This window comes from Cololabis saira, chromosome 16 (assembly GCF_033807715.1).
Source record: "Cololabis saira isolate AMF1-May2022 chromosome 16, fColSai1.1, whole genome shotgun sequence".
Taxonomy (NCBI): domain Eukaryota; kingdom Metazoa; phylum Chordata; class Actinopteri; order Beloniformes; family Belonidae; genus Cololabis; species Cololabis saira.
In genome coordinates, this window is record NC_084602.1 from 4,468,722 (window position 1) to 4,757,079 (window position 288,358).

At 42.5% G+C, this 288,358-nt stretch overlaps 4 protein-coding genes and 2 long non-coding RNA genes across 18 annotated transcripts; 3 read left to right on the top strand and 3 right to left on the bottom strand.

Annotated features, from left to right (window-relative positions):
- Positions 1 to 434: 434 nt before the first annotated feature.
- LOC133462641 (transcription factor IIIB 90 kDa subunit-like) lies at positions 435 to 152,272 on the bottom strand. Its single transcript, XM_061743980.1, has 19 exons — positions 152,227 to 152,272; positions 140,539 to 140,747; positions 137,830 to 137,907; positions 129,008 to 129,181; positions 120,113 to 120,144; positions 111,269 to 111,341; positions 93,029 to 93,178; positions 88,287 to 88,380; positions 88,071 to 88,203; positions 85,087 to 85,126; positions 84,847 to 84,947; positions 80,794 to 81,115; positions 63,248 to 63,309; positions 61,396 to 61,477; positions 61,230 to 61,285; positions 59,499 to 59,758; positions 11,451 to 11,502; positions 5,325 to 5,484; positions 435 to 1,451 (listed from the first exon to the last, which is right to left on the bottom strand). Exons 2-19 carry the CDS (start codon positions 140,720 to 140,722, stop codon positions 1,414 to 1,416), a joined length of 2,091 nt encoding a protein of 696 aa, XP_061599964.1. The 5' UTR covers positions 140,723 to 140,747; positions 152,227 to 152,272; the 3' UTR covers positions 435 to 1,413.
- Positions 7,501 to 194,477, top strand: LOC133462642 (uncharacterized). Of its 6 annotated transcripts, none has more exons than XR_009784264.1 (6): positions 181,902 to 182,412; positions 183,937 to 184,117; positions 184,189 to 184,260; positions 185,218 to 185,333; positions 192,371 to 192,769; positions 193,512 to 194,477. It is a non-coding gene; the product is annotated as an uncharacterized LOC133462642 (long non-coding RNA). The 6 variants fall into 6 exon arrangements; XR_009784265.1 differs by lacking the exon at positions 193,512 to 194,477 and having other exon boundaries at positions 181,904 to 182,412; positions 192,371 to 192,518; positions 192,644 to 192,981; XR_009784266.1 differs by lacking the exons at positions 181,902 to 182,412; positions 193,512 to 194,477 and adding an exon at positions 7,501 to 7,600 and having other exon boundaries at positions 192,371 to 192,981.
- LOC133462639 (BTB/POZ domain-containing protein 6-B-like) lies at positions 105,592 to 109,959 on the top strand. Its single transcript, XM_061743977.1, has 4 exons — positions 105,592 to 106,373; positions 108,231 to 108,321; positions 108,440 to 108,558; positions 108,897 to 109,959. The coding sequence occupies exons 1-4, from the start codon at positions 105,952 to 105,954 to the stop codon at positions 109,927 to 109,929; spliced, it is 1,665 nt and encodes a 554-aa protein (XP_061599961.1). The 5' UTR covers positions 105,592 to 105,951; the 3' UTR covers positions 109,930 to 109,959.
- On the bottom strand, positions 156,557 to 173,956 carry zfyve21 (zinc finger, FYVE domain containing 21). 2 transcript variants are annotated; one of them, XM_061743978.1, is made up of 8 exons: positions 173,792 to 173,956; positions 171,120 to 171,170; positions 166,744 to 166,912; positions 164,532 to 164,607; positions 163,049 to 163,140; positions 162,790 to 162,843; positions 158,788 to 158,918; positions 156,557 to 157,209 (listed from the first exon to the last, which is right to left on the bottom strand). In XM_061743978.1, exons 1-8 carry the CDS (start codon positions 173,915 to 173,917, stop codon positions 157,174 to 157,176), a joined length of 735 nt encoding a protein of 244 aa, XP_061599962.1. In that variant the 5' UTR covers positions 173,918 to 173,956; the 3' UTR covers positions 156,557 to 157,173. The 2 variants fall into 2 exon arrangements, with proteins under 2 accessions (XP_061599962.1, XP_061599963.1); XM_061743979.1 differs by lacking the exon at positions 162,790 to 162,843 and having other exon boundaries at positions 156,558 to 157,209.
- A 10,713-nt stretch (positions 194,478 to 205,190) lies between the features above and the next one.
- On the top strand, positions 205,191 to 207,100 carry LOC133462643 (uncharacterized). The gene is made up of 4 exons (XR_009784269.1): positions 205,191 to 205,358; positions 205,430 to 205,501; positions 205,658 to 205,773; positions 206,944 to 207,100. It is a non-coding gene; the product is annotated as an uncharacterized LOC133462643 (long non-coding RNA).
- Positions 207,101 to 215,627: 8,527 nt separating this feature from the next.
- On the bottom strand, positions 215,628 to 280,036 carry klc1a (kinesin light chain 1a). Of its 7 annotated transcripts, none has more exons than XM_061744248.1 (16): positions 279,848 to 280,036; positions 268,853 to 269,120; positions 265,635 to 265,865; positions 260,297 to 260,375; positions 253,827 to 254,055; positions 249,447 to 249,534; positions 244,573 to 244,674; positions 241,001 to 241,174; positions 240,768 to 240,867; positions 239,321 to 239,373; positions 238,711 to 238,778; positions 236,625 to 236,733; positions 235,072 to 235,233; positions 223,793 to 223,926; positions 219,035 to 219,101; positions 215,628 to 216,307 (listed from the first exon to the last, which is right to left on the bottom strand). In XM_061744248.1, exons 2-16 carry the CDS (start codon positions 269,117 to 269,119, stop codon positions 216,242 to 216,244), a joined length of 1,929 nt encoding a protein of 642 aa, XP_061600232.1. In that variant the 5' UTR covers position 269,120; positions 279,848 to 280,036; the 3' UTR covers positions 215,628 to 216,241. The 7 variants fall into 7 exon arrangements, with proteins under 7 accessions (XP_061600232.1, XP_061600233.1, XP_061600235.1 ...); XM_061744249.1 differs by having other exon boundaries at positions 215,629 to 216,307; positions 235,099 to 235,233; positions 279,633 to 280,036; XM_061744247.1 differs by having other exon boundaries at positions 215,630 to 216,307; positions 279,633 to 280,036.
- Positions 280,037 to 288,358: the final 8,322 nt, after the last annotated feature.

The window sequence follows — 288,358 nt, forward strand, 5'->3', positions numbered from 1 at the left end:
TATTAATGTCCATGGACCACTGGTTCTTGGGGTAACTGTACCAAATATTAATGTCCATGGACCACTGGTTCTTGGGGTAACTGTACCAAATATTAATGTCCATGGACCACTGGTTCTTGGTAACTGTACCAAATATTAATGTCCATGGACCACTGGTTCTTGGGGTAACTGTACCAAATACTAATGTCCATGGACCACTGGTTCTTGGTAACTGTACGGGTCACTGTCAAGTGCAACTGCCTTTAATTTAAGCCCATAATCAGCTGTTATCCTGTCTTCTCCACTAGTTGCAGCTGTTTTTGCTGATGTTTTACCACTCAGTGAGAGTAAGGGGGCTGGTCCAGTGGGGAAGTGACGTCAATGCATACCCTCTATTGAAGGTGATGTGCAAACACACAATAAAAACTCCCAAGGAGACGCAGGCTTTGGTTCAGTTAGATCAATCTTTACTGGAGCAGCAGAGAGACACATGAACACGCAGACGTGACATCGTGACCTACAGCAACAGCAGGGTGGGCAGGGACGCCAGGGACATCTCCTGCCGACACGCCAGGGACGTCTCCTGCCGACAAGTCGTGACAACGAAAAAAGGCCACGGACAAAATCACAACAAAACATCACCAAAAAAATACACGTCTCCAAGTTCCCTCGTTCATTTGGAAACTATATACACTCCCTTTTCAGACCGGTTTTAAAAAGTCTCTGTGGCCTGCAAGAAATATAATCTCATAAATTAACCAAACAGGAGCAGCTGCATCAAAACTAATAAGAACGTGGATAACGCTAATTAACAGATGATACAAATAAATACTATTACATTTGTTATTCTAACTTGATTGTGATGACGTCATCAGACTGAGTGGCAGCGCGTCTCCATCTGCTCGTCATTAAACTGGTTCCTAAAAAAACCCAACTGAAATCCCAAAAGAAACAAAAGCACACTGCAGAAGGCCGACGCGGCTCCACCTGCCGGGTCGTAGCGGACGCTGCTCAGAAGCGGGAAAACGGGACGTGGCAGGTTTGGTTTGTGTCTGTTGCCGCTGGGCTCCACACAATGATTACAATAAAGCACTGATTTTAGTATTTACTGGTTAAAATCTGGTTTTAGCTCGAACTTCATGTGACCTGCAAATCAAACCAGCGCTAACTGGAACCCTGAAAGAGCGATACCGCCACTTGTAGCCAGTGACCCGCTCCGCACCGCCCACTTCTGCTGCACCCTCTTTCTGGGCATGCAAGCAATGCGTCCGTCTAGTCCGGAGGGCAACAGGAGCAAAGAGCGGAACGCACGCTTTCATCCGCGGCTGCAGCCACAGCTCCCGTCTTCTGTCCACGGTAGTAAACATTGGATGCACTTGGGAGTGGAAATCAGCTGCACAAGTGTGGTATAATGACCCAGCGGTGAGGACGCAGCTAGAATCCATCATCAAAGTCTCCATCGCAGCCGTAATCTGAAAGATAAGAGGTAGACACGGAGAGGTTACATACATAACTGCATTTAAAAACAAATTGACGAGTGTGGTTTTTACGCGTGTTGGACAGAAACGGACCAGAGCTGCCCAACAGGCAAGGAGAACCACCTGGAGCACGCCTGGAGCTACAAGCATTTCTAACAGGATTTCAAAATAGTAATTTTGCTCACATCTTTACCAACATTAAGATTGTTTTTCATTTTTAGAGAGAAGTCCATCCATCCATCCATCCATCCATCCATCCATCCATCCATCCTCCCCTGCTTATCCGTTCCCGGGTCGCGGGGGCAGCAGTCTCAACAGAGATGCCCAGACTTCCTTCACCCCAGACACTTCCTCCAGCTCTTCCTCCGGCTCTTCCTCCGGCTCTTCCTCCGGCTCTTCCTCCGGCTCTTCCTCCGGCTCTTCCTCCGGCTCTTCCTCCGGCTCTTCCTCCAGCTCTTCCTCCAGCTCTTCCTCCAGCTCTTCCTCCAGCTCTTCCTCCAGCTCTTCCTCCAGCTCTTCCTCCAGCTCTTCCTCCAGCTCTTCCTCCATCTCTTCCAAGGGGAGTCCGAGGCGTTCCCAGGCCGGCCGAGAGACATAGTCTCTCCAGCGTGTCCTGGGTCTTACCGAGGTCTCCTCCCGGAGGGACATGCCTGGAACACCTCCCTAGGGCCATGTAAACACCAATAACCCATTTGAATAACCGGAATTTGCTCATATTCCGGTTTTTAAAAACCCAAAAATGACCCCTGGATTACTCCTTTTCTAACCCGAATATTGGGTCATGTAAACGCCAAACCGGATATCCCCATCAAAAGGAACAGGAATTTGTTTTCTGCATGTTCTTTTCTCAAGGAATCTTGGTCTTTTGAGTCCAGGAAGTTCTTATGAACACGGAGAAATGCAAGACCAGGAAGAGACTAATCACTTCATAAATGTAATGAAAGATATGAACATTCTGACATTTGTAGACGGTAGAAAGTACCGGGATAGAAGATTTACAAGAAGGTGAGCGAAAAGTTGCGCGAAGCAGGTTTTGTACGAACGCCAGACCAGATCAAGCTCCGCTGGAAGACGCTGGAAAAGGAGAACTACAGGACCGAGAAACAAAACGACTTCTACTGGGCTGTTGATTATCCACCGTGCTGCTGTTATTGTTGTTGTTTTGGATTTGGATACAGGAAGAAGAAGCAGAAATGACGGGAATTGCATCATGACGTTCTCTGTGCGTCGCTGGTTTGATCCAGATATCCCAAATGATTAATTACCATGTAAACAGGGATAACCCTGTTAACTCACGCATAGAAACACATTATTCCCAATGTTTCAGTTACCGGAATATTGACCTTAACCCCAATTTTGACTGCATGTAAATGTAGTCATTGAGTCATTGTCCTTCCACACCTTCCCCCTACTCCTTTTTCCTTCACCCACTCTAACTTCAGAACCTCCACCTTTCCCACGTGCAGAAGCAAGATCATGGTTCGTTTGGCTTTTCTCCGGTTGCTCCGGTTAAAAAAACTTTGAGTTTGAGTGTGTTGACCTCTTAAGACTGTCAAAACACATGAAAGATATTGTGTTATTACCATTTTAATTTGAACAAAACAAAAAAAACAAAGTCTATCCCTCCTACAACCTCATCTTTTCACCGTTTGAGGAAGTAAAACAATCTATTTTCCTCACAGACATCAGCAGACGTCTGGTCAAACCCCAGAAATGATCACTGCAAGTATAACAAACTGCAGCTGAAATTTTGTCTTTTTTTGTCCTTAAATAAAACAAAAACACTGAAGTATGTCTCATTTGTTTTATACATTGTGCTTATTTTCAAACCAGTGCCCACAACTACACGAGTTGTTAGCTAGCTGAGCTAAGTATTTCCAAAAAGGAAAGAAGGATGCCGCACAATACTGCACCCATTAGCAACACCTGATGGTGGATAAATACTACACCAGATTTGAAGAACCAAAGAGAAAACCAGATCAGGATTTGGAGAAGGGAAAATAAATTATACAAAAAATTCTGTAAATGGCATAATTGTATAAATTACATAATTGTATAAAATTGTATGAGCATAGTGCAGTCGGTCGGTCATGAGACTACAATTAGTTCTCTTAGGCACCTATACCACGTATCAGCTAACATGTTAGCATTGTACTGGCGCCACAATGGGTGGAAATTGTTAAAAATTTACCAATTCTGGTTCCATTATCGATATCGCATATTGATTCTGTTCTCTCATCGATTCTCATCCAGTTATATACGGTAGAAATATGGTACAAATGACTTTGGTTGCATTTACACTTTAATTTCAAGTATGCACCAATATTTAAATCAAAGCTGAAAAACAGGAACCTTTTCAAATGAACATTGCAACATAAATACAAACACAACGATCAACTTTAGCACATTAACATGTTTCAGCGTGTTGGAGGCATTTCCCCCCTTCGGTGTGATCAAAGCTCTGCACGTGTTGCAACCAAGCGCCAACCATCTCACGTCCACATTGATGCTCATGCAGAACTACGCCTTTCGCCAAGCAACTATCCAGCATCGGGTAATAGCGCAACGGCAGCTTTGCAGATATTTCAGTGAGATTCGGCTGAAGGAGCTGAGAGCAAAGCTAACTGTGATTGACATGCAGTGAGCGCGTTCTTGAGGGCTCGCTGAGAAACATGGCTGGTCTTCAAAAACCGATGCGTCACGTGACCGAATGCTTCGTCCATTGTTGTACAGTCCGTGGTTGCACCTGGCCCTAGTATTGTCCTTTTTCATGAAATTTAACCAACCTTTGGAGCGTTTCTGCCCCAACGTCATGTTGGAAACATCCCGAGTCAAAGGCAACGAAGGAGTGGCTTCGTATAAACCTTTCAAGGTCCTGGAGTGGCCTAGCTAGTCTCCAGATCTCAACCCCATAGAAAACCTTTGGAGGGAGTTGAGAGTCCGTGTTTCCCAGCGACAGACCCAAAACATCACTGCTCTAGAGGAGATCTGCATGGAGGAACGGACCAAAATACCAGCAACAGTGTGGGAAAACCTTGTGGAGACTTACAGAAAACCTTTGACCTCTGTCATTACCAACAAAGGGTATATAACAAAGTATTGGGATGAACTTATGTTATTGACCAAATACAGTATTTTCTGGACTATAAGCCGCATCCACTCTATTTAAAAAAAAATAATAAAAGAAAGATATACAAGCCGCATCCGCTCTATTTAAAAAAAGATATGCAAGCCGCAGATGTTTCTGTTGTTAGATTAGATATTTACTACATGTACAGAACCATTTTGAACTGTAAATGATGTACATGTTTGTACCTAAATAGATCCTTTCCTAACAGTGTCTTTTAACACGGCAGCAACTTTGCTTTGACTGATTAAAACGGGACAGAACCAAGAGAAAATAACCGGTATTTATTTATCTATTTATCTGTTTGAAATCTGCTTCTACCTACTTCTATCTGCTAAAGTAGAAGTAGCGTATTCTTATTTGCATTTATTTTGTCTTAGTTTTGATTCTAATTCCAGTTAGAGCGCCCCGAGCGGTGGAAGAAAAATCCACAGAATAGCCTTTGTATAAACTGCATGGTTGAAAACCTATGAAAAAAGTAGCGGCTTATAGTCCAGAAAATACGGTACTTATTTTCCAATATAATACATTCTTTAAAAATCAATGGGATTTTTGGGGATTTTTTTCCCCATTTTGTCTCTCATAGTTGAGATATACCTGTGAAGAAAATGACAGGCCTCTTATCTTTTTAAATGGGAGAACTTGCACACCAAAGTAAACACTACCAATGGATTAAAATCTCATTGGCCAAATATTCTGTACAATTTAGAATTTAAAACTGTGTGTGTGTTGAAACTGACCGTTGCTACCCATCAAGTCCATGGCACTGACGCAGGGATCGTCTTCCTCCTCGTCTTCCTCGTCTGCCGCTGCGTCGTCGTAGTGGACCGGCCCACTCTCCACCACCACCCCACTGGCAGGGGCCTCGGCTGCTACCGGCAGGGGGTTGGGGGCGGCAGCCTGGAGAAACACGAGAAACAGTATGTGAGTTCGGAGTGGATATACATCGCTGATATATTCCTTTATGAAAGGGGTCTTTTCTTCTTTTCTTTCAAATTTTTTCCTTTTTTCTTCTTTTTTTTCCTTTTTTTCTCTATTTTTCTTCCTTTTTCCTTTCTTTTTTAATCTCGACATTTCAACTTTTTTCTCGACATTTCGACTTTTTTCTCAAAATTGTACTTCAACATTAATCTCGACATTTCGACTTTTTTCTCGACATTTTGACATTTTTCTCAAGATTGTACTTCAACATTAATCTCGACATTTCGACTTTTTTCTCAACATTTCGACTTTTTTCTCAACATTTCGACTTTTTTCTCAAGATTGTACTTCAACATTAATCTCCACATTTCGACTTTTTTCTCAACATTTCGACTTTTTTCTCGACATTTTCGACTTTTTTCTCGACATTGTACTTCAACATTAATCTCCACATTTCAACTTTTTTCTCGACATTTCGACTTTTTTCTCAACATTTCGCCTTCATTCTAAGGCAAGACTTCTCTCGAAATTTTGACTTTTTTCTCGACATTTCGACTTTTTTCCCGAGATTGTACTTCAACATTAATCTCGACATTTCAACTTTTTTCTCGACATTTCAACTTTTTCTCGACATTTCGACTTTTTTCTCGACATTTCGACTTTTTTCTCAACATTTCGACTTTTTTCTCGACATCTTCGACTTTTTTCCCGAGATTGTACTTCAACATTAATCTCCACATTTCAACTTTTTTCTCGACATTTCAACTTTTTCTCGACATTTCGACTTTTTTCTCGACATTTCGCCTTCATTCTAAGGCTTATACAAGACTTCTCTCGAAATTTTGACTTTTTTATCGAGATTGTACTTCAACATTAATCTCCACATTTCGACTTTTTTCTCAACATTTCGACTTTTTTCTCGACATTTTCGACTTTTTTATCGAGATTGTACTTCAACATTAATCTTGACATTTCGACTTTTATCGCGACATTTCGACTTCTTTCTCGACATTTCGCCTTTCGCCATTTGCCTTCATTCTAAGGCTGATACAAGACTTTTCATGTTTTGCGGCTCCAGACATATTTGTTTTTTGTGTTTTTGGTCCAATATGGCTCTAAAACATTTTGGGTTGTCGACCCCTGCTTTATGAGATACATGATGAAAAAAAACAACCACAAAAAAAAACAAAAAAACAATAAGCATTGTGTAGAAATGTGCATGCGGGGGACGGTTAGTGTGGGAGATTTGTCACAGCAGTAAATAAAGCACCGGTGTGACCTCTTTCAACGGATTACAATTCTTTACAATCTCCTTTTGGAGCTAATTTTACAACCTGCAGAGTGTACAATGTATTTCTATCCCACAAAGGGTCATCAATTAATCCCAGTTCTCTTCCTGGATCAGAAAAGGCCTGTGAAATCAGTGGTGGGCGAGGGTTTGAAAAAAAGCATCATTAGGGTGCCTCATTTGATTATTTTCTCTTTTTGCATTTCCTGCTTAACATCGTCCCGGTTACGCCGTCAACGGTTCACATGAATATGAAGGAACCTGCAGGTGATTCTGTTACATGCCCAAGGGGGGGCATCTGATCACAAATCAAACCCCCCAAAGCTTAAGTCAGCAGCAGGAGATGTAAACAAGGCGTGCATTACTAAAAGAAAAACATTTATGGAAATGAGTGAACAACTTAACTGTTGCTGTAAGATTTCCTGATTCATTAACTCAAAGACGTACAAGATACATACGAAATGTTAAACTATGTAAAATACTGCGTTCACAGTTGGTTTGGTTTTCTGGACCGGACCTTTTCTCTCACGAAATCCGACTCCGACATCCGACAAAGGCGACTTCACAGCGGGTTACAGCCACTGAGTGGAAGAAAGACTTTCAGATTGAGCAACTGGAAAACATCTAAAATGGGAAAGAGCTGTTGTGCGATCGACTGTACTCATAGATTTAGCAAGAAATCGGAGTTATCGTTTTACAGACTGCCGAAAAGTAAGCTTAAGAGAGACAAATGGATCGCTGCAATTCACAGAAACAACTGGATTCCAGGCACCGAAACGTGGATTTGTGGTTCCCATTTTGTATCAGGTAATGTTGGATTTTTGGGTAGCTAACGTTAAACGGTCAAATCATAAAGTTCGGTGTCCTCATCACTTTAATTTCTACAACAAATCCTGCCTTGAAGTCAGACCAAGCATCAAGACTTCTGTAAGCCTTCAAGCTTTGCTTCGTGTATTTCCCCGGTGTAGAAATTAAGTACATATAAATATCAGGAAACTGGATTCTTGGCCAAATATTAATGTCCATGGACCACTGGTTCTTGGTAACTGTACCAAATATTAATGTCCATGGACCACTGGTTCTTGGTAACTGTACCAAATATTAATGTCCATGGACCACTGGTTCTTGGGGTAACTGTACCAAATATTAATGTCCATGGACCACTGGTTCTTGGTAACTGTACCAAATATTAATGTCCATGGACCACTGGTTCTTGGTAACTGTACCAAATATTAATGTCCATGGACCACTGGTTCTTGGGGTAACTGTACCAAATATTAATGTCCATGGACCACTGGTTCTTGGTAACTGTACCAAATATTAATGTCCATGGACCACTGGTTCTTGGTAACTGTACCAAATATTAATGTCCATGGACCACTGGTTCTTGGTAACTGTACCAAATATTAATGTCCATGGACCACTGGTTCTTGGGGTAACTGTACGGGTCACTGTCAAGTCCAACTGCCTTTAATTTAAGCCCATAATCAGCTGTTATCTCATCTTCTCCACTAGTTGCAGACATTTTTGCTGATGTTTTGCCACTCAGTGCAAGTAAGGAGTCGTGGTCCAGTGGAGAAGTGACGTCAATTCAGGCCCTCTATTCGGTGCAAGCGTTTCTGCTAAAAAAAGCTCTCTCAGCAGAGTCGGGTTAAACGTTAAGCTCAACCAATCCTTCTCTGGCTTGTTGTGGTAAATGAGGAAGTGTGTGCATGTCCACAGGAGGCGGGAGAAACGGAGCACCAGTTAGCGTATGCTGTCGGTCTTCCAACAGATTTACTATCAAAGAATAGTGTTAGCCTAGAAGGAATGCTTCTTGCAAAGCTGGACAGACTCAGAGACCTTGTTCTGTGACCTTGTCAAACCTTTAAGATGTTTAAGCCTCTTGGAAAATTCCCACATATCTGACTTTTGCTGTCGTCTGCTTCCTGCAGCCCGAGTCTTGAGCTGAACGTGACTCGGGAGGATAAGAGGAGGGAGGAGTGCTGAGCCAGTTTCCACTGGCAGAAATCAAATTCTCTGTCAAGCAAACTGATCATTTCCTCCCATGGTTTGGTTGAAAACTGTACAATCCAATAGAAGGGTCGCCGGAGGGCAGGGAGAGAATCAGATTTTGTTAAGCGAGGAACAATGCAAACACACATCTCCCTTCAGTGCGGCTGCTGTCAGTGAAGTGGCAACATTACATAAGGAGCTGTGAGCGAGGACAAGCCCACGCCGAAGGCAAGGCCCATTTGTTCCCGGTTCCCAGGGGGATGTGTGAGGGGGTTGCTAAGTAACAAGCCTTGTTGACCCGGCCCCCGGTGGCAATGTTTTCTCCCTGGCCGACGGAGCCTGAACTCCCCGAGCTCGGCCATTCAGAGCTGCCAAGAGCAGATGATTGAGAGGAGACAAAGGCTGGGGGAGGACGAGGGGAGGACGAGGGGAGGTACGACGTGAAGGGATGTGAAGGAATGTGGAGCGAGGAGAGGAAAAATCTGAACCGCAATTCCAAAAGGTTGGGATGCTGTGTGAAATGTAAATACAAACGAAACGCAATGATCTGCACATCTCATGAACCCATATTCACTCTACACCAGGGGTCTGCAACCCACGGCTCTAGAGCCGCATGTGGCTCTTTAGCACCGCCCTAGTGGCTCCTGGAGCTTCTTCAAAAATGTTTGACCTTTCTTTTCCTTTTTTTCTTTTTTTATCTCTTTTTTTCCTTTTTTTATTCCTTTCCTTTTTAATCTCGACATTTCAACTTTGTTCTCAACATTTTGACTTTTTTCTCGACATTTGGACTTTTTTCTCGACATTTCGACTTTTTTCTCAATGTTGTACTTCAACATTAATCCTGACATTTCGACTTTTTTCTCGAAATTTGACTTTTTTCTCAACATTCGAGCCGGAGCATCCCGAGCATCCAGAGCAGCCGGAGCTTCCCGATGAGCCGGAGCATCCAGAGCAGCCGGAGCATCCCAAACAGCCGGAGCAGCCAGAGCTTCCCGAGCAGCCGGAGCAGCCGGATCTTCCCGAGCAGCCCGAACGGTCCGAGCACCTGGAGCATCCCGAGCGGCTGGAGCGACCGGCATCCGTCAGTCACAGGCTCATTAAGGCTCTAGCTTTCTAGACAGTTCCATGTCTGTCTGCTAGAGCTCCGTTCACACTTTCTGCAACATTAAATCAAATGAATCCTCCTCAGGGATTCATCTGTACTTTCGTAATTTATGAGTTTAAGAGTGACAGTCCTGAGACCTGCAATTATTTATTAACTTCATTAACTGAAGAACCTGTTATGACCTTAACTGATGAGTTTTCCAACAACAATCATTGTAAATAAAAGGCTTCCCCTGCAGCAGTGCCAGCCAGTAAAAACCACCAAGGCTTTAGACACTTCAACCCGTGTATACCTCCAAAGACTTCCCGCTCTTCCACAGCGCTGCAAAACATTTAAAACCCTCCGGTACCCCACTCAAGTTAGGCCCTGTCCCAATACTACCACTACCCCTACTTTTCATCCCTACTCCTAAATTCTGCGCGTTCCCGTGAGGGTAGTGGTGTCCCAATTCCTCTTTCCACCTAGGGGGAGTGAAGAAAACGAGAGTAGTGGATATGAATCTGTCCCTACGGGCCGAGGGTTTTCAGAAGCTCACTAGCTGACCTAGGGCCAGAAAAATTTCCCAGAATGCTTTTCGTCGTCATTTGCGGACTGAATAAAAAAAAAAACATGGCGGACATTTCTTATTTTTAGTGAATAAAATCAATATTTTGAGTTAGTTTCTGCATAAAAATGCGTTTTGATTACATTTCTAGCGAGAAATATATATTTTACTTTCATAATATTCACTCAGTGAATGTACATAATCACTAGTTTTCCCGTTGTTGCGAAGATCACGCCAGAATAAAGACTGATTTATGGTTCCGCGTTACACCAACGCAGAGCCTACGGCGTAGGTTACGCGGTAAAGCGCGCCGTACGCTTTACCCTACGCCGTACCCTACGCCGTAGGCTCTGCGTCGATTTAATGCGGAACCATAAATCAGCTCCGGAGCCGGCAGGCAGAAATCCCGAAATATTCTGAGCAAATTTCTTAACAGGCGTAGCTACAACTGTTAGATTTAATCTATTAAACCAACATTGATCTTCCTAAATGATTTATTTCAGCCAGAGGTAATTCTCCACAGAGCTGCAGGTTTCTCCCCGGGACGACGGCGCAGGTTGACCCGGCCGTGAGCTGCTGCTGCTCCGAGCCGGCAGCTCTTATCATCACCGAAAACATCAAATCAAATTTCTTAACAGGCGTTATTTGGATAAACTGAGCCCAGGTTGGGGATCTTTATGGTTACTTTTACGCCTGAAAAAATATTAAAACTTAATAAAGTGGCATATTAACAGCGCTACACCTGAAATTAAAACATCTTTTGGCTCTCAGGTTCCTGATTTTAGGGCTGGTGCTGAAAGTAGGAGTAGTGGGTGTATTGGGACAGGCCCCTGGGAAGATTACAAGTGCCCTAAAATCTGTGGCTTCTTTTTTAGGGGTAGTGGTAGTGAGGGAGGGCTAGTGGTAGAAAGTACGGGGTGTATTGGGATTGGGCCTTAATCTACACCGTTATTGACACCCAGGAAAGACACGCTGGGAGCGAGGGGGGGGGGGACGAATGAACGGCAGCTCACCTGCTCCACGGCCAGCTTCTTCTTGGGCTGTCCGGTGACGAACGGCTGCAACCTGAAACACAGACGGCAGGAGGAACGTTACAGGTACTTCAACCCTTTTGCTTTTTCTTTCTGACCTTGATTCCCTTTAAATGTAGAAAATGGGGATCAGCGCTTCCACAGATGTGGGATGTGAAACGTCTCCAGGAAGATTAAACCTGCAGATGTTATGAACTTCTCCCAGACCGAGACTGAGATATCCATTTCCAGACCTTTTTCCAGATCGGGGGACAATAACATTTTTCCCTGTGAGGTTTGTGCAGATTAAGTTTCGTGCACCGGCTCATATGCAGCTCCTGCTTCTCCTGCTCTCTGTTTCTGAGCCTGTTGCCTGAAAGCATGCATACATTATCACACTCGCCGCTTGGAGAGACACTAAATCTTCAGGAAATCATTTGCTTGTGTTGACAAGTTCACCTCGCAGTAATAAATGTGGTGCAACTAATGAAATCTGGAGTAGGTTTATAAAAACTCACACATGCTGGATTTATACTGGATTTGTTACAGCATTAGTGGTATGAGGGCAGGAATTATATTTTGGATCAGACTCTCGTTGGTCTTTCACGAGGGCAGCGAAATAAAAATAGACTAGTCGGGTTTGTTTTATGGACTGAAACAGAAACGAAGAACAAAAGGAAACGACGTGTAAAAGGCAAAAGTTCAAAAGTGAAGAAATCACAGAAGGCTGTCCAATGAAAATGTAATTCCAGACGGGACTTCAGTCCCTGATCCTCAGCCATCTAATCATCGCAGTTTCCATTTCCAGGCAGCGTTTTGGAACAAAGAGAGGACCGTCGCCCAAGCATCTCCACGCATGACGTCTTAGATGTCTGAGACGGGGCTGGGACAAAGGTCCTGGAGCCAGGAAAGGTCTCCATATTCCTGGATATTTGGTTCAGGAAGCATCATGTCTCTGTTCCCGCTGGAGAGACTGGACTCCATTTGCACATTTCTCCTCCTACAAGGCCTACACACAGTACTGGAGTTGAGGGGGGATGAGGGGGGGATGGCATGCCTCCTGAAATAAAAACGGTCCAAATCACCCCCCCTGTAAAACTGCCATCCCCCCTTCCCATCCCTTATGTCATTTCATCAATGAATGTGGTTTTACTGCTATTTCAACATTTAGAAGCATCACCAGAAAAATAACTTATTTGACAATTTTCACCTGTTTCAAGTCAATTTTCACTTGAAATAAGTATGAAAATCTGCCAGTGGAACAAGATTTATCTTCTCATTACAAGCAAAAAAATCTTGTTCCACTGGCAGATTTTTCTACTTATTTCAAGTGAAAATCTACTTGAAACAGGTGAAAATTGTTGTTTCTTCCAGTGATGAGTCTTGTTTTAAGTGTAATAAGATTTTTTTACTAAAATGAGACATTTTAACTAGAAATAAGACAAATATTCTTGTTAAGATTGTGAGTTTTTGCAGTGATCCATGTTACTTATCCTGTGAAGGACAGAGTCATATTGATAAGTTCAGAAAAGTGTTTTTTATTGTTGTGTTTAGATGTATTTGATGTAAGTCCAGTGGATATTTAAAGCTTACAGAAGGCTGCATTTAACTGCTGCTATGTCATTCCTGCAGTATTTCTGCAGGTGTTTTGGTCACTGTTATTATTTGTAATATATTATATTATTTGTAATCAGCACAAATTATCTGTCCCCATATGATCAAATCCACCATCCCCCCTGATTTCTTTTTTACAACTCGAGTATTGGGTACAGGATGCTGGCCACCTCCAGCCTGAGGAGCCGCTGCATGAAGACCGTCCCTCATCAGCAGCTGACGATGACCACGTGGGAACAGATTCATGTGTTCAAAGATGCTGCTTAAATCCTAACCCTGGATTCACACTGAAAACGCCACAGGCGTCCGGCTGCCATTCAGTTTTTATGAAAGCGCTGCGAGAGGCGTCAGAGGCCACGGAGGCATTGGAGGTGTCGTGAGCGTCAATTTGAATTTGAAAAATCTCAACTTTATGCAAATGAGCAGCGTTGACGCCGAGGCAGCGTCCAATCACAGACCAGGATTCCTGAAGCAAGAAGCCTCAATGCAGATTGTACTTTCATGTAAACACAAACGTACACTCATTCACATGCACACATGAGCAGAGCTGTGTACTAACAAACTTATTTTATCAGGAATTTTATATATTTCATCCAGTAAACTTTTGGTGCCTGCTCATGTGAAACAGTAACTGATGGTTGAGGAGCTGGATGGCCCGAACGATTTTATTTGCTACATTGATCCAACACAAAATAATTAAAAACCGTGCTTATTAATCACAAAACACAGTTTAAACATCATGACCAAATCCGCTGGGACCCGGTGTGTCAGTGTTCACCACAGACAGACTGCAGCTTCACCGGGACCAACGATGATGGTTTATGTTAAAACAAACTCACTCTTATCTATGCGGAAATAACGCCGCAATATAAAGAAGGATCCATGGTGAAATAGGAAATTGAAGATGTGCACGCTATATATATATATATATATATATATATATATATATATATATATATATATATATATATATATATATATATATATATATATATATATATATATATATATATATATATATATATGTAGGCTATATGCACTTGTTTCCCTCCAGCTCTGCAGTGTGCAGCTTTAGCCCCGCTACTGCAGGCGTGGGCAGGCTTTTGGAAAGCAGCGATAATTATAACCACAGAAAAGCTAAAGCTAGTAAGCTACTTTGAGTCTCTAGAGGGTGAAATATTGGTCATTGCCTCAGCCTGCAATAAAACAGACAATTCATGATACTTTCTCATGTCCTCGGCAGATACTGATTCTGGAGATCGGTTATCGGCCCTCAAAGTCCTGGTCGGTGCATCTCTATAAAATGTGACTAAGTACAACCACACAGTGTTGGAGGTCTTGAGACATGTTTGCAGGAAAATGGGACAGTAAAAGCCGTCCAGACTGGCTCTCAGTAGGAAACATCTGGGCTTCGTGCTGCAACATTTACTGTTCTCCTTTATACGTGCACTCTCCACGTTTGCTTGATAGATCTGTCCGTTGACAAAAGCGTAACTGAGCCGAGACGAGCCCTCCAGCTGGCAGAGCCTACACCAGGGATATTCAACTGGCGGCCCGCGGGCCACGTGCGGCCCGCCAGGAGTTTTTATGTGGCCCCTGGTCATATTTCATACTTAGTTATTAATGTTTTTAATATATATATTAAATCGTATTATATATTGTTGCATTTAACGTCACTTCCGGTCGGCGGCCGGCGAAACTAACATGGTTTACATATCGCATTTTGTTAATTAATAAAAGTTTAAGATGCTTGGTAGCCTTTTCAGTTGGTTAATGATTCATTGGACAGAGTTTGTACATGTTAATCTCTGCTATAATTTAATGTAATTGTTTTGTTTTGCTGATATAATGCACAGATGTGTCATAAATAAAGGAGCTTATGGTTCATATTTTGGTTGCTCATTTATAACATCAAACTGGCTACTATGGACTAAAATGCTTGTGCTCAATGATTAATATAATATTCAAATAAGGAAATCTTGGTGGAAAGTGGTGCTTTGTCATTATGGCGTGTTTTATTAAAAGTAGGTCAATATCAACTTCATTAAGTTTGCACAATGCATGGTTTCAAAATGAACTTGCATTTAAAATAATATTTCTTTATCTGAATATTATATTTAACATTCACAATGACTAAATCTGGAGATAATGAATACATCATTCATATGTAAACTAGACAGATATATTATCCTGCTCATTCCTGTGCACAAATGTATTACTGTATATATACATAAATCTTCGTCTTTGAGTGCAAAACACATTTTGAAAACCCCCAAATTTTCCGCCTGCGCGCTTTGTGCGCGAACGCAGTGCGGCCCCCTGGGTAATCTAGTTGACGAGCCCTGGCCTACACCGTGGCGGGGTCTACACCACCTGATTTCAGCTACCTGGACAGAACTGAGACCTTTTATTTCTCACCACAGATGGAGTCTTGTTATTGTCACATTGTGGAACTCTGCAGTAATTGAGCTGCCTGGAAGGATGATATAAGGGCAGGATTTCATCAGATTACCGCGGTCTCTGAGTCTGCTGTCCTGAGGCGGCCCGGCTCGTATGACGGGCGGCTGCCAGGAACAGAGCATAAACGGTGTGAAGGAGAAACGAGATCAGGCCCAGTGACAAGCAGGGCTGTCTTGTCTCTGAGTGCAATCTCTTCCTCGACAGTGGCGGAGATAATCAGCGGTGAACGCAGCACCGGGCACGTTTCCTGGGCAGCCCTCCGCACCGTTCCAGTAGCTGGGATTAGCATTGTTGCGGCTCCTGCCACCCAGCCTGGCGCTGAGCCCTCCCCCAGGGCTTACAGTAAGTGCTCCAGCTCGCTGATAAGAGAGAGCGCCACTGAGCTTTTAATTAATCTGCTTTAACCGGAGGAAAGGGAAGGGGGAGGGGAGAATCTTCACGCCAACACTTTCAGACCTCATTATAAAATCTCAGCCCGGCCGACAGATGGCTCCCCGCTGAGAGAACTATTACAGGCCTCGTACATGTGCCTGATGAGACACGGCCCCCGGGGCTTGGACCTGGACGCCTGGGCGACGGAGAACACCGAGACGGGAGCAGGTTAGGCAACAGGTGGGGGAGGGGGGGGCAGGTGAAAGAGAAGGTGAAGATGGAGGAGACGAGGCTAAAAAAACGGGGGAGCAATGAACAAAACATGTCGGTCCAGTGCAATCATAGACATATTTATAAGTAGACTCCCCATCGAGCGCTGAGCCGTACGTCAACGTCACCGCCATATTGGATGTTCAAGACTGCGCTGTAAACTAATACAAGTAAATGGACTTATTTTCATAAAGCGCCTTTCTACAAAGAAATGTACGTTTTACGTCTCATTTATTCATTCACACACGCACTAATATACTTGGAAACAGTTAGGCACCAAATATAATATATTTAATTTTCTCAGATGGCAAAAATAAGAACTTTATTGATCCCACATAGGAGTCATTCATGTTATATCAGCTATAGAGAACAAGGTCGTGCCGAAAAACAATATATATCCCCCTCACAAAAATAAGAAAAATAGAGAAACATTTTTTCTCATCAACAAAACATATTTTACATAAACATATTTTAAATTTTCAGGCAATAAAATAACTGAAAAAAATCTTTAAAAAGGTTCAAATATGTTATTTTGTTACTTGGAAAATGTAAAATATGTTTATGTAAAATATGCTTCTTTAATGAGAAAATATGTTTCTCTATTTTTCTTATTTTTCTGAGGAGGGATATATATTGTTTTTCGGCACTACCTTGTTCTCTATAGCTGATATAACATGAACTACTCCTGTGCGCCATCTGAGAAAATTAAATATATTATATTTGGTGGTAACTGTTTCCCAAGTATATTAGTGCGTGTGTAAATGAATAAATGAGACGTAAAACGTAAATTTCTTTGTAGAAAGGCGCTTTATGAAAATAAGTCCATTTACTTGTATTAGTTTACAGCGCAGTCTTGAACATCCAATATGGCGGCGACGTTGACGTATCACAGCAGCGGGCAAGAACACTCGATGCAGCGTTTACGTTTATATGTCTATGAGTGCAACGGTCTGGAATGAACGGCGGTGGGCGTGGTTTAAGAGGACAAGGATAAGACCTGGTGTCACTCGGGACAGGGAGACAAGAGGGGGACACGGAAGAGGCAGGGTGACGAAGATGAAAACATCAGATAATCAACCTAAACTGAGCATGATGTGTATCTGCAGCAGTTTGCTTGGGGCCTTCTGTCAGACAGATACCTGCAGTTTAGTCCCATCTCCACTGGGGGAGCTGGGAGAACTGGGAGAGCCAACGGAGCACTTCCATCGCTCACAGCGATGCTGAAAACATGACCCCTGTTCCCCCTGGCCTACCGGTAACCTTGATCTAACCCATGCCAGACAGTTATTGTGTTGCATAAACTTTGAAAAGTACATTTTTTTTTATTAACAACTGAGTTTTTAAAAGATTAATAAGTCCTGTATTGGGCCTTAAATGTCCCCCTAAAGATCGGTTGGTTTGGTACATGTGAACACAGCAATCGCGCTCGGATGTGGAACAAAACAAGCGAGCCGAGATCGTCTAGGAACAGTGCTCTCGGCTCGCTTCTATTCCAGACCTGGAGCGGTTCGTTTGCAGTGAGAACAGAATCTCACAGCAACCCACACAACTCACTCATAAACATTGTTGTTTTTCCCGAGGTACGGAAGAGGAAACTCCTTCCACGTTTAATTCTGACCAATGAGAGAACAGTTGGTTCTCATGGCATTTGTTAACAGCTTGAACCGCTACAGACGGTTGCCTTGTTAACACAAACCCCACAAACGAAAAACAAAACAACTGTATCGATTTAGCCCCTGAATCAGAACAAAACAAACGGGCCACAGGTCTGAAAGCACCTTAGACTGCATTCACACTGAAAGCGTCACGGGCGTCATAGGCAGCCGGCTGCGATTCATTTTCTATGAAAACGCGCATCGAGAGGCAGCGAGAGCAGCAGAGGCAGGGGAGGCGTCGGGAGCAGCGGGAGTGGCCGGAGCAGCGCGTCAATTTGAAGTTGAAAAATCTGAACTTTATGCAAATGAGCAGCGGTGACGCCGAGGCAGCGTCCAATCACAGACCGGGATTCCTGAAGCGAGAAGCCCCAATGCAGATTGTACTTTCATGTTCACACAAACGTACACTCATTCACATGCACACATGAGCAGAGCTGTGCACTAACAAACTTATTTTATCAGGAATTAATATATTTCATCCAGCAAACTGACATTTTTGCTGATTTGACTGCTGTTTCTACCTGAACTGCTCATGTGAAACAGTAACTGATGGTTGAGGAGCTGGATGGTCCGAACGATTTTATTTGCTACATCGATCCAACGCAAAATAATTAAAAACCGTGCTTATTAATCACAAAACACAGTTTAAATAATATGACCGCTCCGACCCGATGTGTCAGTGATCAGCGCAGACAGACTGCAGCGAAGCCTGAATTACGGTCCCGCATTAAATCGACGGCATAGGGTTCGCGGTCACTGCGTACCCTACGCTGTCGATTCTGCGTTGGTGTGACGCAGAACCTTAAATCAGCCTAGGCGGATTTATGGTTCACCGGAGGCAAGGGCTCTGGCGGTTGATGTTGATCCGCGGACCAAACTTGTGAAGGAGCAAACTCCCTCTTATCTACACGTCCCAAAGTGTGATCTATGGTGAAATAGGAAACTGAAGATATGCAGCTATATGTGTAGGCTATATACACTGTTCCCTCCAGTTCTGCAGCGCAGCTTGAAAGCCCCGCCCACTGCAGCCGTCGACAGTACAGGAAGCTTTCAGTGTGAACGCACCAAGCAGCGAGATGCTGGCGTCGGGAGATTTTTGACGCTTTCAGTGTGAACGCAGGGTTAGACTGCATTCAAGCCTAATCTCAGATTTGTGCTCCGTTGGTTGCTGGAACGATGCAACTCTCTGCTCACCTCCATCCTTCCACCCCCGCCATGTCTGAGTCCTCACACAAGCTTCCTATTGGCCAACTCATCAGCAACATTATAGCTCCAGATCACCGGGGACGTAGCACGCAGACATCAGACGGATCATAGTGGGAATTATGGTCTACTGAAAGAGAGAAAAACTAACAAAAAAGTGCACACTCGTCTTCTAAAATCCTCCAGATCAATAAGTGCACATAAGCAGAGTAAAACTGAGCCGCCTTCCTCTTGCAGATTCTTACAAATGTTTTCTTTTCTAACTCATTCAGAGTCTTGGGAATACTTCCAAAGGGAACCAGTAGCTGTGATTGTGTGTGAGAGAAAACACACATTTGCTGCCTCGCCAGCACATTCACTTCCCACAGTTACACTTCATGCATCTTCAGTTTGATTCCACTCATCAGTTCGTACGTGTAAGTGTTGCTTCCACTCTGCAGTTTAGTGGATGGGAACTCCCAAACTTTCCCAAACATCTGATTGTTTTTGCTCATTAGCGCGAAGGGAAGATCGTTCCACAAGCTTTTCATCGCCCTGGTGATTGCAACTGTTATTTCCTTTTAAATCCACTTCCATTTCCACCTTTGCACAAATGAAGCACAAAAACAAAAAAAAAGGCAAGAGAATCATTTTAGTATTCAAACAATAATCCAATCAGCGAGATAACGAGGAGGAAGGATGAGACCGAGAGGGGAGATAATCTGCGTACGGGAGGCTGAATCGAATTAGTTCTGCAATGAGCTTGGATGTAAATAAATGATGATAACAATCTGAGCTTCCAACTCCATTTTCCAGCTGAGGACGAGATGCTCGGAGACACACACAAACCCAGAGACACACACACAAACACACACAAACCCAGAAACACACACACAAACCCACACACGCATACACAAACCCAGAAACGCATACACAAACCCAGAAACACGCACGCCGCCTTCTGCAGCTCTTTAGGACAATTAAATCAGAGCGTCCTCACACACCACGGTAGCATTTCCCAGAAACACAGACACCTCCACCCCACCGTGTGTGTGTGTGTGTGTGTGTGTGTGTGTGTGTGTGTGTGTGTGTGTGTGTGTGTGTGTGTGTGTGTGTGTGTGTGTGTGTGTGTGTGTGTGTGAGAGAGAGAGAGAGAGCTGTGATCAATGGCCACAGTTACATAATGTTTTTAACTAGGGATGCCGCGATACCGATACTGGTATTGGTATCGGGGCCGATACTGCTCTCATATACTCGTACTCGCAAAAAATCTCAGATACCACGCACCGATACTTCATTGTTTTTGTAGTTACTGGTTAGCGCCGCCAGGGGGAGATGTTGAGCCGCCCCGCAGACAGTCTGCAGCCTGGCTGAGCTGCTGCTCTGTGGCTGTAGCTGCTGTTCCATGTTTCAGTAAATTCTATCTTCCTTAATTATACAAACTGGACGGTTGAGTATTACCCTTACTCACAGGGAACTTTATTAAACACTCCACGTAACTCACAGTACAACATGAACAATCCCATTGTTACATTCTGATGCGGCGTTAGCCCCGTTAGCTGGTTAGCCGCGCCGACAGCTCGCAGTCTGTCTTTCTTCTGTCGTCATCCCTTATTTTGAAATATGTCCACGCTGCTGACGTCCCGCTGCATTAATTGTTGTTATCTTGCCTGAAACGGCACTGCCAGTCTCACCCACGGGCACCACTCTCCTCCCACCACCACGCTAAGCTTAGCCGCCTAGCAGCTAACCGGACTGTGGGAATGGGATTGTTTATGTTCTTCTTCTTCTTCTCTATTTTATTGGCGAATCGCAATCAACTTTAAGGTGTTTATGTTGTTTATGTTGTATGTGTGGCTGTGTATGTTTGTGTATCTGTATATGACTAAGTGGCTATGTGTGTGTGTGTGTGTGTGTGTGTGTGTGTGTGTGTGTGTGTGTGTGTGTGTGTGTGTGTGTGTGTGTGTGTGTGTAATAAACCAAACAAAGCTCTACCTGAAGTGTATCTATAGTGGGGGAGGGGGGGGAGCAACCCCGCCACCCGTGAGAACAGAGGCCGACACGGAAGAGCCCGGAACCCAGGCCACCGGCAACCCCACAGAGGGGAGAAGCAGGAGGGAGGCATCCCTATTTTTAACATGATGTTTGATTTTTTAATTTGGAATTAATTATTCCGAATTAAATAATTTAGAATTAAACTATTTTCCTTCCAGTTTACATGAAAATAGTAATTCTGAATTGAGGTTTACATGGAAAACACGTTTGATCGGCTTATCAAATTCCTCTAAGGTCTGGGGGTTGGGAAGGTTCTGATTGGATAGGGGGGCGGACCGGAAGTTAAACTACCGGAAGAAAAAAAAAAACTTAGCTGCTACAACTTTAATCACAATTTTGATGTTTCCTGCTTCCATCTGTTCTTTTAATTATTTCCAGGTCCTCCAAGCTATTTATTAAATAAATGGTCTCTGCTCTTGACCAGCGTTTACTGCTGCTGCATCTTGAAACTTGAAAAGAGGAATGAGTGTATACATGATCGCGGAATTATTCTATTCAGATTTAAAATAATAATAGAATAATAGAATAAACCAGCCACTTAAGTTTAAGAATTAAGTTTAATTCTGAATTAGGTGTTTACATCGTCATTTTTACTCATTTTAAATCGGATTTAATTTTCATTCTGAATTGAAGAGGAATTAAACTTCCCATGTAAACGCAGCCAATGTGGGCTGATGTGCAGCTTGGCAAGAGGAAAATGCAAATTGAGCATCCAGCTCCAGCACCCCGTCCTGGAGCTGTGGCGGTCACAAATACGACTCCAACGCTGCTCCTGGACAACAGGGCGCTCAGTCCTCACGGGATCAGCATAACCTGGGAACTTGTGCACATTTCACGCTAATTATGTAGATGTCCAACCCTCTGAACTGAAAGAGTGGATAAACATTATGATAAAGACAGCTTCATATGAACTTTTGCTCAACAGGTTGAACAATACACACATTGTTCTGGGCCTGATGAGCCTACAGTATGAATACCTCCCTCCGATTGTACCATATCCAGCACTGTAATCCATTGTATGGATCTGCTCTCCAGCAACGTAACCATCAATATGCTCCTTTTATAAACAGTAACGTTCACACTGTATCTTTATTTTATTAGGGCCCGAGCACTGACAGTGCAAAGGCCCTATTGTATCTGTAGGAATTGTTATTCTTCTTCTTTCTTCTGACGAAAGGAGGGCCTTTTTTCCCCCTAAACGTGCCCCAAAAGTCACCAAATTTTGCACACAAGCCAGGCCTGGCGAAAAATTATATATTTGATGATTTGCTTGGTAATGGTTTGCATTAATGGGCGTGGCCTAATGGCTCAACAGCGCCCCCTAGAAAACTTTGTGCCTCAAGCCCCACAATACGGTTTGACGTAATGCACAAAAATCGGTACACACCTGTATCATGTCGCAACTTAAAGAAAAGTCTCCTGGAGCCATGGCCGAAACCCAACAGGAAGTCGGTCATTTTCAATTAATCGTGTAATTTTGGTGCAATTTATGCCATTCCTTCAGCAGTTAATTCAGCCCGAACCGTAACGTGCACTCAGGTGTGTTATACATCAAAATGTGCGTCTCCATCCTGCGACGATGCACATTACTTTTCTCTTTCAAAAGTGTTACCGTGGCGACACTAGATGAGAAAAAGCGTGCCCACCCTTCATCTGATTGGTCCATATTTGATAGTTCCCCAAAAATCACCACATTTTGGCACCCAGGCCTGGCGATAAATTTGATATTTCATGGTTTGCATTAATGGGCGTGGCAGGATGGCTCAACAGCACCCCCTAGAAAACTTTTCTCTGCCATAACTTTTGAATGGTTTGACATAGAGAGTCGTGGGTGGTGTCATTTCTGATATGCTTATGGGGGGCGGTGGCCGTGAGTGCGAGGGCCCGTTCATCGCTGCTTGCAGCTTTAATTTTATTTTGGTTTTGCTATGACACTGATACTACATGTAATGTATATAATAAGAAATGTCTCACAATGTAAAGTTTTGTACTGTTAAACACCAAAGACTAAGAAATAAAAACTTGAATTACAAAAAAAAAAAAAAAAAAAAATTATGTAGATGTCCGTGATAATAATCATGCGATTGTCCATAATTTGTAAAATAAAAACTCCACCGCAAAAATCTTTTCCCCCTGCGGCTGCCCTTCCTCCCTTTCCTGGATGAATCATGGTGTCTGCAGTGGATATGATGATTTATGATGGCAAGGGAGGGAATTCAAGAAATTCATCAGCATTTGGCCACACATGGAGACGCATGAAAAGAAACCGGCCCCGGGGCATCAGAAGAGCCGATGAGACGGATGGCATGTAGAGCAGCATCTGCTCAGGAACACTCCTCCATCTTTCATCGGCCTCAAGAAACCTCGCCCGGCAGCCCAAATCCTTCACTACGGAAAAGGCTGTTTGCTCTTCCTACAGCAGCTGAAGGACCCGTTAGGTGATAATGATGTTATAAACCTGTTGTCACTCAAGTCTACTCTAAATCTATAACCTGACCCTTTCAAGTCATCACTTCTCTAAAACTGACTACGTTTCCATGCATCAATAACCCTTTTCTAAATGGAATATTAACAATAACCCGGTTTTGCACGGCCATGTAAACACCAATAACCCCTTTGAATAACCGGAATTTGCTCATATTCCGGTTTTTAAAACCCCAATATGAGCCCTGGGTTACTCCTTTTAAAACCCGAATATCCGGTCATGTAAACACCAAACGGAATATCCCCATCAAACGGAACAGGAATTTGTTTTCTGCACATGCTCTGTTCACAAGGAATCCTGGTCTTTTGAGTCCAGGAAGTTCTTCTAAACACGGAGAAACACAAGACCAGGAGGAGACTAATCACTTCATAAATGTAATGAAGGATATGAACATTTCTGCATTTGTAGACGGTAGAAAGTACCGGGATAGAAGATTTACAAGAAGTTGCGCGAAGCAGCATTTGTTTTGAATTTGGATACAGGAAGAAGAAGCAGAAATGACGGGAATTGCGTCACGACGTTCTCCGTGCGTCGCTGGTTTGATCCAGATATCCTGAATGATTAACTACCATGTAAACGGAATATTCCCAATGTTTCAGTAACCGGAATATTAGCAATAACCCCAATTTTGACTGCATGTAAACGTAGTCACTAATCCTGGGACTGGAATGACCTCACTATTGCACTTTGATGTTGCTTTATGGATTATACTTTGTTATGTTTTTGATTGATTGCCATGTTTTTATTGATTGTTTTTATTGTCCTTTTGTCCTTGAGTGTCCTGAAAGGCGCCTATAAATAAAATGCATTATTATTATTATTATTATTACTACTACACACATGCAGCCATGCAGGGCTGGATGGGACCACGTGAACTCCCGTCAGCACGTGCACAGAAGCCCAGACCTGGGCGTCACAACCTGCCCTCTGCTGGACTGGGCCGGCCCACAGAAGAGGAAGCTGTTGCACGAGGCCCGGCCGGACTCCAGCAGCACGGGCCGATGTGCACACAACAGTGGACGCTAGCGCATCAAGGCAGGAGAGCATGAGAGGTTTCCAGAATAAAAACAGAGTTTCTTGTGTCCTTGAAACACAAGAAACACGAGGCGTATTAGGAAAAACCAGGCTCTTATATAAAGTTATTGGCAGGATTTACAGATGATTAATAAAGCTCCACATCAACTGGCCTGCTGGTTACTTTATCATCACTCTGGTACGGCGGGGTGAGTTGCAGGAAGCCGGCATGAATATTCTTTGTGAGCTTTGCTCGCTGCAGGATTTTATTGCTCATCATGTGACGCGGTTGTTTCCTGTAGCCAAGGACGTTTCTGAAACCGTCAGAGGCAAAGAACACAAGAGTGGGAATATTCTGACTGAGATTCATCCCAGTAGACGACACTGTCCGTCCACATCGGAACGCTGTTGCTTAAAAGGAAAGTACATCAAGGTTTATTTGTTAAGTGAAGTAAGTCAACTTTATGTAGAGAGGGAATGAGCATGACGTCACAGATGAAACTTCACAGCGGGTTACGCCCACTGAGTGTCAGAAAGACTGAGTGTCAGCGTAAACTTTCAGTTTGAGCAACTGGAAAAAATCTAAAATGGGAAAGAGCTGTTGTGCGATCGACTGTACTCATAGATTTAGCAAGAAATCAGAGTTATCGTTTTACAGACTGATGAAAAATAAGATTAATAGAGACAAATGGATCGCTGAAATTCACAGAAACAACTGGATTCCAGGCACCAAAACGTGGATTTGTGGTTCCCATTTTGTATCAGGCAGAGGTGAGTAGAGTAGCCAAAAATTGTACTCAAGTAAAAGTACTGTTATGAAGTAAAAAGTAGTCATCCAAATAATTATTTGAGTAAAAGTAAAAAAGTACTTGGTGAAAAAACGACTCAAGTACTGAGTAACTGTTGAGTAACGTCTGACTTATTTTTTTAACACAACCATTCAAACAGACAAAAGTGCAAAATAATCATCTTCAGGCAAATTAAATCAATAAAATAATTAAATTAATTAAAATTAATAAAAAAAATGAGATTGACGCGTACGTGGATAAAAGGGATACAGCTCAACGTAGCCTAATGTAGCGGAGTAAGAGGAACAGTTTCTTCTTCACAAATCTACTCAAGTAAAAGTAAAAAGTATAGTGATTCAAAACTACTCCTAAAAGTATAAAATTTCCCAAAACTTACTCGAGTAAATGTAACTCGTTACTACCCACCTCTGGTACCAGGTAATGTTGGATTTTTGGCTAGCTAACGTTAAACGGTCAAATCATAAAGTTCGGTGTCCTCATCACTTTAATTTCTAACAAATCCTGCCTTGAAGTCGGACCAAACCAAACAATATTAATGTCCATGGACCACTGGTTCTTGGGGTAACTGTACCAAATATTAATGTCCATGGACCACTGGTTCTTGGTAACTGTACCAAATATTAATGTCCATGGACCACTGGTTCTTGGTAACTGTACCAAATATTAATGTCCATGGACCACTGGTTCTTGGGGTAACTGTACCAAATATTAATGTCCATGGACCACTGGTTCTTGGTAACTGTACCAAATATTAATGTCCATGGACCACTGGTTCTTGGTAACTGTACCAAATATTAATGTCCATGGACCACTGGTTCTTGGTAACTGTACCAAATATTAATGTCCATGGACTACTGGTTCTTGGTAACTGTACCAAATATTAATGTCCATGGACCACTGGTTCTTGGGGAAACTGTACCAAATATTAATGTCCATGGACCACTGGTTCTTGGTAACTGTACCAAATATTAATGTCCATGGACCACTGGTTCTTGGTAACTGTACCAAATATTAATGTCCATGGACCACTGGTTCTTGGTAACTGTACCAAATATTAATGTCCATGGACTACTGGTTCTTGGTAACTGTACCAAATATTAATGTCCATGGACCACTGGTTCTTGGTAACTGTACCAAATATTAATGTCCATGGACCACTGGTTCTTGGTAACTGTAACAAATATTAATGTCCATGGAACACTGGTTCTTGGTAACTGTACCAAATATTAATGTCCATGGACCACTGGTTCTTGGTAACTGTACCAAATATTAATGTCCATGGACCACTGGTTCTTGGTAACTGTACCAAATATTAATGTCCATGGACCACTGGTTCTTGGGGTAACTGTACCAAATATTAATGTCCATGGACCACTGGTTCTTGGTAACTGTAACAAATATTAATGTCCATGGACCACTGGTTCTTGGTAACTGTACCAAATATTAATGTCCATGGACCACTGGTTCTTGGTAACTGTACCAAATATTAATGTCCATGGACCACTGGTTCTTGGGGTAACTGTACGGGTCACTGTCAAGTCCAACTGCCTTTAATTTAAGCTGACAATCAGCTGTTATCCCGTCTTCTCCACTAGTTGCAGCCGTTTCTGCCACTCGGTGCGAGTAAGGGGGCTGGTCCAGTGACGTCAATGCAGAACCTCTATACAGCACCTGAAGCACAAAGAGCTTCACAAAAACCTGTGCATTTGAATGAATGTTTCCAGCCCAGACCGAGGTCCGATGACCAATGCTGGGCCGAGCAAATAACCTAAAGAGCCTTCACCAAGTCCACTGAAGTCTTTCACAGCTTTAAACACCAAGATCTGGTCAACACAAGCCGCCGTTTGAAAGGACCCAGATTCGTCCAATTTACCCAGCGTGCTAATCTGGTGGGAACTCGTCAAACCAAGTAAAAACTTGATTTTCTTTCTCTTTTAAATCCCTTTTATAGACTTTAATTTTAGCTCCAGACCTTAACAATGCCACTTTCATCCTTCCAGGGAGGGACCCTCATTTGAGAGGGATTAAGCAATAGAGAGGGGGACGGAAAAAGCGGTATTTAATAACCCACCAGCCCATCCGTGGCTGTTTGATGAGGGCTGTGACAATCTTCAGATGGATGGGATTTCTGGGTCAGTTAGCGCCTGGCTGCGCGCATGCGGCGCTGCGCCGCTCAGCTCTTCCTCTGCAGATATTTTGGGGAGCGTGACTGGTCTTGTGAACAGAGATTAGGCGTTCAGAGAGACGGGTGGCTGTTAATGGCTGTGGGCTACACACACACACACACACACACACACACACACACACACACACACACACACACACACACACACACACACACACACACACACACACACACTCACCACACACACACACACACACTCTCTCTAACGAGAGCTGTGTGACCAGAAAGAGTTCAGCTTTTGGGTAGCTGAGCGAGGAGAAAGACCACAAGGGAAAATAAGTGTTCATGCGGCCCGTGATTCTGATTGTATTTCATTGCTGATGAGAACTTACTTATTTTTAGTCATTTCAGTCCCAGATGACCAGAATTAAGTTATTTTCGTCGTGAATTTGACTCCCGTCTGGTGGAGGAAGCCATCATCAGTCTTTTTACAGGTGTTCCAGACGCTTACGGGGGAATTTTGTTGCGTTTCACCTGAACTGAAACAATGGGGACGTAAGTGCACGACTGTTTCAAACCTCTGAGACCCAACATCGTTGCTGCGTGGAGCCGCCAAGGCCTGAGACAGAGCTCCACCCAACTACGTCAAAATGGCCAACACACACACACACACACACACACACACACACACACACACACACACACACACGGCACCTCTCACAGCTGACTCTGTAGTGACAGGATGTTTAATAATCACTTAATTTAGTGCTATTAAACATATGTAACCTCAGACTATCTGTCCAGTACCCACCTCACTAAAGCAATGATAACCTTATGGTAATCTTAATCTTAATCTTACACATGAGACAATAGCAGCCCCTGCTTTTGTTGGGGTTTCTCTGGGACAGTCCCATGCGTAGCACCACACCACCCAGGCTGCCCCCCCTCAACTGCTGCCACCCCTCTTTAAAATGGGATGATTCCTGGTCTTTGCTTTTAGGGCCAGCCAACTGGCGGTCCTGACGGATTATCACCGTGTAAATCAAGTAACGCGTACATAAATCAATCCACTTGACCTGTGTTGGAGGGTGTTGGGATGGACATGTGGCTTCACTCTGACGTCTGAGCGGGAGCGGCTCCTCCTGGGTTCCTGAGGAGGTGAAGGGGATCTATGGCAGGAGTTAGTGGATGGAATTCCCTAAACGCTGATTTCCAGTGGCTGGGTGAGGGGCTGGGCTAGGGGCTGGGTGAGCGGCTGGGCTAGCGGCTGGGCTAGCGGCTGGGCGAGGGGATGGGTGAGGGGCTGGGCTAGTGGCTGGGCGAGGGGCTGGGCTCGGGGCTGGGCTCGGGGCTGGGCTCGGGGCTGGGCTCGGGGCTGGGCTCGGGGCTGGGCTCGGGGCTGGGCTCGGGGCTGGGCGAGGGGATGGGCGAGGGGCTGGGCGAGGGGCTGGGCGAGGGGCTGGGCGAGGGGCTGGGCGAGGGGCTGGGCGAGGGGCTGGGCTAGCGGCTGGGCGAGGGGATGGGTGAGGGGCGAGGGGCTGGGCTAGCGGCTGGGCGAGGGGCTGGGCTAGCGGCTGGGCGAGGGGCTGGGCTAGCGGCTGGGCGAGGGGCTGGGCTAGCGGCTGGGCGAGGGGCTGGGCTAGCGGCTGGGCGAGGGGCTGGGCTAGCGGCTGGGCGAGGGGCTGGGCTAGCGGCTGGGCGAGCGGCTGGGCAAGGGGCTGGGCGAGGGGCTGGGCTAGCGGCTGGGCGAGGGGCTGGGCTAGCGGCTGGGCGAGGGGCTGGGCTAGCGGCTAGGCGAGGGGCTGGGCTAGCGGCTGGGAGAGGGGCTGGGCTAGCGGCTGGGCGAGGGGCTGGGCGAGGGGCTGGGCTAGCGGCTGGGTGAGGGGCTGGGCTAGCGGCTGGGCGAGCGGCTGGCTAGTGGCTGGGCGAGCGGCTGGGCTAGCGGCTGGGTGAGCGGCTGGGCTAGCCATTGGGCTAGCGGCTGGGCGTTACAAACACTTGCGTCTCATCAGAGCCTGCTGGTGTGACCACAGCAGGATCACAGCGTTACACAGCATTAATCATCCCAACGGGGGAATCATTCCGCATCAATCTACGCAGACGCAGCCGGGAGTCTGAGGGATCAAAGACTTCAAGCTGACGGGTCCAGGGCCAGACTCTGTGGCGACGGTCACACCAGGTCCTCTACAACAAACTCACAAGACACATGCCGACACCTAAAATACCATTTCCTCCAACAGTTAATTCACATGCCACAAATGTATTCAGTTATTCACAATGAACCCCCCCCCCCCCCCACTGCTCTCATAGCAGACCTGACCTTAAGTTTCTCCGTGTTGATTATGTGACACAGACAGAAAAAACTAATTTCATTAAACACCTTGACAAATGTTTCCAATCTAACCTTTAATAATTGGGGTCTTTGAGCTCCAATCTAGCATAGTTTGGAGGGGGGGGGTAGTTCATTGGACATACCTGAAGTTAATTGAATGACAGAAATATTAGAGGCATGGTTTGAGGGGCCCCTGCCTGTGGGTCAGGGCTCCTGCATGCTTCTCCCAGCTGGTCTTTGGAACGAGGTAAACACCGACTTTGAACCTAGACTCACAATGTCTAAGGTAGAAGGTCATCACTCGTCAACTCTACCAATCAAACGGCTTCTCCATAGCAGCGCAGCAACCACGGTAACCACGGTAACAATGAGCCCTAATGTTCAGCGGACTCAACACCTCCATCTTTTCAGTCAAATTGTGTTTTGGGAGCTAGATTCATACACGATGTACTTTGCTGCTGCTATTTTATCAAATATGCTATTCAAACTTAGCATGTTCATAAAACAAGCTATTTATGCATTCAAATACGCTACTTCAACAAAAAGCCCCCACCAACTCTGACAGGTTCAAATGAGCCACATGCAAAGGTTGATTTTATCCAAGCGTCTCAGTCCTTCAACGTTCTGTCCCCCGACTGCTGCTAGGACGTTTAAGATTAGTTATATTGGTAGATAAACCTTTTAGAGAAGCGGTAAAGTTCTTTGACGTCTGCATCCTGCTCAGAAGGGGGATTTAATGGCATTTCAGAGGAGAAAACTTTTAAGAGCTCATCAAAAGGAAGTGTGCATTCAAAGTTGTAATCCTTCCCTGTGGAACGAGCTTCCCACCATCAGCAGGAAATCACATCATCTCAGCATTCAAGGCCACATTCTGAATTCCACTTCACCAGACACTAGTTTCCCAGCATTTTACTGCCCCGCAGTCTTTCCCTCACCAAACTTAGCGCAAAAAGTTAGGAGGTGTGTTTGCTGGGTTATTTCTTTGTTGTAACCGTGCTTCTTGCCACCGTTGGAAAGGCTGTTTATTTTGCTTTTAAATGGTGATACATTAAAATCTGTGGGAGGAGCAGCAGCACAGAGGAAGTGGCTCTGACCCACGAAAGAGTAGACAGAGCTGTCAATGCAAAACTACGGTGGCCGAGACCGGCCATTGCTGAAAATTAAAGAAACGCTGCAAATAAAAAGAAACACCGCTGCAAATAAAATAAACGCTTTCCAAATAAGATAAACGCTTTGCAAATAAAAACAAATGCCGCTGCAAATAAAAGAAACGCTGCAAATATAAAGAAACGCCGCTGCAAATAAAAAAAACAACGCAAATAAAAAAGCCACAACGGAAATGAATTACCGAGGACTATTTTTGCTGATGCACCGGCGTTTTTTACGTGAGAGGAGAAGAAGAAGACGAAGAGGACGTAAGTGAAAAGGAAGAAATAAGAAGAGCGAGGAATAAGAAGAACGACGAACGAGAAAATAAGTGAAAAGGTTAGTGTTCAACGTCGCTACGTGTCATTTTTAATGTGCAACACCGGTGCATCGGCAAAAATAGTTCCCAGTTAGTCACTTCCGTTGTGGCTTTTTTATTTGCCTTGTTTTTTTATTTTATTTGCAGCAGAGTTTCTTTATATTTGCAGCGTTTCTTTTATTTGCAGCTGCATTTCTTTTTGTTTGCAGCATTTATTTTATTTGCTAAGTGTTTATTTTATTTGCAGCAGCGTTTGTTTCTGTTTGCAGCGTTACTTTTATTTTCAGCAATGTCGGGTCTCGGCTTTTGTTGCAATAAAGAAATAATCTACCAAGTTTCCTTACTGTGTTACTGTTACTGTGCTTTACACACACGCACTTCAAAAACAAGCATGTCCTGTTGACCATCATGGGTCACCTGATCCAGGCTCCCACCAGGGAGCTCCGTCTCCAGACGAGTCAGACTGTCCTGATGTGCTCCAGCCTGCATGTTCCATGTTTTTCCAGATAAAAATGGCTTTTCAATCATCCAAAACAAAAAAGCAGAACAATATTCATACATCATTCATTCCGGGGGAGTCACAGTGCCGTTTGTCGGGGGCTGGAGGACCTCACTTGAGGAGGTCAGAGCTCAAGCAGCCATCCCAGAGTGACTGTCAGCCTGCTGCGGCAGACTTCTTGGCAGCCGTTGGTTACCGGGGCGACCATTCCCAGCAGCAGGGAGTGGCTCCTGACGCCCAGTAAGGGCCCAAGCAAGTGGCAGTGGCTCCACATTAATCACTCCCAACGGATACAATAAGACCATATGCAGTGGTCTCGTAAAACACCTCTGAAATCCCACATCACGCCAACCTCCTCCCAGCCCCCTACGGACCCGGTCCTCGGAGGAATGTGGGATGGACAGAGCACAGACATGTTTACAAGCCTCCTACAATCTCCTACAACCTCCTACAGCCTCCTACAACCTCCTACAACCTCCTACAACCCCCTACAGCCTCCTACAACCTCCTACAACCTCCTACAGCCCTCTACAACCCCCTACAACCTCCTACAACCTCCTACAGCCCTCTACAACCCCCTACAACCTCCTACAACCTCCTACAGCCCTCTACAACCCCCTACAACCTCCTACAACCTCCTACAGCCCTCTACAACCCCCTACAACCTCCTAAAACCTCCTACAACCTCCTACAACCCCCTACAACCTCCTACAACCCCCTACAACCTCCTACAGCCCTCTACAACCCCCTACAACCTCCTACAGCCCCCTACAACCTCCTACAGCCCCCTACAACCTCCGACAACCTCCTACAGCCCTCTACAACCCCCTACAACCTCCTACAGCCCCCTACAACCTCCTACAACCCCCTACAGCCTCCTACAACCTCCTACAAACCCCTACAACCCCCTACAACCTCCTACAGCCCTCTACAACCCCCTAAAACCTCATACAGCCCCCTACAACCTCCTACAGCCCCCTACAACCTCCGACAGCCCTCTACAACCCCCTACAACCCCCTACAACCTCCTACAGCCCCCTACAACCTCCGAAAACTTCCTACAGCCCTCTACAACCCCCTACAACCCCCTACAACCTCCTACAACCCCCTACAACCTCCTACAGCCCCCTACAACCACCTACAACCTCCTACAGCCCCCTACAACCTCCGACAACCTCCTACAGCCCTCTACAACCGCCTACAACCTCCTACAACCTCCTACAACCTCCTACAGCCCCCTACAACCCCCTACAACCTCCTACAACCCCCTACAACCTCCTACAGCCTCCTACAACCTCCTACAGCCCCCTACAACCTCCTACAGCCCCCTACAACCTCCTACAGCCCCCTACAACCTCCGACAACCTCCTACAACCCCCTACAACCCCCTACAACCTCCTACAACCCCCTACAACCTCCTACAACCCCCTACAACCTCCTACAGCCTCCTACAACCTCCTACAACCCCCTACAACCTCCTACAACCCCCTACAACCTCCTACAACCTCCTACAACCCCCTACAACCTCCTACAACCTCCTACAACCTCCTACAACCCCCTACAACCCCCTACAACCTCCTACAACCTCCGACAACCTCCTACAGCCCCCTACAACCTCCTACAGCCCCCTACAACCTCCTACAGCCCTCTACAACCCCCTACAACCTCCTACAACCCCCTACAACCTCCTACAACCTCCGACAACCTCCGACAACCTCCTACAGCCTCCCACAACCTCATACAGCGTCCTACAACCTCCTACAACCTCCTACAACCCTCTACAACCCCCTACAACCTCCCACAGCGTCCTACAACCTCCTACAACCTCCCACAGCGTCCTACAACCTCCCACAGCGTCCTACAACCTCCTACAGCGTCCTACAACCTCCTACAGCCCCCTACAGCCTCCTACAACCTCCTACAACCTCCTACAGCCCCCTACAACCTCCTACAACCCCCTAAAGCCTCCTACAACCTCCTACAGCCCCCTACAACCTCCTACAGACTCCTACAACCTCCTACAGCCCCCTACAACCTCCTACAGCCCCCTACAACCTCCTACAGCCCCCTACAACCTCCTACAGCCCCCTACAACCTCCTACAGCCCCCTACAACCTCCTACAACCTCCTACAGCCCCCTACAACCCTCTACAACCCCCTACAACCTCCTACAGCCCCCTACAGCCCCCTACAATCTCCTACAGCCCCCTACAGCCAGCATCTTCCATCAGAGACACAGGCAGGTAATGTCTGGCTGGACTGGGGGACTCACACATTTACTCAACACAAACTACGGAAGTCCAGGGGGGCATAAAAAGACTATTCATCATTGGAAACTAGAAATAGTGACTTTATTTTTATTTTTTTAAGAAATAAACAAAATAAAACAAGGTTTTATGTGCTCAGGTACAACAACTTGATCCTGCAGTGTGCCGACTTCAGTAAAGAGCGTTTTACTCTCCATGAAAAGCTCATCTCTTCAAACACAAGTGAGCATCCTCGTCTGCTGAATCACTTCTCCTCCTCTGCCGTTTCCTTTAATCTGCTCGTAGAGTCGGACCAGCTGCCCCTCCTGCCTCCTCAGCATCTCTCACTCGCCCAGATAACTCATCAGAAATATTCTGCTGTCTCATCCTTACTCTTGCATAGGAACGACTGCAGCTGAGACGCTTTATTACAGCTCTGCGCAAGGGACCAGAATTAAGAGGGAGAACTATTTTCATCCTGCGTTTCCTCCCGGCCTCCACCTCTGCTGTGTCCCCACTGCCATGGCCGACACTCCTACCAAGCTCTCACTCCTTAGATAAGCCTTATGGCGCTTTTACACTAGTACCTACTCAGCGCGACTGGACTCGCCCCCGTTTTGCACTTTTACACTATGGGTGGAGGCGGGCCGAGTAGATCCTTTTTCTGTATCTATTCTGCCGAGGTTCTAAGCGTGCTGAGTCGGCCCTGTATCTTACTTCATCACACTACAGACCACCGATCGGGGGGTCGGGGGGCCGTCAGACGTTTGAATCAGGAAGCGGGAATCAGAGCAAGAGCGGCTCGCGGCGATTTTATTCAACAGGCAATGGCAGCGCAAACTAAAACGGATCTAGACGGGCGATAAGGAACGACCAGATCTACCAGGCGCTCTGTCACTTCTCAGCCGCTCGCAGCTCCAGCTGACTTTTCATCAGCGCCGACACAAACAAAAAAAAAGGGCCGCCGCTTGAAGCTTCTCTCACTCTCATTTTTTAACTTGATAACACAAGCCACAGATCCAGCAGCACATCTATCATCTCCTCCAGGTTCTACATCTTTAGTGTTGTTGTCTTCTTCGTTTAGATCACACAACCAAATACATCACAGCAGCTTCACTCCAATCCCGCCTACTTCTGATCTGGGTGTCTAAAAACAAATGAAGGCAAGGTGAGTGGAGGCGAGACAAGGTGTGACGAGTCGAGTCGCGCTGAGTAGGTACTAGTATAAAAGCACCATTAGTGGGGGCAGGGGAGGGTTCACTCTTTCTTCTGAGTGCTTCACGTCTTATGGGCTCTTTTGTCCCTTTCCTACGGTGGCCGAGACCCGCCATTGCTAAATAAAAGTAACGCTGCAAACAGAAACAAACGCCGCTGCAAATAAAAGAAACGCTGCAAATATAAAAAAAAACAAAACGACGCAAATAAAAAAGCCACAGCAAAAGTGAATTACCGGGGACTATTTTTGCTGATGCACCGGTGTTTTTATGTGAGAGGAGAAGAAGACGAAGAGGACGTAAGTGAAAAGGAAGAAATAAGAAGAGCGAGGAATAAGAAGAACAACGAACGAGAAAATAAGTGAAAAGGTTAGTGTTCAACATCGCTACGTGTAATTTTTAATGTGCAACACCGATGCATCGGCAAAAATATTCCCCGGTAATTCACTTCCGTTGTGGCTTTTTTATTTGCCTTGTTTTTTTATTTTATTTGCAGCAGGGTTTATTTATATTTTCAGCGCTTCTTTTATTTGCAGCAGCGTTTCTTTTATTTGCAGCAGCGTTTATTTTATTTGCTAACCGTTTATTTTATTTGCAGCAGCGTTTATTTTATTTGCTAACCGTTTCTTTTATTTGCAGCGGCGTTTGTTTCTGTTTGCAGCGTTACTTTTATTTTCAGCAATGGCGGATCTCGGCCACCGTACCATTACCGTAACCAAAACATCGTTCATCAAGAAGTGCCAAAGCATCCCGTTTCAGCCAAAGAGAGGAATAATGAGCAGTTGTTCACTGTAAACGTCAGAAACTTCCCTACGGCCGTAGTGACTGCTTTAATGTTGCCACCAAAAGAAGCGACAATGGCCCTGTTCCTGTGGGCCTGAGTGACAGCGGGGTCATTGCAGAGAAAAGGTTAGCACCACCCAGAAAGACCAGACACGTTGTTGGGGGACAGAGCAGCACCGGCTTCGACAGAGGAACTCACCAAAAGCCTGCACGCATGTGCTCGGTGACCAGTTTGAACTCATACCCATGCACCTAAAAATACACCAGGGAGTTGTCTCGGTACCGTGGGTGGCATCATTTTGGGATCTAGGTTATTTTTTGACCAAGATTTGTCCCTGAAGACATAAAACAAGCAGCAACAGCTCTTGTAAAAATGTCAAAATACGGAATCCTCGGATTCGTGCAGAAACATCAGTTCATGCATTTGTTGCCTCGGCATTGGACCGCTGCAACTCCCTGATGATTTAGATAAGATCACATGGTAACGTCACAACTGACAAGCATGGGTGTCACGGACGAGAATTAGGGCTGGGGATCCATTCAAATGTCAAGAATCGATTCGATTCCGATTCTTAAGATTCAGAATCGATTATCAGGATTTGATTCCATCCGTTTCGATTCCGATATTGATTTGGGTTAGTGTTATCAAAACTGTGAAGTACCAATCTGCTCCCAGAATGCTGATAGAACTGCTTTCAGAAACATCGTGGGTCAGAATTACCAAACAGATCCAAGGCAGCAAAAGTATGAAATCGGTTTTATTTTTTTAACACATTCCGTTTAAATTTTTTCCATTTTCTGTGTTTTATAGGTTTTAAATTGTTGAGAATTTGGTTTTTAGCATTTTGTGCAAATTTAACCCCAATAAGGTATATAAAGCAATGATAACTGAAAACTTTAATGTTTTCATACTTTTAAACATATTTAAAGGCAAAAACATGACACTAGTTATTCTCGTGTCCAACAAAACATTCATTTTTTGGGCATAAAACACAAAAATATCAAAAGTTATTTGTATGAAATAAACAATTAAGAAATAAATAACTCAAATATGCCTTTCAATATCCATTTAAAGTGCAAAAAAGAAAGAAATTGAAACAGCGCATATGTGAATTAAATGAGGCGACTACTGGGATTAAAGTTCACCAGGTGAAAATGTAATAATGAACCAGGGGTCGTATTCGGTTTTTAAAAACCGGAATATGAGCAAATTCTGGTTATTCAAAGGGGTTATTGGTGTTTACATGGTCGTGTACAACCGGGTTATTGCTAATATTCTGGTTAGAAACGGGTTATTGATGCATGGAAACGTAGTCACTGATCACATTAAGACTGCGACGGCTTCTTCGTCCAATTACTTGTTACAAGTTCCAACCTGCAGTGTCAGTTCATTTAAAATCAGAAAGGTCGTATGGTGAAAACATATGCACGCCAGCCCCCTTCCTTCCTTCCAATCCGTCCCACTTTGTGCCCTTTCTCCAGATTTCTCCGTCTTCCCCCCTCCGCCGCGACTCTCTCTGTTGGGCTATCAGTCTCTGCCGAGCTTAGTGGCTCGTTTCTAATCAGCTTACTGCCAATGAGACTAAGCCTGAGCTGAAAAGGCGATTGAGGGAGGCCGTTTAGCCACTGGCTGACAACTAGCAAGAGTTGGGGGGGGATGGTGCCAGTCAAAACTTTGCAGGAACGGGGAATAAAACAGAGGAGTGAAGCGAGTATTTCATCTCTGGGTTTCTGGGAGTGAAGACCGAGTTGAGGGTGGTGATAAAGAGGGACAAAAGAGGACGAGCTTCAGTGTTTAAGGCGTGCGGGCCTGGGCCGCCGCGGGGAAACTCTTCAACTGCTAATCTGTGCACGGCTCCACCAGGCCACAGAACTACAGCACCAACCCTCTTCCTGTCAGCATTTCTGATTGCTGCTTTTTTTTTTTTAAATCAGCGAGTAAGCCGTGGATAAGGAGAAATAAATAAATAAATAAATAAGTGGGAGCCTTTCCAAATGGCCTAATTTTAGAGTCGCCCTTGAAATCCCAGCCATCCCTGCGTGTCCCGTTAGTTACAGAGCGAGGCTCGCCGGAGAGCAGGGTCCTGCGTGACGGAGGCTGCCGTCGCCGCCGAGAGCAGGTCACATGATCACAATCAGAGATCTCAGCGCTTCATCAGGGCCGTGCATGTTATGCCTCTAAAAACCCAAACCTTTAAACATTATGAAAAACAGGTTTTTTCTTGCTTTAACATCTATAAAGTGGTCCCTGAGCCTGCCAACTCAGAGAAGGAGGAAAGACACCACTCCGGAGCACCGGGGCCTCTCACCGGACCGGACCGGTGAGCAGCTCCGGCGGCTCCAGTGTTACCTAACGGAGTGTTAGGGAACACTGGAGCTCTATTAGTACCGTAGTACATTTTCTTCTGTTTATGGTTTTAGATCTTCCAAGCACCTGAATCTGTTCAACGACACCTTCAGAAGACGCACGGTCCTTCCTTGAGCCAGCAATAGTGCATACATGTTATTTATATACAACTTATGTTCTTTTATTTTTTTAACAATAAAGTTGTCATTTGTGAAAATTCAGTGTTGTGATTTCTTTACAGTTAACATGATTCATTTGTCTTTTAACATAAGAAATGAAATGATGAGGAATCGGAGTAAATAACTGTGGTGTACCTGTTTAGAATTTACTTAAATCTTCCTGTGTGAATTATGGCCCTTTTGCACTAGTCCCGCTTCACTTCGGTTCTACCCGCCACGGCCCCGTCTTGCGCTTTTGCATTAGGGGCTGAGGCGGGTAGAGCCGCTCCAAGCCGATACTATTTCTGTAACCATTCTGGCCAGGTTCTATCAGGGCTTAGCCGGCACTATATCTGATGTCACCACCCTCCACTCCACTGATTGGTCGGGGGCCGCGACCATCATCAAACTACAGGCCCCTGATTGGTCGGGGGCGGGGCCGTCATCACCCTCCGTCCCACTGATTGGTTGGGGGCGTCAGACGTTTGAATCAGGAAGCGGGAGTCAGCGCGAGCGCGACTTGCGGCTCGCGGCGATTTTATTATGTAGACGGGCTGTTTTTTTCTCAGCCGCTCGCGACTCCAGCTGATTTTCTCATCAGCGCCGACATGAACAAAGCGGTTGCGCAATCGAGTACGTCACAGCAGCTTCACCCCAACCTGCCCGCTTCTCCCCTGGCTGTGGAAAAACACACAGGGACAAAACGGGTAGAGGCGTGACGAGCCGAGTCGGGCCGAGTAAGGACTAGTGCAAAAGAGCCATTAGTGTGAAGACGAGGTGACCCGTTCCCTCTTCAGGGAACTAAAGGCTGGTTTATGGTTCTGCGTTACACCAACGCAGAGCCTACGGCGTAGGGTACGTGCCGATTTAACGCAGAACCGTAATTCAGGCTTTATGGAATTGATTTTGTCGCTGACGTTCGCATCGCATGGGACACGCTTTAATAGTGTACGCAGCCGGCTCTTCTCCCCAGAGAGGCTTTGTTCCCTCCCCTGCTACACGTCATTCAAGCAGCCAATCAGCACAGAGCCTCATTATCATAGCCCCGCCCCTCAGGATCACTCACAGAACAAGGAGGTTAGAAGCGGTAAAACTAGAGACATGGCCCACAGGCTGAATTTCTGTTTTATGTAGAAAAAACAAGCTTTAGATTGTTTTTAAGACATTCAAGGCCTGTTTAAAATATACATTAAATGCCATAATAGGTCTCCAATAATACTGCTAGCAAGTAGTAAAAAGGCAAGGAAATGGCTGAGCCGGGAGTGTCCAACAATTTCAGAATGGATAGAAATAGTTAAAGAAATCCACAATATGGAACAACTAACATGAATCAGATAAGGGAAACAAGTACTGGAGGAAATGGAGACATTACTAGGATTTGGGATGACGTGTTATAAGGATGTTTGTTTACTGTCTGAGGATAAATGTAAGAACATGATGTATGTAAATGCTACATGAACAAGGGATTACCGTAGAAACACTGTTATGGACATGGAAGGAGCCCAAACCAAAGCTGCTACTCCAACCCACCATACTCTTGAGATGGATGAAGACATGTTTTCCTTTGCTCTAGATGACCCTGTCTGCTGTGTTTGTTTATAGTAGGGGTGTAACAATGTATCGTGCCACAGGATTTCGCGATACAAAAACGTCACGATACGTGTTGTGGAGGTGACAAACTGTAGCGCGATATTGGTTTATTAATATGAATATATTGTGTTTACTAGTAACATCCTATTGGTGCAGCGGGATCACGTGACGACCTCGACCTGCGGACCAAAATCTGACTACGCTCAGAAGAAACTAGAACCGTTTTGGTCCCGATCACGGGACTCTTGGGGTGTTTTGAAATCTGAACTTTTACTTCTAAGGTGAGCATGAATCAATGTTTTTTATGATGTAAAGATTGTGTCGTCCCCAAAGGTGTGAGGATGAAACGATAACGGGTTCACCTTACGGCCTCAGGCTGGAGCAGGTGAAGCTCTGAGCTCTGGCACAAGATCAATAACAGTCATAGTTTATTTATTTACTTTTATTTACTTATTTAATTTTAGTTGTTAAATTTCTGGAAAAGAAAAAAGTCAAATCATACATGAGAGAAACTATTCAGTTTGTGTCTAAATATTTGTACTTGTATGAAACTGAACATGCATAATGCAAACCTGACATTTACTTTTAGTTCAGTTTGTGGAAAATGTTTGGCCTGGCTTTCTCTTTAAAACTTAAACAGTTCTAAAGCATTACAAACTGTAACAATAGGGCAAATGCACAGTATTGTTTTGTATTTTGTGTCTTTCAAATAAAAGACCATTTTTTCCAGTCATATGTTCCTCATTCAAGGTTGTTAAAAAAATACTGCTATAATATCGTATCGTTACCGTGACCTCAATATGGTGTATCGTACCGTATCGTGAGATTAGTGTATCGTTACACCCCTAGTTTATACGTACTGTATTTGTTATTTTTACTGGTACGACGTATATATCATGTAAAAAAAAGAAAAGTATTCTGTAATGTCAAAATATCAAAAAGTAAAGTTAAAAACAAAAAAAACAAAAAAAAACCCCAAACCTTTCCGGATCCATCTCCCTGGAGAATCTTGCTCAGCAGAAGTTAGCTCTCATCCAGCCCAGACAGATTTACTACCGCATGTCAAGCTCCGCTACTGTGCTCCTTCAATCTAGACACTGATTGACAGATGAGCGTCTCCGTGGCAACGCCTTCCTGCAGGTCTCATCATTCAGTGGTGACGTGATGCCCTGCAGCTGGTCCTGCAGCTGGTCCTGCAGCTGGTCCTGCAGCTGGTCCTGCAGCTGGCCACCACAGGGGAGGGCTGGCCTGTCCAGCTGGTTCTGGAGCTGGTCCTGGAGCTGGTCCTGGAGCTGGTCCTGCAGCTGGTCCTGCAGCTGGTCCTGGAGCTGGTCCTGGAGCTGGTCCTGCAGCTGGTCCTGCAGCTGGCCACCACAGGGGAGGGCTGGGCCCGTCCAGCTGGTCCTGGAGCTGGTCCTGGAGCTGGTCCTGGAGCTGGTCCTGGAGCTGGTCCTGGAGCTGGTCCTGGAGCTGGTCCTGCGGCTGGTCCTGGAGCTGGTCCTGGGGCTGGTCCTGGAGCTGGTCCTGGAGCTGGTCCTGGAGCTGGTCCTGGAGCTGGTCCTGGAGCTGGTCCTGGAGCTGGTCCTGCAGCTGGTCCTGGAGCTGGTCCTGGAGCTGGTCCTGCCTCCTCACCACCCCAGGAACAACACACATGTGGACCTGCACAAGTCCAGCTCACTTCCTGCTCCGCACTGACCCAGATCTGCTAACCCTGACAGTGATAGCACCAAAACATTTGAAAGACAGCCATTTATCTGTACTTATTCTGTTAAAAAATACCAAGCTAAAGCCTGAGTTATGGTTCTGCGTCAAAACGACACAGAGCACACGCCGTCACCGTGACGCCGTCGTGAACCCTTCGGACTTCTCCATCACTCCATTTCTCCACGGTGCAGTACCCCTAATTCGCGATCTTTTCCTGAATGGTTTATCCGACTTTTTCCGGTCACAGTGAATCAAAGAGATAAGGACAACTATTGTGCAAAAAACCAAAACAAAAAAAATCACACATACACGAAGAAAAGAGTGCTGAAAGTTCACGACTGCTTCAAACCGAAAACCGGAAATGCGTTGCTTCCAAGTGAACCAATCACAGCCCTCTCGGTCTGCGTTGGGTCTGCGTCGCCTCGACGTGTAGTTACAATTTTTTGGAGGTGCGCGTCAGTGTTTTTATAAACCAGAATATGAGCAAATTCTTGTTATTCAAAGGGGTTATTGGTGTTTACATGGATGTGCAAATTCGGGTTATTGCCAATATTCGGGTTTTAAAAGGGTTATTGATGCATGGAAACGCAGTCATTCAAACATTTGTATGTCCCTGTGACGGTGGTGGGGGGGTGATCGGGGTGAGCGGGGCGTCAGCCCCCACAAACCTCCCGTCCATCTGGCTGCTAACCGCTACCAGCATCCATCTCCATTGGTCAGTGTGCAGGGGAGGGGGGGGGGGGGGGGGCAGCAGGATCAGAGGCATGAAGGGAGGGGCTGCAAACCACAGACCAATTACCCCTCCAGCCCTGAAGCTGCTGGTTCCCCGACCAGGAAAACATCCTGCTCTACTGAGCTCGGCCAGGAAACTCTGCCCCAAACAGCAGCACCAGCAGCTCTTCCCCCCCCCCCAAACAGCAGCACCAGGAGCTCCCCCCCCCTCCCCCCGACGTCACTTTTTCCTGTTTCTTTCTGACTTTCTCAAAACACCTGCTCCAACAGACTGAAATACCGGCCTGGGAAGTAAAAGCTTCCCCACCCCCACCCCCACCCGCTCTCCCCCTCCGGCCAGGCCTCGGGGAAACGGCGGCGGTGGCAACATCTGGCCAGAAAACTGCTGAGTCGGGTGGATTTTCTCCGGCGGCAGCAATCGTCTGGGGGCCCCGACTTCCATTTCTGTAAAACCCACACAGACCCAGACGCTTGTCCTCGCTGCCCTTCCGTCCAGGACACAAACACACACTCAGGGAGGAGTTTCACTTTCTTCTATTTCTCCCTTCAAAGAAAGAAACAAAGAAAAACCCTCTGGAATCATGAGTTTTTCTACAAAGATAAGGAGAAGACAGACTTTGAAATCAGGAGAGATGAAGAAGCAAGGAAGTGTAAAGAGTAACTGAGGAGGGGAAAAAAAAACACTGGGGGGCAATTATCTGGGCTATTTCTGGAAGACTGCTTTTCCATCCTTGAGTAGGGATGGAGGGAACAGGGAGGGAGGGAGGGATGGAGGGAACAGGGTGGAGGGAGGGATGGAGGGAACAGGGAGGGTCTGTTTGGCAGCTGGCTGGAGGAGGTGGGGAGGGAGGGAGGGAGGGAGGGATGCAGGCGTGGGAGCAGGCCTGTGTGTGCACGCTACATTTGAACCTAAACACACTGCAAAAACTCAAAATCTTAAGAATATTTGTCTTATTTCTAGTTTAAATCACTCATTTTTAGTGAAACAAATCTCACTACACTTTAAACAAGTGTCATTACCAGAAAAATAACTTATTTGACCATTTTCACCTGTTTTCACCTTTTTCAAGTAGATTTTCACTTGAAATAAGTAGAAAAATCTGCCAGTGGAACAAGATTTTTCTGCTTGTAATAAGAAGATAAATCTTGTTCCACTGGCAGATTTTTCTACTTATTTCAAGTGAAAATTTACTTGAAACAGGTGAAAATTGTCAAATAACAATTTATTTTTCTGGTAAAGACTCTTGTTTTAAGTGTAATGAGATTTTTTTGACATTTTAACTAGAAATAAGACAAATATTCCTGTTTTTTTTATTTAGAGTTTTTGCAGTGCACTGCTGAGTACAGTGAGTCTAGTAAGGGCCGGGTGTCGTCTGAGGGTCAGAGAGTCAGGGGGCGGGGCCAGCACGGAGGGGGCGGGGCCAGCATCCAGGGGGCGGGGCCAGTTTCCGAGGGGTGAGGATGAAACAGGGCGACTTCAGAACAGATTGCAGATTACAGGGCAGAGAGAGGGAGATAAATAGAGGGCTACCGCGGTACGGAAATAGTCTTTGGAGATCACTTGCTCTACTTTGAAACACTGATTTGTGAAGAACAAGGTGAAATGGAGGGAGACCCAGGATGAACGGAGAAGCCTGACCTAGAGATGCACCCATCAGGATGTTGGGGGCCGATCACCCATCTCCAAAATCAGTATCTGCAGATCCCGATGTTGCCGATCACAGCGATTCACCCTCTAGAGACTCTTAGGGCCCGATTTACTAAAGGTTTGCGTGTGTTCAAACGTGTGCAAACTTGACAGCACCCGCAAACCAAAGTGCCAGCTGATCTACTAACAGCGTGCAAAGACGACTGCGTCTCTGAAATGCGCAAAATTGCACACGCAATTCAGTTAGTACTTTTGCCCTCATGAATAATCAATATGGGGCGTACCCGGCAGAAATCCTAAATACTGGGAGGGGAAGATGCAAATTGGTCCATTTACCACACGCAATGAGATTTACCAAGCCTGAAAGTTATTGCGGGGATTGTGATTGCGTCTGTATTTAATACGTTAGAAAGGAAGGTGCTAATCTGCTGCTGCTGTTATTGTGGCAAGGAGGCGACATCCAAAATCAAAGAATACGCATAGAGAGAGTCTTTATTCTGCTGCATGCTATTTTAAAAATGGTTGCACAAGTTTTATTAAAGGCCACTTTTTCTTTAATTCTCCGCCTTATATCTTGCACCTTCTCTTATTGTGCCCCCCTCCACTCGCCCACAAGCAGGCCAAGCCTTTGTGCCAAAACTTTGTATTTTATTGATTATTTATCTTATTGAACGTGAAATCATCCTTCGTAAATTACATTTAATTAAAACCCGTGCTTATTAATCACAAAACACAGGTTAAACATCATGACCAAATCCGCTCCGACCCGCTGTGTCAGGATCAGCGCAGAGACTGCAGCTTCGCCTGAATTATGCTTCTGCGTTAAATCGACGGCGTAGCCGACGGCGTAGCCGACGGCGTAGGGTCGCGGTGGGGTGGAATTAGGAATTAAATCTTAAAATAAAATGAATTATGAATTATTAAGCTTTGTGAAAGCTTTAGCCGCGTGTGAGGAAACTCTTGTGAGTGAAGCAAAACTCTTCACACTAGAATCCAAATGTCACTCGTGAAGCGACTGACACGACTGTCGTCCTGCATGAGGGTTTGGATGTATAAAGTCTGGTAAAACTCTGGTGATCATTTATCAGTGAAATATTTACGACTAGGCAGCGCGTACCGCGGATCCAAGCTGCTAACGACGCGTTTAAACCCGACATCTTCTACAACAGAAAGTGGCTGATGAGCAAAGCTTATGAATTCATTACCTTACGATGTAGTTCTTTATTTTTCTTGCTGTCGTTCATAGGTCTCTGTTACGTTCAGTTGAGTTAGCAGTGTTGCTCCTTTTCTTTCTCTGCTTTAGCAGCAGCCAACTTTGGAAACTCAATATACTCCTTTGTGTGGAAAAACGTTCAAATCTCTTATCAGTTTCGTTGGGTTGAAATCTTTTTGTTACGTTCCTCCTCGGGGTATCTGCTTTGGACACACCTTGCAAACTGCACATTTTTTGTCCTATTCAACATTGTAAAACTCCCATAACAGCGAGGCCATTTTCAGTGTTGATGTTTTGTAGACACTGAAAGGGTTTGTTGTTGTAAACGTCATCTGATCGGCCCACTTTGCACTATTATTTTCCGATCTCCGATCAAAGCCGATTGGGCTATTATCGGCCGATACCGATCGGTTGCCGATCGATCGGTGCATCTCTACCCCAACCCCAACTGCAGGGAGGCCCGGGATGAACGGAGACTATCTGGGGTTCATGCCCTGAGACTCTTGGTCAGACCAGTCTGTTCGTGGGTCGGGTGTAGAAACCAGACGGAGAGCCTGATTTGTTTCACTGATTCTCCACTCCTGACAAATAAACAGAAATAAACTGGGCACCAGTTTCTCTATTTTCCATCATGAGACTTTCTGCTGCTTGCTTTCACATCCTGCGATCAAACCCGTCTGACTGCAGGGAGGCAAGTCTACACCGTGTTTTATAAAGTGCAGGCGCTTCAGCAGAGATCAAGAGGAAAGATGAAAGAGACAAAATGCCAAGTGAGAGAAAGACAGAAAAAAACAGGAGCACAAGAAAGACAAAGAAGCAGTTAGTGAGCTGTAGGAGATGCCAGGATCTGAGAGCAGTCCTGACTGGTACAACAGGCCCGGGGGCGGGGGGATGCTGCAGGCTCCGGGCCAACGGGGTGGAGGGAGGACAGGTGGAGAGGATGGAAAGGTGAAGGAGAAACAAAGTTTGAAAAGAGAAGCAAAAAGGAAAGGAAAGTGGGAGGAAATGGAGTGGAAAGCACCACAGAGCAATAAACGCTGAAAGGATACGCGGAAGACGGGCGGGGAATGGAGGAAAAGGTAGCGCTGCAATAAGAGTGACGGAAGAGGGAGAGAGGTTGGAGCTGAAAGCCTTTTAACCTGCAGAGTAGCAGAAGAAGATGTGGCAAGGTGGAGAAAATGGGACTGTTTTTGAGTGCAGTTTGAGAGAAACTGAATAAAAAAAGCAAAGATGGGGCCGAGCAGAGGATCCCGAAGCCCCCAAACATCCACAACATCCACAGTTTCTACCGCCGCAGAGGTCCAGCAGAAGACCTTACCCAAGGTTCACACATACTTGAGCATTTCAGGATGATTTCACTTGAAACTTTCTCCAGACTGAAGACTTTTTAGACCTCTAACTTAGTTGTGCCTTCTAGGTCACCCGTCTTTGACACTGCTGTCAGCAGTGTCAAAGACGGGTGACCTAGTCGTGGGTGGTGTCAGCAGTCTGCTGACACCACCCACGACTCTTTATGTCAAACCAATCAAAGGTTATCGCAGAAAATAGGGAATATCAAATATCGACCAGTCAGATGAAAGGGGGGCGCGCTTTTTGGCATCTAGCGTCACAACGGTAACGCTTTTGACTGAGAAAATCGTCGAAGGGTGGAGACGCACATTGTGATGTATAACACACCTGGGGGGGGCGCTGTTGAGCCATTTTGCCACGCCCATTAATGCAAACCATTAAATATCACATTTATCACCAGGCCTGGCTTGGTGCAAAAATTGGTGACTTTTGGGGCACGTTTAGGGGGAAAAAAGGCCCTCATTTTGTCGAAAAATAAAAACGAGAAAAATACCTACAGATACAATAGGGCCTTCGCACTGTCAGTGCTCGGGCCCTAATTAAGGGACGACGACAGAAGCAAGGCAGACTGAAGCTGCGTGCTGCTAAGGTGTCAAGAGGAGGGAAGGAGAATACGTTGTTTAATACCAGCAACTTGATTAAACATCTCAAGACACATCATAAAGCTGAGTATACGGAGTTTTCTAATGTTACTGCAAGAACACAACAGCAACATTAGCTCAGGTTCTGCAAAAGCAACAGACAATGACAAGAGACAAGTTAAAATACCGGAGGCTCTAACCCAAAGCGCAGAGAGAGCTGTAGCGGGTGCGGCGAGGAGACTGGGGCAGGAACCAGGAGAGGGAGGGGGGCAGGAGCAGCACAGTGCGTCAGTGTAGCCCCTCGGCCAGGCCTCCACACAAGGCACAATGCCTGCTCTGTGGAGCAGCCTTCTCCTGCACTTTCCTGGGTCTCCCTGACACCAGGCATTCCCTTTTTCAATCACCAACACAAGGACCTTTTCAGGGGCTGAAGTAACGGTCGTCTCCTTGACTTCCCTGCTGAAAGAGACCATTTTCACTTGGAAGGCTGCTGCCCAAGATCAATTTTGTCTTTATTTTTTTCATTCCAGAGCTATGACCAATATGCTGAGAGAATGAGAGATTATCATTGCATTTCTGCCCCCCACCCCAACCCCCATGGGCTTTTTCTTGTTCCTAATGGCTTGGCAGAGTAGCCGAAGGCTGAACAACCGCAGGGGTTGCAAACATTGTTGTGCATTCAACGTGACAAAGTGCAGAGTTCGGCGAGTCCCGGATAAATGGAAGCAGCCACTCCATTCAGGAAAAAGCTGAAAGGAGGAGCGCGATGAGCGAGTCAAGCCAACTATTTCCATCAATGATTCATTGAAAAGGAGGAATGCGTCCTAAAAAATTCAGACAGGTCGAACACTTCAGGAAAGTGTTCATTCTTAAAAGTACAAGACGCCGGCTTTGCCGGCAAAGTCCCTCTTTGACAAGATCACAGCCCCAACATGAAAGTGGAGATGATCTTTCATTCATGGTGCAGGTTCTGCTTCCTGAGGCAGATGCGTTGTTTCGGCGGCAAAAAGCCTTTTAGTCATGAGTGCTCCCCCCCTCCCTGCTAAGATGCAACGCACCGGCACCGCACGCAACACCACGGGGAGTGATGGCCCGTTCACGGCCCTGCAGACTCCTGGAACCACAGGAAAGTGGTTCTGCAGGAACTGAAGCTGTTACAGCTGGGAGCAATCAAGGAACCGCTCAGTACCTGGTGCAGCGCCTTCACGGTTATGCGTGGATTAGCCAGAGGTTAATGGGGCGTGGAGCCGGATGGTTGGATGGTTGGATGGTTGGTATCTGGGGGACCGGCTGGGCTGTGGACAGGAGCGGGCAATCGGACCCAAAAGGGGGCCAAAGATCTGGGGCCGGATTCACCAATATGTTCTTATGAACGATCTTAAGAAATGTCTTAAGATCTAACATTAAAAAGTTCATAAGAAAGTTCTTAAGTGCAATTCCTCAATATTTTCTTAAGAACCGTCTTAAGAACTGTCATTTCTTGTTCCCTTTCCTCCTGCCGACGGGTGCAGGACCACGGTTCGCCCCGCATTCAGACAATCCCCCACTGCAGCGGCGCCGTGGCTACAGAGATGCTGCGACCGGATCACATGGTGATGCCAGGCTTTGCGGGTTGTTACTTCAGTGCGGTGAGCATCACTTCTGCATCTGGGGACGGTTGTGATGCACCATAAGAAGACACATCGGTCATCTTGCTGCCAAAATAGCTGTCAGTCTGTGGCAGGGTGAAGGAGCAGCAGCCACTCAGGTGATGGGTCATAGGTGTGTCCCATCAACCTCTCCACCCTGCCTGCCTTCATAAGGCGTGGCTGCACAGGAGCTCTGGGCTGCTGTTGGAGAAGGTTCTTGTGCACGTGTGGCGGTGTATCTAAATAAATAGTTTCTGCATGAAAACCCCGTGTCCTCTCTGTCCTGTCGGCCGTAGCACTAGCCCTGCTACACAGTCCATTTTGGGACAAAAGTTTGAAGATTTGTTGTTTCAGATTCTTTGTATTTTATCCTCCATCTCTCGTTTTACCGTTATTGTTTATCTTTCCCATCTTCAATTCTCTCCACCGTTTCAGTAGTTTTGTGTTTCTGCAAAATTTGATTTCATTTGTTCCATTTCTTTTCCAGCAACTTTCTCTTAAGCAGTTGCACAAGCAGATGTTTACATTTCTTTTGTTTTTCATTTTATTCTTCATCTCCATATTGTCATCGTCAATCTTTTGTTTGGAGATAAGTCCCCAGTAGCAGATATCTGGATGTACAGAAACATATGAATGTAAGGCCACGTTTACACAGAGCCAGGTATTTACAAAAACGGATATTTCCCCCTCTACGTTTTCAAAAATATCCTCATTTACACGAACCCGCATGAAAACGCTGTTAAGGTGCTATGAGCAGCCAAACCTACAGGGGGCAGTGTAACGAGAAGCGTAAAGTCATGCTAGCCAATCAGAATCCTGGAAAAAATCATCAACAAATGACACGTGTGAAGCCTGAATAATATGGTTCTGCGTTAAATCGACGGCGTAGCCTACGTACGTGCGCGTCGCCGCGTATCCTACGCCGTAGGCTCTGCGTTGGTGTAACACGGAACCATAAATCAGCCTGGACTGCCAGTAACTTCCAAGATGAACGAGAGTCTTTTGTTTGGAGTGACAGAGAAGTGGAGTTACTTTTAAGTGTGACTTTAGAATATAAAACAGGTAAAATACAAGAAAATATTGACGGAGGCCAAACAAATTGTAAACACAGGTGTCACTCATGACGCTGGTGACGTTTCTGTCTCATAATGTGACGTTCTGAGCCTAAATGTCCGTTTCTCTCTGTTTACAAGCAAACGTGAAAACAGAGTTTTTGAAAATCTCCACTTTGGCCGGAGTTTTCAGAAATGATGGTTTTTGGAGACTTTGAGCTCCGTTTTCGTGTAAACAAACGGCCAAAACGCATTAAAACGCCTCCGTTTTTGCTCCGTGTAAACGGGGCCTAAATATGTAGCAGCACAGCGGTTAAACAATAAAATAATAATAAAACCCTCTCTGGATTTCTGCTTCCATCTTTGTTGTTGTTTCTGCCTCCTGTTTTCTCAAGTCTGGGAGTGTTTTCTGGGGTTTATCTGCGTCTGCATCCAACGTTGAACTGAACGCAACATGTTTGCAAATAAAGAACTTGAACGTGAACTTGTTAATTCTGCAGATCACGAACTGGAATTTGAACTGTTCAGATTATGTGAGTTTCAGCTTCACTGTTTAGGTCCAATTATTACAGAATAATCCTTGTTGTTGATGTTTGAACCCAAATTATTAGTTTTGTTTTGTATAAAACCTCCTGAGTCGAGGTTCATAAAAGGGTAGGCATAATAAGCTTTGGCTTCAGCCTATACCTTTTCGGTGGCACTTAAAATATTGGACCTTTTTTTATGTTGTATTATGTTGTATCCAAATGGACCGAAATAAAAAAACTCAAAATCAATCTCATTTCACCAGCGGGCGGCGCGCACATTTAAAATACTCGACATACGATGACTTCACACTACATTACCCACAATGCAGTGCACACACTAGCATAGCAACGGGCACCATCTCCATGGCAACGGCGGCCCGAGCCCAGTGCATCTTTACATGACCAGTGAAGAGAGAGACGTTGCAGACGCAGCGTCAGCGAGACGTCAGATGATGATCCTTATCATTATCTGAGGGAATTTTACACATCGTCTCCCAAAGAGTCTGACGGTAAAAATCTAACCTTTCTGTGCAAATTATGTCCACCTGCGCTGAGAAAACAAGTCTGAACGTCTGCCTCGTCAACTTCACATTGTAAACGTCATGTGGAGTTAAAGCATCCATCCAGTGGGAGAAAATATCTCATTGTCCTTGACAATTAAACAAAGTGATCAGGAAAGACCAAGACCCAACAACCCAAACGACCCCAGTCCCACTGCTGCTCCTTCAGGGGGAGGATTTACTTGCACAGGTAGAAACACTGATAATGGACGACATTGTTGGAGATTTACAGCCTCTGAGTAAAGTTGAAAAGCCTCTAGGACAGGGGTCTGCAACCTTTATTATCAAAAGAGCCATTTTGCCACACTACTACAAAATAAAAAAGTCGGGAGCCGCAAAAATAACATTTTAAAATTTTTCATCTTTTATTTATTTTAGCTGTTACTACCACTAAATATAACAGAAGTGCATTTGTAGGCAGACTTTCAAATAAATTAAACTGTGAACTGTAGGCCTATTTAAGTCTATATTTGTGTAAAAGTTAAATAAAAATGACCCCACTAGGTGGGGCCGGGTCCGGGGATCGGGCCTCCCCTGACCGGGGGGTGCACGGCGGGCACGGCGGCGGGGTGGCACCATTCCCAGGTGTCTATGTCTTATGTTGTCAGTATGAATGGGAGGATGTTGGACTGTTTCCCCCTCCGTCTGGGGGCTCCGGCGGCGCCGGGGGCGCCCATGGAGGTACGGTGGGGCCCTGGCCCGGCTCGGAGGGCCGGCCCCCCGTCTACTGGATGGCCGGTGGGGGGACGCGGGTGTCTTATCAGGGCCGGCTTTGCTGGTCCTGCTTCCTGGCTTCGGCCTCCGCTCCCCCTCTTTCCCCCCCTACACGATTCATACGCACATAGGCGAAGGGCGGGGGGTCCGGGTCGTGGGGGGCATTGTCCCGCGTGGCCCGGCACTCCCCGCCTCACGGTTTTAACAGCAAAATAGACACTGCACATTCAACACTTAATAAATACATTTGACAAGGACACGTAGTTCGGGAGGGGGGGGGGGGGGTCGGTGTCAAATCGATACTTGGCCCTCCCCCCTCCCTGTTTTTATGGCATTATTCACATACACTCAACACCAGGGGCGGGAGGGGGTCCCACATCACCCGCGCTCCCTCACCGGCCTGGGATAGGTGGGTCGGGGTTCCCAGGCCTGTCGGGGCTCGCCGTGCAGCCTGGGGCGCCTTCTGGCGGTGCTGGACTCCTCCGGGGAGGGGGAAACGGTGCGTGATTGTGTGTCTGTGTCGGTGAGAATGCGGTATGGAAGGGTCCTGCCATGGAGGATTCGGGCCTCCATTGGCAGGACATCAAAACTTAATAATTTATCATTGTTATATTATACAAAGATGGTTATTATTATTATTACTATTATTATTAGTATTATTATTATGTATAGTATATCATATTATTATTAGTATAGATATCTGATAGGTGAATGGATGAATGAATGGGATGCCTGGGTCTGGGGCCCTCCGTTGTCGGGCCTGCACGGGTGTCGCCTTGTTGGGGGGTTCCCTCGTCTCCGGTCCCCCCCGCTGCCTCTGCGGCGGGGCGCCCCTCTGGTGCTGGAGGGCCACTTTCGTGGGGGACGGGTGCGCCTGCCCGCGTCGGCGGCCGGGGCGGCTCTGTCTCTCCGGGCGGGCTGGCCCCCTGCCGGGTGGGGGTCATTGGCCTGAGGGGTGGGGGCCTCCTGGCCGCGTGTCCGGCCCGGACCGGGTGGGCGGGGATTGCCTGGGTCGCGGTCCGCCGCCGCGGGATCCCTGGCTGCTTCTTCCCGCGCCGTGGGGGCCCCGCACGCGGGCCCCCTCGGCCGCCGCCGGGGGGGGGGGGGGGGCCTCGCAGGCGGTGGGTTGCCTCCCTCCTACTTCTCCCCTCTGTGGGGTTGCCGGTGGCCTGGGTTCCGGGCTCTTCCGTGTCGGCCTCTGGTCTCGCGGGTGCTCCCCCCCCTCCCCCACTATAGATACACTTCAGGTGGAACTTTGTTTGGTTTATTACACACACACACACACACACACACACACACACACACACACATACACATACACATACACATACACATACACATACACATACACACACACACACATAGTCACTTAGTCACATGCATATACACACACACACACGCATGATCATATACATACACACACACACACATAGACATACACACTGGCTTGTTCACCTGCATGCTGGCTCTCTAGTTTTTGGATTTAGGTAGCGGTAGCAATAGCTTAGCTCAGACTGCGACGATCAGATCTCAAGATTTAGGTCGATTGCTGTTATTGTTTTGGTTGTTTGTGGTTTTTTGTTGCAGATTTCCAGTGCTTGACGTGTGTCTCCGTGTGTTCCTGCTTCCTGGATTGGCAGTGGATGTCGTCACCCCCCCCCCCAAAAAAAAAAAAACACTGGGTTTGTATGTGTATATTTATGTATGTGTACGCATATGTGTGCGTATATATATGCATATATATTAAATATAGTAATAATGCACATATATATACTTTTGGTTTCTACCGTCATGGTATCAATCATTAATATGTGTGCAGACAAGGTTAAAAAAAAAAAAACACTGGGTTTGTATGTGTATATTTATGTATGTGTACGCATATGTGTGCGTATATATATGTATATATATTAAATATAGTAATAATGCACATATATATACTTTTGGTTTCTACCGTCATGGTATCAATCATTAATATGTGTGCAGACAAGGTAAAAAAAAAAAAAAAGAAGAAAAATGACCCCACTTTAATATAAATAAATAAAAAATGTTGCTGCAGCTTTTAAAATAAATATAAAATAATAGATGAGTAAAAGAATAGATGCTCTGGTATTTTTACGAACAAACTAATCCACCTCTTGAAAGATAGTTTGCTCTCTTCAGCTTTTCGTAGCAGTTCCGGTTACGAAATGCTGGAAGTGTTTTGGAAATGTCTTTCAACGTTACATTTTTTGTTGTTGGATATCTTCTCGCCAGATATCGAGCACGAAGGTGAGCCGACGACACGGGCGATGAAGGCAAATTAATACGTTGAAGACGTTACGTGAATGACGTTCAAATTATAAAATTAAAAATAGTTATTTTTAAAATGTAATAGCATCAACTCAAACTCCAAGATAACTGCCCAACAAAATAAACTAATAATATGAATAAAAATGAATTCAGAAATATCATTTATTTATGATCATGTTTCTTTTCAAGGCCAAAGGGAGCGGCTACGATGAGGACGAAGAGCCGCAGGTTGCAGAGCCCTACACTAGGACAATACATGATTGTAGACCAGGGATTTTTTCTTTTTTTCCTTTTATTCTTTTTTTTTTCTTTTTTCTCATTTTTTTCTCTTTTTTCACTTTTTTTCCCTTTTTTCTCTCTTTTTTTCTTCCTTTTTCCTTCCCTTTTTAATCTCGATGTTTCAACTTTTTTCTCAAAATGTTGACTTTTTTCTCGACATTTTGACTTTTTTCTCGACATTTTGACTTTTTTCTCGACATTTTGACTTTTTTCTCAACATTTCCACTTTTTTCTCAAAATTTTGACTTTCTTCTCGACATTTCCACTTTTTTCTCGAGATTTTGACTTTTGTCTCAAGATTGTACTTCAACATTAATCTTGACATTTTGACTTTTTTCTCGAAATTTCAACTTTTTTCTCAACATTTTGACTTTTTTCTCAACATTTCGACTTTTTTCTCAACATTTTGACTTTTTTCACCACATTTCGACTTTTTTCTTGACATTCTGACTTTTTTTTTAAGATTGTACTTAAAGCGACACTACGTAACTTTTCCACCTTAATATCATATTTCCAGAGTCATTGTGATGGTACATCAACTTCCAACAGGTTTAATGACACCTCTGTCATGGTCTGAGGGGTCTGTATCGCCTCCACTGGCACTATGTAACTTTGAGGAGCATGGTAGGAACCCTGCCACACTAAAAAACTACAAATCGTTACGACTTTGACTGCTTTACGGCATACGTCACTTCCCCCTCCTTCCCGATTCGCAGTCGAGACGAAAATGGGCGGGGCGTGGAGCTCAGAGCTCCGCAGAATCTGTTGCTGCGTTGCTGCTGCAGCAGCTCCACACAACAGACGTGGGGAAAAGATCCTAATGGTTTAACTTTTCAACGGTTTCCTGTTCGGAGGCAGAACCACGGAGACCAAGTATCTGACATAACAGAGTAAAAGACTGAAAGAGTCGTCGGCTCGCTTTGGATCGCGGCTGTAACGACCAAACACACAGTAAAGCCTGAATTATGGTTCTGCGTTAAATCGACGCAGACCTACGGCGTAGGGTACGTGGCGACGCGCAACGTACGGTGCGTGTCGCCGCGTACCCTACGCCGTCGGCTCTGCGTCGATTTAACGCAGAACCATAAACAGCCTTAAACCACAAACACTCACACAGACCGGGGTCAGATCAAAACACGGGTTTTATTCCCCACTTCGCCAGCTAAACGCAGTTGCTGGCCAGCTCTCTGCGGTGCAATTAACCCCAATCTTCAGATAAAACTAGTTTGTTGAGGAAAAAATATTAACTCTTATTTGTAGCTGCAGAGGAAAAAAATAATCTCACGAGGAAAAAAAAATATTGCTCACGCCTCGCTCAGAGCCTCTTCAACATAATATGGCAGTCAAAAAAAAGAAAAGGGAAGTAAGAGGGATACAAAACATGTACTGTATGTTGTACTATTATACAAATTTATTGAAACACATGGGTCTTCAGTAATGATTTCATATGGATCCAGACCGTTAATAATCATTATTTTCTCCATATACCGCTCCCTGGCTTCCTTGTTTAAGGTATTCCAGTTCCTTTCCAGCAGTTTAACATCTTTTTTTGCGTTCCTTCTGTTCACTTGGTGAAACAGAAAAGCGTCCCGTGTTCTCTCATCAAAACAAATGCAGTGACGGGACAGGAGTTTTCCGGCAGTACGCGCTGGTGCTCATGGGAAACGTAGTGTTCTTTCTGGTAAAACACTACCGATTTTGTCCACAAGATGCCGCCAAACTCAGAAAAGCTGAAAGTTACGTTGTGCTGCTTTAAACATTAATCTTGACATTTCGACTTTTTTCTCGAAATCTCGACTTTTTTCTCGACATTTCGACTTTTTTGTGCATAATGAAAAAAAACATCTTCCCTCAGTTTTAACTAATATAGATACATGCAGCATGTGTTGCCTTCATTCTAAGGCTGATACAAGACTTTTTTTTTTGCGGCTCCAGACATATTTGTTTCTTGTGTTTTTGGTCCAATATGGCTCTTTCAACATCTTGGGTCGCCGACCCCTGTTGTATACAGTGAACAGTTTTAGGATAGGGGGGCGTTTCATTCGTACTTCTCACCTAAAAATATTGAAATGAACTGAATTTGAACTAGTTCAAAATGAAAATGGTTTAATTTTCATTTTTAAACTATGTGAACTAATTTGAACTAGTTCATGAGAAGTAGGAACTTGCACAACACTGTCTGCATCCCCATCGCTTCGTGGAGAGTCAAGCGATTAAGCAGTTTTCTAAGTACACCTGGTTTTTCTTGTAGAGTAACTGCATCCACACCTTTACCCAGTCTCACCTGGGACCGCAGTCCTTTGTGGGTTTGAGCCCAAACCCGGCCCATTATTGCAGCGCTGCAGACATGAAAGCCCTGCTCGCTGGGACCAGATGAACGACCACGCGACAAGGAAGAGGCTGACTTACGGGATTTCACATCCCCTAAATCACTAGAGTCGCCTCTGAAAGTCCTATAAGCTTGGAGCTGGTACCGAGAACCAACATCCACTGAAAAAGGTTTAAAAAACAGAGCCGCGGCAAAGCAATTTCATCCAACACCAAACAAAGTGAAAAGCCCTCAGCTCCTGGCCGTGCGCTAGAAAACCCATTACACCGGTCTGAAAGGCTCAGCACAGATCTGTCCTGTGAATGTCAGCGGAGGAGACGGGAAAACAACGGCTCGGGACCGAGCCCGGCAGCAGAGCTGCTTTTCTGATAAAAATGAAAATAACTCACAGGAATGGAGAAGCAGGCTGAGCATCTGTGCCTGTCGCAGGTGATTATTCCAGGTGACTGTCGTGTGAAATAAGGAGGACCTCCTCTTCGTTTCATTACCGAGTCGAGCCGCGTGCACACACGTGCACACATGTGCACACGGAGGGAAAAGAAAACGTCTTGCTTTGACCTTATGATGGAGGATGAGCAGCTGCTGCGGCTGCAGACGTGATTAAACACCTGCCACACGGTTTATCTGCCTTTTATTAAGCATTTGTTATTGGTGTTGAAAGCAAGTGATGTTTTCTGGGCCTTAAACACGGCGTTGGTTCTTTATCTGGAGTATATTGGTACTGACATGACAGATAATGCACATTTATTTGATTTATGCAATGGTGAAAAAATTGGCAAAATAAATGAAAAACTGAATGAAAAGAACCATGTTCGGTATTATTCGGTATTGGGCCAAGTGTTTATTTTTATTTTTGGTTTCGGTTACAAATTTTCACTTCGGTGTATCACTAGTGGGAACTCTACCAAATTATGTACAGTAATCCCTGGTTTTTCGCGGGGGTTACGTTCCAAAAAGAACCCGTGATCAGTGAAATCCGCAAAGGACATTTTTGTATTTAGAAATTTCGTGGCACAATATATCGTTACACCCCTACTGTACACCGAATAAATCTGAGCTAACAGCCTGTCCTTACTGCACGCGAGCGTCCGCCTATCGCGTCGCACTGCGTGGCATCGGACGCTCTCTGTCCACACTGAAACCGTTATGGGCCCCCACGTTATTTTGATTGACAGCTGAAACTCGCTTTTTAAAGGAGCATGAGGCAGGATTGAGGCAGGATTTATGAAAAAAATTCGTATACGTTTTAAGTTTTCTAGTAATAATGTCAGATGAAGCGTTCCAAACCAAAAAGAATGAGTCCTCTAGTGTATCTCTCCTTTGCCTTGAACAGGCTGTGTGCTGCAAAATGTGCTGCAATTTTGGGGCCGTAATTTCCCGCGCTGTCCTGCGGATGTGACGTCACATGACGCTGCATGCACGTTCTCCCCGTTCTCCCGTGCCGGCTTCACTGTTGGCTGCAGTACCCCCAACGGCCGTCGTGGTGAAGGGTGGCGCTAGAGAGTCTCATTTCTTAAAAGGAGCCTCATGCTCCTTTAAAAGGCTGATTTATGGTTCCGCATTACACCAACGCAGACCCTACGGCGTAGTGTACGCAGTGACGCGCACCGAACGGTGCGTGTCTCCGCGTAACCCACGCCGTAGGCTACGCCGTCGATTTTACGCTGAACCATAAATCAGCCTTTATTCACCGCACTACCCGCCCGTGCGCTCTTGAAAGAAACTCCTAAAATAACTCCTAAAAGAGTAAAGAGACAAGTAAAAGATGGGTGAGTACTGGTAATCTTCCTACGTTTGTACTTTCTAAACAGAAAACAAGCTTAATATTGTGATATTTAAATGTTCTTCTATTTTCTTCCTGTCCCTCACGTTGAAAGCCGGTTGAAAGCGCTGTAGGAAACAGTCATGATGAGGAACGGTTGATCCCGTTAGTCGAAATGAGAAGTTATCTCTATGATTCCTCCTCATTTCACTACAAAAACCTCAATAAAGTGGCAGAAAGAAATATTATCCTATTATTACTATATATTATCTTTATATATATATATATATATATATATATATATATATATATATATATATATATATATATATATATATATATATATATATATACATACATATATATACATACATATATATACATACATATATATATATATCATTATCTTATCAGAACCTTCCAGCTCCTTGGCGATCTCCCTCCAGCAGCTGCCACTTTATTGAGGTTCTTGTATTGAAATGACTGTTTCCTACAGCGCTTTCAACCGGCTTTCAACGCAAGCAACAGGAAGAAAATAGAAGCAGGGCGTCTGACAAATGTTCAGCTCAAAACGGCGCAGCGTCGCTCGCGGCCAGTTAGGACAGTCCAATAGAAAATAAAGCAATGGAATTGTTTTTGTCGCTGACGCTCGCTCGCGTCGCATACAGTTAGGACACGGTGTAAGCGATTCACCATCAGCAATATTGTCCAAAATTCAACCTGATTCCATATATTGATTCCATATCAATATGGAATGAACCCGAGCAGCAAAACCAGAGTCTCAACGAACTTCCTTCAGCCACAACACAAGCAGCAAAGCCCAGGAAGCGATCCAAAGGGCCCTGAACGCAGCATGGAGGGCAAGAGAGCTGGGCCGGAGCTGCCCCCCCGCTGCACCCACCCCCACCCTCCTACCTCTTCCCCAGGGTGCTGAGCGGCTGCACCCCCCCCCCCTCCTACCTCTTCCCCAGGGTGCTGAGCGGCTGCACCCCCCCCCCCCCCTCCTACCTCTTCCCCAGGGTGCTGAGCGGCGTGCTGAGGCTGAGGGGAGCCGGCTTGCGGCTCCGCCCGGCCAGCCTGACGGCGGGGGCCTCCTTCTTTGGGGTCTCGGCAGCGGGGGCCGGGCCGGCCCCGGGCTTCACGTTCAGGTCCTTCAGCACGTCGTAGTTGATCTTGGTGGAGATCTTCTTCTGCTCCAGCATCTTCTCGATGGCCTCGTCGGCCGTGCTGGCGCGGATGGGCGCCCGCTTCTTCCCCGGCGGCTTCCGCTGTTTCAGACGGGAAAACAAAGTACATTTTACCATCATCATGCTGATGTCATAAAAGTGCACCTGTACTACATTTATCATATTTAAATGGTTTCAGAAAGGTGTACAGGTCAAAACAAAAAAGATCAAATGAAAAAAAAAAAACTTTGTAAAAGCATAAAAAGCCATAGTCTGACTTTGTGCAGCGCTTTGAGATGGAGGTGTAAATGAAATGTGCCATGCATGTTGTGGGCTTATTTTTTTTTTTAATGGCCTTTTAATACTTTTTTGCGCAACTTGAATGATGCTTATCTTTCTACACTCAAATCTGAGTTTTATAACGCACCTCCGTGCAGCACAGCTCCAACCAAACCTAGTAGCTAAAATGGGAACGCTGCAGGGGAAGAAGATGAAGGTGAAGCTCAGGGGGGGGCAGGTGGTTCATGGATATAAAAGAATAAGAACTTCTTTTGTTACACAGCATTTCTTTTTTACTCTTATTTTCCATAAGCCCAAAATAAAGCATTTTACATCTCTCAGTGCTTTGCCTCCACCTGGTCCCAGACTGGACTGTTGGATCTATAATCAAATACCCGGGGGTGCAGGTGTGTTCTGGTTAGGGCTGGGGATCCATTCAAATGTCAAGAATCGATTCGATTCCCATTCTTAACATTCAGAATTGATCAAGATATCAGGATTTGATTCGATCAGATATGGATTTCAATATGGATTTGGGTTAATGTTATTAAAACTATTTTTTCAGCTGTTGCATGAATTATATGACTGTAGTTCTGCAACATATTAATAATACTAGTATTATATTGATATTCAACAGCAAGTATTGCAGCTAATGATGCTGTAAGGACCAATCAGCTCCCAGAATGCTGATAGAACTGCTTTCAGAAACATCGTGTGGCAGAATTACCAAACAGATCCAGGGAGGAAACAGAGACGGATGAAATTGGTTTTATTTTTTCCCACATTCCAATTTTATTTAGTCCATTTTCTGTTTTTCGGTTTTTCATTTTGGAGAATTTGGTTTTTAGCATTTTATGCAAATTTAACCCCAATAAAGTATATAAAGCAATGATAACTGAAAACTTTAATGTTTTATATACTTTTAAACATATTTAAAGGCAAAAACATGGCAGTAGTTATTCTCGTGTCCAACAAAACATTCCTTTTTTGGGCATAAACAAAAAAATACCAAGTTATTTGTATGAAATAAATAACTAAGGAATAAATAACTCAAATATGCCTTTCAATATCCATTTAAAGTGCAAAAAAAGAAAGAAATTGCAACAGCGCATGTGTGAATTAAATGACGTGACTACTGGGATTAAAGTTCACCGGGCGAAAATCTAATAATGAAAAAAACATTTTTTTTAAATAAATCGATTTTTAGGAATTAATTAAAAAGGGATTAATTCAGAATCGGAAAATCTATTTTTTCAACACAGGCCTAGTTGTGGTCAGGTTTTTCAGGCCTCACCTTCCTTTCTTTGTAGATCCCGAGCGCCTTCTCCTTTGCTATCTTTGCTTCTTTTTCTGCAAATAAGAGACAGTTTGAAAGCACAGTAAGTTCTCTGAGGTTGTAATAGTCCGTGCAGCTGCAGGATCAAGCATCTCTGGCTGAGAAAGCTCAGATATCCCAGTACCTGTCTGTTCCTTGAGGTAGTCAGAGTTTTCCGCCATCCACATCGCCGTCTTGATTTTGATTTCATTCTCACTTAGCAGATACTGCGGCAGAAGAGGCAGAAGAAGCAAGGTTGGAGTTCAAGGAAACCAAGCAATTAGCACACCAAAGCACAGCCAGATCTCCGTGTGGGCTGAAACAAATCCCGCTGCTCTCTGGTCAAATTAACTCTGCCTTAATTATACAACTACAAATCAGTAAAAAACAACCATGGGAAACTCGTATTTAGAAATAATTCTTAAGGTTATTTGACTTCTTTTGGGGGTTTGGCCTTCTCACTTGCACTAAATTGCCCCTGCACCAACCAGTTGTATGTTGAAATGAACTGTAATGCCGAAATTAAAGTATATCAACAGATTAAACAAAGTTTAATGAAAAAAAAAAGATAAAACATTCAAGTAAACGTAAGAATCCTCTCTTATTCCAACCAACATACCGATGTAGGATTGTGCATTTCCTTGTCTTATATGTCAATAAAATGGATTTTCCCAGCAGACTCAATGAATAAAATCAGGTCCGGCTGTGGTTGTGGTTTAAGTCAAACATAACAGATCTATAAAATACAATATTGAGGTCAACATGATGTCAAAGACGTGCGAGTAAAGCTTAGATATGTAGCGCGAGTAATCCGTTTGTCATCATGGGACTCCTGCTACGGCTCTGGCCGTGATAGAGCTGGGAATCATCACTGACCTCCCGATACGATACACTAGGTCCCAAGTCCATACCATTTACGATACGATTCGATATTCTAGTTACAATACCAATTTTGCTTTGGCAATGGAAGGGATTCTCAAAAAAAAGTGTTCTCATTGTAGGGCCTCCCTGGGTTAGTAGAGGGAGCAATGCCCAGGACTGACTTAGGTAGGAGCACCGGTGATAAAATGGGGAAAAATGGGGATTAAAAAAAAAAATAATAATAATTTAAATCAATACTTGGATTTATGTATCGATAATTGTTCCTACACATGTATATCGATAAAATATCAATATTTTTAACCCACCCCTACATGATAGGATAAAAGGTGGTGACTTCAACATATTCAAATGAAATTTTATGTCAAAATCCAGGCCAAATGGCCCCATTCATTAGGATGGGGTTTTTTACCATGGTGAAAAAAAACCTATCCGTTAACGTAGCCTGAACCAGAACATGCACATGCACATCGTTAGATGCGTCTCCATCGTGCATCGATGGGCATTACTTTTCTCAGTCAAAAGTGTTACCGTGGCAACGCTAGATGCCAAAAAGAAAATTCAAAAAAAGGGGAAAATTCGGACGCTTATTGCTCAGCCGAACTTTATCGTAGAGACATCGTTCAAATTTACAAATACTCAGCCCGATTGGCACTAACCTGGTACAATATATTATAATACATTATATTTATATTACATTATTATAAACATATTATATTATTATATATATATATATTACAATATATTGTAATATATTGGTACAACCTCATTATGCCAATTATTACAGTTTTTGCGATATTTACTCGGACGCCACCGCGTGCTGCTGGAAACTTCTGGAAACTGCAGATTACGTAAAAGATGTCAGAATGGGCCGCTCGGAGGTGCAGTGGGTTAATCAGCGGCTCATATTCTGAGGCTACAGTCCTCCTGCAGGGGTCGCAGGTTTGAACTCCGGCCTGTGCACCTTTGCTGCATGTCATCCCCATTCTCTCTCTCTACCCCCTTCCTGTCTGCAACTTGAATAAAGGGCCACTAGAGCCACAAAAAAAATCCCCCCGCAAAAAGATGTGAGAATGAAGTGCTTGTTGTCCACCCGGGTGTGTTTAGTGTGTACATACCAGCTCGATCTCGCTGTCATCTATCCCGCTCAGGTCCAGCTCCCCGCTGTCGGCGGCGCCATCTGTCACAGAGACGACAACCAGAATGGACACGTTTATAGAACCTGCTTTAGTGCACGTTTACAGAACCTGCTTTACTGCACGTTTATAGAACCTGCTTTAGTTCACGTTTACAGAACCTGCTTTAGTTCACGTTTATAGAACCTGCTTTAGTTCACGTTTATAGAACCTGCTTTAGTTCACGTTTATAGAACCTGCTTTAGTGCACGTTTATAGAACCTGCTTTAGTTCACGTTTACAGAACCTGCTTTAGTTCACGTTTATAGAACCTGCTTTAGTTCACGTTTATAGAACCTGCTTTAGTTCACGTTTACAGAACCTGCTTTAGTTCACGTTTATAGAACCTGCTTTAGTGCACGTTTATAGAACCTGCTTTAGTTCACGTTTACAGAACCTGCTTTAGTGCACGTTTACAGAGCCTGCTATAGTGCACGTTTACAGAACCTGCTTTAGTGCACGTTTACAGAACCTGCTTTAGTGCACGTTTACAGAACCTGCTTTAGTGCACGTTTACAGAACCTGCTTTAGTGCACGTTTACAGAACCTGCTTTAGTTCACGTTTACAGAACCTGCTTTAGTTCACGTTTACAGAACCTGCTTTAGTTCACGTTTACAGAACCTGCTTTAGTGCACGTTTACAGAACCTGCTTTAGTGCACGTTTACAGAACCTGCTTTAGTGCACGTTTACAGAACCTGCTTTAGTGCACGTTTACAGAACCTGCTTTAGTGCACGTTTACAGAACCTGCTTTAGTGCACGTTTACAAAAAACACTTTAGTGCACGTTTACAGAACCTGCTTTAGTTCACGTTTACAGAACCTGCTTTAGTTCACGTTTACAGAACCTGCTTTAGTTCACGTTTATAGAACCTGCTTTACTGCACGTTTACAGAACCTGCTTTAGTTCACGTTTACAGAACCTGCTTTACTGCACATTTCCAGCTCCGTCCCGGGAGGGCCGGGCAGGAAGCGCCGGCTTGTCCCACATCACAACCCCCCAAACGCAGCACACCTCCAACATCCGCCCTGCTGCTCCCCAGAGAAACAACTGTAACATCCCACCTCCATCGGGGGCTAAAATCTGCAAATAAAACCCCCCCGACTCCAGATAAGAGCGTAATAGGCTCAACGGGAGTCTAAGCCAATCTAACCCCAACATGCTTTCAATTACAGGACACTTTCTAGATTGCAGCACACTTGATGCTGAAGCAGCGGTTTGCATTTCTTATTCTTAAAGCCTGAGACACCTAGTGTACTCCTGCCTCCACCTGCCTCCACCTGCCCCCCCCCCCCCCCCGTTGTAACCGATTAAACTGGGAAAAGTGCTGATAAAAGGAAATGGCATTTCAATTCTCTGGGTGTGCTCACACTGGGAAGAGAAACGTTCAAAGACGACGTGATTGACTTTGATAAAGGAAGTTAAAGGGGGGGAAAACTCCCCACCTTGATAAGCGGTGTGGCGACTGCTCCCCGGCAGCCTGCAGACATCAACAAGTCAATCAAAGCAACAAAGGGAGAGAAGTGCTTTAAACAGACGTCAGGTTTGTGGGAGTTATTCAACGTTTGTCGGCTTTCTTCCTTTAACATTCTCACGAGCCCCCCCCCCCCGAAGATCTACCTCCCACTCTATGTGTTTGTAAGTGAGCCATTACGCAGGTATTTGCAGTAGGTACTATACGTTCATATATCATACTTCCATCTTCAAATGGTATGGACTGGTGAATAGAACCAGAATGATTATTTATCGTGACAAAGTGTGTAACAATCAGTCTAGTTGCCGAGTAAGAATATAAATTGCGTGGTGACAGCCGTGTGTAATGCTGCACAGTGGATGTGCTGGCACTGCTTGAAGATCAGGTAAATGTTAGGATCAGGATGGAGGGAGTATTCAGGGACCATGAGGATTTCCTGGCCCATGATGATGTCTGGCTAATAAGCCGGTTGTGATTCCCTAGAGCAGAGTCTTGGATCTACGTGAGACAGACCGACCCGCCGGAATCGCACCATCCCATATTCAGGTGCTGACCACTCTTGGTTTTCTGTTCATCCTATGGGTAGGACGATTCGCGGAGGTAGGACAACTCGGCAGAACCCTGGCATCGGAAAGTGACTCGGCTGCTCAGCATGGCCAGAGCAGCGGGCTCATGCCCGTCGCATGAGCCCGCTGAAGCCCGACACGCTGAGTCCTGACAACTGATTAATGTAATAACTTAAAGTATAATCAAACTAAGTTTTGCTCCCACTCTATTTTTAAATACGCACACTTGTATGCTTGTGTGTGTGTTGTGCGGCGCGCTTGTGTGAGTTGTTGTAAAGCCTGAATTATGGTTCCGCGTTACACCAACGCAGACCCTACGCCGTAGGCTACGCCGTAGGGTCTGCGTTGGTGGAACGCGGAACCATAATTCAGCCTTAAGGCGGCACTCTGTGTGTGTAAACGGCGCCTTTTCGGTTGGTGCGCCGTGTGTGTGTTTTAAATACAGAAATGACACACAAAACTGAGGGTGGGCCTTTCCACACGGCGCGCCGTATGGTCGTCAAAATACGGCAGTATTTTAAAATGACCAAAATATATGTCTTCACTTTCTGGTCTTCCCTGCCATGAATTTTGAGTGTAAAACACCGTTGATCGGCAGGCTCATTCATATGCAAATACAGTCATCAAGTACTTTGCATTGCCCATACATGGTAAAAAATGGGCGTGTAGAGGGCGGGGTATGAGGCGAATTCACCTGCGCAACCTTCCAGCTGATCTGTGATTTATAAAGAGAACATTGCGTGCAAGTGTGCGTGCACGCAATGTTCTCACGCCATTTTCGGCTTTTAGTATGAATCCTACGCACTCTTTTATAAATGAGGCCCCTGGTCATTATCAATAAAATACTGAGGGTAACTGTTTTATTTAGAGGTTTTTCTGATAACGCTATTTAATATGTTCCATGTGGCTTTACGATTGTTTTTTTTATAAATACCCAATAATTGATATCAATATTATTTCTCAATATATTAACTTATTTTTATATTTCTTATATTGGTTTTCTGATTGAGTGTTTCTCCCTAAAAAAATATTTTTCTTTTATATGCAATTTGTAATCCTTTTGAGAGCCACTGCTAATTTTTTTGCCTATTTTTCCTCTTATCTTCCTTAACTGGACAGTTTTCATCATATAATGTTTTACATATTCTTAAAAATTCTTCATATGCTGCATTAATGTTATTTTTTTTATACATTAATCCTCAATAATATGTCAAGCGTCTTTGAGATCTTTGAAAAGCGCTATATAAATAAAATTATTAAATTATTATTATCTTACAAAAAAGAACCATTAGAGTCATAAACAAAGTAGATTATCGAGAACCAACAAATAGATTATTCTTAAATTCAAATGTGCTAAAATTCAGAGATTTAGTGGACCTTAAAACAGCGCAATTTATGTTTAAAATCAACAATAAAACTCTTCCTGACAGCATTCAGAAGCTCTTCCAAAGCAGAACATGCAGGACAGCGGCTCTCGAGGACCTGGAATGAAGACCACTGTCTTAGATGTTTCCCTGCTCCAGTAAACCCTGATACAGATGACTGTGTCACCAACAGAACTGTGCAGACCTGGATGAAAGATTGGTGATGAGCACTAGTTAGAATCAGGAGTGAGGACCACTGCTCTACACCTTTTGGTCCTTGGTTTTTAGTTAAAATTGTATATATACCAAAAATTAGATATATTTTTTTGTATAACACTGACGATTTACACCTGTACTTTGGGTTATTTGTGTTGTGGAAATTATAAGGACCATTACTAAACTAAACTATAAACCCGTCTTGCAGCAGACTGCAGCTCCGTGAAGGAGGAATCCCTCCAGAGGGAAGAGACAGGTCAGTCCTATCTGTCCCGCCCAGCCCTCCCAGAACTTCCCCGGTTAAGTGTGAGGCCCAGATAAGCCGGAGACGAGCTGCACGAGGCGGAGAGACAGCGAGACAAAGAGCTGATACCATCAGCCCTGGCCCAGAGAACCGGGGGGTGGGGGGGCCCGGCAATTACCTCCTGATTATTCATCTGCTGCGCTGATAAATCCACGCTTGCTAATTTGCTCCAACCCACTCAACTGTTTCTGAGCTCGGGGAGGAATGTGCCGACCTCAGGTCTATCATTCTGCTCTGGTTCAGTTCATGGGGAAGGTAGAGTTGAAATAAGAGACGGAGGGAGTTATCCGTCCTGCGGATGATAACCCGGAGAGCAGACGGCCCGGGAGAAAGGCAACGGGGTCATATTTCAGCGTACGACACCGCCCCGAGTTTCATTAAGTCTGTGTTGGAAACCGTGAAACCAATGTGCTCTGAAAATAAAATAATAAAATGCGTTTCATTTAAAAGGCGAACAAAATGGCCTTTGACCGAACACATTGTCTTTGCTCCTGAGTTTGGGTCATTTAAGGTGGAGTATCGGCCGACACCGAGTCCCGATACGATGCTCTGGTGATCCACAAATAAGGGGGGGGGGGACACACCACACAATCCCCAAACTGCAGTAGAAGCTGCTGCAGCAGATTCACTGTCCAACAATTGTGAAGCTCCGAGAACCTGCTTTGGTTTGGGGGAGGGGCCCGCGGCAGCACGGGCTGCTCGCTGAGAAGAGCCAGAAACATACGAGGCCCTGGATTCACACTGAAAGTGCTACAGGCGTCATGGCGGTTGCCATTCATTATCTATGGAAGCGCTACGAGAGGCGTCAGAGGCCACACAGAGGAGGCGTCTCTGGAGGCGTCCAGAGCATCATTTTGAAGTTGAAAAATCTCAACTTTATGCAAATGAGCAGCGGAGACGCCGAGGCAGCGTCCAATCACAGACCGGGAGTGCAGATTGTACTTTCATGTACACACAAACGTACACTCATAGCTGTGCACTAACAAACTTATTTTATCAGGAATTAATATATTTAATCCAGCAAACTGACATTTTTGCTGATTTCACTGCCTGAACTGCTCATGTGAAACAGTAACTGATGGTTGAGGAGCTGGATGTTCTTTATTTTATTTGCTACATTGATCCAACGCAAAATAATTAAAAACCATGCTTATTAATCAGTTGTATGACCAAATCCGCTCCGACCCGGTGTGTCAGTGTTCACCACAGACAGACTGCAGCTTCACCGGGACCAACGATGATGGTTGATGTTGATCCAGGACCAACCTGGTTAAGGATCAAACTCACTCTTATCTACGCGGAAATAACGCCGAAATATAACGAAGGCTTCCCAAAGTGTGATCCATGGTGAAATAGGAAACTGAAGATGTGCAGCTATATATAGATATATTTAGACTATATCCACTTTGTTCCTCCAGCTCTGCAGCGCAGCTTGAAAGCCCCGCCCACTGCAGGTGTAGCAGCGATAAAGGGGTCCTGAGCCTCCAGAGGCGATTTTTGGCGCTTTCAGTGTGAATCCAGCATAAGTGTCACAAAAGAGGGCTCTGAACTCACTGGATATGGTGATGAAGTCGCTGCGTCTTCAGCTCATGAGCTGCAACTGTTACTGGAGGGTAAAGGTCACGCCCACTCCCCGCCTGACATGAACTGCAATCATTAACAGTGAAACCTATCCACAGGCCATAAATAAACCTTGCATAGAATAAAACAATGTCCTTTAGTGAAATAAAATCATCATTTTCACCTGATCCGACCATTCTGAAATCAGCGAGGTGTTAACTATGGCCCTGTTCTCCGTTGATCTTCATAGAGAGGTGACCACATGACCCTGAATGTCCCGCTCAACACCCCCTACCGCTACAGAAATGCACCCCCAGTTGTGCTGGAGACTATGTGGACACATGGATGTGGCCCATAATAGATAATAAAATATTGGGATAAAATATGGCGGAGTTTAAGAAAAATAATAGGACACGAAATTCCCAAATCTTGTAAGATACTTTATGTGGGAAATTGGACACAAGATATAATACAACAAGAGGATGAATATCTTGTTAAAAGTTCTGCTATCGGCAAGTAAAAAAGGAATAACAAGGTTATGGTATAAAGCAGAACCAGCGACCGTGGCTGAGACCTGCGGAAGAAATATTTGTAATGGAAAAAAGGACATATAAACTACGACTACAAGAGACAATTTTAGGAAAAATGGGAAAAATGGACAGATTATAGAGCACAGCAAGAGGACATTACCATCACCACTGGACAATAAGGACATTGATATGAGAATTATTGCTTTATGAAGTTTGTAAAACCTGACACTGTAATTGTTGATGCAATTTTCATTAAAAAAAAATAAAAGAAATGCATAAACGCCCGGAAACCTGGAGAACAGGACCCCCCCCTCCCTCCAAAGAGGTTTCCAAAAAGCAGCATACAGGAGCGAACGCTACCAGATGAGGTACAGACGTCCTTGTGAAGGTGACAGCAGGAAATATTAAAGAGAGAGGGAGGGGAGCAGCGTGAGAGAGTCAAACATAGACGCAGGATCAAAGGGGAGCCGTCCTGCAGCTCGGCCTCCTTTAGATCCACAACTTACACAGAAAGAAAAAAACTCTGTGCTGATTACTTCTCAATACCTGGACTTCCCCATAAAGCTCTTTTGATTGACAGCTGCTGCTGCAGTCAGCTGGATGCTGTACATTAAACTGTGAAGATGGGAGTCCCACTGCTGGAGCAGTAGGACGGAAAACTACATAGGGCTTCTTTCCCCCCTCTCTTTTAATGTTAACTTGCACCAGAAAATGCGTATGTGCTGTTTGAGTAGTGAATTACTGGGCTGGTGTGGTACAGTAACCAACGAGGTCCAGTTAAACGCACCGACCTCATATCTGAAAGAGGGACCGGTACCTGCATTAGTCTAGTGGCACTTTTACACTAGAACCTACTCAGCCCGACTCGACTCGACTCCACTTGGTTTGGTTCTTCTCCACTAGAGGTCTAACGTGCTGAGTAGATACTTTTCTGTAACTATTCTGCCGAGGTTCTAAGCTGCTGAGTCGGCTGTATCTGACATCATCACACTACAGGCCACCGATTGGTCGGGGGGTTGGAGTCAGACGTCTGAGTCAGGAGGAGGAAATCAGAGAAAGAGACTCTGATTCTTGTTCATTTTATTCAACCAGCAACGGCAGCAAAAGTCTGTTTGGTGATCCAACTCTGAGGGTCAGATGATGAACCTGATAAAAAAGCGTTGCCGCTTGAAGCTTCTCTCCCTCTCATTTTTTAACTTGATATCGAACACAAGTCACAGATCCAGCAGCACATCTATCATCTCCTCCAGGTTCTACATCTTTAGTGTTGTTTTCTTCTTCCTTTAGATACACAATCAAATACGTCACAGCAGCTTCTCCAACCTCCTACTTCTGATCTGGGTGCTGGATTGTTATGGAAAAGAATCCAGGCCCAGTTGAGTAGAGCCGAGTAGGTACTAGTGGAAAAGCGCCACTACTCAGTTGATGTCACCAAGACAAGGATGCCAGGTGTTCCTACCCGAACTCTACTGAGCAACTGATCAGATGAAGAGGAGGGGGTCCAACACACATGAAGGAATGAGTGGAAAGGTTTTGAACAGAGTGGAAGTAGCTGCGAGAGAAACCGAGATACAGAAACTAATAAAGAGCAGGGTTACAACTAAAAGGGTACTATAAGCAACGAGGAATTCGTAGATATATATTTTGTAACTCATAACCTGTATTCCTTTGTCAACCGATCAAAAACAGAGCCACACAGGCTAAATTAAAAGCCGTCAGTGGGCTGGCTGAGCCACAGCTCCTGCCCTCTCCATCTCCTTCACCCCTTCATCTGAACGATGGAGGGGGGGTCGGCAATCATCCACACTTCAACACGGCTGCCATCGGCAGGACTCGGTGCAGATCTCATCAGCATGAACCCGCAGTGGTGTGGGGTCGCAGCCTGCAGGAAGACACCTGACAGTCATGTGTCAGATTTCCTGCCTTCATGTAGCCTATGTGTAGTACATGATGGGAATTTGGTCCGGCTGCAAGTGTAATAAGTTATCATATTGACCCATGTTGGAGTGACCGTCTGAAACGTAGACTTAGGGTGTTGGGAGCAGTTTTCAGCGTTTTATCCTCTTCACCTGTGGTACAAACTCCCAGAATGCATCAGGGCTGCTGAAACTCTCAGTTGCTTTAAATCCAGGTTGAAAACCTTTTTATTTACTGCTGCATTTCAGTAAGCCCCCACAATGCACTACAACCTGTATTTCTTGTATCTCATTAATTTTATTCTTTTTTTACTTATGTCTGTACTTAATTTCTTAATGCATTTCATTTCATCTTGTCATCTGAAGTTCCCAGAATTGTCTCTTTTATGAAACGTGCTGTACAAATAAACATCCCTTTGGTAAGGAAAAACGTCTAAGCTTATTCTACCGATTCAAATATTGTTCATATTACATACAAATTACTTCTCGATCTCGGTGGTTGGGATGAACAAGCAAATCCAATTTTAAGCTTGATATGTTTCATTTGCAGCACATTACATCCACATTTAGCCTTTCCCAACCCAGTGAACCTCTCCTCCCGTCACACGGATGCTACGACCATCTCTGGACCGATCGCTGGCCATGCGGCTCAAATACAAGTGGGGGGGTGGGGGGGTCCCAGGATAAAAGTATCTGTCGGTGCTGGAAGCAGCGAGGTTGAGAGCGAGCTCGGCTCTGGAGGAACCAACAGCCAGCTCAGCCAATAACAAGAGAGAGACTGGCAGTGACATGGCCAACATGGCCGAGCAAACCCATTACAACATGACCCCCCAGACCCCCGTCCCTCCTCCACTCAGGGACATTGGGACTAGAGGATGATGTGTCTTGAGGCAAAATTCATTTCACTTATTTTACAGCACCCCTCAGAATTTTTTACAGTCAGGTGAAATACTACTACTAAGGGCCAATCCCAATGTTCACTCTACTTTCTACCACTAGCCCTCACCCATTACCACTAGGCCCTTGTAATCTTCCCTAGGGATTGGGACACCACTTGCTACGTCACTGCGTGGTTTACGTTCGGGTACGTAAGCGACTGCGTAGTTACGTTTGCACAAACGTCACACCATATCAGGAAGCCGAGAGCTAAAAGCTGTTTTAATTTCAGCTGTAGCACTGTTAATATGCCACTTTATTAAGTTTTAATATTTTTTTCAGGCGTAAAAGTAACCGTTAAGATCCCCAACCTGGGCTCAGTTTATCCAAATATCTGTTAAGAAATTTGCTCCGATGTTTTCGGGGATGAGAAGAGCCGCCAGCGATTTATGGTTCCGCATTAAATCGTAGGTTACGCGGCGACGCGCACCATACAGCGCGCGTCGCCGCGTAACCTGCGTCCAAGGCTCTGCGTTGGTGTAACGCGGAACCATAAATCAGCTGATCTGAAGATACAACGCAGCAACGACCAAGCGAGTGATTATGTACATTCACTTTGTGAATATTATGAAAGTAAAATATATATTTCTCCCTAGAAATGTAATCAAAACACATTTTTTGCAGAAACTAACTCAAAATACTGATTTTATTCACTAAAAATTAGAAATCCGGCGGCAGAAACCCCCACAGCTTTGCTGCTTCTGGCTCAAAGGCAGCGTGGATCTATTTCAACCTGCAGCGTCCACCGTAAACCCCCGGGTCACGCTGACCTCCAACTCCCACCTCTGACACTAATCTGCAACAGCTTTCAACATGTCTGACTGTTACATGAACGCTCACCGTCACTGGCCACGGTTACATGATGTTTTTTAATTAGGAATTAATTATTATTACGAAATAAATTATTTCGATAAACTATTTTCCTTCGGATTTACATGGAAATAGTAATTCTGAATTGAGGTTTACATGGAAAACACGTTTGATGGTCTTTCTCCAATTCCTCTCCAGGTCTGGGGGTTGGGAAGGTTCTGATTGGATAGGGGGGGGGACCAGAAGTTACGTCTACCAGAAGAAAAACAAACTTAACCGCTACAACTTTGAAAAGCTCACAATTTGGATGTTTCCTGTTTCCATCTGTTCTTTTAATTATTTCCAGGTCCTCCAAGCTATTTATTAAATAAATGGTCTCTGATCTTGACCAGCGTTTACTGCGTGCTGCCATCTTGAAATTGTGTTTGGAAAACAAGCCCAGCGTGGAATATAAGCGTCATGGAGACAGACGGGCGAGGGAACGAGCAGAAAGAAAGACCGGAACTAATTCAAAGCGGAATGAGTGTATACATGATCGTGGAATTATTCTATTTGGATTTAAAATTGGAATAAACCAGCCACTTAAGTTTAATTCGGAATGGCCATTTTCATTCGGAATTACGTGTTTACATGGTAATTTTTACTGCTCTAGTCTGTTCCTGCAGCTGCAGCTACGACTACTGGCCCTAAACACACTGGAGTATACACTAACTAGAGGTTTACTAACACTAACTAGAAGTTTACTAACATTAACTAGAGGTTTACTAAGCAGAAATGTTTTAAGTTTAGTTTTAAAGGTGGAGGTGGTGTCAGCCTCCTTAACCCAGATTGGAAGTTGGTTCCATAGTAGTGGTGCCTGATAGCAGAACGCCCGCCCTCCAAATCTACATTTAGATACTCTAGGAACTACGAGTAAACCTGCACCCTGAGAACGGAGAGCTCTGCCAGGAACATAAGGCACTATCAGGTCTTGTAAATATCGCGGAGCTAAGCCGTTTTGGACTTTATACCCAAGTAATAACATTTTTGATTGGATTCTGAGTTTTATGGGGACCAATGGAGCGATGCTAACACTGGAGAGACGTGGTCTCTCCTGCTGATTCCTGTCAGCACTCGCGCTGCTGCATTTTGGATCAGCTGGAGCCTATCAGCAAATTACTTGGACATCCTGCTAATAACACATTACAGTAATCTAGTCTAGTTTGTCAACATCACTTCTGAACTAAAGAGGAATTAAACTTCCCATGTAAACGCACTGAATGACAGTAGTTCCTTATTCCCCACTAACGGTGATATGGGTGGAGTAAGTGTGCAGCAGCTGTGAGAGCTGTTGAGATGAGACGATCAGCAGCAGACGGTGGTGTGACGGTGGAGTGACGGTGAGCACGAGTCTCTGCTGAGTGAGAGGATGACGGAGCAGGACTAGGACTGTGAGAACAGAAGCCAGCGGCTCCCTGTCTGCTAAACGGTAGCTGTCAGCTCCCGTCAGAATGCCTGCTCCAGATGAGAGGGCTTCCCTCCGCCTCCCTGGCCTGATGAAGCACATCATCTCCCGTCCCAGCGGCTGCTGTGACGGGGAGACTGACAGCCGGCACTGCTGCCACGGCGACGGCTGCTCAACGTGCCCCCGCGGGCCTGCCAGCCTCTGACAGGACCTGACCCAGGGCAGAACCCAGGGCAGAACCCAGGGCAGAACCCAGGGCAGAACTCAGGCCAGCTGACAGTCTTGCCGGGGCCCCGGACAAAATAATCTAAGATGGGCCCCCCTGCGTCCAGATCTCTCCTTCTCCCTCTGCTCTTCAGGTTTTATACAAGCTAATGGACGTTAACATTAGAGCCAGCTAGGTTAAGTTACAAGGTTGGTAAACGTTGGCTGCGCTGTTTCTTACCTTGCTCTACGCTGACTTTATTAATTCCAGCTTCACCGTCACCACCTTTTTAAAATATTTGTGTAGAGAATCTCTGAGGCCTCTATTTTCTTCTTCTATTCTATCTATTTCTTCTTCTCTTTTCTCACCGGACTTGTGCTGACCGGACATTTTGAGCGCACTGAACTTCAAATTAAATGATAACATCAAATTTTGATCAGCGGCCAAACCATTTTTGTGTTGGGGGTTCTTGACCACTATTTCAAGAACAATTAGGAAGAAAACAAATAAAAAGCTTTTATGTAACTCAAATACTACATATTTCTTTCCACAAATAGGCATATTTTGAAACATTTTCAAAAATGATTCCATAATTTAATGAGAAAAAAAAAAAAAAAAAATTATTGAGGGGCCAGTTCTGGCCCCCCTCTACCCTGGACCCGGGACAACAGGCCCGTTTGTCCCCCGCTATCGGCGGGCGTGGCAGAACTGCCCCACATCCACGGTGTGTCTTCATCTCCTGTCCCTGTAGAGCCTGCTGCTGCGCTCATCACCCGCCTGCCCGTCTGCCACCCCGGCGGGTCGCCCCCCTCCCCAGAGGGGTGCTGGCCTTGCAGCCATACTGTATATCTGCCAGGGCCCCGGCCCCCGGGCCTGCACAGCTGCCCCGGCAACAGCCAGGACGCCAGCGCGCTCAAGCGATCACACACAATACGTGTTTTCCTGTTAGTTTTAACAGTAGATGAATGATTTATGGAGCAGGTGCTGAGAGCGGACAGAACCAGACATGGCAGCTAGAATCTCTGTGACTGATAACGAGGATCCAGCACCTTCACCACTCCCCCAGAGGACGGCACGACCTTCTCACGGCAGCAGCTTCACTGACCCGTCGCTGTTTGAGGCGGTTTTTGTCATTAAGCCAGGCAGAGGCCCGTTTCCATGAGCGCCGCCGCGTCCAAAACCACACACAAGCCGTGTTATAGGGAAAGTTCGTTTTTTTACAACCTGGACCTTATTTCTGGCATTTTCTATGGTCGTATACTCACCCAGGCAAGTTTGGTGTCATTTGGAGTCCTTTGGAAGATATTAGGGGTTTTTTTGCGAGCCGCTTCTCCATATAACGGTAGTGAACGGGGCACAGCGGGACACAGACGATGCAGCGCCTAAATAACACATGATTGCCGCGAAACTCGTTAATTTCTTTTATGAATCACTAGATCTGCTTCCAGGACCTGTTGTCTACATCCGGGGCTGTGTGTGTAACAAATAAATTAGTTTGTAAACAAGACCTCTGAACTCATGACGTCATCTCTGTGCGCGCGTCCCAGACACAGCTCCGTGTACAGCTGGAGTTCACTACTGTTAGTTTACTGTTAGTTATTTGAAACATGTCTGAATATTTGTCAAACTCTGAGGTTGTGGACGACGACTTTGAATATGATGGACGTCCTTACCGTTTTGAGCCGGAGTATACGGCTGAAGAGCTCACTGAACGGAGGACAGAGTGCGCACACAGAGATAAAGAAATGATAAAAGAAATGAACGAGTTTCGCAGCAATCATGTGTTATTTAGACGCTGCATCGTCTGTGTCCCTCTGTGCCCCGTTCACTACCATTATATGGAGAAGCAGCTCGCAAAAAACCCCTAATATCTTCCGAAGGACTCCAAATGACACCAAACACCTCTGGGTGAGTATACAACCATAAAAAATGCCAGAAATAAGGTCCAGGTCAGAGCATGTGAGCGGAGTGGAGCGGCGAGAATTTCCGCTCCTCGCTCACAAAGGTTGTTACCGCTCCGCTCCGCCCTCAAAGTCGCAAAATGCCGCTCCAGCCATAACCGCTCCGCGCTCCAGTAACACTGCAACCCGCTCCGCTCCGCGCAGCGCTCCACGCTCCGCTCCAAAAATGTTTGCATGCATATAAAATGCACATGTTTACCTGAAGCCTTAGATCTAACCAGAGGTGGATGAGAGAGAGAGAGAGAGACTCAGCAAAGTTACGTTCCTTGCAGCCAGTCACGGAGCCGAGAGGAACAATTACGCAGAGCCGACATAGTTTTAAAGTCCAAAAAATAGATATTTACTGACAAGAAAAAATAAGAAAATAATTTCACCTAATGGAATTATCTGGTTTAATAGACTTTTGTTTATTAACCTTTCCCGAAACAATGTTTCATTCACTGTGTGTTCCTGTGTGTGTGTGTGAGACGTGTGGGTGCAGCGGAGGAGAGAGAGGGAGATGCAGGTGTGCGTGTGTGGAAGACCGGTACACGTGTTCAGTTACTTTTCAGTGTGTCCTCCGTTAGTTTCAGTCGTCGGCCCTCACGCGTTTTGTTTGCTCTTATTACATGTTTGTAATAAATGTGCGAGGTTGCACGGACAGCATTTTTCCTCCGTCCTTTTTTCCCTTCACTTTCCCCGGACTTAACGCCGGTTACGAGCCAGAGACCGAATTAAAATACCAGCTCTCCCAACTACGGTTCAGAGATAGGACTGGAAAAGAAGAAAGGTAACAGGTAGTTTGTGGAGAGGTGGGATATGTTTGGACACGCATCGGGGCCGTGATATGGGGTAACGGAGCGAAACTGGAGCGGGATGACGCCCCGCTCCAGCCAATCATCCTAGAAAAAAAAATCCCGCTCTGCGCTCCTTTCAAAATTCGCCGCTCCGCTCCGCCGCTCGCTCACGCTCCGCTCCGCTCACATGCTCTGGTCCAGGTTGTAAAAAAACGAACTTTCCCTTTAAGCCCGAGTTCTGTTATGGCGCTTTTCCACTAGAACGTACTCAACCCAACCCGTTTTGGAATCTTCCCACCAGGGGTCTAACGTGCCGAGTAGATACTTTTCTGTATCTATTCTGCCGAGGTTCTAAGCTGCTGAGTCGGCTGTATCTGACATCATCACACTACTTGGCCCAATCGCACAATCGAGTACGTCACAGCAGCTTCTCTCCAATCCCGCCTACTTCTGATCTGGGTATGGAAAAGAAACGAGGGCAAGGCGAGTGGAGCCGAGTAGGTACTAGTGGAAAAGCACCATTATAAGGTGCACTTGCATCCTGTTTCTAACGATGATCCAACAATTTTGTAGGTGCCATAGACTAAATATTTATCTTTATGTTGGCATCAGCTGTCAGTAGTGAACTTTCAGCGCTCTTTTCTTCGTGTTTGTGTGATTTTTTTTGTTTTTTTTGGTTGTTTTGGTTTTTTGCACAATAGTTGTCCTTACCTCTTTGATTCACTATGACCGGAAAAGCCGGAAGCTAAACAAAGTGGAGTGATGGAGAAGTCCGAAGGATTCACGACAGCGTCCCAGCAACGCCGTAGGCTTAACTCTCCCAGCTTCATACTGGACTAGTCTCATCCTACTGGGGGGGTCTGGTTTTATGGTTGTTGTTCACGACAACAATTTCAGCATAAACCGAGAGATTTGATGGAAGAAAGAGCGCGTTGAAGAGGATGACGACGAAGGCTGCTGCTCGCACCAGTGACATCCCGCTTTCAAGAGGTTCCTCTTTATTTGAAATCTCATTCACAAAGTTAAAGGAGGAGAGAGGAGGAGGTGGTGGGCGTTTCCCTGCAAATGTGAGTGACGGCTCTGCGGAGGGCGAGACCCAGACAGATGTGGCTCATTTAGAGGAGCCTAATGGAGTCAGCAGAGCTGCTGTCAGAGCTGCTGTCAGAGCGCAGATCCCTCAGAGCCGCGGGTGCTGGGAGAGGACGGAGCAGCTCACGCCTTAAAGGGGACCTATTCTGAAAAACAGGTTTTCTCTTGCTTTAACATATATAAAGTGGTCTCCCCTCAGCCTGCCAACTCAGAGAGGGAGGAAAGCAACCAAATTCTGCAGTGTCTGTACAGCCGCCCGGATGATCCGTCCAGTGTGATGTGGATCTACGAGCCAATAAGATTTGTGCATTTTCGTTATGTCACCAAAATGCAAACCACTCCTCGGTCTCCTCCGCTGCTGAAACCACGCCCACTACTAACTCCGCCGGAACAAGAACTCCGCCATTGTTCAGAAGCGGTGGTTGTTTCAACAACGAGGGACAGTCAAAATGAGGTTTTGCATCGACACTTACCCTCATAAAAGGATCAGTACCAACAGCACGGACCCGGCAACTGCACACGAGTCAGCGGTAAGTGACGTTATTTTATATGTTATTTATATTTTTCTACAAGTATGATCTTTGCATGGGCTAAGTATTTAGCTTAGCTCTGGTGTTACCCGTTAGGTAACACTGGAGCTCTATTAGTAATACATTTTTCTTCTGTTTATGGTTTCAGATCTTCCAAGCACCTGAAGCTTCAACAACACATTCAGAAGACGCACGGTCCTTCCATGAGCCAGCAATAGTGCATACATGTTATTTATATATTTTAACAATAAAGTTGCCATTTGTGAACCTTCAGTGTTGTGATTTCTTTACAGTTAACATGATTCATTTGTCTTGTAACATAAGAAATTAAATGATGAGGAATCTGAGTAAATAACTGTTGTGTAACTGTTTAGAATTCAATTAAATCTTCCTGTGTGAATTAGTGTGAAGACGAGGTGACCCGTTCCCTCTTCAGGTAACTAAAGGCTGATTTATCGTTCCACGTTACACCAACGCAGAGCCTACGGCGTAGGATACGCGTCGATTTAACGCAGAACCGTAAATCAGGCTTAAGATCCGTTTACGTGTAACTGCATGCGAGCGTCCGACTATCACGTGGAGCTGCGTGACATCGGACGCTCTCTGTCCACACTGAAACTGTTAAACTCTCTCTGTCCACACTGAAACCGTTAAACTCTCTGTGTCCACACTGAAACTGTTAAACTCTCTCTGTCCACACTGAAACTGTTAAACTCTCTCTGTCCACACTGAAACTGTTAAACATAACATAACATAAAACTCGCTCAGGGGACACAAAAGACGTTAAACGATAAAAAGTTATCAAAATCGTGAGTATTCGTGAAATGGCGTGGCCGTGGCGCCACGTCAAACTTCAACGTTAAACAGGAAATGATACTAGTAGCTGATTGGTCAATGTGTGATTCTGCCATAACTTTTGAATGGTTTGATATAGAGTCGTGGGTGGTGTCATTGGACTCGGTATTGAGTCCTTGACCATAATTGGTGAAAATTGCACACGCGAGGTCCCGTTCATCGCTCATCATTCATTTTATTTTTATTTTCATAACATTTTATTCAACAGCAACGACAGCAAAAGTCTGTTTCATGATCCAACTCTGAGGGTCAGATGTTCATAAACCTGGTGCTGAGGAGAGAATTAAAAAGGGATCTAGACGGAGATAAGGAACGACCAGATCTACCAGGAGCTCTGTCTCTTCATAGCTGCTCACGGCTCCAGCTGACTTTTCAGCAGCACAGAGACAAACTAACAAAAAAAAGCATCGTTGCTTGAAGCTTCTCTCTCTCTCATTTTTTAACTTGATATCAAACACAAGCCACAGATCCAGCAGCACATCTATCATCTCCTCCAGGTTCTACATCTTTAGTGTTGTTGTCTTCTTCTTTTAGATACACAATCAAATACGTCACAGCAGCTTCACTCCAACCTCCTACTTCTGATCTGGGTATTGAAAAGAAACGAGGGCAAGGCGAGTGGAGTCGGGCTGAGTAGGTACTAGTGGAAAAGCTCCATTAGAACCTCGGCAGAATAGTTACAGAAAAAGTATCTACTTGGCACGTTAGACCCCTAGTGGAAAAGAACCAAACCGAGTGGAGCCGAGTCGGGCTGAGTAGGTACTGGTGGAAAAGTGCCTTCAGAAGCACCTAATTCCTGCAGATTTAAATAAACGGCGCTGACAAACCCACCAAACCCAAGCAGGAGGAGAGTACCAGCAAGAACACAAAACAAGTGAATAAAACCAGAATCAAAACACTCCCACGGAGCTGAAACCCACTCAGAACATGAACATATTGACAAAAGCACCTACCGTTCTCCTTCTCCTCCCCGACGCAGGTACTGATGGACTCCGGCAGGCCCAGGGTGGCTGAGGAGGGCATGGTCCCCAGGATGGAGGACAGGGACGGGCCTTTCCGCGTGGGGACACCCCCCTCCTCCTCGTCCTCCCCCGGCCTCTTCTGCTCCAGCTTGATCAGCGCCTCCAGCGTGATCTCCCCCAGCTCCTTCCCGAAGTGTTTGGCCACGGCCTGCAGCTCCTCGTCCAGGTCTGGATCCTCGTCAGCCGCCAGCTTGGAGGAGGGGGACCGTAGGGAGACGTCCTGGAGATCTGGGGGGGGGCACAGACTCTCAGAGTTCAGAGTTCACCTTCAGCTCTCAGAGTTCACCTTCAGCTCAAAGACACTGCACTGGTCCCCGAAGAAAACGGCAGGTTCGGATCAGCATGAAGTTAAAAACTAACGGGCCAAAGCTCTGGGAACACAGCGCTGCTTCACGCCGGGATTTTCTGATTCTAAATCGATCTTCATATTAATTCCTAAAAATGGTTTGGATGTCTAAAGATCGATTTTTTTTTCATCATGACATTACAACTTTTGGTATTTTTTTGTTTGTATGCCCAAAAAAAGGAATGTTTTGTTGGACACGAGAATAACTAGTGTCATGTTTGCCTTTAAATATGTTTAAAGGTATGAAAACATTAAAGTTTTCAGTTATAATTGCATAAATTGTCTATATTTCTTTGCTTTATATACAGTCTTGGGGTTACGTTTGCATAAAATACTAAAAACCAAATTCTCAAAAATGGGAAAAAATTAAAGTCCGTTTCCTCCCTGGATCTGTTTGGTAATTCTGACCCACAATGTTTCCTAAAGCAGTTCTATCAGCATTCTAGGAGCTGATTGGTCCTTACAGCATCATTAGCTGCAATACTTGCTGTTGAATCTCAATATAATACTAGTATTAATATGTTGCATAACTGCAGTCATATCATTCATGCAACAGCTGAAACATTTTTTTTAATAACACCAACCAAATGGTTATCGGATTGAATCGAATCAAATCTTGATAATCGATTCTGAATCTTAAGAATTGGAATCGAATCTATTCTTGACATTTGAATGGATCCCCAGGCCTGGCTTGAGCTTGAGCAGCCCAGGTTGGAGGTTTCCTGCATGTGTTTGCAGCACTAAGCTGTCGGTGGGTCATCATACTGTACAGCTGTCTGTAGCAGCAGCCAGCTGTGCTGGCTCAGCAGAATCAGCCCAGATGTGCAGGGAGACGCTGCAGCGCTGATGCTCTTTCTGCTGTCCCGGTGACCGTTGGTGCTGCTTCTCTCTCCAGACTGCACCCTCCTGCTTTATCTCTCTCTACCTTCCTTATCTCTGGCTCACCCCCACCCCCGTGTGTCCTGGTGTCCCCCGGCGGTCACAGTGTGGTCGGGCTGTCGCTGATTTCAGATACCGTCGGGTTTCCCAGCAATTAGTTTGGAGTCAGACTCGGTGGATGTCGCCACTCGGGCTGAAGTCTGAGGAGACATTTTAATTATCGGTGGTTAGAGGACACGTTTTAATTATATACCAGCACGGCTGCAACAATGACCCCAATTACTTTGTCTGAAAGTTGATATTTATCATCATTTCTGAACGAAACATGTGGAAAATAAAGTCCTCCATCTTTCTATTTTAAGGTTTTCTACATCGGGTAAGATAAGATAAGATGATAAGAAGTCCTGACCAAATGCTCCTTGTTATTAGTTACTGAACTAAAGTGTGTTAGTAATGTTTGTTTAAAAAGAAATCACAGCTAACGTGTAGGGAGCCTCTGTGCTTCGTTACCACTGTGATACAAGTTAAAGATGACTTTTCACATCTTCTTATGATTAACCTTTTGTAATCAGAGCTGTACCGATATATCCACTAGGGCTGGGGATCCATTCAAATGTCAAGAATCCATTTGATTCCGATTCTTAAGATTCAGAATCGATAATCACAATTTGATTCAATTCGATCCGATTCCAATATTGATTTGGGTTAGTGTTATTAAAACGGTTTTTTGAGCTCCTGCATGAATGATATGACTGTAGTTATGCAACATATTAATACTAGTATTATATGTAGATTCAACAGCAAGTATTGCAGCTAATGATGCTGTAAGGACCAATCAGCTCCCAGAATGCTGATAGAACTGCAAAGAGAAACATCGTGGGGCAGAATTATCAAACACATCCAGATCCATTAAATACTTATGATATTTGAAAACCGCACAAAGTGATGGATAAGCCCTGAATGCAGGCATTGTGACGTAGAATTGTAAAATTGGTTTGATTCACCGTACGAATTGTTACAGATTACTTTTCTAATACTGTATTTGACCCGGTCTTTATAGGTTTTGACCGTATAGAAATGTAATTCTTGCCATTGTAAGAATGAGATGAACCTGCTGGATCTACTGCCCTTTAACAACTGCTTTTTATTATTTTACCTCTTTTCTTATCATTTTATTTCATTTTATATGTTATTTACTGTCTAATTGTGTCTTGCTGTTTTTAATGTTGATGTAAAGCACTTTGAATTACCTTCTGTTGAACTGTGCTATACAAATAATCTTGGCTTCCTGTGAAATCCAGGACAGGATCTAAAACCTGCTCACATCTAAATCCCTTAAGGCCGATGCACAAGCCTATAATAAAAGTGTGAAATGTTCAGTACTTTCATGCTGAATGTACATTTTCTGATTCCTCAGGAATTAAGTTTCTCCAAACCCACAGCGGAGCCAAATACCAATGGTGACAGACGGACAGACAGACGGAGATGGATCAAGATGCCACATCTCTGCTATTCTCAGCCACAAACTAGAACAACATCAACCTGGTGGTGGTCGCTTTTTGAAATGCCCACGTTGTTTAAGCTGGAGGTTTTTATCCTCCCAGAAGTCTCATCCTGGATCAGGGATACTGTTCTTTTTCCCCGTTAAAGCAGCACAATGTAACTTTCAGCTTTTGTTGAGTTTGGCGGCTCCTTTGGACAAAAGCGGTAGTGTTTTACCAGAAAGAACTACATTTCCCATGAGCACCAGCGCGTACTGCCAGAAAACTCCTGTCCCCGTCGCTGCATTTGTTTTGATAGTGAATGAAATAAGACGGGATGGACTTTCAAAACTACTTTCCTGTTTTCAGCGGTCGTTTGCAGGATGGATAGTGAAGAGGTAATTTATCTATTTTTGGCTAAACAATATAATATGACGACATTGAAAATCACTAAGTTCAATTTGGTTTTATTAGTGAAGTCACCCCCGCCCCCCTGTCCTGTTTCAGCCAGATAATGCGCCCAAAACTACAAACGCTCTGGTTTTGTTCTACTGCACCTTTTTCCTGTCACATTTTTTAGAGGGACTTCGTCATAAATTAGTAGTCCAACATACTTACTGACAAAATAAAAAAATACTTTATAACCTGTGAATAACTGAATGCCCATTCCTTATATTTTGCAGATCAGCCCTGCACAATTTTACAGTTCTCAAGAAAAATACTAGAAATGTTCTATACATTTTCTTTGCATTGCATTCTTTCCTCTAGTGCTGTAATTCTATTCAATTGTATTGTACATCCCTCCTCGTCTTTCAGCTCACGCCAGCGAGTGAACGCTGGGCCAATGTTTATTCTTGTCCGGGCATTTAGCTTGTTACTCTCCCGCTTTCTTTTTTCGTCTCCTCCGATAAAACTTTTATTTTCTTGGGTTTTTTCGCTGCTTCGGCCATGATACCAGCTTCTGCTGAGCTCTGCGCTCCACGCCCCGCCCAGCTTTGGTCTGGACTACGAATGGGGAAGGAGGGGGAAGTGACGTATGCCGTAAAGCAGTCAAGCCGTAAAAATGTGTAGTTTTTTAGTGTGGCAGGGTTCCTACCATGCTCCTCAAAGTTACATAGTGCCAGTGAAGGCGATACAGACCCCTCAGACCATGACAGAGGTTCATTAAACCTGTTGGAAGTTGATGTTCCATCACAATGATGATGATGAAATATTAGATTAAGCTGGAAAAGTTACATAGTGCTGCGTTAACATCAGTTTCCAGGATGGACTCTGAATGTACTCACCTTCCTTTGCATAAGCGGCATAAACGCCCCTGAGTTTGGGTCGAACGGTCTCCAGCTCCGAGTCTATTTCATCCTGGTACTCTTGTATTTCATCTGGAAGAGACGGAAACACAGGAGAAGAAAAATGAGTGTAAAATCAAGCAGATGTGATGAATATTTAGTGTGAAAGTTCTTCTCTCCATCCCTCCACACAGATCCCACACATCAGCGTAGGAGAAAACTGCAATCATACCTTCAATGTCTCCCATCTCTTTCCTCAGCTCTATTTCCAGCTAGACGGAGGAAAGAAGGAGACACAGAATGAGCGAACAAATGTGTTTTCCCGAGCTGACAGCAGCTACTGTGAGAGAGGATTATAGAGTAAAGCGTCTCAGAATAAAAGAACATTGTAACACATGCCGGGTGGTTTCTCTCAGAAGTCTCTTTACTCCCCCGAACTGTCAAACACGCAGGAATATGATTTGATAGTGTTGGTCAGAGACGTGGATTCAGAACATGAAAACTGTAAAATACTAGTCAGATCTGCAGATGGGGGACAATTATTATTTTAACCCTTGTGCTGTCTTTGGGTCAAGGGAGGGTGAAGGGAGAAAAGAAGGAATGAAGGAATGAAGGAAGGAAGGAAGGAAGGAAGGAAAGAAGGAAGTAAGGAAGTAAGGAAGTAAGGAAGAAAGGAGAAAAGGAGGAAGGAAGTAGGAAAGGGAGGAAAAATGGAAGGAAGGAAAGAAGGAAGTAAGGAAGAAAGGAGAAAAGAAGGAAAGAAGGAAGGAAGTAGGAAAGGGAGTAAGGAAGGGAGGAAAGATGGAAGGAAGGAAAGAAGGGAGAAAGGAAGGAAAGAAGGGAGAAAAAGAAAGAAGGGAGGGAAGAAGGAAGGAATGGAGAAAATAAGGAAAGAAGGAAGGAAAAGCAAAGAAGGTAATAATGGAGCGAATGACGAAAGGGAGGTAGGAAGAAAAAGGAGGAAAGAAGGGTAAAAAAGGAGGAAAAGAGGAAAGGAAGAAAGAAGGAGAGAGCAGGAGGAAAGAAGGAGAGAAGAATTGGGTCATTTTGACCCAAAGACAGTACAAGGGTTAAACTTTATTTTACAATTTTCAGCCAGTAATAGAAAAACAACAAAAACAGGTAGAAAACAATAAAAGAAAACAAGGGGGGGACACTACTGTCTTATATAATAATGACATTTATTCCATCTTGCTAAGTACATCTCTGTTTTAAGTCGTAGGCTGTAGTAGGTAATCAGTTCCATTGATCGTATTTCTTCTACAATGTCCAACCCTTGGCTCAGTCCAGGTGACTCCATCTTCAGACAATTTATTATCTGCGTGATATTTTACCAGGACTTTTACGGTTTGATGATGGGCTGGATAGGGCTGCGTCCATGAGGCCGCGCTGCCCAAGTCTTTGCTGGCTTGCTGACTGGAATGTCTGAGGGTCAGGGTTCAAACCCTTAGCCCGAGCCGTTTCCGTCATCTCACTGAGCATCTTTAATGCTCCATCTATGACAAATAAACGCTCCTGTTGAACGATATGGGACTGTCCAGAAACCTCCCGTTTCTCCCTGAGACAGGGCAGCGGCCTCGGACCACTAGTCCCTCACTTGTCCCTCACTTGTCCCGCTGGGTGCACCTTTTTCATAATTCCAACTGCAGTTGATTAAAGTCGGGGGTTCCAGCCCGCTGTACTGTGCTTTCTATCATCTATCTATCTACTGTGCATTTGTCTATCGTCGTCCCAGTTTTTTTTATTAAGTTTTTCTTTATTGACATTCAGCATTAGACATTCACATCCGATACATCATGCCTGCATACATCTTACATCTGTTGTCTGTACTAAATTTCAGAATAATTTTTTTGTTTTATGTCCAAACAATGAAAAGAAAGACGGAAAAACCACCAACACATCTGTGCAGCGGCCGATGGCGGCGGATGCCGTCTGAAACTCAGGGCCGGTTCTAGAAAATGATGACTACGGTGCATCTCAGATCAGAGGGGATGATATTCAACACTAAATTTTGCATTTTCCCATAATTTCAGGCGGAATGTTACTAGCAAAACAAGAATATTTAAAGTGTATTTCAAATGCTTTATTGCAGCAATATTGCTGCAGAACAAAGAAAATTATACAATTAGTCTGGGCTACCTCACCCATCAGACAATCTAGCAACAGATGTTTCTTACCCTGAAAATAAAACATAGAAATTCAAACTAATTTTATCTATACAGCTCAAAACCATCACTAAACATGACAGTCATTTCAAGTGGAATGATACCAGTCAAACAATAATATTTAAAGTGTCTTTCAAGTGCATTTTTGCAGCAATATCACTGCAGAACAAAGAAAATGCTACATTTAGTCTGGGCTACCTCACCCATCAGACAATCTAGCAACAGAAAATAAAACATAGAAAAATAAATAAAAATAAATATAACCATAAATATAAACTTGCTGGCGTGGTTGTGCTTGAACCACTTCCGAATATCCATCGTTACTTTGTGTTAACGGAGCAGCAGAGAGCAGCGAGCTGGTGCAGGAAACTGCTGGAACCAGATGACTGACGTACACTGGCTGATTTATGGTCCCGCGTTGCACCAACGCAGAATTACGGCGTAGGACACGCGGGGACGCGAACGTACGGTGCGCGTCGCCGCGTACCCTACGCCGTAGGCAACGCCGTCGATTTAACGCGGAACCATAAATCAGGCTTAACGTGCGCACATTTGTCAGTTTTCTTTTCGTCTTTTCAACTGAGCATGCAAACACATAAACTGAGGGTGCAATGCTGATGCACCCCCGTAGAACTGGGCCTGCTGAAACTGTACGATAAATCCAAAAGAGAAGCGATTCAGCTGGACTCATTCTGTAACCGGACAGCCCCAATGAGACGAAGAAGAAGAAGAAGCACATCTTTAAATATTTACTGAAAAGGGGCAGAAGGAAAAGTGGCTAATTCTCACAACTTGAAAAGATGGAAGTCAGAAATTGGTTGAATTTTTAGCAAGACATGTACAACAAGGACGGTTACAGTTTGAGAGGTTAATGAACTCCGGATAGCTGAGGAGACTGAGGAGAGGGGGCTGCCTGAACTCACAGAGACGCCCCAGGTGAGGTCTCACTGCCCCGTCAGGGAGAACCGTTGATTCAATAAGCAATTAGGTGCATAGAAACTGGTGAAACTGGTGTAACACCGTGAACCCCTGCGTGCTCCCCAACCCATACCTGCTGGCTCTTCTTCTTCCTCAGGCCGGCCGTGAAGCACGGCGGGTCACACTCCTGCTCCTGCTCCAGGTCGGTGGTCATGAACTCCTGGATGGTGAGCTGGCTGGTGGGCGTGTCCTCAAACTCCATCAACCTGGAAACCAGAGCAGGCTCTGAGAATCAAGCTGAGAGCGAGTCAACGTCAGGAGACGGGAAACCCCCGGCCGGTACACCCACCTTTTCTTTAGCGTGGTGTCGCACACTTTCACAACACTGACGATTTCTTTGACTGTGCGGCGAAAGTCGTGGGAGCGAGCGGCAACGAGGAGAGCTGGAACAGAAAACACCAAAAAAACTACATGCAATGAACAAAATACATTTTCCTCTTTGCAGTTTTTGTTCAAGTAACACCACTGGATCATTCACTGTGTATATATATATATATATATATATATATATATATATATATATATATATATATATATATATATTCAAAGTCACTGGAAAGGCAATCCCATGTTCTCCCAGGCTTCTCCTAATTAATGATGACTCTCAGTTAAATTTACATTACAAAGAAGAAGTTATGTCCCTGGCAGGATTAATAGCCGCTAAAATAATGCTTGCTCTTTGATGGAAACCACCACACGATCTACCAACATGTCACTGGTTTAATCTGTTTATGGACATTCTATATAAGGGTCAATGATATGACGCCTATATTTTCTGAAAAACTGATTTTTTTTTCAATTCAAAAAAGTTTTAAATGGATAAAAAAAAAAAAACATATATATGAAGTACCTGTCCCACATATGGACTTACGTGAATTTTACAAAAAATACTAGTTCTGCCAACAAGATTTTAGAAGATAAATCTTGTCCCACTGGCAGATTTTCCTACTTATTTCAAGTGAAAATTTACTTGAAACAGGTGAAAATTGTCAAATAAGTTATTTTTCTGGTGATGACTCTAAATGTTGAAATAGCAGTAAAACCACATTCATTGATGAAATGACATAAGGGATGGAAAGGAGGGATGGCAGTTTTACAGGGGGATGATTTGGACCGTTTTTATTTCAGGGGGGGATGCTGTCCCCCCTCATCCCCCCTCAACTCCAGTACTGCCTACTTCTGATCTGGGTATTGAAAATAAACGAGTGCAAGGCGAGGTGAGTCAGGCTGAGTAGGTACTAGTGCAAAAGCGCCATAAGAAATGAAGACAGGAGCAGGAACACACTTTTACAAACAACAATGCTAATATTATGCAACAAACTGCTCCAGAAGCCTTAAAGGGGGACGGTTATATAACAGCTGTCAGGCCTGACTTGCTGTGAAAACACAGATGCACGCTCCGGCTTCCACGTGCACACTTGTGACGGCCCGGAGCAGCAGGGGTGCAGCATTTAGCTCGGCTGGGAACTTTCCCCCACCTGGAACCAGGTAACGCTGGGACAGGTGCAGGAGTCGGCTCGGCCCTCTGTCACCCTCACGACCCTTAAACCCCAGCAGGAGCAGGCTGGGACGTTCCCTCAAAGAACCTTTTCTTTTTTTTTGTTCATCAACATTCATTTTGCATCATGTTTAGGAACAAACTTGCTCCCCCCGACTGTGCCCCGCTCAATGATTCATGGCCTATTCATTATTTACACGATGCAGCAGAGGAACAGAAAAGGCTGCAAATTAAAAGTGAGCTTAAACAAGCCGAGCGGCGAGGGAGGGAGGGGGTTCTCTGGTCGGAATATGTCAACGCTGGGAGCAATCAGCCTGACAGAGGGGACGGGGGAGTGAGGAGCAACTGTACCTGTTGGTGAATAAGTCATGCTGGCAGCACAGTTATGAGCACGTTGTGTTGTGCACGTGGCTCCCTCCAGAAAGCAGCCTGTTCTGTAATAATATAATGCCTGGTGAACCGAGCGTTCAGGGGGAAACAGAGGTTTGCACCAGTTAAATCCCCCGGGAAATGAGGAGGTGACAGATTTCAATACCTACAACTGAATACAGGACTGTGAATATGTCCCAGCAGGACTTGTTTATAGGGCTGGGGATCCATTCATATGTCAGGAATCGATTAGATTCTGTTTCTTAAGATTCAGAATCGATTATCACCATTTGATTCGATCCGATATTGATGTGGGTTAGTGTTATTGAAAATGTTTTTTGAGCTGTTGCATGAATTACAGGACTGTCTCAGAAAATTTGAATATTGTGATAAAGTCCTTTATTTTCTGTTATGCAAAAATGTCATACATTCTGGATTCATTACAATCAACTGAAATATTTTAAGCCTTTTATTATTTTAATATTGCTGATCACGGCTTACAGCTCAAGAAAACTCAAATATCCTATCTCAAAAAATTAGAATATTCTGGGAATCTTAATCTTAAACTGTAAGCCATAATCAGCAATATTAAAATAATAAAAGGCTTGCAATATTTCAGTATATTTGTAATGAATCCAGAATGTATGACATTTTAGTTTTTTTTAATTGCATTACAAAAAATAAAGAACTTTATGACAATATTCTAATTTTCTGAGACAGTCCTGTATATGACTAGTGTAAAATAACTAGTGAAATAATAATTTCACAATAATTATTGTGAAATAACTTAAGAAATAAATATCCATTTAAAGTGATAAAAAATAAAGAAATTGCAACAGCTCAGGCAGTAAACAAATCATTTTAACTTGTCTAATTTATTCTGTCACCAGACACACAGCTGCCATGAAGCACCAGGGATTTTTCAGGAGTGTCATGACAAACTGTGTCCGATAACAGAAGAAACCAAACAAGCTATAATAAATATAGATAATATGAACTTCATTGAACTAATATAACTGAAATATCCAGCATTTTCTCTAAAGAAAAGTTCATTTAGTTCAGGAGTTTTCAAAACCAGGGCTTTGTTAACACCATACTCTTCAACGCCGTGTTCATGGTTTGATAGTTCCACACCACGCGCATGTGGGAATTAAATGACGTGACTTCTGGGATTAAAGTTCACCAGGCGAAAATGTAATGATGAAAAATAATTGATCTTAAGACATACGAATCGATTTTTAGGAATTAATATGAGAATCGATTTAGAATCGGAAAAATCGATTTTTTTCAACACAGGCCTACTGGTTTATTTGCACTGCGGTAACTTTTATTGAGAGTTGTTGCAACACAGTCAGAAGACAGGATTTCAGCCGGTTAGGATTTTACCATCTGATCAGTTTCAGTAACCTGGGGATGTTCAGACCGGAGGGGGGGAGGAATCAGCGAACATTCATCGGCTCTGGGGAACCGGCCCAGGACCAGTAACCCAGACCGGCACTGGCACTTCAGCTGAAGCACACAGGGGTGTCGCTGTAGAGGGAACGCGTATGACGTTACAGATGCAACTTCACAGCGGGTTACGCCCACTGAGTGTCAGAAAGACTGAGTGACAAATGGATCACTGCAATTCACAGAAACAACTGGATTCCAGGCACCGTAACGTGGATTTGTGGTTCCCATTTTGTATCAGGTAATGTTGGATTTTTGGGTAGCTAACGTTAAACGGTCCAATCATAAAGTTTGGTGTCCTCATCACTTTAATTTCTACAACAAATCCTGCCTTGAAGTCGGACCAAGCGTCAAGACTTTTGTAAGCCTTCAAGTTTTGCTTCGTGTATTTCCCCGGCGTAGAAATTAAGTACATATAAATATCAGGAAACTGGATTCGTGGCCAAATATTAATGTCCATGGACCACTGGTTCTTGGTAACTGTACCAAATATTAATGTGCATGGACCACTGGTTCTTGGTAACTGTACCAAATATTAATGTCCATGGACCACTGGTTCTTGGTAACTGTACCAAATATTAATGTCCATGGACCACTGGTTCTTGGTAACTGTACCAAATATTAATATCCATGGACCACTGGTTCTTGGTAACTGTACCAAATATTAATGTTCATGGACCACTGGTTCTTGGTAACTGTACCAAATATTAATGTCCATGGACCACTGGTTCTTGGTAACTGTACCAAATATTAATGTCCATGGACCACTGGTTCTTGGTAACTGTACCAAATATTAATATCCATGGACCACTGGTTCTTGGTAACTGTACCAAATATTAATGTCCATGGACCACTGGTTCTTGGGGTAACTGTACCAAATATTAATGTCCATGGACCACTGGTTCTTGGTAACTGTACCAAATATTAATGTCCATGGACCACTGGTTCTTGGTAACTGTACCAAATATTAATATCCATGGACCACTGGTTCTTGGTAACTGTACCAAATATTAATGTTCATGGACCACTGGTTCTTGGTAACTGTACCAAATATTGATGTCCATGGACCACTGGTTCTTGGTAACTGTACCAAATATTAATGTTCATGGACCACTGGTTCTTGGGGTAACTGTACGGGTCACTGTCAAGTCCAACTGCCTTTAATTTAAGCCCATAATCAGCTGTTATCCCGTCTTCTCCACTAGTTGCAGCTGTTTTAGATGATGTTTTGCCACTCAGTGTGAGTAAGGGGGCTGGTCAAGTGGGGAAATGACGTCAATGTAAACCCTCTATTGAACATTGATTAGTTTTGCAGACATGAACATCTCAAGAAGCGTTTTGGGCAGAAACACAGCGACCGTCCTGCAGATGCATCTATACAACACACATTCGTGCAGACAGACGTGCGTCCACCCTCCAGCCTCGCGGGGAGGACAACGTTTCCTTGTGCTCTTGACTCTGATAACACCACCAGTGAATCGGTACTGCAGATGAATTGCTCTGGCGAGGTCGTGTCCCCATGATCTCGGGTTCAGAAGCAGCCTGGGGATCTGAGGTTAAAGTATCCTGATACGGGCGGCCATGGCGTCACACGCCAGCAGAACAAAGGGTTTTACTCATCAGGTTTCTTTGGGTCGTGCTGCTGCAAGCCTCCAGGCTGCAGCAGTCGCTGCTCACCTGAAAGAAATAACAAAACAAGGAGATGTCATGGTTACCTGCTCCGCAGAGTCCTGACGGCCTTCTCCCTGTGTGCATCCAGTCCCTCTTCATCCTCTGCACCAGCCGCAGCGCCGTCATGGACACCTCGTGGTTCTTCTCACCAAATTCTAACAGTTGGGCGAAGCGGGGGATGTAGAGGCACGGGTCTGGAGGAGGAAGAGGAGGACAGAGTCTCAGGGAACCAGGAACCAGCTTCACTCACAACTACCAGCTTTCTCATCTAAATCAGATTATTTACCGTATTTTCTGGACTATAAGCCGCTACTTTTTTCATAGGTTTTCAACCATGTGGCTTATACAAAGGCGCTCTAACCGGAATTAGAATCAAAACTAAGACAAAATAAATGCAAAGAAGAATAAGCTACTTCTTCTTTAGTAGATAGAAGTAGGTAGAAGCAGATTTCAAACAGATAAATGGATAAATAAATACCAGTTATTAGGGCCCGAGCACTTACAGTGCGAAGGCCCTATTGTATCTGTAGGAATTCTTTATTCTTCTTTCTTTATTTCTTCTGACGAAAGGAGGGCCTTTTTGCCCCCTAAACGTGCCCAAAAAATCACCAAATTTTCACACAAGGCAGGCCTGGCAAAAATTTTTATATTTAATGGTTTACATTAATGGCCGTGGCAAAATGGCTCAACAGCGCCCCCTAGAAAACTTTGTACCTCAAGCCCCACAATACGGTTTGACGTACATGCACGAAAATCGCTACACACCTGTATCATGTCGCAACTTAAACAAAAGTCTCTTGGCGCCATGGCCGAAACCGAACAGGAAGTCGGACATTTTGAATTAATCGTGTCATTTTGGCGAAATTTATGCCATTCCTTCAGCAGTTAATACGGCCCGAACCGTAACGTGGACCCAGGTGTGTTATACATCAAAATGTCTCCATCCTGCGACAACACGCATTACTTTTCTCTTTCAAAAGCGTTACCGTGGCGACGCTAGACGCCAAAAAGCGCGGCCACCCTTCATCTGGTTGGTTCAGACAGAAAAAACGTTGTGCCTCAAGCCCCATAATACGGTTTGACGTACATGAACGAAAATCGGTACACACCTGTATCATGTCGCAACTAAAAGAAAAGTCTCTTGGCCCCATGGCCGAAACCGAACAGGAAGTCGGCCATTTTGAACATTCTGAATTAATCGCGTAATTTTGGAGCAATATGAGCCATTCCTTCGGCAATTAGTACGGCCCGAACCGTATCGTGAACCCAGATGTGTTTGTTATACATCAAAATGTGCGTCTCCATCCTGTGACTACGCGCATTACTTTTCTCTTTCAAAAGTGTTACCGTGGCGACGCTAGACGCCAAAAAGCGCGCCCCCCTTCATCTGATTTGTCCATATTTGATAGTTCTCCAAAAGTCACCAAATTTTGCACGCAAGCCAGGCCTGGCGATAAATTTGATATTTCATGGTTTGCATTAATGGGCGTGGCCTAACGGCTCAACAGCACCCCCTAGAATACTTTTCTCTGCCATAACTTTTGAATGGTTTGACATAAAGAGTCGTGGGTGGTGTCATCGGACTCGGTATTGAGTCCTTGCCCATAATTGGTGAAAATTAGCCCCGCCCCTTCTTCTGATTAGTTGTCCCTATTTTCTGTTATAACTTTTGAATGGTTTGACATAGGAAGTCGTGGGTGGTGTCATGTCTGATATGCTTATGGGGGACGGTGGCCGTGAGTGCGAGGGCCCGTTCATCGCTGCTTGCAGCTTTAATTTTCTCTTGGTTCTGTCCCGTTTTAATCAGCAAAGTTGCTACCATGTTAAAAGAAAGGATGTATTTAGGTACAAACATGTACATCATTTACAGTTCAAAATCGTTCTGTACATGTAGTAAATATCTAATCTAACAACATACATATCTGTGGCTTGCATGTCTTTCTTTTTTTTAAATAGAGAGGATGCAGCTTGTATGCAGGTGCGGGTTGTATATCTTTTTTTTAATTATTTTTTTAAAAATAGAGCGGATGCGGCTTATAGTCCAGAAAATGTGGTATTCGGGGAAAGGGGGGGTCAAGGAAAGACCCGGGCGCATGCGAGCATCAAAGTGTGGTGGTGCTGCCCTGACCAGCTCCAACACAAATCTGAGTGGAAAACATCTGTTTTGATGGCTCCTTTTCACAATTAAGGCAAGGCAAGTTTATTTGTAGCACAATTCAACACAAGGTAATTCAGAGTGCTTTACATCAACATTAGGTCAAAAACTAACAGACTGAAAAACAGCTGTTTTCCTAAAGCCATAACCGCCCTGAACAAAATGTGAATGGCTTCATGTGCAATTACTGTTTTTACCGTGCAATACTTTTCCCCGGACTATGTGTGCAATATTCCACCACATGTGTAGTTATATGTTATTTATTATCTGTAGATAGGATCTCAGGTCTTGATTTCACTATTCAATTGCACCTTAACCTTTTATATTTTTATATTATTTATATTTCTTATATTCTTATATTTCTTATTGTTTGCACTGTCTTGCACTGGAGAGGTGCTGCTGCTTTTAATCTCACTGTACCCATGTATAATGACAATAAAGTATTCTATTCTATTAAAAGGAGCGACACAATTAAACAGTAAATAACAAATAAAATGAAATAAAATAAGAAAAGAGGTAAAATAATAAAAAGCTCAAGTTGTTAAAAGTAAGGGCAGTAGATCCAGCAGGTACATCTCATTCTTACAATGGCAAGAATTACCTTTCTATACAGTCAAAACGTACAAAGACCAGGTCAAATACAGTATTACAAAAGTAATCTGTGCCGATTCTAGGGATGAATTAAACCAATTTGACAATTCCACGTCACAATGCCTGCATGCAGGGCTTATCCATAACTTTGCGTGGTTTTCAAAAATCATAAGTATTTCATTTAAGAGTACGCTTGAATAACAAATAAAATGCTAAGAAAAGAGGTAACATAATAAAAAGTACAAGTTGTTAAAAAGTAAGAGCAGTAAAGTCCAGCAGGTAAGTATTTAATTTAGGAGTACGCTTGAGTAAACAGTAATGTTTTTATCCTGATTTAAAGGATCTACAGTTGGAGCAGACCTCAGGTCTACAGGAAGTTTGTTCCACCGGTGAGGAGCAGAATAACTGAACGCTGATGAACCTTGCTGGGTTCTGGTTCTGGAACCACAACAAACCAGATCCAGATGAAGCTCAGGGGTCTGGGAGCTTCATAGGAACTAACAGATCCAGATGAAGCTCAGGGGTCTGGGAGCTTCATAGGAACTAACAGATCAACCATGCATTTTGGTCCAAGACCATTCAGGTCTTTGTAGACCAGCAGGAAGATTTTTTCTGATTAACCCTTGTGCTGTCTTTGGGTCAAAATCACCTAATTCCCTCCCTCCCTCCCTCCCTCCCTTCCTCCCTTCCTTCCTTCCTTCCTTATTTTCTGTCTTCCTTCCTTCCTTCCTTCTTTCCTTATTTTCTGTCTTCCTTCCTTCTTTCCTTCATTCATTCCTTCCTTCATTCCTTCCTTCCTTCTTTTCTCCCTTCCTTCCTTCCTTCATTTTTTCCTTCCTTCTTTCCTTCCTTCCTCCCTTCCTCCCTTTTCCTCATTCCTCCCTTCCTTCCTTCTTTTCTCCCTTCCTTCCTTTCTCCCTTCCTTACTTCCTTCCTTCTTCCCTTACTTCCTTCCTCCTTCCCTTACTTCCTTCCTTCCTTCTTTCCTCCCTTCTTTTCTCCCTTCTTTCCTCCCTTCTTCCCTTCCTTCCTCCTTGACCCAAAGACAGCACAAGGGTTAAAAGAGTGTTGCATCAGACTTTCATGTCAATGTGCATGAGCACCGTGAATGAGCGCTGATGCTGATGGATGTTTACCAGGAAGTGGTTGCAGGTGGATGACGGCGGTCGATGACGGCGCAGGTGCAGGTGTAGCTGCACGCGCGGCGCTGCGGGAGCTAACTCATCTAGGACGACGGGCTTAAGGGACGCCGGTCCGATCTGAGAATAACAACGGATGATTGGATTCTGTTTGCTTACTAACCTAAAAACCCACATGTGTTGAACACACAGGAAATAAAAGCGGAGATGGAAGCAGGTCAGCTCCGCCTGAGAGGGAACAGTCTGGGCCCGGCCCACTGAGGACGGAACGGGAAGGAACCGCTCCGTCCCAGTGGGCCAATTTAAGAGAAGTTGTAAAGACAAGAAAGCCATCCCACTAAGATCAGTGAAACATGCTGCCTGATTGGCTGTTTGTTCAGCCGCCAGGGGCCAATCCCAGCAGATTAGATACAGTAATCCCTGGTTTTTGGCGGGGGTTATGTTCCAAAAAGAACCCGTGATAAGTGAAATCCACGAAGTAGCAACCTTTTTTTTTTTTTTTTTTTACAATTATTATACAAGGCTTCAAATAGCAGAGATCAGCCCCACCACGACCCGAGTAACTGGATTTGAACGGGAGAAAATGAAAAAGAATTATAAAAAAAAAATACAATAAGTACAGCTGGACAAACTATGACTACGTTTACATGCAGTCAAAATCCGGGTTATTGCTAATATTCTGGTTACAGAAACATTGGGAATATTCCGTTTACGTAGTGATTAATCATTCAGGATATCTGGATCAAACCAGCGACGCACGGAGAACATCATGACGCAATTACCGTCATTTCTGCTTCTTCTTCCTGTATCCAAATTCAAAACAAATGCTGCTTCGCACAACTTTTCTCTCTCCTTCTTGTAAATCTTCTATCCCGGTACTTTCTACCGTCTACAAATGCAGAAATGTTCATATCCTTCATTACATTTATGAAGTGATTAGTCTCCTCCTGGTCTTGTGTTTCTCCGTGTTTATAAGAACTTCCTGGACTCAAAAGACCAGGATTCCTTGTGAACAGAACATGTGCAGAAAACAGATTCCTGTTCCGTTTGATGGGGATATTCCGTTTGGTGTTTACATGACTGAATATTCGGGTTTTAAAAGGAGTAACCCAGGGGTCATATTGGGGTTTTTAAAAACAAATTTGGGTTATTCAAAGGGGTTATTGATGTTTACATGGCCGTTCAAATTCGGGTTATTGCTAATATTCGGGTTTTAAAAGGGTTATTGATGCATGGAAACGCAGTCTGTGTCTCATCTACGTCCACTGAAAATATTGGTGCACAAATACAGAAAATTCTTGTTCCTCCAGAAACTGCTACTGGTTTCTGGCTTCGCGCAACTTTTCTCTCACCTTCTTGTAAATCTTCTATCCCGGTACTTTGTACCGTCTACAAATGCAGAAATGTTCATATCCTTCATTACATTTATGAAGTGATTAGTCTCCTCCTGGTCTTGTTTCTCCGTGTTTAGAAGAACTTCCTGGACTCAAAAGACCAGGATTGAGATATCCCGAATGATTAATCACCATGTATACCGGAAAATTATCGGAAAATTAGCAATAACCCGAATTTTGACTGCATGTAAACATAGTCAGAGCCGACCGAGAGAGAACCAGAACCGGGAATGCGTTGCTACTAAGCGAACCAATCACAGCCCTCTCGGTCTGTGTTGGGTCTGCCTCACCTCCACGCGTAGTTACATTTTTTGGGAGGAGCACGTCAGGCTACGGCGTAAGCTACGGAGAGACTCCCGCGTAGCCGTGTACCCTACGGCGTAGGCTCTGCGTTGATTAACACAGAACCAGAATTCAGCCTTTAGCCAGATGGGAATTCAAATTACCAACTTCCTACTGGAAAAGAAAATGCACCAACAAGGATGTGCCCAGCCCTAAAACATTACACAAATACTCTGTTAGTGCAACATAACTCATATCAGTGTTACGTAAACCATAAGTGGTAATAGGTATCGTTAATGTTTCTACTGAATTATTGAAGATCTGATTCCCTGCAGGCCTGGGGCGCTGGGAGCTGCTGATGTGAAGAACTGCTCTGACAGACTGACGGACGTCTTCAGACCAGGTAGGAGTTTGGGTTGAAGTTTAACCGTTGTGCTGTCTTCTGGTCGAGTAAGGAGGAAGAGAAGAAGGGAGGAAAGAAGGAAGGAAGGAAGGAAGGAAGAAAAGAAGGAAGGGAGGAAGGAAGGAAGGATAGAGCAGGAGGAAAGAAGGAAGGGAAAAAAGAAGGAAGGGAAGAAGGAAGGGAAGAAGGAAGGAAGGAAAAAAGAAGGAAGGAAGGAAGGAAGGAAGGAAGGAAGGAAGGAAGGAAGGAAGGAAGGGAAGAGGAAGGGGAAGAAGGAAGGATAGAGCAGGAGGAAAGAAGGAAGGGAAAAAAGAAGGAAGGAAGGATAGAGCAGGAGGAAGGAAGGAAGGAAGGAAGGAAGGAAGGAAGGAAGGAAGGAAGGAAGGAAGGAAGGAAGGAAGGAAGGAAGGAAAGGGAGAAAAGAGTAAGGGAAGAAGGAAGGATAGAGCAGGAGGAAAGAAGGAAGGGAAAAAAGAAGGAAGGAAGGAAGGATAGAGCAGGAGGAAGGAAGGAAGGAAGGAAGGAAGGAAGGAAGGAAGGAAGGAAGGAAGGAAGGAAGGAAGGAAGGAAGGAAGGGAGAAGGAAGGATAGAGCAGGAGGAAAGAAGGAAGGAAGGAAGGAAGGAAGGAGAGAGCAGGAGGAAAGAAGGAAGGATAGAGCAGGAGGAAAGGAAGGAAGGAAGGAAGGAAGGATAGAGCAGGAGGAAAGAAGGAAGGATAGAGCAGGAGGAAAGAAGGAAGGAAGGAAGGAAGGAAGGAAGGAAGGAAGAAGGAGAGAGCAGGAGGAAAGAAGGAAGGAAGGAAGGAAGGAAGGACGGGAGGAAGGAAGGAAGGAAAGAGGAAGGGAGAAGGAAGGATAGAGCAGGAGGAAAGAAGGAAGGATAGAGCAGGAGGAAAGAAGGATAGAGCAGGAGGAAAGAAGGAAGGAAGGAAGGAAGGAAGAAGGATAGAGCAGGAGGAAGGAAGGAAGGAAGGAAGGAAGGAAGGAAGGAAGGAAGGAAGGAAAGAGGAAGGGAGAAGGAAGGATAGAGCAGGAGGAAAGAAGGAAGGATAGAGCAGGAGGAAAGAAGGAAGGAAGGAAGGAAGGAAGAAGGATAGAGCAGGAGGAAGGAAGGAAGGAAGGAAGGAAGGAAGAAGGAAGGAAGGAAGGAAGGAAGGAAGAAAAGAGGAAGGGAGAAAGAAGGAAGGAAGGAAGGAAGGAAGGAAGGGAAGAGGAAGGGGAAGAAGGAAGGATAGAGCAGGAGGAAAGAAGGAAGGGAAAAAAGAAGGAAGGAAGGATAGAGCAGGAGGAAAGAAGGAAGGAAGGAAGGAAGGAAGGAAGGAAGGAAGGAAGGAAGGAAGGAAGGAAGGAAGAAGGAGAGAGCAGGAGGAAAGAAGGAAGGATAGAGCAGGAGGAAAGAAGGAAGGAAGGAAGGAAGGAAGGAAGGAAGGAAGGAAGGAAGGAAGGAAGGAAGAAGGAGAGATCAGGAGGAAAGAAGGAAGGAAGGAAGGAAGGAAAGAGGAAGGGAGAAGGAAGGAGAGAGCAGGAGGAAAGAAGGAAGGATAGAGCAGGAGGAAAGGAAGGAAGGAAGGAAGGAAGGAAGGAAGGATAGAGCAGGAGGAAAGAAGGAAGGATAGAGCAGGAGGAAAGAAGGAAGGAAGGAAGGAAGGAAGGAAGGAAGGATAGAGCAGGAGGAAAGAAGGAAGGAAGGAAGGAAGGAAGGAAGGAAGGAAGAAGGAGAGAGCAGGAGGAAAGAAGGAAGGAAGGAAGGAAGGAAGGAAGGAAGGAAGGAAGGAAGGAAGGAAGGAAGGAAGGAAGGAAGGAGGAAGGATAGAGCAGGAGGAAAGAAGGAAGGATAGAGCAGGAGGAAAGAAGGAAGGAAGGAAGGAAGGAAGGAAGGAAGAAGGATAGAGCAGGAGGAAAGAAGGAATGATAGAGCAGGAGGAAAGAAGGAAGGAAGGAAGGAAGGAAGGAAGGAAGAAGGAAGGAAGGAAGGAAGGAAGGAAGGAAGGAAGGAAGAAAAGAGGAAGGGAGAAAGAAGGAAGGAAGGAAGGAAGGAAGGAAGGAAGGAAGGAAGGAAGGGAAGAGGAAGGGGAAGAAGGAAGGATAGAGCAGGAGGAAAGAAGGAAGGGAAAAAAGAAGGAAGGAAGGAAGGAAGGATAGAGCAGGAGGAAAGAAGGAAGGAAGGAAGGAAGGAAGGAAGGAAGGAAGGAAGGAAGGAAGAAGGAGAGAGCAGGAGGAAAGAAGGAAGGATAGAGCAGGAGGAAAGAAGGAAGGAAGGAAGGAAGGAAGGAAGGAAGGAAGGAAGAAGGAAGGAAGGAAGGAAGGGAGAAGGAAGGATAGAGCAGGAGGAAAGAAGGAAGGATAGAGCAGGAGGAAAGAAGGAAGGATAGAGCAGGAGGAAAGAAGGAAGGAAGGAAGGAAGGAAGGAAGGAAGGAAGGAAGGAAGGAAGGAAGGAAGGAAGGAAGGAAGGAAGGAAGGAAGAAGGATAGAGCAGGAGGAAAGAAGGAAGGAAGGAAGGAAGGAAGGAAGGAAGGAAGGAAGGAAGGAAGAAGGAGAGAGCAGGAGGAAAGAAGGAAGGAAGGAAGGAAGGAAGGAAGGAAGGAAGAAAAGAGGAAGGGAGAAGGAAGGAAGGAAGAAAAGAGGAAGGGAGAAAGAAGGAAGGAAGGAAGGAAGAAAAGAGGAAGGGAGAAAGAAGGAAGGAAGGAAGGAAGGAAGGAAGGAAGGAAGGAAGGAAGGAAGGAAGGAAGGAAGGAAGGAAGGAAGGAAGGAGAGAGCAGGAGGAAAGAAGGAACAGGAGAATGAGGTCATTTTGACCCAAAGACAGCACCAGGGTTAAAAGCGTGCTCTCAGAAGGAGACATGTTTCACTTCCTTAGTACCGAACTACTTCCTCCTCAGCCGTCCAGCCAGACGCTGATGGAGACAGCTGGTAATAAGATTGAAGTCCCCCCGCCCCACCCCCCCCCCGCACAAAATAATGATACATCTGCAGAGCTGGCCATCAGCGCTCTGAGCTTTATTAGAGTATTTCATTTCATAACCAGACTGAAGAGAAAGAAAGAGGCCTGCCTTCTCTCATTGCCAATCACCAATCATTGGTGCAATTGAAATGTGTCGTTTTAAAATGGACGTGAACATCTTAGTGAGACTGCAATCAGCGTACAGCGAGCTTCCCTAGGCAGATTAACACGCCCAGATAAAACAGCTGATTCCCACTAATCCCTGCACATGTAAACACAGCAGGACTGGAACTGGCCCTAGCTCTGCCTGGCCCACGGGCTCCACGTAGGGGGGGACCATACGGTAACTCACCAGTCAATACTGTGGCCCTATGTGGCCCACAATAACGATAACATCACGATACACCATATCTACAATATACGATATATTGTAAGAGACTTCATCAACGATATATGTGACTGAAAAAGAAAAAATACCCATAAAAAGGAAAACGTCTGTTGTTATGCATTTATTCAATGCCAAAACTTCATACAATGTACAAAGAAAGTGCATTTGTATATTTCCTCACTGCCTCCTAGTCTTGTAAATGTAAACACTGTACAGCTGGACTAATTAAAGTGCATTAACAATAGTGTAGTGACAAAATATAAATATCGATATTTGCCATCAATTTATCGATTATTTATTGCGACAGAGAGCGCAACAATATATTGCAATATCGATTTTTTTCCCCACCACAGGTCCCGGCCCAGACGCTGACTCGGAAGTACCGAACCGAGTCCACACAAGAAAAACACTCAAGCATGTGGGCAACGCCGTCGTATAGGGGGGAAAGGTGGTGACAATTATAAGGGCCCACAGCCCACAAGGGCCTACACATGGCCCCCCCAGTAACCTATGAAAAAATGATTATGCATACATAATACACAATATATACTCATACTAATGAATCCAAATTCAAACAGAGCCACCAGTCACACAATATTCTCTAATTTAAATCACTTCGATAATCCCCTTTGCCCCTTCCTTCTTAAAAATGGTTTGGTCCACCCAGCTCTGTGCCAGTGAGCAGCGCGCTGCGCGAACGTGAGAGCACAGCTGGACTAGATGTACAGTAGCTAGATGGTGGAAAGCTATCATGCCCCCCAAAAAGCACAAATCCGGGCAGGCCCGGTTCTACGACGGTGCATATGCATTCCACCTTCATTTTATGTGTTTGCATGCTCAGTTGAAAAGAAAACTGACAAATGCACGCGCGTTAAGCCTGATTTATGGTTCTGCGTTAAATCGACGGCGTAGGGTACGCGGCGACGCGCACCGTACGTACGGGTCACCGCGTACCCTACGCCGTATGCTCTGCGTGGTGCAACGCGGAACCATAAATCAGCCAGTGTCCGTCACTTGAAATGACTGTCATGTTTAGTGATGGTTTTGAGCTGTATAGATTCAAGCCTAATCAGTAATTATTTTATGAGCATCAAACGAACGTCCGTTACGTTATCATGATGTGTTCAATGTGGTCTTGTAAAGATGTGTTGGAAAAGCCCAACGCTAATATTGGTGCACAAATACAGATAATTCTTGTTCCTCCCAGAAACTGCTACTGGTTTCTGGTACATGAAACGTTTAGTCGACACCAACATGTTCCATAGTTTTGATAATAGGGCGCAATATTACAATTATTGTGTATTATTATTATTGTAATGATGATGATGATAATAATAATACATTGTATTTATAATGCACTTTTTTTTTATCTCAAAGTGCCACAGAAAATGAGACTAAAAGAAATAACCAATATACACAGTTAAAATCATAAAAATAAATCTTGCCCCAGGGAATTTAAGAAAGATTAAAAGCCTATTTAAAAAGAAAAGTCTTTAAGTGCTTTTTAAAAGAGGCCACTGTCTGAGGACACAGTGGTTGGAGGGACAAACTTTAAAAGCACACAGAAAGAACCAGTTAGATGTATTCTTCTAATCTATAGATATTTATCTCTCTACATGTGTATTTCTGTCTTCATCTATACGTGGAGGGAGAGACACGGCAGTGAGAACTGAAAGCAATCCGACAGAAATAAATAAAAGGGACAAAAAGAAACACAAAACTACAATAAATACAAAAGAGGTGACGTTAACACATGACCACAGTTGAAGCACTAAGTCCCTCAAAATGGCATTCAAGAGACTAAAGAACAAAGAAAAGAGAAAAGAAAGCATTAAATCCTACAGTCCTGCTCATGTGGGAGGACTCCCTCAGCAGGGGGCTGTTTTTATTTCTGTTTTGTGTTTCAGAGGCTTTATTTGAGTGTTTGAAGTCACTACCAACTAAAAAAACTAACAATACACAACCCTTTTTATTTGTTTGGGTCTACCTGTGTCTGGACATTTTGTTTTCAGTTGTTTTTTAATTATTATTGACAGATATATACAGAAAAGGTACAAAACTTCAGGATAAAATGCAGTTACAAATTAAGGACGAGTAAATTATATATCAAAATAAAATAGAAGGCTTGAGGTTTAAGGAGGAAAAATAAAAAAAAATAAAAAAAATCAGGAAATATGTTTTTCACATAAGCTTCTCGTTTTAACCGCTTTGGGGTTTAAGCTCTGTTTAAGACTGTCTGAATATGATATTAATATAGCTTTGAGAACAATTATATTTGGACGTTGGCTAGCTAATTTAGTACAGTGAATATGATATTTAGCAATAATTAAGAGAAGGTTGATTAAATATACTTTGTCTGGGCTTGTCACATCATTTTTTGATACAACAAATAGTACATGTTGAATGCTTAACTTAAAGGAGTGACTCCGTGGAACAGTTTGGAGCAGGAAATGAAACAAAGTAATGACATAAATCTGCTTAAAAAGAAATTCAAAAAAAAAAAGTATATTATATAGGTATATGGAAGAGGAAATGGGTCAACGAGGAGTGTGAGAATCAAATAAAATAGGGAAAAATGGTATATTATACTTGCTTAAGATAGGTTTAGATATTTATGTAGTATATATTATATTTTGAGAGGGATAGTTATAATGATGTAATATATGTTATATATTTATTGGGTATGTAGCACATATATATTTATAGGGATATTTATGTAGTTTATATAATGTATATTTATATAGATTTATATAATATGTGTATTTTCTAGATATTGATATAATATGTATGTATTATTTATATTTTCTATATACTTATATGGATAATTATGTAATAATAGACATGTTTACGTAGTGTTTATATAGATTATATTTATATGGATATTGTGTAGATATAATAATAGCAATAATGTAAATCCATAGAGTTATAAAGGGGTAGGAACTAGGAAAAAGTGTAAACTTCTTCCTACTCCTTTTTTTCGAACATACGTTTATATGAAGATGTAAATGTTTATCTTTTTATTTTTTATTTTTACTTTCATTGTTATATACATGTTCGAAATAAAAATTAATTCATTCATTCAAAGGAAGAATCAACTTTAGCATTTATTTTATTTAGCCCATTTAGCCCCCCCTCAGCAGGGGTTTTCACTTGTGCCCCCCGGGGCAAATCCCAGTCCCCTCCAGCCCTGGTGGCGATGACTGGGGCGAGAGGAGGGGTCAGCCCCGTGACGTCACCTAGGGAACACCCCCCTGCCGACGTCACCGCCCTGCCTCAACCTGATTGGTCTGCGGGAAGTCGTGGGCGTGTCCTCAGATCAGGACGAGAGAGGAAAAAAAAAAAAATCAGTAAAAGTAGAGCAGAGCTGAAACGTCGCCGGAGCGGCTGCTCAACCTCGGACCCGCGTCGACAACGAGCCCCGGTCCGAGGAGGAGGACGGGACTAGCGGACTAACTAACGGGACACGGGCTCTAGCCGGATTAAGCAACCGAAAAGGGAAAAGGCTCCGGCCGAGGTGGGGGATCGGGGATGAGCTGACCGCCGGTGTTGCGCCGACTGCGCCTGCGCAGAACCATCATTTCTAACGGGGAGCGAGGATCGGCAGAACACCGGGGCCGCGGGAACGCGCTCCGCCGGAGCCGGGAGCGCGCTCCTCCGGGGGGCCGGGGGGCCGATGCCCACGGCAGACTGCAGGCTGCTGCACCACCATGGCCGGGTCCGGAGGTGCCTGACCTACCTGCTGCTGCTGCCGGAGACGCTGAAGAGGTCCAGGAAGGTGCAGGGCCAGGGCCGGCTGCAGGGCTCCGGGCTGCCGGGCTGTTACGAGCTGCTGTCCCTGTCCCTGACCACCAGGACCGGGCTGCACAAGCAGCAGCAGCCCGAGCAGAGCACCATGGCTGCGGAGCTGTACACCACCAGGACCGGCCCCGGGACCGGGCTGGAGCTGCTCGGGGACGGGGAGAAGAGCAAGGAGGCGCCGGTGCAGGAGTCCAGCCCGGGCAGCGCGGCCAGCACGCCGGCCGGGCTGCAGAACGTTAACAACAACAACGAGGACCCCCCCAGCTGGCAGTGCAGGCACCCCACCCTCAGGGAGAGGTAGGACCGGGACCTGGGGGACCAGGGGGACCTGGGCGATGGTCACATTTACCATTCAAATGTCAAGAATCCATTCCTACGGAAGAGTATTAGGGCCAGGCAGGAGAAAAATAAAAAATATTTTAGAGGAGGAAGATTTTTTTTTCATTATGCACTTTGAGAAAAAAGTCGAAATGTCGAGAAAAAAGTCAAAATTTTGAGATTAATGTCGAAATGTCGGAAAAAAAAGTCAAAATGTTGAGAAAAAAGTCAAAATGTCGAGAATAATATTGAAATACAATTTCAAGAAAAAAGTCGAAATGTCGAGAAAAAAGTCGAAATGTTGAGATTAATGTCAAAGTACAATTTCGAGAGAAAAGTCGAAATGTTGACATTAATGTCGAAGTACAATTTCGAGAAAAAAGTCGAAATGTATTTCAACTTTATTCACGAAATTTCGACTTTATTTACGAAATTTTGACTTTATTTACGAAATTTCGATTTTATTCACGAGATCGACTATTCACGAAATTTCGACTTTATACACGAAATTTCAACTTTATTCTTGAAATTGTATTTCAACATTAATCTTGACATTTCAACTTTTTTCTCGAAGTGCACAATAAAAAAAAACTTCCCATCTCAAATATTTTTTCTCCTGCATGGGCCTAATACTCTTCCGTACATTCCGATTCTTAAGATTCAGAATCGATTATCAAGATTTGATTCAATCCAATTCCCATATTGATTTGGGTTAGTGTTATTAAAACTGTTTTTTCAGCTGTTGCATGAATTATGACTGTGTAGTTATGCAACATATTAATACTACTGTTATATTGAGATTCAACAGCAAGTATTAAGATCAAATAAGATAATCCTTTAATTTCCCCCTGAGTGGGGAAACTTACTTTGTTGGCAGCAGTACACTTAGCACACACATGCAGGGGAGGGGTAAAGGAGACTAAAAAGTAAAAAATATATATAATTACAAAAATATGAGCAGTATATACAGTAGATTGAAAGAAAAGAAACAGTGCAAAAAAGCATATAGAGTGTGTGTGAGGTAGACAGGCAGATATTGCACATATTGTTAGCCTCATAGCATAATTGCCTAATTCTAAGGCATTCAAATACAACTTAGGCAATTATGCTATGAGGCTAACGATATGATATTGCACATCTTGTTATGTTATTGCACAAGTTATTATCCGTTGGCTACTGAGAGCAGGCCTGGTTGTACAGTCTGATGGCTGTGGGGAGGAAGGACCTGCGATTGGCAGCTAATGATGCTGCTGGCCTGAAAAATGCTTGAATTTTAGTTTAAGTGCTTGAAATTATAACTCTCAGGGTTCCTATGGGTGCTTGAAATCCTTGAAAGTTAATATACAGCCATTTTTTCCCACATTCCGTTTAAATTTTTTCCATTTTTTTGCCTATTTCAGTTTTTAATTTTTGAGTATTTGGTTTTTAGCATTTTATGCAAATGTAACCCCAAGACAGTATATAAAGTAATGAAATATAGACCATTTATGCAAGTTATTCTGGTGTCCAACAAAACATTCCTTTTTTGGGCATAAACAAAAAATTACCAAAAGTTGTAATGTAATGATGGGGAAAAAAAAAAAATCGATCTACAAATTGATTTTTAGGAATTAATATGAGAATCGATTTAGAATCAGAAAATAGTTTTTTTTCAACACAGGCCTAAGATTTACAATGTCTGTTTACAGCAAGTAGGGGGGGGGTTGGGGATAGATATTATGCAAACGGAGTTCCTTCTCTCTCCGACTGTAACGGTGTGTGTGTGTTTGTGTGTAGGGGGGGGGATAAACGTTACACAACAGCAGAGGCTTATTTGTGGACCTGCTGTTCTTCCAGGAACGCCCTGATGTTTAACAACGAGCTGATGGCTGACGTCCACTTCGTCGTGGGGCCCCGGGGGGCCTCGCAGACCGTCCCGGCACACAAGGTAAGAGCTCTGCTGCGTTAGAGCTCGGTGTAGGCAGGGCTGTTGCCCCGAGCTGCCCCGAGCTGGCCCGGTCTGACTTCTCCTCCTCCTCCCCCTCTCCTCCCCCCTCCCTCCCCAGTACGTGCTGGCCGTGGGAAGCTCCGTCTTCTGTGCCATGTTCTACGGCGATCTGGCCGAGGAGACGTCCCAAATACATATCCCAGATGTGGAACCTGCTGCTTTTCTAATTCTGCTGAAGTAAGCCACCCCCACACACACACAGATATATATATACACACACACACACACACACACACACACACACGGGCAGGCAACCGGCGGCAGGGATGACAAGTGCAGTCAGCGTCACTTCAAAGCGTATTATTACTCATCCAAACCGCGGCGAGGCAGACGCAGGATGATACGGTGCCAGGGCGCAGGGCTCTGTAATTGTTGGCTTTTTTGCTCATCTGGAAACATTTTCTCCTTAAATTCTGCTTCCACATTTAAAGACATGTATTTATAAACAGAAAAGGCCTTTGGTGTTTTGAGTAGCTGTCATGCAACCCTTCTGAAACAGCGCCGTTTCTCTGCAGGTACATGTACAGCGACGAGATCGAGCTGGAGGCCGACACGGTGCTGGCCACCCTGTACGCCGCCAAGAAGTACATCGTCCCGGCGCTGGCGCGCGCCTGCGTCACCTTCCTGGAGACGAGCCTGGAGGCCAAGAACGCCTGCGTGCTGCTGTCCCAGAGCCGGCTGTTCGAGGAGGCCGAGCTGACGCAGCGCTGCTGGGAGGTGATCGACGCGCAGGCCGAGCTGGCGCTGGGCTCCGACGGCTTCCAAGAGATCGACCTGCCCACGCTGGAGATCATCCTGCGGCGGGAGACGCTCAACACGCGCGAGGCCGTGGTGTTCCAGGCCGTGCTGAGCTGGGCCTCGGCCGAGTGCCGGCGCCGGGGCCTGGGCCCCACCACCCGCAACAAGAGGGAGGCCCTGGGCAAGGCGCTGTTCCTGGTGCGCGTGCCCGCCATGACCCTGGACGAGTTCGCCAACGGCGCGGCGCAGTCCGACATCCTGACGCTGGAGGAGACGCGCAACCTGTTCCTGTGGTACACGGCGGCCAACAAGCCGGCGCTGGACTTCCCCCACGCCGGCAGGGCGGGCCTGGCGCCGCAGCGCTGCCACCGCTTCCAGTCCTCGGCCTACCGCAGCAACCAGTGGCGCTACCGCGGCCGCTGCGACAGCATCCAGTTCGCCGTGGACAAGCGGATCTTCATCGCCGGGCTGGGGCTGTACGGCTCCAGCGGCGGCAAGGCCGAGTACAGCGTCCGGATCGAGCTGAAGCGGCAGGGCGCGCTGCTGGCGCAGAACCGCACGCGCTTCCTGTCGGACGGCTCCAGCAGCACCTTCCAGGTGTGGTTCGAGCACCCGGTGCAGGTGGAGCAGGACAACTTCTACACGGTGAGCGCCGTGCTGGACGGGGGCGAGCTCAGCTACTTCGGCCAGGAGGGCATGACGGAGGTGCAGTGCGGGAAGGTCACCTTCCAGTTCCAGTGCTCGTCGGACAGCACCAACGGGACGGGGGTGCAGGGGGGGCAGATCCCCGAGCTGGTGTTCTACGCCTGACCCCCCCCCCCCCACCCGCCCTCACACTAATGTAGCATTAAAGACACGGCAGTGAGGTCACACTAGACGGCCTGCTAGGACTTTGAGAGACGCTCTAAAGCAAAAGGAGCCGTTTTATCTGATTTAATTTATTGTTATCTTTTCTTTATTTAAGTCCTGGTTTAGCGTTATTTGCTTTGGTATTGGTATGGGCTGCTGCGAGTGTTTGCGGGCTGTCCCCCGAGGAGAGACGTGACGTCGTGTTCAGACTAGGTACAGCTCTTGTCAACATAGTTTTGCACTCCGGAGTCTCTGAATGGTTGTCTTTTGTAAAATACAGTCCAGCTGCTGAACGGCTTGATGCCGTCACAGACCAGATGTGTTTGATGCTTATACACCTGACAATAAAACATAAAGGTTATTATGTGAACCAGCCGCAGATGTCATCCCTCTGGCGTGTGCAGCGCTGCAGCGCCCCCCGGCTGCAGCAGGGGGAACTACCACAGTTAAAGCCTGTTTAGAGACAGGCCGCTCACGCAGGGGCTGATGGGAGATGTGTTTGTGTTGATTCTACTTCTCATAGAGATTATTCAGACTAATAAAATAAGCATTTTAAATGTGTAAATTTAGTAGAAGCATTAAAAAGGTCTGATGAGAGGTGATTTAAGACGTGAACTAACAAAAACTGCCCCGGGAAACGGGGCCCCGTGTCCTCGGCTCCACATTTACCGGTGTGTAGGGATGGGAATCAAGAACCGGTTCTTGTTGAGAACCGGCTCCCAGTGTTTCAATTCCTTGGAATCGTTTGCCTTTTTCACAAACGATTCCCTTATCGATTCCGCCAATGACGTGACGCATGCGCATTCACGCCCAGCAGGAAAACATGGCGACAAAGTGGCATAAATGCTCGAAAGTTTGGTTACATTTTACCAAAAAGGATGACAACAGGGAGACTTGCAATACTTGCAATGTGGACATTTCAACAAAGGGAGGAAACACTAGCAACATGCAAAAGCATTTGCATAAACAGCATGCAATAACTTTGAATGAATGTCACATGTTTGATCTGTGCCGAGTGAATCTTCTCAACCTGCAGCAGCGCAACGTTAGCCAGTCCTCTGCTGTTAATACTGCAGGTAACTCCAAATGAGAATCGATAAAGAATCGAATCGTTAAACAAAATGGAATCGGAAAAATCTTATCAATTCCCATCCCTACCGGTGTGGCTGTAAATGATCTGAGCGATGCCCCTGTGGCATCTGAAGCCGTGGCTCTGTCCCCCCTCCAACATTAATCTAGTGGTTAAAACTACACATCAGGTCTGAGCTCATGCAGTGAGAGGAAGCAGGAGAGGTCGTACCGATAGCTGGAGCGTTGATGCACAGCTCCTTGGCCAGCGCCAGGAAGGTCTTCCCCAGGACGTACACGTTCACCTGCAGGAAACACAGAGAGGAGGTGGAACGTAAGAAGAACCTCCCGCTCGGAGCTGTACGTAAAGCATTCTGGGAAATTTTCTCAGACCCTCGGTCAGTGAGTCAGTATCTGAAATCTCTCGCTTTTAAGGGCTAGATTCATACCCACTAGCCCTCGATATGTCCACTAGCCCTAGATGAAAAGAGGAATTGGGACACCACTACACTCACGGGAACGCGCAACATTTAGGGGTAGTGCTGAAAAGTAGGACTGGGGGGGGATTGGGACTGGGCCTAACTTTCTGGAAAGTTTGAGAAAAGTCTCTGACCTGATCCAAACTTGTCAAGTCAAGAATCTGCAGCGAAGGCATCACGCTCGTGTTTCAATCACCTCCCAGTAAATCAGAGCCGTTGGACCCACCAGGAGAAAATAAGCACGTTTAAAAGAGTATTTCAAAAACTTGGTGTGAATCTATATTTTGTGAAAAGTAGAAATATAACCTAAATAAACTGGGATCCTGATCCTGGAGGAACCATTTGTTTGTAGAACTTGTGAAGCAACAGGTTCTCTTTTCCTTCTCTTAAAGTAAGTGAAGTTCCCGTCCTGGACGGTTGGACGACTCGGACGAGTGTCCAGGACGCGGCCACAAGCAAAGCGTTCAGGTAGATGAGAGGAGTCGAGTCCAGGTCTCCATTCCTTGAAGCACTGATTGCACTCTAGACTACACAACTAACCTTTGGAGTAGCTTAACAAGGCAGAAACCTGAGCGGAAACGATATCAGACACCAAAAACACCACCATTCCTCCCCTGCTCTGCTGTACCGGGGTAGTACAAACTTGATTCTATTCTTAAAATGAAGCATCACTGACCAGCGACGCACAGAGAACGTCATGACGCAATTCCCGTCATTTCTGCTTCTTCTTCCTGTATCCAAATCCAAAACAACAATAACAGCAGCACGGTGGATAATAAACAGCCCAGTAGAAGTGGTTTTGTTTTGCACTTTGGTTGCTGGTACTGACCCACCACACTATTCCTCGTCGCCTTATTTTCTCTCACCTTCTTGTAAATCTTCTATCCCGGTACTTTCTACCGTCTACAAATGCAGAAATGTTCATATCCTTCATTACATTTATGAAGTGATTAGTCTCCTCCTGGTCTTGGTTTCTCCGTGTTTATAAGAACTTCCTGGACTCAAAAGACCAGGATTCCTTGTGAACAGAGCATGAGCAGAAAACAAATTCATGTTCCGTTTGATGGGGATATTCCGTTTGGTGTTTACATGACCCAATATTCAGGTTTTAAAAGGAGTAACCCAGGGGTCATGTTCGGGTTTTTAAAAACCCGAATATGAGCAAATTCCGGTTATTCAAAAGGGGTTAATGGTGTTTACATGGCCGTGCAAATTCGGGTTATTGCTAATATTCCAGTTAGAAAAGGATTATTGATGCTGGCCTTAGACTTAATTGATACATTTCCATTTGAAGCGTTCTGGAGAAGTCCCCCGTGCAGCAGGAACCAGATTTGTTGCAGGAAGGGCGGCGTGGGTGGATGAAGACAAGCAGGGCAGCAGGGTTATCACTCTGGAACCTCCCATCACAGATGTTTCATTGTGCTTCAGCCCACAACACCTCCAGCAGGCTCTGCAGTAAATCCTCACACCCCCGCCCCCTGCTACATATGAAAGGAAGTAGTGATGGATGCAGCTCAACCACTCATCCATCACCAGCCCAGATCCAGCAGCATCACAACCCAGACTCAGAGATCACAGATCTGAAGCAGGAGGGAGGAAAAGCTGGAGGACGAGGTCGTGAACCCGGGCCAGAACGGTGGGTCTGTGCTCAGAACCCCCGGGCTCTCGGCCCCCTCTGGACCCGGCGGGGGCAGAAGCTCCTCTGCTATTCTGGGACCTGGACTCCAGGGAGGACTTCAAACAAACGCAGCAGCTCAGGAGGAAGTGGGAGAAGGTTTTACAGGGTTTTATGGGGCAGCGCTCACATCTCTGGAGCCGTCGCCCTCACATCCCTGGAGCCGTTGCCCTCACATCTCTGGAGCTGTTGCCCTCACATCTCTGTTGCCCTCACATCTCTGTCGCCCTCACATCTCTGGAGCCGTCGCCCTCACATCTCTGGAGCCGTCGCCCTCACATCTCTGGAGATGTCGCCCTCACATCTCTGGAGCTGTCGTCCTCACATCTCTGGAGCCGTCGCCCTCACATCTCTGGAGCTGTTGCCCTCATCTCTGGAGCTGTTGCCCTCACATCTCTAGAGCTGTTGCCCTCACATCTCTAGAGCCGTCGCCCTCATCTCTGGAGCCGTCGCCCTCATCTCTGGAGCTGTTGCCCTCACATCTCTGGAGCCGTCGCCCTCACATCTCTGGAGCTGTCGCCCTCATCTCTGGAGATGTCGCCCTCATCTCTGGAGCCGTTGCCCTCACATCTCTGGAGCCGTTGCCCTCACATCTCTGGAGCTGTCGCCCTCATCTCTGGAGATGTCGCCCTCACATCTCTGGAGATGTCGCCCTCACATCTCTGGAGCTGTCGCCCTCATCTCTGGAGCCGTCGCCCTCACATCTCTGGAGCCGTTGCCCTCACATCTCTGGAGCTGTCGCCCTCATCTCTGGAGCCGTCGCCCTCATCTCTGGAGATGTCGCCCTCACATCTCTGGAGCTGTCGCCCTCACATCTCTGGACCTGTCGCCCTCATCTCTGGAGCCGTCGCCCTCACATCTCTGGAGATGTCGCCCTCACATCTCTGGAGATGTCGCCCTCACATCTCTGGAGCTGTTGCCCTCACATCTCTGGAGCTGTCGCCCTCATCTCTGGAGCCGTCGCCCTCACATCTCTGGAGATGTCGCCCTCACATCTCTGGAGATGTCGCCCTCACATCTCTGGAGATGTCGCCCTCACATCTCTGGAGATGTCGCCCTCACATCTCTGGAGATGTCGCCCTCACATCTCTGGAGATGTCGCCCTCACATCTCTGGAGATGTCGCCCTCAAATCTCTGGAGATGTTGCCCTCAAATCTCTGGAGATGTTGCCCTCACATCTCTGGAGATGTCGCCCTCAAATCTCTGGAGATGTTGCCCTCACATCTCTGGACCTGTTGCCCTCACATCTCTGGAGCCGTCGCCCTCACATCTCTGGAGCCGTCGCCCTCACATCTCTGGAGATGTCGTCCTCACATCTCTGGAGCTGTCGCCCTCACATCTCTGGAGCCGTCGCCCTCACATCTCTGGAGCCGTCGCCCTCACATCTCTGGAGCTGTTGCCCTCACATCTCTGGAGCCGTCGCCCTCACATCTCTGGAGCCGTTGCCCTCACATCTCTAGAGCCGTCGCCCTCACATCTCTGGAGCCGTCGCCCTCACATCTCTGGAGCTGTTGCCCTCACATCTCTAGAGCTGTTGCCCTCACATCTCTAGAGCCGTCGCCCTCATCTCTGGAGCCGTCGCCCTCATCTCTGGAGCTGTTGCCCTCACATCTCTGGAGCCGTCGCCCTCACATCTCTGGAGCTGTCGCCCTCATCTCTGGAGATGTCGCCCTCATCTCTGGAGCCGTTGCCCTCACATCTCTGGAGCCGTTGCCCTCACATCTCTGGAGATGTCGCCCTCATCTCTGGAGCTGTCGCCCTCACATCTCTGGAGCTGTCGCCCTCATCTCTGGAGATGTCGCCCTCACATCTCTGGAGATGTCGCCCTCACATCTCTGGAGCTGTCGCCCTCACATCTCTGGAGCTGTCGCCCTCATCTCTGGAGATGTCGCCCTCACATCTCTGGAGATGTCGCCCTCACATCTCTGGAGCTGTCGCCCTCACATCTCTGGACCTGTCGCCCTCATCTCTGGAGCCGTCGCCCTCACATCTCTGGAGATGTCGCCCTCACATCTCTGGAGATGTCGCCCTCACATCTCTGGAGATGTCGCCCTCTCATCTCTGGAGCTGTCGCCCTCACATCTCTAGAGCCGTCGCCCTCACATCTCTGGAGCCGTTGCCCTCACATCTCTGGAGCTGTCGTCCTCACATCTCAGGAGCCGTCGCCCTCATCTCTGGAGCCGTCGCCCTCACATCTCTGGAGCTGTTGCCCTCACATCTCTGGAGCCGTCGCCCTCACATCTCTAGAGCCGTCGCCCTCACATCTCTGGAGCCGTCGCCCTCACATCTCTGGAGCTGTTGCCCTCACATCTCTAGAGCTGTTGCCCTCACATCTCTAGAGCCGTCGCCCTCATCTCTGGAGCTGTTGCCCTCACATCTCTGGAGCCGTCGCCCTCACATCTCTGGAGCTGTCGCCCTCATCTCTGGAGATGTCGCCCTCATCTCTGGAGCCGTTGCCCTCACATCTCTGGAGCCGTTGCCCTCACATCTCTGGAGATGTCGCCCTCATCTCTGGAGCTGTCGCCCTCACATCTCTGGAGCTGTCGCCCTCATCTCTGGAGCCGTCGCCCTCACATCTCTGGAGATGTCGCCCTCACATCTCTGGAGATGTCGCCCTCACATCTCTGGAGATGTCGCCCTCACATCTCTGGAGATGTCGCCCTCACATCTCTGGAGATGTCGCCCTCAAATCTCTGGAGATGTTGCCCTCACATCTCTGGAGATGTCGCCCTCAAATCTCTGGAGATGTTGCCCTCACATCTCTGGACCTGTTGCCCTCACATCTCTGGAGCCGTCGCCCTCACATCTCTGGAGCCGTCGCCCTCACATCTCTGGAGATGTCGCCCTCACATCTCTGGAGCCGTCGCCCTCACATCTCTGGAGCCGTTGCCCTCACATCTCCGGAGCCGCAGACGGCCGCAGCCTCAAGCATGAGCACCACAGTTCAAAGATCACTTACAACTCTGCAGCTCAAATAAATTCAATCTGCGTGCATTTCTCACGATGCTGATGATCCTTTTAGCAGAAATACTGGAATCCACGTTTGGAGAACGGTCTCCGACTAGCAGCACGCGGCAGGCAGACGCACAGGGACCGGCTGAGGGGTTATATTAAGCATTTAGGTCAGACTTTTGTGGTTTAATGTGTCAGTCTTATTTAGAAACGGGCACGAGAAAGTGCCAGAACCTTGGAACTTCATGGTTTTCTGCACTACTTGCTTTTCATCCGAGTCGTAATAGTAGACCAACACACTGTGCTTCCAGGGTCCGTCCAGGTTCCCCAAGCGCTCCTCAATGTGGGTCTACAGCTGGTTCTGAACCCCGGATATTCTTGCACGAATGGCGCTTTTCCACTAGTACCTATTCAGCCCGACTTGACTAGCCTTTGTGCTTCTCCACTAGGGATCAAGGCGAGTAGAGCCGTGCCGAGTAGATACTTTTCTGTAACTATTCTGCCGAGGTTCTAAGCTGCTGAGTCGGCTGTATCTGACATCATCACACTACAGGCCACCGATTGGTCGGGGGGTTGGAGTCAGACGTCTGAGTCAGGAGGAGGAAATCAGAGAAAGAGACTCTGACGGATTCTGGTTCATTTTATTCAACCAGCAATGGCAGCAAAAGTCTGTTTCATGATCCAACTCTGAGGGTCAGATGTTCATAAACCTGGTGCTGAGGAGAGAATTAAAAAGGGATCTAGACGGAGATAAGGAACGACCAGATCTACCAGGAGCTCTGTCTCTTCATAGCTGCTCACGGCTCCAGCTGACTTTTCAGCAGCGCAGAGACAAACTAACAAAATTAAAAAGCGTTGCCGCTTGAAGTTTCTCTCTCTCTCATTTTTTAACTTGATATCAAACACAAGCCACAGACCCAGCAGCACATCTATCATCTCCTCCAGGTTCTACATCTTTAGTGTTGTTGTCTTCTTCCTTTAGATCACACAATCAAATACGTCACAGCAGCTTCACTCCAACCTCCTACTTCTGATCTGGGTGCTGAATTGTTGAAATGAGTAAAGCTGAGTAGGTGCTAGTGGAAAAGCTCCATAAGGGCCTGGCTGTGAGTTTCTGGGGAATCTTGGACCAGACGTACGTTACCATGGCCCGTCCATATCATGCTTCATGATGGTGGGGGAAGTAGCACCGATATTTGCCTCCTTGAGGAGGCTGACATCTTCTCTGTTCAGCTGATATGCTGGATTTTTCTCAGGAATCTTCGGCTGCAGGACTCCAGGGCTCTCCAGGGCCTGGTCCAGGTGGTCCAGGTGGTCCAGGAGGTCCAGGAGGTCCAGGTGGTCCAGGTGGTCCAGGTGGTCCAGGACCACATAAACATGTTACGAGTCGCTGGGTATTTGGGAAGTGTTTTGCACATACAGTAATCCCTGGCTATAACGCGGCTCACCTTTCACGTCTCGCTGCTTCACGGATTTTCATTGTGCATCGTGTTCTGCATTCTGATTGGCTAAACAGTCTCCCCGCTTCTTCACTTCCTGTATCAATAACGTTAGTTGCTTAGCAACAATGCTGAGAACGGCCAATGAGCTTCAGCAGCAGCTCAAGAACGGGACCTTTGATGAATCGTTCATTACAGTCTCAGATATAATCCATGGTGTCGGTTTAGAAGAATCTTGTTGCCCAGAAGAAAAAAGAGCGACAACAACGACCCATAACTATGTTCTTCTCTGGAAAAAACACTCCTGCACCGCGGCTTTAGGAGAAAAAGACGCTACAGAGTCAGGATGCAGCAGCATCAGAAGAGCAGGGAAATACGAGTCACTATTTGTCCTACTGTACTTATTGTATTTTTTTTATCATAATCATTTCTCATTTTCTCCCGTTCAAATCCAATTACTCGGGTCTCGGTGGGGCTGATCTCCGCTATTTGAAGCCTTGTATAATAATTGTGTAAAAAAAAAAAAAGGTTGCTACTTCCTGGATTTCACCTATCACAGGTTCTTTTTGGAAAGTAACCGCGAAAAACCAGGTTTTACTGTACAGCGGTGCATCTCACAGTCAGCGTCTCCTCCGGGGAACGGTGTCCTCCCGGACAGGGGAACTGGTCCAAAGACTGGCAGACGGCCGGCATCTTTCAGACGTTATTTGTCATACCGAGAAGCCTGCACACCTGAGTGTTCGCTGCCACTCATCGGCTGCATAACGCAGCTCCAGAGGGGATGTGAACAGCTTGCTGCCGGTCCCGTAGGGACCAAAGCCAGTGTCACCACGGCCAGGGACAGAGCCAACCTGGAATTCATGGAGGATCTGAGGAGGAAATTCTGCCTTGTTCCCTCTTTTCCACAGTAAGACCATTAGTCCGTCTCTGACAGGGGATGGTAGTACTTCTTCACAGGGCATGTGCATGTGCTGATGGAGGCTGGCCCCTCGGCCTCAAAGACGCCAGCTGGAGTCCCATCAGGACCGGGTGTTGTGCATAGCTGAGATGGCATCCCAACGCTTCACGGGCTGCTGACGGATTCCTTAGGACCTCTTTCTAAACTGAGTCAGGAGGCGGAAATCAGCAAAAGAGCGACTGACAGCTTCTGGTTCATTTTATTCAACCAGCAACGGCAGCAAAAGTCTGTTTCATGATCCAACTCTGAGGGTCAGATAAACCTGGTGCTGAGGAGAGAATTAAAAATATCTAGACGGAGATAAGGAACGACCAGATCTACCAGGAGCTCTGTCTCTTCATAGCTGCTCACGGCTCCAGCTGACTTTTCAGCAGCGCTAAAAAAAAAAAAAAGCGTTGCCAATTGAAGTTTCTCTCACTCTCATTTTTTAACTTGATATCAAACACCAGCCACAGACCCAGCAGCACATCTATCATCTCCTCCAGGTTCTACATCTTTAGTGTTGTTGTCTTCTTCCTTTAGATACACAATCAAATACGTCACAGCAGCTTCTCCAACCTCCTACTTCTGATCCAGGAGCTGAATTGTTATGGAAAAGAAACCAGACCCAGTAGAGCAGAGTAGGTGCTGGTGGAAAAGCTCCATAAGTGTTCTCTGCAAAGTGTGAGGGTCTCCCCCTCCGTCTGTCTACCTGCACCGCTAACACCCAAACAAATACACAATAAAACCGCAGTGTGTGTTCAGATCCAGATGTACTGAAGTCACTAGGGAGGTTCACCCAGCCTTTAACTCCAGGGTTCACTTATGTTTCCCTCCAGCGTTTCATGGAAGTGTTCAATAAAGAAACAATCAATTAGAACTGCTTCCATGTTATTTTTAGGCCGACGTACGCCGGTCACGTTAGAGGCCGTCAGTTCCAGCATCGTCAGGCCGTTCTCCTCGTTTATCACACACGTACATCACCCTGATAGAAACCAGCTGACATCTAAGGTCGGTATTGATCACAGCTCGTCAATAGTGTCTCTCCCAGTGATGGAGCTGACCAGTCAGAGAGGACGGAAAGGCCTCAGCAAGAGGAAGGGTGGAATAGAACTTCCCCAGCAGCCGCTGCAACACTCAGCAGTAATAACACATCCACCCCACCCTCCCAAAATCCACTTCAAATCCACTCCTCCAAATACCAGGGTGTGCACAGATGGGGAGGGGCAGCGAGCCGCTCCGCGACAGCTGGGTGCATAAAAATAAAAGCCCCTGACCAGCTGTGACTGGGAGAAATGTCCTGCCACACCCCCCCCACACCCCCGACTCCCCCCACAGCTCACGGACCGGCTTTCATTAAACATGCAGACAAATGGAGGTTTCTAAAATTACACACAGGCCCAGCGCAGGTTTAATCGGCCTGGTGGCTGCTGGCCGTTTCCAGGACTACAGGAGCTGAGCTGAGAGGGAAGGGCTGGTGGAAGTGGTTTCTGCAGCTGGGTGGGCCGTGAGGACTCGGGGGGACCGAGCTGCAGCTTCAAACCGCAGAGTGAGTGAGTGAGAGCAGAGCAGCTTCATTAGTGTGAAACGTACCTGCAGGATGTCGCTGAGGTCCAGCAGCATGTCTGAATCAACCGGTCAAGGAAACAAGGTTAAAACACAAACACTTATGCTCATATAGTTCATTTTCAATCAGTAAATAAAGCTCAGATGGAGAAAAAGAAACACGTGAGTTGTTCAGAGGTATTTCACTTTGACCACATGTGGAAACGTGACTCGTTATTCGGCGCCGTCACTTTTACTAAGTGTGAGCTAACAAAGACTGATAAAGTGTGTGGTCCTCAACGACAGGGACCTGCAGACCTGTAGACCTGCAGACCTGCAGACCTGCAGACCTGCAGACCTGCTCCTGGGTCAGGAAGACGGTGATGTGAGCATTTCCCGTCTTAAGCTTGAGTTATGGTTCTGCGTCAAAACAACGCCGTGCCTACGGCATGTGCTACACGTCGACGCAGACCACACACCGTCACTGACACCGTCACTGACCTGCTACCTCCCAAAAATTGTAACTACTCGTCGAGGCGACGCAGACCACACGCAGACCGAGAAGGCTGTGATTGGTTCTCTTGGTAGCAACACATTTCCGGTTTGAAGCAGTCGTGAACTTTCAGCGCTCTTTTCTTCGTGTATGTGTGATTTTTTTTTTTTTTGTTGGTTTTTTGCACAATAGTTGTCCTTATCTCTTTGATTCACTGTGACTGGAAAAGTTGGATAAACCATTCAGGAAAAGATCGCGAATTAGCGGTCACGGGGGGTACTGCACCGCGGAGAAATGGAGTGACGGAGAAGTCTGAAGGTTCACGACGGCGTCACGGTGACGGCGTGTGCTCTGCGTTGGTGTGACGCAGAACCGTAAATCAGCCTGTAGAGCCCAGATATACTTGCTGTTGGTGTTTGCGTTCACGTCCGTTCACAGGCACCACCAACTGCAACGTCGCTCGTGTAGTACGTGAGGAGAGCATGTCGTACCAGCGGTGACCGTTAGGGGGCAGTAAGCAGAGCAACAGTTGGAAAAGTGATTAAATATTTAGTAGTAGCCGTAGCAGATTAGAACAACAAACAAGTTTACATGACAATATTGGATGATGTAGGAGATTATATCATTGTTTTGGTTGCGATCTCGGCAAAGGAAACGGTATCAGACCGGGACCAGCTGGTGGTCTGATACCAGATACCAGATCACAATATTCAAATTTTCTGAGACAGTCCTGTATAAGAAAAAGAAAAAACTAAATATATATACGCTTCTGCTTTTCTGTTTAATGATGTCAGTTTGGCTCCTCCATAGCGAGTTTATGGCTCCAGATAAAACATTTATTCCTGACACCAAGAGTGAAAGCCAGTCCCAATGAAAGCGCTGACCTCTGCTAGCTCACGTGTTTACTACGCTACTCTGAAACCGTGAAACTCATCTGTCGGGGTCTGATTTAACATCTACTACGCTGTTCCTGATATCAAAGGAAGCAGGCTGTTTAAATAAAATAATATTAGGGTGTAAAGTTTAGCCTGGACACATAAACCCCCTTTTTTTATCCAGAGAAAGCGTCAACATGCTCATTAGAAAGCAGGCGTTGCCACCACCACGAGCCACATATCTAAACCACACTGGACCAGAGGAGCCTCAGAATAAACGCTCAGCTCAGCCAGATCAGCCGCTGGATGTCCCATCCTCCCAGCGCTCGCTGGTCGCCGTGGCGACGGTGCACCTGTCCCCGGGCCGTCAGGGTGGATTAGCGGGACTCCGCTGAAAAAGGAACCCACAATGGAATTAGCAGCAGCGCCGATGAAATGGAAAAGATAATCCCGGCGCACGCCGTCTGGAGATTACAGACGACTCTCTTAATCAGGGAAACAAAACACAGCAGGTCCTCAGACACATCTGGGTCCAGCGAGATTAAAAACACACACACTCCTCCCCAGCACACCTGGGACGGGGGCTTAGACCAGCAGCTGTTTGTTTGGCCCACACAGATCCTCAGACCCAGCGTTCTGCAGGATCCTCTGCACCGACGGTGCTTCTGAAGGACAAGTCATTTTTGGAGCTTTTCCACTAGTACAGGGGTCGGCAACCCAACATGTTGAAAGAGCCGTATTGGACCAAAAACACAAAAAACAAAGATGTCTGGAGCCGCAATGAAAAGTCTTGTATTAGAATGAAGGCAAATGGCGAAAGGCAAAATGTCGAGAAAAAAGTCAAAATGTCGAGATTCATGCTGAAGTACAATCTTGAGAAAAAAGTCGAAATGTCGAGAAAAAAGTCGAAATGTTGAGAAAAAAGTGAAAATGTCGAGATTAAAAAGGAAAGGAAAAAAGAAAAAAAGAGAAAAAAAGGAAAAAAAAGAAGAGAAAAAAAAAGAAAAAAGAGAAAGAAAGAGAAAAAAAGAAGAAAAAAAGGAAAAAAAAGGTCAAACATTTTTGAAAAAGCTCCAGGAGTCACTAGGCGGCGCTAAAGAGCTGCATGCTGCTCTATGGCCGCGGGTTGCCGACCCCCGGACTAGTACCTACTCAGCCCGACTCCACTCGGTTTGGTTCTTTCCCACCAGGGGTCTAACGTGCTGAGTAGATACTTTTCTGTATCTATTCTGCCGAGGTTCTAAGCTGCTGAGTCGGCTGTATCTGACATCATCACACTACAGGCCACCGATTGGTCGGGGGGTTGGAGTCAGACGTCTGAGTCAGGAGGAGGAAATCAGAGAAAGAGACTCTGACGGATTCTTGTTCATTTTATTCAACCAGCAACGGCAGCAAAAGTCTGTTTCATGATCCAACTCTGAGGGTCAGATGTTCATAAACCTGGTGCTGAGGAGAGAATTAAAAAGATCTAGACGGAGATAAGGAACGACCAGATCTACCAGGAGCTCTGTCTCTTCATAGCTGCTCACGGCTCCAGCTGACTTTTCAGCAGCACAGAGACAAACTAACAATATTAAAAAGCATTGCTGCTTGAAGTTTCTCTCTCTCTCATTTTTTAACTTGATATCAAACACAAGTCACAGATCCAGCAACACATCTATCATCTCCTCCAAGTTCTACATCTTTAGTGTTGTTGTCTTCTTCATTTAGATACACAATCAAATACGTCACAGCAGCTTCACTCCAACCTCCTACTTCTGATCCAGGGGCTGATTGTTATGGAAAAGAAACCAGGCCGAGTAGAGCTGAGTAGGTACTGGTGGAAAAGCTCCATAAAACCCCGGTTCTGGTGTCAGTCGGGACACATGTAGGATTGGGACATCTCTAACCGGCCACAGATCCCCACGGGGACGTGGTTTGTGCTTCTACTCCTGAATAATGTTTCATCTTTCCCCCCATGTTGCTGCCTGCCCCCGAGAGGATGCTGATGAGAGTCTCCTTCTTCTCAGAGATGACTGGGGACGTGCCACATCTGGAACGACTGCTACAGGCAACACTACGGTTCCGGCCGAGCCGCCTCAGCTCTTCCTTGTGTTGTATTAACCACTGATATTGGCAGCACTTTAATGAGGCCGGTTCCAAACCAAACCCCGGGGTTCCAAACCAAACCCCTTGAAAGAAGCCAGCTGCAGGTGTGAGTCTCTCAGCACTGCCAGACGCTGACCGTAGCACCGAACCGTGTCTGAGATGTGTAGTCCGTGGGCCAGAGCCCAACATTTCACCTGTCAGCACCACTCAAGGTGACCAAACTTGCTTATCATTTTTGAAAAGATCCATGTCTGTAGATGATATTCTGGTATGATAACCTTCCTGAGTGGCAGCTGGATCAGAGTTATCAGCTCATGAAGTTATATATCCTGGTTTAGACTCATGTACAGGAAATCTGTCAATGTTTCACAATATTGTCTTTGGTATCATTTTAAAGGGGACCTTTTAAGCATTCATTCAAGCTAAGATGTGATACATTTCCTGAATCCTTATTGTTCTGTGAATATTCCAGTTTTTGTATTTTGTGTCTCTGTTGTTCCTAGTTGACACAGGGATAAAAGATAGTATATCTTTTAGGTGAAAATTGTGTAAAAATGTGTGTTGTTTATAGTTTAAAGAGCTGCAGTGAACTCTATGTTGGTCAGAAAGATTCACATCTTAGCTTGAATGAATGCTTAAAATTATACCAAAGACAATATAGTGAAACATTGACAGATTTCCTGTACATGAGTCTAAACCAGGATATGCAGCAGCATCTAAAATGTAATTTTCTGAACTTCATGAGCTGATAACTCTGATCCAGCTGCCATTCAGGAAGGTTATCATACCAAAATATCATCTACAGACATGGATATTTTCAAAAATGATAAGTAAGTTTGGTCACCTAGAGTGGTGCTGATATCTGGCCTGGAACATGGACTAGACGGAAGGTTGGGATGAAAGACGTTTACGTTAATGCATGGTCTATCTGCAGAGTAAAGACGGAGAGCACGATGCAGAGCTGAGCTCCCGTGAGCTCATTAAATTCAGCTCCGAGTTAGATGCTCGTTTCAGTTTCCCTCTGCTCTCCCTGCTGATCCTCTCCTGCAACAACATGAGAGAATCAGCCAGCTGTGGGAGAAACGGAGAGGCAGGAGTGAGCCGAGCTATTTTTACCCCAAACAAGCATATAGACACGGGCCCGTGCACGCCCGTGCAAACACGCGCAAGCCCGCTTAACAATGCGGTGGGAGCATTACACCCCGCTCGCCTCGGTTTCATTAGGTGAGCGTATCCAGGCCACGCTGGGCCGCTGTTACGTAAGAGAATCATCCTCGCAGGCCCAGTGAGTCACAGGGAAAGCTGGCAACGGCAGCAGAGCAGAGAGCAGAGGATCTCTCCCTTCTTGTTGCCGGTATAGATATTAGAAATAATAAGTGCACTAATAAAACACATAAGAAACTACTTCTACAGTAAAAGGAAAATAACCCCAAGAGGGACATTTGTTTGGAACTCCCATTTTTCTGACATTCAATGGAAAACAGCGTGGCTCCTACCCTATAAATTTGCAATCTCAAACAAATTAAAAGAAGTCCAATATAAAATTTTACATCATATTTACCCCACCAACCAACTTATATCCAAATTTGTAGACATTGATAGCAGATGTGTATATTGTAAACATGACGAAGAGACCATCATACGGGCGCAGTGGGTTAAGCAGCGGCTCATATACTGAGGCTACAGTCCTCCTGCAGCGGTCGCAGGTTCGAATCCCGGCCTGCGCACCTTTGCTGCATGTCATCCCCGATCTCTCTCTCTTCCCCTTTCATATCTGCAGCTTGAATAAAGGGCCACTAGAGCCCAAAAAAAATCTTTAAAAAAAACAAAAAAAAAACAATTGCAGCACATTTTGCAGCACACAGCCTGTTCAAGGCAACGGAGAGATACACTAGGGCAGGGGTCGGCAAGTAAGTTTGGCCTCGGGCCAAATTTTTTCGGAGCAACTGAATGGTGGGCCAGAACATTACATCAATCAGACGAAACATGTTTTTTTTTTCTACTAAACAAAACTTTTTCCCCCTTATCTATAGGCTACTAGTATTATTTTACTATTGTATCTTGTACAAAAAAGTAATTTAAGAAAGTCATTAGTTTAAATAAAGTAATTTGAATTTGCTACAGACTGTTATTAGTGTGTTATTACTGCTTTAGCGCTACTCTGTGGCTCCGTTATGAAACCGCTTATAAGTAACTTGGTGATAATAATATTATTTTCTGCCAAACTACTAACAAATACAGTCCTTCTTTAAAATACACATAACAACATTAAACACATGAAAAACCCATGACGCACCTATGAACAGCAGCACAGGGGAGTCAGTACGTGCACACGGAGCAGCAGCTCTCTGTCTGCTGAAGCGAGTGAGAGGATATGCAAATTAGGCGGATTTTCACACATAATGGACGTTTTACCATTTAAAAGACCAACAGCAAAACTCAAGGTAAGTTATCAGTTGTATTTTTCACAGTTTAAACCACAACAAATACGTCTTACCATTTCAACAGCTCCAGGAGTTTTGCCGGGAGTCCTACGTTACTCCTGAATATTTGTGTGCACCTTTAATTAAGGCCCCCCTATGCTACAGGTGACAGGGAACTATACAGAATTGTGTGCGTCCGGAATCATGAAGATTCTACTTTTATTTTATTTTATCGTTTCTAAATAAAGGCTTTGAATTCTCTGTGAAATTGTCGTTTTTGTGATAGTAAATAATAATAAAAAAATAAAATAAAAAAATAAAATATTTATCAGATTTTCAATGTCATCTGGCGGGTCAGATATTATTGGAGACGGGCCAATTTTGGCCAGCGGGCCGCCAGTTGCCGTCCACTGCACTAGAGGGCTCATTCTTTTTGGTTTGGAACGCTTCATCTGACATTATTACTAGAAAACTTAAAACGTATAGGAATTTTTTTCATAAATCCTGCCTCATGCTCCTTTAACATAACATAAGTTTCTGGGAAAAAAAATTGAAGAATTTTTTGACATACAAACTAATAATGTAATTAAATTAGAAGCTAAAGATATCTTACTATATTACAAAAACCAAAATTACAAAATTCAACAACTGGTCAACTTAATGATTCTAAGTTTCACATTCATAAGGCAAAATTCTCCAAATCCTGTCCATCCTTAGTTCCCTTTAAAGTTGATTTCAAAATGTATTTTGAGACGATACAATTGGTTAATAACAAAAAATGTAATACCACTGTCAACCTCATAAAAGAAATGTTTACGGATATCTGAATGTATTGCCTTCCTTTTATTATTTAGTATAATTGTTAATGTCAAGAACTACTTGCACTTTATTGTAGTTTTTTTTGTGAAGAGAACAATTTTATATTTTTTGGACTATAATGATGCCTATGTATGTTTGTTTTTTATATTATTGAATGATGCCTGCCATTTATTTTAATGTTATTGTATTTTCTGGAATTGAAATAAGGTTTCATAAAAACATTTTTTTTTAAAAGCGCAGAGAGGAGAGGGGACGCCCTGTTGGGGAGGAAAGAGCTGATATGCAGTTTAAGATTAAGATTCCCAGAATATTCAAATTTTTTGAGATAGGATATTTGAGTTTTCTTAAGCTGTAAACCCTGATCAGCTATATTAAAATAATAAAAGGCTTGCAATATTTTAGTTGATTTGTAATGAATCCAGAATGTATGACATTTTTGCATTACAGAAAATAAAAGGACTTTATCACAATATTCTAATTTTCTGAGACAGTCCTGTACACTGATGCAAATAAATAGCCTATATAGGCCCATAATCTTATTTAAAAGCAAGGTGCAAAATAAAACAAACATCCCCACAAGCAGTTGGTCCCTGAGTTGCTTCTTGGCTATAACGGTGGTTTCTGGGACAAAACCAGTTGAAAACCTCTGCTCTAACGCATTACTTTTTAAATTCAGTAACGCAGTTACCGTTACCAAACAGTGCGTTACTCCGTTATTTCTGGCTACAGTGAAGCTTTTTTTCCCCACAAGCGGAAACCGGAGGAAACATAGTGGGCGTGCGTTCAAAAACATGACGGTCATGGCGAGCCGAGAGAGCAAGGAGTGTTTCACTACGTGGAGATATTGTCATTATTTGGGTTTTGTGGAGCAGCACAATGACAAAAACATTTCAGTGGAGTTTAACCGCATGCTACCTATTTCTACAGTGGAGTCACCCGCAGCTAATTAGCATGATAGCATGCCCAGGCAGCACGCGGCAAATGGGACGGAAAACTTTTTCGAACTACTTGGATAAGGAATATACAAAAATGGAAAATGAGCTAAAGAAGACATTGGAAGGGCTGGACTACATGTCGACCACCGACATGTGGTCCAGCACTTTTATTCTGAATAATAGTCTATATTCAGCTTGTTAACAGTTTTGTGTTATTTATGTCAGAGGTCATTTAGAAAGGAAAAAAAGGCTTTTGTTAGGCTATGATGTTTTAGAAAATCATGCGTTTGTTCAGTTTATGGCTGAATAAATTGCCATTTAAAAATAGCTTTGCGTTTGTGTCAGATTTGTTTGTACAGACCATAATGCTTTTTTAAGCAGATGTCAGTGATGTGAATGCAAATGAATTGAACTGTCAAGTTGATCAACAGTTTGTATTATTCTGTGCTGAAATGAAGGCTGGAGTACGGTGGCCGAGACCCGCCATTGCTGAAAATAAAAGTAACGCTGCAAACAGAAACAAACGCCGCTGCAAATAAAATAAACGCTGCAAATATAAAGAAACCCCGTTGCAAATAAAATAAACGCCGCTGCAAATAAAAAAAAACGATGCAAATAAAAAAACCACAACGGAAGTGAATTACCGGGGACTATTTTTGCTGATGCACCGGTGTTTTTATGTGAGAGGAGAAGAAGAAGACGAAGAGGACGTAAGTGAAAAGGAAGAAATAAGAAGAGCGAGGATTAAGAAGAACAACGAACGAGAAAATAAGTGAAAAGGTTAGTGTTCAGCAAAAATAGCCCCCGGTAATTCACTTCCGTCGTTTTTTTATTTTATTTTGCAACAGGGTTTATTTTATTTTCAGCTGGGTTTCTTTATATTTTCAGCGTTTCTTTTATTTGCAGCAGCGTTTTTTTGTTTGCAGCGTTTATTTTGTTTGCTAAGCGTTTCTTTTATTTGCAGCAGCGTTTGTTTCTGTTTGCAGCGTTACTTTTATTTTCAGCCACCGTACTAGAGGGGCAATAATGGGAGCATTTAAAATAGTTTTTTTTAAAACGTTACTTTTCATAGTAACTCATTACTTTTTGGTCTAAGTAACTGAGTTACTTTTTAATGAAGTAACTAGTAACTAGTTACTATTTTTCAGTAACTAGCACAACACTGCCTGTGACCAACCTGGGACACTGCTGCGGCAGGTAGGCTCTGCAGGCTGACGGCCAAACGGCGAGAACAGGTGGAAAGCAGACACAAGGACTTGAGACCAGAACATTTCAAACTCCTGCCGAAGAGGGGTGAACAGAAAGGATACGAGGCGTTCCCTCCGTGCGACACACCAGGTAGATGCAGGCAGCCATGACGTGGGAGGCCTTGCGGCCGCGGGTCAGCTGCTTGTTCAGCGCCATCTTGTAGAAGTTGTAGGCCGTGTCCAAGCAGTGCTGGTTCATCTGCAGCTGGTGGCCCAGAGTGTTGATGTGGTGCTTCGCTGGAAACAAACGCACATGCACCTCAGATAAAGAAACAGGAAGCAGCAGCAGCACAGGACAAGCGTTTGGACAAAGCATCCGCCAACGTCACTGGAAAACATTAACGTGGACTAACGAGGACGACATCGTGACAGGACAACTATGTGTGACCCAACAGAATGAAAATAGCTAAAATCATACCTATGTTCAGAGATGGTGACTGTGGCAGTGCGAGTGCCACGGGGGCCCGACCGAAGGATGGAGAGACACGGAGCTTCGTGCAGACCCTTTTATTTGGCAATTAAACACCACACACAGTGCACAAGTATGACAGCAGCTCCTCCGACCCCCTCGCTGCTGTCCGGCTCCGCCTTATAAGGCAGGCAGGGTGGAAAGAACCAGCCACTCAGGCGGATGGGACACAGGTGCGTGTCCCATCAACTTCTCCACCCTGCCACAGTGACAAATCCCACTTCACAAACTACAGACCTGTCTCTCTTCTACCACAATTCTCAAAAATCCTAGAAAAAGTCTAACAGATTATGTAACTTCATAGACAAACACAAATTAAAGCTGCAAGCAGTGATGAACGGTCCTCCACCCTTGTGCACGTTCAGGCTGCAGTGGAAGCTTGTATGACTTCATGTAGATTGTTCAGAACTGGACATTTAGCGGATGACACCACCCACGACTCTCTATATCAAACCATTCAAAAGTTATGGCAGAAAGTAGGAACTATAAGATATCGACCAATCAGATGAAGGGGGGCGCACTTTTTGCCGTCTATTGTCGCTAACGCTTTTGATCCAAGTTCACTGGTTTCACAGCAAATGTGAGGACGACAACAGAAACACAGGCCTCAGCAGTCTTTCCACCTTTAAAACCATAGAAGCAAAGACGTGAACTGATACAAAAACAGCTGGATCCGGTCAGGACTGGTCCCATGACACCGTTGTTACACACCTTCACAGTACAAAGGCTCCACACACTAAAGTGTGCAAACATACATGAGCCCACGCAAGCTTACATAACTATCCTGTTGGAAAAGATGTGAGGGAAAACACTCACACAGCCCCGGCTGACTCACGCTTTATCATAAACTTGTAGTTTCTGTATGATGCACATGCTAAGTTTATGATCTCCGATACATTCAAGTGCCGAGCATCCAGACACAACCAGATGTGTTGGAGACCCTGTGAGTGGGACGTCTGGGAATGTGCAAGGCTGAGCTCATCATGTCTCATCTTGCTGTTCAAGATGTTTGAAACCAGCTCGCGTCAGACGCACAATCATCTGATCTGACCGCACCACATCAGATCTGTGGTTCCCACTTATATTCTGTTGTCGCCGTTGTTTAATGAGGCAGATCATTTTCTGTCTGAGGAGACATCCGTGAATGAAGCTTTCTGTTCCACGACCGTTTCACCTTCTGTTGTTTGCAATAAAAAAAAAAAAAAGAATATAAAAAGTTTGCTTTGCTCAGTGCAGATGATTTTAATCCTGCATCCCACCAAGTGTACGAAGCACAACACAGCAGAGCTGGTAGTAACGAGTTACATTTACTCCGTTACATTTACTTGAGTAAGTTTTGGGAAATTTTGTACTTTTAGGAGTAGTTTTGAATCACTGTACTTTTTACTTTTACTTGAGTAGATTTGTGAAGAAGAAACTGTTCCTCTTACTCCGCTACATTAGGCTACGTTGAGCTGTTACTTTTCTTTTATCCCTTTTATCCGCATACGCGTCAATCTCATGACATCACTGGGTGATTCTTTGGGAAAAATGTTTGTTTTTGCATGTTTTGTCACATTTACACAGACTCAAACACACACAGAGTTTCTATGAGTTCATGTTTGTTCTAGTTCTGCTGGTTAAAAAAGAAAAGTACAAAGGCTTGAAATTTTGTATTACTTGAATTTATTTTTTTATTCTGTTATTTTATTTATTGTATTATTTATTAAAGTACTTGAATTTACTTAAAGCTTATTTTACTTTAAGCTATTTTTATTTTTAATTAATTTTATTGATTAAATTTGCCTGAAGATGATTATTTTGTACTTTTGTCTGTTTGAATGGTTGTGTTAAAAAAAAAAAAAAAAATCAGACGTTACTCAACATTTACTCAGTACTTGAGTAGTTTTTTCACCAAGTACTTTTTTACTTTTACTCAAGTAATTATTTGGATGACTACTTTTTACTTCTACTTGAGTCATATTATTCTGAAGTAACAGTACTTTTACTTGAGTACAGTTTTTGGCTCCTCTACCAGCTCTGCAACACAGTCAGCCTGCAGCTTTAATAAGGAAGTTTCTTCAAAGGTTAGAGCTATTTTACCGGCCGTTCTCAAGCCTTCAGCTCAGATCTCACGGCAGTGGCCGGATCCGGACACAAAGCCGCGAGATTAATGAACAACATTTCCTGACATTTACATCAACACAAGCAGAGCAGCTGAAGTAGTGTGACATTTACACACACAGCCGACCCGAGTGTGCGTACACCTGGATGTGTTGTAGGTTCCCACACACCTGTAAACACACTCCCGTCAGGCTGAATGCACACACGACCTTCACATTCCCCTCTCAGGTATTTGTCATTTCTGTGTTTTAACAACCCAGACAAGGAATTGGATTATAGAAAGAAAAATCGGCAGATTAGCTCTTAGAATGACCTTTATGGGACCAAGAAATAGTTCAGGAAAATGAGGGTGAGCGTGCCGTCACACGCAGTACTGGAGTTGTAAAAAAAAGAAAATCATGGGGGGTGGTGGATTTGATCATATGGGGACAGATAATTAGTGCTGATTACAAATAATATAATATATTACAAATAATAGCAGTGACCAAAACAGCTGCAGAAATACTGCAGGAATGACATAGCAGCAGTTAAATGCAGCCTTCTGTAAGCTTTAAATATCCACTGGGCTTACATCAAATACATCAAAACACAACAATTAAAAACACTTTTCTGAACTTATCAATATGACTCTGTCCTTCACAGGATAAGTAACATGGATCACTGCAAAAACTCACAATCTTAACAAGAATATTTGTCTTATTTCTAGTTAAAATGTCTCATTTTAGTAAAAAAATCTCATTACACTTAATTGTTTTAAGTGTAATGACTCATCACTTGAAAAAACAACAATTTTCACCTGTTTCAAGTAGATTTTCACTTAAAATTAGTAGAAAAATCTGCCAGTGGAACAAGATTTTTTTGCTTGTAATAAGAAGATAAATCTTGTCCCACTGGCGGATTTTTCTACTTATTTCAAGTGAAAATTTACTTGAAACAGGTGAAAATGGTCAAATAAGTTATTGTTCTGGTGTTATTTTTCTGGTGATGACTCTAAATGTTGAAATAGCAGTAAAACCACATTCATTGATGAAATGACATAAGAGATGGAAAGGAGGGATGGCAGTTTTACAGGGGGATGATTTGGACCGTTTTTATTTCAGGGGGGGATGCCGTCCCTCTCATCCCCCCTCAACTCAACAGTACTGGTCACACGACTCCTGACCCACGCAGCTTGGGCAGGATCTGCAGCTGCACCGACTCGGTAGCGGCCGGTTTTCCTGAGGAGGGAGTTGAACCCGGGCTCTCACACAGACCCAGAAGACGCTGGAGAGCTTATATTTACTGCTGCATTGACAGTTTAAAGATCACATATCATTAGAAGGAAAGCATCTATAAATAAATGACCTTTACTTTTCAGGTATGTAAAAGCTCAGGTGAGCTTTGGGGTTTATTTCACGCTTAAATCCAACGCAGCTTGTTCCCCTAAATCTATTCTCCAAGTTGAGACAATGGAGTATTTTACTTGTAATAATATAAAAAACGTTCACGGAGCCACAGATGAGCGTGTTTTGGACTGAAATCTTGCTGAAAGCCACATTTAAATCCCAGTAATGAATGAGGCCTTCACAGCAGGCTGATGGGCGTCGACACAAGGGGCTGCGCTGCTACCCGGGATCCCAGACACACTGTCAGTCGGGGAGGGGGGGGGTGTTTAGAAGGCCGCTGCAAATAAGAGTGTCTCTCTGAGCTGACTCACGCCAGCAGCCGTAAATCTGCCCACACACACCCACGCAAAGAATGACTGGGCTGCTCCCACAGACACACTAAACAACAAGCACCAGCCAGCGGAAACACAGGGCCCAACAACCCGCTTGCTGCTGGAAGGATGGTTCAATGGCCACGGTTACATGATGGTTTTTAATTCGGAATTGATTATTCCAAATTAAACTATTTTCCTTCGAGTTTACATGGAAATAGTAATTCTGAATTGAGGTTTACATGGAAAACATGTTTGATGGTCTTTCTCCAATTCCTCTCCAGGTCTGGGGGTTGGGAAGGTTCTGATTGGATAGGGGGGGACCGGAAGTTACGTCACCAGAATGGCTAAGAAGGTCATAGGTGCTAACCCTCTACCCACACTGGTGGACCTTCACGGCTCTTACTGCCTCGGGAGAGCCAACACCATCATGAAGGATCATCCCACCCGGGCCACGACCTGTTTGAGCCACTGCCGTCAGGAAGACGCTACAGGGCCATCAAATCCAGGACTAACAGACTGAAAAACTGTTTTTTCCCAACCGCTGTCAGAGCCATAAATGCCTCAAACATTCTGTAAGTCTGTATATTGTTTTTATATTGTTGTTTTTATATATTTATTGTTAATATTGCACTATTTTTTTGTTGTACTGAAGGCCTGCACCCTACCTTTGTTGCACTTGTTACAATGACAATAAAGAGAATCTTGAATCCTTTCCTCTTCCCTTCCTCTCTTCTCCATTACCATTTTGATTTATTATAAGTATCTCATAGCTATCATTTTTGTGCATCGTTCCTGTAGTTTCTTGTGCTGGCCCCCTTTTTTCTCTTTTGTGCATGTTTGCAGGCCGGAGCTTCGGGAGCTGCGTGCTCCAGGGGGGCACCGACATGATCCACTGGGCGGTGCCTCTCACCCTTCTTCTCCTCTTCCTTTCCTCTCTTCTCCTTTTCCATTTTTATTTATTATGTATCTCATCTATCATTTCTGTCCATCGTCCCTGTAGTTTCTTGTGCTGGCCCCCCTTTTTTCTTTTTTGTGCATGTTTGCAGGCCGGAGCTTCGGGAGCTGCGTGCTGGCCTGCGGTCCCCCCCCCCCCTCTGGTCATCCCGCTGCTGCTTCCACCTGCCTGCACCTCCGCCCCCCCCCTTTGGTCATCCTGCTGCTGCTTCCACCTGCCTGCTGTGCGCTGCTGACGTCCTGGACCCCCCAGTCTGGCCCTCGGTAGGAGGGTCCCCCCTTATGATCCAGGTCCTGGTCCAGGTTTCTTCCTCCTAAAGGGGAGTTTTTCTTGCCACTGTTTGGCTTAAGGTTTTCCTCCCACTAGGGGAGTTTTTACCTGCCATTGTTTATGTAATAATTGCTCGGGGGTTTATGTTCATGTTCTGGGTCTCTGGAAAGCGTCTGGAGACATCTGTTGTATTAGACGTTATACAAATAAAATGGAATTGAATTGACCTTCTTGCTGTGAGACGGCTGCACTACCAGCTGCGCCACCGTGCCCCCGACACAGTAACGTTTAACGTTGATAAAGAACATATTCATTCTATCTTGCCCAGAAACAGATCACACACACGGTTTTCATCCCTGAACTTGTGCTGCAAGACTCCCGAGTGTCTCCACAGCTGTTTTACTAGCGCGCAACCACAGTAAAAGCATCTTAACAAGGGCAGAGTAGGATGATATTAAAATAAAAACATTCCCTTTGCAGAGATACCCACCCCTAAAAAAACAAATGCAGTTTAATTACCGCCTCTGCAAAATAGAGGAGGGGAAAGAACAGCGTCTTCAGTTCTTAACCAAAGGCCGCTTCACTTGTGGGATTAATGAGGCAGTGAACTGAAAACACCTCCTCTGTACGTCCTCGTAACTCCTATCTGAACACCCACACACCCCGTCCTGTTGAGCGGGGACCTGAGGACACGCCAAACATCAGGTGCAGGAGGAACACGGGTCAAAGTGAACCCCCCCCCCCTTTAACACAAAACCAGATCCCCGTCTGGCTTTGACGACAGCTGGTGGGAATGAGACGTCAACACTTCTGCTCTCAGAAAGGTCAGGTGATACGTCAGAAGCAGCGAGACAAGAAAAGAGGTGAACAAACCAAATCATTAGATAAAGCAGTGACTCCTCAGTTACTGTGTTGTGGTTGAGAGACGGCCTCGGTCACGACCGGCAGGGCCAGCTGATCCGCCCGCGCTTATTAGCAGATTTAACCCACAAAAACATGCCCGTCTCTCCATCCCAGGGACGTTTAACCTGTTACCAGTCCTGTAAAATTCACCTAAAACTCCTATCCAAGGCATACCCAAAGTAAATTGAAAGCTGTTCTTGAACCGTTTGAAGTACCATATTTTCCGCACTATCAGGCGCACCTAAAAGCCTTTAACTTTCTCAAAAACCGGCAGTGCGCCTTATAACGCAGTGCGTCTTATATATGATCATTACGGTAATTTCTGTTACTGTAGTCAGGGGGATTGTGGGTAATGTAGTTGGTGTCGCCGAAGTAACGGCGCTAAAAACGTCAGGAATCATCACAGATGTTCAAGACAACAGCAGCGACGCTGACTCACATAATGGAGACTTTGACGAGACGGAGCAAAGCTGGTTTTTATTTTGTTAATAAAGTTTGACATACGGTACTTTTTCTTCTTGTTTTTTTTTTTTGCATTTGCTGTAGGATTTTGTAGCATTTCCTGTAGCGCAGCTCCATCAGGTAGATACGTAACTCAACTTCAGCCACTATAGTACGGTATTTTACCATATATTTAGTGCGCCTTATAATCCGGTGCGCCTTTATATATGAATGGTGTTTTAAAAGAGGCCATTTATTGAAGGTGCGCCTTATAATACTAATAATTATAGTGCGAAAAATACGGTACATGGATGGTTTTGGTCTCTTTTGAAAAGGTAACACTATGAAGTTTCCCCCCCAACTGTCAGAATCGCGATAAGTGCTACTAGCATTGGGTAATCTAAGTTTGAACACACTGAAATAGAAGGTTTTTTACTTCCGCCGGAAATTTGTTTTGTAATCAGCTGTCTGCAGATGAGTGTGGCTGTGACTTATTTCCATAAAGGGGACCTATTATGAAAAACAGTTTTTTTCTTGCTTTAACATATATAAAGTGGTCTCCCCTCAGCCTGCCAACTCAGAGAAGGAGGAAAGAAACCAAATTCTGCAGTGTCTGTACAGCCGCCCGGATGAGCCGTCCAGTATGATGTGGATCTACGAGCCAATAAGATTCTGCTCCCTTTCGTTACGTAACAACGGAGTGATTTACATAGTTTGGCCTCCGATGCGTGAAATCACGCCCACTACTAACTCTGGCCGGAACAACAACAACAACTAACTCCGCCGGCCGGAGCTTCCGCCATTTTTTCGTAGCGGTGTATCGCGTCATTCAGGCAGCCAATCAGCACAGAGCCTCATTATCATAGCCCCGCCCACTCAGAATCCTGCATAGATAATGAGGTTAGAGAATGGGAAGATAAAGACATGGATAAGAGGCTGAATTTCTAATTTATTTAACAAAAACAATCAAAAGCTTGTTTTTAAGACATTCAAGGCCTGTTTAAAATACGTATTAGATGCCATCTCATAAATATGAGACAAAAATACTCTGATAAATACCTTATCTATCATAATGGATCTGAGGCAGAAAACAAAACAGCTGCGGCTTAAGAGGAAGATCTACAACCGACGTGAACAAACGGGATAAAAAAGTCTAAAAGTAAATCTCCCTTGAAAATGAGAAGACTTCAATTACTCAACTAAAGTTAAAAACAGCGTTTAACAACACATCTGCTTTTACAACACCAGGAAACAAACACAAATGACATGAAATGTGGAGTGTCCTATCTTCTTAGCTGAACTGGTTTTCTTGTGAAGGCCTCCCAACAACACAGGGCCTGTTTTTTGGGGGGGGGTTTTTAAACAAAACTTTATTGAAAATATACAAACTCTCAAAGAGGATAATGGACAAATATTAATTTAAATGCAATATGAAAAGAAAGGAAAATAAAAATAAAAAAATGGGGATTCAAAACAAGGCGCTCTAAGAATTAAAAAGGTGCATATGAATAACAAAATAAATTAAGTATTTAAATTCACGTAATGCATGGAAATTAAAATAACAAATAATGAGCAATGTCTAGACTTATTTTACTTGTATTTTTGTTTTCTACTCTTTAGAAACGTGAAAAAAAATCTTAAAATCATTAATAAAACCCCAGAAGGAGGGTTTACAATTTCTCCATTTGGCACAATGAATATGGTACTTACCCAGTAACAAAATGATATTAATAATATCAGAAACAGAAAATTCCAAATCATCCATGAAGAAAATAATATGGCTTAATTCAAAAGGGGGAACATTATTAATTTTAAGAGATATCCAATTGTGTATGTCTGTCCAGAAACAATGACACAAAGGACATTGATCAAACAAATGATCCAGTGTTTCTTCATCCTTTTTGCAGAAGGAACATTGATCTACCTCAAATTTAAATCTTTTTTTTTTTAAGAAATCCTGCCCCAGGACAGACCTCATTCATACACGGGTCCTGGTTGCAGCAGAGGCCTCTGCAGGACGAGAGCGCCCCCTGCTGACCACTCACCTCTCTGCAGCGTCTGAGCGCGGGACCCCGACCCTCCTCCGATGTGGGCGTCCCCGAACGATGGACATCTTTGACCACCTGACCAACACAGCACAGAGAGGATCCCGTTAAAAAGGAGTCCAAGACATTTCTATTCAGCAGATCATTATTCTACCAAGCAGGAGAATCTGAGGGAAACATTTACTCTCAAAGTTTTACCTGATCTTCTCAAACTAAATCTTGGGAGAGCAATGAAAGCTCACTGCTAACAAGCAGAATGTGCAGAGACAGAGCTTCATGTTTCACTGATGAACCAGTGAGGAAATCATCCTGCAGCCATTATTGTTTCAGGTGGCACTGACCAGTGGACCCAGTGGACCACGCTCAGAAACACAACACAGAGTGCGTCTGTGCAAACGTCATGCGGTTGGAGGTCAGAGATTAATCATCTTTTCACGATTCAGTTACACACACACACGCACACACACACACAGACACACAAATATAAAAGATCTATTGATCGAATTCAAAACACACTGCAAAAACTCAAAATCTTAAAAATATTTGTCTTATTTCTAGTTAAAATGTCTCATTTTTAGTCAAAAAAATCACCACCCCCCCTGAAATAAAAACGGTCCAAATCATCCCCCCTGTAAAACTGCCATCCCCCCTTTCCATCCATTATGTCATTTCATCAATGAATGTGATTTTACTGCTATTTCAACATTGAGGGTCATCACCAGAAAAATAACATTTGACAATTTTCACCTGTTTCAAGTAAATTTTCACTTGAAACAAGTAGAAAAAAATCTGCCAATGGGACAAGATTTATCTTCTTATTACAAGCAAAAAAATCTTGTTCCACTGGCAGATTTTTCTACTTATTTTAAGTGAAAATCTACTTGAAACAGGTGAAAATTGTCAAATAAGTTATTTTTCTGACTATTTTTGACTAAAAATTAGACATTTTAACTAGAAATATGACAAATATTCTTGTTAAGATTTCAAGTTTTTGCAGTGCATCCACCTGGAAATCAGGAATTCAACGTTTTATGATGTTTTAGAAAGATCAAGTAAAATTACAGAACCTTCCTCTTTTATTATTAGTGTTGCATGAAGAAAAACTGAATAAATAGAGTGGAGTGAAGAAATCTACAAATGCACTTTTCATAAAAACTGTCATTTTGTTGTTGATAACATTCATAATGTAAGAAACTTTTTGGTGGATCAGGGAAACCTCCAGATCATCAAATGAGTAACTGTCATCCTGAAACTGAATCTCAGAGGATTTTAAGTCATTCATTTAAATGTCTTAATCCACAATTTGCAACGAAGTACCCTTCTGTAAAGTTGTCTTTTTAAAATAAAACTAAGATGTGACTGAAAGGTTGGTTGGTACAAACTGATGTGATTCAGCAATATATGAATAAACTTTTTATTGAATGTTTAGGCAACTTTCAGAGTCTGATATGGAGTCGAATTAACATTCACAAACCCTTACGAACATAATAAAACCACAACTCTTCACGGAACGCAACACAAAGCAAAGAACAATACCCATAATGCAATGCGGTCAACACAACTACACACTTTTTTTTTTTAAATTAGTTTTACTTGTTTTTCCAAGTTCCTTGTTAGGATGAGCGGTTTTTAATGGATATTTATCCTCATTATCATATTCAAATGGATCTTCTTGAGGGAGGAGACAGGGCGGAGTGTTGTACTCCTGCATATACGTTCAATTCCACGTTGACTGTGATGTTCAAAGAAACCTGCGTGGATTTGGGCGTACGCACAGCTTTGAACATCTGAATTTCTTTTTGCGTACGCAAAAATTCCACGCACGGATTCACCTTGAAATCCACGCACTCTTTGTACATGAGGCCCCTGGAGAGGACAACTTTGGATTGATCATAATCACCTGTGAAGCTTTAAGAAAGGTTAACTCAACATGAAGCTTCGATTCATTAGAAAACAGAAATACCGGCACAAGCGTGTGTGTGTGTGTGACTGTGTTTCCATGCATCAATAACCCTTTTAAAACCCGAATATTGGCAATAACCCGAATTTGCACGGCCATGTAAACACCAATAACCCCTTTGAATAACCCGAATTTACTCATATTGGGGTTTTTAAAAACCCCAATATGAGCCCTGGGTTACTCCTTTTAAAACCTGAATATTTGGTCATGTAAACACCAAACTGAATATCCCCATCAAACGGAACATGAATTTGTTTTCTGCACATGTTCTGTTCACAAGGAATCCTGGTCTTTTGAGTCCAGGAAGTTCTTATAAACACGGAGAAACACAAGACCAGGAGGAGACTAATCACTTCATAAATGTAATGAAGGATATGAACATTTCTGCATTTGTAGACGGTAGAAAGTACCGGGATAGAAGATTTACAAGAAGGAGAGAGAAAAGTTGCGTGAAGCAGCATTTGTTTTGAATTTGGATACAGGAAGAAGAAGCTGAAATGACGGTAATTGCGTCATGACGTTCTCCGTGCGTCACTGGTTTGATCCAGATATCCTGAATGATTAATCACCATGTAAACGGAATATTCTGAATGTTTCAGTAACCGGAATATTAGCAATAACCCCAATTTTGACTGCATGTAAACGTAGTCGGTGTGTGTGTGTGTGTGTGTGTGTGTGTGTGTGTGTGTGTGTGTGTGTGTGTGTGTGTGTGTGTGTGTGTGTGTGTGTAGACAGCTGGTCAGTCTCACCTTCTGAGGACACGAACTGTCCCACAGCCAGCGATCCTCCACCCCCCGACTCCACGAACTCCACCTCCGACACGATGATGTTGGCCTCCAGCACCGAGCCACAGCCCATGCAGACGGCATCTCCGCGGGCCTGGTCCACATCGATGTCCGAGCTGCCGCAGTTCTTACACACCTTGGAGCTCATGGTGCCGCTCTGCAACCTTCAACACCTGTCCGGGGGAGAGATGGGAACATCGGCCTTAAAACGGACTCATCCTCCATCACCAACGCTCAGCAGCTCCACTTATTCTGACAAATACAGCAATCAGCAGTTTGGACTTCAGACTGACAGTTTCAAACTGTCAGTCTGAAGGTAAGAAGTCGGAACCTTGTCTGGAAAAGAAGATTCATCTTTGTTTGGTCAAGAACAGGGGTCACCAATCCTGGTCCTCGAGGGCCGGTGTCCTGCATGTTTTAGATGTTTCTCTGCTTTAACACATCTGATTCTAATTAATCACCGTCATCAGCTTGTCATCCAGGGCTGCACAATTCTCTTAACGACACAGTCACTTGTATCACGGTGCAATGAAGCAGGGAAACATGTAAAACATGCAGGACACCGGCCCTCGGGGACCAGGATTAGTGACCCCTGGTCAAGAAGATAGTAAATGTTGTCACTTTACTAAACCCAAGGAGGATTTACAGTATCTTTCAGTTGCACTTCATTCCCAATAGGGAATTTTTCTTTCAAAATAAAGATAAAATATTTGAAACTATTTATTCCATTGTCTTTTGTAGTTTTACCAAAAAAAAAAATCGAAAATCGAGTTTTCAGAGAGAAAAAAAAAAAAAAAAAATCGGCATTTGTTTTTTGTCCAAAATGGCCCAGCCCTAATAGACGTGGAAAAGAAAACCCAATGTGTCGTCGAAAAAGAAAAAGACTGGGAGAAATGCGGAAAAATCAACAAGTTGTAAACTCAAATTAGAGTCTTCTGTATCTGAAATGATTGTATTCCTGAGTCTATAAGATAACAATAATATAATAATAAGATAACCTGGTTTGAATTGTAAAATGGGTTTGGCTAAATACAATCTTTGACTAAAACTACACTGAAATGGTCCGGGACAATTCTGACCAAAATAAGACTAAAATGCTCAGACGTTTAGTCGACTGAAACTTGACACGACTAAAAGGAGAATGAACGTGACTAAAACTAATAAAAACTGAAATGATAGCTTGACCCAAAGAGTAGACTAAAACTATTGAAAATATTTTTATCCTAAAACTATTGAAACAGGCTGCCAATAACAATACTACTTGGGAGGCCAATCAGATCAGTCCATCCTCGTAGAGATTCTGCGTGCAGCTTTACACGTAGACGTGACATGTACTGGATGTAAACCGTGTCCAAGGCTGCAGTTGAGGATTAACAGCTATTGAATCAGCATTTCCATCTTTTTCCTTCAAAGTTGAACAGATGGTACTCAGATCATTCCTTTCAAAGGCTAGATGTTTTGCCTACAGCAAAAGTTGACTCATGTCTGTCACTCTGAATACGTGGCCCTGTTCATTGCTCTGCTGGTCGTGGCTCTAAGCAACTGTGTGCCAAGGCAGTTTGAGAGCAACCACTGGGGCCTCCCCTTGGATGGGGAGCCCTTGTGGATCGTTTTCAGACCCTACATCAAATGTTCCTCTGGATCCTATGGTGTACTTGTTGGTAGCTGTAGCAAAGGAAACGTATAACATAGAACAGAGATACATACTGCGGATTTTGTTACCGATTGCCAAGAAAATGATTACTGTGAATTGGAAGGACAGTAAATCACCGACAGTAACACAGTGGAAGCAGAGACTAAAGCAGGTTTACATCATGGAACAGATGACCGCAAGGCTACAAATGAAAATGGACACTTTTGACCAAAGATGGGGAGATGTTGTGTTGTATTTGGATACTGATGGAAATGAGTTGTGGTAAAAGAAGGGGAATTGTCTTAATAATTAAATTTGCTGTCTGTATTAATGTCGACCTAATATGCACTTATTGATTGTATGTGTGTAGGGGGAAAGGTTCTGTTATTTGTGAGAAAGGAAAAAATAAAAAGTTTAAAAAAAAAGAGTTTGTCTTTCATTAGAGCCGTTTGTTTCCCTCGACTCAGAGTCCATAGGAGGACGGTTGAGCTTTCCATGCTCATCATATCTACTTAAAGCAGCACTATGTAACTTTTCCACCTTAATCTAATATTTCATCATCATCATTGTGATGGAACATCAACTTCCAACAGGTTTAATGAACCTCTGTCATGGTCTGAGGCGTCTGTATCTCCTTCACTGGCACTATGTAACTTTGAGGAGCATGGTAGGAACCCTGCCACACTACTGGTAAAGCACTACCGCTTTTGTCCAAAGGAGCCGCCAAACTCAACAAAAGCTGAAAGTTACATTGTGCTGCTTTAACCTCGCCATCAGCATCTCTGCACATGTGACCAGACTTCTTCAGTACACATGGTGGGCTAGTCAGGCTATTTGACTAATTCTGACTCCATAAAATCAGAATTTAAGCATTTCTAAGTAGGGCTAGGGATCGATTCAAATATCAAGAATCGATTTGATTCCGATTCTTAAGATTCAGAATCGATTATTATTGACTGTCTAGTTATGCAACATATTAATTCTAGTATTATATTGAGATTCAACAGCAAGTATTGCAGCTAATGATGCTGTAAGGACCAATCAGCTCCCAGAATGCTGATAGAACTGCTTTAGGAAACATTGTGTGAGTCAGAATTATCAAACAGATCCAGGGCAGCAAACAGAGGACGAAAGAAAAATGGCTTCTATTTTTTCCCCATTTATGAGAATTTGGTTTTTAACATTTATGCAAATGTAACCCCAAGACAGTATAATAAAGCAAAGAAATGTAGACAAAGTATGCAATTATAACTGAAAACTTTAATGTTTTCATACCTTTAAACATATTTAAAGGCAAAAACATGGCACCAGTTATTCTCGTGTCCAACAAAATATTACTTTTTTTGGTTATAAACAAAAAAGTACCAAAAGTTGTAATGTAATGATGAAAAAAAAAAAAAAAAAATTTAAATCGATCTTTAGATATATTAATCGATTTTTAGGAGTTAATACGAGAATCGATTTAAAATCGGAGAATCGATTTTTTCAACACAGGCCTATTTCTAAGCATCACTTTTATAAAAGTAACAAGGGACATTTCTGTCGGAGCAGAGATACGTCTGTCTTTGATTAAGACTAATTATTTTCTACACATTTTAGGTTTCCTATTCATCTTAAATAATCTGTAAAAGGCTCAATCGTTTAAAAAAAAAAAAAGTACCTTTTACATTAGGGATGCCCCGATACTGGTATCAGGGCCAATACTGCTCTCATATACTCGTATTCGCAAAAATTCTCAGATACCACGCACCGATACCACTTCATTGTTGTTGTAGTTACTGATTAGTGACTCTAGGGGGAGATGTTGAGCTGCAGTCAGTGGTGATGAGAAGAGAGTGATACCCAGTACTCAAGTTGTAAAAAAAATCAGGGAGGATGGTGGATTTTATCATATGGGGACAGATAATTTGTGCTGATTTCAAATAATATAATATATTACAAATAATAGCAGTGACCAAAACAGCTGCAGAAATACTGCAGGAATGACATAGCAGCAGTTAAATGCAGCCTTCTGTAAGCTTTAAATATCCACTGGGCTTACATCAAATACATCAAAACACAACAATAAAAAACACTTTTCTGAACTTATCAATATGACTCTGTCCTTCACAGGATAAGTAACATGGATCACTGCAAAAACTCAAAATCTTAACAAGAATATTTGTCTTATTTCTAGTTAAAATGTCTCATTTTAGTAAAACAATCTCATTACACCTAAAACAAGACTCATCACTGGAAAAAACAACAATTTTCACCTGTTTCAAGTAGATTTTCACTTGAAATAAGTAGAAAAATCTGCCAGTGGAACAAGATTTTTTTGCTTGTAATAAGAAGATAAATCTTGTTCCACTGGCAGATTTTTCTACTTATTTCAAGTGAAAATTTACTTGAAACAGGTGAAAATGGTCAAATAAGTTATTTTTCTGGTGTTATTTTTCTGGTGATGACTCTAAATGTTGAAATAGCAGTAAAACCACATTCATTGATGAAATGACATAAGGGATGGAAAGGAGGGATGGCAGTTTTACAGGGGGGATGATTTGGACCGTTTTTATTTCAGGGGGGGATGAATGTCTTAAAAACAAGCCTTTGATTGTTTTTGTTAAATAAATTAGAAATTCAGCCTCTATTCCAATGTCTTTATCTTCCCATTCTCTAACCTCATTATCTATGCAGGATTCTGAGTGGGCGGGGCTATGATAATGAGGCTCTGTGCTGATTGGCTGCCTGAATGACGCGATACACCGCTACGAAAAAAATGGAGGAAGCTCCGGCCGGTGGAGTTAGTTGTTGTTGTTGTTCCGGCCAGAGTTAGTTGTGGCCGTGGTTTCACGCATCGCTCCTGTCGTTACGTAACGACGGGAGCAAAATCTTATTGGCATCTTATCCACATCACACTGGACGGATCATCCGGGCGGCTGTACAGACACTGCAGAATTTTGTTGCTTTCCTCCTTCTCTGAGTTGGCAGGCTGAGGGGAGACCACTTTATATATGTTAAAGCTAGAAAAAACACCTGTTTTTCATAATAGGTCCCCTTTAATTTGGAAAGTCAGTACCTTCAATCTACCTACTCTGCCCGACTTGACTCGCCTCGGTTCTTTTCCACCAGGGGTCTAACGTGCCGAGTAGATACTTTTCTGTAACTATTCTTGCCGAGGTTCTAAGCTGCTGAGTCGGCTGTATCTGACATCATCACACTACAGACCACCGATTGGTCGGGGGGTTGGAGTCAGACGTCTGAGTCAGGAGGAGGAAATCAGAGAAAGAGACTCTGACAGATTCTTGTTCATTTTATTCAACCAGCAACGGCTGAAAAAGTCTGTTTCATGATCCAACTCTGAGGGTCAGATGTTCATAAACCTGGTGCTGAGGAGAGAATTAAAAAGGGATCTAGACGGAGATAAGGAACGACCAGATCTACCAGGAGCTCTGTCTCTTCATAGCTGCTCACGGCTCCAGCTGACTTTTCAGCAGCGCAGAGACAAACTAACAAAAAAAAAAAGCGTGGCCGCTTGAAGCTTCTCTCTCTCTCATGTTTTAACTTGATATCAAACACAAGCCACAGACCCAGCAGCACATCTATCATCTCCTCCAGGTTCTACATCTTTAGTGTTGTTGTCTTCTTCGTTTAGATACACAATCAAATACGTCACAGCAGCTTCTCCAACCTCCTACTTCTGCTCCACGTGCTGAATTGTTATGGAAAAGAAACCAGGCCCAGTTGAGTTGAGCCGAGTAGGTACTGGTGTAAAAGTGCCATAAGCTACTTAGCAGTAAATCTAAAGCTATAACTTTGTGTCTGGTACTCTGTAATTTATTTATTTCAAAACAGAGACAGTGCACAATAAGACATTAATCTTGTACAAGAGAATATGCATTGTGCCAGGTTGTAGCAACTTTCTATTTTCCACCTGTAGTCACTGGGCAGGTTGATGGAATACTACATAAAAATTTGTATGGTAAAAGAAAAAATAAGTAGTTTGAAAAGTTTAGATAAACTCAAGCACCTAAGCACCTAAGCATCTAACTCCCAGATTGAGTCTCATGCTGAATTAACTGGAGTTACAGGGGGGGTGAATTTATATAAAAGCAGTAAACTTATTTCTAATATGTGACAGAGCCTTTTGATTGACAGTCAGCTCAGCCAATGGCTACCTGTTATTACTTATTCATTAGTCGTAGTACAAAGCTAAGTCATCTGCCCTTTATACTAACCCAGTGCTGGTGAAACGCAGCAGGAATTTCTGATTTCACCACCAAAACAACGTCTTAAGGAGGTATTCTGCTGTATACATCTACGGGCAGCTCTGCAGCTAGTGGCTAGCCTCAGCTACCTGACATAAGGTGGGTGTGTTCCCGTCAGAGGAGTACAGGACTGTCTCAGAACATTTGAATATTGTGATTTTCTGTAATGCAATTAAAAAAAACTAAAATGTCATACATTCTGGATTCATTACAAATCAACTGAAATATTGCAAGCCTTTTATTATTTTAATATTGCTGATCATGGCTTACAGTTTAAGATTAAGATTCTCAGAATATTCTATTTTTTTTAGATAGGATATTTGAGTTTTCTTAGTGTAACAGAGTCAATTTTCCATTTGTGTATATGTATTTATTTTATAGTTTATAATCACCAAAATCTGTTAATATAGTATACCTGACATGTCAAACCTCCAGAAGCATGTGGAACCTTTGTGTTTTAGTTTGTTTTTCCCCCTACGGACATTTCTGTGAGTCCCCCACCTGTATAAATGATTTCTCCCGCCTTCACCTCTTCCCTTTTGTTACTGATGTCAATGGGAGAGGTGAGTGATGTGAAGTCCGATAGACCACAGTTTGGGTTTCCCTTGTATTATGTTAATATTCTTTATTATCTGTGTAGGGGCTCAACTGGATGCATGTTTTGACTGGAGGTTTTGTTGTTTTATTTCCTTGTCAGGAAATAAACGGAGATCTCCAAAAGATCTCCTCCAAAAGAGTCCTGCTGGTCCGAGTCCCGTCTGTTAAAAAACACAACGCACACCACTGTAAAGATCGCACCAGTTACATTAAGACGTCGCCGCGCACCGTAGGCTCTGCGTTGGTGTAACGCGGAATCATAAATCAGCCTTGACTTCCAGTTACTTCCAAGATGAACGAGAGTCTTTCGTTTGGAGTGACAGAGAAGTGGAGTTACTTTTAAGTGTGACTTTAGAATATAAAACAGGTAAAATACAAGAAAATATTGACGGTGGCCAAACTAATTGTAAACACAGGTCGCACACATGACACTGGTGACGTTTCTGGCGCTTTTGCACTAGTCCCGCCTCCGCCCGGCTCGGTGCGGCCCCGTTTTGCGCTTTTGCACTAGGGGCTGAGACGGGTAGAGCCGCTCCAAGCCCATACTATTTCTGTAACCATTCTGGCCAGGTTCTTTGCGGGCTGAGCCGGGACTATTTCTGACGTCACCACCCTCCTCGCCACCGATTGGTCGGGGCGGGGACGTCACCACCCTCCACGCCTCTGATTGGTCGGGGGGCCGTCAGACGTTTGAATCAGGAAGCGGGAGTCAGCGCGAGAGCGACCCGCGGCTCGCTGCGATTTTATTATATAGCGCAAAACGTCTGTTTGGTGATCCAACTCTGAGGTGCAGATGTTCATAAACCTGGTGGCTGACGAGAGAATTAAAAAAGGGATGTAGACGGACTGTTTTACTCTCAGCCGCTCGCGGCTCCAGCTGATTTCTGATCAGCGCCGACATGAACAAAGTGGTTGCGCAATCGAGTACGTCACAGCAGCTTCACCACAACCCCCCCACTTCTCACCTGGCTGTGGAAAAACAAACGGGTAGAGGCGTGACGAGCCGAGCTCAGTAAGTCCTAGTGCAAAAGTGCGAACGGCCAAAACACCACCGTTTTCGCTCCGCATACACGGGGCCTCAGTTCAACTTGGTTTTATTAGTGAAGTCTCCCCCACCCCCCTGTTCTGTTTCAGACAGATAATGCGCCCAAAACTACAAACATTTTTTAGAGGGACTTCGTCATAAATTAGTAGTCCAACATACTTACTGACAAAATAAAAAAACACCTTATAACCTGTGAATAACTGAATGCCCATTCCTTATATTTTGCAGATCAGCCCTGCACTATTTTACAATTCTCAGGAAAAATACTAGAACCCAAGACGAATCCCCTGCATGTGAAAACATTCTAATGTTGATTCTTATTGAACAAAGAACTCTACATTTACATTTACATCATAACAATTCTGTCTGTCTTGTCGGACATCCCTCCTCGTCTTTCAGCTCACGCCAGCGAGTGAACGCCGGGCCAATGTTTATTCTTGTCCGGGCATTTAGCTTGTTACTCTCCCGCTTTCTTTTTTCGTCTCCTCCGATAAAACTTTTATTTTCTTGGGTTTTTTCGCTGCTTCGGCCATGATACCAGCTTCTGCTGAGCTCTGATCTCCACGCCCCACCCAGCTCTCGTCTGGACTACGAATGGGGAAGGAGGGGGAAGTGACGTATGCCGTAAAGCAGTCAAAGCCGTAAAAATGTGTAGTTTTTAGTGTGGCAGGGTTCCTACCATGCTCCTCAAAGTTACATAGTGCCAGTGAAGGAGATACAGACCCCTCAGACCATGACAGAGGTTCATTAAACCTGTTGGAAGTTGATGTACCATCACAATGATGAGGATGAAATATTAGATCAAGGTGGAAAAGTTACGTAGTGCTGCTTTAACTCTCTTGGTTCTTAACTTGAACCCAGGGGTGTGAGAAGGGGGGGCCCCACCAGACCAGAAACCCCCCCAGACATGGGTGCAGAGCCCGGGGGGTCGGGGGGGACATGTCCCCCCCAATTTCTGAAAAACATGAATTGTCCCCCCATATAAAAATACCCTAAATTATTCAAAATTGAACCAATGTATTTTCAGACTTAAAGGTTGAATATGTAGAATATTTATTAAAAATATATTTCTAAAAAGATAATACATCCACGGTGCGTTTTGAGGGTTACAGAATGAAAGTATTGCTACTCCATACATTTTTTTTTTAGTCTGAATTAATATTTTTAATGATCAGTGGTCAATACTCACATGACTGTATAATGGATGGATATGAATTCATGATGATGTTGAGTCTACTTTTTGATGTTGATGAAATTTGTGAAGACGGGTTGCAAATAGATGAGCTCTGATTCTTCCATCCCCGTTTTAAACAAAGGTGGTTGTTCTGTTTGGTGTTTTTGTTTGTTGTTGGTTGGTTGATTTGGTTTGTCTGATTGGTTTGAAATACATTATTTGAATTGAATTGAATGATTTTCATGATTTTTTGTGTCTACTGGTCAGATTGATGATAAACAGGGCAACATGGGTACATTTTGTTGCTAATTTTCATGATTTTGATGTCTCTTCTCTAAATGAATGATTATATAAATGAATGAATATGAATTTATTGTCAAGTTGTTTTATCCATGACTTGTCTAGATACAGATAAGAAGATTTATACAGACAAGAAGAGTTAGCCTATTAAGATACAGGATCTCTTCTTCCGGGGAGTCCTGGAAAATGACCGATGAAAACGAACATGGACATTTATGTAAATAAATTTGATGTTGGGTCAACTTGTGCTGTGTTTATTGTGCTCTTAGCAATGGGTCCTTTTTTTTTTTTTAGAACTGTTTACCACCATAACTGTGTTAAAGGAGCATGAGGCTCCTTTTAAGAAATGAGACTCACTAGCGCCACCCTTCACCACGATGGCCGTCGGGGGTACTGCAGCCAACAGTGAAGCCGGTGTGGGTACCAGATTGTATCGGGCTGCAATATTTTCCCCGGAAGTGTGCATTTTTTCCCCGCGATGGTATTTTAGTCAGAAGCAGCAGATCATAGTGGAGGTAAAAGGGAGAAGAAACATATACAAGGAATTATCAGAATTATCAGTGATCTTACTGACAGGCTAAAAAAATATTAGAGTTAAAATATTTATTAGGGACTATTTTCATTAGACAATTGGAGATTCATCAGTGAGCTGAGAACAATAATAGCCTACTATATACAGTATAGGGTAAACAATCGTTTGCTTGCTGCATAGCAGTAAGCAGTTAAATATTTTGATCTTAATAGACATTTTAAATTATCGATTTGCTTTATTACATTTATTAATCATCAGTTTTCACAAGACGGAACGTCATCACGTACGGTCAAAAGCCAATCACAAGACGAAACGTCATCACGTACGGGGAGCCGGGAAAAAAAAGCAGCTGGGAAAAAAAAGCACCGACACCGGCACGGGAGAACGGGGAGAACGCACATGCAGCGTCATGTGACGTCACATCCACAGCCCAGCGCGGGAAATTCGGGCCCGGAATTGCAGCACATTTTGCAGCACACAGCCTGTTCAAGGCAACGGAGAGATACACTAGAGGGCTCATTCTTTTGGGTTTGGAACGCTTCATCTGACATTATTACTAGAAAACTTAAAATGTATACGAATTTTTTTCATAAATCCTGCCTCAATGCTGCCTCATGCTCCTTTAAAACATGATCAGTTAGTTTGAACAACTTGTTTAGGGCTCCATATTTCATCCATATATCAATTGGCCGTGCATAAAGTAGTCCCATAGGATAAAAGGAAGATGGTGAGAAGAATTTGAGATGAGTAGACACTACATGCCCAAAACCCTTAAAATTAGGATTTACGAATATAACAGCAGTGACACACACTGTTGGCTGTTTAAGACAAATAAACAAGAAAGGTAAGCACAATAAATGCAGTATTATTTGGAGAGCCTTTACCAATTTATGGCATGGTATGTAGGGCTGTTCGATTAATCGATTTTAAATCGTAATCGCGATTATGTAATTAGAACGATGTTAAAACGTGAAACTCGTAAAATCGATTTTTCACTTTAGTGTAGGAGGGGGCGCTGTAACATGCCACCGGGCATCCCTCAAGCCAGATGCCGTAGACCGGCTCGTGTTCCTTGCAAAAAACTTGCAAATGTGAACGGCAAATGTAATGACTGACATTACACACCTCTACCTCCTTCATGGGTTGCATTGTTATTTAGCATGCAAAGACCCAGTTTAGTTTAATTAGAAAATGTCTTGTTTTATTTAATTGGAAATATAACTTACTGTATGTTTGCAAGTGCTGATTTGCTGATTTTTTTTTTTCAGAAAAAACTTTATATTTTATTATATTTTTTAAAACTTTTTTTCAACTTATTTTACAGAGTTTTGCACTTTATTCATTCATTTTTGGTTTAATAAGAGCAAAGTTTGCACTTAAAGCCCAATGGGGCAAATGTTCAATAAAAAACAGCATATTTGAAATCATTTCTTTGCCTTTTGTCAATTCACAAAATAATCGTAATCGAAAATCGGATTTTGAGAGAGAAAAAAAAAAAAATCGAGATTTTATTTTTGGGAAAAATCGAACAGCCCTAATGGTATAAATTGCATATTGGCAAAACATTTAAAATTAAAATTACGTTGGTGTCTCCCCCCAATCCTGAAATCGGATCTGCACCCCTGCCCCCAGACCAGAACCCCCCCAGACCAGGACCCCCCCAGCACGACTCCGTCCCTGTGACAGCTTCCATCCCCCCCCACCCCGTTACGCAGCAGTTCAGCTGCGTGCGTGGCTCGGTGGGAGCTGGTCCTGCAGCGTGGCAGGACTCAGCTCGTCCCGGGACGGACACGCAGCCGGGACGGGGGTCGTGCCCGTGTCCCCCCGTGTCCCCCCTCCTCATCCACCTCCTCCTCCTCCTCCTCCACCCCCGACCGACCAGCGACGTGGCGCCGCCCGGGCAGCAGCCCCGGGGAACCGACCCGTCCACCGAGCTTTAAAGCCTGATTCATGGTTCCGCGTTACACCGACGCAGACGCTGTAACGGTATGGTGCGCGTCGCCGCGTACCCTACGCCGTCGATTTAACGCGGACCATAAATCAGGCTTAACACTTTAAGCAGAAGCTCGCGGGTGTCTGCTCTCAGACCCACGGCCCGGACCTCGTGCACGGCCGGATCCCTACCTGCAGACAGGTGGAGCCCACTGGTCCTCCACAGACTCGAGCGTGGTGTCACTGCAGCCGGTCCCACGTTCTCACGGAGCATGCGCACAGCTGGGCGGAGAGTGGAACCGGCACAACACCGACACGTGCTGCGCGAAGCCTGATTTATGGTTCCGCGTTAAATCGACGCCGTAGCCTACGTGAGAAGAACCTTACGTCCTTACGTCGTAGGCTCTGAGCGCGTACTTTATGTCGTAAGCTCTGCGTCGGTGTGACGCGGAACCATAAATCAGCCTTGACGCTAAGGGAGACCCGGGCGAGACCACCGCGGGAGAGTTCGGGGGGGGGACGGGCGCTCACAGTGCTGCCAAGTCCACTAATGTTGCCACCAACGCGAGGGTTTTACACTAAACACATAATTTATGTGCTTAAAAATAACAAATAATAAAACAGGAAATCGCCACTTTACAAAAGTGACCATAGAAGAGTTGACGTCATTGCTAGAATCACCCATGAAACCGTGGAGGTGCGAGTGAACTTCCGGTTCGTCTTTTCAACCAACTACTGGATATTATATTAATAATAATAATAATAATAATAATAATACCCTCCTTCCGGGGTTTTATTAACGATTTTAAGATTTTTTTTCTCATGTCTCAAAAGAGTAGAAAACAAAAATGCAAGTAAAATAAGTCTAGACATTGCTCGTTATTTGTAATTCTAATGTAATAATTCCTCTCCCTTTCTATGCTCCATTATGTGAATTTAAATGCTTAATTTATTTTGTTATTCATATGCACCTTTTAATTCTTAGAGCGCCTTGCTTTTAGTTTTTTGTATTCTGTACAATAATTTTTTTTCCCTTTCTTTTCATCATATTGTATTTAAATTAAATGGATATACCATTATCCTTATTGAGAATTTGTATATTTTCAATAAAGTTTTGTTTATAAAATATATATATATATATATATATATATATATATATACATATATATATATATATATATATATATATATATATATATATACACACACACACACACACACACTGTAAATACAAATAATAAAATTACTCAGGGTTTTTGTAATGATACAAAAATGATTAAAAATTAAGAATTATTATTTAGAAACCATTGAAGACGAAATTGTGTGTTTTTAATTTGAATATATAATAAAAGTGAAATTAAAACAGGAATTTCTGTGTATTATTTCATATGTTAAGGTTTTTAAGGGTTAGAGGACTCTTTCAGCCAGAGATACTCTATGAATCTCCATCAGACCCAGAACAGTTTTTATTGCAGACGTAACACTGAACTGGTTAAAAAATGAAATTATAACCTTATAGATTACTGTAATTCATTTAATCCTTTTTCATATTATCAAACAATGGAAAGAATAGATAATTTTCCTCTGTTTCACTCACTTTGCAGCATCGTTTGATGGGACAAATTATACATTTCTGAAAGCATTTCACAACACCTAAGACACTTGCAGAGAACTGTGCTATAAACAGATGAATGAAAGACATGAAGGTCCCTGATGACGCAGCTAATCCCTGCTTACAAATGAGGTTAGAGGTCACTTTTAAGTTACTGCATGGATGTTTATCAATAGAAAGACCTTCCTGTCACTTTCCAGCAGTTTTTTACTTTTTCATCTGATTTTAATTCATATCCAATTAGACACAGTAGCAATCTTCATTTACCCTTCTGTCGAACATCTGGTCATCAATTTAACATTACATTTAGATCCAAAACTCTCGAATGACTTGAATGTGTCACTGAAGTCAACATTATCTTTTACCTCCTTCAGAAAGTTCTTAAAAAAACATCTTATTCTGTCTTCAATGTCTTTATCTTTAATGTAATGTGTGTCTATGTTGTCTTTTACGTTTATAATAGAAGTTTTTTTTTTCATTATGCACTTCGAGAAAAAAGTCGAAATGTTGAGAAAAAAGTAAAAACTTCGTGAATAAAGTTGAAATGTTGAGAAAAAAGGCGAAATTTCGACTTTATTCACAAAATTTCGACTTTATTCTTGAAATTGTATTTCAACATTAATCTTGACATTTCGACTTTTTTCTCAACATTTCAACTTTTTTCTCGAAGTGCATAATGAAAAAAAAATCTGACCCTCTCAAATATTTTTTGTCCTTCATGGCCCTAATACTCTTCCATATCTATTATTGTAGCTACTCCTGTCCTGTTGTTTGTAGCTATATGGTTTACATAGTTTAATAAAATAAAATAAAAAGCTGGGCTCCAGAGAGCAAAACTATTCAACTGTGAAGATGCTTTATTAAACTTGTGTTAGAAAAAAATCTGTCACAAATAACACAAACAAGTCGCAGAAATGTATAAACACTCAAATTTATTCTGAAAAGAAAAATGTAAAACCGGGTGCAGCGTAGCCTTTTCAGCCAAATAAAAAGGGGGGGGCTTAAAGTGCAGGTACAAACACTGGCTGAGCAGAGACGAGACAGTAACACGCAAAAATGATAGAAAATATGACGATTACAGCACTGAACCGGGGCTCATATGTAGTACATACCGTTTTGGGAAAAAATGTAAATGCTTTTTTAAGAAATGAAAAGGAAAAATGCATTTCTTTAAGCCGCACAGAACATCACAAGTACATTTTTTATTAAAATCAAAAAAAAATCCTCCCCATGACAGCTGTTTATTGGCATTTTCACTGGAAAACTGGAAGTGCAACCACACAAGTATTCTTGTTCTGTTGTTAGTGCTTTACAAAAGAAAAAAAAAAGAAGAGACAATTCACTCTTTCAAGAGAGCAGCACAAAAAACATGAACTTTGTGTCACAGAATGAAGAAGACGCTGAAAACTGTTGCCCCTTCAGGAAGATTTCACTCACACGTGCAAATCAAATGTGACAATTTTTGTGGAAGATTAAAAAAAAAAGCTCTTGGATGGAAAAGAAAAAAAATGTGATAAAAACACAAAAAAAAAAAAATACGACCCGCGTTCTTCTCACTTCCCATCAGATCTGTAGTAGCTGGGTTAGTGAAGCCTTCTCCACCCGACACAAGCTTAGTAGGCATCATTTTAGTGAATAATATTGATAAACACACTTCCAAACTGAGGGAAAAAGCTGGAAAACGAGCACAAGTCTACGATGGGCTGCTGTAACGATGCAAGTGTGCTTGAGGAACTGATAACCGTGCTGGTTACAGATGCAATTGTTTAAATGCTGCCATGGCTCAGGATGGAGCTGCTCTCAGGACGGCTGGAAACATGTCTGAGCTCGCCAAGAATTTACACCCAAAGAGGTGAAAAATAATCTCCAATCTTCATTTTAGGTTATTTTCTAAAACACAGCGAGTCCCGAGATTCTTTTCTGACCACCAGCATGAAAATATTTGTGAAATAAAGTCATATAATGTTAATTGAGCTGTGTGGTAAATGCATAAATAATAAGTTTCATGCTCTAAACATAAAAATCGAGTTGTCGACTTCTCTTTCTGAGATGAATCATTCCTCGACCGACTCGTACTTAACTTCAGAACAACTCAACTTGAGATCAAATGAAAGAGAATAGTGATTATTAGGGTCGTTGGAGGAGGCAAACACCAGGCCATGACAACCAGATGGGAACGTGAGCAGACGAGCGGGGAGAATAAAGCTTTTCTTGCACTCAGGAATTAACTTTTTATCTTAACTGGACCCTCAGAAACCTCACCACCAACTGACATAAAGCCAGCTGTGCTTAAGGGTTGCAACTATACAACATGATATATAAAAAAGGAAATATAAATGTTATTGAGCACAAGGAATACATACACAAGAATTACAAAAACCTCTGTCATCCTTCAGTTTGAAAGAGCATACAAGTGTTAAAGTTTGAATATTAAACAAAATAGCGAATACAAAAGTCTGATACATGAAAGGATTAAAGCATTTCTTTGTGTTTATTCTTCACTGGTATTAGTGAATACTTTGAAGGTCCGTGGAGACAGACGGCTGAAGATTTCAACGTGGGAAACCGTTTAGCAGAGAAGAGACTTGGTTTGTAAAGATGAAAACAGGAACGCAGCATAACCGAAACTTCCATCACCTTTACTCGAAAAATAAAATGTCATGACAGCTGGTCCATCAAAAAGAGAATTAGAAAAAAAAAAATCCACCTTCTTACATCAATTTTAGATCAAATGAACAGAAATCTGGATCATTTCAGGAGCTGAAGGCGGAGAATCCTACATTTCCCACAACGTCGTTCTGCAGGAAACCAACGCCTGGTGAAGCAGATCGGCTCCAGCGCAACGCCCTCTTTCTTTTATTCATATTACATTTCTGTCACCAAAAATGCTAATTAAATCTCAGATTAATGTCATTTCTGTTTGTTTTAAAAGCTATCTGTCCTGCAGAGTTCAGGGGGGAAGATCTGGGTTGCGTCTCTACTTGGTTCGTCGCCTCCAAACTGAAATAAAATCTTTGTTGACACAAAAACAGAAGTAAAGAGCAGCATATAAAAAGTATCTTATTTTTCTTGGATTATGTGTTAAATGTTATGAAAGGTGCAATCTGGAGTTAACTTCAAACTTTTAGTTTTTTTTATATGACAAAACTTAGGGCTTGAAGTTAAAGTATCCCGTGTCAACAAACTTTTTTTTTTATTGTTGTGTTACATTCTTATGTGGAACCATTTGCTCTTTAAATCAAAGAAGGTAAAAAATAAGCCATGTAAAATAAGAAAAGACCAACCTACTTGTGGTGAACACTATGTACAAAGTAATGGTTATTGAGGTAATAAAGTGTTTTCATATAAACGCTTCTATGACAAGAACTGGTCTCAAGAATCAACGAGGACTCAGACGGAAAAGCAGAATCTTTACGGCTGTTAATAAAATCCAAACGATACCGAGGCCCGCTGGCGCGGGTCAGAACACTTGGGTGTGTGTGCGGGGTGCTGGTCCGGGGCCCGGGGCCCGGGGTCCGGCCCGCCGGTCACTGGTCCCGGGCTTCATACAGCAGTTTGGCTGCCTGTCGGGACAGAAACCACAGATTTTAGTCATCCCATAAACGGGATCCCGTAACAATCAAATGGCCCTTTTCCACTAGTACGGGGGTCGGCAACCCGCGGCTCCAGAGCCGCGTGTGGCTCCAGTGTTCCCTAACGGAGCCACTCACTCGTTAGGTAACACCGGAGCTCTATTAGTAATACATTTTTCTTCTGTTCATGGTTTCAGATCTTCCAAGCACCTGCAGCTGTTCAACGACTCCTTCAGAAGACGCACGGTCCTTCCTTGAGCCAGCAATACTGCATACATGTTATTTATATACACCTTATGTTCTTTTATTTTTTTAACAATAAAGTTGTCATTTGTGAAAATTCAGTGTTGTTATTTCTTTACAGTTAACATGATTCATTTGTCTTGAGGAATCGGAGTAAGTAACTGTGGTGTACCTGTTTAGATTTAAATTAAATCTTCCTGTGTGAATTAGTGTGAAGACGAGGTGACCCGTTCCCTCTTCAGGGAACTACAGGCTGATTTATGGTTCCACGTTACACCAACGCAGAGCCTACGGCGTAGCGTACGCGTCGATTTAACGCAGAACCGTAATTCAGGCTTAAGATCCGTTTACGTGTAACTGCATGCGAGCGTCCGACTATCACGTGGAGCTGCGTGACATCGGACGCTCTCTGTCCACACTAAAACTGTTAAACTCACGGCCAGTTAGGACAGTCCAATACAAAAAAAATAAATGCAATGGAATTTATTTTGTCGCAGAAGCTGTTACATGGGACACGCTTTGTGTACGCAGTCGGCTCTTCTCCCCGGAGAGGTTTTGTTCCCTCCCCTGCTACACGTCATTCAAGCAGCCAATCAGCACAGAGCCTCATTATCATAGCCCCGCCCCTCAGAATCCCTCATAGAGGAGGTTAGAAACGGTAAAGATAAAGACATGGCCCACAGACTGAATTTCTGATTTATGTAGAAAAAAATCAGAATTTTTTTTCTTTAGATTGTTTTTAAGACATTCAAGGCCTGTTTAAAATATACATTAAATGCCATAATAGGTCCCCTTTAAACCAGGCTCTTCTGTCTGGTCTCAAAACTGTTCAATGTTTAAGAGTCTGCACGGATGAAGAACTGTGAAGCACAGATGAAGCTAGGGTTGCCAACTCCCTGCAAAATAAATAAGGGACTCCTCATCTGCAGGACCGGCGGACCCGGTTGCCTTCATCCTTCCTGGGGTGGTGAATTTTTTTTGCCCCTTTTTTTGTGAGTGAAACGATTTTGTAATTGTTTGACTCCAACCTGAATTAAATTATAAATGGAAAAATGAATATAAAACAATAGAAAGAAAGCAGAACATCCATTCTGTAATAGTGCAATAACAAAAGTGCAAACAGAAAGTCTGTAGAAAACTTTTATAACTTTTATGACTATTTTTTGATTCTGTAAGTTGACTCAGTAAAACGGGACAAAGTGCGTCCCTTTTCAGCTCAATACGGGACACCTACTTTAGTTTATAAATACGGGACGATTCAGTTTTTCAAGGGACGGTTGGCGACCCTAGATGAAGCCCGGCGCCGTAGCGAGCCGGCTACTGTACCTTGTGCATTGCAGCCAGCCACAGCGAGGCCACCTTCTTGTCGTCTGCAGCCTCCATGCGCAGCTGCTGCACGTCCTGAGAGCCCATGGGCTTGTAGTGGAGCAGCATGCCGCTGGCTCGCGACGTCCCTCCTACACACACGTCAGATATATCAATATCACATCAGAGAAGCTCACGCTTCAGGAGATACCACACATCTAAACCCAGAACAAGTGGACGCTACGAAGAGCGGATGTTTTCATGAGGTCACAAACACAGATGGAGCACAAAGAGGGACAATGAAACCATGCAATAAAGTAATATACAGGACTGTCTCAGAAAATTAGAATATTGTGATAAAGCTCTTTATTTTCTGTAATGCAATTAAAAAAAGTTCATACATTCTGGATTCATTACAAATCAACTGAAATATTGCAAGCCTTTTATTATTTTAATATTGCTGATTATGGTTTACAGTTTAAGATTAAGATTCCCAGAATATTCAGATTTTTTGAGATAGGATATTTGAGTTTTCTTAAACTGTAAGCCATGATCAGCAATATTAAAATAATAAAAGGCTTGCAATATTTCAGTTGATTTGTAATGAATCCAGAATGTATGACATTTTTATTTTGTAATTCCAATATTCCAACAATATTTTAATTTTCTGAGACAGTCCTGTATATATATAAAGAAAATTACAAATAATTAAAGGACATAAAATCAGAAGCAGTTGTGGGAACACGTGGAGTCATGCAGCGAGGTTTCCAAAGGAAATGGACATCCTGTTTGGTGCTTCAGTGAAGAAATCCTTGTGGCAACATCACGGCACCTGACGTTACTCAGACCTCAGCTACTAACCTATCAATACAACTAGGGACACCCCGATACCGATATCGGGCTGATAAAGCTCACATATACTCGGAAAGATTCACTGATACCACTTCATTGTTGTTGTAGTTACTGGTTAGTGACTCTAGGGGGAGATGTTGAGCTGCAGTCGGCGTGGTGATGAGAAGAGAGTGATACATGAGTGAGACTGGCTTCTGGACGCACTCGAACCACGATATGGTGTTTCATTGATATGTTATATGTTTGATATTTTCTTAAATGTGAAGACAGTGCCAGTGTGACTTTATTTACACAGAAAGATAATTATTTGTTTAAAATACTTATTCTACTCATTTTATTCATTTTTATTGAATTTATCTGTTGCAGATAAAATCTGTCTTCCAATTCATTGCATTTTTAGCCTAGTTATTTTTGTGGTAGAAGTATCGTATCGGTACTCTGTATCGGCAAGTACACAAATTAAAATACTTGTACTCTGTGTGAAAAAAAGGGTATTGGTGCATCCCTAGCTACAACATAGCTCACGTTAAGGTCGGGGCCTGGGGGGAACGCAGCCCAAGCCCGGCCGAGCTGCTGCCGAGGGAGAGCCAGACTACGGCCCAGTCCCAATCCCCCCCTAGTCCTACTTTTCATCACTACCCCTAAATTTTGCGCGTTCCCGTGAGGGTAGTGGTGTCCCAATTCCTCTTTGCATGTAGGGCTAGTGGACATAACGAGGGCTAGTGTGTATGAATCTAGCCCTTCACAGCGAGGGATTTCAGATTCTGACTCGCCGACCGATGGCCAGAAAAAGTTCCCAGAATGCTTTACGTCATCATTTGCAGACTGAATCAAACAAAAAAACATGGCGGACATTTCTAATTTTTAGTGAATAAAATCAATATTTTGAGTTAGTTTCTGCATAAAAATGCATTTTTATTACATTTCTAGCGAGAAATATATATTTTACTTTCATAATATTCACTCAGTGAATGTACATAATCACTCGCTTGCTCGTTGTTGCGAAGTCTTTTCAGATCTTGCCAGAATAAAGGCTGATTTATGGTTCCGCGTTACACCAGCGTTGGTGTAACGCGGAACCATAAATCAGCTCCCGAGCCGGCGGCTCTTCTTCTCGTCCCGAAAACATCGGAGCAAATTTCTTAACAGGCGTTATTTGGATAAACTGAGCCCAGGTTGGGGATCTTAAAGGTATTCTCCCTGATGTGGAAGAGCTAGCAAGAATTTTGAAAGAGGCACCTCTAAGCCCCGCCCATTCGGTCCGAATGAAACGGATTGGTCCAGGACCAGAGGCTTGGCAGGAAGGGAAAGAGGAGGCTTAGAGGAGGCGCCACTTTCAAATCTTGCTAGCTCTCAGAAGTTGCATAGAATAACTTTAACGGTTACTTTTACGCCTGAAAAAATATTAAAACTTAATAAAGTGGCATATTAACAGCGCTACAGCGGAAATTAAAACAGCTTTTATCTCTGGGCTTCCTGATATGGTGTGACGTATGTGCAAACGTAACTACGCAGTCGCTTACGTACCCGAACGTAAACCACACAGTGACGTAGCAGGTGGTGTCCCAATCCCTAGGGAACATTACAAGGACCCTACTCATCTTTAGAGCTAGTGGTAGTGAGTGAGGGTTAGTGGTAGAAAGTAGGGGGTGTATTGGGATTGGCCCTACATGCGGAACGTCTCAGGTGAGCAGCTAGACGACAGTAACGGGCCGTAACAAGTTTACGTGAAATCATCTCTGCCTGCACTCAAAATGAACAGTGCTGAGCTTTGCGTTTTGAAGATAAAGTCATGTTTTGCTCAGTGTATCAAATCAGACGTCAAACGTCAGAAAACATGACGGTAAATTACTTCCTGAAGAGAGTTTAGTGACATTTTTGTTCACAAAAATACCTGGATTATTCATCAGTTATTAAAACTGGGGCCAAACGATTTGTGGATGTTAATTAAATAACCAGAATAAGTTTCAGTCTCAGTCAAGAACAAATACATTTGTAAGAACAAATACAAAGAGCAGATGTTTATCCGTTTTAGGAGTAAAACTGTGGGACTCATTAGATAACGACCTTAAACTAGCAAACTCAATAAAAGCATACAAGATATTATTCAAAGCAAAGGTAATGGACACATATATAGGAGCACAATAAGCAAACAAAGAAGAATGTAGACATGCATGAGATAAAATGACAACCTAAATTGGTTTGGTCGGTTTGCTTAGCATCTTTTCACTTTCTGTTTTCAGAGCCATCATTATTATTATTATTATTATTATTATTATTATTACCATTATTACAGTTATTTAAGCCATTATTGTTATAATTATTATTATCATCATCATCATCATCATCATCATCATCATCGTCAATATTGTTATTATTACTACTATTATTATTATTATTATTATTATTATTATTATTATTTTGTGTAGCCTTATGATACTACTTTTGTTCTTTTTGTATATTCTATTCTACGGTGGCCGAGACCCGCCATTGCTGAAAATTAAAGAAACGCTGCAAGTAAAAAGAAATGCCGCTGCAAATAAAATAAATGCTTTGCAAATAAAAAAGCCACAACGGAAGTGAATTACCGGGGACTGTTTTTGCTGATGCAGGAATAAGAAGAACAACGAACAAGAAAATAAGTGAAAGGGTTAGTGTTCAATGTCGCTACGTGTAATTTTGAATGTGCAACACCGGTGCATCGGCAAAAATAGTCCCCGGTAATTCACTTCCGTTGTGGCTTTTTTATTTGCTTCGTTTTTTTATTTTATTTGCAGCAGAGTTTCTTTTTGTTTGCAGCAATATTTTATTTGCTAAGCGTTTATTTTATTTGCAGCTGCGTTTGTTTCTGTTTGCAGCGTTACTTTTATTTTCAGCAATGGCGGCCACCGTAACATTCTGTTAAAAGGTGGGCTAGATCAGCTTTATGCTTCAAGCCCAAACCTTTTCAGTCAAAATAATCACAATGTTGACCAGGGAAAAACCTGTGTTATTTTGTTTGTTGATTTTTATGTTTGTGATTGACCAAAATAAATATTAACTAACTAAAGTTGTGAAAAAGCAGGAGGTAGCAGGGGTCCATGCAAACACAGAAACAGCAGGTGATGATCAGGTGGAGGTGATGGGGACAGGTGGAGGTGTGGGGGACAGGTGTGGGGGGGCGTGGCCAACCTTCAGAGATGAAGGGACTGTCCAGCAGACTGGTGTAAGTGTGAATGTCATTCTCTGCACCCGAGGAAGAAGCGGCGCCCGCCACAGTCAACGCAGCAGAGGACAAAGTAAGTGTGTTAGTGCAGAAAAACAGAGTCACTGTTAGTCAGGAAATTGTCCAGGAGTTTGGAGAGAACGTTAACGTGCAGGGCGAGATGATGAATTATAATTAGAGCACAATGAACCCTGTGCTTCTTCAGCTACGCTTAAACAGTCTTACCTCCTGGACTCGTGCCGTCGGTCAAAATCTGCATGCTGGAGATCCGAGACAGCTCCACCTCGAAGTGACTCTCCCCGTCCAGGAACAGGTACCTGGTGTTCAGGACAGAAAACACACGTCTCAACCACATCCAAGCAAGTCACAGTTTATCATCAGAAATATCTGTTCATTAAATACACAGAAATACACATTTCATTACGTCCATAACCACTGGAGACCCCGACTGTCATCATTCATTTCCACTGGACTTTGGCTCGTGTAAAACAGATTTCCTGCCTTTGCTGCATTAACAGAACTCTCTGGTAAACTTGCACCAACAATCACGGTGCACGGGAACAGAAATCGTCTGGGAGGGGTTTTCAAGGAACCATTAAAGACACCGGCTCAGGCTGTAGGTCACCGACCAATCCCACAAGTTGATCAGATCATACATCGGTCATGAAATCACTACACTGGCTTCCAAGTGAGTCAAAGGATAGAGTTTAAAATCTTCCTGCTGGTCTACAAAGACCTGAATGGTCTTGGACCAAAATACATGGTTGATCTGTTAGTTCCTATGAAGCTCCCAGACCCCTGAGCTTCATCTGGATCTGGTTTGTTGTGGTTCCAGAACCAGAACCAGCAAGGTTCAGCAGTGTTCAGTTATTCTGCTCCTCACCGGTGGAACAAACTTCCTGTAGACCTGAGGTCTGCTGCAACTGTAGATCCTTAAAATCAGGATAAAAACATTACTGTTTACTGAAGCGTACTCTGAAATTAAATACTTACCTGCTGTATTGTACTGCCCTTATTTTTATTTTTTTACAGCTTGTGCTTTTTATTATTTTACTTCTTTTCTTATCATTTTATTTATTACTTTACCTCTTTTTCTCCTAATTTTATTTACTGTACAATTATGTCTTGCCGCTTTTAATGTTGATGTAAAGCACCTTGAATCACCTTGTGTTGAATTGTGCTATATAAATAAACTTGCCTTGCCTTAGTTTTTTGAGTGAAGGCAGTGAATTTGGTCGAATGGTGTAAGTTCAGGGTTTTTAAATGCACAGCCATGAACCTACTGGATTATATCATTTAGTCTTAGTAATGTCAATTAACATCTAACATCTTATGTATATTTATAATTGCTCTTTAACTAAACAAAAATATGTTTTATCCGATTACTCGATTAATCGATGGAATTTTCAGTAGAATACTCGATTACTAAAATATTCGATAGCTGCAGCCCTACATGTGTGAATTACACGGTACTGAGCTGCAGATGAAGCCTTTAAAAGAAAAACCCACCCATTTTTACTGTGTTCTGGAAAACACAACCAATAAGAAACCAAGCATGAAGCAAAACCCAGGCTTTTTTCTCAAACTGAGACCAACTGAGGCCAACGTGTCAGAGTTCTGCCGGATAAAACTCCCCCCAGCCTGGAGGAGACGGGCATCTCTCTCTGTTGCTGATTGAATGCCTTCTGCATCCCAACTGTGAGTTCACCTGTGGTTGTTGGAGAGACGGCACGTCGTGGTCTCAGTCTTCTCTGACGTCCCCAAAGTGACAACGAAGGTGCCGCCTGAAAACATGGCAAAAACAGGGAAACCTCCTGTGAGGACGTGCGTGGGAGAGTGGGGGTGCTGGTGTCTCATACTGATGGGACCAGGCTTTGGAGATAAAGTATGTTCACAAAGATAATGTGATGAATAACAACACACATTAACAAGCCACCACTAGAATTATGATTAAAGAGGGAAAAAATGAAGTAAAGTTTTTTATTAAATGCTTAGTTTGGGATAAAATCCTTCCCTGGATCTCTTTGTGGTCGTTTCCCTGATCACATCAGGCTGAAACAGCTCTTAAATCAATGAGTCAAATGACGAAAGCCGCTGAGCTGCATGATATGAACCACAGGACCACTGCAAAAACTCAAAATCTTAACAAGAATATTTGTCTTATTTCTAGTTAAAAAACAAAAAAATCTCATTACACTTTAAACAAGACTCATCACTGGAAAAAACAACAATTTTCACCTGTTTCAAGTAGATTTTCACTTGAAATAAGTAGAAAAATCTGCCAGTGGAACAAGATTTTTTTGCTTGTAATGAGAAGATAAATCTTGTTCCACTGGCAGATTTTTCTACTTATTTCAAGTGAAAATCTACTTGAAACAGGTGAAATTTGTCGATTAACAAGTTATTTTTCTGGTAATGACTCTTGTTTTAAGTGTAATGAGATTTGACTAAAAATGAGACATTTTAACTAGAAATAAGACAAATATTCCTGGTAAGATTTTGAGTTTTTGCAGTGACCCCGCTACTTTCCCTGGATGAAGAACGGGCCTCCTCGTCTGGCCCTCCCCCCACGTCAGTCTGTTTCCATCAGAGCCCACCCGCGACCCGCTGCTTGACCTCTGACCCCGTGTCAGGACAGGCAGGACGCTTGATCCAGGTAATAAACCCAGGGTGTCCAGCAATTTAAAAAGAGCTACAGAATAGGCCTGTGTTGAGAAAAATAGATTTTCCGATTCTAAATCGATTCTCATATTAAGTCCTAAATATGGATTCCTATGTCTAAACATCGATTTTTTTTTCATCGTTCCATTTTCGCCCGTCATCGTCACGTCATTTAATTCACACATGCGCGTGGTGTGAAACTATCAAACAATGAACATGGTGTTGAAGGGCAGCGGCAGCGTTAACAAAGCGCTGGTTTTGAAAACTCCTAAACTAAATTAACTTTTCTTTAGAGAAAATGCTGAAAGAGGGGTCACTAAAAGCTGGGGAGACTGCGCTTCTCTGCCCCTCCCGCCCCCGCTGCCGTCACCAGTGTTCAATGATTTTGATATTTCAGCTTCATTTCTAAATGTTATACTAGTTCAATGAAGTTCATATTATTTATATTTACTATAGCTTGTTTGGTTTCTTCTGTTATCGGACACAGTTTGTCATGACACTCCTGAAAAATCCCTGGTGCTTCATGGCAGCTGTGTGTCTGGTGACAGAATAAATTAGACAAGTTAAAATGATTTGTTTACAGCATGAGCTGTTGCAATTTCCTTCTTTTTTTTGCACTTTAAATGGATATTGAAAGGCCTATTTGAGTTATTTATTTCTCAGTTATTTCACAATAATTATTGTGAAATTATTATTTCACTAGTTATTTTACAGTTATATCATTTAGGCAAGAGCTCAAAAAACATTTTCAGTCAGGAAGGAAGGAAGGAAGGAAGGAAGGAAGGAAGGAAGGAAATGAGCCAGAAAGAAAGAAAGAAATGAGCCAGAAAGAAAGAAAGAAATGAGCCTGAAAGAAAGAAAGAAAGAAAGAAAGATAGAAAGAAAGAAAGAAAAAAAGAAAGAAAGAAAGAAAGAAGTGAGCCAGAGAGAAAAAGAGAGAAAGAGAGAAAGAAAGAAAGAAAGAAAGAAAGAAAGAAAGAAAGAAAGAAAGAGAGAAAGAAAGAAAGAAAGAAAGAAAGAAAGATTACAAAGGTGGAGTTGAATTGGTATTTTTTTTTATCGTCATTTTTATCGTTATCGGGATAAATGCCAGAAATTATCGTGATACATTTTTTAGTCCATACCGCCCATCCCTACTCACAACTACTTCCGACTGCAGCTTTAGTTTTCACCAAGTCGTCTCTCTTGAAGAAAGCCGGAAGGACGTTGAGATACATTTGAAGTGTAAAGCGGTAAAAGAAAAATAACTTCCATCTCACCTCCCAGAAGCACCTTGAGCTGCTTCTCGTAAAACTCCATCTCCTTCTGCGAGGCCAGGCTGCACTCAGCACACTGTCTCACCGGGTCTACGAAGCACATGCGGGGCAGCGCCACCTTCTTACTGCAGCACTTATCACAGAAGCAGCGGCCGCACCGCCGGCAGTGGTGCTGCAGGAGAGACACATGCATGAATGAATGAATGAATGAATGAATGAATGAATGAATGAATGAATGAATGAATGAATGAATGAATGAATGAATGAATGAATGAATGAATGAATGAATGAATGAATGAATGAATGAATGAATCTTTATTTCGGCTTGTACACACTTTTTTACAAAACAAGATGAAAAGGTAAAATAAACATTTCTTTTGCCGAAAAGGTGCAGCTGAAGCCGTAGCTTATAGTGCCTTCTCTTTTTATCTTAAGATCAGCTTAAATATGAGACATTAGCATTACTCTGTGGAAACAAACAATACATAAAGAAGAAAAAAAATAAGTAAGACAAAATATAAAATTTACGTTTCACATTCTAGAATGTTTTTGATAAAATACTTTATAATTAAAGTGTTTTATATTTATTTACAATATTTTCTTTAAACATTTCCTAAACTTGAAGATAGAACTGCACATTTTTAGGTCGTTGTCACAACTATTCCATATTTCTCTAGCCTTAATTGATGTCCATCTGTTTTTAATATTTGTTCTTGCTGTCGTCTTCTCAAACATGAGTTTCCCCCTCAGATCATAGCGGGTTTCTTTTATTTGGAACAAATCCTGAATGTAGTTTGGTAGCAGTTTCTGCTGGGCTTTAAAGGCAAATAGAACAGTTTTCTGTTATATCATGGAATTTTAGAGTATTATATTTAATAAAGAGATTATTTGTTGGTTTATAATAGTCAGATCTATTAATTATCCTTAAAGCTCTTTTCTGTAATAGGAAAATAGGGTTTGTATTCGTTTTGTAGGTGTTACCCCATACCTCCACACAATAAGTCATGTATGGAACTATGAGTGAGTAATATATCATAAACTTTGCTCTTTGACAGAAAAAATGATTTGTTTTACTTAATATTGCTAATATTGCTAAGGTTTTAGACATTTTTGATTTTACTATTTATATGTGATTTCCAGCTAAGTTTATCATCAATTATTACCCCCAGGAACTTATTTTCATATGCACATGCACACACACACACGCGGGCTGGTTGAGATGGCAGCATCATCACAAAGGCTGCAAAAACTCTGATATGCAAGTTGTTTTGTTCAGTTCAAGTGAAAGGACACAATACATAGTGCCACTCCTGCACTCTGTTTTAATACATATTCACCACTGCTACCTGGAGGGCACGTTAAAAGCACGTGAATGAAAGTAGCAGCCACTTTGTATTAGGAAAATGCATCATCTGAGGGTTTATTCAAGTACGATTGACCTCTAAAGCCCCTAAAGCCGGGTTCCTTTGACCTTTGTGGGTCTGCTGTTCCAGAGTTTAAGCGTGTGTGTGGAGGAGGGCGCGTGCGGGACGTATGGATGACATGCAGACGAGTCACAAGACACCCAGAAAGAGGCTCTGCTTGATCAGAGCTCAGAAGCAACAGTTTCAGGGGCGTGGCCATCATGTTTTCTTTTGGCGCTTTTCCACTAGTAGCTACTCAGCTCGACTCGCCTCGGTTTGGTTCTTTTCCACCAGGGGTCTAACATGCAGAGTAGACACTTTTTCTGTATCTATTCTGTCGAGGTTCTAAGCTGCTGAGTCGGCTGTATCTGACATCATCACACTACAGACCACCGATTGGTCGTGGGGTTGGAGTCAGACGTCTGAGTCAGGAGGAGGAAATCAGAGAAAGAGACTCTGACGGATTCTGGTTCATTTTATTCAACCAGCAATGGCAGCAGAAGTCTGTTTCATGATCCAACTCTGAGGTGCAGATGTTCATAAACCTGGTGCTGAGGAGAGAATTAAAAAGGGATCTAGACGGAGATAAAGAACGACCAGATCTACCAGGAGATCTGTCACTTCATAGCTGCTCACGGCTCCAGCTGACTTTTCAGCAGCGCCGAGACAAACTAACAAAAAAAAAAAAAAAAAAGCGTTGCCGCTTTAACTTGATATCAAACACAAGCCACAGACCCAGCAGCACATCTATCATCTCCTCCAGGTTCTACATCTTTAGTGTTGTTGTCTTCTTCATTTAGATACACAATCAAATACGTCACAGCAGCTTCTCCAACCTCCTACTTCTGCTCCAGATGCTGAATTATTATGGAAAAGAAACCAGGCTGAGTTGAGATGAGTAGAGCTGAGTAGGTACTAGTGGAAAAGCTCCATTTGTTGTTCTGCACTGTGCTGGTTCCCTGAGCGTGCACGTGCTCCGGGTAAACCAGGGGGGGCTTAACATAATGACTTGTTGACCGACGCGTCTACAAGCGGAAATCATGATCAAATGACAGCTCCTGGAGCGATGCAAGTTCAGGTCGGGGGAAGGATCTGGAATGGTGCCAGCATACGACTGAGCATGGGGGTTTCCTTTTGGTTTTATAGATGGTCAGTAAACATTAGATGATGCCGTCACCAGAAGACGCATCTTTGATGTAGAATTTCTTACTGCCCAAAAAAAGAAAATCAGAGCTGCATCAAATCAAAAGTTGCAATTTCTCTATTATGCAGTCTATTAAAAAAATAGATTGTCATCGTCACCGACATCATATGTCTTTGGCGGAAGGATAAGATTTGTCAATGTTGATTTTACAGTCCTGTGTTAGCTAATAAGCTATACTTTTAATGTACAGAAGTATAGCAATAAAATATTTTGCAGGATTTGTAAGAATCCTAGACCTGTAATTACCAGACACTACGAAACATTTCCAATTATCTTTAACACTAATAATTATCAAATTACTACTACTACTCAAATAAGTACAATGTCCCAGAGTGTCTCTGAGCAGGACATTGAACCTCACGTTGCCCCTCACAGTGCCAGTCTCAAGCCGGGATAAATGGCTCTGTTAGGAAATACACTCAATGGCCACGGTTACATGATGTTTTTTAATTGGGAATTAATTATTCAGAATTAAATAATTCAGAATTAAACTATTTTCCTTCGAGTTTACATGGAAATAATAATTCCGAATTGAGGTTTACATGGAAAACACGTTTGATCGGCTTTATCCAATTCCTCTACAGGTCTGGGGGTTGGGAAGGTTCTGATTGGATAGGGGGCGGACCGGAAGTTAAACTACCGGAAGAAAAACTAACTTAGCCGCTACAACTTTGGAAAGCTCACAATTTTTCAATTTCCTGCCATCTGTTCTTTTAATTATTTCCAGGTCCTCCAAGCTATTTATTAAATAAATGGTCTCTGCCCTTGACCACCGTTTACTGCATGCGGAATATAAGCGTCATGGAGACAGACGGGCGAGGGAACGAGCAGCGCAGAAAGACCGGAATTAATTTAAAGTGGAATGAGTGTATACATGATCGTGGAATTATTCTATTTGGATTTAAAATCGGAATAAACCAGGCACTTACTTCGGAATTAAGTTTAATTCGGAATGGCCATTTTCATTCGTAATTAAGTGTTTATATGGTAATTTTTACAATTTTTTTTTATGGATTTAATTGTTTATTTCGAACACATAAGGAAAAAAAAATATAACATTTTAAAACAAATTCAAAACATACAGAAAAAAAAGCAACAACAACAAAAACGTAATACAAACAGGGAAAAAAAAAAACAGTGTCCGAAAAGGAGTAGGTAGAAGTAAAACTTATTTAACCCTGCCCCTTTGTTACCTCTATTATAAATTAAACATAAATATTAATAATAAATAAAATAATTTTAATTTCATTTTAATTCTGAATTAAAGAGGAATTAAACTTCTCATATAAAACGCACTGATTGAACCTCACACACAGTCTCAAGCCTGGATAAATGGGCATGTTGGGAAATACACTCAATGTTTGTTAATTTCTTTTAAAAAAAAGACAATGCACATTTTTCCCCATTTACTTTTTACTTACTTTGTCACATCAAAACCATATTTGCAGCTTTTGTCTGAGGAAAGGACCCCCCCACACACCACTCATCTTGAGTTTTTTGCAGTCAAATGGAAATGGGATTTAAATACACAAAAATGGTAGAACTAAAACCTCAAATCAACTTTTTCCTATTCACTGGAAAATGTTTGGCAAACAGAACAATGTTTCGGTGCCAAGGACGAACAGAAGCCAGAAAATAAAAACACAAAATAAAACAATGTTACAGATAACAGACATGAATCTTAATTTAGCTTTTTAAGCGGATAAAGCCCACTTTTATCATTAAGCTTTTTATTTTTGGTCTCAAGTTATCGTACAAGGGACATAGCTGACCTTTCTTCTGATGAAGTCGAACTTAGTGTCACACTGCATACATCTTGGACACTGCAAGAGGAAAAAGAGAGAAAAACAGGATGTTACACAACTTGCTGAGCTGAGCAAATTCTGTCCAACAGCAGCTCCGCTTTTATTCTCCTGAGTTATAAAACACACATATCAACAGCTGCTCACATCCCCATGGGCCTGCATATCTATTTTAAATAAATTAAGGTACTTAAAAGGTTTTTTTATTACATTAATACGCTTTTAAAACCGTTTATACTTTATATTACTGGTAATTCCAAAAACACTTTTACATATTGATCTGAACACAGATGCCTGCACAAGTTAAATCAATAATTAACTCTGTCTTTGGAGTTTGAACTTTTTGCAAACATTGTTTGTCCATGTAGTGTGTAGTTTTATGAAAACAGATGGAGGAGAAAGTGTTGATTTTGGACCTGACTGTTGTAGTCTTAAGGCTGATTTATGGTCCCGCGTTTCACCGACGTAGAGCCTACGGCGTAAGTTTCGATGCGACGCGCAGCTACGCCGTAGCCTCTGCGTCGATTTAACGCAGAACCATAAATCAGGCTTGAGGAGCGAGTTTAGCAGCTCCTGCCACTAGCTAGCAAAATACTGTCAGCTAGCAAACTAAACAATAAACGTAAACGTCCCGTTTACAAACTCCCGGGTACAGAAGCGCGTTTATGTACTGAGGCAGCGACTCCAGAAAGTGTCTGGTGAGCATGTTGAGCTGGCAGACTGGCCTCAACGCCCAGTCCAGCCATTACACCCACAACTCTGTCAACACGGGGAAGGTAGGAGGCGGACACCGAATGTTCGCCAAAATAAAAGCGCTACATCCGAGAGAGCGAGATAAACTTGGATTTGTTTCCCCCCTTCAACCCCAAAGGGATATTTATTTCACAAATTAGAGACTACATTTTAAATAAGCCAATTGATTTCGTAGCTTAAGAATAAATGAACAAAGACATTCATTTTTTTCTTTTCACAAGAGTTATACTTGGATGCAATATTTTACTGTTTTACAATTATATTTGGTTGTATTATTAATATTATTATTATTATTATTATTATTATTATCAGTACAGTTATCAACCAAAGGTTTTGTTTACAGGTATATATGAAGGTCAAAGAGTTTACATGAGGTAAAATGTATATATTGGTTCTATAACTATTGTTGTCGACAGATAACTTGTGCTAATGGTTTACCAAAGAATTTTTTTAATTTATTTTATTTCATTATTTTATTTATTTATTTATTTTTTTTTTTTTTCTGGGGCAGGGGGTATTTAGTATTTTAAGGTGACTTCTCAGAATGTTCGAGGGACGAAAGTGAAAATCCCTTTTTTGCTATCCCCTCACAAATGCATTTTCTTTTTGATTTCTTTTTGATTTATTTATTCATTTATTTGGTATTAGTTTTGGATTGACTGTATATCGGATTTTGGTTGATGATTTGTTTTATTTATTCATTGATTGATTGATTTTTTATTTTCTCCTCCACCTCTTTTTTTTCTTTTCTTTCTCCTTTTTTATGAAAAAAAAATACCCAATTGATACTGTAATGATGTGCAACTTGTATAACTGACTTTATTTCTCTAATAAAAAGTTTAATAACAAAATAATAATTTAGCAAAGAAAGAAGCAATATTTGCAATAAATTAAATAAACCCAATTACACAAAGGGCACCTTCATATTCACATACACGGTAAGTTGTGCAAGACTGGATGGACAGTGACTAATTCTACATACATACAGTTCATTCATACAGTTTCTGAAGATAATAATTACAACTGTGCTGTACAGCTTCCATTATACATGCTGTCATAAACAATTAAATCTTAAATTAACATGTTTAAAAAATTGCTAATTTTAAACATAGATATAGAGCAGATTGAGTTAATATAGGGATAGTATTGTGTAAATAAGTATATTTATATAAATATTAAATGGGCATGTGTGTACAAATATATAGAAATACTCAACTATGTGTATGTATGTATAGGTAAGTGTGTGAGTATAATTATAGTATAGTTAGTTATTATAAATACGTGTTAATAAATGATTAGTGAATGGGGGTAAGATTAAATAAGTTTACACTTCTTCCTTCCCCTTTTTGCACATGTAATTAAGATATTAAGTGTTAAAGGATTAATTGTTTTGTTGTTTTTTTTGCTGTTTTGTGTTCTTATCTTCTCTTTAATTGTTGTCTTTTACATGTACAAAATCAAATCAAACGCATATCCCAAATATGAGTAACCAATTCAGGTTTCAAGTACAGGACTGTCTCAAAAAAATAGAATATTGTGATAAAGTTCTTTATTTTCTGTAATGCAATTAAAAAAACAAAAATGTCATTTGTAATTGTCATTTGCTGTAAGCCATGAGCAGCAATATTTCAGTTGATTTGTAATGAATCCAGAATGTATGACATTTTTGTTTTTGTAATTGGATTACAGAAAATCACAATATTCTAATTTTCTGAGACAGTCCTGTATATTTTATTCTCCTTTTACTATCAAGCTTGAAAATTGCTGGATTTTATTCTGAAAATATTAACCGGAAGCCCGTCCGATTATACTCCAGTTAGCTCCTTGTGTGCATGCAAACGATTGTGATTCCGATAGCTTTTTGCTGCAAATCCACCCGCCTATCTCACCTCTTTATCCGGGACCCACTGTGGCTCTACTAGAGAGAAAGGGCTGTTAAAGGCACCGTTTTCTGGCACCATTCGAAGACCGCTAGGACTTCGGACGAGCTTCTTTCCGTCCGGTAGCGAAGACATTTCTGTCGGAGGTTCCTTCTCTTCTGCGCCGTCGCCTGGCTGTCACCGACCCTGCCACGCCCCCAGGGTGATCGACAGGACATTCAACCACTCACAGCACAGATCCGAGATCATGTGACCCTGCGTCTGTCACCGACTCCGCCACGCCCCCAGGGTGATCGACATGTGACCCTGTAGCTCTGTTGGGTGTTTAGTTGTTGCATCCATAGATAAAAGATAGGATAAAACAGGCAGCTGATTTTAGACTCCTAAATTAATGATCTCATTCTACATCAACATGAGTTCAATTACATTTTATTTATATAGCATCTATTACAACAGAAGTTGTTGCTAAGATCTTTCCAGAGACCCAGAAATGACGCCCAAGCAATTATTACATAAATAGTGGCAAGAAAAACTCCCCTTTACGACACTGTTAGGAGTCAAATAAAATGAAAGTACCACTACCAGTGCCATGTTGTTAAAATAAAAAGAATAATAACAAATTAAGATCATTTTTAATGTGTTTATTAATGTCCAGAGTTGTTATCAAGTGCAAGATGACCAAAAATCTGAAAAAAAAGGTTTAATTATTTTTACATGCTTAGGAAATTAGTGGTATCCAGTAGATTAACCCACAATATGAATTAATACCCAAAGTCAATTGTTTTTCATTGTCTAAATTAATAATTCCACTCTATCGAATAGGTCTTTTGTTCAATTCAATTCAATTTTATTTATATAGGAAGATGTCAGCCGGTATCCAACAGACATCTATACGGACAGGTGGAAGCAAACATGATCGTACTAAATGGTGTTTAAACGTATGTTAGGTCAAAATGTTGTTTTTTTTTGTGAAAAAAAAGAAAAAAGTTATGTTAAAAAAATGTGGGAGAAACACGGAGCACCCGGAGAAAACCCACACAACGCAGAGGTCACTAGCAGTCACAGGTATATCCAAACTTTAACTGCTACTGTTTGTGAAAACTAAACCTCGGCGTTGCCCTTTGACCTGTTACAGTATGCTGTTCTTATTCCTAATTTTGTATTTGTCACTTGTGTTTATTTTGGCGTGACCCATTTTTTTGGAGTTGTTATCAAGTGCAAGATGACCAAAAATCTGAAAAAAAAAAGGTTGAATTATTTTTACATGCTTAGGAAATTAGTGGTATCCAGTAGATTAACCCACAATATAAATTAATACCCAAAGTCAATTGTTTATCATTGTCTAAATTAATAATTCCACTCTATCGAATAGGTCTTTTGTTCAATTCAATTCAATTTTATTTATATAGCAAGATGTCAGCCGGTATCCAACAGACATCTATACGGACAGGTGGAAGCAAACATGATCGTACTAAATGGTGTTTAAACGTATGTTAGGTCAAAATGTTGTTTTTTTGTGAAAAAAAAAAAAAAAGTTAAGTTAAAAAAATGTGGGAGAAACACGGAGCAACCGGAGAAAACCCACACAACGCAGAGGGCACATTCACTAGCAGTCACACTGAGGTATATCCAAATACTGCTACTGTTTGTGAAAACTAAACCTCGGCGTTGCCCTTTGACCTGTTATAGTACGCTGTTCTTATTCCTGATTTTGTATTTGTCACTTGTGTTTATTTTGGCGTGACCCATTTTTTTGGATTGCCTCCACAGAGAAGTGTTTTACAATTTGGGGGGTTCCCATCAAAGACAAAGGCCCCTCTGACTGTGAGACCTCAGGTTGAACAGCCAAGTCCTCCTGTGGTTGAGGGGTTTTCAATCTCACTAATCTCTTCCGTTACCTCCTTGAAGGTTGTTGCATCCATAGATAAAAGATAGGATAAAACAGGCAACTGATTTTAGACTCCTAAATTAATGATCTCATTCTACATCAACATGAGTTCAATTACATTTTATTTATATAGCATCTATTACAACAGAAGTTGTTGCTAGGATCTTTCCAGAGACCCAGAAATGACGCCCAAGCAATTATTACATAAATAGTGGCAAGAAAAACTCCCCTTTACGACACTGTTAGGAGTCAAATAAAATGAAAGTACCACTACCAGTGCCATGTTGTTAAAATAAAAAGAATAAGAACAAATTAAGATTATTTTTAATGTGTTTATTAATGTCCAGAGTTGTTATCAAGTGCAAGATGACCAAAAATCTGAAAAAAAAGGTTTAATTATTTTTACATGCTTAGGAAATTAGTGGCATCCAGTAGATTAACCCACAATATAAATTAATACCCAAAGTCAATTGTTTTTAATTGTCTAAATTAATAATTCCACTCTATCGAATAGGTCTTTTGTTCAATTCAATTCAATTTTATTTATATAGCAAGATGTCAGCCGGTATCCAACAGACATCTATACGGACAGGTGGAAGCAAACATGATCGTACTAAATCGTGTTTAAACGTATGTTAGGTCAAAATGTTGTTTTTTTTGTGAAAAAAAAGAAAAAAGTTATGTTAAAAAAATGTGGGAGAAACACGGAGCACCCGGAGAAAACCCACACAACGCAGAGGTCACTAGCAGTCACATATCCAAACTTTAACTGCTACTGTTTGTGAAAACTAAACCTCGGCGTTGCCCTTTGACCTGTTACAGTATACTGTTCTTATTCCTAATTTTGTATTTGTCACTTGTGTTTATTTTGGCGTGACCCATTTTTTTGGATTGCCTCCACAGAGAAGTGTTTTACAATTTGGGGGGTTCCCATCAAAGACAAAGGCCCCTCTGACTGTGAGACCTCAGGTTGAACAGCCATGTCCTCCTGTGGTTGAGGGGTTTTCAATCTCACTAATCTCTTCCGTTACCTCCTTGAAGGTTTCTGTGGGGGTGCTTCATCCATCCATCCATCCATCCATTGTCCACCGCATTATCCGAGTCCGGGTCGCGGGGGCAGCAGTCGGAGCAGGGATCCCCAGACTTCCCTCTCCCCGGACACTTCCTCCAGCTCTTCCGGGGGGACTCCAAGGCGTTCCCAGGCAAGCCGAGTGACGTAGTCACTCCAGCGTGTCCTGGGTCTTCCTCGGGGCCTCCTCCCGGTGGGACATGCCCGGAACACCTCACGAGGGAGGCGTCCAGGGGGCATCCTATACAGGTGCCCGAGCCACCTCAGCTGGCTCCTCTTGATGTGGAGGAGTAGCGGCTCTACTCCGAGCTCCTCCCGGGTGACAGAGCTCCTCACCCTATCTCTAAGGGAGCGCCCCGCCACCCTGCGGAGGAAACTCATTTCGGCCGCTTGTATCCGGGATCCCGTTCTTTCGGTCATGACCCAGAGTTCATGACCATAGGTGTGGGTGGGAACGTAGATCGACCGGTAAACCGAGAGCTTTGCCTTTCGGCTCAGCTCCCTCTTCACCACGACGGACCGATACAATGACCGCATTACTGCGGCCGCCGCACCAATCCGCCTGTCGATCTCGCGCTCCGTTCTCCCCTCACTCGTGAACAAGACCCCAAGATACTTGAACTCCTCCACCTGAGGCAGGAACTCTCCCCCGACCTGGAGGGTGCAAGCCACCTTTTTTCGGTCGAGAACCATGGCCTCAGACTTAGAGGTGCTGATTCTCATCCCAGCTGCTTCACACTCGGCTGCAAACCGCCCCAGTGCATGCTGAAGGTCCTGGCTCGAGGGAGCCAACAAGACCACATCATCTGCAAAAAGCAGAGATGAAATCAAGTGGCTCCCGAACCGTACCCCCTCCGGCACTTGGCTGCGCCTAGAAATTCTGTCCATAAAAATAATGAACAGAACCGGTGACAAAGGGCAGCCCTGCCGGAGTCCAACACGCACCGGGAACAGGTCTGACTTACTGCCGGCATTGCGAACCAAGCTCCTGCTCCGGTCATACAGGGACCGTACAGCCCTCAGCAGAGGGCCTCCGACCCCATACTCTCGGAGCACCCCCCACAGGATGCCACGTGGGACACGGTCGAAAGCCTTCTCCAAGTCCACAAAACACATGTGGACTGGTTGGGCAAGCTCCCATGCGCCCTCGAGCACCCTGCGGAGGGTGTAGAGCTGGTCCAGCGTGCATCCACTCGACCTGACAGCACTGATGGAGGCAGGAAGACTTTCGTTGTTTTAAATCGTGGAACCCTACGTTCAGGGCCGGCCCAAGCCTCCATGGGGCCCTAGGGGGCCCTCTATTACTGCCAATAAAACTGATTATTGATCCTGTGGTTGAGGGGTTTTCAATCTCACTAATCTCTTCCGTTCTCTTCCGTTCTGTGGGGGTGCTTCATCATTTGTTGAAATACCTCCTCTGGTTTGGAGACCATGTCTGCATCAATGGGGGCCACCAGATCAGAGACCCCATCTGGTTCTGAAGCCTCCGTTTCTGCAACTAGGTCAGGTCATCAGGTCATCAGTTGTTGTGCTTCTTAAATATTTTTTAACCCCGATTTTTTCCCATTATATCACACGGTGATACCTACCAAGAGGGCATGTGTGTCTCCAACACAGGGAGAACATGCAAACTCCACACAGAAAGATCCTTTCACCGACCCCACCCAGGGGTGGGCGCTGAAGTCATGGGGAAACTAACACGCACTTCAGCACCCACAGCGTCCCCGGCGGGAATCGAACCCAGGACCTTCTTGCTGTGAGACGGCTGCACTACCAGCTGCACCACCGTGCCCACCAGTTCTTGTGCTTCTTCTGTGCCACAGAACTCCTGCACATAAGTCCTCATCTTAGATACCTGTATGGTGAGCTTGTTCACCTGCAAATTAAGACACTCTACCAACTCATTCTTTTGTCTTATTTTCATCACGATGCCCAACACACGATGCTTTGCTTGTTGTACCTCCATTGTCAAGGTTTTTATGTCATCAAAGGATGACATGTTGTTTTCTGCATATCCGGACTTCACCTCTCCGCCCATCCTGATGGACTGTTGCAAATCTGCAATCAAGTCTTTGCATTGCCAGAACTCCTGTTCATAGGTGAATCTGAGGTCGGTTTCATCTCTCAAAGTAACTGTCAAATTTTCAATATCTTCCTTGTATTTTTCGCAGTATTTCTCTACTTTACGTGTCTGATCTCTTTCCTTAACCAGAAGAAGACTATATTTTTGCAGCCTGTTTCTCAAAATCTGCAACTGATTTCTGAAGTAGGGAATAATATCAGTTTCTGATGGGTTGAATTTGTCTTGAAATTCCTCCACATTTCTATAACTGGGTGACAGAGCTTGTAGTAACTCATCCCTTTCTCGCCTCCAGGGATTGATGGCTTCTTCTAAATGAAACACGACCATCATGTCTACGCAAGGACTTTTAGGTGGAGATGTGTCGCATAGCTGCTCCTCTTGTGGTTGAGGGGCCTCTTCAATAATCTCACACTGTATGTTGTTTGAAGGGATTTCTCCTTTCTTCCTGCATATGTTCTCCATTTGTTCCTGAAAGACCAGCTCATCGCCCCAGTCTGGTTCTGAACTCTCTGTTTTTTCAACCGGATTGTCCAGATCCTCTTGAATCCAATTAACATCATTGACATCGAGTTGGGTGTCGGAGAAGTCCTCTGGTTTGGAGACCTTTTCAGAAGGAAAATGATCAGATTGAACGGAGGAGTCGATGGATGAAACATTCATCAGTTCTTGTACTTTTTCTGTGCCACAGAACCTCTGTACATGAACACTCAGCTGAGATAACTCTAGGGTGAGCTGTTTCACCGTAAAATCAAGACTTTCTATCAACTCGTTCTTTTTTCTTAGTTTGGAGGTGAGTCCAAACACACTATACTTTGCTTGATTTAACTCGTCTGTCAAGTTTTCCATGTGGTTTTCTGCATATCTGGACTTCACCTCTCCGCCCGTCTTGATGGACTGTTCCAAATCTGCAATCACGTCTTTGCAGTCCCTGAGCTCCTGTTCATAGGTGCATCTGAGGTCGGTTTCATCACTTAAATCCTTTTTCAAGTGTTCAAGATCATCCCAAAATGTTTCGCAGTATTTCAGTCCTTCACATCTATAATTTCTTTCCTGCATTAGAAGAATCATCTTTTTTTCCAGCCTGTTTCTCATGACATGAAACTGGTTATTCAGGTAACGCACCTCCAGATTATTTATCGGGGGGGGAAAGTTGTCCTGGGATTCTTCCTTATTTGCATAACTCCAGGAGTTGATCCCTTCAACTTCATTTTTTAAATCGAACTCGTCCATCATGTCTCCCCAAAGACGTTTAGGTGGAGATGCATCGCATAGCTGCTCCTCTTGTGGTTGAGGGGCCTCTTCAATAATCTCACACTGTTTGTTGTTTGAAGGGATTTCTCCTTTCTTCCTGCATATGTTCTCCATTTGTTCCTGAAAGACCAGCTCATCGACCCAGTCTGGTTCTGAACTCTCTGTTTTTTCAACCGGATTGTCCGGATCCTCGTTAATGTTGGTCCAAATAACATTCTGTGACTCCAAAACGAGGACATCGATTTGGGGGTCGGAGAAGTCCTCTGGTTTGGAGACCTTTTCAGAAGGAAAATGATCAGATTGAACGGAGGAGTCGATGGATGAAACAGTCACCAGTTCTTGTGCTTTTTCTGTGCCCCAGAACTCCGGCACATAACTCCAGGGATTGATGGCTTCAACTCCATTTTCTAAATCTAACTCGTCCATCATGTCTCCCCAAGAAAGTTTAGGTGGAGATGCGTCGCATAGCTGCTCCTCTTGTGGTTGAGGGGCCTCTTCAATAATCTCACACTGTTTGTTGTTTGAAAGGATTTCTCCTTTCTTCCTGCATATGTTCTCCATTTGTTCCTGAAAGACCAGCTCATCGCCCCAGTCTGGTTCTGAACTCTCGGTTTTTTCAACCAGATTGTCCGAATCCTCGTGAATGTTGGTCCAAATAATATTCTGTGACTCCAAAACGAGGACATCGATTTGGGGGTCGGAGAAGTCCTCTGGATTGGAGACCTTTTCAGAAGGAAAATGATCAGATTGAACGGAGGAGTCGATGGATGAAACAGTCACCAGTTCTTGTGCTTTTTCTGTGCCCCAGAACTCCGGCACATAACTCCAGGGATTGATGGCTTCAACTCCATTTTCTAAATCGAACTCGTCCATCATGTCTCCCCAAGAAAGTTTAGGTGGAGATGCGTCGCATAGCTGCTCCTCTTGTGGTTGAGGGGCCTCTTCAATAATCTCACACTGTTTGTTGTTTGAAAGGATTTCTCCTTTCTTCCTGCATATGTTCTCCATTTGTTCCTGAAAGACCAGCTCATCGCCCCAGTCTGGTTCTGAACTCTCTGTTTTTTCCACCGGATTGTCCGGATCCTCTTGAATCGTGTCCAGAATAACATTCAGTGACTCCAGAACTTCAGTGAGGGCATCGAGTTGGGGGTCTGAGAAGTCCTCTGGTTTGGAGACCTTTTCAGAAGGAAAATCCTCAGTTTGAACGGAGGAGTCGATGGTTAAAACAGTCATCACTTCTTGTGCTTTTTCTTTGGCAGAGAGCTCCTGTACATAAGCATTCCGCTCAGATAACTGTTTGTTGAGCTCTTTCACCTTAAAATCAGAACATTCTATCAACTTGTCCTTTTCTTTCAGTTTGGAGTTAAGTTCAAGAATATTGCTGTCCTTCTCTACTAACTCCATTCTCAAGGTTTTCAACTCATCAGTGATCGATTTGTTTTCCTCTGCGTAACGGGACACTTCCTCTTTGTGTGCATTGGAAGTCTCCTGCAACTCTGCAATAACGCGTTTGCAGTCATTGAGCTCGTGTTCATATGTACACCTGAGTTTGGTTTCCTCTCTCAGAGTATCATTCAGTTTTTCAATATCTGCGTGGTTTGTTTGGCAGTATTTACTTGCTTCTATTCTTTGATTCCTTTCATTATATAGAAGATTATTATATTTGTGTATTTTGCCCATCAAAAACTGCACATCACTATTAGTTTCTGATGAATTATTTGTATTGGCTGTTAGAGACATTTTTATGTTGGATATATCACTTGAGTATTAATAGTAAAAGTAATAGTAATAGTAATTGTGTTGCCCTGTAACTGTGTTGCCCTGTGTTCTTGTATTATTATATTATTATATATACTTGTATAGGAGCTTTGTTAGCATAAAAACGATCTGTTAGCTCGCCATTAGCATTGGAGTCGAAGTGTTCTGAAGGAGGCAGGTCAGTGAGTTAAATAACCTCTACTCTGACGTCAATGCCCTGTGTTGTCGTCATGTTGTGTGACCTCATCATATTCCATGAGGTCACGTGACTCTACATATAGAGGGAATGCGCATGCGCGTCAGGTGCGACTTCACAGCGGGTTAAAAACTTAAACCCACTGAGTGTCAGAAAGACTGAGTGGCAGTGTAAACTTTCAGTTTGAGCAACTGGAAAACATCTAAAATGGGAAAGAGCTGTTGTGGGATCGACTATACTCATAGATTTAGCAAGAAATCTGAGTTATCGTTTTACAGAATGACAAAAAATAGGCTTAAGAGAGACAAATGGATCGCTGCAATTCACAGAAACAACTGGATTCCAGACACCGAAACGTGGATTTGCAGTTCCCATTTTGTATCAGGTAATGTTGGATTTTTGGGTAGCTAACGTTAAACGGTCAAATCATAAAGTTCGGTGTCCTCATCACTTTAATTTCTAACAAATCCTGCCTTGAAGTCGAACCAAGCGTCAAGACTTTTGTAAGCCTTCAAGATAGTACGGAGGTGCTAATGCTTTTATCTCGACGTAGAGCCTACGGGTGGATTTATGGTTCTGCGTTACACCGACGTAGAGCCTTCGGCGTCGGTTTAACGCAGAACCATAACTCAGGCTTTCCACCTGTTTTTAAATCCCTGCATTGTCTTCCGTCAGGATCGACTTTAAGGTTATTTTACTAGTTTTCAAGTGTTTTAATTTCTTTTCTTCTTATTTGTCTGCACTACTTTTCCCCTGTGGTCCTCCGGTGTTAGTTTAGGGTTGCCTCCTTTCAGAAATGGAAATAAGGAACGCCTGATTTCAGCAGCGCAGGGACATCCCCAAAACTTCTAAGATGCATAGAAATGTATTTATTTTATATTAAAAAAACAAAATGCTTTTATTTAAAGTTTAAAGTGCTTTAGCATTGAACTTGCATGACTGTACAGACAGCCAACCATACTAATGAAATGCTATGTATGTCACATCAGCCCAGATATGGTAAATATAAATATAGCTACAGGTGAAGGTCAGAAAATTAGAATATGGTGTAAAAGTTCATTTATTTCCATAATTAAACTTAAAAGGTGACACTAATATATTACACAGTCTCATTACATGCAAAGCAAGATATATTAAGCCTTTATCTGTTATCATTTTGATGACTGAATTGTTTATTGATTTCATAAAATATTCAATTTTTTTTAGATTTTTTATTTGGGGTTTTCATAAACTGTGAGCCATAATCATCAAAATTAAAATAAATAAAGGCTTGGAATATCTCACTTTGCAATGTAGTGGGAAATAATATATTTGTTTCACCTTTGGTTGAATTTACTACGAATGAAGTCTTGTATATATAATATATATATATACATTCAAGTTTTCCGACCTTCACCTGTATATTATGACATCAATAAATAAGAGCATAATATGTGTCTGTATTGGTTCAATACGGAACGCAACCTTTAATTCCCAATTACATAACATTTCCGTATTTCAAGGCACGGGTGGCGACCTTACTCAAGACCCATCTCTTTAATCAGGCTTTTAACTGACTCATTTAACTCTTTATAATTTTCTATGCTCACCCCTATTTTTATTGGATCTTACTACTCTGTTTTATATTTTTTCGTTGATCCTGTTTTATTATCTCATTGTTTTATCTCAATGTTATATTTAAATGTTTTAGTCGTTATTTATGGTCAACAGCAATTAAAATGTGCTTACTAAATTAAAAAAGAAGCAAACTATTAACCATTACTGTGGTTACACTAAATATTGCCTACAAATAAATAACAGACTTCAAGTCACAGCTAAAAAAAGCTAAATCATACAAGTAAAAAAGTACAAAGAAATTCCAGATAGCATTTATTTGTAAATTACAGAGATAATATATTTTTTATTTTAGGAATGTATGATGCCACCAAAAAGGCCTTTAGTCATTTGGGGACAGAGACTGGCTGGATGGAGAAGACAGTTGCCATGGGAGCAGAGGGGGCAGCAGTGAACCTTGGGCATAAGGGGGGTGTAATAGCTCTCCTCCAAGCAGAGGGTAACTTTATTGTGCCCTTTCACTGCTTGCCACGTAGGTAAGTTATGTAGACAATTAAGTTATTATGTACAATAAACAATGTACTGATTAATGTATTTGTTTCTTAAGACTGGAGCTGGCAATGCTGTCAGTGCAGAGAAAACCCCCATGGTGGATCAAGTCTACAGTCTGCTGAACATGGTATGGAAGACGTATCGTTTTAGCAGTAAATCCATGAGAGAGCTGAGGGCGTTGGGAGTGGAGCTGGGTGTCAGAGTCAACGTCCCAAGTGGTGTCAGTGGGACACGCTGGCTCCCACATGTGTCCCCTGCCCTGCAAACTCTATTGAAAAGTACTGAGACTTCACATGGTCCTGTGTTTGAATACTTTTTAAAATGGTGCGAGGAATCTTTTTTATCTTTGAATATTATTTTTAAGGCGAAGGATATGTGTATCGATTTCAGACGCGTGCAGCCCTCTCCTGTAAGGAAAGTGATCGAGGGTGAAGAAGTTGAAATAGTTGAGTCTTACAAATATTTATGCACTATTATTGACAACAAACTGTCATTTGGGAAAAATTCAGACTTGCTATATAAGAAAAGCCAGCAGCGCCTTTTCTGTCCCCGAAAACTTTCTAAATACCAGGTGGATTCTTCCCTGATGTCTATGTTTTATCGTTCTTTCATCGAATCTGTCATCACTTTTTCTTTCATTTGTTGGTTTCAATCTTTAAAAGTCAAAGACAGAAACTTGCTCAATAAGGTTGTCAGTCTAAGCAGTAAAATCATCGGGTCCGCTCAACAAACATTACAAGATCTTTATAACAAACAGCTGATCAAGAAGGCAAACTCCGTATTGTCTGATTGCTCACATCCCTTACATCAACAGTTTCAGTTTCTACCATCAGGTACACTGCTTAGACTCCCTTTTGCAAAGACAAACCGATATAAACACTCCTTTGTTCCCTCCGCTATTGTTCTTTTAAATGCAGGAAGGAAAAGGTAGTGGGTGAAGCTTAGGTCTATACTACTATTGTAATTTATTATGTATATTTTATGTATATTTACCCATTGTGTGCTTCTCTTGTCGCGAAACTAATCGCCCCCTTGGGGACAAATAAAGTCATTGATTGATTGATTGATTGATTGAAACCTGCAGGTGGAGGAAGGGACCCCCAACTGCAGAACCTAGGACAGTTCACAGCAGTGTATTTTCATATGGATCATTTGAGTGCATCATCAGCCAACGCAGATGTTGCAGGAAGAGCAAGAAAGGTCTGTATTATTTTTTTTAAATGTCATATTTGGTCTCTTAGATCTTAGATCTCTTAGATCTGTCACTTCCTTGCAGACCTGTTTGATGCAATCAGCAAATTCAGTCTTCTGCTTCAGAGGAATGATGTGATCTTGCCTCAGGTAACACTGAAGCTACACTATATTTTTTTCCCCCTTCACAATATTCACATCTAGCATTTCCACCCAAAAAAGAAGCAAACACAAAAAAAAAAGAACCAGTAAGAAAAGAAAAAAGGAAAAATAAATAATAAATAGTCCCGATTAAAACAAGGACAAAAAGATCAGTAAATATTACCTGCATAATTCCATAATTCTCTCTCTTGCATCTTATCCTTCAACCTTGTTGGTATTTACCAATCATGGTCTGTTTTAAACTATTTTTAAACCGTTTGATGTTTTTACTTTGTTTAAGATTATCTGGAAAGCTATTTCACAACTTAACCCCTGTAACTGAAATACACATACTTTTAAGTGTTGTTTTAACTGTTGGTTGTTTGAGATTATGTTCCCCCCTTAACTCATATTCATCTCTATCCTTAAACAGTTTTTGTATGTTGAAGGGGAGTGAATTATTCTTTGCTTTGTATATTATCTGTGCCGTTTTAAATTCAACTAAGTCAGTCAATTTTAGTGCGTTTAATTTCCAGAGCAAAACATTTGTGTGATGATAAAATCCTACATTATTTACGATTCTTATTGCTTTTTTTTGCATTAGATAAATGGGTTGAAGATTGGTTTTAAAAGTATTTCCCCAAATCTCCACACAGTACGTCAGATACGGTAAAATTAATGAATTATAAAGTATGTATAATGTTTCTAGGTTTAATATGTGTCTAGTTTTTCATAGAATGCAGATGCTTTTAGCCAACTTTGATCTAATATATTTCATGTGGGGCTTCCAGTTAAGATTGTGGTCTATTATTACTCCTAAAAAAGAAACATCATAGACTTTTTCAAGCTTTACATTATCAATACTTACTTCAACCAGTATATCTGAGGGTACCAACTTCTTGCCAAACAAAATAAATTTGGTTTTACTTATATTTAATGATAGTTTATTTTTATCAAATCACAATTTCAGCTTCCCCAACTCAACTGACAAATCTTCTAGTAGCTTTTGTATATTCTCCCCGAACAAAATATATTTGTATCATTGGCAAAAATAACGCATTTCAGGATATTTGAGACTGTGCTTATATCATTAATATATAAAATGAATAATTTAGGTCCTAATATTGAACCCTGAGGCACTCCACAGGTTATATCTAAACATGAAGACCTATACTCACCCATCTGTACAAACTGCTGTCTGTTTTCAATGTAGCTTTTGACCCGGCTGAACCCCACCCCTCTAATACCATACCGTTCTAACTTTTGCAACAAGATGTTGTGATCGATTGTGTCAAATGCTTTCTTAAGGTCTATAAAAACTCCAACTGCATACTGTTTGTTGTCAATAGAGTTGGTTAATTCCTCAACTACATCCATCAGTGCCATTGAGGTGGATCTGTTGCTTCTAAAGCCATATTGATTTTCACTAAGTAACTGTTGCTTTTCTATAAAACTATCCAACCGTTCAGCAAAAAGTTTTTCAAGTATTTTTGAGAACTGTGAAAGCAATGAGATGGGCCTGTAATTTGTGAATAGGTGAATGTCTCCTATTTTGTATATCGGAATCACTTTAGCAGTTTTCATTTGACTCGGAAAAATACCTGATTTGAATGATGGATTGCAAATATAACGACTCAACAATATCAATAATGGACTTCCGGTCGGAACACCATCAGGATGGCCGCATAGTGTGAGGGCTCCCGGTTGAACCAGAGAAATTAGAGAAATATCCCCATGCAAACCAACTAAATCATCCCTTGAAACGTGTACAAAAGGGAGGGGGAATATTATATCCCCACTTGGAGCAGTAAACGTCGTCTGAAGGCAGGTGAGGGAGAAAGACGGAACGCAGCAGCAATTAGCTAACGGATTCAAGCTAACCAAGAACGTGGTCGGGCGGAGAAATGGCTGACTTGGAATCAATTCTGCAAGAAATAAGAGGGTTTCGCCAAGAAAACAAAGAACAATTGGAGACAATAAGAGAAGAAATTGTAAAGGTGAATACCAGGTTGGATGAGGTGGAAAGCCGAATTGAGAAAGCAGAAGAAAGGATCCAGAACACAGAAGAAGTTGTCACAGCTATGCTGACGCTGCATACCAAACTGGAGGACAAGTTGCTGGATTTGGAAAGTCGCTCCAGATGTGAGAACATAAGGATCTATGGGGTCCCGGAGGGATCCGAGAAGGATTCGGCCACGATGGCCGTGTTTGTGGATAAACTACTCCGTGAAGGTCTCGAACTACCTGCCGACACCGACCTGCAGATCGAGAGGGCGCACCGGTCCCTGGGACCGCAGCCGCCGGCGGGCGCGCCGCCCCGCTCCATAGTGATAAAGTTTTTAAGCTTTAAAACAAAGGACTCATTACTCCGCAAGGCTTGGCAGAGGAAGGGGTTTGACTGGCAAGAAAGTCACATAAACTTGGATCACGATTATCCACCTTTAATACTCAAGAGACGAAGGGATTACACAGAGATCCGCAGAGTGTTGAAAGAAAAAAAGGTTCAATTCCAGACCCTCTTCCCGGCCAGGCTGCTCGTGAGACACGACGATGGAACCAGAACCTACGAGACGGTGGAAGAAGCTGCAAAGGATCTAGTGAGGAGAGGATACTCCGTGACAGCCACCACAACCCCGGAGACGCTGATGGAGCGGGTGCAGAGTCTGACCTGGAGCAGAGCGGAGCGGAGATCAAAGAAAGGCGCAGCGGATCAGGAGCAGAGTTACAAGGAGAAGCTGCGGGCCTTCAGGAGAACAGCACCGTCCTCCTCCGGGACCTAAGGATTAACCCACGGCCTGAAGATGACGGATTAACGTTGGTGAGATCTCTTGGAATATATTGCGACTGTACCAAGTGGTGGATTTTCACCATTGAATAGACTGGTTCTCACGGGGCCAACCTATTTTTTTTTTTTCTTTTTTTTTTCTCTCGGACGGATGCGGACAAGGGCCTCTTCCTCCGGACCGAGGAGGGAGACTTTCCCTTCGGAGCCTCCTCGGGGGGCCCAACAGGGTCAGGTTAACAGACCCCTACATAGGGAGTCACAAGGACAAGTTCAGTTCAGTTTGTTGTTTTTTAATATGTTAATTGTTCAAGTTGAAAAAAGAAATCGATGAAATAAATACGCAGGAAATTCAAAAAAAGCTTCTTTTTACGAAACAACGATACTATGAGACGGGTGGGAAATCACTGAAACTTTTATCATATAGGTTAAGAAAACAGCAGGCGGACAGAACTATACATAAACTAAGAAACTCAGAAACGAATGAAATAGAAACAAATCCAGAGAGAATACAACAATGTTTCCAAATCTATTATAAATCATTATATTCACAACCGCAGAAGGGCAACGACAGTCAGATCGATGCCTTACTGACCCAGATAAAGCTTCCAAAGATCACAGATGAACAAAATGAAAAATTAATATCAAAAATAACAAAAGAAGAAATCCAGTCGGCAATTAATAGAATGAAAGGGGGGAAGTCTCCGGGGACAGATGGCTTTCCCACGGAATGGTATAAAACAATGCAGGATCAATTAATTCCAATATTATTACAAACATTCAATTGGGTGTTGGAAAATAAAAATGCCCCTCCGTCGTGGAGGGAGGCAATGATCTCGGTCATACCTAAGGAAGGGAAAGACAAATTAGATTGTGGGAATTACCGTCCTGTAAGTCTCCTAAACAACGACTATAAATTATTCACCTCCATACTGTCTAAGCGAATAGAATTGATATTACCAGAATTAATACATAATGACCAAACCGGCTTTGTCAGACAAAGACAGACACAAGATAACATCAGGAAGACACTGCATGTTATGAGACAAATCGCACAACAAGGACAGGAGACAATGTTATTGAGTTTGGACGCTCAAAAGGCTTTTGACTCAGTCATTTGGTCATTTCTCTATAAGGTACTTGCAAAATTTGGCTTCCATACAACTATAATTGACACTCTTGCAGAACTTTATAACAAACCAACAGCTAGAATTAAACTCAATGGAAACCTAACCAGTACATTCATTCTGGAGAGAGGAACAAGACAAGGGTGTTGTATGTCGCCGCTCCTCTTCGCCTTATTTATAGAACCCATGAGTCAATTAATTAGGCAGAGGACCGATATAAAGGGAGTAACAATGACATCTGGAGAGCAAAAACTGGCCCTATTTGCTGATGATTTGTTAATAAGCATAACACAGCCCACTCAGACGCTCCCAAAACTGATGAAATTGCTAGAGGAATATGGTTTGGTTTCGGGTTATAAAATTAACATCAAAAAGACCCAAGTATGGACGTTTAACTATGATCCCCCAGCCTCAATTAAAACCAAATATAATTGGAAATGGGACACTGAGTCCATTAAATACTTGGGTGTTTTGTTACCTAAAGATTTAACAAGATTATATAGTATCAACTACGACATACTTAATTCAAAAATTAAAACAGATTTACAAAGATGGAATGTTATTCCCTTTTTAAGTTTAAGCTCCCGGATAGAATCAATCAGGATGAACATTCTACCAAGGATGTTGTACCTTTTTCAGTGTCTGCCAGTTAAAATACCAGCTAAGCAGTTTCTAGAATGGGACAGACTAATAGCGAGATATCTGTGGCAAGGAAAAAGGGCCAGAATCAAATTTAAAACGCTGCAATTAAGAAAAGAAAAGGGGGGAATGGGTCTTCCCTGCTTGCAGGATTACTATCATGCAGCCCAACTTAGACCTTTAATCTGTCTTTGCTCACCAACATACACTGCAGCCTGGAAGGAAATAGAAGGAACGATGATAAGGGGAATCCCAATAACAGCTTTACTAAGTGACTACAAACTCCAAAGAGAGCTGGACATTCCAGAAGACTCTTTGACAAGCACCATCCTCATGTCCTGGAAGGAAATAGTTCAAATTTCCAGAGCACAAAACACATCTAAAATAATGAGGTGGTGTGCCTATGATACAGACTTTGCGCCAAATAAAACTGACAGTAGATTTAAAACATGGATTACAAAAGGCCTAACTACCTACTATTCATTTGTCCATAAGGGGGCATTTCAAAGTTTTGAAACCCTTCAAAAGGATCATGGTCTGGGAAGAGAGGATTTCTTTAGATACCTACAAGTGAGACACTACTTTGACAAAAACATCGAAGAGGGGTTAGGAATCGATGAATCAGGGTTCATGGGGGTCTTTTTATCATTAATTAAGTCTGAATCAAGTAATAAAATTATCTCCAAATTATATAAGACCATACAACTTTCCAAACAAGATGATACAGATTATATAAAAAGTAAATGGGAAAAGGAAATAGGGGTAATAATCACACAGGAAAGCTGGGAAAGAATATGCCAACTACAATGGATCTCAACTGGGTCAAATACTTGGAGGGAGTTCTGTTGGAAAAGTATTACCAGATTTTTTATCACACCCATTCAAAAACGATATCAGGGCAGCGGGGATGCCTGTTGGAGACTATGTGGGTCTCAGGGAGCTAACCACTTCCATATTTTTTGGGACTGCCAAGTTATAAGACCTTTTTGGAAGGAGATACAGATGCATGTGGAGAATATTTTTAATGTAACCATGCCTTTGAATTGTGAAACGTTATTTTTGGGAGACATAAGGTTCGAAACGTGGAATGGAAAAGACAAAAAACTGCTGACTATACTGTTGGCAGCCAGTAAGAAATGTCTTACAAGGAGATGGTTGAAAGTAGAACCCCCCACTATCGACGACTGGATTGGGATCATCTACCAGATCTATGTTATGGAGAAGATCTCTTTCTCCCTCAAGGTTGAGAAAGAAAACTTTTATAAGATCTGGTCCAAATGGACTGAGTATGTGAAACCAATCACATCCGATTTCATGTGAACTATTTTTTTATGTGATGTAATGACTGTAAACATGGGTACGCTCCCTGGTTTTTATTTTTTATTTTCTTTATTTTTAATTTTAATTTTTTATTTTTCTGTTAGTGTTTTTCGGCTGATCTGCAAAATATAAGGAATGGGCATTCAGTTATTCACAGGTTATAAAGTATTTTTTTATTTTGTCAGTAAGTATGTTGGACTACTAATTTATGACGAAGTCCCTCTAAAAAATGTTTGTAGTTTTGGGCGCATTATCTGTCTGAAACAGGACGGCGGGGCGGGGGTGACTTCACTAATAAAACCAAATTGAACTTAGTGATTTTCAATGTCGTCATATTATATTGTTTAGCCAAAAATAGATACATTACCTCTTCACTATCCATCCTGCAAACGACCGCTGAAAACAGAAAAGTAGTTTTGAAAGTCCGTCCCGTCTTATTTCATTCAATATCTAAACAAATGCAGCAACGGGGACGGGAGTTTTCCGGCAGTACGCGCTGGTGCTCATGGGAAATGTAGTGTTCTTTCTGTTAAAGCACTACCGCTTTTGTCCAAAGGAGCCGCCAAACTCAACAAAAGCTGAAAGTTACATTGTGCTGCTTTAAAAGCTGTTGAAGCCATGGAAGTCAGAGTGAAGCCGGGTGGTGGGCTGGTAGAACTAAAGGCAGACCTTCAGGGCCAGAAAAGAAGACAGGAGATGGATGATGCTGAGACTCAGCTTATCTATAAATATCAGGTAACTCAAAATTGTATAGTTGTAGTTTTGGAGTCTAATTTTCATTTTATATTATTGTCTCAAGCCATCCCTCTAATGTTTTAACTTAGGGGATCACCATTAAAGGAGGTTGCAGCAAGCAATAAGTGCAACAGTTCAGTGGACTGTGCAGCACTTGAGACAGAGATTTGGCAGTCTACTAGACAAGTGAAAGGAACAAATTGGAACAAATATTATTGAAAATGTATAACTGTAATTAACATTTTGTCATGCATTCATCTTTTGGTTTCTTTGTCCTCCTTTTTCCTCCTCTCTCTTAACAGATGAAGACATCACACCATCACCAACAGCCAAGTGAGATCATTCAAGATCTTCAGCCATGACTCCTGGCCAGAGCAGAGATCAGCTAATCCACTACGGTGGGGAAGAGCTGGATTTCCTGCTGGGTCACTTCTCTACTGTGCTAACAAGGTCCATGAGTCTTTAAATCATTTAGGGGCAGATGACCACGTTCAAAACAATGTTCTTACAAATGTAACTTAATTCTACAGGAACCATTTAAATTGTGTGGTCGTCTTACTTTTCACTCCTTTCAGAAATGGCTGTGACATTAATCTGGCTCGAGAGGAGAACCAGTCAATGAAGATGTTCATTGCAAGTAATTACATGGACAAGTCCTACCACAGCTTTAACTAAGGAGCTATACATCTCTGATTTGCAAGGTACAAATAAAGTCCTCATGAATGTTTTGTTGTAAAATGATTCCTTGATGAAATCAAATCAAAACTTTTTGTATCTATTCTTTATAGCAGTGGTCCCCAACCGGTTTAATGTCTGACAATATTTTCACGGCCCAATCTAAAGGTGTAGCTGATAAAAACTAAATAAAATGACAAGATTGGCACTAAAAACTGTGGTTGTTTCGCTGTAGTAATAATAATAATAATAATAATAATAATAATAATAAATAAGAAAACATCATTTTCGAAGAAAATAAAATGAAATAATGGAAATTGTAAATTACCTTTTAATATGAGTATTTCTATAAATGTGTTTTTATGTTTGTTTTCTCATTAATGTCATTTAAAGCCAGGCTTTTATTTTATTTCTTATATATTAAGGAGACCGATATCTAGTGCATTTATTTTGAAGGCGTCTCGCCGAGACCGCTTCGGACTTTAACGGTAAAAGTTTAACGGCAGAAAGTGTGTCTGAAAGACTAAACGAGTGTCTTGAATGCTAAAGTGGAGCCTAACTGACACAAAAAGAACCTGACTGATAAGGATTTGTGCAAATTTGATGCCGTATTTATGTCCAGCTTGAGTTTGGTCGCTCATGTATTGTGTTAACGGGAGCTTTATTGCTGACCGAGCGAGCAGCTGTGTCGGCCTGTATAAATGAAAAATAAATGAAACTTATATAAATGTAGAAAGACTAACTCTATTTTATTTTATTCCTTTATAGCTCTTACGGTGTGTTTGCAGTGTATTTACTGTACATCCCAGGAATAAAAACATTGTGAACCATCAGTTTGAGAGTCATCCATCATCAGTCGGGGATGCTACAGAAATTGGGGGGTTGGGGACCACTGCTTTATAGAACATCCTCCATGATGTGAACATCATGCTTGTCCTTCCTGTGTCATCGGCTGTGTGTGAACGGGGATTCTCAGCACAGAGGAGAATCAAATCTGACGTCAGGGGGTCCCTGCATGTGGACACAGTGGAGGACCTGGTCAGAATAAGTCTTGAGGGACCAAGCTTGGAGGAGTTTGATGCCAAGGAGGCTGCAGCTGTGGTTTAGTCAGAGTAAAAGAGCAAGAAGGCCCAACTACGAGGGTTGGCCTACAGAGGTCTCTAACCATAGCAGGGTCGGCGCCAGAGCAAATATTCAGAGGGGGCACGAGGCTTATTAGAGCGGGCACAAAATCAGTCGTGTAGGACAGCATTTTAAGGAAAAAAGTGCATTCTCACTGCTTTCCTATTAATAATCTGTCTAAAACAGCCTTTCTCAACCTTTGTTCAGTCATGACACCTTTTCAAAAGTGAATAAAATCTCACGACACTCCAGAGTAAAATATAATTAAAAACCGCACTGCATCGCTCTGACTGTAAATGCATAAGTCCCGTTTATTTTGGATCAATAACTTGAGCACGATAACTGCACCAAAGTTTGAAGTCATCGTTCACTGCTGTGCTTGGTTGCCACGCTGATGGACAGAAACTATGGTGATTTTTAAAAGAAAGACTGCCTAAAGAGACTTTTCCAGCCGGCTTCACGCCGGCCGTTCAAAGTGAAGCATGATTTATGGTTCTGCGTTAAATCGACGCAGAGCCTACGCCGTAACGTACGCGGCGAAGCGCACCGTACGTGCGAGGAAATTGGGACTGGCACAGCTGATTTAGCGGAGCTCTTTAATGCAGAAACAGAGGATGAGACTTCGATGGGTTTGATTAATGTAAAAACTGAAATAAAGTACAATCAAACAAAGTTTTGTTCCCGCTCTATTTTTAAATACGCACACTTGTGTGTGTGTGTCCGGACCAATGAGCATACATCCCCACATGTGACGCAAATATAACTAAACATTTTTTTTTTTTGTAAATGTATTTTTTAAATGTAATTTACGAAGGATGATTTCACGTTCAATAAGATAAGTAATCAATAAAATACAAAGTTTGGCACAAAGGCTTGGCCTGCTTGTGGGCGAGTGGAGGGGGGCACAATAACTCATTTGGGGGGGCATGGATGACCCCCCCATGACGCCCCCATGACGCCGACCCTGAACCATAGTGGGCCTGAAGAGGTTGAAGTCTAAAGGGAGGAAATGAGATCCATAGAAGAGTTCTTTGTTTACCTGTTTTGTTGTGGTCATACTGTATTGGCAGTAAGTTACAAGTTACTGACCACATACTTAATGTTTACATGTGTTTTCTTAAGCACTAGCCTACTGCACTTATTTGAAATAAAGCAGCACATTGCTATTACTGTAAATTGTATGTTTTTATTGCTAAATTATCGGTAATGCAGTTAAAATAGACAAAATTATGAATATGTTGTGTTGATATAGATGCTCCTAAATTTTGTGCTGGTGCTCCTAAAACTTTCAGTAGGGAGCACTGGTGCTCCTAGTGGAAAAGGTTAGTCCGGAGCCCTGTATTATTATTTTTATATACTGTAATTATACTCACACACATACCTATACATACATACATACATACATACACACACATAGTTGAATATTTCTATAGATTTGTACACACATGCTCATATAAATATCTATATAAATATACTTATTTACACTATACTGTCTCTATTAACTGTAACACACACACACACACACACTTATACTGTGTATGTATGTATGTATATATATATATATATATATATATATATATATATATATATATATATATATATATATATATATACATACACACACATATACACACATATACACACATGCATACATACACATATAATTTGCTGCCCCTTTCTGTCCATAAATATACACAAATCTACCCATCCACCCAATAGTGTTATCTGCAGGCCCCTGAAAGCCGCTAAACCATATTTTCTCATCAACAAAACATGTTATTTTATTGTCTGAAAAATGGTTCAAATATGTTATTTTGTTACTTGAAAAATTTTAAATATGTTTTGTTGATGAGAAAATATGTTTCTCTATTTTTCTTATTTTTGTGAGGGGGGATATATATTGTTTTTCGGCAGTACCTTGTTCTCTATAGCTGATACAACATGAATTACTCCTATGTGGGATCAATAAAGTTCTTATTTTTGCCATCTGAGAAAATTAAATATATTATATTTGGTGCCTAACTGTTTCCCAAGTATATTAGTGCGTGTGTGAATGAATAAATGAGACGTAAAACGTACATTTCTTTGTAGAAAGGCGCTTTATGAAAATAAGTCTATTTACTTGTATTAGTTTACAGCGCAGTCTTGAACATCCAATATGGCGGCGACGTTGACGTATCACAGCAGCTCAATGGGGCGGATACGGATACATGTATCTGGTTGCATCCACTCGACCTGACAGCACTGATGGAGGCAGGAAGACTTTCGTTGTTTTAAATCGTGGAACCCTACGTTCAGGGCCGGCCCAAGCCTCCATGGGGCCCTAGGGGGCCCTCTATTACTGCCAATAAAACTGATTATTGATCCTGTGGTTGAGGGGTTTTCAATCTCACTAATCTCTTCCGTTACCTCCTTGAAGGTTTCTGTGGTGGTGCTTCATCATTTGTTGAAATACCTCCTCTGGTTTGGAGACCATGTCTGCATCAATGGGGGCCACCAGATCAGAGACCCCATCTGGTTCTGAAGCCTCCGTTTCTGCAACTGGGTCAGTTCATCAGTTCTTGTGCTTCTCACTCACTCACTCACTCATCTTCTCCCGCTTTATCCGTTACCGGGTCGCGGGGGCAGCAGCCTCAGCAGGGATGCCCAGACTTCCCTCACCCCAGACACTTCCTCCAGCTCTTCCGGGGGGAGTCCGAGGCGTTCCCAGGCCAGCCGAGAGACATAGTCTCTCCAGCGTGTCCTGGGTCTTCCCCGGGGTCTCCTCCCGGTGGGACATGCCTGGAACACCTCCCTAGGGAGGCGTCCAGGAGGCATCCGGTACAGATGCCCAAGCCACCTCAGCTGACTCCTCTCAATGTGAAGGAGCAGCGGCTCGACTCCGAGCTCCTCCCGGGTGACCGAACTCCTCACCCTATCTCTAAGGGAGCATCCAGCCACCCTGCGGAGGAAACTCATCTCGGCCGCTTGTATCCGCGATCTTGTCCTTTCGGTCACTACCCAAAGTTCATGACCATAGGTGAGGGTAGGGGCGTAGATTGACCGGTAAATCGAGAGCTTCGCCTTTCGACTCAGCTCCCTCTTCACCACGACGGTCCAGTACATCGACCGCATTACTGCGGACGCTGCACCGATCCGTCTGTCAATCTCACGCTCCATTGTTCCCTCACTCGTGAACAAGATCCCGAGATACTTGAACTCCTCCACCTGAGGCAGGACTTCTCCACCCACCCGGAGAAGGCATGCCACCCTTTTCCGGTCGAGAACCATGGCCTCGGTCTTGGAGGTGCTGATTCTCATCCCTGCCGCGTCGCACTCGGCCGCAAACCGCCCCAGCACATGCTGGAGGTCCCGGTCTGATGAAGCCAACAGGACAACATCATCTGCAAAAAGCAGAGATGAAATCCTGAGGTTCCCAAACCGGATCCCCTCCGGCCCCTGGCTGCGCCTAGAAATCCTGTCCATAAAAATTATGAACAGGACCGGTGACAAAGGGCAGCCCTGCCGGAGTCCAACATGCACTGGGAACAAGTCTGACTTACTGCCGGCAATGCGAACCAGACTCCTGCTCCGATCATACAGAGACCGAACAGCCCTTAATAGAGGGCCCCGGACTCCATACTCACTCAGCACCCCCCACAGAATGGCACGAGGGACACGGTCAAATGCCTTCTCCAGATCCACAAAGCACATGTAGACTGGTTGGGCAAATTCCCATGAACCCTCGAGCACCCTGCGGAGGGTATAGCGCTGGTCCAGTGTTCCACGACCGGGACGAAAACCGCATTGTTCCTCCTGAATCCGAGGTTCGACTATCGGCCGTAATCTCCTCTCCAGTACCCTGGGGTAGACTTTCCCCGGGAGGCTGAGAAGTGTGATCCCCCTGTAGTTGGAACACACTCTCCGGTCCCCCTTTTTAAACAGAGGGACCACCACCCCGGTTTGCCACCCCAGCGGTACTGTCCCCTTCCTCCATGCAATGTCGAAGAGGCGTGTCAACCAAGACAGCCCTACGACATCCAGAGACTTGAGGTACTCAGGGCGAATCTCATCCACCCCCGGTGCCCTGCCACCGAGGAGCTTACGAACCACCTCGGTGACCTCGGCTTGGGTGATGGATGAGCACGCCTCCGAGCCCCAACCCTCTGCTTCCTCAGTGGAAGGCATGTCAGTCGGGTTAAGGAGATCCTCAAAGTATTCCTTCCACCGTCCGACAATGTCCCCAGTCGAGGTCAACAGCTCCCCACCAGCACCATAAATGGTGCCGGCAGAGTACTGCTTCCCCCTTCTGAGGCGCCGAACGGTCCTCGAGGCCGACCGAAAGTCCTCCTCCATGGCCTCCCCGAACTCCTCCCAGACCCGAGTTTTTGCCTCCAAGACTGCCCGAGCCGCGGCCCGCTTGGCCTGCCGGTACCTATCTACTGCGTCCGGAGTCCCACCGGCCAACATAGCCCAGTAGGACTCCTTCTTCAGTCTGACGGCATCCTGTACTTCCGGTGTCCACCACCGGGTTCTAGGATTGCCGCCACGACAGGCACCGGAGACCTTGCGTCCACAGCTTCGAGCCGCCGCGTTGACAATGGAGGCAGAGAACATGGTCCACTCGGACTCAATGTCCCCCGCCTCCCCCGGGATCCGAGAGAAGCTCTCCCGGAGGTGGGAGTTGAAGATGTCCCTGACAGAGGGCTCGGCCAGACGTTCCCAACAGACCCTCACCCTCAACTAACACGCACTTCAGCACCCACAGCGTCCCCGGCAGGAATCGAACCCAGGACCTTCTTGCTGTGAGACGGCTGCACTACCAGCTGCACCACCGTGCCCCCCAGTTCTTGTGCTTCTTCTGTGCCACAGAACTCCTGCACATAAGCCTTCATCTTAGATACCTGTATGGTGAGCTTGTTCACCTGTAAATTAAGACACTCTACCAACTCATTCTTTTGTCTTATTTTCATCACGATGCACAACACACGATGCTTTGCTTGTTGTACCTCCATTGTCAAGGTTTTTATGTCATCAAAGGATGACATGTTGTTTTCTGCATATCCGGACTTCACCTCTCCGCCCATCCTGATGGACTGTTGCAAATCTTCAATCAAGTCTTTGCATTGCCAGAACTCCTGTTCATAGGTGAATCTGAGGTCGGTTTCATCTCTCAAAGTAACTGTCAAATTTTCAATATCTTCCTTGTATTTTTCGCAGTATTTCTCTACTTTACGTGTCTGATCTCTTTCCTTAACCAGAAGAAGACTATATTTTTGCAGCCTGTTTCTCAAAATCTGCAACTGATTTCTGAAGTAGGGAATAATATCAGTTTCTGATGGGGTGAATTTGTCTTGAAATTCCTCCACATTTCTATAACTGGGTGACAGAGCTTGTAGTAACTCATCCCTTTCTCGCCTCCAGGGATTGATGGCTTCTTCTAAATGAAACACGACCATCATGTCTACGCAAGGACTTTTAGGTGGAGATGTGTCGCATAGCTGCTCCTCTTGTGGTTGAGGGGCCTCTTCAATAATCTCACACTGTATGTTGTTTGAAGGGATTTCTCCTTTCTTCCTGCATATGTTCTCCATTTGTTCCTGAAAGACCAGCTCATCGACCCAGTCTGGTTCTGAACTCTCTGTTTTTTCAACCGGATTGTCCAGATCCTCTTGAATCCAATTAACATCAATGACATCGAGTTGGGGGTCGGAGAAGTCCTCTGGTTTGGTGACCTTTTTAGAAGGAAAATGATCAGATTGAACGGAGGAGTCGATGGATGAAACATTCATCAGTTCTTGTACTTTTTCTGTGCCACAGAACCTCTGTACATGAACACTCAGCTGAGATAACTCTAGGGTGAGCTGTTTCACCGTAAGATCAAGACTTTCTATCAACTCGTTCTTTTTTCTTAGTTTGGAGGTGAGTCCAAACACACTATACTTTGCTTGATTTAACTCGTCTGTCAAGTTTTCCATGTGGTTTTCTGCATATCTGGACTTCACCTCTCCGCCCGTCTTGATGGACTGTTCCAAATCTGCAATCACGTCTTTGCAGTCCCTGAGCTCCTGTTCATAGGTGCATCTGAGGTCGGTTTCATCACTTAAATCCTTTTTCAAGTGTTCAAGATCATCCCAAAATGTTTCGCAGTATTTCAGTCCTTCACATCTATAATTTCTTTCCTGCATTAGAAGAATCATCTTTTTTTCCAGCCTGTTTCTCATGACATGAAACTGGTTATTCAGGTAACGCACCTCCAGATTATTTATCGGGGGGGGAAAGTTGTCCTGGGATTCTTCCTTATTTGCATAACTCCAGGAGTTGATCCCTTCAACTTCATTTTTTAAATCGAACTCGTCCATCATGTCTCCCCAAAGACGTTTAGGTGGAGATGCATCACATAGCTGCTCCTCTTGTGGTTGAGGGGCCTCTTCAATAATCTCACACTGTTTGTTGTTTGAAGGGATTTCTCCTTTCTTCCTGTTCTCCATTTGTTCCTGAAAGACCAGCTCATCGCCCCAGTCTGGTTCTGAACTCTCGGTTTTTTCAACCGGATTGTCCGGATCCTCGTTAATGTTGGTCCAAATAACATTCTGTGACTCCAAAACGAGGACATCGATTTGGGGGTCGGAGAAGTCCTCTGGTTTGGAGACCTTTTCAGAAGGAAAATGATCAGATTGAACGGAGGAGTCGATGGATGAAACAGTCACCAGTTCTTGTGCTTTTTCTGTGCCCCAGAACTCCGGCACATAACTCCAGGGATTGATGGCTTCAACTCCATTTTCTAAATCTAACTCGTCCATCATTTCTCCCCAAGAAAGTTTAGGTGGAGATGTGTCGCATAGCTGCTCCTCTTGTGGTTGAGGGGCCTCTTCAATAATCTCACACTGTTTGTTGTTTGAAAAGATTTCTCCTTTCTTCCTGCATATGTTCTCCATTTGTTCCTGAAAGACCAGCTCATCGCCCCAGTCTGGTTCTGAACTCTCTGTTTTTTCAACCAGATTGTCCGAATCCTCGTGAATGTTGGTCCAAATAATATTCTGTGACTCCAAAACGAGGACATCGATTTGGGGGTCGGAGAAGTCCTCTGGTTTGGAGACCTTTTCAGAAGGAAAATGATCAGATTGAACGGAGGAGTCGATGGATGAAACAGTCACCAGTTCTTGTGCTTTTTCTGTGCCCCAGAACTCAGGCACATAACTCCAGGGATTGATGGCTTCAACTCCATTTTCTAAATCGAACTCGTCCATCATGTCTCCCCAAGAAAGTTTAGGTGGAGATGTGTCGCATAGCTGCTCCTCTTGTGGTTGAGGGGCCTCTTCAATAATCTCACACTGTTTGTTGTTTGAAGGGATTTCTCCTTTCTTCCTGCATATGTTCTCCATTTGTTCCTGAAAGACCACCTCATCGCCCCAGTCTGGTTCTGAACTCTCTGTTTTTTCCACCGGATTGTCCGGATCCTCTTGAATCGTGTCCAGAATAACATTCAGTGACTCCAGAACTTCAGTGAGGGCATCGAGTTGGGGGTCTGAGAAGTCCTCTGGTTTGGAGACCTTTTCAGAAGGAAAATCCTCAGTTTGAACGGAGGAGTCGATGGTTAAAACAGTCATCACTTCTTGTGCTTTTTCTTTGGCAGAGAGCTCCTGTACATAAGCATTCCGCTCAGATAACTGTTTGTTGAGCTCTTTCACCTTAAAATCAGAGCATTCTATCAACTTGTCCTTTTCTTTCAGTTTGGAGTTAAGTTCAAGAATATTGCTGTCCTTCTCTACTAACTCCATTCTCAAGGTTTTCAACTCATCAGTGATGGATTTGTTTTCCTCTGCGTAACGGGACACTTCCTCTTTGTGTGCATTGGAAGTCTCCTGGAACTCTGCAATAACGCGTTTGCAGTCATTGAGCTCGTGTTCATATGTACACCTGAGTTTGGTTTCATCTCTCAGAGTATCTTGCAGTTTTTCAATATCTGCGTGGTTTTTTTGGCAGTATTTACTTGCTTCTATTCTTTGATTCCTTTCATTATGTAGAAGATTATTATATTTGTGTATTTTGCCCATCAAAAACTGCACATCACTATTAGTTTCTGATGAATTATTTGTATTGGCTGTTAGAGACATTTTTATGTTAGATTTATCACTAGAGTATTAATAGTAAAAGTAATAGTAATAGTAATTGTGTTGCCCTGTAACTGTGTTGCCCTGTGTTCTTGTATTATTATATTATACTTGTATAGGAGCTTTGTTAGCATAAAAACGATCTGTTAGCTCGCCATTAGCATTGGAGTTGAAGTGTTCTGAAGGAGGCAGGTCAGTGAGTTAAATAACCTCTACTCTGACGTCAATGCCCTGTGTTGTCGTCATGTTGTGTGACCTCATCATATTCCATGAGGTCACGTGACTCTACATATAGAGGGAATGCGCATGCGCGTCAGGTGCGACTTCACAGCGGGTTAAAAACTTAAAGTGTCAGAAAGACTGAGTGGCAGTGTAAACTTTCAGTTTGAGCAACTGGAAAACATCTAAAATGGGAACGAGCTGTTGTGGGATCGACTGAACTCATAGATTTAGCAAGAAATCGGAGTTATCGTTTTACAGAATGACAAAAAATAAGCTTAAGAGAGACAAATGGATCGCTGCAATTCACAGAAACAACTTGATTCCAGACACCGAAACGTGGATTTGTGGTTCCCATTTTGTATCGGGTAATGTTGGATTTTTGGGTAGCTAACGTTAAACGGTCAAATCATAAAGTTCGGTGTCCTCATCACTTTAATTTCTAACAAATCCTGCCTTGAAGTCGGACCAAGCGTCAAGACTTTTGTAAGCCTTCAAGATAGTACGGAGGTGCTAATGCTTTTATCTCTTGTCGTTTGGATTATTGTAACGCCCTGCTCTCTGGTCTTCCCCAAAACAACATGTATATTGTACAATTATTACAGAATTCAGCCGCACGCGTGCTGACGAGGACCAGAGGAGCGCATTAAGGCTGATTTATGGTTCTGCGTTACACCGACGTAGAGCCTACGGCGTCGTTTTAACGCAGAACCATAACTCAGGCTTTCCACCTGTTTTTAAATCGCTGCATTGTCTTCCGTCAGGATCGACTTTAAGGTTATTTTACTAGTTTTCAAGCGTTTTAATGGTATTTTCTTTTCTTCTTATTTGTCTGCACTACTTTTCGCCTGAGGTCCTCCGGTGTTAGTTTAGGGTTGCCTCCTTTCAGAAATGGAAATAAGGAACGCCTGATTTCAGCAGCGCAGTGACATCCCCAAAACTTCTAAGATGCATAGAAATGTATTTATTTTATATTAAAAAAACAAAATGCTTTTATTTAAAGTTTAAAGTGCTTTAGCATTGAACTTGCATGACTGTACAGACAGACAACCATACTAATGAAATGCTATGTATGTCACATCAGCCCAGATATGAAGGTAAATATAAATATAGCTACAGGTGAAGGTCAGAAAATTAGAATATGGTGTAAAAGTTCATTTATTTACATAATTCAACTTAAAAGATGAAACTAATATATTACATAGTCTCATTACATGCAAAGCAAGATGTATTAAGCCTTTATCTGTTATCATTTTGATGACTGAATTGTTTATTGATTTCATAAGATATTCTAATTTTTGGAGATTTTTTATTTGGAGTTTTCATAAACTGTGAGCCATAATCATCAAAATTATAATAAATAAAGACTTGGAATATCTCACTTTGCATGTAGTGGGAAATAATATATTTGTTTCACCTTTGGTTGAATTTACCACGAATGAAGTCTTATATATATATATATATATATATATATATATATATATATATATATATAATATATATATTTTCAAGTTTTCTGACCTTCACCTGTATATTATGACATCAATAAATAAGAGCATAATATGTGTCTGTATTGGTTCAATACGGAACGCAACCTTTAATTCCCAATTACGTAACATTTCCGTATTTCAAGGGACGAGTGGTGACCCTACTCAAGACCCATCTCTTTAATCAGGCTTTTAACTGACTCATTTAACTCTTTTTTTTTTTTAAATAATTGTATTTATTGAGCATTAATAGCACAGCACATGGATACTGATACAAAAAGGTTCACAATGCTCATTTTTATATTTTAACACCCCTGCCCTCCCATCCCCTGAACAGGTTGGACACCTAAACAACAGAATTGTAAAATTGAATGAAAAAAAAACAAAAACAAATAAAACAGACCAATAATGACTATAGCAAGTCAACATGCACATAAGCACATATACACACACATACAGGTGGCTGCTATGCGATATCTAAGTGGGCACAGTTCTAAGTTTGCTCATGTACAGTAACACCGGATCCCAGACAGAGAAAAATTTGTCCTTGGACCCCCGAGAGTATATTTGATCTTTTCCAACTGTATGAAATGTGTCAGATCGCTAAACCATAGAGACACTTTGGGTGGATTTTTTGACTTGCAGTGCAATAGTATTCTTCTTCTTGCAAGCAGCGTTGTAAATGCAATAATATTTCTATAGCTTTTCTTTAATGTGGTGTATCTAACACTTGTGGTACCAAATATGGCCATAGCAGCATCGGGTTGAAGATCAATATTCAGTGCTTTTGATAACGTTTTAAAGATGGTGGACCAGTAATTTACCAGGGCAGGACACAACCAGAACATGTGTGTTAAATCAGCAGGAGTGTTTTGACACCTGTCACAACTCGCATCAGTGTTAGGATATATTTTAGCCAATCTTGCTTTGGAAAAATGCATGCGATGTAGGATCTTGAACTGTATTACGTTTAATTTGGCACAGGAGGTGCTGTCATTAACTCTTAAAAGAGCGCTTTCCCAAATGTCCTCCTGCAAGTCCTCCCTTAATTCATTCTCCCAATCTGCCCTGATTTTTGTTAGGGTTGCGTTTTTAAAGGAGGTTATATTGTCACTTATTCTTGAGATGAGTTTTTTACGATTGAACGGGGATTTCGACTCATTTAACTCTTTATAATTTTCTATGCTCACCCCTATTTTTATTGGCTCTTACTACTCTGTTTTATATTATTTTTTCGTTTATCCTGTTTTATTATCTCATTGTTTTATCTCAATGTTATATTTAAATGTTTTAGTCGTTATTTATGGTCAACAGCAATTAAAATGTGCTTACTAAATTAAAAAAGAAGCAAAGTATTAACCATTACTGTGGTTACACTAAATATTGCCTACAAATAAATAACAGACTTCAAGTCACAGCTAAAAAAAGCTAAATCATACAAGTAAAAAAGTACAAAGAAATTCCAGTTAGCATTTATTTGTAAATTACAGAGATAATATATTTTTTATTTTAGGAATGTATGATGCCACCAAAAAGGCCTTTAGTCATTTGGGGACAGAGACTGGCTGGATGGAGAAGACAGTTGCCATGGGAGCAGAGGGGGCAGAAGTGAACATTGGGCATAAGGGGGGTGTAATAGCTCTCCTCCAAGCAGAGGGTAACTTTATTGTGCCCTTTCACTGCTTGCCACGTAGGTAAGTTATGTAGACAATTAAGTTATTATGTACAATAAACAATGTACTGATTAATGTATTTGTTTCTTAAGACTGGAGCTGGCAATGCTGTCAGTGCAGAGAAAACCCCCATGGTGGATCAAGTCTACAGTCTGCTGAACATGGTATGGAAGACGTATCGTTTTAGCAGTAAATCCATGAGAGAGCTGAGGGCGTTGGGAGTGGAGCTGGGTGTCGAGTCAACGTCCCAAGTGGTGTCAGTGGGACACGCTGGCTCCCACATGTGTCCCCTGCCCTGCAAACTCTAGTGAAACCTGCAGGTGGAGGAAGGGACCCCCAACTGCAGAACCTAGGACAGTTCACAGCAGTGTATTTTCATATGGATCATTTGAGTGCATCATCAGCCAACGCAGATGTTGCAGGAAGAGCAAGAAAGGTCTGTATTATTTTTTTTAAATACCATATTTGTTCTCTTAGATCTTAGATCTCTTACATCTGTCACTTCCTTGCAGACCTGTTTGATGCAATCAGCAAATTCAGTCTTCTGCTTCAGAGGAATGATGTGATCTTGCCTCAGGTAACACTGAAGCTACACTATATTTTTTCCCCCTTCACAATCTTCACATCTAGCATTTCCACCCAAAAAAGAAGCAAACACAAAAAAAAAATCTGCAAGAAAGATCTGCAAAATATAAGGAATGGGCATTCAGTTATTCACAGGTTATAAAGTATTTTTTTATTTTGTCAGTAAGTATGTTGGACTACTAATTTATGACGAAGTCCCTCTAAAAAATGTTTGTAGTTTTGGGCGCATTATCTGTCTGAAACAGGACAGGGGGCGGGGGTGACTTCACTAATAAAACCAAGTTGAACTTAGTGATTTTCAACATCGTCATATTATATTGTTTAGCCAAAAATAGATACATTACATCTTCACTATCCATCCTGCAAACGACCGCTGAAAACAGAAAAGTAGTTTTGAAAGTCCGTCCCGTCTTATTTCATTATCAAAACAAATGCAGCGATGGGGACGGGAGTTTTCCGGCAGTACGCGCTGGTGCTCATGGGAAATGTAGTGTTCTTTCTGGTAAAGCACTACCACTTTTGTCCAAAGGAGCCGCCATACTCAACAAAAGCTGAAAGTTACATTGTGCTGCTTTAAAAGCTGTTGAAGCCATGGAAGTCAGAGTGAAGCCGGGTGGTAGGCTGGTAGAACTAAAGGCAGACCTTCAGGGCCAGAAAAGAAGACAGGAGATGCATGATGCTGAGACTCAGCTTATCTATAAATATCAGGTAACTCAAAATTGTATAGTTGTAGTTTTGGAGTCTAATTTTCATTTTATATTATTGTCTCAAGCCATCCTTCTAACGTTTTAACTTAGGGGATCACCATTAAAGGAGGTTGCAGCAAGCAATAAGTGCAACAGTTCACTGGACTGTGCAGCACTTGAGACAGAGATTTGGCAGTCTACTAGGCAAGTGAAAGGAACAAATTGGAACAAATATTATTGAAAATGTATAACTCATTATAAAATATATTAAAAATGTTGTCATGCATTCATCGTTTGGTTTCTTTGTCCTCCTTTTTCCTCCTCTCTCTTAACAGATGAAGACATCACACCATCACCAACAGCCAAGGCAGTGTGAACAAATAAATTCTCTGTTTTTATTGCTAAATTATCGGTAATGCAGTTAAAATAGACAAAATTATGAATATGTTGCGTTGATATAGATGCTCCTAAATTTTGTGCTGGTGCTCCTAAAACTTTCAGTAGGGAGCACTGGTGCTCCTAGTGGAAAAAGTTAGTCCGGAGCCCTGTATTATTATTTTTATATACTGTAATTATACATTATATATATATATATACACATGCATACATACACACACATATAATTTGCTGCCCCTTTCTGTCCATAAATATACACAAATCTACCCATCCACCCTGTTATCTGCAGGCCCCTAAAAGCCGCTAAACCATATTTTCTCATCAACAAAACATGTTATTTTATTGTCTGAAAAATGGTTCAAATATGTTATTTTGTTACTTGAAAATTTTTAAATACCGTATGCTTTGTTGATGAGAAAATATGTTTCTCTATTTTTCTTATTTTTGTGAGGGGGGATATATATTGTTTTTCGGCAGTACCTTGTTCTCTATAGCTGATACAACAAGAATTACTCCTATGTGGGATCAATAAAGTTCTTATTTTTGCCATCTGAGAAAATTAAATATATTATATTTGGTGCCTAACTGTTTCCCAAGTATATTAGTGCGTGTGTGAATGAATAAATGAGACGTAAAACGTACATTTCTTTGTAAAAAGGCGCTTTATGAAAATAAGTCTATTTACTTGTATTAGTTTACAGAGCAGTCTTGAACATCCAATATGGCGGCGACGTTGACGTATCACAGCAGCTCCATGGGGCGGATACGGATACATGTATCTGGTTGCATCCACTCGACCTGACAGCACTGATGGAGGCAGGAAGACTTTCGTTGTTTTAAATCGTGGAACCCTACGTTCAGGGCCGGCCCAAGCCTCCATGGGGCCCTAGGGGGCCCTCTATTACTGCCAATAATACTGATTATTGATCATTCACACACCCACTATAAACTTAATTCATGTTCTTTCCTGTCATTACAAATACACTTGTAAAACTAGATGTAAGAACTTTTTGTTGTAGTTAGATTGTAATCCACAGGGATTTAGACCATGGAAGCTACAACAGATTAACAAACCTGCAGAATAATATTTCAATTAATATTGATCGAAGTCAGCAACTACTGGCCACACAGAGAAGCAACAGGTCAAAGGTCACAGTTGCAGCAGAGTTGTTTCCATCATCCTATCATCAGCCTGGCAGGTTTTTACCATCTATGGTTTTTAATCTGAAATGGGAACAAATTCAGCTACAAGAGCGGCCTGGGGTTGATTTAAACTTAATATTTAAAGTGATATAGAACTAAGTGTGATACTGAGTGTCATCTACAGTGTAGGCCTACTAAAAGAAACAAAATAATCAAATAGATCATTTATAAACCATTTACTGTAAACACGTTATCCACTTTGTTTTTGGTTTTAAATAAACTGCAACAGCAATGTGCAACAATTTGAAGTGGAACAACAATTAAGTGCAACAACAAAGTACTACAAAAACTATAATTATAATCACTCATCTTAGATAAACAGTACCTCGTTATTATGTTCTCCAGATAAGAATAAATTAAAATGTCCAAAAACAGACATTATTAAATAGAATAAACAAATAAAATCAAACAAATAGAGCCGAGAAGCAGCAGTCAATATGCCAGCAGTATCTACTCTAGTCTGTTAACATAATATTTTTTACGTAATAAAATTAATTATTGTGTTTTTGTACAATAACATACCTTTGATAATGTATGAATCATCACTCACACATAAAAATATAAATGTATTTATTTATTTTTTAACTCTTGGGGGCCCCCTAGTGGTCACGTTGCCCTAAGCAGCCGCTTAGTTCACTTATGCCTTGCGCCGGCTCTGCCCCAAAACCTCATAGTTAAGAAAGATACAGGTTTGAAGGCGGAAATACATTAAAAAGTGATAATACACGACGCAACATTATTTTTACATCTTTATTCTTCAAATAAACTTCAGATGTACAATTCGTTGCTGGACAAGCATCACATCCACTCGCATAAAAAGCGATGTAAAAGAAAATCAACATACAAATGCATACAAATTTACTCTCAATTACAGTGCACTTAGGATTTCAACAACAAAAAAAGCATAAGAGTGTACATATTCTGATTTATACATATTAAGATTTACATGAACTTGTGCCCATTTCTTGTATTTTTTCTCTCTCACCACCACAAAAGGGAGGAAGCGACACAGGGGAGGCCACGTGTGAAGGGGAGCTGACATGGTGCTGTTTCAGACTGACAAACCAGGGAGACACAAGACAGAAATGGTGGAAGATAATCTTGGAAACTTTTAGACAAATTAAAGGATGGATTAGTAAACTGCCCTATTGTCCCCATCTGGTGGTTGTGGATCTATAAAAGTAAATATGTTCACCAAGCTGGTGAAGGCAGTCCTGACGACGGAGTATTAGGGCCAAACTAAGACAAAAGAAAATGGAAATTACGAGAATAAAATCATAATATTATGAGAATAAAGTCGTAATATTACGAGAATAAAGTCGTAATATTATGAGAATAAAGTTGTAATATTACGAGAATAAAGTCGTAATTTATGAGAATAAAGTCGTAATTTATGAGAATAAAGTCGTAATATTACGAGAATAAAGTCGTAATATTATGAGAATAAAGTCGTAATATTATGAGAATAAAGTGGTCATTTATGAGAACTCCCTGTGTTAAAATGAGGAATATTGAGCATCTTGTGAAGTTATTTTTTGGTATTGGTTTCACAAATAAGGAAATACTTAATCTTTTGGCACATCAGCTTTGAATTATTATCAGTATAAGGACTTTAAAACGATTGTGCAAACGACTGCGTCTATTTTGAAGAAGGAACCACAGACTTGGAAGAAATTGCGTCTTTTGTGGAAGAGGAAAATCTTTCTGATCATCCTCATTGTTTCCTGAGAAACAACCAAACCTCTTTGAATGAAGCAGATGGAACCACCGCTACTATACTATACTGTAGTACACTATACTATAGTATAGTATAGTGTACTATAATATACTATACTATACTGTACTATACTATACCAGACAGCTCCTCTTCCACAAAAGACGGATGTGCTCTTCCTGTTAGAGTTCTCATCAATTACGACTTTATTCTCATAAATTATGACTTTATTCTCATAAATTACGACTTTATTCTCATATATTACGACTTTATTCTCATAATATTACGACTTTATTCTTGTAATATTACGACTTTATTATCGTAATGTTACAACCTTATTCTCATAAATTTCGACTTTATTCTCGTAATATTACGACTTTATTCTCATAACATTACGACTTTATTCTTGTAATAATACGACTTTATTCTCGCAACATTATGACTTTATTCTCATAATTTACTTTATTCTCATAATATTATGAATTTATTCTCATAATTTCCCTTTTTTTTGTCTTAGTTTGGCCCTAATACTCCGTAAATCCTTTATCTATATCAGCAATATAATTTATTTTTTCCTGTATTTGAGATTTATATATATGTACTGTATATATATAAATATGTGTGTATACATATCCTGAGAACATATTAGTGTATCCACGTATCCACATCACCACGTTAAATGGCGTTATGGCCCACATGTAAGGAGCCGAAGTCACAAAACAAGAAAGAAATATAAAGATGACAACACAAAGACGGCCTGAGATCTTATTTTCACTGATTTAATGGGAAACGCCCGACTAAGAGTTCCCCGTGCTTCCAGAACACCGCACATTTACATTCAAGTCATCATCATCTTAATGCAGCACTCAAAAATCCTTTAATAATTAAATAAGCTGTCCTTTAAAACGTGACAGCAGAGATGCACCGAGCAACAAGTTTGACCTTAACCATTACAAAACGTACATGATATATATGCTGACAAACAACAGGATTTCCATTAAAAGTAAAATGTTATCAGTTCTATGTGGACCAAACTAAATTAAGAGATTCAATTTAATTATCAAATTAAATAAATTAATTGCATCTTAGATGTATTTTTGGGACGGAAAATACGAGTGAATATTGGGAAGAGAAGAAAAACCCAGATATGGATCACGTTTTGCCTTCACAGACTGGTCTTTGCTTTGGTCCACATGTTTATTTTGACTGAATTTAAAAATCAAACTGCGAGCGTATTTCCCTACGGTATTTACTTCTTTACGTTATTTGCTTCTCCTGCCCTGCAGGCCTGGGGGAGGGGACTACAGTCGGGGTCAGGGTGCAGGTTCAGCACCGAGAACGGGTTTCAGAAAGCACATGCATCATCTTCGCATGTGGATTTACTGGTGAGCTAGTGGAGGTTTTAGGCCCGCTGAGAGAATTTAGGGTGTGCTGGTGACGACTCGCCATCCCAACAGAGACTTTGATACATTAGCTGCGTCCGAAATCCCACACTTCCACCCTAATGAGTAGCAAAAACAGTATGTGAGATTTTTTAGTGCGTCCGAAACATTAGTACGTACTCAATAGTATGTACTATTCATACTCATTCTGGAGAAATGTATTAGTATGGATTGATGGACACTAGCTAAGCAGAAACTTCCCACAATGCAATGCAGCAGTGTTTGGTTGCTCAGTGCTGCGCAGATACGTATATGTCATAAGTATAATATTAAGTATAATCAGTACTGGAGTTGAGGGGGGATGAGGGGGGATGGCATCCCCCCTGAAATAAAAACGGTCCAAATCATCCCCCTGTAAAACTCCATCCCCCCTTTCCATCCCTTATGTCATTTCATCAATGAATGTGGTTTTACTGCTATTTCAACATTTAGAGTCATCACCAGAAAAATAACACCAGAAAAATAACTTATGTGACTATTTTCACCTGTTTCAAGTACATTTTCAATTGAAATAAGTAGAAAAATCTGCCAGTGGGACAAGATTTATCTTATCATTACAAGCAAAAAAATCTTTTTCGATTTTTCTACTTATTTCCAGTGGAAATCTACTTGAAACAGGTGAAAATTGTTGTTTTTTCCAGTGATGAGTCTTGTTTTAAGTGTAATGAGATTGTTTTACTAAAATGAGACATTTTAACTAGAAATAAGACAAATATTCTTGTTAAGATTTAGAGTTTTTGCAGTGATCCATTTTACTTATCCTGTGAAGGACAGAGTCATATTGATAAGTTCAGAAAAGTGTTTTTTATTGTTGTGTTTTGATGTATTTGATGTAAGCCCAGTGGATATTTAAAGCTTACAGAAGGCTGCATTTAACTGCTGCTATGTCATTCCTGCAGTATTTCTGCAGGTGTTTTGGTCACTGCTATTATTTGTAATATATTATATTATTTGTAATCAGCACAAATTATCTGTCCACATATGATCAAATCCACCATCCCCCCTGATGTTTTTTTTACAACTCGGGTACTGAGTATAATAATATTATTATATAATATCAATATTATAATATTCGTATTTAATAATATTACATAATGTCATCTTGTTTGGGCCAGGATAAAGGGGAAAGAGCGGAGCGGTGCTGCTACTGCTGCTGTTACCATGGTAACAACGGCAGGAAGTGCCGTGTGGCTCTGAGTAGTACGTCCCAATTAATGCATACTGATATTTACTCAAAACTGTGCCAAACTTAAGTATACTTTTTGAGTACATACTGTTTAGTATGGCATTTCGGATGCACCGTTTGATCTTCCTCATCATCAAAAAATGAAGGTTCAAGTCCGTTTCCTCCATCAGAACTCGGCGCTCACTGCTGGAACTGAACCGACCCATTCAGACCTGAGGCCTAGTTTCAACTAGATCACAAGAGGCCTGGGATTCCTGGAAAACCGTCCACAATCATCTCTTTTCCCTCCAAGGAAACAGAAAACCTTTTACAGGTCAAATCTTACGCTTTCATCACACATTTTTTGACTTTGCCATCACATTTATCAATGTCGTTAATCAAAATCGTTAACATCAGGTCTAAACGGGTTAAATGGCCTAAATGCAGACAACAATTGACACCAGTATGTCATACATTTCCTTAAAATTGATCCGTTCCTTAAAAAAAAAGCAGCATAAATGCATAGTTGTATATAAAGTTAAAGAAGCAAATGGAGAAGCTTTTAATTATGTTTGCAGTCTGATTTGTGTGAAGAATTTAATCAATAACTTCCACCTGTACCTCATCTTTAAAACACACCCAATATATGTTTGCTTACTTCAAAAAGCAACATCTAAATATTTTGGGACAAAGTAAACATGACTTTACTTCCTATTTGCATTTCAACTGTCAATATTCATTAAATAATCATACATTGCACTTTTTGGTTCAACTTTACTCACATGGGAAAGTTTTGTCATCACCAAACATTTGTTTTGCCACAGTAACGAGAGGAGAAGAGCACAGAGGGGTTTAACTATGCGTCAGTGTGTAAAACTATAACCTTCATGTGCCGATAAACTCCGGGTCAACGCCTCATCGTCGACAAGGCTCGAGAGCGGAGCAAGAACACGTTCAAATAAAACAGCACTAAAATAACACAACCAAAAATCAAGATGTAAAAGCAGAACTTCATACACGTGGAGCGACCTCCTCCGTCCAATCAGGACAGCCCTCGGCTGAGATGAGGCTTTACTCACCGCCTGGATTCAACTCAAATATCCTAGTAGACCTACAGATTTCTGACCTTTAAAAATCTTTAATAGAGGGAACGCACATGACGTCACAGATGCAACTTCACAGCGGGTTACGCCCACTGAGTGTCAGAAAGACTGAGTGTCAGAAAGACTGAGTGTCGGAAAGACTGAGTGGCAGAAAGACTGAGTGTCAGCGTAAACTTTCAGTTTGTTTAACTGGAAAACATCTAAAATGGGAAAGAGCTGTTGTGGGATCGACTGTACTCATAGATTTAGCAAGAAATCGGAGTTATCGTTTTACAGACTGATGAAAAATAATCTTAAGAGAGACAAATGGATCGCTGCAATTCACAGAAATAACTGGATTCCAGACACCGAAACGTGGATTTGTGGTTCCCATTTTGTATCAGGTAATGTTGGATTTTTGGGTAGCTAACGTTAAACGGTCAAATCATAAAGTTCGGTGTCCTCATCACTTTAATTTCTACAACAAATCCTGCCTTGAAGTCGGACCAAGCGTCAAGACTTTTGTAAGCCTTCAAGCTTTGCTTCGTGTATTTCCCCGGCGTAGAAATTAAGTACATATAAATATCAGAAACTGGATTCGTGGCCAAATATTAATGTCCATGGACCACTGGTTCTTGGTAACTGTACCAAATATTAATGTCCATGGACCACTGGTTCTTGGGGTAACTGTACCAAATATTAATGTCCATGGACACATGGTAACTGTACGGGTCACTGTCAAGTCCAACTGCCTTTAATTTAAGCCGATAATGGGCTGTTATCCCGTCTTTTGTTGATGTTTTACCACTCAGTGTGAGTAAGGGGGCTGGTCCAGTGGGGAAGTGACGTCAATGCAGACCCTCTATAAACGTAACAGTTATTTGTCGACTTTTTTGTTCCGATTCAGTGTTATTTTGGGAAGCAGAAGTGCTCCCATTGGTCGGCTTCAACAGACAGACGTCACTTGTGAGTGTTTGTGGATCCAGGAGTGAGAAGGCGGAGCTGAGGAGGATGTTTGGTAGCGAGGACGGAGCAGTCGTGGGAGGACGAGTTGCTGCCCCCACGTCCATGTGCCCAGATGTTCAGTCCCACCCACTCAAACACACCTTTGGGCTTTTCTTTTGTTTCAGGTTTGTGGTTTAAATCCTGATAAAAGGGTTTTCTCATAAAGGTACAACTTTATCCATAATGTTTTGGGTTTTTTCCTTCAACATGAGCCTTAAAATCCGCTGTAAAATCCAGTGAATAGTCAACAGTTATTAAGGAACGTTTTGACAAAGAAAGTTAAGTTAGTGTCCTTAAAAGAAAAAGAAAAAACTTTAATATTTGACTGAGTTTGCGACGGATGAGTATTAGGGCCAGGCAGGAGAAAAATAAAAATAATATTTTAGAGGAGGAAGATTTTTTTTTCATTATGCACTTTGAGAAAAAAGTCGAAATGTTGAGAAAAAAAGTCAAAATTTTGTGAATAAAGTTGAACAACAAGGTTCAGAATACAAGAATTGGCTTTATGATATTGATTTGAAACACATATCACACATATGTAGTTGCATAACTTCAGAAACGTCCCCGTAACGTTCCAGTTAGTTAGTTAGTTACAGCTGCTGCTGCAGAGCTGTCAGACACTCTAACTGGATTTGATGGAGGAGGAGACATTTACACTTTATTCACCAAATTGTATTTTAACTTTATTCTTGAAATTTCGACTTTATTCACCAAATTTCGACTTTATTCACCAAATTGTATTTTAACTTTATTCTTGAAATTTCGACTTTATTCACCAAATTTCGACTTTATTCACCAAATTGTATTTTAACTTTATTCTTGAAATTTCAACTTTATTCACGAAATTTCGACTTTATTCACCAAATTTCGACTTTATTCACCAAATTGTATTTCAACTTTATTCTCGAAATTTCGACTTTATTCACCAAATTGTATTTTAACTATATTCTTGAAATTTCGACTTTATTCACGAAATTTCGACTTTATTCACCAAATTGTATTTTAACTTTATTCAGGAAATTTGAACTTTTTTCTCGAAATTGTATTTCAACATTAATTTCGACTTTTTTCTCCTGCATGGCCCTAATACTCTTCCGTAGTTTGTGGACTAGAATGGAGTTCAACATGCTTTGCACGGCAGAGTGGGCGGACTGTCTGTAAAACGTTAGTAACGGCTTTCATTCAGTCGAGAGCGGCAGCTAACCGATGACGTCTCATTCGGGAGGGAAAAAGTCGGATCGCAAATGAAACTCTCAGGATGTGATGTAGAGTCGTAACAGGAGCTGAGCTCCTCTCTCTTCAGACAGGTCGGTTCTCAGCGTCTGCTCCAACAACGAGGTGAGAGTTGACCCTGGGGGGGCCGGAGTGCAGACACCGTCACTCACACATCACACTAATCCTGCAGCAGCAGACATACAGCACACTCCGGACACTCAGGACACTCGTCCTCCAGTCACCCCGTCTGTCCTCGCAGCAAAAACCCTCACAAGTGCAATCAAAGTCAAGAGTCTGTGCAGTGAACGCTGAAGCGCAGCAGAGATGAAGCTTTCACAACGATATTTACAGCGAGGCTGAAGGTCAGAGGTCAGTCTGGTTCTGAGAGACCGTTCAGGCCGGTCGCCTCCTTCAACGTGCCAGGTCCGTCTGGCTGGCACTCAGGTCGCGACTCATTCTCAGACGATTATTTCGTTCCTGGAGTCAAAAAAGAAAAGGCAAGAAATTACACAAAGTAGTATACGTCTAAAGCAGAACTAAAGTATGTTTATAGTGATCGCAAAGTTGGTCAAAAGCAGGTTTAAAGGAGCAGCGCTGCTGTCAAATCCCCACTCACCAATGTTCTGGGGAATAAAAGGTTTTTATAAAACCAAGACCACTGCGGTTATTTGGAGCAGATAGTGAATTTATCAGCAGTATACAGGACTGTCTCAGAAAATTAGAATATTGTGATTTTCTGTAATGCAATTACAAAAACAAAAATGTCATACATTCTGGATTCATTACAAATCAACTGAAATATTGCAAGCCTTTTATTATTTTAATATTGCTGATCATGGCTTACAGCTTAAGAAAACTCAAATATCCTATCTCAAAAAATTAGAATATTCTGGGAATCTTAATCTTAAACTGTAAGCCATAATCAGCAATATTAAAATAATAAAAGGCTTGCAATATTTCAGTTGATTTGTAATGAATCCAGAATGTATGACATTTTTGTTTTTTTTAATTGCATTACAGAAAATAAAGAACTTTATCACAATATTCTAATTTTCTGAGACAGTCACCAACACGTCCAGTTTGCTCCAACTTTATAGAAGATATTAAATCAGTAAAAACTACTGGAATCATCAGCATCTTGTAAAAAAGTCAGTAAATATTGTTCTGAGAAGCAGATTTCTTTGTTTTAACCCTCAATAAAGTGTAAAAAATGTCAACTCAATAATACCTTTTCCATCCTTGAAGGGAGATTAGATCATGCATTTGTAAATCAAAATGTAAGGTTAACTTTAAACAAAGTATAAAGGTGTGGCTGTTCACGTGTGTGTTTATCCGTTAAGATGAGAGTGATGACGTTAGTGATGCTCTTAGTCAGCCGTGGGAATGATGCAGAGTAAATCCAGATCTCACACACAAACAGCTCAGAAACAAGAGTGCATCAAAAAAAATGTCCTTTATGTTTTAAACCTTTGATGAAAAAAAAAATAAGAGCACTTTCATTCAAATCAGTAAATGTTTTGATGTTTTAAAACCTTACAGCGTCTGGGGTTTCTTACGCTGCTCGGGGCGGATCAAACCTTTAAATACCCACAGCAGACTTTTAAAACTTCTGCCTTGTTTCTTATTTTTATCCCCCCAAAATGGATCCAACTTCTCTTTTAACGTAAAAGAATAACTGATTTAAATCAATTCATTTTCAACAAATGTGCTACAACTTGTATAAAAGTAAATTTGGCCTCTTTTCTACCACATTTTTTCAGCCTCAAGACCTTCCAGTGTTACTACACTAAGAACACATTTAAATATGACATGTTTTTCATTTTTCAATCTTATTTAAACTTCACATTATAACTTATGTCAAAAAGTACTTCAGCTACATTTTTCTGCAGCTTCAACATTAGTTGGCTAACGGTCACTATCACTGATTATTAAATAACATGATTGACTAATGTGATTGACTGGTTTTAACTCCTACACTTTTATCCATCGTGGTCTGAAACGTGACCAGTTTGTCCAAAGTTTCTCAGGACTTTAGTGGTTGTTTCTAGATCGTCTGTTTTTTTCTTTCTTTCTTTTTTGAAATCTAAAAGATTTAGTGCTTACATAAAGAGTTATAATGGTTTTATTTATTGTCTTAAAGTTTACATTTTTATTCCATGTTTTGGTTTGTTTGATTATTTCAGTTTAGTTTTAGTTAGCTTAACAAGTGCGTCAATAGTTTTACTTTAGTTTTTCAGCTACTGACTTACAGATGTCGACAGAGATGAAAGAATCTTACCAACGGTGCCAATAGTACAAAAATACATGATTCTTTCCTTTCATCAATTAAAAATGAGAAAAAATGATTTAGTAAATAAAAAAACTGAAGCTACAAACAAAAAAACTGAAGCAACAAACATAAAAATGGAAGCCAAAAACTTAAAAAATGGAAGCTACAAACATAAAAAACTGAATCTACAAACATAAAAAACTGAAGCTACAAACATAAAAAATGGAAACTACAAACATAAAAAACTGAATCTACAAATATAAAAAACTGAAGCCAAAAACTTAAAAAACTGAATCTACAAACATAAAAAACTTAAGCCAAAAACTTAAAAAATGGAAACTACAAACATAAAAAACTGAAGCCAAAAACTTAAAAAATGGAAACTACAAACATAAAAAAACTGAAGCTACAAAAAAAACCCGGAAGCTTCAAACAAGAAACAACGCACAAAACAAAGTGAATTTTACTTTCAATCTATTTAGTTTCAGATAAATCTGCTTTAATTGTAGTTTTTATCTTGTTTTATAAAAATCTTGAGCTTTTATTTTTATTTTAGTAAACAGGTTTATATTTTTCCAATGTTAGTCTCAGTTTTGGTTAACTACAATAACAGCGGCGGATCGTGCTCTGCTGTGGTTTTCACTGCTGTGTCTCGTCTCAACAGCAGCGCTGGTTTTTGTGTCTCGTCTCAACAGCAGCGCTGGTTTTTGTGTCTCGTCTCAACAGCACCGCTGGTTTTTGTGTCTCGTCTCAACAGCACCGCTGGTTTTTGTGTCTCGTCTCAACAGCAGCGCTGGTTTTTGTGTCTCGTCTCAACAGCAGCGCTGGTTTTTGTGTCTCGTCTCAACAGCAGCGCTGGTTTTTGTGTCTCGTCTCAACAGCAGCGGTGCAGAGACTTCTCTCTGGAGAGACTGGTGGACTTTCGGGCTCCTTACTTGGTAGTGGAGACTTGCAGCCTTGTCCGCCACGTTAAGCACCCCCAGAGAGCTGGCTCGCTTCATGCTGCACATGCAGAGGCAGGTGAGGGGTCACAGGTGGGGGGCCGGGGGTCAGAGGTCACAGGTGAGGGGGAGAGGCAGGTGTGAGGACATGAGTCAGTGATGGTTCATGATCTGGTTAATGTTTCACTGCCTGGATTATTTCTAATGCTGATAACTCACTTTAGAATCCCTGTAGCACCCTGTAATGTAATCATTTCCTATAATGTCATCATTTCCTGAAAATGTAATAAAATTTGCACTTAACTCATTCGAAAATGTAATAAAATCCAATAATGTAATAACTTCACCAATAATGTAATAAAATATCCTGACTGATATTGTAATAACATTTTTACAGATAATGTAATACCTTAATACATTATTGGGAATTTATTACATTTTCAGGTGGGTCTTTTTTTTTCAAAACTGATAAAGTAATAGTTCATTTTCAGTCCAGATTCTACATTTTGTGTTTTAAGAATCTAAGAATGTTATATACACTGGATTTGAAACACCAGAATGACTATTGGGTTAAATTGCAGACTTTGAGTAGAATGTAATAAATTCACAATAATGTAATAATGTATTACATTATCGGTAAAAATGTTATAAAAAATATATCCGTCAGGATATTTTATTACATTATTGAGTTCTATTACATTTTCTATTGAGTTAAGTGCAAATTTTATTACATTTTCAGGAAATTATTACATTATAGGAAATTATTACATTATAGGGTGCTACAAGCCTAAACGTCAACCTTACAATAGTTGTGAAAATCCTCATTAAGGATTAATGTGTTATCAAATGGATGGATGGATGGATGGATGGATACGTAACTTTAAACAGAATGACTGTACATTTGTTAAAATCATTAGTGCACACAAGCATCTATGGAAGCGTATTGCATTCACTTGAGAAAAAAAATCTGCTCTGTTTTTCTGAATTTAAAGAGATAATTATCTCAGAATTCCGAGAAAAGTTTTAATGAAGTTTTATTTTGCTTTTGGTTTGAAACATTGGGAGAGACTCTTGTCTTTAAGTTATATAGATGGTATTTTTATTAGTTTGTCAACTTTGCGGTTGCTCAGACAGGAAAGCCCATTCTGATCTGCTGGACATTGCAACTTTTCTTTAGGATAATTTTCTCGTTAATTCAGAAAAACAGAGCAGATTTTTTTTTCTCAAGTGAATGCAATACGCTTCCGTAAGCATCAAACGCAAATACAAAATAAAATTCAACTAAAAATGCAAAAATGTCTAAACATTTTCAATGAAATTAATCATCCTAAGAAAACAGATGTATACATGGTTAATAAGTGTAGAAGAATACAGGTGTTGGTTGGGGCTTGATAAAGTATATAATAGTACTAGAAGTACATAAAGTAAAGCACTATGCATTCAACTGTGTGCTTAGATTTTATTAACACGAGATAAAGCTTCTTTTGATGATGATTGTGGATTATTAAATAAAGCTGGAGGAATAAGCTGCATTCAAATCAAAACATTTCCGACACTTCCTGTGTGCATTCCCACCACCACCACAGACGCTTCCCATCCTAACGGCTTCCTTTGCTGGTGGGAAGCTGCAACCCCATGACTGACAGAATCATAACAAAACCAGGCTAAAAACACACACACTTTAGACCAAATGTGAAGCGATTAAAGGTCCTTGAGTGTGTTGGTCATGAAGATGACGATGATGACGATGACCGGCATCATGCGGGTCGTCCTCATGAGACACAGACACGAGCAGCACCAGAGGAAACAAGACACCAGTCAGCACACAGAGGAGGCATGCAGGTTGAGAAAAACAAGAGTTTATTCAAAACAAAAATAAAAAAGGGGGAAAACAGCCCTTAACTTCTACACAATAGCCATGCAGACATGTTGGTTTTCAAAATAAAGTTCAAAGGAGGTGGAAAATAAACACAAAGCAGTGTGAAACTGAGCTGCATTTCAACACTTCAACAGCCACAAAATGCGACAGATGTGATTATTAGTGGTGAACGAGCACGGAGGTCAGAGGTCAGACCACCAGGCAGACCATAGACATACTGTATATACGTATCCGCCCCATGGAGCTGCTGTGATACGTCAACGTCGCCGCCATATTGGATGTTCAAGACTGCGCTGTAAACTAATACAAGTAAATGGACTTATTTTCATAAAGCGCCTTTCTACAAAGAAATGTACGTTTTACGTCTCATTTATTCATTCACACACGCACTAATATACTTGGGAAACAGTTAGGCACCAAATATAATATATTTAATTTTCTCAGATGGCAAAAATAAGAACTTTATTGATCCCACATAGGAGTTATTCATGTTATATCAGCTATAGAGAACAAGGTAGTGCCGAAAAACAATATATATCCCCCCCTCACAAAAATAAGAAAAATAGAGAAACATATTTTCTCATCAACAAAGCATATTTTACATAAACATATTAAAAAAAATTTCAAGTAACAAAATAACACATTTGAACCATTTTTCAGATTTTTTCAGTTATTTTATTGTCTGAAAAATGGTTCAAATATGTTATTTTGTTATTTGAAAAATGTTTAATTTGTTTTTTTGATGAGAAAATGTTTCTCATCAAATGTTTCTATTTTTCTTATTTTTGTGAGGGGGATATATATTGTTTTTCGCCACTACCTTGTTCTCTGTAGCTGATATAACATGAATTACTCCTATGTGGGATCAATAAAGTTCTTATTTTTGCCATCTGAGAAAATTAAATATATTATATTTGGTGCCTAACTGTTTCCCAAGTATATTAGTGCGTGTGTGAAGGAATAAATGAGACGTAAAATGTACATTTCTTTGTAGAAAGGCGCTTTATGAAAATAAGTCCATTTACTTGTATTAGTTTACAGCGCAGTCTTGAACATCCAATATGGCGGCGACGTTGACGTACGGCTCAGTGCTCGATGTGGCGTCTACGTATATATGTCTATGAGGCAGACGAGCACGGAGGTCAGAGGTCAGAATCAGACCTTAGCTGCGTCTGACTCGCCCGTCGCAGCAGGACAGGAGTTTTCACTCCCACCTCATCAATTCCCTTTAACTTTCTCTCAGACAGATGTTGAGATCTGGTCCACAGAACTGTCCATCGTTATAGGTCACATGTTCAGGAGCATTAAAGCAATTATTTAAACATAAAATGCATTGTTTTTGCAATTCATTAAATTAAAAATTAATAAAAATCTTAACATTTTAATTTATACAGTATCTATGTGATAGTTAACCTGTTTCATATCTTTATTCACACAATTACTTAATTCCAACAAATAAACCCCTTTTTTAATCATACATTACAACTTCCCTTTTAAAATTCAACCGTTGGCAAGAAAAATATGGAATCAGCAGCTGGAAGATGCTTTATTCAGCCAGTTCATTTTGGAAGACAAAAAGTAACCACACCGGCTCTGCAGGACAGAGCTGCTGAAACTCTGTTGTTTTTCTGCTCAAAAATTTGTTCTCTTTAAATATCGTTAACTTTTAAAATCAAACCAGTGCAACTCCATTACTGAAGTAAATATCTTATTCCCTTAGTAAGGTACTTTCCCCTCATTTCAAATGTTCCCACACCATCTTGAGGGTATTTCTTGTACATTTTTGTTCATTAAATATGACCCTCACTCCTGTAATTCTGCTACTTTTGCTTCTCTTTTCTAATCGTTATGGCTTTTTCACAGGAACCGTGAGCAGAAGCTGCTGAAGCGTCTGTTGCTGCTGAATACGGAAGAGTATTAGGGCCAGGCAGGAAAAAATAAATATCAGATTTTAGGAGGAAGATTTTTTTTTTTATGCACTTCGAGAAAAAAGTCAAAATGTCGAGAAAAAAGTTGAAACGTATTTCAATTTTATTCTCGAAATTTCGACTTTATTCACAAAATCTCAACTTTATTCACAAAATTACAACTTTTTTCTCGAAATTGTATTATTTCGACTTTTTTCTCGACATTTCGACTTCTTCTCGAAGTGCACAATAAAAAAAAATCTTCCCCTCTCAAATACAGGACTGTCTCAGAAAATTAGAATATTGTGATTTTCTGTAATGCAATTACAAAAAATGTCATACATTCTGGATTCATTACAAATCAACTGAAATATTGCAAGCCTTTTATTATTTTAATATTGCTGATCATGGCGTACAGCTTAAGAAAACTCAAATATCCTATCTCAAAAAATTTGAATATTCTGGGAATCTTAACCTTAAACTGTAAACCATAATCAGCAATGTTAAAATAATAAAAGGCTTGCAATATTTCAGTTGATTTGTAATGAATCCAGAATGTATGAACTTTTAGTTTTTTTTTTTTTTTTTTTTTTTTTTTTTTTTTTAAATTGCATTACAGAAAATAAAGAACTTTATCACAATATTCTAATTTTCTGAGACAGTCCTGTATTTTTTCTCCTGCATGGTCCTGATACTCTTCCGTAGCTGAGCGACCTGAAGCACGAGGAAGAGAAAAGAAGAAGTGATGCAGGTAAATGAGGGAGCAGGGCGATGCAGAGTAACAACAGGCTCAAACATCTCAAGTGCAAACAGCTTCAGGGTTACACCCCGCCCACCAGCAGAGGGAGCCCCTGGCTTTGGTTGTTAGTACGGCGAGGGCCGAGCCGGCTGAAGGGTGGGTCCTCCGGGCCCCCCGGGGCCACCTGGTGGTTAGGGCAGGTGTCTGGGGAAGGGGCTGATAGTTACCCGGGGTTTTTGGGCTCACTGTCTCGTGCTGAACTGCCACCTTTCAACTTGCGGACGAGTTTCTCGCTGCTACGGCGTATTGATGCCCGTAGTTTACTGAAGGAGCCGCTCCTCTTCAGGGCCCCGGAGCCGTCCTGGGGGGACACGTCACAGTTACCATCACACCCCCAGAGCTATTTCTCTCACACAGGGACACACGGGGGGGCAGGGGTTACAGGACCAGCTTCTACTATAGCTGGTGGAGGTACAACAGATCTCTAGTGCTGCAGGGACAGCAGCGCTGCTGCAACATCCACACATGTTCACTGCTCGTGGTTGTCCCAGTACAGAGGAGTTTAGGGTCAGGCAGGAAAAAAATTAAAATTATATTTTAGAGGAGGAAGATTTTTTTTTCATTATGCACTTTGGGAAAAAAGTCGAAATGTCGAGAAAAAAAGTCAAAATTTCGTGAACATAGTTGAACAACAAGGTTCAGAATACAAGAATTGTCTTTATGATATTGATTTGAAACACATGACACATACAGGACTGTCTCAGAAAATTAGAATATTGTGATAAAGTCCTTTATTTTCTGTAATGCAAAAATGTCATACATTCTGGATTCATTACAAATCAACTGAAATATTGCAAGCCTTTTATTATTTTAATATTGCTGATTATGGCTTACAGTTTAAGATTAAGATTCCCAGAATATTCAAATTTTTTGAGATAGGGTATTTAAGTTTTCTTAAGCTGTAAGCCATGATCAGCAATATTAAAATAATAAAAGGCTTGCAATATTTCAGTTGATTTGTAATGAATCCAGAATGTATGACATTTTTGCATTACAGAAAATAAAGGACTTCATCACAATATTCTAATTTTCTGACACAGTCCTGTATGCAGTTGCATAACTTCAGAAACGTCCCCGTAACGTTCCACTCCAAGGATGTAAGTAAGTTAGTTTCGGCTGCTGCTGCAGAGCTGTCAGTCGCTCTGCTAACTGGATTTGATGGAGGAGACATTTACACTTTATTCACCAAATTGTATTTAAACTTTATTCTTGAAAATTCGACTTTATTCTCGAAATTGTATTTCAACATTAATCTCGACTTTTTTCTCGACATTTCAACTTTTTTCTCAAAGTGCACAATAAAAAAAATATGTTCCCCTGTCAAATATTTTTCCTCCTGCATGGCCCTAATACTCTTCCATATCCTGAGAGGTACTCACAATAAAACTCTATGAAACATGTTGTAATGGAGCTACGCAGGGCTGGGCGGTCCTGGTCCCCAGGGGCCGGTGTCCTGCATGTTTAGATGTTTCCCTGCTTTAACACACCTGATTCTAATTAATCATCGTTATCAGCTTGTTATCAAGGTCTGCACAATTCTGTTAACCACACAGTCACTTGTATCATGGTGCAATAAAGCAGGGAAACATGTAAAACCTGCAGGACCGGCCCTGGAGGACCAGGACTGCCCACCCCTGAGCTAGTGTGTTGGACTGAATTAGTAAAGGTGATTTCCACAGATTTGCTGTTTCAGGTGTTTCCACAATGAGGATAAACCTAGCAGTCTGATGTTACCACCATCTCTGCAGAGGGAGGACCTGTTGAACTTGAGGGAGCTTAAACAGTTTCTTTATATCCAGCAAAGCTTATTCTATCTTCAAATCACCAGAACTCCAGTAAGACACTAAAGGCGCTTTTCCACCAGTACCTACTCAGCCCGACTCTCCTCGGTTTGGTTCTTTTCCACTAGGGGTCTAACGTGCCGAGTACATACTTTTCTGTATCTATTCTGCCGAGGTTCTAAGCTGCTGAGTCGGCTGTATCTGACATCATCACACTACAGGCCACCGATTGGTCGGGGGGTTGGAGTCAGACGTCTGAGTCAGGAGGAGGAAATCAGAGAAAGAGACTCTGACGGATTCTTGTTCATTTTATTCAGTAGCAACGGCAGCAAAAGTCTGTTTCATGATCCAACTCTGAGGGTCAGATGTTCATAAACCTGGTGCTGAGGAGAGAATTAAAAAGATCTAGACGGAGATAAGGAACGACCAGATCTACCAGGAGCTCTGTCTCTTCATAGCTGCTCACGGCTCCAGCTGACTTTTCAGCAGCACCGAGACAAACTAACAAAAATTAAAAGCGTTGCCGCTTGAAGTTTCTCTCCCTCTCATTTTTTAACTTGATATCAAACACAAGCCACAGACCCAGCAGCACATCTATCATCTCCTCCAGGTTCTACATCTTTAGTGTTGTTGTCTTCTTCATTTAGATACACAATCAAATACGTCACAGCAGCTTCTCCAACCTCCTACTTCTGCTCCAGGTGCTGAATTGTAGTTGAAAAGAAACCCAGTTGAGATGAGTAGAGCCGAGTAGGTACTGGTGGAAAAGCGCCACTAAAGGACTGGCCGACAGCAACATTACATGTTTAAATTGGCAGGTAATTATAAATCTTTTGCTTCCAGTGCTGAAAATGTGGGTCCAGAGGATGCACGTGTCAGCAGATAATGAGACTAGAATAATGATTCTTGGTCCAAATGTTTACAAAACTAAACTGAGAAAGATGCTGTTTTTTCAAAGCCGACATGACCAAAGAACCTCCCAGAGATTACATCACACAAACAAACAGCATAAGAACATTCACATTATTAGTTAAGCAACATCTTTGAATCAGTATAAGTAAAATTACAGAACATTGATATAGAGATCAGTTAAACCAGCAGCTGCTGAGACTGATTGTCTGACCTGCTGGAAATTGAAACATAGTGGGTTATGACTGTTGTTGAATGTATTTTTTCGTTCTTTTTTCTGTATTAGATCAGTTGTGAAGTTCTAGACTGCAAATGAAATTAAATTGTGGACTGCTTTTCAAGATTTTTTGACGACCTCAGATGAACTCATAACTGTGCAGATTTTTTGTTTTGTGTTAAGTTCTCATTTTGCTGTCTTCATTTTGTGGAATGTCTGCTTTTTTTTTTTGCAGAGTATTTTTAAATATATATTCTCTTTATCTAGTGGAAATCTATTTGGTTTGCTTTTATTATGTTAAGAATAGCTGTAGCTAAAGGGGATTGTAGTACCCTATAATGTAATAATTTCCTGAAAATGTAATAAAATTAGCACTTAACTCAATCGAAAATGTGATAAAAACCCAATCATGTAATAACTTCACCAATAATGTAATAAAATATCCTGACGGATATTGTAAAAACTTTTTGACCGATAATGTAATACATTATTACGTTATTGGGAATTTATTACAAAGTCTGCAATTTAACCCAATAATCATTCTGGTGTTTCAAATCCAGTGTATAAAACATTCATAGATTCTTAAAACACAAAATGTATGTCTCTGGACTGAAAATGAACATATATATTACATTATTTGTCAAGTATTACATAATCAGTTTTGGGAAAAAAAAAGACCCACCTAAAAATGTCATAAATTCCCAATAATGTACATTTTCTGGAAATTATTACATTATAGGGTGCTACAGGGATCCTAATTAACCAATTAGAGCGAATAACCAGAAGGTGCTGATTCAGTGGACGTTGCCGTCTGGAGCTGGTTCAGTCATGAAAACACAGGAAGAAGAGTGAGCACACAAAGAGGCCACGGCACCGTTCAGGTAAGCAGAGAGTTGAGCTTTTATTAGGAGTTAAGACAGACAAGCTTTAAGATGCACACATGAGACAGGACACGCAAAAGATTAGTAGCAGGAACTGAGAAAAGACTGACATGGAAACTAAATCCTGAAATTTCCAGAAATGCAACAAGAAAGCTTCCCCCCGCCCCCCCGAGAACCCAGTTACATCTATATACACACATGTACAGAAGAAAACAGGCAAGATGTGTGAAGTGGGAGCTCTGATTTAACAAGAAGCTGCAATTTCTTCAATTCAGTTGAATTTGGGGTGAAACCATAAGTGCAGCACCTCTCTGACACACGTGGACGCTACAATCTATCATGCACGATCCTGTCTGCAGTCTACTGTCCTCTTATTCATATCACAACAGGTTACTGGGATGAATGAGCACACAGTGACACACTAGAGACACGTTACTCGTGCAGGACCTGGAACCTGCGGCGCTACTAATGTTGATCATGCTGACGAGTCACGTCCATGTTATTTACAGGTGTGGAGTCTCTACTGGACGACAGGTGAGTGTCAGGTGTTACGGCTCAGTTCAACTGCATTGATGAAAGAGGAGGTGAGTTTTAACGGAGAGGAAACCGGAGTAGGAAGTTCCAGCTGATCTCTGAGACCTGCAGGCCTGCTGAGGCCGAGCTGCATCTACGCACCGGTCAACACGTCTTCTGTCATATCCGCCTCTTTTTGCATGCTGAAGAACAGGGGATGTGGCCTTTTTCTCCTCAAGTATTTTGGTTTCGGACAGTTGTGTTTTTGTAATAATTGCTCGGGGGTCATGTACTGGGTCTCTGTAAAGATCCTGGACTAGGCCTGTGTTGAAAAGATCAATTTTCCAATTCTAAATCGATTCTCACATTAACTCCTACAAATCGATTCATATGCTTAAAGATTGATTTTTTTTTGCTCATCATTACATTACAACTTTTGGTATTTGTTTTTTTATGCCCAAAAAAGGAGGGTTTGATTGGACACGAGCATAACTAGTGCCATGTTTTTGCCTTTAAATATGTTTAAAGGTATGAAAACATTAAAGTTTTCAGTAATAATTGCATAAATTGTCTATATTTCTTGTTTTATATACTGTCTTGGGGTTACATTTGCATAAAATGCTAAAAACCAAATTCTCATAAATGGGGAAAAATAAAACCAATTTCCTCCGTCTCTGTTTCCTCCCTGGATCTGTTTGCTAATTTCTGCCCCACGATGTTTCTGTTTGCAGTTCTATCAGCATTCTGGGAGCTGATTGGTCCTTACAGCATCATTAGCTGCAATACTTGCTGTTGAATCTCAATATAACACTAGTATTAATATGTTGCATTACTACAGTCATATCATTCATGCAACAGCTCAAAAAACAGTTTTAATAACACTAACCCAAATCCAAATCATATCGAATCAAATCGTGATAATCGATTTGGAATCTTAAGAATCGGAATCGAATCAATTCTTGACATTTGAATGGATCCCCAGTCCTAGAGACCACTTCTGTTGTAATAGACACTATATAAATAAAATTGAATTGTGTGCACACCCCAGCTTTAACTGGGACGTTAACTGGAACCTTTTCTCCACTATCTCTCAAGTCAAGTCAAGTCTCAAGTCAAGTCAAGCCATTTCTAACTGAATTATGAACCATGTTCAAAATGTTGATCTAGCTCACGTAACTGTTTCCTGTGGCGAACGACACAAGACTGTTAGTAACTGGTGTTCATGTTAATAACTGCACCATGTTCAGAACTGTTCTGTCAAACTGTGAAAACAAACAAAAACCACCTTCATACATGAAAAGCATCATTTCTTTCAGGAAACAGACTCAGGACTGAGACTTTTGCTTTTCCTCTGATTAATGCGATTGATCGGTTGACTAAAAGACTACGTTTTGGTTCAGACGCTGATTGCTGACTAATCATGTCAGCTATTCTACGGATCATCTCACACATTATTAGCAGCTGGAAACATCTGCTCTGAAGGCTCCACTTACGGTAGCCATCACATCTATATACCTAAAACTAGGGCTGTCAGTTTAGCGCATTCATTCGATTAATTAATTACACTGCTAATTAACGCATTATGAAAACGCAATTAATTATGAGTGGCAAAAAGCTTGAGCGTTTTAAATGTGTCCCATTGAGGGAGCCGTAGTTCACTTGGCAGTAACAGGTCACTTCCCTTCTGCTGCTGGTCAAACTAACAAAGCAGTGACAGACCTGGACGACTCAGGGGAGACTCAGCAAATCTTTACTGGGGCCTTTGAACGGCAAGTTCATGTATAAAAAGAAAGAAGACGGGACTATCAACAAGAACATGGTGATTTGTACATTTTGTAAAAAAGAATTTTCCTATCAGCGGAGCTGCTCCAGCCTGATTTATCATTTAAACACTAAACATGACCGGACAAGTTCCACTGTAAACGTTACAGCTACTAGTACTGGAATTGCTGTATTGAGTTTTAGCTTTAGTTTTAATTTTGAATTGAGAGTCTGTAAGTGCCTATTTGAGACTCAGCCTTATTTTATTTCTGAATTTTATTTATTTAACTGTATTTGCATTGCATTTCTGAATAATGCACCTGGCCTAATTGGTTTGCTGATGATGCTTGAGCTTTTTCTTTTGAATTTCATTTATGAAACACATTTCACCAATAAAAATGTGGATTTCAAATCTTCTCTTCTTAGTGTATTCAATTGATCAGTCATGCACTGCAATTTTGTAATGTCCTAGAATTCAAATTCTTTATTTGAGGACCTTTAGCAGATATGAGATTAAAATGCGATTAATTCGATTAATTAGATTCATTTTTTCAATCGCCTGACAGCACTAATATATACCCAAAACACTTTTATAAAGTAAATTATGAATAGAAATTACTTAGAAAAGCACATCTACAGTATGTGATAATCCTGTTCATTTTCTTAAAATGGTAAACAACTCCAAGTGGTTTGATAGAATAACAGAGAGAGTATTTTAACGTCCAGGCTAAAAGGAAGAGCTAAGGGGCGGTGTGAGGAAGGGAGATGTAGTTTATGGGTATACCATCAATCCCCTTTCATAAACCCTCCAAAAGGCCATGAAATGTGTCTAGTGGTAGGATGTTAGCACAACCTCAACACATGGAAGAATGAGAGAAAGAGAAGAAGAGGAGGAGGCAGAGTTCAGGGGGAGAAGGGCTCAAGTTTTAAGATGTCAGAAAAGAGAGATCACAGCAGTTTCCCCTCCATCAACAGTGTAACGGGTTCAGGGTCTCAGAGCCGGCACTGAACCCGTTCAACTCAGCGGGAAGATTCCCGCCAGAGACAAGACGGAGAGGGGTCAGAATCGGAGAAAACTGCGAAGCCGAAGCAGTTGAGGCGAGGCGAGGCATCCGTCATGCAGAAGACAAGTTTTTAGAACCAGTACAAGGCATCAGGAGTTACGCCTGGAGTTAAATCCCCCAGACAGAGCAGGAAGAGAAAAAAGAGAGAGAGAGATGTAAACGGTGATGGGGAGGAAGATAGTGTTAGGTGACACAGACAGGTTCAAAGATGTCATTCAGGAGGCAAATGACTAAGAGTCCAAAAGATAATATCAAATAGGATTCTCAGATCAGACACAACATCTATTCACCTACGGAAGAGTATTAGGGAGAAAACATATTTGAGAGGGGAAGATTTTTTTTTTATTGTGCACTTCGAGAAAAAAGTCGAAAGGTCAAGATTAATGTTGAAATACAGTAAAATTTCAAGAATAAAGTCGAAATTTTGTCTTTTTTCTCAACATTTCAATTTTATTCACGAAATCTTGACTTTTTTCTTCAACATTTCAACATTATTCTCGACATTTCGACTTTTTTTCTCAACATTTCGACTTTTTTCTCAATATTTCGACTTTTTTCTCCAAGTGCATAATGAAAAGAAAAATCTTCCACCTCTAAAATATTTAGATTTTTCTCCTGCCGGGCCCTAATACTCTTCTGTAATTCACCTGCTGGCAAATGGAAAATGAATTAAAATAACTTGTTAGACTGACTATCCACAGACAAGTGGATAAATGTACAGTAACACTTCCAGTCCAGCTTACTGGTAAATGCACGCTGGTATTTTCCTTCTATTCCCCTGTTGGTCTGGAGCCCCGGACCAGCACGTCTCAGACGTTTCCTGCATCAACACACCTCACTCACATCCAGCTCGTCATCAACATCTGCACAACTCTGTTCTCACAACCACTCGTATCAGGGTGTGCTGAAGCAGCGGAGCATCTGAAACCTGCAGGGCAGGGGCTCCCAGGACCAGGGATACCCACACTGCTGCAGGTAAGTGTAATACTCATATCGACCAGTAGGGGGCACTTGCCCCTCAGTTTAGTGGGACATGTACAGTAGATAATGTGTCTGACTCTGGAACAGAGTAGATAAACCGGCACCAACAAGGTTAACTTTTGTTAAACACCAGCACACAGACACAGGCGACGCAGAATGAGAGCAGCCAGACGCCTCATGAAACTCATTTTTACCATTATGTTGGTTGGAAAAAGGGTTTTCATAACTATGGAGGTAGATTTGTTTATTGATTATTCAATAAAAATTGCTTCAATCAAAAAATACATTTTCAATAAAACAAAACTTCACTTCAATCAGAATTTTTTTTTTCAATCAAAGAAAAACAGTGTTTGATTGCAAAAAAATATTTAAGACTCAAAAAAATGCATTTGAACACTGTTTTTCTTTGATTGGAAATGTTTTCTTTGATAGAAGTGAAGGTTTTTTTGTTTGAAGCAACTTTTTTGATTGAAGTAGCGTTGTTTTGTGTTTGGGCCATATTATGGGTAGGACATTTGTGTCTTTATCATTTAATCAAAAAAGAAGTTGCTTCAAAAAAAAAATTTTTTTTCAAAGAAAAACTGTTTGAATGCAAAAAAATATTTGAGACCCAAAAAAATTACATTTGAACTTTTTTTTGGATTGAAAATATTTTTTTCAATACGAAGTGATTTTTTTTTTAAGTTTGAAGAAAAAAACACCCAAAGCAGGAACGTCACGCTTTGTCTTCACCAAAACAACGCTCAGAATCAAAGAAAAACAGTGTTCAAAGGCATTTTTTTCGAGTCTCAAATATTTTTTTGCATTCAAAAACCTTTTTTCTTTGATTGAAAAAAGATTTTCTGATTGAAGTGACATTTTTTTTTATTGAAAATATATTTTTGGATTGAAGCAATCTTTTTTTTGATTGAATAATTAAGAAACAAATCTACCTCCATACATAACACAACCTCCCTGAAATATTTTGGATGTGCAGTGAAAATGACTAATCAGCATATGTTTTTATTAATAAAAAATTGCTATTCTAAGCCTTTTGGAGCTTGACGAAGAGATTTCTATCACAATCAAATAGAACAATAATCAGAATTTGAATCTTTGCTTTACTTTTAGCTTGCAGGCACTTTAACATAATTTCAAGTTGTTTCTCTCAGGCTGCAAACATGTTGATCAAACACATAAATAAATGAAAGAACATAAAAACCAGGACTTGCATACAGAACAAATACATATAAACACATGCAGAGAGCACAGTAACACCAACACCAGAGGGGTACAGTACAGAGCCCAGGATGAGTCACAACCGACTGGTGAGTCAGAGAAGAAAAGCCTTTACACGGCGGCCTGTGGAGAGAGCTGAGGGAAGTGGTGAATCTGAAATCTGAAGGAAGCAGTGAAGCGTGAACATACAAAGGAACATGTTTTTATCATCCCAATATAAACCACTCCTCGTAATCTATACTATACTCTTTCTCCAAAAGTATGTTGACGGTAGAATGACTGGAAGAATGAGGAGAGATTCGTTTATGCCACTTCAGGCAGCTGGATTACAGGCTCAAAACATGTCTTTATTTGCTAAAGTAAAAGTTTAGCATTTATATACTGAAATGTATGTAAGGAAAGCAGTGAAATAAAAGTTTTTTTTTGTTTTGAACTACAATTCAAAAGCCTTAGATGGCAAATAAGAAGCGAAAACATAAGTTTACTACTTTTGTTAAACATTTGGAGGACATTGTTCTCTCATGCAGATACCTTTACATCTGGTGTGCAGAATCTTCTCCATAAGATTAATAAAATGACCAAAATGGGCCTGTGTTTTGTTTTTAATCATATTGTCACTTCAGTCTCCTACGTGTTCACTGCTAATATTTGACAGAAATCCCAAACATGTGGTTAAAACGTCTCCGGATGAGCCGAGTCTGGAGATGAGACGCTGGTGCAGAATGCTGCAGGATAATAACGGCCTGACAGTGCGGGGCATGTCCACATCATCGTCACTGACACTAAAACTCCCAGAGACACAGCCAGAGGTGCAGCAAGAGAAGCTGATTGGTTGCTCAGGGTGCCATGACTACTGTTGCTATGCAAGAGGACCTGCTCTGCAAAAGGCAGCAGGAATCTGGTAGAAATAAGATAACAGATTAAAGCGGTCCTACATCTGTGTGCTGTTACTGCAGTGGCTGGGAGCTGAGAAGATAACGTGGATAGAAAGCAGCTCTAAGTAGTTAGGTGGGTCAGTAGTTAGGTAGGAGTTTACTGCTGTGAAAACATTTGAAAAGCAAGCAGGAAAATGGCAACGTGACACTACAGGTCCCTGCCGGGCAGACTGAGGCAGCCGTACAGTGAAGCAGCAGCTACGGTGGGCCAGTGGAAGAAACACCACAATCAATCAGCATTATTATTGTGGCACGATGCACGTTATTTCTCACGAGAATATTTTGTATTAGTCATGATGAAGCCACTCTGCATCTTTACTTACAGAAGCCCCAGAACGTTTCTACTAGGCCTACACAATATATATAAAAACCTCAGGGCAATATCAGCATGTACGGTAGAGATGCACCGATCGGTATCGGCCGATAATGCCCCTATGGGCTTTGATCGGAGATTGGAAAATAATAGTTCAGAGCAGCCGATCAGATGACGTTTACAACACCGAACCGCCGCCGGCCCGTGACATGTGGATTTCGAGTGTGAAGAGTTTTGCTTCACTCACAAGAGTTTCCTCACACGTGGCAGATGCTATCGCTAAAGCTATCGCAAAGCTTAATAGATGAGATTTAATTCATCTTTCCACTGGAAAACTAAGGTTTATAGTTTACAACTTGTATCAACTTTTAGAGAGTGTGTGTTGCTGCACATGTTGTACAGAATTATTGCCACAGTACGTGAGACATTATTGACGAATTTATGGATTTCTCGCTGTGATCGGTGATCAGCAATATCAGAATCGGCAGATACTGATTTTGGAGATCGGTGATCGGCCCTCAAAATCCTGATCGGTGCATCTCTAATGTACGGTATTAATATGAATTCAAAGAAAGAAAATATCACAATGGTGGTTTATATTTCACAAGTCAATTTTCCACTATGATATTGTACGTTTGTGAGGCCCAAGGTAATTAGTTTAAGTTTAAATACTGGTTACAGACCCAGAGTGTTTTAATAATGTTAGTTAAAAGTTAGATAAAGTGACTCTGGTCCAAACCAGCTGGTGCAGCAGAGTTTGCACTCTGGCCTGCAGACCTTTAACCTGAGGCTTCTGTCAGTAAAGACTGAGCTGCTTGATCTGCATCCGCTCAGACTCACATTGCCGTGGCGAGGGCTGTGTACTGTACTTACCCCGTTCCACTCCACGCTCATACTCACTTCCTCGCCCCCGTCTGGCCCGCTCTCGTACTTCACCGTGTCAGAGGTCAGACTCTCGCGGCTGCGCTGCTTCTCACGGGCCTCGGGCTCGCTCAGCACCTCGGCCACGCGCTGCTTGTGCACGTTGTCCAGACCCTGAGAGGCACAAAACACAGATGTTAGTGAGACAAAGCAATAAAGCTACTCCAATTAAAGTAGAAGCTCACCCTTGCAGCTTCAGGCACCGTAACACACACACACACACACACACACACACACACACACACACACACACACACACACACACACACACACACACACACACACACACACACACACACACACACACACACACACACACACACACACACACACACACACACACACACACACACACACACACACACACACACACACACACACACACACACACACACACACACACACACACACACACACACACTGCAGCTCACAGCAACAACTCGTCCAATCCAATTATGACCTGATACTTCCACCACATGGGCCACGGTTTCATTCTGTGCATTTACATGGGAAGTTTAATTCCTCTTTAATTCTGAATTAAAATTAAAACTGATTTAAAAATTATAAAAAATTACCATGTAAACACCTAATTCCGAATGAAAATGGCCATTCCGAATTAAACTTAATTCCAAAGTAAGTGGCTGGGTTATTAAAAAAAACAAACATCATGTAACATGATCTTTTTTAATTCGGAATGAATTATTCCGAATTAAATAATTCAGAATTAAACTATTTTCCTTCGAGTTTACATGGAAATAGTCATTGCGAATTGAGGTTTACATGGAAAACACATTTGATCGGCTTTCTGCAATTCCTCTACAGGTCTACTTCGGAATTAAGTTTAATTTGGAATGAACATTTACATTCAGAATTAGGTGTTTACATGGTAATTTTTAATAATTTTAAATGGGATTTAATTTTAATTCTGAATTAAAGAGGAATGAAACTTCCCATGTAAACATTGATGGAGTGTGAGTTCTGGCAGACGTTCAGACACGTCACAATCAGACCATGAAAATGCTCCAGAGAGGCTGATGCACCTTATCTAAACTCATAACTGACATTAGTTCATGTTTATAGTGTAATTAAGGCATTTTTAAGGTGGGTGCAATATGACATTCAAATTAATTCACTTTTCCTCTTCAGAAACACAGACGTCTGGTTCAACAGCACACTGCTGGAACATGTTCACACCTGCTGTGATTACAGAAACGTAGTTACTGTAAAAGCCGACCGGCTCCACCAGTGCTCATCTCCACAGAAGACCCCATTAAGTCTCACAACAAACACATAATCAGGTATACTCAAAAGAGATTTAACCACAGGCTTTGTAGCATCCTGAGTGCAGCATCCCTCAAATGTTGCACCAGATCAAGCATTTTCTGCAGTAAACGCTGACTCTGCACATTCCTTCTCTGTTGTGGAAACTCCTTATCTGCACCAACAACATCAACATGTTGGCTCCAGCCGCGGCTCCTGTGTTATTATTCAGCCAGAGACCACACCTGCTTTCTGGAGCGCATGGCCGCTTCCTCCAGGGTCTCTGCTGCCTCGAACTTGCCCTGCCGCCTGTAGAGGGCGCCCAGGTTCTTCAGGGTGGTGGTCACTGTGGGGCTGAAACACACGCATACGTTACCAAGGGTACGATGGGGTAGTAGGGACAAAATAAGGCAAAAACTATTTGGAAATTACCAGAATAAAGTCGTAATATCACAAGAATAAAGTCGTAAAATGAATAAAGTCGTAAAATTACAAGAATAAAGTCGTAAAATTATGAGAATAAGGTTGTAATGTTTTGCAAGAATAAAGTCGTAATATTACTAGAATAAAGTGGTAATTTATGAGAACTAACAGGAAGAGCTTCTTCTCCCTGTGTTAAAATGAGGAATATTGAGAATTCGGTTTCACAAATAAGGAAATACCTAATCTTTTGGCACATCAGCATCAAATTATTATCAGTATAAGAACAATTGTACAAACAACTGCGTCTATTTCGAAGAAGGAACCACAGACTTGGAAGAAATTGCGTCTTTTGTGGAAAAGGAAAATCTTTATGATCTTCATTGTTTCCTGAGAAACAACAAAACTTCTTTGAATGGCAGCAGATGGAACCACCGCTAGCCTTGCAGTCACCACTACTATACTATACTATAGTACACTATACTATACTATAGTATACTATAGTATAGTATAGTGTACTATAGTATACTATACTATACCAGACACCAGACAGCTCCTCTTCCACAAAAGACGGATGTGCTCTTCCTGTTAGAGTTCTCATAAATTACGACTTTATTCTCGTAATATTACGACTTTATTCTCGTAATATTATGACTTTATTAGTTTGGCCCTATTACTCTGTCGTACAGGGGAGTTTGCTCATGAGTAAAGTAAGAAAAACGGCATTTATTCTCTATACATAAATCATTTCAGTTGTGTTGTTTTTTGTTTTGATTTCCTTATTAAAAAGAGTCTCAATAAAGCGTTTTGCTTCGTCACACGTGAGTGAAGTTAATATCAGGCTGATCTCAGACCACGTTCATTAAGATAAAGCTCCACAGCAACAGTCTTGTATTTTTTCATGCGGTAGATGAGTCTAATTTTGAAAATAAAATAAAAACAGCTACCGTACAAACATGTTCCACATAAGACACAAAAGCATTGTGTTACCCTTTTATTTTGTATTCTCTTTTTTTTTATTGGGATATTTGTATTTAAGTTTTTATATCAATCATGATAATTTTTGTTGATTTTAATTGTGAATCACTTCGGTCAACCCTAGTTGTTGTAAAAGTCCTTTACAAATAAAGATCGATTGATTGATGGATATAAACAACATAGAAACATTAATTTATGATAAACTTGTTTCAATGAATGAACTTTGGATCATTTTCCCTTTGAATAAAAAATGTATTTTACTTCTAAAGTGACAAAAGATGGAGTACAGCGGTTATAGTAAAAAAGAGGAGTGGCGTCACAATAAAATGTGCTTTTTTTTAACTTCTAAAAAACGAACCTCTCCTCAAACCTAGCAAAAATATCTGAAATCCTTGAATAGTTTTGTCCTGGAGGGTTAATGTTGACGAGGATGGCCAGAGCAAAGCTCCACGGCGCTCCCGCTGAGACCCAGGATTTAGTCTCTTTTCATTTTCTCTTCTATCATCCCTCTGGAGTATTAGTCGGCTTGATGTCCACGGATGTCCGTAGGTCTGTGATCTAACTCCATCACCTCTGAGGTTTGTGCTATACAGCCCTATGCAGTAGTTGGGAGAGACTAATTCACTGACAACGTTTCCATGCATCAATAACCCTTTTCTAACAGGAATATTAGCAATAACCCGGTTGTGCCGAGCAATAACCCCTTTGAGTAACCGGAATTTGCTCATATTCCGGTTTTTAAATACCCGAATATGACCCCTGGGTTCCTCCTTTTCTAACCCGAATATATGGTCATGTATAGCCTAACGGGATATCCCGTTTATTCTGCTCCAGGTGCTGAATTGTTATGGAAATTTGGCCGAGCTGAGATGAGTGGAGCTGAGTAGGTGCTGGTGGAAAAGCTCCATATCTTTAGTGAGGAGACAAACTGACCTGTCGACTTTACAGGCCTTGTACCAGCCGCCGTATTCTCCAAACGGAGAGCTGTCCTTCTGCTTCCCCTGAGAGACAAGACATCAGCTTAGAAACCCAGTAATCAGTGAGGCGAGAGTGACAAAGATGAAGAAATACAAAGTGAAAAACATGGACGTTTCTAAACTGGAGGATGATGACGATGACAAAGTAGTGGGATTATAGTGGGGTCAGATGTGTTTCCCCTGGTCAGCTGAAGGAATAAAGCCATGGCAGAATATCATTTGGCTTGGGAGCTTATGCTGAAGGCAAGAAGACTTATTTTCTTTAGTCTTGAAGACATTTTTGCTTTTCTTTCTAAATGCTTTTTCAAGCTTGTGTGTGAAGTGTCTAAGTCCTCTCTAACCATCTGTCTTCTCTACTTGGAACATGTACAAGACAGTTGTCCACAGCATCTCAATTAACTTTAACACTGCTTTCATGACCCCACCACAATTAAAATAAGAGGATTTAAAGCAACAAATAACAATTACACCAAATAAAAAGTGAAACATGAGGTTCTGTGTTGTTTCCTTGTTTTTATTCTGTTTTTATTGTGAAGCCCTTGGTGAAAGGTGCTGTATAAACCCACCTTGCTCTGCTCCTCCCGCTCCTCTGCGTGCATCCAGATGGGTTTGTTCTCATCTGCAGACAAACGGGAAATCAGTGTTGACCAACGCAGTTAACAACTTTCAAAAAGACACACTGCCTTTGAAGCACTGACTTTCTTTTAAACTCATCACTTCTGATTAAAACTGTGCATTTTACAAATATGAACGTGTTCAACTCAATATTATGAGAAGATGGATTGCTAAATACCCTGAAACTTGTTTGTGTCACCTTCATCTATTAATTACTCTTGAAAAACGATACAGTAATCCCTGGCTATAACGCAGTTCACCTTTCACATCTCGCTGCTTCACGGATTTGCATTGTGCATCGTGTTCTGCATTCTGATTGGCTACATGAGCTGCGTCCGAAATCCCACACTTCCACCTTAATGAGTAGCAAAAACAGTATGTGAGATTTTTTAGTGCGTCCAAAACATTAGTACGTACTCAATAGTATGTACTATCCATACTCATTCTGGAGAAATGTATTAGTGTGGATTGATGGACACTAGCTAAGCAGAAACTTCCCACAATGCTATGCAGCGGTGTTTGTTTGCTAAGTGCTGCACAGATATGTATGTCATAAGTATAATATTTAGTATAATAATATTATTATATAATATTAATATTATAATATTCGTATATAATAATATTATATAATGTCATCTTGTTTGGGCCAGGATAAAGGGGAAAGAGCGGAGCAGTGCTGCTACTGCTGCTGTGACAGGAGTTGTTACCATGGTAACAACGGCAGGAAGTGCCGTGTGGCTCTGAGTAGTACGTCCCAATTAATGCACACTACTGATATTTACTCAAGTGTGCTGAACTTAAGTATACTTTTTGAGTATATACTGTTTAGTATGGCATTTCGGACGCACCGACAGTCTCCCCGCTTCTTCACTTCCTGTGTCAATAACGTTGGTTGCTTAGCAACAAGCTGAGAACGGCCAATGAGCTTCAGCAGCAGCTCAAGAATGGGATCCTGAATCGTTCATTACAGTCTCACATGTCTCACACATGGTGGGATGTCGGTTTATAAGAATCTTTTTGCCCAGAAGAAAAAAGAGCGACAACAACGACCCATAGCTATGTTCTTCTCTGGAAAAAACACACCTACACCGCGGTTTTAGGAGAAAAAGACGCTACAGAGCGAGTCAGGATGCAGCAGCATCAGAAGAGCAGGGAAATACACACCAGTCACTATTTCTCCTACTGTACTAATCATTTTTCATTTTCTCAGATTTCACCTATCATGGGTTCTTTTTGGAATGTACCCCTGGGAAAAACCAGGGATTACTGTATTTTAAACCTTAAGAGTGTTTCTCCCCAGTTAATGAACAAATGTGATTATTATTTCATTATTATGTAGTTAAAGCGGCCACATAAGTCCTTTAGTGATCAGCCGCTACGCTGCTGAGTCCCACTCACCGTCCACAGAGCCAAACTCCCTCTCGTGAGCGCGGGTCAGGATTTCTTTATACAGAGTCTCAGCTTGTTTGAACTTGCCCTGCTTCAGGTAGCAGGACGCCTGAGGAACACACACAACCAACACCAGCAATCAGCATCAGCATGACACGAGCAGCTGAATGTCAGCAGTCAGCAGGTCTCCCAGGAGGGTGGAGTTTGTGTTCAGTTTTGTGAAGCGTCTCCTTCCATCTCACCAGGTTGTTCTTGGTTTTAGCCACGTTGGGGTCGTCGGGTCCCAGCTTGGTCTGGTAGATCTCCAGTGCTCTCATGTAGTAATACTCCACCTCCTCGTACTTGCCCTGGTTCTGACAGAGCAGGGCCAGGTTGTTCAGCTGCTTTGCCACGTCTGGGTGGTCCTTGCCCAAAACCTGCAGCCCAACACAGGGACAGACGGGGGTTAAAACGACGTTCATGAACTGTAGATAGCAGCTGCTGTCCCATTACGTGCTATGAGAGGAGCTGCAAATGTGGACATTTTTAAACGTCGACTATAAACTCATCTCTTTGGTCTGGCTTTTATGTAGCATCAAATTTTATAGTTTTATTCTGTTTAACATTTTTTAGAGGTATTTGTTCTATTTATTTATCTATTTCTTGTAATGTTTTTGTTATTATATTTTATTGTTGTGGACTGATTCATTTTTAGCCTTAATTCTTGAACTTTTATCATTATTTCAGTTTAATTAACTATATTGTATGTAAGTGTGCATTGGTCTCCCAGTTTTTATTTTTGTTTTTATTATGCTTATTTTTCAGTCAAAATGTCAAAGCACTTTGTATTTCATGTACCTGGATGAAAGGTGCTATACAAATAAAATTTGATTGATTTATTAATGATCCAAAGCTAGAAATGATGTTTAATAATCTAATAATTAGGGCTGTCAGTTTAGCGCGTTAATTATATTAATTAATCACACTGCTAATTAACGCATTATGAAAATTAACGCAATTAATTATGAGTGGCAAAATGCGTGAGCATTTGAAATTCAACTATTCAACAAGACATGCTGCTAGAGGTTGCTTTACCTTACTAAAATCTAACATCTGCTGGCACAGTGATATACAGAGCAATGAAGGAGTGGAATTCACTTCCTGATTATGGAACGCACCAGAAAAATGTGCTAAGTTTTAAAATGAAACTAAAAGATTATTATTCAACACAACATTTTAAGGATTCATATTTAAAGGGGTGCTCATATTGTTGGGTCATGGCATCTTTGCAACGCAACAAAAGTATTCGTGATGATTCATTGTAGGAGCTTGTGTTGTATGGTATGTTTTGTTATTTATATGTTTTGTACCGGTAAGTGTGAATTTTTGTGTTTCTGTATATATTTGTGAATGAGTATTTTTTCTGTTTGGTTTGTATTGTGTGTACACTGTATTGTCACTCATGAGCGCATGAAGACCCCAGGAGGAATAGCTGCTGCTTTGCAAAAGCTAATGGGGATCTTAATAAAACAAAACAACAAACAAACAAACAGCTACTACTAGCACTTGAATTGCTGTATAGAGTCAGCTTTAGTTTTATTTTTGAATTGAGAGTCTGCTTAAGTGCCTATTTGAGACTCAGCCTTGTTTCATTTCTGAATTTTATTTATTTAACATTGCATTTTTGAATAATGCACCTGGCCTAATTGGTTTGCTGATGTGCTTGAGCTTTTTCTTTTGAATTTCATTTATGAAACACACTTCACCAATAAAAATGTGGATTTCAAATCTTCTCTTCTTAGTGTATTCAATTGATCAGTCATGTAATTGCAATTTTGTAATTCAAATTCTTTATTTGGGGACCTTTAGCAGATAAGAGATTAAAATGCGATTAATTAGATTAATTAATGAATTATAAATCCTGTAATGAATTAGATTATTTTTTTAAAACAGCACTAGTAATAATAATAATAATAATACTACAGGTGTTTCTGTAACCGTTTGGACCTTTGACAGTTTAACAGATGTTTGATCTGTTGATAAAATAACAGCTGAGAAAAGTTGATATCTTCCACTCTGCAATGATCCAACATGAGCAGAAACAGGAGAAAAGTGATGTTTAAAAACGAATCATTGCATCAAAGAGGATCCGGCAGCAGTGTCCGCTTCCCCGAGCGCTGAGGCGTCCGTGGTGATGCACTGAGAGTAACAAGCGGAACAGAAATGCTGCAGGATCATTAAGAGACTGATGCCTAAATCAAGAAGAGAAGAGCTCTGTGGAAGTTGTTTTATTTTAGTATTTGACCAGGATAGAGAGAGGTCAGAAGAAACGACCCTAACAAAGCAATAAAAACCATACTGGGTGACAAATTAGGCAATAAATCCAGTCAAGCTAGCTTGTTGCTTTCTGTCTTCAGTTTATTGCCCTGAAGGATTGTGGGAGGTCTAATCACATCAGAAACGTCTCCCTCCTGGCTGAAGATAAACACCATCTCTCAGTCTGTGAGTCGCACAGCGGCGTGTTATTAAGTAGTGTTTAAACTGAGCTCAAAATCCTCTGTGTGCATGTATCAACTAAGTTAATCTTTAAATCTTCCTGAAAATAAGCAACGTGGGGATTAAAAACCTAGTGTGATACTGCGCTTGGCTGTGTGTGTCGGATTACATTCCTGCAAAATAAACAAAAACACATAAAACATCTTTCTGTGTTCTTAGAGTTCCAAAGTTCACAACCTTTGAACTCCAGCATCCACGAAGTTTCTGCATCCACATCCTTCACATAGATGATTATAGGGTTAAAAACGTTTTAACCAGTGTTACTTTAATTAAGCGATTGATTTTACTACCATAATGGCAGGTATTCATGAGGGCAGCATGTCATGGTTTACAGGCTCAGTTAAAAACTAGGATCTTATCAGACTCAGTCAAGAGAAATCCTTCTGATCGGTAACTACGCTGGACTACTGGTACTACTACTGATATTTACTCAAAAGTGTGCCGAATTTAAGTATACTTTTTAGTATATACTGTTTAGTATGGCATTTCGGACGCACTGAGTGTAAACATGATCCCGGAATTATTCTTTTCGGATTTAAAATCGGAATAAACCAGCCATTTACTTCGGAATTAAGTTTAATTCATAATGGCCATTTTCATTCGGAATAAGGTGTTTACTGTACATGGTAATTTTTAATCAGATTTAATTTTAATTCTGAATTAAAGAGGAATTAAACTTCCCATCATCTTTGTTAAGGTAGCATCAAAAGTCCCTCAGCGTAAGTGAAGCGGAAGTCTCAAACAGAGAAGGAGAGAGTCACTAATGCAGAAATGGAGCTTTGCAAGCATTGTTGAAACATAAAAGAGGAGAAAACCACATAACTCCCTCTGGGCACAAAGACTTCCCCACCGATACACAGCTTTTACCAGCAGCAGGTGAAGTGAGATAATGGAAGACATTAAAATCTCATAAGACGTACTGCATTTACTCATTTACCCTGCATTTTAAAACTTACCTGCACAGAACAGAGAACCTTGATTTAAACTTGAAAAAAGCCAACCAACATCTTGACAGATGATGCGCACCAACCATGTGCAGGTAAGAGGTCAGAGCAACATCCACATCGGCCCGTTCATACCAATACCGCAGACGGGGAATCCTGGTTCTGCTGAAAGTACTTGTGGGTTGGCAGCCAGGTCGAGCCGCAGGATAAACATCATTCTCAGTGAATGCAAGAAAGCTTTTACTGCTTTTGCTTCTGACAGAGAAAATGTTTGCACACAAACGCCACATCGGAGGAATGCCTTTGAGTGCGTTTACCTTCGATTGTCCACCCACCTTTTCTCTGATCTCCAGCGCTCTCTTGCACAGAGGCTCGGCTTCCTTGTACTTCCCTCTCTTCCCGTACAGAACAGCCAGATTATTCAGGGTGGCAGCCACCTGACAAAGACACAGAACACTTATTTAGCGTCTTGACGTTTTTCAGAGCTTAATGCTCGTCGCCCATCTGCAGTGTGGCATCAACCGCAAGACTCTGCAAGAGCAGTGTCATGTAAATGATTTGGTAAACGTGTAAATCGACAAGGAGGAAGAGGGTGTGCAGAAAAAGGCAGTGATTATGGTGGGCTGGAATTCCAGCCAAACCCGCTAAATTTTTTAATATCAACCACGTGCATTGAGGAGGAAGGAGGCTACAGAGGCCTCCTATAGGGGATCTCTATCTTTGATTCACACGAGAGGTGTTGGGAGGTGAGGTGGGAGCAGCTACAACTCATTCAAGAGGAAGAGGACAGCAGTAGAATGAAGGGAAAAGAGGAGGAACAGCAGACTCCTCCTGCAATTTCAAAACTCTTACTTCTCTAGATCTCTGCTCGTTTCTTGTCCCCACTTTTTCTTTTCAGCCTCAAACACAGGAGTGTAAAGAACGATGGTCGGGGGTTTATTATTTTCAAGACAAACAACGGCAAATCAAAGGCTGAGAGGACGAGGTGGATCGATCTTCCTGTTAGGTCTTTTTACCCTCCTGTGATTCCCAACCAGTGAACTGTAAAAGTGCTTCAGGTTAAACAAGTCCACATTTATAACAACTGACACAGGACATATGCTCAACATAACCTCATTTCATTAGGGTGGCCTTTTGGGGTCAGAGTATGCAACTTTAAGACTCAGAAAGGTACATTTCTTCATGACCAAATGAGTCATTTGTTCCATCTCCTACGAGGACTAAAATCCAAGTGCAGGACACCACCGAGGATAGAGGGAATGCGCATGACGTCACAGATGCGACTTCACAGTGGGTTACGCCCACTGAGAGTTAGAAAGACTGAGTGGCAGAAAAACTGAGTGGCAGTGTAAACTTTCAGTTTGATCAACTCAAAAAACATCTAAAATGGGAAAGAGCTGTTGTGCCATCGACTGTACTCATAGATTTAGCAAGAAATCGGAGTTATCGTTTTACAGACTGCTGAAAAATAAGCTTAAAGGGGACCTATTATGGCATCTAATACGTATTTTAAACAGGCCTTGAATGTCTTAAAAAGAAGCTTTTGATTGTTTTTTCCAAATAAATTAGAAATTCAGCCTCTAATCCATGTCTTTATCTTCCCATTCTCTAACTTCATTATCTATGCAGGATTCTGAGTGGGCGGGGCTATGATAATGAGGCACTGTGCTGATTGGCTGCCTGAATGACGCAATACACCGCTACGAAAAAATGGCGGAAGCTCCGGCCGGCGGAGTTAGTTGTGGGCGTGATTTCACGCATCGCTCCCTTCGTGACGTCACGACGGGAGCAGAATCTTATTGGCTCGTAGAAGTCACATGACACTGGACGGCTCATCCAGGCGGCTGTACAGACACTGCAGAATTTGGTTGCTTTCCTTCTCTGAGTTGGCAGGCTGAGGGGAGACCACTTTATAGATGTTAAAGCAAGAGAAAACCTGCTTTTCATAAGTCCCCTTTAAGAGAGACAAATGGATCACTGCAATTCACAGAAACAACTGGATTCCAGGCACGAAACTTGGATTTGTGGTTCCAATTTTGTATCAGGTAATGTTGGATTTTTGGGTAGCTAACGTTAAACGGTCAAATCATAAAGTTTGGTTTAATTTCTGCAACAAATCCTGCCTTGAAGTCGGACCAAGCGTCAAGACTTTTGTATGCCTTCAAGCTTTGCTTTGTGTATTTCCCCGGCGTAGAAATTAAGTACATATAAATATCAGGAAACTGGATTTCTGGCCAAATATTAATGTCCATGGACCACTGGTTCTTGGTAACTGTACCAAATATTAATGTCCATGGACCACTGGTTCTTGGTAACTGTACCAAATATTAATGTCCATGGACCACTGGTTCTTGGTAACTGTACCAAATATTAATGTCCATGGACCACTGGTTCTTGGGGTAACTGTACGGGTCACTGTCAAGTCCAACTGACTTTAATTTAAGCCAATAATCAGCTGTTATCCCGTCTTCTCCACTAGTTGCAGCTGTTTTTGCTGATGTTTTGCCACTCTGTGAGTAAGGGGGCTGGTCCAGTGGGGAAGTGACGTCAATGCAGACCCTCTATAAGACCAGGCAGCCAGTTTCTTCCTGTCAAGAACCACGGGTGCCCTGGCATCCACTTTTCACGGAGCTCAGAGAGAAAGCTAAGCTTGATTGCCACCCAAGGTGGTATTTGACCAATGGCAAAAACTACAAAAATCTCTCTCTCTTAAGAGTTTCCTCTAGATGCAGCTGCAGTCGTTTAGATGTCCACAACACTGGAAGAGCGGGGCACTCTTCCATTCAGGGATATGCTTGACAATCATAACAGTGATTGAAAGGGGGAGTGCACAAATCATTGAAAAAAAAAAAGAGGCTAATTGTGGTAAAAAATTATCAGTGCTTATGGACAGGCTGAAGATGGAAGAGCAGCTTGGAGGGCTAACCTCAGTCTCAGAGAGTAGAGAGGGATGGGGGTCCAGACCTGCCGGGGTTAACACAGTTAGTTGCTGGAAAGAGATACACAAAGCCCTACAGGATATCTTCAAATGCCAAATATCCCTCGAGAGTTAGACCATGTTTTTTGGACACATACCTCAGGACTGGCCAAAAAGAGATAAATATTTAATGAATATCCTGTCAACTACGTCACGCTCCATAGGCCTGATTTTATTTTCTCAAGTCAATGATTGTTATGTTGAAAAGATCACTCCCTACTTGTACATAGTAGTTTTTGGTGGTTTGTGTTTCTTTTCATTGTTTGGACATAAAACAAAAACATTATTCCGACATTTTGGACAGACAACAGATGTAAGATACATGATGTACCGGATGTGAATGTGTAATGCTGAATGTCAATAAAAAGAAATGAAAAAAATAAAAAAAACATGGACAAACCGAAAGTAATAAATTTCAGAACAGGTCTGGATCAATCATTCAAACATTTAAACTTGTACAACTCAAGGGTAGTAATCTCTTCCTTTAATTACTTTGTACTTGTAAGTCATTCATTCTTCACAGCTTCGATGTAGCAAATAAAATCTTTCGGACCATCCAGCTCCTCAACCATCAGTTACTGTTTCACGTGAGCAGTTCAGGTAAAAACGGCAGTTAAATCAGCAAATATGTCGGTTTGCTGGATGAAATATATTAATTCCTGATAAAATAAGTTTGTTAGTGACAGCTCTGCTCCTGTACGCATGTGAATGAGTGTACATTTGTGTGTACATGAAAGTACAATCTGCATTGAGGATTCTTGCTTCGGGAATCCCTGTCTGTGATTGGACGCTGCCTCGGTGTCACCGGTGCTTATTTGCATAAAGCTGAGATTTTTCAAATTCAAATTGACGCTCCCGACGCCTCCAACTCCTCCAACGCCTCTCGCAGTGAGCTTTCATAGAAAATTAATGGCAGACGGAAGCCTATAGAAGCCCGTGACGCTTTCAGTGTGAATCTACAGTTAGGAGTTACCAGAAGGAAATACAGGGCAGTACTTTTTAATTGGTCTTATTGGTTTCTGAAAGGAAACTGAAGGAGCCAGAAGCGGTACTGGTACTGGCAGCGCGAAAGTACTATACATGTTCTTTTCGTCAAAAAAAGGCAGCAAAGAATCCTGAATCGAGGGACGCTGGTTTATCAACATCTCTCATCTCGCCCCAGCAACAACGCCACCCCACCCCTCTCCTACCCAAATTACACAACTCTGCGTAAATGTTTGTGCTACCATTTTGATGTAATGAGACAGAGATTGGGAGCAACGTGTCGTTTTTATTTCATGACACAAATACAGTAAGATATGTGGTCCTTGGCTTTATTTCTCATTTTCAAGGTTTTTGCATTGGCATATTCTGCTGTTACACTGGTACATTCAACTCATCACTGTTTCACTTCATCCAACAAAGTGCCACACAGCTGAACCGTTTCCACCTGTATCAACACACCTTTTTTTCCCTTTTCATGCCAGGAAAGTTCCTACTCTGAAGCAGGAACTTAAAACAAAAACCCTATAAAATAATTTACATGAACTACAGTCAGCTGCAGTTCCTGTTGTGAACTATAAAGTGACTGATTCAGACAATAAATACTCTATTTATTTGACTATGTATTGTCAGATGATGTGATACCAGGGCTGGGGATCGATTCAAATGTCAAGAATTAATTTGATTCAGATTCTTAAGTTTCAGAATCGATAATCAAGATTTGATTCAATCCGATTCCAATATCGATTTGGGTTAGTGTTATTAAAACTGTATATCTGTAGTTATGCGACATATTAGTATTATAGTATTATATTGAGATTCAACAGCAAATATTGGCAGCTAATGATGCTGTAAGGACCAATCAGCTCCCAGAATGCTGAAATTTTCGGTCTTTTTCGGTTTTTAATTTTTGAGAATTTGGTTTGGTTTTTAGCATTTTATGCAAATGTAACCCCAAGACAGTATATAAAGTAATGAAATATAGACAATTTATGCAATTATAACTGAAAACTTTAATGTTTTCATACCTTTAAACATATTTAAAGGCAAAACTATGGCACCAGTTATTCTCGTGTCCAACAAAATATTCCTTTTTTGGGCAAAAACAAAAAGATACCAAAAGTTGTAATGTAATGATGAAATAAATAAATAAATAAAAATAATCAATCTTTAGACATATGAAACAATTTACAATGGGAAAATGGATTTTGTTCAACACAGGCCTATGTGATACAGGACAGATGTACTTACAGCTGGATGGTCCCTGCCCAGAGTCTTCTCCCTGATGGCCAGCGCGTCGTTCAGCAGGTTGGCCGCCTCCTTGTATTTGTTCTGATCTCTGACAGACGGGAAGAAAAAACTGATATAAAATACTGGGGTGAAGGTGGTCAGACTAACAGCAGTGTGGCAGTTCCCACAGTCAAACAACAAGTTTCCCAAGACTATATCAGGGTGTACCTAATCAAAAGCTTTAGTTGACTATTAAAGCTGGAATTGATGCAAGTCAAATACAAGGCAACAATCCTGTAAAAAACTTGTCCAGCTCTTGCATGTCATTCTTTTGTTCTGTCTTGTTGGGGGAAAGAAACCTGCACTTGCCAGGCGCTACTGCTGTACTGTAAATCGTTACTGGTGCCGGGCTATGGCTCCGTCTGACATGGAGGCCCCGAGCTCTCGTTCCAAGGCCAGTCACAGCTCCAAGGCTGCAGGCCAACGTCTTCAAGGGCCAGTGTTACGAGGGGGATCAAACTAAATGCAACGTTCGAATCAAATACTTCTCTTCTGGAAGACAAACGTTGTCGTATGTGTTATAATCACAAGGTTAAGATTCCTCTCAGAGAAATTCAACAGAAACCAAAAAGGAATTTGTTATGAAATTCAGGAGGGCTTGCAAATCAAAACATATTTCAGTATCTAAATGGAGCTTATGCATTGACGTCACTTCCCCACTGGACCAGCCCCCTTGTTCGCACTGAGTGGTAAAAACAGCTGCAACTAGTGGAGAAGGCGGAATAACAGCCGATTATCGTCTTAAATTAAAGGCAGTTGGACTTGACAGTGACCCGTACAGTTACCCCAAGAACCAGTTGTCTATGGCCATTAATATTTGGTACAGTTACCAAGAACCAGTGGTCCATGGACATTAATATTTGGTACAGTTACCAAGAACCAGTGGTCCATGGACATTAATATTTGGTACAGTTACCAAGAACCAGTGGTCCATGGACATTAATATTTGGTACAGTTACCAAGAACCAGTGGTCCATGGACATTAAAATTTGGCCATGAATCCAGTTTCCTGATATTTATATGTACTTAATTTCTACGCCGGGGAAATACACGAAGCAAAGCTTGAAGGCTTACAAAAGTCTTGACGCTTGGTCCGACTTCAAGGCAGGATTTGTTGTAGAAATTAAAGTGATGAGGACACCGAACTTTATGATTTGACCGTTTAACGTTAGCTACCCAAAAATCCAACATTACCTGATACAAAATGGGAACCACAAATCCACGTTTCGGTGTCTGGAATCCAGTTGTTTCTGTGAATTGCAGCGATCCATTTGTCTCTCTTAAGTTTATTTTTCAGCAGTCTGTAAAACGATGACTCCGATTTCTTGCTAAATCTATGAGTAAAGTCGATCGCACAACAGCTGTTTCCCATTTTAGATGTTTTCCAGTTGCTCAAACTGAAAGTTTACGCTGCCACTCAGTCTTTCCGACACTCAGTCTTTCCGACACTCAGTCTTTCCGACACTCAGTCTTTCCGACACTCAGTCTTTCCGACACTCAGTCTTTCCGACACTCAGTCTTTCCGACACTCAGTCTTTCCGACACTCAGTCTTTCCGACACTCAGTGGGCGTAACCCGCTGTGAAGTTGCATCTGTGACGTCATGCGCATTCCCTCTATTGGTTTAAAACATGAACACGGTCATCTTTTATTGTGCACAACGTACTAAAAACTTCTTGTGAATAAAATCTCTTTTTAGGCATCAGAAACAATAACGACTCTACAGAGTAAAACTAAACCGAAGGGTACTGTCTTTACAAAGGTCAATTAAACGCTGTAGCATGAACTGAGGAAAGTAAACACATAAATACTAACACAGACAGTCTGTTGACAAAGCGTTTGATAGCTGGAAATGCCCCAGAAAGACAGACGTGGTTGAAACAGCCCTGAATGCACTGGGGGGTTGTTTCTGGTGCTTGGCAACAGCTGAACCGATGATTGACAGGTTGCACAAGTCAACTCCCTCGGTAGACCATATGGACAGAAAGTTTCAACGCTAAAAAGCACAGCAATCTCTCCTCTTTTACTTTTGCTGCTCTGTTTTTCTGCATAATCACAATTCTGTAACTGGAGTCTGGACCGTATGCAGTTGGAGTTTTCATTTCTGCAGCCAAGCCTAGTTGAAACACGTAACGCTGCATTCCCAACATTGCCACTGCGTCCTCATGGAAACACTCCAAGCAACCCATTTCATGTGTCTGTGGTATCATTCCTCATGACTATCAAGGGGAGAAATGGAAAGAATCTCCTCTTTGCTCTCCGTTCTGGTCGTGTCCTCTCTCTTCACCCTCTCCCCATCAGCTCGTCTGGGTTTCATGTTTTATCGTGGGGATTATTTGGGCTTTGGGTTGCTCAGTCAGCTGCCAAACAGTTAAACAACATGCATATACATACACATATATGCATATAAACACGCCCCAATCCTCCATAACATTATTACTAGGGATGGGAATTGATAAGATTTTTACGATTCCAATTCCATTTTCGATTCTGCTTAACAATTCCGTTCTTTATCGGTTCTCATTTGGGAAAAAAGGACAACAATGAGGCAAATAGAACTAATATGATAGACAGTGTTCCTTAGTTAAATAGGTACCTGCAGTTTTATTAGCCAAGGTCATGCTAACGTTGCTGCTGCTGGGTTTAGAACTACTGACGTTGGTCCGGAGCGGATCCAAAACACAACATTCATTTATTGTTATTGCATGCTGTGTGCGCAAATGTTGTTGCATGTTAGTCGTGTTTCCTTCCTTTGACGAAATATTCATTTGGAAAGTATTGCAAGTCGCTATGTTTACTATTGACTGCTGGCTTACGCATGTTGCGTAGGAAAGTACGCAAGCTACGCAATGTGCGTGATGACGTCATTCGTTCCCACTGGAATCAAAAAGGGAATAATTTGGGCCGCTCGGTGGCGCAGTGGGTTAAGCAGCAGCTCATATACTGAGGCTACAGTCCTCCTCCTGCAGCGGTCGCAGGTTCGAATCCCGGCCTGCGCACCTTTGCTGCGTGTCTCCCCCTTCTCTCTCTCTACCCCTTTCCAGTCTGCATCTTCAATAAAGGGCCACTAGAGCCCAAAAGAATGTTATTCTGGCATTTGCCGCCTATAGTCCATGTTCCAGACCAGATATCAGCACCACTCAAGGTGACCAAACTTACTTATGATTTCTGAAAATATCCATGTCTGTAGATGATATTCTGGTAAGATAACCTTCCTGAGTGGCAGCTGGATCATAGTTATCAGCTCATGAAGTTACCCACCCCCTTCAGGTTAATTGATTTTCTAAATTGGGTGTATTATACATTTCCTGAATCCTTATGGTCCTGTGAGTATTCCAGTTTTTGTATTTTTTTTTTTTTTTTGTATTTTGTGTTCTAATGTTGTTTATAAAACTAAGCTGTTTCCTTATCTCATTGTTATGTCCTTTATGTCGTGTATTTGCATGATAAAGACCAGTTTGTGACATCAGCCTAGCGGCTGTTATAGTTTCATAGGAGCCTAATGATGCTCTTCTAGTTTAAGGCTCACAATGACCAGTAACAACAATATAGTAGGAGTATATTATAAATTTCCTGAATCCTTATGGTCCTGTGAGTATTCCAGTTTTTGTATTTTGTGTCTCTGTTGTTCCTAGGTGACACAGGGATAAAAGATAGTATATGTTTTAGGTGAAAATTGTGTAAAAATGTGTGTTGTTTATAGTTTAAAGAGCTGCAGTGACCTCTATGTTGGTCAGAAAGATTCACATCTTAGCTTGAATGAATGCTTAAAAGGTCCCGTTTAAAATGATACCAAACACAATATTGTGAAACATTGACAGATATCCTGTACATGAGTCTAAACCAGGATATGCAGCAGCATCTAAAATGTAATTTTCTGAAGGGGGTGGGTAACTCATGAGCTGATAACTCTGATACAGCTGCCACTCAGGAAGGTTATCATACCAAAATATCATCTATAGACATGGATCTTTTCAAAAATCATAAGTAACCTTAACCATAAGGTCACCTTGAGTGGTACTGACAAGCGAAATTTTGGGCTCTGGCCCGTGGACTACTACTCTTGTACACCGACTGCACTCCCCCAACATGACAACATCATTCCCCCACAGCAGCTGCCGTACCTAGCAGGTCACTGGTGGAGCCCTAAACATTTACTTCAGGGAGTGACCAAAGAACACAAACAGTGTCAGGTGTTCATTTGATCTCCAAACACACCAGCAAACAATCTTTCAGACACTTCTGCTAAAGCTAAAAACCATCAGTGATCCGCCTTAGAGATGAAGCTGACAATGGGAACCATAATTCATCAATTCCATCTGGACAAATGGTAGTGAATTACCTGTAAACCAGTGCTAGGATGTTGAGCATGGTGGCGACGTCTGGGTGGTCGTGTCCAGAGGTTTTCTCCAGGTCTTCCAGGGCCTGTTTGCAGAGCGGCACGGCCACCTCGTACCGGCCCTGGGAGGCGTACTGGATCACCAGGTTGTGGAGCGTCCTGAGCCGAGCTGGGATCTCGTAGCCGCCCTGCTGGGCCGCTGCTGCTGCAGCGCTGCCATGAGCTGGCTGGACTGAAAACAGACACACAACTAGTTAAAAAGGGAACGTTAGTTATTAACTGGATTAAGGAAATGTCTACAACTTTACCTATGGAAAAGATTACTTACATTATAAAAGGCAAACTATCATTCAGTGCGTTTACAAGGGCAGGTTAATCCCTCTTAATTCAGAATTAAAATTAAATCCGAAGTAAGTGGCTGGTTTATTCCGATTTTAAATCTGAATAGAATAATTCCACGATCATGTAAACACTCATTCCGCTTTAAATGAATCCTGGTCTTTCTTTCTGCTCGTTCCCTTGCCCGTCTGTCTCCATGACGCTTATATTCCGCTCTGGGCTGGTTTTCCAAACAAAGTTTCAAGATGCAGCACGCAGTAAACGCTGGTCAAGAGCAGAGAACATTTATTTAATAAATAGCTTGGAGGACCTGGAAATCATTAAAAGAAAAGATGGCAAGAAACATCAAAATGGTGAGCTTTTCCAAGTTGTAGCGGCTAAGTTTGTTTTTCTTCCGGTAGTTTAACTTCCGGTCCTCCCCCTATCCAATCAGAACCTTCCCAACCCCCAGACCTGTAGAGAAATTGGAGAAAGCTGATCAAACGTGTTTTCCTTGTAAACCTCAATTCAGAATTACTATTTCCATGCAAACTCGAAGGAAAATAGTTTAATTCGGAATTATTTAATTCAGAATAATTAATTCCTAATTAAAAAAACATCATGTAACCGTGGCCATTATTTCAAAACATTTGGGGTCCTTTTATGGAATCTATGGAGAATGGATTTAAGCGGTTTGGGGAGTGGGGGATGAGACGTAGCTACTAGTGATCCTCTGCAGGGTTCTAAAATAATTTCCTTTCTTTTGATACTTGATTTCTTTATTCTGTGTGAATTGTACATTTGAGTTTGTATTTCTGAACTATGCACAATAATTTGGGCTAACCCTCGAAAAATAGGGAAACCTTTGTTGTTTTGATCGTTGTTACTTTCTTGTTTTGTATGGGGTTTTATTTATTTTTCTTTCTTTTCTCTCTTTCCTTTTCTCATATAAAACTAAACTGAGTGTTGCTTTATGATATCTCATAAATACCTGACTTGTAAGGAAATATGATTCGAATGCTGGACAATAATTCAGCTGCCCTTGACGTTTCCTTTTATGTAAGAGCTCTCTTATTTTTGTGTATCATTGGAAGGATTTTGAAAACCAAATAAAGATAATGTTGAAAAAAAAAAGGGAAAGTTGGGAATGTTAAAACATTAAGATACATTTTTATTGCATTTGCAATTAATTATATGTTCAGCTATTCACACACAGCTAGCCATATGGCTTCTTGTAATATAAGGTTTCTTATGTATACACAGACAGAAACCTGATATACAGTATGTACCATTTAGTGTCAACAGTCACACAGTAATCAGCATACTGGGCTGAGTCTTCTCAAGGACATTTAAACACATGTCAGAGCTGAGGATGGAGATCAGCCCGCTGACATTCAGACGGGAGAACATCCTTCCCCGTCCGCTGAACCACCAAAACCACACAGTGTTGGACTGGAAGCAGTTGTTCAGGAAAGCACTTGATGAGGCTTTTCTTTCCAGGCATGCGACTACGTATTTACCGCCGTGCTCCCAGTGGGAGAACCCACAGCAGGAGTCACACGGGCCACAGACCAGTGATACGAGGGGACAAACACAAAGCTTTTCTTTACTCCAGAGTCCTTACAAAAACCCGAGGAAACTGGACCACATTACACCGGTCATGAAATCACTACACTGGCTTCCAGTGAGTCAAAGGATAGAGTTTAAAATCTTCCTGCTGGTCTACAAAGACCTGAATGGTCTTGGACCAAAATACATGGTTGATCTGTTAGTTCCTATGAAGCTCCCAGACCCCTGAGCTTCATCTGGATCTGTTAGTTCCTATGAAGCTCCCAGACCCCTGAGCTTCATCTGGATCTGTTAGTTCCTATGAAGCTCCCAGACCCCTGAGGTTCATCTGGATCTGGTTTGTTGTGGTTCCAGAACCAGAACCAAGCAAGGTGAGGCAGCGTTCAGTTATTCTGCTCCTCACCGGTGGAACAAACTTCCTGTAGACCTGAGGTCTGCTCCAACTGTAGATCCTTTAAATCAGGATAAAAACATTACTGTTTACTGAAGCGTTCTCTTAAATTAAATACTTACCTGCTCTACTCATTAATAAATCACCAGACCTGCAGCTGGAAGATATTTTGCTGCCAAATGTGAATTCTAATGCTGGTAAAAGGACTGTTGTGTACAGGGCCATGTATGAGGGGAATTCATTTCCCAAACACATCACACAAACAAACAGCATAAGAACATTCAAATTATTAAGCAACATCTTTTAATAGAGATCACTTAAACCAGCAGCTGCTGAGACTGATTGTCTGACAAGCTGGAAATTGAAACATAGTGGGTTATGACTGTTGTTGAATGTATTTCTTCTTTCTTTTTTCTGTATTAGATCAGTTGTGAAGTTCTAGACTGCAAATGAAATGAAATGGTGGACTGCTTTTCAGACTTTTTGACGACCTCAGATGAACTCTTAACTGTGCAGAGTTTCTGTTCTCATTTCGCTGTTTTCATTTTGTGGAGTATTTTTAATTTGATATTCTTTTTATCTAGTGGACATTTATTTGGTTTGCTTTTATTATGTTATGTTTAGTACTGTATTATTTTAAAATATTGGCGGACCCCAGGAAGAATAGCTGCAGTCATGCTGTAGCTAATGGGGATCCTAATTAAACAATTAAACAATTACTCTACTGCTCTTACTTTTTAACAACTTGTGCTTTTATTACTTTACCTTTTTTCTTATCATTTTATTTCATTTTATTTGTTATTCACTGTTTAATTGTGTCTTAATGTTGATGTAAAGCACTTTAAATTACGTTGTGTTGAATTGTGCTATACAAATAAACTTGCCTTTACTCAAACCTGTAGCAAACATGGGGAAAAAACAACCTGTGTCTAAGTGACACCATGTTCACAAAACTACAACGTACCGATACACTAAAAATTTCAACAGAATGACATCAAAAGGGACCATTTCTAAAGCAGTGCTGCACTAAAGGCAGCCTGTTTCAGTCACACCTATCATATTGTGCCATCCTGCCATACTTTCTTGAGATGTCTTACATCAATCTTTTTTTTTCCAACAGTTTTGATGCTGTGAGATTTCTGCTCGTATTTCTGGTATAGAGGGTCTGCATTGACATCACTTTCCCACTGGACCACACCCTCTTACTCACACTGAGTGGTAAAAACAGCTGCAACTAGTGGAGAAGACGGGATAACAGCTGATTATCAGCTTAAATTAAAGGCAGTTGGACTTGCCACGAATCCAGTTTCCTGATATTTATATGAACTTAATTTCTACACCGGGGAAATACACGAAGCAAAGCTTGAAGGCTTACAAAAGTCTTGACGCTTGGTCCGACTTCAAGGCAGGATTTGTTCGCGAAATTAAAGTGATGAGGACACTGAACTTTATGATTTGACCGTTTAGGGCTGGGCGATATGGACCAAAAGTCATATCTCGATATTTTCTAGCTGAATGGCGATACTCGATATATATTGATATTTTTTCTGTGCTATAATTGGGGTTTCCCCCAAAGCATTATAGCATAGCATCTCTGTTAGCTTCATTTTTTCTGAGGCAAACCCTTAAAAAAGTTTTAATACAAAGCCTCGTGCCAAATATCAAACAGGTTCCTTTATTAACAGAGGTCTGCACAATATCAAAATGTATAAAACAAATGAAAAAAAAATAAACTGCCTGCATATATAGAATAAAAATGCTTCTTGAATAAAATAAAACAAATATCCCTTTCCTGCATAACAATTAAATTAAAATACACTGTGCAATTAATACAATGTAGACAGTAACAGGCAGACTTTTCCACTGAGGTTGACAGTTCTCAAATCTCTAATAAAACATTCAAGTCAATTTGTCACAAAATAAGCTATATCAAAATCATTAAAAAAAATTATAAATCAATATAAACGATATTGTCTCGTACCGTATCGCGTTTGAAAATATATCGATATATCGCCCAGCCCTATGACCGTTTAACGTTAGCTACCCAAAAATCCAACATTACCTGATACAAAATGGGAACCACAAATCCACGTTTTGGTGCCTGGAATCCAGTTGTTTCTGTGAATTGCAGTGATCCATTTGTCTTTCTTAAGCTTATTTTTCGGAAGTCTGTAAAACTATAACTCCGATTTCTGGCTAAATCTATGAGTACAGTCGATTCTACAACAACTCTTCCCCATTTTAGATGTTTTCCAGTTGCTCAAACTGAAAGTTTATGCTGCCACGCTGTGACGTCATGCGCATTCCATCTATATAAACATATCTTATGATGAGTAACTGGATGTACAGGATGTACTTGTACATGCGGGATGAACTGACTGAGCTTTAAAAAAAGGCGAACATACGGACACTGGATTTGTAAAACAGGAGTAAAGTAAAGAGAAGGGAAGAGGAGGTTTTAACCATTTCTTCCTTTGATCGTCACGGAGAACAGAAGATCATTAGCAGATAAAACGGACAAGTTTCCACTGCTGATGAGGACACAGCAGGAATACTGGGAATACATGCAAACCGGCAAGCTGTAAATATCTGCACATAAAACAGTCAGTGTGTTTAAGCCCCAGGCCTATAAACATGGACAGAACTGTCACCACTATCATCTTCATCCTGCTGACAGCAATGTACCAAAACCCCAAACGCTTTTCAAGCAGTCTTATTAAGCTTAGGGGGGAGAGAAAGCTAATCTGCTGGAGCACAAGCCCAGCAGCCCCCCCACACACACAAGCAACTGTTATACGCTCAGAAGATTAATGCCAGTGCAGGAGGTAGCTGATGATGATGCATCATTTCTACATGAACACACCCCATCCCTCCATTTCAGAATATCATTTTCTTTTAGATCTTCAGATCCTCTGCTTTTCCATGCTCCCTGTGTTTATTCAAAGCACACTGGCCACGGTTACATGATGTTTTTTTAATTCGGAATTAATTATTCCGAATTAAATAATTCAGAATTAAACTATTTTCCTTTGAGTTTACATGGAAATAGTAATTCTGAATTGAGGTTTACATGGAAAACACGTTTGATCGGCTTTATCCAATTCCTCTTAAGGTCTGGGGGTTGGGAAGGTTCTGATTGGATAGGGGGGCGGACCGGAAGTAACTACTCAGCTCGACTCGCCTCAGTTTCCCACTAGGGGTCTAATGGCACTTTTGCACTAGGACTTACTCGGCCCGACTCGGCTCGTCACGCCTTTACCCGCCTCCACCCGTGTGTTTTTCCACAGCCAGGGGAGAAGTGGGCAGGTTGGGGTGAAGCTGCTGTGACGTACTTGATTGCGCAACCGCTTTGTTCATGTCGGCGCTGATTAGAAATCAGCTGGAGCCGCGAGCGGCTGAGAGTAAAACAGCCCGTCTACATCCCTTTTTTAATTCTCTCGTCAATCACCAGGTTTATGAACATCTGCACCTCAGAGTTGGATCACCAAACAGACGTTTTGCGCTTTATAATAAAATCGCCGCGGGTCGCTCTCGCTCTGACTCCCGCTTCCTGATTCAAACGTCTGACGCCCCCGACCAATCAGTGGCACGGAGGGTGATGACGGCCCCGCCCCCCGACCAATCAGTGGCACGGAGGGTGATGACGGCCCCGCCCCCCGACCAATCAGTGGCGCGGAGGGTGGTGACGTCGGAAATAGTCCCTGCTCAGCCCTGAGATAGAACCTCGCTGAAATGGTTACAGAAATAGTATCGGCTTGGAGCGGCTCTGCCCTCCTCAGCCCGAATGCAAAAGCGCAAAACGGGGCAGTGGCGGGTAGAACCGAGGAGAAGCGGGACTAGTGCAAAAGGGCCATAATGTGCCGAGTAGATACTTTTCTGTAACTATTCTGCCGAGGTTCTAAGCTGCTGAGTCGGCTGTATCTGACATCATCACACTACAGACCACCGATTGGTCGGGGGGTTGGAGTCAGACGTCTGAGTCAGGAGGAGGAAATCAGAGAAAGAGACTCTGACGGATTCTGGTTCATTTTATTCAACTCTGCTAAGACTGCTGCCCCCGCAACCCGGTAACGGATGAGTGGAAGAAAATGGATGGATGGATGGATGGATGATGTTTGGTTTCAAATTTGGACCTGAACTGAAAAACATGCAAGAATCAGAGTAAATCACAGGTGAAAGAGGATAAATAACTTACTGCCTGGAGCTTGGTCGTCCTGATCATCTGGGAATAGATCGTCCAGAGTCTCTTTACTGGAGTCAGAATCTTTCTCCTCCTGGGAGGAAGGAGGACAGATGAAGAAGAAAGTCAGAGGAATTAGTGTTTTTCAGACCCAGTTGTTACAATACTGACCATTTACAAGCGTGACAAAAGAAATAAGAGTTTATTCAGACACTTCATTGAGATTATCAACTGAATACGAGATGCTCAGTCCTAGGGACCTTTTCAATTTCATAAATACTCTATTAATCCCCAAAGGAAATGATTTCAGTAGTTCTTATCATTTCAGTGTGTTCAGAGATTCATTATAGAAGCTTATTGCTGACGGCAGGAAGGACCTCCTGGTTTGGTCTGCATGGCAACGGATCTGAAGAACCTCTGACTGAAGACACTGTTGCTGAATCACTGTGTTGTGGTGACGATGATCAGGGTTTTCAATGATCGGCCTTTGTGCAATCAGCGCCAGAGGCTCCAGAACAGAACCAGCCTTCTTTATCAGTTCCTCCAGTTTCTTGAAGTCTCTGGCTTTGATGCTGCTCCCCAACAGATGACTGCAGATGTGACTGAACTCTCCACAACAGACTTATACAAGATATTCAACATCTTGATGCAAAGGTTAAAAGAAACCAAGCTTTCTCAAGAAGTAAAGTCTGCTCTGTCGTTCCTTATGAACGGCATCAGTGTTGCATCTCTCCTCCAGTCTGCTGTCCAGGTGAACACCCAGGTATTTATACTCCTCCACCACTCCTCCAAATTATTTGGCTTAATCCTGTATTTCTGCAAAGGACAAGTGTCAGACTTGTACCTGAAATCGGAGGTGTACAGCGTGAAAGGGAGTGGTGGGAATACAGTCCCTTGTGGTGCTCCTGTGCTGCTGACCACATGCTCAGACTGAGACTCACAACCGTTCAGTCTCACAAACTGGGGTTTGTTCGTCAGTAAGTCAGTAATCCAGGTGATTGTGGAGGCGTCCACCTGTGTCTTACTCAGTAATGCTGGATGGTGTTAAATCCACTGGAGGAATGTAAGAACATGATCCTCACAGTACTGCTGCTTTATCCAGATGACTGTGGGTTCATTGAAGCAGGTGTATGATCTTCAACTCCAACCCCACAACCATAAGAAAACTGTTGTGGGTCCTTGAAGGTGCTCGTTTGCTTATTCAGGTGGATCAGTAAAAGTTTCTCCATGACTTTCATGATGTGAGATGTGTAAAGGCATTAAGATAAAATTGATGATTTCTTTGTAGTACAAGGCAAGATGTGTTCAGCAGCACTAGAACCTTCTCCTGGCTCAGGCTGAGCTTGAAGAGGTGCTGCAGAATCCCTGGGAGTTGGGGAAACATTGAAAACATGCAGTAGCAGGCCCTCGGGTACTGGCTTATGTGCACCCCTTCGTATAGACCGGGGGTCGGCAACCCGCGGCTCTTTAGCGCCGCCCTAGTGGCTCCCTGGAGCTTTTTGAAAAATGTTTGAAAATGGAAATAGATGGGGGAGGGATATATAGTTCTTGTTTTAATATGGTTTCTGTAGGAGGACATGACATTCTTGATGTTTTCCAATGCTGTAAAAATGTGTAGAATAAATATGGAAAAGTGGATAAAAGTGGATTAAACTTGAATAATTCACGTATTAACAAATTGAAAACTACAATTAAAAAAAAAACATTTAAAAAAAAATCCTTAAAATATATACAAACTAAACAATATGAAGGTTTAATTACTTTAAATCTGGATTAAATCCTTTTTATTTCATTTTTTTTTAAATATTTTTGCTGGTGTTTTATGTTATTTATGCTTAGTCATTTTAGTTGAGCAAAATATGTCATTTAAATTGTGCGTTTCTACCAGCATGGCGGGGCCAGGCAGGTGGTTGTTGGAAACAAACCGGCCAAAGGGATTGTTTCCAAAAGGAAAAAGAGAAAAATAACAGAGGAGAAAAGAGGATTCAACATTTCTTGGAGCGAATCATTTGCATTAATTGCCCGAATGTTGATAGTATAACTAATATAGATACATACTGCATGTGTTGTCTTCATTCTAAGGCTTATACAAGACTTAAAATTTTTCGCGGCTCCAGACATATTTGTTTTTTGTGTTTTTGGTCCAATATGGCTCTTTCAACATTTTGGGTTGCCGACCCCTGGTATATAGACCATATTTTTGAGTAAAGTATCATTCTATTTTTTTTTAGAAAAATCAACACACAAGGTATGACGTCACAGATGCAACTTCACAGCGGGTTACGCCCACTGAGTGGCAGAAAGACCGAGTGGCAGAGTAAACGAGTTATCGTTTTACAGACTGCCGAAAAATAAGCTTAAGAGACAAATGGATCGCTGCAATTCACAGAAACAACTGGATTCCAGGCACCGAAACGTGGATTTGTGGTTCCCATTTTGCATCAGGTAATGTTGGATTTTTGGGTAGCTAACGTTAAACGGTCAAATCATAAAGTTCAGTGTCCTCATCACTTTAATTTCTACAACAAATCCTGCCTTGAAGTCGGACCAAGCGTCAAGACTTCAAGCTTTGCTTCGTGTATTTCCCCGGCATAGAAATTAAGTACATATAAATATCAGGAAACTGGATTCGTGGCCAAATATTAATGTCCATGGACCACTGGTTCTTGGTAACTGTACCAAATATTAATGTCCATGGATCACTGGTTCTTGGTAAGTGTACCAAATATTAATGTCCATGGACCACTGGTTCTTGGGGTAACTGTACCAAATATTAATGTCCATGGACCACTGGTTCTTGGTAACTGTACCAAATATTAATGTCCATGGACCACTGGTTCTTGGTAAGTGTACCAAATATTAATGTCCATGGACCACTGGTTCTTGGGGTAACTGTACGGGTCACTGTCAAGTCCAACTGACTTTAATTTAAGCTGATAATCAGCTGTTATCCCGTCTTCTCCACTAGTTGCAGCTGTTTTTACCACTCAGTGTGAGTAAGGGGGCTGGTCCAGTGGGGAGGGGACGTCAATGCAGACCCTCTATACTCAGGGATTCTACACTAAATCTCAGCTCAGATGTTGATTGTGGAGTTCTAGATTTGAATGGCAACAAAACTGATCAGTTAATCAACATAAATAAGCAAGTGTCCCGTATATGACGGCTACATTCATCAGGCAGCCTACCTGGGTTCAATCACTGACTTGTGGCACTTGCTTCTTCATGTCTTCTCTCCCTCTCTGCCCCCATTTAGTGTAACACCACTGTGCACTTTTATAGCCTTTAAATTTGCTGCATTGCTTCTTTATTATAATTTTGATAAATCAGAAGTTACATCTATTTAGGCATGGTCCTTATATAACCCAAGGTACGAGTGAGAAAAGGTGACAAGGGGAAAGAGGAAAGAAAGAAGAAACTGAAAGAGTCATGTTGCCGCTGGCTGCACCACAAACACAGATGCATGACCACTTCTGCATCAGCTGAGCTGCATTTCCTCTTACTACATTCAGGGTGTACTCACACCTGTACTTCAGTTTCCTGGTGGGAGTGAAAGCAGGAATTAATCCTGATGCGTTTCAATGAACCACACAGTCCAGGGACCGACAGACACATTCATCAGGTGGGTAAACCTTGCACTCTTTTTGGGATGGCTTTTGCCTGATGCGGTATAAAACCACAACCTCACGACGGAGAGCTGCTGTCTGCAGTTTCAGACGTCACGTACACCAACTCAATATATGTTTGGAAATACCATCTTCAATGCCTGGAAAGCAGTGTTGTGCAAGTTCTTACTTCTCATGAACTAGTTCAAATCAGTTCACATAGTTTAAAAATGAATAATTCACCTTCATAGTTCACCATTTTCACTTTGAACTAGTTCAAATTCAGTTCATTTCAATATTTTTAGGTGAGAAGTACGAATGAAACACCCCCCTATCCTAAAACTTTTCACTATACTATCATGTATTGTTCTAGTGGCTTTTCAACTTTCCTCAGAGGCTGTAAATCTCCAACAATGTAGTCCATTATCAGTTTGTCTCCCTGTTGCAGGTAAATCAACCCCTGAAGGAGCAGCAGTGACTGGGGTCGTTTGGGGCTGTTGGGTCTTCTTGGTCTTTCCTGATCACTTTGTTTGATTGTCAAGGACTTGCAGATATTTTCTCACACTGGACAGATGCTTTAACTCCACATGACGTTTACAATGTGAAGTTGACGAGGCAGACGTTCAGACTTGTTTTCTCAGCGCAGGTGTACATAATTTGCACAGAAAGGTTAGATTTTTACCGTCACTCTTTGGGTGTGTAAAATTCTCAGATAATAAGTGGATCATCATCTGCGTCGTCTCTCTCTTCACTGGTCATGTCTGGCCCCCCTTCTCCTCCCTTTTCTCTCTCTGCAGGTGGTCGTGGGTGGCTTGTAGCTTGCATTACGGAGCACAAGTCTTTCCCTGACCCTGCACCCCAACCCCACTTGCTGATTGGGCCGGAGCTTCGGGAGCTGCGTGCTGGCCTGCGGTCCCCACCCCTGGTCATCCCGTTGCTGCTTCCACCTGCCTGCTGTGCTGTTGCCGTCCCTGACCCACCAGTCTGGCCCTCGGCAGGAGGGTCCCCCCTTATGAGCCTGGTCCTGCTCAAGGTTTCTTCCCTCCTAAAGGGGAGTTTTTCCTTGCCACTGTTTGGCTTAAGGTTTTTCTCCCACTAGGGGAGTTTTTACCTACCATTGTTTATGTAATAACTGCTCGGGGGTCATGTTCTGGGTATGGGTCTCTGGAAAGCGTCTAGAGACAACTCTGTTGTATTAGACGCTATATAAATAAAATTGAATTGAATTGAATTGAATGTAAAGATGCACCGGGCTCAGGCCGCCGTTGCTATGGAGCTGGTGCCCATTGTTATGCTAGTGTATACTGCATTGTGGGTAATGTAGTGTGAAGTCGCCTCGTCGAGTATTTTAAATGTGGTGAAATGTATTCCGTAATAATTGGACCATAACAGTGAAGCTGAAACTCACATAATCTGAACAGTTCAAATTCCAGTTTGTGATCTGCAGAATGAACAAGTTCACGTTCAAGTTCTTTATTTGCAAAAAAGTTGCGTTCAGCTCAACGTTCTCCACAGAAATGAACGTGTACAATGAACATGTTCATTTGAACTTGTTCATGCAAAACACTGCTGGAAAGAAAAACTATTATTCTCTTGGGAGGCCGAGGTAGCCTTGCATTTCTCCAGGCAGGAAACTCCCTGGCAATCTAGTATGAATGTAGTAATCTAGAATGGGCCGGTATGATTGTGTCACTGGTACTGACTTGATGGCGTGACAACACATTTACACAGAAAAAGCCTTGAGCACTCACTGAGGGGGAGAGGTCCTCATCGTACTTCTTCAGCTGGTTCATGAACTCCAGGTGCTTTTTCTCCTCCTCCAGCTGGGCCACGCTCTGCTCGCTCTTCTGAAGTTTCTGCTGCGTCCCGGCTAGCTCGTCCCGCAGCCACTGGTTCTCCTGGCCCAGCCGGCGCACTTGAGCCCGCAGCTTCTGCTTCTCCGACTCCACTGAGCTCAGGTGGCTCGATAGTGCCATCATCACCTGAGCAGAGAGGGGTTGGAGCAGGAATAATTGAATACAGAACTTTCCATACACGGTCTGAACAAGAATAAGGATTTTTATACAGAGGTCTGTGTGAATACTCGATTCTGATTGGCTGGCAGGTGTACATCAAAAGAGTTAATGGACACCTAGAAAACAAGTTCGGTCAAATTGCCCGATATCTGGATCAACTGCCAGGTGGTAACCACGGCAACGGAGATTCAGAGAAGAAGAGCCGGCTACCGCAGGACGGACACATGAGTGATTTTGTAATTTCTTTTAATTTATTTTGACCATCAAATGCAACGATGATGGACATGCCAGTATCTTTTTCCAATGTCACAATTAATGGAAATGTAGCATTTAATTTTAAGTAGTTTCTACTCTGGCATAGCCGACATTCTTGTTTTGTTTATTTATTTGAATGATTGATAATATTTGTAGCTTAATGAAACGTTTATTTGAATGATTGATCATATATGTAGCTTAATAAAACGATTTAGGAAACTATCTGTGGACTTTGATTCTTTGAAACAAATCTATTTCCTGTTTGTTACTGTAGCATAGCCAAGCGAAGCTGAGCGGACTAGAATATCTCCCGTCGTATCTCAGGTCCGTCCTAGTTACTGGAGAATCAACACTGTGTCCATTGCATAAGGAGCTTATGGGATGGTAGTGATTGTTCCAGGCTGAGTTATGGCTTGTTAAAAAACTTTGTAACTTACCAGGTTCCAACGGCTGCAGACGAGAGATTAAATAGTTGCTCAGCTGCTCAGCTGTGGCTGGTTATAAAACTAATGATTTACACTGAAAACACATTAAAGCCCGCATCATAACTCGGACCCCTTCCATCCATCACATCACTCCTGTCCTCCAACAGCTCCACTGGCTCCCGGTTCAGTTCCGCATCCAGTTCAAGGTCCTCCTGTTTGCATTCAAGGCCATCCACAACCTCGCCCCCCCATATCCGTCTGATCTCCTCCACGTCCACACTCCCTCCCGAGCTCTAAGATCCTCTTCCTCCTTACAGCTGTCTGCCCCCTCCGCCCGTCTCACCACCATGGGGAGCAGAGCATTCAGCCGCTCTGCTCCTCGTCTCTGGAACTCTCTACCACCCCAACTCAGGAACATTGACTCATTCATTGACTTCAAATTACAACTCAAAACTCATCTGTTCAAGACTGCCTATCCCATCTAACAATTCATCTCTTTTAATGTTCTTACCTCTGCTCTTTTTTTAATGCTTTGATGTTTGTTTTTAAATGTATTCTGCTATTATTTTAACATGTTGTGTACGGCGACCTTGAGTGCCTAGAAAGGCGCCTTAGAAATAAAATGTATTATTATTATTATTATTATTATTATTAAAGCATGAATAACTGATTTAATATTTGTTTTTTGGTAAGTGACCTTGGTATAAGCGGGATAATGCCCGACGAGTTGTCCATTAGGATGGACGATGTGGGGGCGTGAACCGTTTGACGCGTAGCGGAGGGCCTTACATGTACTGTAAGGCCCAGAATTTCCTCACAGTAGTTCTCCGAACAGAAAATAAAGCCCTTGTGGAACAGGGATCTCTGAGCAGGAAAATTACACCTCATCAAAGGGTGACGGTGTGAATTAAATTTTACATAGTGTGCACACGTTCATTAAACAAAGGCAGCTGGAGATGGAGCCGAGGAGCTAAAATACCAATGACACATCAGTTATTTTTATCCCCGTTTGCCAAGGGAGCATTAATACACACAACTGTTCAGATTATTATGTATTTTGTAATTATTATGCTGTAAACCTTCTTCTCACTTCCATTCCTTTGTTGGGAAACTTCTTTGTCCTCTTTCCCAGCAAACCCAATTAGGAAAGAAACTGTAAGCAGGTGACTTCATACTATTGCGTTCAATGTTATCAAGTTGCTGCTTGTTGAGGATTTCCATTTCAGTCTTTACAAAAACAATTAAACTATTGCAAATATAAAAGGAGACTGGGAATCAGACATTGGTGATGTTATTACAGAGGAGCCCCGTGCAGTCCATCTTGAGACAGTCCATTTGTCATCTCTCTGCGCCAGGCATGGCTTGCAAAATCAGTGCAAAATCATACATCGGATCCATTGGACTAGACTAAAGATGTCAAAATTCTTTCTAGATGTGAGTTCAACTTGCAATCGCTGCAAGTTAATGCTGCCACTCATGCACACATGTTCTGGTCATGTGTTGAACTTGAAGAATTTTGGTCTCTAAGGCTGCTTTCACACCTGTGGCCCGTTTGTTTTGTTCCGATTCAGGGGCTAAATGGATACAGTTTCGTTTCTCGTTTGTGGCGTTTGTGTTCACAAGGCAACCGTCTGTAGCGGTTTAAAGCTGTTAACAAATGCCATGCGCGAACCAACTGTTCTCTCATTGGTCAGAAATGAACGTGGGAGGAGTTTCCTCTTCCGTACCCCGGGAAAAACAACCAGCCCCTTTCACAGAGAGGACGCAAAGCGGAGACCGCCGCCGGCTTTCCCATTCATTTATGTGCTACCGCCTGCCGCAGCGTTTGCGCTGCGCAAACCTGCTCGAATTTAACATTTTTTAATTTCACTGTGCCACGCTGGGACAAAATCTCGGCATGGAGAGAAGGTGGTGGAGGCTGCGCCGACTCTTCTCCTTGTGCTGGTAGCTCATAAACAATGAATGGATTTGTGTCGGTTTCTGTGTCGATTATGTTCTCACTACAAATAAAAAAAATGAACCGCTTCAGGTCTAGAATGGAAGCGAGCCGAGACCACCTCTCCTAGGAGATCTTGGCTCGCTTGTTTTGTGCCGCTTCCGAGCACGATTGCTGTGTTCACATATACCAAACGTTCCGATCTTTAGGGGGAAACGCTCCCTGTTTTGGAACAACAGCTCCAAACGGGACAGGTGTGAAAGCACCCTTATATTTAGAACAATTTCTGATTCCCTTAATAAATTAATTTCTTAACAATCTCTGAACTGTGTACATACCTGAGCCTCGCTCAGCCCCAGATCCAGCATCTCCAGGGACTTGCGGATCATGTGAGACTTCTCCTCGACCAGCACGCCTTCCTCCTCTTGCTTTAGGCAGCGCAGCGTTCCCAGCAGGCCGTCCAGGATGGAGTGGTGCTCCTGCTTCAGGGCGTCCAGGCCCTGGATCACCTGCTTGGTCCGGGAAATGATCTCATCCTGGGACAGTTTCTCCCCGGGATCCTCCTCCTCCTTCACACACACCATGGTGGACATGTCCTCACGCATCCTGGACATTTAATGGCAATGAAAGGAAAGTTCTGTGTCAAAACTATACATTAATACATTCATATTTATCACTGCCACGTAATGTTCCCTTACAAATGCAACAGCACAGTAGGAAGGCTGTTTTACATCAATTTTCCTTGCATAACCTCACAAAATACACAACTGATGTCAGGCTCTGACAAATAAAAGTGGAAAAAAGAAATTGCAGAAATTAAACAAACCCCAGAAAACCAAAGTTAGCGTATCATCTATAAACATAAATACTGAAATGTTCTTGCTACTGTTGTAATTAAAAGCATGCTTTCAGCATAGCTTAAAGGAAAAATCTGTTTACAGTTGCATTATTCATTACATTAATTAGGTCAGTTAGTATAAAACTATAAGGAAAAGGGATTCACTAAACATTTTAATAACAATAGTAGTAATAATAATTTGGTGCGATAACAGTAACAGAGCCTTTTATCCCCCAGTTTTAATCAAAACTGGCTGCAGGCGTAAAACACCACAAGTGTTTCACTATACATCTATCGGTCTATTAGGACAAACTAATTGTAAACACAGGTCGCAAAAATGACGCTGGTGACGTTTCTGTTGCATAATGTGACGTTCTGAAGCCTAAATGTCCGTTTCTCTCCGTTTACAAGCAAACAGCTTTGAGCTTCGTTTTCATGTAAACGAACGGCCAAAACGCATGAAAACACCACCGTTTTTGCTACGTGTAAACGGGGACTTAGTTAATGATATGTATATGGAAAAGATTACATTCTGCCTCCGTCTCCAGAAAGATTTGTTTGTAAAATTGTGGACGAAATGGGTTGTATATGTGAAGCCTTTGCGCCCAGAATTTGTGGAGGTATTGAATAGATAACATATATATATTAGAGGGAATGCGCATGACGTCACAGATGCGACTTCACAGTGGGTTACGCCCACTGAGTGTCAGAAAGACTGAGTGTCAGAAATATAATATCAGGTAATGTTGGATTTTTGGGTAGCTAACGTTAAACGGTCAAATCATAAAGTTCGGTGTCCTCATCACTTTAATTTCTACAACAAATCCTACCTTGAAGTCGGACCAAGCGTCAAGACTTTTGTAAGCCTTCAAGCTTTGCTTCATGTATTTCCCCGGCGTAGAAATTAAGTACATATAAATATCAGGAAACTGGATTTGTGGCCAAATATTAATGTCCATGGACCACTGGTTCTTGGTAACTGTACCAAATATTAATGTCCATGGACCACTGGTTCTTGGTAACTGTACCAAATATTAATGTCCATGGACCACTGGTTCTTGGTAACTGTACCAAATATTAATGTCCATGGACCACTGGTTCTTGGTAACTGTACCAAATATTAATGTCCATGGACCACTGGTTCTTGGGGTAACTGTATGGATCACTGTCAAGTCCAACTGCCTTTAATTTAAGCTGATAATTGGCTGTTCTTCCGTCTTCTCCACTAGTTGCAGCTGTTTTTACCAATGATTTGCCACTCAGTGCGAGTAAGGGTCAAGTGGGGAAGTGACGTCAATGCATACCCTCTATTCCACATTATCATCTACTCTTCCTAGCTCTCACACAACTCGCTCAACAGAGACTTTCTATATTATTCTATATTATATAGGTGTTTCTATTGGCGCTTTTCCACTAGTACCTCCTCAGCCCGACTCGGCTCGTCCCGCCTCTACCCGTTTTGTCCCCGTTTGTTTTTCCACTGCCAGGGGAGAAGTGGGCAGGTTGGGGTGAAGCTGCTGTGACGTACTCGATTGCGTAACCCCTTTGTTCGTGTCGGCGCTGATGAGAAATCAGCTGGAGCCGCGAGCGGCTGAGAGTAAAACAGCCCGTCTACATCCTTTTTTTAATTCTCTCGTCAGCCACCAGGTTTATGAACATCTGCACCTCAGAGTTGGATCACCACACAGACTTTTGCGCTGTATAATAAAATCGCCGCAAGTCGCTGACTCCCGCTTCCTGGTTCAAACGTCTGACGGCCCCCCCGACCAATCAGTGGCGTGGAGGGTGGTGACGTCAGATATAGTGCTGGCTCAGCCCGGTTAGAACCTCGGCAGAATGGTTAGAGAAAAAGTATCTGCTTGGCACGGCTCCACCCGCCTCAGCCCTAGTGGAAAAGCGCAAGACGGGGGCGTGGCGGGTAGAAGCGCTGAGTAGGTACTACTGGAAAAGGGCCGTATAAGCATGGGTTCCAGGTAGTTTTTTCAGGGCCAGATTGTTCACGCGTATCTCTATCATCAGGGATGGCCCTGCTAATCGGGATTTCTAAATTACATTTAGCACTCCCAATGTGAATATTTGATAAATCATGTCGATTAATTGCGCATCTCTCGACAGCTTCCAAACACGCTTGTTTGCAACCTATCCTTTCTTTACTTTGCATTCATTATACGGACATACATACACAAACACACTTAAGAGGATTATGACTGAGTGCTTCCGCAGCAACTGTAGGGAGCTACCTAATTAATTCTCTGCAAGTACATGAGACAAGCAGCACTGCATTTGGTTCCATTACACAAAAACATTGAATGAAATAATTTTAAAACTTGAAGCAGTAAAAAATAATTCAAAAAAAGCTGTTGTGGCACAAGGTGAAGGCAGCAGACTTCTCTTGAAATGCCTCAGATTCATATTTTAGAGTCCAGAAGATAAGAGATTAGAAAAAATCCCCCAAAACCAGAGTGTGAGTGAGTAAATGCTGCAACCTTGATAATGGCGAGTGACTCAGCAACCAATTTCTGCAGTAAGGAAATGGAATATAGCAACAGATGAGGACTATGAGGAAAGAGCCAAAAATCTAGGATTTAACAGTACCAACAGTTACCAACCAACAGTTTAGTTTTTTTAACCGTCACAAAAAACTTCACAATGATTTTTTTAAAGCATCAAAACAACTGGTATTATGAAAATTATTACTTTGAATTAATTTGCTAATGACTTAGGCCCTATACAATATATACCGGTAAATACACAAAGCAGCCTTACATCATCTGTTCATAAAAGTCAGTCAATCAGCATCTCTTTGATGAATGAATAAAGTCATTAAAATAAAAATCCAAGGTTTGTGAGGTTTGAAATAGTAAAAATGTAGACGGATGTCTCCTTCACTTCCATGCGGCAGCCAGTCCTTGTTACTACAGATTTACTGCAAAACACAGCAGACCTGATAGAGAACAGGAAGTGCTGATCACACAAGTCTTTTTTCCTGCTCTGATCCAACAATCATATTTCTGGCATCAAATAAGTCTCAACACATAAAGCTTTGCAGGGAAAGGCAGAGAAAAACTGTTGATAGTGTTAAGAAATGTTAACGAGTGTCTCTATAGCTGAGATTGAATGGGACACTGCACAAGTCACACAAGCAGGAGGGGGGGGGTTGAGATAAGGATGTGAGGATGGGGGGGGGATTGTATTTGGGACCAATGTAGCTGAGGAACAGCAAGTACTCTCGCTGGGCTCTCTGTGTGAGGATGGAGCCGGCAGCAGGAAGAGCGGCACGCTAAGAATAATCTGAGTCAGCAATGTGTGGGTAGTCTCTGACACCACTTAAAGACAGAGAGGGAGGCTATACAGCCTTCATTATTTAAATCATTCTATCCATACTTACTCTTAAATGTGTAGACTATTTCTTTGGTTCTGCTCTATTTATTGCCCCGTTTACACGTAGCAAAAACGGTGGTGTTTTCATGCGTTTTGGCCGTTCGTTTACACGAAAACGAAGCTCAAAGTCACCAAAAACCATAATTCCTGAAAACTCTGGCCAAAGTGGAAATTCGCAAAAACTCTGTCTTCACGTTTCCTTGTAAACAGAGAGAAACTGACATTTAGGCTTCAGAACGTCACATTATGGGACAGAAACATTACCAGCGTCATCTGTGCGACCTGTGTTTACAATTTGTTTGGCAGAGTGTCATTTGTTGATGTTTTTTCCAGGATTCCGATTGGCTAGCATGACTTTATGCTTCTCGTTACACTGCCCCCTGTAGGTTTGGCTGATCATAGAACCTTAACAGCGTATTCATACGGGTTCGTGTAAATGGTGGGATTTTTCAAAACGTAGAGGGGGAAATATCCATTTTTGTAAATACCTGGCTATGTGTAAACGTGGCCTATGTTTCAAATAAACCAATTATTACAGCCTGACAAAGAGACCAACACAAGACTGCTGCTTACATTCTAAATAGGTAACCAGTGCTGCGTGTAAGTATGTATGTCAAGGCAGTATCTGAAATACACTCACAAAAGACTTAAGGCTGAATTATGGTTCTGCGTCAAAACGACGCTGTGTCTACGGCGTGTGGTTTTTGTACACGCAGAGGACACGCCGTCACATGCGCCGTCAGTGACGTGCACCTCCCGAAAATTGTAACTACGCGTCGAGGAGACGCAGACCACACGCAGACCGAGAGGGCTGTGATTGGTTCGTTTGAAAGCGAAGCATTTCCGGTTTCCGGTTTGAATCAGTAGTGAACTTCCAGGGCTTTTTTCTTCGTTTATATGTGATTTTTTTTGTTTTTGTTTTTTTGCACAATAGTTGTCCTTATTTCTTTGATTTACTGTGACCGGAAAAAGTCGGATAAACCATTCAGAAAAAGATCGCTAACTAGTGGCCGCGGGGGGTACTGCACCGCGACCAAATGGAGAGACGGAGAACTCTGAACGATTCGTGAAGGCGTCACGGGTGCGCCGTGTGCTCTGCGTGTGTGTGACGCAGAACCATACCCGCACCTTTACACGTCATCATTCATGCCCTGTGATAATGGGGTAGGCAACGCTGGTCCTAGAGAGCAACAGTCTTGCATGTTTTAGATGTTTCCCTGCTTCAGCACTCCCTGATACAAAGGGCTGTGGCATTAAGACTCTTGGATGAGAAGCTGATGACGACTACAAATTAAAATCAAGTGTGCTGATGCAAGGAGACATCTAAAACACGCAGGACTAGAACCCTCTAGGAGCAGAGCTGCCTCCCCCTGCTCTAAATACGTTATTAGAATCAGAATCACGTTTATTTGGCCAGGTCAGGTCAGACAAGACATGGAATTTGATTCGGTTATTTTCGCTCACTGTACAGTAAATAGGTAATAGACAAATGACAGCTCTTATTAACATATATACAATTTTTAAACAGTGAAAGGTGCAGCAGGATGAGGTAGATATGCTTATTGGAAGGTGCATTGTTACAGCATATGATTGTGTTATTAAATTACTGTTATTATTGTTATTATTGCACGGTGATTGATTTCTCTGAGACTCTATAAGTTATTAGAGTTCATCAGAGCAACAGCTTGGGGGAAGAAACTGTCTCTGTGTCTCTGTTATTATTCACCACTTCCATAAAAGCGGCCATGAGACCCGTGTTAAAGGTGTGTTACTATATACTTGTTTTGTGTGGGGTTTTTTTTTTGTTTTTTTTTAATAGGCAATCATCAACTCTCTTAATTTCAATTTTTCTAGTGACATGATTCATTTTCCTGTCTATCTAGCGTGACTAATGCATCATGTGACCACATTAGCTGCAAAGACCAAGAAAGGGTTTAACAAATTATCCCCTCACAAGATGTGACACCAAGGCTTAAAGACAGAAAATGAGATTGATAATAATTATGAACAGATGTTTTTTTCTTCCCCTCAATTCCTGGATGACAAGAGACACACAAAAAGAAAGAGAGAAACAAAATAAATCTGATTCCACATGTACCCCAAAGAATAACTGAACGATTCAACTTTTGAGTGACTTTCCATGTAATTTTCAGATGTGCTGTATACAGAAATGAGTAAGACTAACTTTTGGTAAGCGCTCACCTGATCATTTTTACAAGTTTTCCTTAAGTCAAGAGATTGTAGATATAATTTAATATGCTGAAATACTTAAGGGTGTTGAGCAATTGAGGGAATGTGCATGACGTCACAGATGCAACTTCACAGCGGGTTACACTCACTGAGTGTCAGAAAGACTGAGTGTCAGAAAGACTGAGTGTCAGAAAGACTGAGTGTCAGAAAGACTGAGTGGCAGCGTAAACTTTCAGTTTGAGCAACTGGAAAACATCTAAAATGGGAAAGAAGTGTGTTTTTTTGCGATCGATTGTACTCATAGATTTAACAAGAAATCGGAGTTATCGTTTTACAGACTGCCAAAAAATAATCTTAAGAGAGACAAATGGATCGCTGCAATTCACAGAAACAACTGGATTCCAGGCACCGAAACATGGATTTGCGGTTCCCATTTTGTATCAGATAATGTTGGATTTTTGGGTAGCTAACGTTAAACGGTCAAATCATAAAGTTCGGTGTCCTCGTCACTTTAATTTCACCAACAAATCCTGCCTTGAAGTCGGACCAAACGTCAGGACTTTTGTATGCCTTCAAGCTTTGCTTCGTGTATTTCCCCGGCGTAGAAATTAAGTTCATATAAATATCAGGAAACTGGATTCGTGGCCAAATATTAATGTCCATGGACCACTGGTTCTTGGTAACTGTACCAAATATTAATGTCCATGGACCACTGGTTCTTGGTAACTGTACCAAATATTAATGTCCATGGACCACTGGTTCTTGGTAACTGTACCAAATATTAATGTCCATGGACCACTGGTTCTTGGTAACTGTACGGGTCACTGTCAAGTCCAACTGCCTTTAATTTAAGCTGATAATCAGCTGTTATCCCGTGTTCTCCACTAGTTGCAGCTGTTTTTACCACTCAGTGTGAGTAAGGGGGCTGGTCCAGTGGGGAAGTGACGTCAATGCAGATCCTCTATCGAGAGTGCCCTTACTGCAACACCCCCAGGGCTAGCATAAGAATATTCAGGAAACACTTTCATTATTACAGTTTGGCTTAAACAGTAGATTCAAGTTTAAACAATGCAGTCACTTATCGGTAGATCAAGGACTGCAAAGACCATTACATAAAATAAACAAAACAACCGCTCAATAAATACATGATTATCAAGTCATCCAAGCAGGAAATCAACGTTAAACAGAGGATGTAGCCTCAAATTTGAACCATCTAACAATAGGGATGACAATAAGAGTCTGTCGATGCCAGTGCCATTATTGATTATGCTTATCAATCCATTTCCTTACTGAATCTCTGTTCAATCCCAGACTACGTTTCAATGAGGAAACAAATATGCAAACACAGTTTTAACCTCAACACAACAGCTTTACTCCATGGCTGAAAGACAGGACGGGTGAGCAACAAACCTACTCTGCATGATACAGCAGTATCGCCACATTAACTACAGCTGCAAACCACTGGGAGTCTATCCTAGATTAGATTAGATTTTCCTTTATTGCACCACAATGGGAAAATTTACATATATATTGCTTCATGCCAAAATAAATGTCTTACCTTACATCTGATGTCTCATTGTTGATTCTCAATCTAAGATTTCAGCATCCATCATCGTCAATAATGGAACTGATAACTTTGGAGATGTACGATTCCAATTATTCAAGAAATTTGAAAGCAGCTTTGGATTCTCACCGCTAACAGATACAAACAGTGGGTTTCCATTCGTAAGGGTCTGGGGTCAAACCGAGGAGCCAAGAGATCTAATGGGGTCACCCTCCTCCTCTGTCCCTCTTCAGCTATTACAATGTCCTAACTCATCCCTGATCTTTGGTAGTCATTTTGTGAACGTTTTGCCATGACATGAACATGAAGACCAAACAGCTGCAAGAAGCAGACTAGGAAGATGAAATTATCACACAAGAAGCTGCGATGGCTGCTGTGATTCTGTTTCTATGCTTCTATGACTGCGTTTACATGCAGTCAATAATCCTTTTAAAACCCGAGTATTGGCAATAACCTGAATTTGCACGGTCATGTAAACACCAATAACCCCTTTGAATAACCCGAATTTGCTCATATTCGGGTTTTTAAAAACCCGAATATGACCCCTGGGTTACTCCTTTTAAAACCCGAATATTGGGTCATGTAAACACCAAACGGAATATCCCCATCAAACGGAACATGAATTTGTTTTCTGAGCATGCTCTGTTCACAAGAAATCTTGGTCTTTTGAGTCCAGGAAGTTCTTATAAACACGGAGAAACGCAAGACCAGGAGGAGACTAATCACTTCATAAATGTAATGAAGGATATGAACATTTTGGCATTTGTAGACGGTAGAAAGTACCGGGATAGCGAGATTTACAAGAAGGTGAAAAGTGAAAAGTTGCGCGAAGGAGCATTTGTTTTGAATTTGGATGCAGGAAGAAGAAGCAGAAATGACGGGAATTGCGTCATCACGTTCTCCGTGCGTCGCTGGTTTGATCCAGATATCCCAAATTATTAATTACCATGTAAACGTAATATTCCAAATGTTTCAGTAACCGGAATATTAGCAATAACCCAAATTTTGACTGCATGTAAACGTAGTCTATGCCAATGGTGGTATGGACAGAGAAGACTCGGACATGGGGAGGGCTGAACACCGTTTTTCCTCCCTACAGCCGACCCAAACAGCACCATGCCCCCAACTCATGAACCAATGGCCCGGTTACAGCTTCATAACATGTAAACTCTCGGCAGTCAGTTTAAAGTTTAAACTGAAAGAGACACGTCTACCAGTGTTGAGAAAATGAATCTATTGGCTTTCTACTCATTTTTTTTTTTTATATAATTTTGGGTGCTTGTACTGCTGTGGATGACAAGGACATCACAGTGGACTCTGAACACGTCTTTTGGGGTGGTTAAAGCAATAAAATGCCTGATTAATAATGTATGGAAACTATTAACTGCAGCCTACTCGGGCCTGAAAAAGCCTTTGGTGTATCTCAAGCTAAAAGTGAAGCAAGAGACCAATATTGTAACGGTAACACATTTATGTAAGGAAAAAGCAACGGGCTCACATGAACACGTGCTGCCACAGGGGAAGCAGAGGGGTATAAACCAGACGAAGGAGCCCTGAAGGTTGTCATGCCTGCTCCTTTGTGGGGGGATTAAACATGAAATGCTGCAGAGGCAGGCGAGCAGGATCCTCGGGGAGACGCGTGCATTTCCGTGGGGACTAACTCAGACTGGGGCTTTGTAAGCATCCTCAAATCTCAAATATTCAAAGACACCGCTCAGTCTTTCGGGTTTGCCAGCTGTGAGTCCCACACTGAGATCCACTGTCCCCCCCGAAGCCGTCTCCTCAACACAGACAGCTTTCACCAGCCCACTCTGAATATCAACGAGAGGACACGGTCACCATCACATGACCATTTGAAGTCATCACCGAGAGTTTCTGGGACTGTTGTGTCTTAATAAAAGTCTATGATGCGTCCAGCAAAACTATTTTCTGCCAGCTGACAGGCGTGTTTTCTACTCAGCTCATGCCACCTGTCATTGCTTCCTGTCGCTTTGTCCAAGTTATCTCATTTACAAGTGGATTAACCTGAAGAACCAGTTCCCCTCCAGTCCTGTCAGACCACAGTGCTACAGTAGCACTCAGTGTTAATGTGCTTACAACGACTAATTCCTGACGCCAACATAAACACGGGCCACACGACAGCTAGATCATTCTCTGAAACAAACTCTTCCTTCCTCTCGTTTAACTCTCTATTATAGCTTAATCTTCCCTCATCTTAATTACTGCAACATTGTTTGGGCTTCGACACATTCAACATATATTAATAAATTACTGATAAATCAAAAAAGGTTTCTCAGAATGATATCACATGCAAATAGATATGAGCCATTTGCTCCCCTTTTCATTAAACATTCATTATTATCTGTCAATAAAATTAACATTTTTCAAACATGATTATTTATGTTCAAATTTAAAAATTATATACAAGATCTTCCTTCTTCCTTTCATAATTTCTTTTGTGTTAATTCCGATATTCATTCTTATGCCACAAGGCACAAAGATGATTTTAAGTTACCGTTTTGTAGAACATGTAAACATCAATCTTTTCCCACTTGTGGAATTCACTCAATAAATCTCTTAAATCATCACCATCCTTGCCAATATTCAAAAAACATTTAAATAAGTTTTATTTTTGATTTTATTTTTATTTATTTATATATTTATTTATTTTTTGCCCTTAATTTATGTGTTAATTTTGCATAGTTATACTTAATAATATGGGCATTACGCTTTTTTTGTATTTGCTTTTTGTTATTACATTTAAATAAACATTTAAATAACTTTCTTATTGTTTCATCTTTGTAGTGTTTATTATTTAATCTGTGTTACATTTTCTTTTGTGTTTTTTTTTTACTCCCCCTTGTGTAGCTTTTGTCTTGTTTTTTATTCATATATAGAAAGGATTCTATAGAAGCCACCAGGCTTCTTCCTTTCCTTGCATGTTATTTCTATCTATATTGTTCAATTTGTCTTATATTGCTAAATAAATAAACTAAACTAAACTAAAGTTGCCCAAATTGCTTAACGTTATTGGTTTAAATGCCCGTACTAAGACACAATTACATTCCAATTAAAGTAATGAAACGTGCAAATATAATTAGTGATCTAATGACAGAAATCCAAGCATTACACGGATCCATCTCACCGTTCCTGTAATGAAGCTTCACTGTCCTTCTTCTTTGCCTTTCACGCCTCGTCTTGAGAGATTCTATTGTTTTTCCTTTCCTCGCCCGGGCCTGTGTGTAAGTTTGTACCGGGAGGATCAGTATTCCCCCCCGTCCTCGCTGCTCGGGGTCTGTTTTGGTGAATTAAGCCGGACATCAATGGCAGGTAGCTACATGTTAGCTGCTATGCGGCTACCTGTCACAACACTGGTTCAGCTCCGGACCAGCCCGCTCTCCAATGCTGCCGTGACCGCCATAAACGCCTGGTAGGAGCAGCGTGCCGACGGCGGGGTGGGCTGAAGCAGCTCGGTCCCGTCAATGACAGCTCTAGTCCTGCTGCCCGACTGACTGGGGGAAGAAGCGTGAAGCGTGAAAATGGCGTTGACCGGCGTTGACCGGCGTCCCGGCGCGGCTCCGCCCACCGCCGGATAAAGACTGATTTATGGTCCGCGTTAAACCGACGGCGTAGGGTAACACGGCGACGCGCATCGTATGGGGTGCGTCGCCGCGGTACCCTACGCCGTAAGATCTGCGTTGGTGTAACGTGGAACCATAAATCAGCCTTTAGAGCGCACACTGCGGTGAGCGCGCGGTTGCGAGACCAGATTTATTTCTGCACTTCCGTCATTTCATCAGTGAAAACGGGAAATACTTTCAGTGAACGTACGAGGGAGCAATACAGATACAGTGAGTTCTAGTCCAAAATTGCTTTCATTTTGTACAGTATAGCTATTGTTTTGGATAATTTTGATCTTAAGTTATTTATGTGAGGTTTCCAGTTTAGTTTTGCTGTCAATTATGATGCCTAGAAATGTGTTTTCATGCACTTGATCGATTTCGACACTGTCAAACTTGATTTTGATCTGTTTGTCAATCTTGTGGTTTCCAAAGATGATGAATTTAGTCTTGCTTAGATTTAATGACAGTTTATTAAAGGAGCTGTATGTAAGAGCAATAATAAAACGAATCATAAAATGACCCCGATATGTCAACAGACATTTAAAAATCATGTTAATTTCAAATACTTATGTCACTGACAACAGCACTCAAGCCAGGATATTCCAGTTTAAAAAGAGGAGTTGCAGCCCTCAACTGATGTTTATGTTGTCATTTTTTGTTTTGGCCTGAAGCTCCACCCTCCACCTATCTCCCAATCACCAAGTCAGTACTGTTTCTGAAGCTCCACCCTCCACCTATCTCCCAATCACCAAGTCAGTATTGTTTCTGAAGCTCCACCCTCCACCTATCTCCCAATCACCAAGTCAGTATTGTTTCTGAAGCTCCACCCTCCACCTATCTCCCAATCACCAAGTCAGTATTGTTTCTGAAGCTCCACCCTCCACCTATCTCCCAATCACCAAGTCAGTATTGTTTCTGAAGCTCCACCCTCCACCTATCTCCCAATCACCAAGTCAGTATTGTTTCTGAAGCTCCACCCTCCACCTATCTCCCAATCACCAAGTCAGTATTGTTTCTGAAGCTCCACCCTCCACCTATCTCCCAATCACCAAGTCAGTATTGTTTCGGCATCCGGGTTGCCAGCTCGGCTCTAATTATCGCAGCCATGGCAGCCTACGTTCCTGCTGCATTCTGCAGCCTACCTGGCAACCTCTGGTCGGGGGGAGGAGGGGGAGGGTACACGCCGCTCAACAATATTTTGAAAGTGACTGCAGTACCAGTTTTGGCCATTTCTTACAGACGGCTCCTTTAAATCTTTTTCATTTTTTCAGTGTTTTTAGCTCTTTTTCAACTGTATCCTGGAGTTGCTCCAGGTGTTTCCCTGAGCAATACAGACTTGTGTCGTCTGCGAACAGAACACATCTCATATTTGTTAATATATCACATATGTCATTTATGTAGCCTACATTATAAACAGCTTTGGCCCCAGTACAGCACAATAGTGAATCAAAGATACAGACTTAATCAAAATAAATAAATACAATTTATTAAAGATGATCAATCATTAATGTTTTTGTTAAAATTTTCAGGAGCGCAACTTCAAACATAACCATGGGAAAATCTGCAAAGAAAAGAAAACACTCTGTCAATGAGGACGTGTCTCCGAAGAGAATTTGTTCATCAACATGTATTGTACATTCCTCAACTCTTCTGAATTATGGCAAATTTGTATCTCTTGATGCATGCCGTGGGGAACAAAGCGAGAAGCTATCATATCTACACAGAATTAGGGATATGAGACTCAAGGAACCATCCAGTTCACCATACCGCATGACAGGTATTTGTGACCAGATCCCATCAACACTAGATGGCTTGGATTTGGCAACAACTGGATATCATCAAAACTGCTATACATGCTTCACAGGGAAATTATCTCGGTTGCAAGTATCAAAGGCTGAACCATCATTGTCTGTAAGGGATTCCCTCCGCAATCTGAAATCTCTTACAAGTCAGTTTGGAGCTCATTGTTCCTTCTTGTTTCCCAATGAGTGTATTTTCTGTGAAAAAACTGAAACAAAGTACAAGGGCAAGTTTGAAAAGCTTACTAAGTTTCAGAGTTGGAAACACAAGGAGCCTGCCTGGAAAGTTGTTGAACCCAGGGCACAGGAATTGAAGAAGGATGCACTTTATCGCAAAGTGCAGGGCAAGGACCTCTTTGCGATGGAAGCAAAGTATCATCAGTCATGCAGGAACCTCTTCAACACAGTTTGGCGAAACCATTTGCGAGGAAAGCAGAGAGGTGAGAAGGCAGCAGACAACATCGATAGCCTGGAGGCCCAGAAGATGGCAGCACATAACAAATCCTATGGTGTGGTAAAAGACTACATTCTTACCAATGTGATCAGAGGCAAAGAGGTTGTCCAGCTAAGATACCTCTGCAAGATGTACATCGAGACATTGGAAAGTGAAGGTTTCCCTAATCCCAAATACCGCAGTGAGAAATTGGCAAAACGACTGCAAAAAGACAAAGACATCTCATGTGACCTCACATTCTCCAAGGTGCCACAATGTGGCTGTATTGAGATTACCCTCATATACAGTTCGAGCATCACAGTAGATGAAGCTGTAGTATGTGCCTACAAACTTGGGACAGCTGACCAACTGCAAGAAGCAGCACTTACCCTGCATTCTCACATCATCAAGGGATTCAAAGAATCAAAGGAACTACCATGGCCCCCAACAGCACAGGAACTGGATGCTGTGAAGCTGGATGAGCTGTTGCCAGAGCCTCTAGTCCAGGGGTCGGCAACCCGCGGCTCTAGAGCCGCATGCGGCTCTTTAGCGCCGCCCTAGTGGCTCCTGGAGCTTTTTCAAAAATGTTTGACCTTTTTTCATTTTTTTCTTCTTTTTTTTCCTTTTTTTCTCTTTTTTTCTCCTTTTTTCTTTTTTTTCCTTTTTTTCTCTTTTTTCTCTTTTTTCTACTTTTTTTTCTCTTTTTCCATTTTTTTCTTCCTTTTTCCTTTCCTTTTTAATCTCAACATTTCGACTTTTTTCTGGAAATTTTGACTTTTTTCTCGACATTTCGACTTTTTTTCCTCAAAATTTCGACGTTTTTCTTGACATTTCAACTTTTTCTCGACATTTCGACTTTTTTCTCGAAGTGCATAATGAAAAAAAAAAATCTTCCCCCAGTTATAACTAATATAGAAACATGCAGCATGTGTTGTCTTCATTCTAAGGCTTATACAAGACTTTTAATTTTTTGCGGCTCCAAAAATATTTGTTTTTTGTGTTTTTGGTCCAATATGGCTCTTTCAACATTTTGGGTTGCAGACCGCTGCTCTAGTCCAATTCCTGAGATCAGTGGTGACTGGGTCACTAGGAGAAGATGAGTGTGAAAAGACACAGAGGCTTGTCTATTCTATAGCTCAAGATGTGTGCCGAGCAGCAACTAGCAGCCAGTGGAAACTGCCGAAGCACATACTACTTTGTTCCACACTTCATCACCTCTATCGCAGCAAACAGGTGAGAAATAAGTTGAAGAATGAGTTATATGTTTGCTACAATAAATTAAACTGATATGCACTGTATGTACATGCTTACGAGTTCCTACATTGTATTGTTTAATGTTTTTTGAGCGAGTAATTTATTTTGGTGTTTGTCTGTCTTTGCAGCTGACAACTATCCTGTCAAGACTGGGACACTCGGAAACATATGATTTCAGTATGGAGCTTGAGACAGCCATGAGCAAGGCTTTTGGAGAGATATCCACCCTCCTAACCCCTCAGATTATCACCGGTGAAGGAAACACAGTGTTTCACAGTGAGTGGGACAATCTGAACAGAATAACAACCAACGTTCATGGTTCAAATGTTGTGAACAGCGCAGGGGGGATCATGATACAAGAGGTGAAGGAGAGCCTTCCGAGCACCAGAAGGAGGACCCTTCCTCTGTATGACAGGTCATCCAAGATGAGAAGCCTTAAGATCACACCTCCTGAGAGTCTCCCAGAGCTGGTGTTCAAAAGGACCGGCCCCAGCTTCCCCAAGAATGCCAAGTTTACCCCTCCTGCTGAAAACCAAATTGCGTTTCATTCCTCAATGTTGCAATACAACATTCATCTTCTCTGCAGATGGTTGAGCAGCCAGGGCAAGCAACAGGTGCCTGGGTTTGGTGGTTTTATCTCGAGCACAGGGAAAGTGCCTCAGAGGAAATCTACTATCGACTTCTACACGCCCATCGACCAGCCTATAACAGACAACGCAGTGGTGTATGAGATCCTCAAGAGGTCTGAGGCAGCAACCGAGGAGGTTGGACAGCCATACACGATCAACACATTTGACCTAGGAGTGGTGATGAAGGCCTGTCCTATAGTATGGAAATATGAGAAGGAATTCAGTAGGCATGTCGTCCTTATTGGCAAGTTCCATACAACCATAAATTACATGGGCAGGCTCACTGGCCATAAGTGTCTTGGAGCTGGCTATGCAGAGATCCTCATTGAGGCAGGCCTCGCAACCAGTGGTTGCCTGAAACACATCCTAAGTGGGAAATCATATGCCAAGGCTCTCTTTAGTCTGAAGGCAGTCACAGAAGCACTTGAACGGCTGCTCTTCGATGTCTTCCTAGATGACGAGAAGCCAGACATCCCACATGAGACCCTAATCAACCTCATCCACTGCTGCTCTTCGGAGAACCTTGACACCACTCTGAAGGATCCCTCACTCCTAAACCTGATCGGTCAGTACCAACAATACCAAGACAAGGTACGCAGAGGACATCTGGGTAAAACAGGAATGTTCTGGCTCTCCGTGATGGATCATGCGAAGCTGGTCTTCATGATGGATGTTGCTGTGAAAACCAACAACTTCGAGCTCTTCCATCACTGTAATGGCGCCATGGCGGATCTCTTCTTCGCGTATGATGGCCACAATTACTCCAGGTAATCTATTAATAATCTATTTTAACTTATTCTTTTATTACTTAATGTAAAAATAAGTGACAAACTTGTAATTGCTTACTAAGTTGATCTTTAAACAATTCATTTTTCATAGGTACCTGACCTGGTTTGAGGCCTTTCTCACAAATATTCAACTCACACATCCTGGTGCTCTTGATTACATCAAGCTTGGAGCTATTGCTGTCGCAAGATCTCTGATCCCAGGTGCTCTCGCAGCAGTGGACAAGACCATGGAGGAGACATTTATGAGATTTGCCAAGTCTTCAGATATGTCAATGTGTGGACAGGATCACAACAACCATCATCTATATTAAGTACAGGCTCGAGAGAATTCAGACTTTTCCATAACTACATTGCAGGTGGTCTTCTTGGTCTCTTCAACAACTGTGGTGCCTACCAAAAGTGGTGCCGCACAACCTCTGCCCGTGCTCAGCTCTATGAGCTTACCCTGGATATGTGCAGCATGATTAATGACCCTGACATGCCAAAGGCAGGCAAACACCGGGAACTAGAGCCAGCCCAGATCAAGAAGTCTGAGGAGGCGGTGCAGAGTGTCATCACTGCCATCAAGGGATTCACCAACCCGTGGACAATCCCAGACAAGAGCCGTCTCTACTCCCTTGCGTCTGGAGCTCCCATGGATGCAGAGGTTGAGGCTGACGTGCTGCGAGCCGAAGCTGAAGGCAGGGCTGCCAAGGAGCTGTTCATAGAAGAGTGCTTCATTTCCAAGCGGAAACAGTTCTTGGACCGACTCAAGAAATTGAAGCTCAAAACAATGGATCACTGCAGCAAGAGGGTCAAACTTACATCTGTGCAGGGGAAGGTGAATAGCCTTTTAGGTTAACTTAACAAAACATGGATGAATAGGTGCATGTTTTGACCAGAATGTGACTAAATATGGGATAAAATGCATTTTCATGTCATGTCGCCTTTAACAAACATAAACATAACAAAGGAAAAAAATGTGTCAAGGTCTGTTGTAATTATGTCTTTTTTATTTCTGTAACAGCTCTTTATGTACAAGGAACAGAGCAACCTCGCCTTTCAGCTGCTTGTTGAGTCGCAGATGATGGAGACGCCAATAGATCTTGAAGAGCTGATGCGGTATCCCCTCTCGCCAGTTCCTCATGCCCTTGGCACTCCTGATGGCTATTTTGCCAAAACGAACAAGGCTGCCATTCTTCACCATCTTCTGAAGGACAGGGATGAGGAAGTCCACTACCCGAAGGATGCTCTCTACATCCAGGACGGAAATGCCCTCTTCCACGTGCTGTCTAACCTCCCACCAACCTGTGGGGAGATTTGCCTGCAGATCCTGGACCTAATGGTTGCCAAGTGCCATTTTGTCTTCTCCACAGATTGCTACCAGCCAGACTCAATCAAAGCCCAGGAGAGACTAAGGCATGGCTCTACTGAGAAGTACATGCTTGATGGTCCTAACACCCGGAGGCCGTATGACTTCAAGTCATTTCTTGGCAAACGAGGAGAATAAGAAGCAGCTATGTGACCTGCTTCTCAAGGTCTGGGGGAGCAATGAGGGAGCATACCGGATTGAGAAGACCATGAAAGCAGTGGTGTGTGTTGACGGGAAATCCTTTGACCTAACATCATCAGATGGAAAGGTACACTTCTATAGTTAAAGGAAGAATATGGAGCTTGTTGGCGGCATCTAGTGGTTAAAAATATACAATCATTTTTCAACAAACTGAATATATAGTTAGGGCTGGGCGATTTTGGACAAAAATAAAATCCAGATTTTTTTTCTCTGAAAACCCGATTTTCGATTTCGATTTCGATTTTTTTGGTAAAACTACAAAAGACAATGGAATAAATTGTTTCAAATATTTTATCTTTATTTTTAAAGAAAAATAGCAAACAAATTTCCCTATTGGGAATGAAGTGCAATTGAAAGATACTGTAAATCCTCCTTGAGTTTAGTAAAGTGACATTTACAATTTTCTTGACCAAACAAAGATGACTAGACGAGCTCTGTCTGTAATGCAGCCAGCTGCAAAAAAGGAAAATCGATTTTCCGATTTTCCTTTTTTTAACATCGATTGTGATTGATAAATCCGATTTAGATTTACAATCGATTAATCGCACAGCCCTAAGTTCTAGCCATTTTCGTTCATAGAGGTCGGTCTTCCTCCAGGGATGGGAGATATCTTGGATTTCTGGTGTAATGAAAATCGCTCTAAATAAGAGTAAGATGAGGCTAGAAGTCTGGTTTTCGCAAGATTGGACAATAATTAAGTAAACTTCAGAACAACATATTCAATTTGTTGATATACACAATTTGAATTTTACCACCAGTGTTCAATTCTTTGAAAAAATGCCGAGGCTATTATGTAGGTCTCTATGTGATGGTGAAAACTCGATGTGTCTTGACTTGTCTTGACTGTCTAGCTATTCTTGTGTTAGATCAACTGTTACGTTTGTAGTATTTAATTGTTCTTTTGTTACAGGTCCTGACATCTGAGATATATGAACTGCGGTCCAACCAGGAGGAGACAGATAGCCGTATTGTTCTGTATCTACACCAGGCAGTTAAATGGGGGTACAAGTCCTGTGTGGTGAGGACACCAGACACAGATATCCTGATGATCCTCCTCCATCATGCCAGCAAGATCCAGCTTTCCATTTACCTGGACCATGGCTCTGGAAAGAATCGCACTTTCATAAATATCACAGAACTGGCTGACACACTGGGCCCTGAGTACTGCAGCACGCTGCTGGGATTCTATGTCTTCACCGGGGAGGACTGTACCAGCGCCTTCAAAGGCAAGGGAAAGGTAAATCCCCTCAAGAAGTTACAGCAGAATCCAAAACTCCAGAGTGCCTTCACACAGCTTGGTGAAGACTGGCTCGTCACAGATGAGCTGCAAAATGAGATGGAAAAATTCACCTGCATTATGTATGGCCAACCACGAATAACATCGGTTGATGCAGCACGAGCGAAGATGCTGAGGAAGATGGTTGGTAGCGAGAAGGTCCTGGACTCTAGGTCGAAAGTAGACCTCGAAAGCCTGCCTCCTCCCAAAGCCTGTCTCATCCCCCATGTGCAACGGGCTAACTACAGGGTGGCATGCTATAAGAGAGCAGCCGAGGCAATAATGGAAAGCCCAAAAGCATATGACCCGGGCATGGGCTGGGAGAAAACAGACGAAGAGGTACTGGAACCCATATGGACAATGGGACCCATCCTCCCTCCTACTCTTGTCGAGTTACTGGCTCAAAGAGCTGAGGTGGAAGAGCAGGCGGCTCTTGACATGGGAGCCGATGCTGTCAACAATTATTTTATTGTGTTCATTTTAACAGAGTTGCCTGGGTAAATATATTCATTTGTCT

Bases quoted from the DNA above. Each gene is read 5' to 3' on its own strand.
- LOC133462639 (XM_061743977.1), top strand. From the start codon at position 105,952: ATGCCCACGGCAGACTGCAGGCTGCTGCACCACCATGGCCGGGTCCGG. The intron at 106,374-108,230 runs GTAGGACCGGGA...CTGTTCTTCCAG, and splicing joins CACCCCACCCTCAGGGAGAG to GAACGCCCTGATGTTTAACA. The intron at 108,322-108,439 runs GTAAGAGCTCTG...CTCCCTCCCCAG, and splicing joins AGACCGTCCCGGCACACAAG to TACGTGCTGGCCGTGGGAAG.
- LOC133462641 (XM_061743980.1), bottom strand. From the start codon at position 140,722: ATGAGCTCCAAGGTGTGTAAGAACTGCGGCAGCTCGGACATCGATGTG. The intron at 88,381-93,028 runs GTAACCATGACA...TTTCTGTTCCAG, and splicing joins GTCAGGACTCTGCGGAGCAG to CTCTCCTCGTTGCCGCTCGC. The intron at 61,478-63,247 runs GTATGTACACAC...CTTCTGCCGCAG, and splicing joins ATGACAGCGAGATCGAGCTG to TATCTGCTAAGTGAGAATGA.
- zfyve21 (XM_061743978.1), bottom strand. From the start codon at position 173,917: ATGTCTTCGCTACCGGACGGAAAGAAGCTCGTCCGAAGTCCTAGCGGT. The intron at 171,171-173,791 runs GTGAGATAGGCG...TTCCTCTTGCAG, and splicing joins AGTGGGTCCCGGATAAAGAG to TGTCCAAGATGTATGCAGTG. The intron at 163,141-164,531 runs GTGAACTCACAG...CCTGAACACCAG, and splicing joins CGTCTCTCCAACAACCACAG to GTACCTGTTCCTGGACGGGG.
- klc1a (XM_061744248.1), bottom strand. From the start codon at position 269,119: ATGCGTGAGGACATGTCCACCATGGTGTGTGTGAAGGAGGAGGAGGAT. The intron at 265,866-268,852 runs GTATGTACACAG...CTCTCTGCTCAG, and splicing joins TGGGGCTGAGCGAGGCTCAG to GTGATGATGGCACTATCGAG. The intron at 239,374-240,767 runs GTGAGTGGGACT...GTTTGTCTGCAG, and splicing joins GGAGTTTGGCTCTGTGGACG to ATGAGAACAAACCCATCTGG.